This window comes from Bos grunniens, chromosome 8 (genome assembly GCF_055505025.1).
Source record: "Bos grunniens cultivar Pamir isolate PY7600 chromosome 8, Bosgru_T2T1.0, whole genome shotgun sequence".
Taxonomy (NCBI): Eukaryota; Metazoa; Chordata; class Mammalia; order Artiodactyla; family Bovidae; genus Bos; species Bos grunniens.
Genome location: NC_141172.1, coordinates 58,318,717 through 58,585,663, shown reverse-complemented (window position 1 = coordinate 58,585,663; position 266,947 = coordinate 58,318,717). Strand labels below are relative to the sequence as shown.

The following is a 266,947-nucleotide window of genomic DNA, read 5'->3' as shown; positions in this document are numbered from 1 at the left end:
CCTGGCTGGTTTCCTCTTCCTACATCCCAGCACCTCTTATCTCTTGCCCTTCTCCACAGGCACACAGACTACTGTAGCCTCCAGGGCACAGAAAAGGCCAATGTACATTTCCACATTTAATGAGGTCATCTATTCTTCCAAGGAAAGGAATGCAACTTTGACTGCTAGAACTCCTGGGGGAAATCCCAGGGTCAAATGTCTGCCTTCAGAAGCAGAAAAGACTCTCTAATATGGCTATTCAAAAGAAATCATTACTATCTCCAGAAGTAGAATTCCTTATTACTGGTTATTTTGGAATTAGCACCACGATGACCATTAACTAAAACCAATTCAAATAGCAGTCAACAATAAAAGAATGGTAAACTCATTTAACGGAGAAGGCAATGACACCCCACTCCAGTACTCTTGCCTAGAAAATCCCATGGGCGGAGGGGCCTGGTAGGGTGCAGTCCATGGGGTCACTAGGAGTCGGACATGACTGAGCGACTTCACTTTCATGCATTGGAGAAGGAAATTGCAACCCATTCCAGTGTTCTTGCCTGGAGAATCCCAGGGACGGGAAGCCTGGTAGGCTGCCGTCTATGGGGTCACAAAGAGTCAGACACGACGGAAGCAACTTAGCAGCAACAACAAACTCATTTAAACTCATAAACTGTGATAAACTCATTTAAAGAAGTATTAATATTATGCAGCCATTACAAAATATTTATATAGACTAATACTATGGGAAATTGTGAAAAGGATAAGAAATGGTAATAAGAATGTAATATGTAATACATATGTATTATATATTATGGAAAAGGAAATGAAAGAAAATACCAAATGTTATCCATTCCACAAATATTTCTTGAGTGTCTATATATGTCAGGTCACATGCTTTAAAACAAAAAAGACACAGTGGTGACTTTTGCCCTGTATTAAATATCAGACTAAAACTTACCTGGTTTGAGTATATTAGAGTATATTAACATTTTGTGATCACATGTTTCTGATGTCAAAAAATGTATATTCCAGCAGAACAAAATATACTTCTAACCTAGCCATAAGGCATTTTCCCTCATCCTTCGAACCCGCCTGACTCACTGAAAATGTCAGGCATGGAGCTTACCGTTCAGTTCAGTTCAGTCGCTCAGTCTTGTCTGACTCTTTGCGACCCCATGAATCGCAGCACACCAGGCCTCCCTGTCCATCACCAACACCCGTAGTTCACTCAGACTCACGTCCATCGAGTCAGTGATGCCATCCAGCCATCTCATCCTCTGTCGTCCCCTTTTCCTCCTGTCCCCAATCCCTCCCAGCATCAGAGTCTTTTCCAATGACTCAACTCTTCACATGAGGTGGCCAAAGTACTGGAATTTCAGCTTTAGATCTCAGTCCTTCCAATGAACACCCAAGACCGATCTCCTTTAGAATGGACTGGTTGGATCTCCTTGCAGTCCAAGGGACTCTCAAAAGTCTTCTCCAACACCACAGTTCAAAAGCATCAATTCTTCGGCACTCAGCTTTCTTCACAGTCCAACTCTCACATCCGTACATGACCACTGGAAAAACCATAGCCTTGACTAGATGGACCTTTGTTAGCAAAGTAATGTCTCTGCTTTTGAATATGCTATCTAGGTTGGTCATAACTTTCCTTCCAAGGAGTAAGCATCTTTTAATTTCATGGCTGCAATCACCATCTGCAGTGATTTTGGAGCCCAAAAAAATAAAGTCTGACACTGTTTCCATTGTTTCCCCATCTATTTCCCATGAAGTGATGGGACCAGATGCCATGATCTTCGTTTTCTGAATGTTGAGCTTTAAGCCAACTTTTTCACTCTCCTCTTTCACTTTCATCAAGAGGCTTTTTAGTTCCTCTTCACTTTCTGCCATAAGGGTGGTGTCATCTGCATATCTGAGGTTATTGAGATTTCTCCCGGCAATCTTAATTCCATCTTGTGCTTCTTCCAGCCCAGTGTTTCTCATGATGTAATCTGCATATAAGTTAAATAAGCACAGTGACAATATACAGCCTTGACGTACTCCTTTTCCTATTTGGAACCAGTCTGTTGTTCCATGTCCAGTTCTAACTGTTGCTTCCTGACCTGCAAATAGGTTTCTCAAGAGGCAGGTCAGATGGTCTGGGATTCCCATCTCTTTCAGAATTTTCCACAGTTTATTGTGATCCACATAGACAAAGGCTTTGGCATAGTCAATAAAACAGAAATAGATGTTTTTCTGGAACTCTTTTGCTTTTTCCATGATCCAGAGGATGTTGGCAATTTGATCTCTGGTTCCTCTGCCTTTTCTAAAACCAGCTTGAACATCTGGAGGTTCATGGTTCACATATTGCTGAATCCTGGCTTGGAGAATTTTGAGCATTAATTTGCTAGTGTGTGAGATGAGTGCAATTGTGTAGTAGTTTGAGCATTCTTTGGCATTGCCTTTCTTTGGGATCAGAATGAAAACTGACCTTTTCTAATCCTGTGGCCACTGCTGAGTTTTCCAAATTTGCTGGCATATTGAGTGCAGCACTTTCACAGCATCATCTTTCAGGATTTGAAATAGCTCAACTGGAATTCCATCACCTCCACTAGCTTTGTTCATAGTGATGCTTTCTAAGGCCCACTTGACTTCACATTCCAGGATGTCTGGCTCTAGGTCAGTGATCACACCATCGTGATTATCTGGGTCGTGAAGATCTTTTTTGTACAGTTCTTCTGTGTATTCTTGCCATCTCTTCTTAATATCTTCTGCTTCTGTTAGGTCCATACCATTACTCTCCTTTATCGAGCCCATCTTTGCATGAAATGTTCCCTTGATATCTCTGATTTTCTTGAAGAGATCTGTAGTCTTTCCCATTCTGTTGTTTTCCTCTATCTCTTTGCATTGATCGCTGAGGAAGGCTTTCTTATCTCTTCTTGCTATTCTTTGGAACTCTGCATTCAGATGTTTATATCTTTCCTTTTCTCCTTTGCTTTTCACTTCTCTTCTTTTCACAGCTATTTGTAAGGCCCCCCCCAGACAGCCATTTTGCTTTTTTGCATTTCTTTTCCATGGGGATGGTCTTGATCCCTGTCTCCTGTACAATGGCACAAACCTCATTCCATAGTTCATCAGGCACTCTATCTATCAGATCTAGTCCCTTAAATCTATTTCTCACTCCCACTGTATAATCATAAGGGATTTGATTTATGTCATACCTGAATGGTCTAGTGGTTTTCCCTACTTTCTTCAATTTAAGTCTGAATTTGGCAATAAGGGGTTCGTGATCTGAGCCACAGTCAGGTCCCAGTCTTGTTTTTGTTGACTGTCTAGAGCTTCTCCATCTTTGGCTGCAAAGAATACAATCAATCTGATTTCAGTGCTGACCATCTGGTGATATCCATGTGTAGAGTCTTCTCTTGTGTTGTTGGAAGAGGGTGTTTGCTATGACCAGTGCATTCTCTTGGCAAAATTCTATTAGCCTTTGCTCTGCTTCATTCCGTATTCCAAGGCCAAATTTGCCTGTTACTCCAGGTGTTTCCTGACTTCCTACTTTTGCATTCCAGTCCCCTATAATGAAAAGGACATCTTTTTTGGGTGTTAGTTCTAAAAGGTCTTGTAGGTCTTCATAGAACCATTCAACTTCAGCTTCTTCAGCGTTACTGGTTGGGGCATAGGCTTGGATTACTGTGATATTGAATGGTTTGCCTTGGAAACGAACAGAGATCATTCTGTCGTTTTTGAGATTGCATCCAAGTACTGCATTTCGGACTCTTTTGTTGACCATGATGCCTACTCCATTTCTTCTGAGGGATTCCTGCCCACAGTAGTAGATATAATGGTCATCTGAGTTAAATTCACCCATTCTAGTCCATTTCAGTTCGCTGATTCCTAGAATGTCAACGTTCACTCTTGCCATCTCCTGTTTGACTACTTCCAATTTGCCTTGATTCATGGACCCGACATTCCAGGTTCCTATGCAATATTGCTCTTTACAGCATCGGACCTTGCTTCTATCACCAGTCACATCCACAATTGGGTATTGTTTTTGCTTTGGCTCCATCCCTTCATTCTTTCTGGAGTTATTTTTCCACTGATCTCCAGTAGCATATTGGGCACCTACTGACCTGGGGAGTTCCTCTTTCAGTATCCTATCATTTTGTCTTTTCATACTGTTCATGGGGTTCTCAAGGCAAGAATCCTGAAGTGGTTTGCCATTCCCTTCTCCAGTGGACCACATTCTGTCAGGATGTGGACCACTTATTCTGAACAGGAAAGGACATTGGACACATAGTCCTTTGCTTATTAGTCGTGCAACAGGACACTCCTGCCCCTCCCGTTAAAAAAAGAAAGAAAGAAGAATGCAAAACCGCCCTGAAAACAAACTGCAGAACTTTTAGTCTTGGAGTGAACAAGCACATAAACTAAGGAGGAATTGCCCTCAGACGAGTAAGTAAACACCTTTGAAATGGTCAAGAGGCTGAAACTCTTTGTGGGGGAAATTCTGGGTAATTATCCCACCAGTTAAAAAAAGATCACGTCCCTACATACGAACCTGGAATGTCAGGTCCATGAATCAAGGCAAATTGGAAGTAGTCAAACAGGAAATGGCAAGAGTGAAAGTGGACATTCTAGGAATCAGCGAACTAAAACGTCTACAATGCGGGAGACCTGGGTTCGATCCCTGGGTCGGGAAGATCCCCTGGAGAAGGAAATGGCAATCCACTCCAGTACTATTGCCTGGAAAATCCCATGGACAGAGGAGCCTGGTAGGCTACAATCCATGGGGTCACAAAGAGTTGGACACGACTGAGTGACTTCACTTTCTTTTCTTTCACGTCCCTATTCACTTTCAGCCCTATTCGCCGGGCGTCCCCCACCCGCTTCTTTCCCCGGTACTCCGGCGGTCTGGAACTTCCCCGTACTAGTGTCCTGGGGCCAATAAGCGCCAAGTGGCCACCTCTCCAAACCCCGCCCTCCTACTGGCCAATGAGCTGCTGCGCGGCAGGTGACGGAGCACTGCCCCCTTCCTCTCAGCCCACCAATAGGGGCCCGACCCGACTAGGCGGTGTCAATAAGGAGAAAGCCCCACTACTCGGGAGCCGCAGCCTAAGATGGGCCGACTTTGTGTTGAGAGCCAATTGGAGGAAAATCCCACCTCCAGGTGGCTCAGTCCTTCCAATAGAGTGAGAAACTATCTCACAGCGAAAACTAGTGAGGGGACCCAATGGTATAGGAACTTTCACTCTGACTAGAGGACGAAGCCAATGGAGTAAAAAATTCACCCTCGAGTTGGCACAAGAAGCCAATGGGATGAAAAGATTCCGCAAAGACCGTGGCGGCGGAGCCAGTGGAGTGCCGGGCCCAGAAACGCTACCCAATGGGATGACGGAGTTCGCTTCCGGCCTCGGCCAGAGCCAATAGCAGTCGCTCGCCGGCTCCCCGCCGCCCCACCTCAACAGGCTGCAGAGCTCGAGTTGCTGGCCCAGGTGGGAGGTTCCCGCGGCCGAGGGAAAGATGGCAGCGGCAGTGGTGCTGGCCGCCGGGCTCTGCGTGGCGCGTCGGGCGGTGGCGGTGGCAGGGCCTCGGGGGGTGCAGGTGAGAGGTGGCTATGGGGCGAGGAAGGGGTCCGGCGGGCTCTGACTCTCTCCAGGGCCGGGGTCTGCATTCCTCCTCGGCTCCCCCGCCCCGCCCCCCACTCCCGCCCCACACTCCACCCCCCACCCCACCCCCGCTCCGCACCCCCCCCAACCCCCCCCGGGGCTAGAGCAGCCCTAAGGCCTCGCGGGACCGCAGCCTGAGTGCCCGGCGGGGTACGTTGCCCCTCCCGCAGCGCAGGCTCCAGGGCTCTGCGCCGAGGTCGGACTGATGGTCGAGGTGGCCTCTCTTAAAACCTCGCCGCGGGAGAAACGAGCCGGCGATGACCTATGCCGCACACAGGCCCTGGCCCCGAGGTCGACACAAGGTCACTGCACCATGTGCTGCCCTTTCCCAGCCAACCGAAGGCCTACCCGCCTCCCCACCCCCCCTCCCCCACCCTGCAGAATTAGAGGGAGCCATTCTTCTCCCCGTTTACTAGAACGATTCAAGGAGTCAGATGCACCTCATTCCTTTCTCCCACAGTGTGACACCTCTGACTTCAGCCTTCTCTCAGCCCCTGGGAAACTGAGACTTACCCTCAGTTCCCTGGGGCTGGGGTTGTGTGCACTCAACTCCTCCCTCCACTGATTCAGGAGACTGGAGGCAAAATTCACATTAAGAGGTCAGGTGTGACACCCAGACGCCCTGGTGTCAAACAGGGCAATTGTATTAAACCTCAATAAAACAAGTAAGACAGCATAAAGATCAGACAAAAAGTAATGGAAGTGGAAACATAAACAAAGAGATCCAAAGTAGTCTTAAGAGATGATACAAATCACCCCTTTATATTTGATGCTGAGAGAAGAGATTTACCTAAGGTAATTCAATAGTCCATGGGGTCGCAAAGAGTCGAACAAGACTGAGCGACTAAACTCACAATTAAACACACACTACTAAACAAAAAAAAAGTAGTGAAATAGGAACCAGGACATAAGCCTCTGGGTTCTCACTTTGCACCCTTTCCCCTGAACAGGGATATGTTTCCTTAGTGCTTCAGGGGCAGCACTCAATCGCATTGCTGAGACCTGCACTGTAATACTGCCTGTTATATAACCAGGCCCAGCATTATCTGGGCCTACTCCCTGCTGCTGATACTGTGAAAGTGAGGAACTCTCTCTTTTAGTGGGAACCACTAATAGGTTCTTAGAAGGGTGAAGTTAATGGCCATCAAGAGTCCAGTCTCTTGCCAGCCCCACCTAAGTACATGAGAGAGGTATTGCCAGCTTCCTCCTTTGGGTGTGTCTGACCCACCTGCAGGTCCGAGGAGCTGCAGGTGTGACTGATGGGAATGAAGTAGCCAAGGCCCAGCAGGCAGCTCCTGGGGGAGCAGCCCCAACCATCTTCTCCCGGATCCTGGATAGAAGCCTCCCAGCTGACATCCTATATGAGGACCAGCAGGTGAGGTGCCCTTAGGACCCACCCCCCTAGGAATTTCATAAATACCATCCAGCCTGTTGAAGTAACATGTTGGCCTCTGGCCTGTCACTGCTCCCAGTGTCTCGCATTCCGGGATGTGGCCCCTCAGGCTCCTGTGCACTTTCTCGTCATTCCTAAGAAGCCCATTCCTCGGATTAGCCAGGCTGAAGAGGAAGACCAACAGGTGGGAAGGACAGGGCCAGGGTTTGGCTGGGGGAGCCCTGTATTCCTCTAGAAATTTTGCTCCTTTATAAATGAAGCAACCTGTCTCCCTCCCCTTTCCCTGTAGCTTCTTGGACACCTTCTCCTTGTGGCCAAGGAAACAGCAAAGGCTGAGGGGCTGGGTGATGGATACCGACTTGGTGAGTGATGTTTGGCCCCTGAGCCCTTCCCTCGACTGTTAATTCTCATACCTGCCCCTCTGTGTGACCATTCTTTGACCTTCCCATGATCCTCACCCCCAACCCAAAACTCCATTTCAGTGATCAACGATGGCAAGCTGGGTGCACAGTCTGTGTATCACCTACACATTCACGTACTTGGGGGCCGACAGCTCCAGTGGCCTCCAGGTTGAACCTACCAAATGACCAGGGACCCCAGACCTGGATGTTTGGATGGGATGGGGGAAAACAGCACCCTGTGATGCTAATAAACTTGCTCTCCCTCAATTCTGGATCCTTGTCTTAAATATATGAAGATTTATACTACAAATAGGAAAGAAAACTGATTCAAGACTATGATCCCCCTTGACTATGGTCTGAGACACTTAAGGAATCCCATTCTGTAAAGGAGTATTTGCCTATATATCTCTGAGCTCAAGACTCGTGGTCTACCTGGGGCAGGCTTCTAGAAAAGTAGTGGTAGGAATTCACCTGAATGGATAGGAAGAGACTGAATCCCAAGACTTGCTCAATTTACATGCCAAGCCACATTCTAAGGGGGGTCTGTAAAGAGGACTGTCAATGTGAGGGCCTTTTACTGGAAGAGAAATAATCACACCAAAAAAAACTGGCTACCCTTTGGCTAATCCCCATGTCTCACCATTTTGCTTTTGAGCTACTTGTCTGATGCCTCTTCGTCCTTAAAAGCTTTGAAAAAATGTCCCTCCATAAACACACGAGGTAGGCTTTTGACTGATACCTCAGCCCTGTGCCTGTTCTAAAACACAGTTTAGTTTAGTTCTAAAACACAGTTCAGTTTAGTTCAGTTCAGTCGTATCTGACTCTTTGCAACCCCATGAATCACAGCACACCGGGCCTCCCTGTCCATCACAAACTCCCTGAGTTCACTCAGACTCATGTCCATCAAGTCAGTGATGCCATCCAGCCATCTCATCCTCTGTCGTCCCCTTCTCCTCCTGCCCCCAATCCCTCCCAGCATCAGTCTTTTCCAATGAGTCAACTCTTCGCATGAGGTGGCCAAAGTACTGGAGTTTCAGCTTCAGCATCATTCCCTCCAAAGAAATCCCAGGGCTGATCTCCTTCAGAATGGACTGGTTGGATCTCTTTGCAGTCCAAGAGACTCTCAAGAGTCTTCTCCAACACCACAGTTCAAAAGCATCAATTCTTCAGTGCTCAGCCTTCTTCACAGTCCAACTCTCACATCCATACATGACCACAGGAAAAACCATAGCCTTGACTAGATGGACCTTTGTTGGCAAAGTAATGTCTCTGCTTTTCAATATGCTATCTAGGTTAGTCATAACTTTCCTTCCAAGGAGTAAGCGTCTTTTAATTTCATGGCTGCAGTCACCATCTGTAGTAATTTTGGAGCCCCAAAAAATAAAGTCTGACACTGTTTCCACTGTTTCCCCATCTATTTCCCATGAAGTGATGGGACCGGATGCCATGATCTTCGTTTTCTGAATGTTGAGCTTTAAGCCAACAGAATGGGAAAGACTAGAGATCTCTTAAAGAAAATTAGAGATACCAAGGGAACATTTCATGCAAAGATGGGCTCGATAAAGGACAGAAATGGTATGGACCTAACAGAAGCAGAAGATATTAAGAAGAGGTGGCAAGAATACACAGAAGAACTGTATAAAAAAGATCCTCACGACCCAGATAATCACGATGGTGTGATCATTCATCTAGAGCCAGACATCCTGGAATGTGAAGGCAAGTGGGCCTTAGAAAGCATCATTACAAACAAAGCTAGTGGAGGAGATGGAATTCTAGTTGAGCTATTTCAAATCCTGAAAGATAATGCTGTGGAAGTGCTGCACTCAATATGCCAGCAAATTTGGAAAACTCAGCAGTGGCCACAGGATTAGAAAAGGTCAATTTTCATTCCAATCCCAAAGAAAGGCAATGCCAAAGAATGCTCAAACTACCGCACAATTGCACTCATCTCACATGCTAGTAAAGTAATGCTCAAAATTCTCCAAGCCAGGCTTCAGCAATATGTGAACCGTGAACTTCCTGATGCTCAAGCTGGTTTTAGAAAAGGCAGAGGAACCAGAGATCAAATTGCCAACATCCACTGGATCATAGAAAAAGCAAGAGAGTTCCAGAAAAACATCTATTTCTGCTTTATTGACTATGCCAAAGCCTTTGTGTGGATCACAATAAACTGTGGAAAATTCTGAAAGAGATGGGAATCCCAGACCACCTGACCTGCCTCTTAAGAAACCTATATGCAGGTCAGGAAGCAACAGTTAGAACTGGACATGGAACAACAGACTGGTTCCAAATAGGAAAAGGAGTATGTCAAGGCTGTATATTATCACCCTGCTTATTTAACTTATATGCAGAGTACATCATGAGAAACGCTGGACTGGAAGAACCACCTTGCTGCTGCTGCTGCTAAGTCACTTCAGTCGTGTGCGACTCTGTGCGACCTCATAGAACCACCTTAGAAAACCTCAAAAAGTTCTGCTTAGGTACGGAGGCCAGCGGAACTTTAAGAGCCGGGCTGACGCGGAAGGGAATCCAGACGGAAGGCAGCCATACCAAACCACAGAGGGTTTAAGACTTCCGCCCCGAAGAGCACTTGCCAGCACCCTGACCCTCCACGTCCGCCCAGCTCTAGTTCTGCGCAGTCTCCTGGCATGATTTGCCGTCCCTATGGCAACCTGGTAGCTGGCGTCGGAAGATGGAGACCTCTGAGTCTACTGACAGATCGCAGTCGCGGTGAGAGCCACAGCTCTGGCTGCGGGCGGAAGGGGACAAGGAAGTTAACAGACTGCTGTGCTTCTGACAGCTTTGCCGCTTTCTTTTTTTTTTTTTTTTTCCAGATGTTTAGACTTACAGCCCAGCTCGGACGGACTAGGGTCCAGTTCCGATCCCTTTTCTTCTTGGGATGGCCGTCATAGATCTGCCCTGGTAGCTGCAACCGCAGCAGCTTCAGCAGCTGCCACAGCCGCCTCCACTGCCAGAGCAGCTGCATTATGGACAAAGAGCCCAGCCCCCTACTCTCATGGGAACCTGCTCACGGAGCCCTCCTCTGACAGTCTGACAGAGCGCTACACTGGACCCAGATTTACCCACAAGATAAGCCACGGGAGACTCGGCTTTCAGCCTGCCTATTTTCCCCATATTGCTCGGAATCCCTATACTACAAATGACCTTAGCTCTAGCCGTGGCCCTATTCCTGGCTCCAGTTCTGGCCCTGTTCCTGGCTCCAGCTCTAGCCCTGGTCCTGACTCCAGCTCTGACCCTGGACCTAGCTCCAGTTCTGGTCCTGGTGGTAGCCCTGGCGGTGGCTCTGGTCGAGGTCCTGGCCATGGCCCTGGTCCTGGTGGTGGCTCTGGTCAGGGTCCTGGCGGTGGCTCTGGTCAAGGCACTGATCTTGGTCCTGCTATTGATTCTAGGCATAGCCCAGGCCATGGCCATGGCCCTAGGTTCAACTTCTCTGCTCCTGTAGGCTTCAGAAACCCCAGGGGAGATCTTATCCCTAATTATACCGGCTGCAAACACCACTGTCACTGGGAACCGCAGGAACAATCCTGGAAATTTTTGAAAGTCTCAGAACCTGGTGCCCGAGGGCTGTGGAAGCCCCCCGAAGTTGAAGGGAAGAGTACAGTTCTCAGTGAAACACTGCCACGGGGCCAGTGCCTTCTCTACAACTGGGAGGAGAAGGTATTAAGGTTTGACCTGCTCCCTTTTCTTGAAGGCTGCCCCCAGTTGATGGGGTGGGTACAAGGAAGGATATCATTGTCACTCAACTTGGGGCCTACAGAGAGCCACCAACTACCTGGATCAAGTCCCAGTCATGCAGGATGGCTCTGAGAGTTTCTTTTTCCGACACGGACACCGGGGACTGCTGACCCTGCAGCCACAGTCACCCATGTCCTCCTGCACCACCCAGAAAGACTCATACCAGCCCCCAAAAAGCCACTGTCAGCCAATTCGAGGTATGAAACATGAGAGAATGGGCAAGAATGAGTTCAGTAGAGAAAAAAAGGAATATCAGGTGGGCCTATGGTTGTCTGAGGGGTATAAGGACAAAACCCAATTTTTCCTCCTTTCCCCAACTTTGTTTCTTCTGGGCCTGTTTCTTAAGCAGCCTCCTCTATTCTGTCCATTCTCTGACCTCCCCTAGGGAAGCGTGAAGCCATACTGGAGATGCTCTTGCGCCAACAAATCTGGTGAGAGGCTGGGTGAAGGGAAATGGGGAGGGGGAGGACAAAAGTCAGGGGAGAATGCCCTTGACACTCCCCAGGCCTCTGTAGTAAAGAGGTGCAGGCAGAGCAGGAACCCACAAGGAAGGACTCTGAGGTCGAGTCTGTGACACACCACGACTACAAAAAGGAGCTGGTGCAGGCAGGGCCTCCTGCCCCAACAAAGGTAAGAACGCAGTCACCCCCACCCCCCACCCTTGTACAGCTGGGTCCTGACAGGCTGTGGGAAAGCAGCCAGCCCAGAGGCTGAAGAGTTAACTCTTCAGGCCAAGAGTTATGCAGTATTTCCCTCACAGATCCACGACTACCATACAGAGCAGCCTGAAACCTTCTGGCTAGAGAGGGCACCTCAGCTACCGGTGTGTGAGGGTGACCGGCTGTTGGGAGTGGGTGAAAGGAGGGGAGGAGGCTGTTCTGTCCTGGCTTGGGGCAGAGCAGGCCCCGTCCTCATTCTGGCACTCCTCCAGGGTGTCAGTAACATCAGGACACTAGACACGCCGTTCCGGAAGAACTGCAGTTTCTCAACACCTGTGCCTTTGTCTCTAGAGCAGCCGTTGCCCTTTGAACCTGAGAGTTATTCCCAACAGGGAGAAATATCTTCCCTTGCCTTTCAGGGAGGGGGGCAGGGTGGTGGAGGGGGTTGAACTACTCCTGTCTAAGGGCTGAGGAGGGAAGTAGATGTGGAATATGGAATCTCCTTCTCTCTCAACTGGAGAGGTGGGGAGGAAATGAATTTGGTCTGTACTTGGTGACAGGGTTTCACATAAAAAGTGTTCTCTCTCATCCTGAGACTGCTGATTCAGTGATTCTGTGAGTTACTGTTTCCATACCCCAGAACCTTTCCTTGGCGCCGCCCCTAACGCAGACTATGTCACCCATAACTGTTTTTGTTTGTTTGTTTTATATTTGGCCAAAATATTCTGGTCTAGATACAGATATTTACAGAAGGTAGGGAGGAAGGAGACCAGGCCAGAGAGGGACAGGTATATGTACAAGACTGAGCTGCAAAGGGCAACAGCTTCCATATAAGGTGGGCGTTTTATGCATGTTGATTTCCATCTCATGTGACAATGTCCACTTCTGATGTGTGGAGAGATGATGGCTACTGCCCACCCAGGTACCAGCAGCAGGGGACTGTCTGACTTGGGAAGAAGTAGGGTTTATAGGAGCCCAGCAGGTCCTTTCCGCTCTCCTAGGAGCCAATAAGTTCGCATCTTTCCTTTTCCCTGGAATTGGGGGAGCAGAGATAATTCAGATTCTTCTGTTATTCCTCGTACCTCCCTCTCTTCCCCCACAGCCTCCACAGTCACGTTGATCCTCCCTTTCCATGACTCCCTCCCTGTGGCCTGCCATCACCTTCATCTCCACATCCCCTCGAAGCTCTAGCTGGAAGCATCCAAGTTCATCCAGGGCATCCTTGGTGGTAGAGGAGACATGAATCTTCAGGGCTGGGGCAGGACAAGAGAGATGATGGAAAGAGGAATCAAAGAAAAGGCAACTGAAGAACTGCAGTATCAGGGAGAGCTTTACCCAACCACCATCCCTCAGGAGGGTCTCAGTCTTCCCAGGGCACATGCACTAGAACCAAAATATGTCCAAGGACGGGGAAATCAGGAACTTCAGTCTATCCAATTGAGAGATTTAGAGGAACTCTGAAAAGAAGAAAAGGCCAACCCAGATGGAGGCTGGGGCTGAGGTTGAGGGTTGATGTCTCACCTTGACCGTTAGACTCCATTCGGGAAGCAGTGTTCACTGTGTCTCCAAAGAGACAATAGCGGGGCATCTTCAGGCCAACGACCCCAGCACAGACGGGCCCTGTGAGAAGAAACAGGTTGGAAGAGCCTGGGGAAAGTGGATACGAGAGCAGGAGGGAGAATCAGCCCTACCTGTGTGGACCCCTATGCGTAGCCGCAGTTGGTCGTGGGGTCGGTGGCGGATGCGGAAGGAAGAAACTGCATCCAGTAATGCCAGGGCCATACGAGCAATTTCTGGGGCATGACGCTGACCATTTCTGCCTGGGAGACCAGATACCACCATGTAGGCATCTCCAATCGTCTCTACCTGATTGAGAGGGGGATAAAAAGGTCATCTCTATCTGTATCAATGGGCATGGGGAAGAGTAAGAGGAGACAAGCTGAGTACCACTATGAGTCATCCTGGCAGCCAGGAAGCCAGACAGTGACTGCCAAATAAGTGCCCCAGTCCTGAGAATCTGGGAGAAGCAGGCCCAATGAAATAAGCCCTACATAGCCCAAAGTGTCAAAGGAAAGAAAGCAGGCACTTGGCTTTGTTAACTGTACTGAAGCTGTGTTAGAGAAGGTCCTGGTTTTTAGGAACTACACACAGACTTATTTAGGAATGAAGGGGCACTGTGTCTGCCACTTACTTGCAAAAGGTTCAGAAAAAAATTATATGGATATATAGATAGGTTTTTTTTTAATAAAGCAAATGGGAAATACAAACAATTGGTAAATCCGAATAAAGAGTTTATCAGAATTCTTCATTATGGTAAATAAGAGATGGCAGAGTGAATCCAAAGGGAAGGGACAAGAGTGGGTATTTATTATCTATACAATGTTAGGCACTTATTCACAATAAGTCTATTATTCCCATCATACAGATAAAATATCTGAGGCTCAAGGAGCTTCTCTTACTTGCCCAAGGCCACACAGTTAGCCACAAAGTCAGGTCGTTTTTTACTCCCAAGCACCATAAAGCCTACCTTAAATGACTCAATGACTTCAACAAAAAGCTTTCACTACATAGCTTGTCCTTCATCCCAATATATCATTCTATACCCACATCCTGTATGCTCCCTCCATATCGAGGGGATGAAGAGAAAAGATGGCTAGACTCTGACCATACCCTCAGGCAAAAAGTGGCAGACTAGATCTTGTGATGGTTCTGATTAGGGAAGCCTCAAGGATTCACAAGAGATTAGACTGGGATGTACAACTACAGTGCCAGAGCCTCAGTTGTCTATAAAGAGCACTCCAGCACTGGAATGCTGGAGACTCAAGCAGGAAAACTGACCACGGGGCAGGTAAGGCACGTGGGGTTTGGGGAGACTGGTTTTTAAAGGACTGTCAGTGGAAGGGCGGCCCCAGCTCTCACCTTGTAGACGTCAAAGTTGTCAATTATGGCATCGAAGCATGTATATAGATCGTTAAGAAGTGTCACCACCTAAAAGGGATGGGAAAGTAGAGGCCTCAAAACTTGTGCCTGACTTTCTAAGAATTCTTAACACACGAGCCGTGGCAAGATATGGAAACTCCAGAACAAGCTAGTCTTTCCTATTATCAAGTTTCTCTATGCCCCAGTTAAGCTTCCCTAGGTCCCCACCCCGTCCCTGGCCCCTAACCTGTCTCTCACCTGCATGGGGGTGCTCTCTGCCGACAAAGCTGTGAAGCCAACGATGTCACTGAAGTAAATGGTAACGCTGTCAAAGGCCTCAGCCTGTACAGTCTCTCCCCGTTTTAACTGCTCTGCCACTGAACTAGGAGGCAAGGGTACAGTCCAAGCCAGACTCAGAGAAGTGGGCAAAGGGAGAGGAAAAGAGTGTATGGCTGGAGCAGAGATGGGTTCTAACATGAAAGCTGAGCCTAGGGGAGGAGAAGGAAGGTGGCTGGGAAGTCCTGACAGTCCAGAGCAAGATAGGGTGGACACGTGGTGGGGGTTGGAAGAGGATCCCTGGGGCTGCAGGCCAAATGTCCTAAGATGGGACTGTTCTACCTATACTCACTGGAGTGAAGCTCTGGTAGAGCAGCATCCTAAGAAGAAGGGATATGAGGCCAGGAAGAAGGCAGCACAACTCATTTGGAGACAGAATGAAAAACATGGTCTAGAGCCAGAATGGGTTCATGGTAGCAAAGATGTGACAAAGCAGGGTTCTGAAGGTTAGGAAGGGAGTTGTCAGGAGCTGGATGAGGTAGAAAGCAACAGAGCAGATACCAAAGGAAAATTCAGGAAGGGGTCAGAAGTCTCACTGGGGTAGAATTTGGTAGAGCAGAGCCTCAGCCTTGCGTTTCTCCTCCAGGTAGGCCTGTGTGCGCTCCTCCACCAGCTTCTCCAGGTTGTTGGCATACTGCTCCATGCGCAACAGGAGGTTGTCCAATATACTGGTGCCTCCTTCCCTGGAAGGAGGCCACGATATGGTACATGCTCCAAGATGGTCAAGGCTCCGGGGCTTTCTACCCAGCCCACCTACCCTCTTGGCCACACCAGCCCCACCTCATCCACTAAGACTGATGAGGCCTCTATCCCTGGGGAGCCCCTGCCCCGTCATGCCCTCTTACTTGTTAAAGCGGCGAATGAAGCCCTTAATCTGTCCAAAGTCTGGTCGTTCAGCTGGGTCCTGGGCCCAACATCGCTCCATCAGCAAAACTAGCTCTTCATTCAGTTGTGTCCGGTCAATACTTGGTCGGAAATAAGGCCGCTGACCATTCCGGACCTTCTGGACAATCTCTGAGGGTGATCAAAGGCTTGGTTGAAGAAAAGGTCCTCCAGGTAGGGGAAGCGCTAGGTAGTAGATTGACTTACCTTTGGGGCTGAGATCCAGGCCCTCCAAGTAGAAAGGCCCACTGCGAAGTGCTATCTCCTGTAAGATGATCCCAAAGCTATAGACATCAGCCTTCTGCATGCCTGTGGTTGGCAGGGGGTTCCCACTGAGCAGTTCTGGGGCAGTCCACAGCTTCTCTGAAAAGAAGGAACCAGGTCCTCAAAGATGGAATCCCCAAGCCCACCTGGGCTCATTCGCATAATACTCGCCACAGTACTGCCACTCCATCTCCCTCTCCCACCCTCCCTAAGTGGAAATGATCAGGGCCGGGGGAGGGCAATGCAGAAGTGGGTTGTGGGGAAAGGCCTCACTGGCATAGAGGGCATGGCTGTCATCAGGTTCAGCAGTTGATCGGAAGCTGGCCAGGCCATAGTCTGTGATTTTGAGCACGAAACGACTATCCACCACACAGTTTGAGGACTTGAGACTCCCATGGGATGCAATAATGCTGTTATGGAGAAAGGCCATGCCCTGCAGGATACAGATCAAGTCATAGGATTGGATCATATCTGGCTTAGGATACCCCCTCTCCACGAGATGGGCATTAGCTAGCTGTCTAAAGATCTCAGGGCCATAAAAACAATATGCTAATTTTGGAAGGCATCATTTGTACAGTTTCCACTCAAAGAAGCAGGCAAAAATAGGACAGTCATCTCTTCCATGGGCTTCCCTGGTGGCTCAGATGGCAAAGAATCCACCTACAATGCAGGAGACCTGGGTTTGATCCCTGAGTTGGGAAGATCCCCTGGAGGAGGGCATGGCAACTCACTCCAGTATTCTTGCCTGGGAAATCCCATGGACAGAGAGCCTGGCAGGCTATAGTCCATAGGGTTGCAAGAGTCCAACACAACTTAGCAACTAAACCACCACCATCTCTTCCTGGTACCTTAAGCAGTATATCAGCGCCTAAGCACCAGGGACAGGAGACATACATAAGAAGAGGGACAAGGGGAGCTATCAGCTATTACCCTGGAAAGGGCAGTTTGTCTTCCAAGTAATGAAGGGAACAGAACTATGAGGGTGAACTCCAAGAATACTACACCCATGATGGCCTCAAATGCTTGGCCACTGCTCAGGAAGGCGTGCTTTGAGATCCAGGTATTAAGACTACCTAAATGCACCAAGGAAGATAAGCCAGTTGGAAACTTTAACATATAATCATAAACAGGCAGGCAGGTCAAGATGGAGAAGAAAAGTGATCTACTAGAGGGAATGCGGACCAGAGAGAAAGTGGAGAAGATGGTAAATTAGGAAAACCTAGGACTTCCCTGGTGGCATAGTGGTGGGAATCTGCCTGCCAATGCAGGGGACACAGGTTCAATCCCTGGTACAGGAAGATCCCACATGACCCAGAGCAACTAAGCCTGTGAACCACAACTACTGAAACCTGAGCACCAGAGCCTGGGCCCTGCAACAAGAGAAGCTACTGCAGTGAGAAGCCCATGCACTGCAATGAAGAGTAGCCCCTGCTTACCGCAACTAGAGAAAGCCCACATGCAGCAGTGAAGACCTAGCACAACCAAAAATATGGACATAAATAATTTTTTTTAAAAACTCTGGAAAATGGACCAAGGTAGGAGGTAGCTGCCAAATCAATGCAGAAGCCTGAAACTTCTGACCCCACAGGGCCAGAGAGGAGAGAACCTTTGCCTGTGAAGGACTCTAAGGCAGGTCCTAAGAGGATAGAGTGATGCTTCCCCTGGGAAGTCAGTTTGGGTGGAATAAAAAAAGGATACAGTGCTAACCAAAACTCTTCTAAATGTTTAGCTCTGGGCCTAAACAATTCAAAACTCTAGTCTCTGTGAACTCTTTCTTCTTATTTGTTTCATCTTGACATCAACAAACCTTTGGAAATCTCCAAATTTGTGAATATAGATATGATTAGGCTTCTGGATTTGTTATAAATCACCTTTCCATCAAATCATTGTTCTCTTAAGAGTCATGTTTTTCTTATAATTTATCATCACACCTCCAGTTGAGTACCACATCAACGTGACCTAATAATTTCTCTCTCATGTGATGGCAAACTTTACATTACACACAAAATTTTTAAAATAACTTCATTAGAACTCATCAGAATAACCAAAGCCAGATCAGGTGTGGTACAGGTGATCCACTAGGCTAGCTCACTGACCCAGGGACTTGCTTCTAAACACCTGTGCAAGATGCAAATTTGCTGCTGCTGCTGTGCAACCCCATAGATGGCAGCCCACTAGGCTCCCCCGTCCCTGGGATTCTCCAGGCAAGAACACTGGAGTGGGTTGCCATTTCCTTCTCCAATGCATGAAAGTGAAAAGTGAAATTGAAGTCGCTCAGTCGTGTCCAACTCTAGCGACCCCATGGACTGCAGCCTTCTCCAAGATGCAAATTTAGATCTCCACAAATCCATGGATCTCTGGGTCACTTGAAAATAGCTGAAGCCTAGTATCTTAGATGGACAAGGCAATGGCAACCCACTGCAGTACTCTTGCCTGGAAAATCCCATGGATAGAGGAGCCTGGTAGGCTGCAGTCTATGGAGTCACTAGGAGTCGGACACGACTGAGTGACTTCACTTTCACTTTTCACTTTCATGCACTGGAGAAGGAAATGGCAACCCACTCCAGTGTTCTTGCCTGGAGAATCCCAGGGGGAGCCTGGTGGCTGCCGTCTCTGGGGTCGCACAGAGGCAAACACGACTGAAGCGACTTAGCAGCAGCAGCAGCAGCAGCAGTAGCAGCAGTATCTTAGAAGATACCAAATGATCAGCATCGTTTTCCTTGGCTTCTCAGTTTTATTTAGAGAAGTAAGTAAAACTTACTTTTTTAATGTAAATTTAAACTTTACATTTACTTAGTAAAATGTTCTTTTTGAATTTCAGTTTTTCTGAACAAAAGAGCAAATATGCCAAATATTGGCTAGAGGGTAAATGACAGAGAAAAATGGGGGTAAAAAACCCAGAAGATAAGTATGTTTGGAGACCCCATTCATTTTTCCCTGCTAAGAGATTTTAATATAAACTCTTGGAGGTTAAAAAAAATAAAAGGATGATGGAGAGAGATTTGAGGTGTCTAGTGTAGGAAAACAAAAATTTGCTATGAAGACTCTTTGTGGCAAATAAAACTCATTCCTCCTAATTGAAAGCCCCAGATCCCTTGTTTACCCATTATTAGCCAATCTTCAGAATAAGGGGAAGTGGAGAGAATGGAATTTTTAGAGGACCAGGAAGAGAAATCCTAAGCAAAGACAGAAAAAAGGAGGCATTATTAATGTGGATGAACTCAAGGAGTGGGGAAGACTCACCTTAACAAGGTCATTAATGAGTGAATAACGAAACATCCAGTCCAGGTTGATGCTGTCATTTTCCAGAATATCCTGGTAGGTGACATGGAATAGATGATGTGACTATCCTCGCCCCACTGTCACCCACACAGTTGATGTAATTTTGGGTCTATCTCCCTTGGCCCCATAATCCCCACCTAGATCCCACACCTGTAAACTCCCACGAGGACAATACTCGGTGACAATGCAAATGTTGGGAGGGTCTATGCAGGCACCAATGAAGCGAGTGAGATGGTTAAACTGAACATCTCTCATCTAGCCAAAAGGAAAAAAAAAGGAAGAAAAGAGAATTCAAAGAGCTAAAAATTAGATACAGAAATCTACCACTACAGAAGAGGACCTTTCTCTTAATTGTACTCACAACTCAAAGTCATTTATAAATGACCCACTTGCCCTCCCAGCCAGTATTACTATTCCCTAGTCCTCTCCTTCCCCTTCCACATCCGTGTCTATCCTGGTACCTCAACCCATACACCATGACTTACATGTTTCAGTTCAAACAGAACCTGCCGGGTCAGCTCGATGCGCTTCTTATTCACATGCTTGATGGCCACAACGTTTCCCTGAGGGTAGGGGTGAAAGGGGAAGAGGAACATGAATCTCTGAAGGAGCCTCTGGGTGCTGGGAAAGACTAGAGAACTGTGGGAGCACCCAGGAGCTCAGCTGGACAGAGAGAGGAGGCTGACAAGGGGCAGAGGGTCACGGGAAGAGGTGAAAGATGAGGATGAGACAGGATGAAATGGTGGGGACCAGAATAAGCGGATGACTGTTCACCTTGAAGTGACCGGTGTTGGCAAAGATCTGGTATTTCCCATGGGCTGTCATGAGCGAGCCGTAACTGGATCCCCGCTGGGGCCAAGGGCAACATGGAGGCGGAAGGATGAAAGGAACATTAGATGGTGGTGGTGGTGCAGGCGCTATCATTACAGGCTGATGTGCTGGGAAAGGTCCAGGGTATGAAAGGACAGGCACTCAGAGGGAAGCGGAGGGGCAGCTGAGAGGAGGGCTCACCAACGACAGCGTGAGGCGACTGCCTGCACCCTTATGGCATCGCTCTGAATTGCCGAACTGCAGCTCTTCCCAGCGGATGCGCCACAACATGCTGGCCAGCTCCTTCTCCAGCATCAGTTTTCTGTAAGGACTGCACCCCTCAGCTGACTGGCAAGCCCGATCCTACCACCCCAGAAGCCAGCTGCAGGGTGGCGGGGGCTTCCTGGCAGCTCTTGAGGCTGCAGTTGTCACACCAAGAGACAGGACAGAGAGAGAGTGAAGCACTCTCTGTGGGTCGGACACAAGCCCTGTGCTTATGTAAAAACACAGAGGCTGAAAATAAAGTACCTGCTTAAAATGCTGCCCGACTCTTTGCAACCCTATGGACTACAGCCCACCAGGCTCCTCTGTCCATGGAATTCTCAAGGCAAGAACAGTGGAGTGGGTAGCCATACCCTCCTCCAGGGGATCGAACCCACATCTCTTATGTCTCCTGCACTGGCAGGTGGTAGCACTAGTGCCATGGTAGCATCCATGGAAAGTTCACCTTTGCCCATAGAAGACCCCACTCAAAATCAGTAATTCTAGACTAGTGTACCCAGTCCAGACCAAAGTCGGGGCGGGGAAACAAGACCAAGGCTAAAAGACAAATGACAAGAAAGGTTAGAGACGACAGAGTTACAGCTAAGGGAGCCTGTCAGCGGAAAGCTCAGAACTCACCGGAAAATGAGGAAGCTGGAAACACCAAACATGATGAAGGTGATTCCTGTGCCCAGTGCCACAATTGCCAGAGTTGAAAGTGGAGCTGAAGGGGAGAGGGGGACCCTGAGAAAGACTGTGTGTGGCCTTGTGAGCCAGAAGGGGGCGATGCTCTTAGGTGCAGGGAGCAGACCCATCTCGAGGTAGAGAGGAGGGAGGGGGTAGAGGAGACAGGTGAAACAGAGCAAAGAGTCGGGGGCAGGGGGTGCATGAGGAGGAATAAGAGAAAGGAAAGCAAAGGGAGGAAGAGCTGCTCCCAGTCCCTGCACACACCCACTTTTATCACAGGATGGGTCGTCCATGTCAAAGGCACAGGGGGGATTGTCCAGGGGTGGGACCCCCTTCACCCAGGGGATGGGCCGTCCTGTCCACCAAATCTGCTTCTCGGCTCCCGAGTAGTGGGCTGCAGGCTGTGAGGATGGAGAGAACGGGGCCCACAGGCCTGCTCCCACCAGCCTCCTCGCCCCATACCCAGCTACTTTGCTGCTTTTCTCCCCAACCTGCCACTCCCCCCACCACTATCATGCAGCTCCAGGAGAGAAAGTAAGGCCCTGCCTCCAGTGCCTTTGGTTCTTCCCCCAAAAGGATCCTAAAAGCTGGGTTTGTGGGCCCCACACTCTCTTCCCTGCCTCCTCCCCCATCACCTGAAAGTCCCCGGAAACCAGGTCTCCCATGGCCCACAGGACAAAATCAGTCTCCCGGTCATTGTTCTTGTCCATAACGACCAGTCCAGTTACACCTAAGACAGAAAGGAGCACCCCTTACTTGGAGATCTGCCCTTGGTCCCTCTCCTATCTTCCCAAGCCCTCTAGTTACCTGGCGGTCCGTCCCTGCCCCCATTCTTAGCATGTGTCCACCTCAGCCGGGTGCTCTGACCCCAGCTAACTCTCTCTCCTGCCCCTGGTGTCTGTGTTTGCCTCTGCCCACTCCACTCCTGAGCCTGAAAGCAGCGCTCTGGCCCTCATCTGACCCTCTCCATTACCACGGTATCTTCGTCCTTGCATCTTCTCAACAATTCGAAGTCCATCTTCCCGGGTGCCTCCCTCCTGTATGGTCTCGTTCAGGACTTCGGCATACAGAAGGATCCCATCGTAGAAGCAGCCAGCAATGAGGTTCATCTGGGGGTGGTAACTTCAGCAGTGCTCTCCAAAGGTCCTGCCAGGCCCCTTCTCCAGCCCCCCTCCCATCTCTGAGGTCTCCTTCTTCTCCTCCTGGTTTGCTTTCTTCCCTCCTCCCATAACTAAGGGGCCATCCCTGCCTCACTAGGGCAGAAGGGAAAAACCCAGATGGAAGCCCCCCACAGTAGGGCTGGCTCTGTGGCCAAGGCTGTATTCTGAGTTAGGGAGAAGAGCCTTTCCTCAAAGCCTGGCCTGACTCTCGGGGAGAGAGAGATCTGCTTACCAAGGAAGGGGCCAGCTCCACACCAAAATCCTCCCGTGCTCTAATCAGAAGACGATTCTGGAATTCCTGGTACTCAGGATTCGGGGGTTCTCGGTATGTGATGACCAATACCGTCTGGACCCACAGCACATGGGAGAGTGAAAAGGATTCAAGATGGGAATTAGGGGAAGAGAGGAAGCAGGATAGAGAGACGTGGTGAAATACACATGATATAAAATGTACATGGCTGACCCTGAAGGCTGAGAGGATACTAAACACTCTGTGTGTGTGTTTAATACATCTGGGAGAAGGGGTGGCACTCCTCCATACAAGGTAGATAGAACCATCTGTCTACGGATGGTTCCGGGAATGTGGAGACTAAGAAACAGACAAAGTCAACTCCATCCCCCAAATGGGCTCTTCATCTTCCTGAAGCTCCTACTATCCCTCAAGGCTCCTCGGTCCCTTCCTTTCTGGGTACCTGTTACCAGCAAGGACAACCCTGAGCAACAGCTTCTCTCCCTGGTGTTAATACTGCTAATACTATCAGCAGAATGTTGGCCCAGTGCTTCCACCCAGTGAGTTAAAGAGATTTCAGGTCCTATGACAAGTGGGGGAAATACTTTGAGACAGTGATTCCATCGGTAAAAAGCCACGAGCCCATTCCTTTAACGTGTGTAGAACACCCACTATATGCAGTACTGCCCTGCATACCAGCCTAGTCCCACAAGTCATGAGTCACAAGGAAAGCACACGGTCCCATGCCCACACACACCTCACAGGTAAGCCAGTGACACATGTGGTCTCAGCTGTGCACACTTCTCACTGGCCACGGTCAGCATTTCTCTGTCTTCCACGGGGGTGCCTGCCTGGCTCCCACCGCCCTCCCACACTTCCCCCTTCCTGGCCTCGGCCTGCACCTCAGGCCTCCACAATCACTAGCCTCTCTGCCTTGGTCAGAAAACTGGCATGGCAACTTTGGGGAAAGACTTTAGATCAATATATTTTGTGAAATGAAAGATTAAAACTAGTCATTTCTAGCAATTGTGTTAATCCATGTCTTTAATCCCTAAAGTACTGTAGAGATACTAGATACATTACTTATGATCTATTCTAGATCAATTCACTCCAGGTACGAAATAGTGAAGTCAGTTTATAACACATATTCAATATATAGACTAGAGTTTGCCTACTGAGGTAATTATTCTTACTGGAGCGTGTGAATGCTTGATCACACATTGCTAATACTCTCCCACTGTCAGGCAGAATTAAAAAGGAGAGGGAGACTGAGGGTGGGGCTGGAAGGGTTCATTCAGGAACACTTACTCAATGAATAAAATAAAAACAGAAAGGTAGGATATGGTTGACAGTGCAAAAAGTTAGTTAAAAGGCTCGAGGGACTTCCCTGGTGGTCTAGTTGTTAAGAATCCACCTGCCAATGCAAAAGATACAGGTTTGAGCCCTGGTCCGAGAAGATCCCACATGCCACAGAGCAACTGAGTCCACGCGCCACAGCTGCAGAGCCTACGCTCTAGGGCCCGCACTCTACAACAAGAGAAACCATTGCAACGAGAAGCCCACACACTGCAACGACCGTAGCCCTGACTCACCACAACTAGAGAAAGCCCACACGCAGCAATGAAGACCCAGCACAGCAAAATAAATAAATAAAATGTTTAAACATTACAAAAAGAAACTTGAAAAGATCAGGCTTCACACAATTTACATTTCAATACAAATGTTGATAATAGATTTCCAGTGCTTTTTAAAAAGTAATTCCCTAGGTTTGTTTGTTTGCTAGAACAGCAGTTCTCAAATGTTTTTGGTCTCACAACCCCTTACTACTAGAAATTACGGAGGACTCCAAGGAGTCCGTAATTTGGATTACATCTATCAATATTTACCATAGGAGAAATAAAAACTGACAAAGTTTTAAAGCACAAGAATACACAAGCACACCTTCTATAGCTGCCAGAGTGATGACATCATCTCACATCACGTAGCCTCTGGAAAACTCCACTGTACAATCATGGAAGAATGAGAGTGACAGAGGCAAATAACATCTCAGTATTTTTAAAATAGTTTTGACCTCACGGTCCCCATAAAAGGATTCCAGGGGCCCCCAGGATCCCAAGACCACACATTGAAAACTGCTATGCTAGACTCTTCTGCTGTGGTTACTAGCTACTAAAAAAGAGAGAGAGAAGCAGAAGAACCTCCAAAGAATTGCTGTTCTTGCTCAGGGGCTAGAGAGAAGGTAAAGGTAGGTCATTGTGTCCCATTTCATAGGGGACCCCAGGTGGAAAAAAAAAAAAAGCAAGCAAAGGCTGCCAAAAATGAGTGCAGCTGTGATGGAAGCCAGAAGGGCACCCAGGAAATGTGGAAGGGCAGCAGACACCTGGCTCAGCCTGTGGGCCCACCCACACCTAACCCCGATTAATGGACAGAATGGTGGTCTCCAGAAGAGATGCTGCCCCACACAGCCCTTGGTTTAGTGCTAACTTCCATTCTAGATGCTGGAGTCCCCCCTCTGTAACCCAGTCTCATGCTGGTCACCTAGGTGGTGGCTTCTGCCTGGGTTTCTGGGCCAGTCTGGCTAATGTTCTAAAATGTCCAGAGGCTCTGGGTCCTTAGAGCTGATTCATTTGTTTAGCTCCACTGTATCTACTTATTTTCCCCTCTCCTGACTGATCATCTCGGTTTATAGTATCTGCCAGCTCTACTCCTCTCTAGAACAATTCCTGACTCTGTCCCCCTCTTCCCAACACACACCTTAATTTAACTCAGTAAACATGTGCTGGGCACATGGACTACACAGATAGGTATGATCCCTGCCCTCTAGCAGCTACGGTTTAATGACATTTAAAAATCATAGCAACATACTTAATTTTAGGGTCTCCTCCCCAACTCTAGCTAGTATCCAGCAAGAGCCGGGACCCTTTCCTTGGGCACGACACCCGCCTGGAAAGCCGTGGATATCTGTATCAGGAGCTCCTCACCTCTGCTGCCGCCTTCTCCAGGTTAGCCTGGTCCAGGACCACAGTGGGCCAGGTATGTCTGGGGTGTGGCCTCTCTGCTCTTTCATCCTTGTCTGAAACTGACCACACAATCTCCCTAACCCCCTGCCTGGCTTCAGGATCAGAAAAGGCTAAGAAGAGCTTTGTCAGAGGATACCCCATCACCCTCTCTCCCCACCTCACTACCTTGATTTTCCCGTTGGCATGTTCTTGACTGCCCATTCTCTTATACTGTAGCAAAACCTCTCTCTTTGCTTTTCTGTCTTAATAATGCCTACAGTGAGTGGGAGAGCTGAGAATTAATTTATAGTCGGCCCTTGAGCAACATGGGTATGAACTCAGGTATCAGCATGGGTCCACTGATGATGCGGCTTTTTTTTTTTCCAGTAAACACAGACCACGGTACTGTATGATCCATGGTTGGCTGAATCCACAGATGTGGAACTTCTGATGGGAAGGCCCGACTGTAAAGTGATGCTCAGATTTTTGACTGCATGGAGGGGTGGGTGTCCCCACTTCCCACAATGTTGAAAGACCAATTGTCAGTAACTAATTGTTAGTGGACTATATCCCTCCTCCCCTATCCTAAGTGCTGGGGCCTCTTGGCTGATAGGAATTCTCCCACAAGAGAGAGAGATGTTCCCTCAACAAAGAAAATGTGGCCCAGAAGGCTGTGGAGTCTTCCCATATGGGAGGGTCAGGGAGACCTTCCTTGACCACGGTAGCGAAAGCACAATTCCCTTATTACTCTCTTCTCAAACCACTCCATTCCTTTTTTTTTTTAAAGTACCATACCACATCACAATTTGTTCTGTACTAGTATTATTGCTTATTTGTTTATGTTGGTCTACTCTACTGGATGTGGACTCCAAAAAGGCAGGGACTATATCTGTCATGTTCTCTGCTGTATACTAGTACCTAGCACAGCGACTGGGACTTAACAGGTGCTCAATAAACTCGAATAGAATGAGTCAGTCTTCAGGTGACTCAAACATTGACTGAATAGTAACTTCCAGAGCAGACAGTTCGACACAAGAGTGGGAAATCCGGTCCAGCCTGAGGATTCAGGGATTGTTTCTGGAAGGGAAGATAACTGATCTGAGTCCTAAAGAATGCCTTATTCAGACAGACAAAAGGTGAGAAGGTCGTTTTAGGCAAAAGTTACAGTATCAACAAAGCCTGTCCTGTCACTGCCTGTGTTCATGTGTGACAGTCACAGACTCAGGAGGGCAAACAGATGTGTCATTCACAGTCAGATGCAACCAAATACAAAATCACACCACAGCCACAGGGAGCTCAATCCAGTGCTCAGTGACAACCTGGAGGGGTGAGCTGAGGAGGGATATGGGAGGGGGTCTCAGGAGGGAGGGCACATATGTATGCCTGTGGCTGATTCCTACTGATGTGTGGCAGAAACCAACACAAATATCGTAAGCAACCATCCTCCAATTAAAAAAAAAAAAAAAAACCAGTCATATAAAACCTCACTTACTGAAGAAGGTGGCCAAACAAGTCCAGCACTTATACATACCTACTTAGAATCTAAGGGTTGAAAGGACCTTAAGGTTATCCCATATGCCACCTCAAATCCTTTTGGGAAAAGGAGGGATATGCATAAATAAGTTAAAAAAAATACTTATGCACACAAATCGGTGAAAGAGGGGAGCAATTCATGGGTATGATTTTAAGAGGCAGAGATTTGGGGTGAAGGGAGGAAGAGCACTGTGAACAGAAGGAGCAAAGAGCGTAAAGATGGGGGGCAGCGTTTGGTCGCGGATTTGAGAGAGGTCTAGCCGCTGACATACTCAGCAGTACTGGAAAGTAAGATTTTAAAAGTGGGTTGAGAACAGACTGTAGAAAATCTTAAAGGTCATGATAAGGAGTCAGGACTTCATTCAGTAGGAAATCAGTCATTTAAAGTTTTGAGCAGAGAAGTGAACAGAGTCATGTCCCTTCTCCCTACAAGTTGTTTCTCACATCCATTTCTTTTCATTCCTGCTATCATCAACACCCCCTGGAGAAGGAAATAGCAACTCACTCCAGTATTCCTGCCTGGAAAACCCTGTGGACAGAGGAACCTAGCGGGCCACAATCCATGGGGTTGCAAAGAGTCAGACACAAATGAGCAAACACGCATCCTTACCACAGCTCAAGCCCATACCTCTAGGCCTCATTCTAGGCTAGCACATACAGGTGGTCTCACTGCCTCCCATCTTCTCCTCTTCCAATCCAACCTGAATTCTGTCAGTATACTTCTCATCACAAAAAACAAACACAAACCAACCTCGACAACTCAGCCATTCAAGTCCAAGCACCTCAGTCTTAGGTTCAGGGCTCTTCTTAAGCTGAGGCTACCCCTGCAACATTATTTCTTATAATCTGCCCCAAGTGAACCACTCTTTCTTATCAGGTCAGTTTGCCTTGGACCTCCAAACAGGTCCATTCCTGTCTTTTTCTCTTAGCCTCCTGGATCCTCTTTCCCACTCTGACTAGGAAAACAACATCTGTCTTTAAAGTCACAATACAGTCTTGCTTCCTTTATAAAAGCCATCCCTAAACCCAGCCCACAGTGACTCTCTCCTCTGAACCACTCAAGTTCTTAGCATCTCTTCCAGGACCCATAATCACATCCTATCTCATACTTATATCTAACTGTACTGCAATCATGCCTCACCTCTTCAGAAAGGGTGGAAGCCCTCCCAGGGGCTGGGACTAAATCTTCTCCTGAACTTTTCTCCCTGACAGTATATCTACCATTGGTCCTTAGGAAAGCCAGCCATTCCAAGATCTTAAGAGGTGGCCTTGGCAGACTCACTGAGAAAGAGCCACAAAGGTGAGACTAGGCTAGAAAATCCTCTGTCCTTTTTCACCCCTATAGTTTACAATTCTCCCCTATTGCTGGGGCTTCTGTGGGGTCTTATGAGAGAAAGAGAATCCCCCAAAAGTTCCTCTCCCCCTTCCTTCAAGTTTGGTTCAAATGATACCTGAAATGCTTCTCTGAGGGCCTGGGCCTGTTCCCGGGTGCGATTATCCTGCCAGGGCCGGCCCATGGAGCGTGTGGGGCCTGCACGGAGACTCTCCCCAAAGACATCCAGGTAAAAGAAGACGTAGTCCCCGTTGGTCAGGTTCTCCCTCTGGGCCTGCAGCAGGATCTCATGCAGCATCTCCAGAGGGCCACAGATGTACACAACTGCGGCAGGTACATGACAGAGGAGCCCCTGAGAGAGGGGCTGGGACCCTCAACAGCCCCCTTTCTGACCGTCTGCATTTCCACACTTAGCAAGGAATAGAGGCCCGAACCTATCAACCACCCACCAGATGTGCCCCATCCCTCCCCTTGGGAGTCTATGTCATAAGTACCCTGGGGCCATAAGGACCATCTGGCAGAAGTCAGAGCCTGACTCCAGACTCCAAAGGAAGGGAGCTATCCCTAGAGCCCCTCCCCTTCCCAGAGCCCTGCCTTCTGCTCCCCACCCAGACCTCCTCACTCCCCCACTCTGCCCTGCCTCTCCCTAGGCTCAAAGGCACTGATTGCTCAGAATTTCTCTCAGTGTGAGCTTTACCTGTCTTTCCCCACCAAATCTGCTGTACCTCAAAGCCCATTAACAGAGTCCTCACTCTTCTTATGCCTCCAAGGGGTCTTGGCAGCCCAGTCTGAGAAGTCTCTGCTCACAGACAGGCACACATTTTGGAGTGACCATCAACTACATTCACTACTCCAGGGCACTCACATTGCTCTCCAGATTCAACGTCCCCCAACCCCATACTCTCCCTGACCCAAGCTTCACCCTCCATGCTATCTTATTCCTTGTTCACACTACCTGTTAACGGCCACCAGCAGCGCCGCCACCCCACCCCACCCCACCCCCCGCCCCAATACAATGCCTCGGGCCTCTCCCAGGAGCTCCATCCATGTCTGCTTATTGATCCCAACCACCACCATCAGCTCCTCAACACCTATCTACATCTACAGCCTCCCAGTGCTGAGCCCCAGGGACACCGCAACCCTCCTCCCCTAGCCCTAACACAGCCCGGGCCACACTCACTGCGCCCGTTGGCCCGGATGAAGTGGGTAGCCTGCTCAGGGCCCCCCGGCTCACGGGCATACACCTGGTGCTGTACACTGAGGTTGCTGCCCTGCAGGGCCTCAAAGACTCCCTCGATGGTGAAGTAGTGAGGCCGGTCATCTGTGCGAGCATCCAGATACAGCAAGGCAGCACGGGCAGTCCAATTGAAGTGCCCGTGGAGCATCACTACAAACTCACCCAGCTTAGGAGCAGAGGGGCCAGTGCGCACCAGGGTTCGGTAATGCTCACTCTTAGCCGAAAAACCAGAGGCCACAGCACCCGCGGTCAGCAGGGGAAGGCGCCAGTGTGAGGCAAAGCGAGCCACAGAGGCAGCAGGGTACACGCAACCCGGGCCCAACAGAAGGTCGGGGTCATGGTACAACTTGAGATCCACAGCGCGCAGAGGGGCCAGGTACTCAGAGCAGGCACCGTCCAGCTCAGAGCTGACAAAGCGGAGGTCCACGGGCAGCGCCCGGCCCAGCGCCTCCATGGCAAGCGCCACAGCGGGACCCACCCGTGGCCAGGCCCAGGCATAGCTCAGGTTGTGTTCGGGCAGCACCACCGCCAGCGTCAGGTTGCGCGCCCCGGGAGGACGCACCCCACCTGCCAGAGCTGCCACCACCAGCAGGAGAGATGGCAGTGCCATGGGGAGAAAGCGGCGGCCCCACCGCCCCCAGAACCCTGGGCCAGGCGGGCCTATGGGGGAGACACCAGCACCACCCAGCCTGGAACCAGGGGAAGACCGCCAGAAGAGAAGTGATGATGAGCCAGGAGGGTTGGGACACAGGAGAGGGGCAAGGATGGGCGAGGAAAAGGAGGGAGCGGGTGAGGACTGGGTCCAGCAGCCCAGGGCAGAGACTGAGGAGGACTAAGGGTAGGGTGGCAGGAGGACGGCGGGACCGAGGGGGCCTGTGACTGGGATGTGGACAGTGAGGGGTGAAGTCGGCTGATGAATCTGAAGCTGAGGAGCAAAAGGGGATCCGAGACTGGGATGGGGTGGGGGTGGGGGACAGGCTGGTACAAAGAGAAGGCCTGGGGGGCACCTCACGGCCGAAGGGGCTAGGAGGGCAGAGAGCTGCGGAAAGGAGGACCAGGGGGGTAAGGTGGGAGGGGGCTGGCGCGGCGGAAGGACTGGGACCATGGGCGGCGGGGAGCGAAGCGAGGCCTGGGCCGGAGGGGAGGGAAGGCAGGGGTGAATCTCCCGGAGAAGGCTTCTCCCGAAGCTCCTGCTTGGACTAACGGGCCCAGGGCGCTGGTCCCATCCGGAGCTGCGGCGGCCCTGCCCGTGTCCCAGCTCCTCTCTGCTCCGCTTCTCCTGGGCCCGGGCGGCCGGCGCAGCCCCGCGCTTCCTCCCGCCCCCTGCCTGGGCCCCCGGGCGCGCCGCTCGTCCGGGTCAGGTCGCCGCGGCCCGGCCGTCTCCGCTCGCTGCGCCGGCGGCGGCCGAGTGCGACTCCCCGGGCAAGCCGCCCGCCCCCGCCCCGCGCCTTCCCCGCCCCCTCCCCGCGGCCCCTCCTTCTCCCCCGCCCGGCCCCACCCTCCGGCGCCTGCTGTCTCCCCCAACCCGCCCCCCCCGCCCCCCCCCCACCCCTACCCGGCCGCCCGGGGACCTCCCAGGTCTCACACCCACCCAGGGGGCGCCGCGCAAGGGCCTCCCAGGCCGGCGAGGTTCAGGGCGTCCCCTCACTTTGAGGCCTGCCCGGTCTCCTCCGGGCCCCCCGGGCCACCCCAGCGCGCGCTGTCCATGTCACTCCCAGGAGCCAGGGCCTCTCTACACGGCCCTCGCACATCCCGCTCTTCTTAGGGTCTCCTTTCTCAATTTCCCCGAGTCCCTCAGACACTCCAGCCTCAGGAAGAAGTCTGGAACCCCCACGTATTTGGTATCCTCACTGGTCCTCCACCTAGCGAGCCACACCACCCTTCTCACTGCTGCGAACTCTCTCTCCTCTTCACCAGCAAAACATGCTTGCTCCTGGAAGAACAGGCCCCTCCAGGACCAAGGTGTCCCAAGGACCGATTTTTCCCTAGTCCTTACGAAGTCCATGAGTCTCCCTTTTCCTTAAGACTTAACTCTCCAATCTCTCTTCCTGGCCCTACGCCCCGTCTGTGCCCTCCCGTGTCCTCAGAGGCCACCACAGCCCACTGGGCTTCCATCACACCATCTGTTCCTGGGCAGGACCCCAGAACAGCCTCTTCTCTTTGTCTTCCTTCACAGCCCAGGCTCGCAACCGACAAAAGCTCAGGGACTGACTCAGCAGAACATTTCCAGCAGTGGAAGCCCACTGTGTCCCCTTTGGGTTCCACCCTCCCTCCTAAGCATCCAGCCTAGAAGGCTCACCCCAGACACCCCAGATCTGGAGGAGCTGTTCTGATTGCCAGGACTAGCTTGGGAGGGATGAAATCATGATTGCTGGGAGGAACTGCCATGGGACCTTAGGGAGTTTTCCTCAAATTGTCATTAAGGAGATGCACATCAACCCATTTTCCTCCCCCCTCCCAAGAGCCACAGTGCATCTCCTGCTTCAGGCCACTTCTCCAGCAATCACAATTCCAAGAAGCTGAGAGCTCCCGGAGTAGAGCGAGAAGGGTGGGTGTGCAGGGAGAGGAGGGGCTTAGTTTCTCTGAGGTGGAGGCGACACCTAGTGGTTTGGGGAGGGAACTAAAGGACAATGCCATTTTATTCTCAGGTACAATATTTCTTTATTGAACACTGTCTGCCTTGCACAAGCTATGGGGATGAATGCACAAAGCTGAATGATACAGGCTTACCTTTGCGGAGCATTCATTTGGAATCCCTTGGGCTCAGAGGCCAAAGGCAAGCCCCCCAACAACCTCTTTTGCCCTCAAGCCAGTAGAAATGGAAACCTTTGGATAGCTCTTTAAACTAGACTTGTAACTCCAGTTCCAGCTCCTGACACTGTTAGTGCAAAGAAACTTCATCCTATCTGAGCAAGGAAAAGAAGGATAGACCAGACAAAAGGGTAATGGGACAACCTGAAAAAGACATGACTCTAGCTTCACATACAATCAACCAAATACTTTTCAAGCAACTACACACATTTTAATCAGAGAAGCAAATCCAAATGACACAGTCTCTGCCAGAATCACAGAATTTCAGTGCTAAGAGGAATCTTATAAATATATTGTTCACTCCTGTTATTTAAAGATAATTGAAAACTGAGTCTCTGAGAGGGAAGTCCCATAACTTCCTCTCGAAAACTGAGTCTCTGAGAGGGAAGTCCCGTAGCTTCCTCTCCTGCCCCTCTCCCCCAACTCTACATGGTTTTTTCTTTTTAAAAAAATTTTCTGCTCAGGGTCTTAGCTGAGGCACACAGTATCTTTCATCTTCCGTGCAGTATGTGGGGTCTTTAGTTGCAGAGCACGATAGCATATGGGATCTAGTTCCCCAACTAGTGGAGAAGGAAATGGCAACCCACATCAATATTTTTGCCTGGAGAATCCCATGGACAGAGGAGTCTGGTGGGCTACAGTCCATGGGGTCACAAAAAGTCGGACACGACTGAGCGACTGACACTACACTACACTACATTCCCTGACTACGATTGAACCTGGACCCCTTGCATTGGGAGCGTGGAGTCTTAGCCAATGGACCACCAGGGAAGTCCCCTTTGTGGCTTCTTAATAGCAGATCAGACACTAGAATACAGGTTTCCTGGTCTCTAAGGTGGGCTCTGGACAGATATTTGCTGACTCATGGAACTTACCATGTGAAGCTATGCTTAGAGGGTAATGGCCACCAAAGACCCAAAAGAGTCTCTCTAGAACACCTGCAGACCCAAGAGAGGGAGGATCAGACACCACTGTTGCCCAGACTCTCCAGATGAGTTCAAATACATGATATATCATTTCAAGCATCTTGCCCCTTCCCTCTTCCTTCCAACTTGCCACTAAGACTATAAAGTGGGAAGGGCAGGGAAATAAAGTTAACTGCTTAATACTGTTTCTTATTTCTTTTTTAAAAAATTTATTTATTTTTTTTGGTTGCTTTTGGTCTTAGTTGCATCATGCAAGATCTTTGCTGCATCATGAGGGATCTTGCCTTGCAGCGCATGGACTCTCCAGTTGTGGCACGAAGGCTCGGTAGTTGCAGAGCACGGGCTTCGTGGCTCTATAGCATGTGGGATCTTCATTCCCTGACTAGGGATGCAACCCACATCCCTGCATTGCAAGGCTGATTCTTAACCACTGGACCCCCAGGGAAGTCCGCAATGCTGTTTCTAATTAACACCCAGTGAAAATTTTTTGTTTTTTCATTTGCAAGAAGAGACCGAAAATGTTAGATAAATGAGAACTTTGATTATATCTATATATTCTAATCATCTAATTATGTTCTCCCTCATATAGACAATAAGATTTTTACTATTTGGTGGCCATACTGCTACTCATACAAAGCCTTGGAAGCCTAAAGGTCCTGCTGGCCTAAGCAGCACCCAGCTAGGAGTCAACTTTCTCTCTGGAGGGTTGGTAACGCCTCATACTACTTCGCAGACACCCTCTATAATTTCTTCTGGGACAGGGCCAGCCGAAACAACTCATATCTGATCCAGAACTAAACTGTGGAGCATCAAATTAGCTAACTACTAAGGAAATGGCAACCCACTCCAGTATTCTTCCCTGGGAAATCCCATGGACAGAGAAGCCTGGTGGGTTATAGTCCATGAGGTCGCAGAGAGTTGGACATAACTTAGCGACTAAACAACCACAGAAGCTGTGGTAGTTTCCAAGTTGTTCTGTTCCTTATTACAAAGAAATCCTGAGGCCTGTCACACTCTGGCCAAAGGAGCCTCAAGACCCTTGCTGAGTTCTGAAACCAACATGGGATTCAGGCTCATGACAATCTCCATGTTAAGCCTTGATGCCCCAAACAGACTCCCAGTTTAGTACTGAACTTGTAACTTACCTGATATCACAGCTAACTCCAGACCTTCTGGCCTGCTGTACACCAGATTGTGCCTCCAAGCCCATAGGATTCCAGACAAACAAAACACCTCGCTGTCTTTTCTCTGCTTAACCAACCTCACTTGCGGAAAAAGGCTTTGACTTATACGTGCTTTGCACACAAAACAGGTCCAAGAAAACCTGCCAACAGAGGACAGAGAGCAATTATGGAAAGTAAGATAAAATAAGACAGAAAAGATACATTTTCAAATGCAGCATTTTGGTAAGGGAGAGGAGAATGCAGTATAAAAAAAGAAACATAGTGGAAATTCCCTTGCAGTCCAAAGGTTAGGACTCTGCACTTTCACTGCAAGGGTGTGGGTTCAATCCCTGGTCTGGGAACAAAGATCCCACAAGATCCCACAAGGCTTGTGGCTGCAGCCAAAAACCAAAAAAAGAAAAAAATAATAGTGAAACATATTAAAGGAAAAAAAGACCTCACTATAATTCTACATTATTTCTTATAGTCCCAGTGAGGGAAAGAGACAAGCCGGAAAACAAGTCAAACCCCCATTTTTGCTCATGTGGCCCGCTCCCATCCCCCTCCTGACTCCCCTCCCCCTCCATACAGCATGGTTCTAGACTTTGAGGTCACCTTCTTATCATATGTAATATTCTCAAAGAGCTGCTATTATTGTTTAAAGGATCAAAGGTTTTTACTTTGAATTTACACACAGTTTTCTAAGTTAAAATGTTTTAAAACATTTTCAAATCAAACCCTGGCTTCTAACTTACTTATTAGGATATGTATCCTAAAAGCTGAAATGGTACATACTGTGAGGGTCACAAACACAAGTTTTGTGAAAAGATGGTACAGAAGAGTATTTTTTTTCCATGGAAAATGCTTCATGGAGACCCAGTGATTTCCTAAGAAGCCATTTACGAATTGTCAGGAGAAGCCACCATGCACTTTTATCTCTGTGATGATTCAAGCTCCAAGTGAATCCATTTTCCACCCATCTGCTCCCTCCAAGCCTGGACTAACACCTCTGTGGGTGGCCAAGAAGGTCCCAGTGGTTCCCATTGCTCTTCTACACTCGGCCTGTTCCCCCAGGTTCATATACTGCTTCCCCATGTTCCTATTTCCCCTCTTCACCATTGTTACCATCCTCAGTAATGACTTATTACTCCTTGGGAGTATCTGATGCCACAAAGTCTTAAATATTTTCAATTATATTTCTTTCTGCACTATACTTAAAATTCTAGTTTCTTCACAAAATCTTTCACTGAGAAAAAGTGGCATGTGTCCCCTCACTTTTTAAGTCCTGCTCAATTTACAAAAATCTCACATAAAAAGAAGCAAAGGAAATACGATCTTATAGACCTAAACAATAGCTTCTAGAGAATGGAAATGTATTAATTTCTATTTTAATCTTCTGCTATGCTTAGGATTTTTCTGGAGAAGCCAAAGACTGGAAGAGGAGGAGAAATCTGAAGCAAGGTTTGACAAAATTGTACTCTTTTTGTGTGGCTGAATTATGTCATAGAAAATAAAGAGTAGCTATAGTGGCAATGTCGGAGAAGGCAATGGCACCCCACTCCAGTACTCTTGCCTGGAAAATCCCATGGACAGAGGAGCCTGGTGGGCTGCAGTCCATGGGTCGCTAAGAGTCAGACACAACTGAGCGACTTCACTTTCACTTTTCACTTTCATGCATTGGAGAAGGAAATGGCAACCCACTCCAGTGTTCTTGCCTGAAAATCCCAGGGACGGGGGAGCCTGGTGGGCTGCCGTCTATGGGGTTGCACAGAGTCGGACATGACTGAAGCAACTTAAGCAGCAGCAGCAGCAGCATAGTGGCAATGTAGGATTGGCTGGCAGACAGACTGAAAGCAAGAAAAGTTAAGGGAACTCACCTGGTACATACTGTGAGTGTCACAAACACAAATTTTGTGAAAAGATAGTGCAGAAGAATAGTTTTTTTCATAGAGAGCCAGTGATTTCCTAAGAAGCCATTTAAGAATTGTCAGGAGAAGCCACCATACACTTTTGTCTCTGATTCTCCATGGAAGCTGTGCTTTGCAAAGTGTTGTTTTTAGCAGCAAAACCCTGCCTTCAAACACAAGTTTAAATATTAAATGGAAAAGAAGCCCAGGTGCTCCAGGTAAAGTAGTAGAGGTGAGCCCCAAACTCCTTACCCTCTGCCCTTAGCGCTCTCTCAGACAGAGCTCCTGGGCCCTGAACCTCTGGGTGGAAGCTTCCAAACAGGGAGAGGACAGAAGGATGTTCCACGGGCCATGTCTGTACAGATGGTTTCAAGGGAACTCATTTCCAGATCCTCGTCTTCCATATGAACTCTTTCCAAAAATTCACCTGCTGGAGAATGAACTTGTGCTCACACAGTCCTTCCCACACTTGACAAAAGAAAGGCCTGTCCCTCACTCCACCAAACTTTACTATGATGAATTGTTCTAGAGTGTAAATACACCCAACAAACAGATATGTAAATGAACACATTGGTCTAGGGAGACATTTAAAGGCTAGTTAGTGCCTTAAACTACTGGGGCTTCCTGTCTTCCTCACCAGATACAGACTTCTATTATGGGTAAAACCTGGCATTGGAAATGGGGTGTTAAGCCCATTCTGGGATTTCCTACAATCGGCATAGCCAAAGGGAAATACATCAGGGACATACTTTCTTTTAAAAGTAACCAGAGTACACATTTGGGTTTTACCATCTATAAATTATACCTCAATAGGAGCCCGGAAGGCTGCAGTCCATGGGGTTGCTGAGGGTTGGACACGACTGAGCGGCTTCACTTTCACTTTTCACTTTCATGCACTGGAGAGGGAAATGGCAACCCACTCCAGTGTTCTTGCCTGGAAAATCCCAGGGACGGGGGAGCCTGGTAGGTTGCGGTCTATGGGGTCGCACAGAGTCGGACACGACTGAAGTGACTTAGCAGCAGCAGCAGCAGCAGCAACCTGACTTAAAAAAAAAAAAAAAAAAACAATAAAAAATGTAATTGGAAAGTTTTATGGGCCACCAAAAAATTCACATACACTGAAAAATATCTATGGATAAAAAGTTCAGTAACTTATTTTGTATTTGGCATGCGTTATTCCATAAGATAGTTAAAATCTACTTCATCAAATCATCATGAAATATTTTTTATGATTACAATCAGTCCTCAAATTATGAAGTGATTAGTATTTTCTGCCTCCTATTAACTTGAATAGTAAATGTTAGATTTCAGTGTAAAGCTGTGTGAGGAGGTTATTGCTATTTTAGGGAGCTCGTGAGCAAAACATCTGAGCTCTGTAGCTTCCAACAATACTTTGGAAACCAATGGCTACCAATGATAGTGGCTCTTGATCCTATCAGACCTAAGTCTCCCTTCTTCTAATAAACATTTTAAATAATAGCACCCTTACTCTCCTAGAATGGAATACATAAGTGATCTATACACATAATTTCAAAACACCAATACAATGTCCTAAATTTAACACAAAAGAGAAATAAAAAACAATAGTTTATAATGAAATATAGAAGACTTACTGAAACACTCAGTTTCTTGTACCTAATTGTACGGAATGAGTAAGCTAGGGTTTAAAAGAAGTAAGATCAGAAGCCATATCATTTAAAAAATATACTAGATTATACATCAATATTAGAATTAGTAACAATAGCCCAGATTCAAAAATTATGCTGAACTCAGGACGTTTGACATCAAAAACATATTGCTAGTGTTGAAGTACAACGATTAACAGGATAAAAGTCCTTCTCAGACTTTGCTAGTGGTCTGGTGGTTAAGACTCCAGGCTTCCACTGCAGGGGGCAAATGTTTGATCCCTGGTCAGGAACTAAGATCCCACATGCTGTGCAGTGTGGCAAAAAAAAAAAAGTACTTCTCTCATAAAATATACGACCTAGTGGAATAAGCAGATATCTACTTTAAAACAATATATTCTTAACTATGTGGAACTATTCTCACATTGTAGAGTCTAGCATCTGTGGCCCCTAACTACTAAAATGCCAGTAGCACCCACCTTCCATCACATTACAATGAAAAATGACCCACAAATGTCCATAACACCCCTCCCAGGGAAGTACCATTGCTATGAAGAACCATCATCTACAGGGTAGAGAACAAGCAGGTTAGCCCATCAGGATCTGCCTCCTGCCTTTCTCTCCAGCCTCCTCTGCTGCCAAGTCTGCCTTCCCAACAGAACCATCTGTTGTTCCCTAAGTGGACACAGTGCATGTAGTCCATACCCACTGTTTTTCAATTAACCTGAAATGTCTTGTCTTCTTTTGCTTTCTGATCGCTATTCTTCTTTGAGACCTTCCAGTCCACTTTTAATAACCCTTAATACATTGTTTTTAAAGCAGGTAGTTACCTTCTACTCTACCCCACTAATCTGTGCATTCCACAAGGGAAAGAATTCCTTCATGTTTAACCTTTGTACCTCAACACTGGCAATAAATTTAAGACATCAAATAAATGTTCTCTCAATGAATAAACAAGAGTACAGATGAAGGAATTCACTTTACAGGAAAATAATTATTTCCTTTTAGACTGAAGGGAAAGATGGGACAGTGGATTCAGGGATGGGTTTAGTGATAAATCAATGTAACTGTTGGTTGAGCATTGAACTCAGATGGGTATAAACACTCCCACCCACCCTATAAGAGTCTTCCTCTGTGCCTTGACATGCACAAACAGCACACAACAGCCTCACAACAGCACAAACAGATTCCACGTCTCTCTGCTCCCTTTTAGTTATGTGAAAGCTTGGTCCAACCCAACTCGTTTAAACTCTAGTCTCAGATCCAACACAGAAATCATCTCCTTCCCTCTTCCAGCCCAACCTGAGCCATGGCTGAAGGACCCTGAAGTGGAGAGCCTGTTCCCTTCTATGGCTTCTCCACCTCTTCTTCTACTTCTCTAGAAGGTTCTCTAGAAGGGGGTCTAGCTTCTAGGTAATTGTTACTTCAAACCACTGTTGGCTGTGGATGACAGGCCAGCCCAGACTGTTGTTTGACAGACATCAAGATGCCAGATCTCTTATGGCACTTGTGAGACCTCTCCACTGAGTTGTGCCCCAGTGTAGACCATCCAGCCCCTTTAACCCTCTTAACCTCTGTCCAACGGGGAGCCTCTTGCATGGACTACCAGCAGAATGGCTCAAGTCCAGCTATCTTCCTCCATGTCCCCAGAACCACAAGAAACTCACATGCCCATGCTAAGACAAACAGAAGGAATGCAGGCTATTCTACTGCTAAGCCCCTTCTCTGTCTTTCCACACTTAATTGCCTTTCTTCTTAGATAAATGCGGAGCTAAATAAGTCCATTGTCCAAACAGAGAGTCTAGCCAGGGAATCAGAAGTTAGTCTCTTTCTGTAGACTCTCTTTGATACCCTCCTGCTTGGTTTGGGGGGCAAAAGAAGGGGGAGGTATTGGCTGCTAGGCTCATAACTCCCTCCCTTGAGTCATAGTACACCTTACACAGACTGGAATCGAGGTGAGGTGATGAGGTGATGAGGGATGGGTGGGGTTAGTGCTTAGAGGTACCAGGACCAGTTGGGTTACCTCGAGAGGGTGACTGACCCAGGCCATTTGCAGCTCTCTCCAGGATGTGTGATGCTTAGTATTTCTTTGTCCTCATTTTTAGACCCTAGTAACCAATTCCAGGGAAATAGGAACTCAATATCTTCTATAGAATGCTGAAGTGAAGGAAAAGTTATACAAAATAAAGAGCTCAACTGCATTCCAAAATGAAGATGCAAAGCTATCTTCTGAGTGAGGGAAAGAACTGGGAGTTAAAGGTTTAGGCAGAAATAAGAAAGAAGACAGAGATAGGTTGGGGGCAGAACACTGAATGAAAGCCATGGACACTTTCTCTCCTCACTCCCACTCTCCCCAAAAAGGCACGTATACATATTACACACAAAATTTTGCATTATCATTTTGGGGATGCATGGACCCAGGATCTTCTGAAAGCCTTGAAGGCCAAAGGACCCCAGATTAACAAGCCTTAAGCTAAGAGAAAGCAGTCAGGAAGAGACAGTTCACGTGTATATGTAGGAGGAAGGAGTGGTATCTGTGCAGATAAAGCAAATCCTGGAAGGTCAGACATTTAGGGACAGGCATACACTCAGAAGCAGTCTGTGCTAGATGTCAGTTTTCTAAATGAAATGTTTAATCTAAACTATTCTGATTGCTTAACACTATTCAACTTATTTTTCAGTATCATGCCATGATGTCCACTTACATGCAGATTTTTTTCCATTATATCGGTACTACAGTACTACACAGTTGGTTGAAACCACAGATGAGGACCCACACATGGAGGGCCAACTATATAGTTCTGTGTGAATTTTAGACTGCCTGCAGGGTTGGCGCCCAAAAGCCCCACATTATCCAAGGGTTGACTGTACATATATACATATTTGGATGAGAATAGGGCTCTAAAAACAACAGGTGTGCTATATATGACTGCAGAGACTCTATGTGAGTATATGAGACAGTCACTGTCCTCAAACACCTGCTAGATCTGAGAGAGAAAGATGGAGCAGTAATGTGATGCCAGTCTCTCCCACCAAACAGCAGCTGAGAACATGACCCACCAACTACTGAGAGTAACCAGACTGTCTATCAAAAAGGGCAAGAAGATGGTCCACCATCTGTGGTTCAGAAGAAAACAAGAAAAGAACCCTGGTGTTTTTCTTTCAAACCTAAACTTTATAGTAATCTAACAGAGGACAAATAAACGGATTCCAGGATCCCCATATTAAAACCTACTCATGATGAAAATAAATGTAAAAGTGTGTTCTAAGTTGTCCAGCATGGTATACATGTTCATTATTATGGTAATCATTACAGATATTTCCTACCCAAAGAAGAGAAACTAGACCCCAGCATCAGCAGTTTGAAGTCATATTCTGGAAAGGTGAAATATTTGAAAAGAATGAGTCTGCTTGTTTTCATAACAAATGTGCAAAGGTTTTCAAAATTTTCATGTCCTCATTGAAAAGCCTAAGAAGAGGAGCCAGTCAGTGATACATGACCAGGAGTTAGAAACTCTAGTTCAAATTTGGTTCAATATAACAAATATTTTATTGAGAGGTCTTCAGAGGACACAAAAATAAGTCAGAATATAGCTCCCTGCTTGACCCTCACACACACAAGAAGTGTACTAACTAGGAAGGACAAACACCAGTTGCTGTGGCCAAGTGCTGACATGCTCCTTCCTGTCCTACTCACCCCTTTGTCCTTGGCCTATTTCTTATCAGATGCACGCCGCTCCCTCTTCAGCAAGTCTGACAGTCACAGACTGAGCCCATGGCTCCTGGAGTCCCTACTGAATCCTGTCAACAAAGGGCACTGGCAGAAGAACAGAACTCAGTAGGAAGTGAGAGAGCGAGAATGTTTCCTCCCCTTCTCCTTCCACCTTGGCCAGCATCTCCTGCAGAACCTGTGTGTTCCCTGTGGCTGCTGCTGCCCTCAGGTAGGCGCTCCTTCCAGCTTCTAACTCATCCTTGTTCCCCCAGCCTAGGGATGACAGAAGATTCCTGCTGTTGCTAATATCTGGGTTGCCTTGCCTTCCCTTGAATAACTTCCCAGGTCTTCCTTCACTTGTATAGCTAGTTCTCTGGATGAAGTTCCCTCTAATTTAAACACTTACAGTAGTTAATGTTCTCCTGGCTGAACATGATATGTGGCAGCTAAAAGTGAACTGACTGCTATTGAGAGCAAAGACCCTGATTTCACCATTGCTAAATTCAAAGCTCACTGCTATTGGTGTGGGTCCAGAGTGAGTAACACAGAGGAATGAAGAGACAGAATTGATTTTCCTCTTCTCCCAAAAGAACACACAAGAATAAGAGAGAAAAGCAATGGTGGAAAGAGAGAGGAAGAAGCATTATGGACTTACTACTTCCCTGTCCTCAGGATAATTTGGTTCCAGAAGAGGCTGCTGACAAGGACAAGGAATTCTCCCCCGCTCCTAAAATTCCGATAAATTAAAGAGAATGGACCTTCACACAGCTAGGTTAGGGTCTTTAGAAACCCTAAACACTAAAATTTAGATTATGGTATGCCAAAAAATCAATGAAAATAAAGTCAATCCTCTATACTTATAATACAACACAATGTAAGTGTAAATATTAAGTACAATAAATTTGACTTTTTCCCATAGTAACTGCTTGCACATTAAAAAAAAAAAAAATATATATATATATATATATATATGTATATATCTCAAAATCTTTTCCTCCAAATCTATTTGGGGGCCCCGCTTTGCCCTAAGCACATACCTAGTCAGCCCACTGGATCATCCAGTGATGGGCCTGGGCAGCCTGCCTTGTCCAGAGCTCCAGTGGCCAGCCTCTGAGGGATGGTGCATGTGCTCTTATAGGGGTGTGGGGTGCTGGACGCTGAGTGTCCTGATGACCCAGGAGTGTAGAGAGTTCTTAAATTCATATGTGCCCGGGAAAACTGAAGGCTTTAGAGGGGAAAGTGAGCTGGAGCACTAACCCTAAGAGTCTCTGAAAGAGCAAGAGGACGCACAGGGTTCACCTGCTGGTGGTGAGGTGGACAGTGGATGTGTCTCCAAGAGGTTATCTATGCACCATCCATCAAACCACCACTGACCATCATCTTCTTAGAATCAGCTATGTGTACTCAGCCATAAAAAAGAACGAAATCATGCCATTTGCAGCAACATGGATGGACCCAGAGATCGTCATACTGAATGAAGTAGGTCAGACATAGAAAGACAAATATCATATAATATTGCTTATATGAGAAATCTAAAAAAAAATTGTACACGTGAACTACTTACAAAACAGAAACAGAGTCACAGATGTAGAAAACAAACTTATGGTTACCAGGAGGGGAAAGGAGGGAGGAGGGACAAATCGGGGGATTGGGATTCACATATATACAATACTATTCATATAATAGTATAATATAGTACATTAATATATAAAGTATGTAACTAAAAATGACTTATGGCATAACACAGAGAACTCTTCTCAATACTCTGTAATGAACTAAATGGGAAAAGAATCTAAAAAAGAGTAGACACATGTGTAACTGATCCACTTTGCTCTATACCTGAAACTAACACAACATTGTAAATCAACTAGACTCCTATAAAAATTTTAAAAAGTATACTGTACTCAAACATTAAAATCCACACAGCCCCCTAAACACTATTTCAGAGATGTATGATATTAAAATTGTTCACCATACATCATTACATGAAAACAGAAGGTTGAAAAATGTATGGAATGAGCCCAGTTTCATTAAACATGCACACATATACATACCTAGTCGAAACCTGGGATGAATAAATCAAAATGTTAAGGATGACTATTCTGGGGGGATACTATGTTATAATTTATAATTTTATGAATAACTTAACTTTCAATGATTACGTATCACTTTTGTAGTAAGAAAAAATTATATGCAGACTTTTCTTTAAAAAAAAAAAGGTATCATAGGGATGAAAGGATACCAAAAGATGTTCTTTAAATGCCACTGAACTATGTCTGTAGTTTGCATTTAACCAATACACCAGTCAAAATTGATGGGGTTTTTAATTTACAAGTTAACCAGGAGATTTCTTTATAAAGACATATGACTTGGAACTTCCCTTGGGGGTGCAGTGGTCAAGACTCTGAAGTCTCAAAGCAGGGAGCCTGGGTTCGACCCCTGGTCAGGGAACTAGATCCCACATACCACAACTAAAGATCCCGCATGCCACAACGAAGCCCTGGCACAGCCAATAAATAAGTAAAAATAACCTTTTTTTTTTTTAAAAAAGACATATTACTTTAAGACACTTTCTGCCTGTTTTATACAACCCCACCACAGTCAGTACGCAGCTCAATAAATACTTGTTGAATAGAACTGAATCATCTAGTGTAAAATTTTTATAAATGGTTGAGATGAGGAAGAGCCCAGTGAAGTTCATACTTTACAGATGACAGTAAGTTCCTCCATTCTACTTCAAACACACTTGGCACTGTCTGTCAGCATCACCTTCTTGTTAAATCTCTTACCATGGCTTCCATCGCAGCTCATCCTCCCAGTCATCCTTCCGTTTCAGTGTCCACCGATCACTCACTGTGGTGGGGATCCTCTTCCTCCTTGGAACTGTGGTCTTCCCCTCCACACTAGCCTCATGCTCTAGCCTGCCGCTTTCTGCATTCTTCTCCCCGTAAATCACTTCCTCGGTGAGTTCATCCACAGTCATGGCATTATCTATCACCTCAGTCTCAGGTGCAACATGACCTTGTTTCCCTGGGTGTGCGCTAGTGTGCTGTCATTGTTACATATGCAAGGCATTTTGATATTGCACAACACTAATGATTAGAATTTTACAGTATAACTCACCAAGGAAAAGACTGGAGGATCTGAAGAAGAGTTGTTGGCATCAACGGCTGTAAACTCCTTCCTCCATGCCATAAAGTAAACCAAATAACAACACACAAGTAGAAAAAGTCAGCAAAGCATGTGTTTAAAACTCTCAGGTTAATGGTATCATACTTTGTTTGGAGAAGGAAGAAACTAAGTAAATGAAACAATTAGCCAACAAAATATTTTTTAAAGGCCTTAGATTCTGTATTTATAAAACTCACTTATATGAACAAAGTATATATTTTTATTAGTCATAACTCTGTTTTTTATTTTTCTGGTGGCTGGTCCTAGTTGGCTGACCACACTACTCTTATGGATTCAGCTTCAAAACAAATCTCCTTAACTGCCTCCCTCCCCTTCCAACCAGATTTCTTCCCTTAAGATTCTATATAGAAATTTCAAGCCACCACTGGGCTTATAGATTCATTATGTAGACCCAGAGTATGTAGATCATAGGTCCTGAAATAAGCTAAGGGTTACAGGCATTCCTCAGACCCAGTACATGGAACATAGAGGTTATAGACTTTTGGAATAGGAGGATGGCAATTTGGGGCCAATTTTTGAATAATCCTGGCAGGAAAGAAAGCACATGCTAGAAAGTGCCACAGAATATTACTACACAGGAAAAGTTATCAAAAGCCTTAAGGCCATGAGTAAGACTGGGCCCACCTAACCGTACACCTAAAGCAGTTAGAAAAAGCAGAACAACACCCCCCACAAAGATCAGAGCAGAAATAAAAGAAAAAAGAAAGGAAGACTGGGCCCAGATACTAGTCCAGAATAATAGATAGAAAAGCCAAGTTTCACTGAAAAGTAGAACCACTTTAACATAATAAATATGTTTCAGTCAAGCAAGACAGAAGAGAAGGAGATGATTGAGAATAGAACTATCAAGGCCCAGGGTCACCAGCACCCCCAGAGAGGGTAAAGGAAACATCTACATTACCTAGGCCCATAAAACTGGGCTGTGCTCTGTGGTGACTGCTCATTAGGGGTGCATAAGGAGGTATCTTCCAGGGCTGGCCAGCCAAGCAAAGGGGTTATTAGAAATATGTATACATATACACATTTAAAATAGATTACCAACAGTACCTACTGTACAGCACAGGGAACTCTGCTCAGTATTAATAACCTAATGAGAAAAGAATTTGAAAAAGGATACATGTATATGTATAACTGAATGCTGTACACTCGAAACTAATACAACATTGTTAGTCAACTATACTCCAATATAAAATAAAATTAAAAAAAAAAAAGAGAAGTATGTATATATGGAGGCTACTTCTCAGAAAGGGCAAGCTAGCTAAACTAAATTAAAGATCAAGAACCAAGGCGAGGACTTCACTGGTGCCTCAGTGGTGAAGAATCTGCCTGCCAATGCAGGAGACTCAGGTTAGATCCCAGATCTGGGAAGATCCCATATGTCACAGAGCAACTAAGCCCGTGTGCAAAATAAATAAATAAAATTATTAAAAAAAAAAAAAAAGAATTAGGGGAACCAACTGGGCATCAGAATCAGAGTGGTGAAGACAGAGAAAAACATGAGAATACAATTCTAGGAAGCGATAAGAATGCAACAAAACCTGTGGGAGGTCTCAGGTCCATAGACTAGGATTCACTCTGTTCTTCGGAACTTCTCACCAGGTTAAAGGCAGAGCCTTGAGAGGAACACATCTGTGTGGAAATGATTTCCTTCTTCGGAGTCCTTGCTATCTCCCGGAGTCCAGGTTTCTTCGGATTCGACAGGCAGAAGGCTGCCAGGTCACTAAGGTAGGCAAGGAGCTCCAGCTGTGCTCCTCTGGTCCTCTGTAGGCCACCTACCCCATCAGACATTATAGGTAGCTTCAGCACCATCACAAGTCCAGCCAAATGCTAACACGTCTCTAGAGTCATCTATAATAGCACACCTTCTGTGACACCACACTTCGAGCTTCTTCCAACTGACAGGCAGTTCTCTCCCAGTTTCGAACTGACTCTTCCTTCTCTTGGGTCGATTAGTGTTTCTTGAGGCTCTACTCTAGATTTTCTCCACCCAACCCTCTGTCCACAATTCTATCTATACTCATAACTCCAATGACCATTTCTACATGTTAAAGATGAATCACCAGTCCATTTCTGCCAGATCTAAATTAATATATCCAGTTGTCCACTGGATCTCTTCGCTTGATGGCCTTGCAAGCACTTTGAACTCTGATGTCCAAAACCTGATGTGATTTCTTCACCAGATATCTTCCCACCACAGTGTTCTTTAACTCAGTAAGTGATACTACCATCCACTCACACACTCAAACCAAAAACCCGAGGCATCCTTGAATTCTCCAATTCCCTTACTTTCCACATCCAAGTCTTGCTGGATATACCCTCAAATATATCCTCAAATCCATCCACTTCTCCATTGCTTCTACCCTATAGAGTCCAAACCACCATCATTTTTCACATGGCCCGATGTAACAGCCCCTCAACTTGTCTCCCAGCATCCAGTGTTGATCCTCTCCAGTCCTCCGTGTGTAAAACAGCCAAAATGCAGCGCTGGCAATGGCATTCCTCTGCGTGGAACACGGATGAACTACAAACACCTACTCATGGATTTCACTGTGCACCATGATCTGACCCCTGCCTACCTCTTGAGCCTCGTCTCACATAACATCCCTCCCCTCCCCGTCTAGGCTCCGTATGCACTGAACTTCTTTCATTCCTTTCATATCTGTCACCTTTGCACATACTGTTCCCTCTTCCTGAAACATTCTTCCCACCTCTCACCTGATCACCTCAGAATCACTCCTAAGATCACAGAGTAAACATCACTGTTTCCTTTGTAGACAAGATCCCCCCCCAAAAAATGTGTATTCCAGTAATGTTCTGTGCTTTCTCAGTAATATTTTCCAAACCTAATATTGCTCAAACTTTATTATAGTTACTTGTGCTTATTCCCTTATTTCTTACTAAAGGGTATATCCTCAGTGCCTAGCACACTGTATGGCATAAAAGACTCAGTTAATATTAGAATAAATGAGAAAATGAGTCAGTGACAAAATCCAAGGAATTTGGACATGACTCCTCAAAAAATGGGCTCCTCAAGGTGAGTCAGATCAGATAAAATGTAGATGCCAGTGGAAATAGCAGATCACAGGAATCTTTCCTCCCGTGTCTGACCAGGCTAGGTGAGTGGATGTGTTTCAGCTGTATGGTTCTTCCTTGGCGATGGGTGCACCAGTGCTGAGTCACTGGTGGTGTTGAGGCAGGTACACATGGGTAGGCAGTCCCATTGCATCTGAGCGCACAGAGCGCACAGAGCATCCATCCTAACCTACCTCAGATGGGCCCAATCAGCCCCTCTTGGAAACATGTACACAGGCCTGCATCATTCCATATTCAGTCCCGCACTGCTCAGGCTTCCCTGGTGGCTCAGTGCTAAAGAATCCACCTGCCAATGCAGGAGACATGGATTTGATTGGGAAGATCCCCTGGAGCAGATAATGACACCCCACTCCAGTATTCTTGCCTGGTGGGCTACAGTCCATGGGTTTGGAAAAGAGTCAGACATGACTTAGCGACTGAACAATAACAAAGATACTGCTGAGACTCTCTTGAATGAAAATATCTCTGTCTCTCACACAGTCGCCTCTCCCTGCTTCTCTAACCAGAGATGGATCTGGATGTTAGATGGGAAGGGGACTTTGTAACAGCAGGATAGAGTTGAACTCCTTGAGCCGGTGATCCTCTGGCTTCCTACATCTCTAGGACAATGTTCCCCTGCCCCTGTTTGCTGCATATTCTGCTGGCTGGTACAATTCTTGGGTCATTCTGAGCCTAGAAATAGCCTGAGCAGCACCCTCTGGCAGACTAAATCTCATTGTCTTTCCCAGCACTATCTTCCTGAGCCTGGTTGTAAAGTCTATCACACTTCTCAGATGCTTGTATTTTCAGCACAGATGCAACAGGAACCCTTCACAGACTCTGAACCAAGGGCTTCCCTGTTCCACACAGAGATGACCCACATCTTAACCTCCAGGGTCACACATTTTCACTGAGCTTCTCTCCACTTAATATCTACATTTTCCCCCTTATTATCCAGTTCCTACTGGGCTGTGTCCAGGCTCAGTAAGAATGAGGGCCACGATGGTCTAGACATCCGCTATTGATAGATGAAGACGACTGATGATACACATGGTGTGTGTGCTGGTCCTTAATCTCTTCTTTCTCGAATCCTTTAATCTAAATTAATCAACCCTCCTTATTCATATCTGCCAAACTCCTACTTATCTTTGAGGTCTAGTTCAAGATTTGTTTCTTCTTTAAAGGTCAGCCTAAGCCACTGGTTACGTATGGTTGTGAGACCTGGACCGTAAAGAAGGCTGAGTGCCAAAGAATTGATGCCTTTGAACTTTGATGCTGGAGAAGACTCCTGAGAGTCCGTTGGACAGCAAGAAGATCAAACAAGTCAATCTTAAGGGAAATCAACTCTGCACACTCATTGGAAGGACTGATGCTGAAGCTACAGTGTTTTGGTCACCTGATGTGAACAGCCAAGTCATTGGAAAAGTCCCTGATGCTGGGAAAGATTGAGGGCAGGAGAAAGGGGTGTCAGAGGATGCAATGGCTGGATGGCATCACTGACGCAATGGACGTGAACTTGGGCAAACTTCGGAAGATGGTGAGGGACAGGGAGGCCTGGCGTGCTACAGTCCATGGAGTCACAAAGAGTCAGATGTGACTGTGTGACTAAACAACAACAAGCCGTAGTGATCTCATTCTGCTCTGAATTAACACCACTTCCTCTCTGGTTATCTAATGTTAGTACTAGTTTATAAATGTTCATAGTAAGTGGTAATTATTACTGATGTTTGCGGTGGCTTGAACAATGGTGGAATAATTAACACAAATAAATTATGGCTAGTTTTAAAGGACAGATGAATGGTTAGTTATAGAAGATATCTGGCTCTCTGGCTATCAGGAAAGAGATTGAGGAGTTATTTGAAGATACAATTACCAAACTCTTTTGGCAAAGACATCAGAAGTAGGACTGGAGACAAAGATACTCCAAGATACTGTTTAGCTTAAACCAAGGAGGAGAACGTTAAGTGCAGTCACTGTGCCTTAGTAGTAACAGGAGCGCGAGCCCAGATTTTCCATTCAATACTGCTACACTGCTTCCTGTGTTGCATTGTAGCAGGCTGTATACAACCTGAGATTCCCTTTTCTCTACAGATTGGTGACCCTCTGTGGAAAGAGGTTCTTGCTCAATCATATAATAAGTGTATTGCCAAGGATCTAATACTTGAGGAATCAGAGATAGAGGCAGTAATGTTTTCTTGACTTAGCCATGCACACAGTGGCTACTCACTAAAACACAGCCTCTCCCATTAATACGTGAACTCTGTGGAGCAAGGATGTTGTCTAGTGTGTTTACTAATGTATCTCTAGTGCCTGATTCACACAGCAGGTGATGATACAGATTTTACTAGTAAATAGTTAGTACGCAATATTAGACGAAGACAACAAGACACAGAAGAAAAGTTTAATAATTCTGTTCTAGAGTACATCCGTTTTTGAGAGAGGTCTTTTAGATTCTTCCTTTCCTACTGCATCTGCTGTGCAGTGAGGACAAAGTTAAGAAGTGACCAAAATGGATCATAAACATAAACAGACCCAAATGTGAAAGTTAAAACTATAAAACTTCTAGATATACAGGAAAACACAGGAGAAAACCTTTGTGACTTTGGTATAAACAAAAAATTTTTATGCAGGGCACAAAAAGGGCTAACTAGATAAGGAAAAAGTAAGAAATTAGACTTCATCAAAAATGTAAACTTCTGGTCTTCAAAGTGATGTGATGTTGCTCAGTCGTGTCCGACTCTTTGCAATCCCACGGACTATAGTCTACCAGGCTTCTCTGTCCATGGGATTTTCCAGGCAAGTGTACTGGAGTGGGTTGCCATTTCCTTCTCCAGGGGATCTTCCTGACCCAGGGATTGAACCCAGGTCTCCTGTACTGCAGGCAGACGCTTTACCCTCTGAGCCACCAGGGAGCCCAAAAGATACCATTAAAAAAAAATAAATAAAAAGGCAAGTCACTAACATGGGCAAATACTTTCAATTCATATACTCACAGAAGACTTGTATCCAAACTTTTAAAACCTTTATAATAAAAAGAATATATAAAGAACTATTACAATGCAATAACAAGAAGCCAAACATTCCAATTCTTTAAGTGGGCAAAAGATTTAAAAAGACTTCACCAAATTTAAGATAGGTGGCAACTAAGCACATGAAAAGATGTTCAGTATCATTAGTCATTGAGAAAATGCAAACTAAAACCACAATGAGACACCACTACACACCTACTAAAATAATTTTTTTTTTAACTGACAATACCAAGTGCCGATGGAGATGCAGAAACCTGGAATTTTCACAGAATGCTGGTAACTATAAAATCGTACAGCCACTTTGGAGAAATTTGGCAGTTTTTTCTTTATCAAGTTAAACATTCACTTACCACAGGACCTAAGATTTCACTCCAAGTTATCTGTCCAAGGAAAGTGTATACATATCCACAAAGACTTGTATGGGAATGTTCAAAACTGGAAGGTGGAAACAAATGTCCATCAACAGGTGAATGGATAAACTGTGGTATATTCAACAATGAAATACTTCCCCACAACATAAGGGATGAACTATTGATATACACAGAAACATGGATGGATATCAAAAGCATAACGCTGAATTAAAGAAGCCATATACAGGATACATACCATATGATTCCATTTATATGAAGCTCTATGTATGGATGTGAGAGTTGGACTGTGAAGAAAGCTGAGCGCTGAAGAATTGATGCTTTTGAACTGTGGTGTTGGAGAAGACTCTTGAGAGTCCCTTGGACTGCAAGGAGATCCAACCAGTCCATTCTAAAGGAGATCAGTCCTGGGTGTTCTTTGGAAGGACTGATGCTGAGGCTGAAACTCCAATACTTTGGCCACCTCATACGAAGAGTTGACTCATTGGAAAAGACTCTGATGCTGGGAGGGATTGGGGGCAGGAGGAGAAGGGGACGACAGAGGATGAGATGGCTGGATGGCATCACTGACTTGATGGACATGAGTTTGGGTGAACTCTGAGAGTTGGTGATGGACAGGGAGGCCTGGTGTGCTGCAATTCATGGGGTCGCAAAGAGTCGGACACGACTGAACTGAACTGAACTGAACAGTAGGCAAAACTGATCTACAGTGAAATCTGATCACTGGATGTCTGGGGTGGGGTAGAGAGAGACGATTGCAATGGGCAAAGGGAGATTTGGGGAGGGTGACAGAAATGTTCTACATATTGACTGCAGAGATGATTACATAGATGTAGATACCTGTCAAAACTCACTGATTACACATTTAAAATGGGTTCATCTTGTTTGAATTTTTCACAGATGTGTATTACTTCTGTAATTTAAAAAGATTTGTTGTCCTTTTAAAACTCTTCTAACTGGTCAGGCTTGGTTAGTGAGAGAAGCAGGTTTTTAAGATGCTTATATAAAAGGGATTACCGTAATTATATGAAGAGACTATAATCACTGAAAGTTGGCTATGAGCCACCAGATATTACTAGCATGTTTTTGTTACAAAGTTAACAATACTTCTGTCAAACTCACTGATAGACAATTTAAAAATTTTTAAGCAAAAAAATAAATAAAATGGGCACGTCTTGTATGTAAATTATATTTCAATAAAGTTGAAAAAATAATTATTTTACAACAGTTAAGGAGTTAAGTCTTTTTGGTTATCAATAATGGCTGGCCAACAAGTCATTACAAAGGTTAATCAATCCATTGTAGTATAAGAGTATCCTTGATCCATCAGCCCCTGAAACATACCAGAGGAACAGATTCTATTATCAGCAGAAAATCAAGGAATTTGCTTTGCAATTCACAGAAGTTAGAGTGTGAATTCATACATCCTCTTGTGATTAACTGGAGTTAATTTTTAAAAAGTCAGGCCTAAGCTATGTTAAAGTGAAAGTGAAAGTTGCTCAGTCATGTCCAGCTCTTTGTGACCCCATGGACTATATAGTCCATGGAATTCTCAGGCCAGAATACTGGAGTGTAGTCTTTCCCTTCTCCAAGGGATCTTCCCAATCCAGGGATCGAACCCAAGTCTCTCACATTGCGGGCAGATTCTTTACCAGCTGAGCCACCAGGGAAGCCCATGTTAAAAAGTGCAAAAAGGTATTTTTTATCAGGTTAATGCTTCAAAAGTAAAGAATCCCCACTGTGAGAAAACAAAATACTTCTGGCATATACTCTGGCGTCTGGACCTTCCAAAGCGGGCAGCACACACACATGGCAGGCAGATGGACAGAAATGCCTCCCTGACCACACTCTATGTGGCACACAGTGGAAGAATAGCTTCTCCATCAGGAGCAGGTTGTTAGAATAGCCAGAGGGATACGGTTTTTATTTGTAATTGGGCTCACAAATGTTTATTATGATCTTTTTTTTTTAACTGTCAGTCACTGAAAAGGCTTTCTCTGCAAGCACAGAAAGGGAAGAAAGCAAAGTATATCTGCTAACTTCCCTCTCCACCTGCCTTACCTTACCCTTCTCCTTTCCTCCATCCCCTTAACTCATTACCCCTCCACTAGTAAAGTCTAAAACCATACCAGGGGGCTTGGTTGAACCAAAAGAAAAGGAAGGCCTAGGATCTGGATGTATTGATAGATAAGAAGTGGGGGAGGGTGACTGAATTCAATGAACTCTTGTCATTTCTAGTTCCAGCATCTTGCTGCTGCTGCTGCTGCTGCTGCTGCTAAATCGCTTCAGTCATGTCCAAGTCTGTGCGACCCCAAGATGGCAGCCCACTAGGCTCCTCTGTCCCTGGGATTCTCCAGGCAAGAATACTGGAGTGGGTTGCCATTTCCTTCTCCAATGCATGAAAGTGAAAAGTGAAAGTGAAGTCGCTCAGTCGTGCCTGACTCTTAGTGACCCCATGGACTGCAGCCTACCAGGCTCCTCCGTCCGTGGGATTTTCCAGGCAAGAGTACTGGAGTGCGGCGTCATTGCATAATAGTACACTAATGTCCTGTCCAGCAATTAACTCTTCTGCTCCATACAAAGCCCTGTTGGGAGAATAAAATTAAATGTCTGTCCTCCCTTGACAGAAACCAAGGGATATCCTAGGGACTCCTTCCCCTAGACCCTTTCTCTCTCTATCCTGATAGAGCCATAGATGGCCCTTGACTTAAGCTTGGCCAATTAAATAATCTCATGGAACTCTTTATTTCTTTCAAAGAGTAATGCAAGAGGCAAAGACATGGCTTGCAGTGGAGCCAGGCAAGACAACCAAGCAGTTTCTTTCTCTTGTCAGTTCCAAGCCTCATTTCTTAGGTTTCCCATCCATCCTGTGAGGCTTTCTTCCATGGAGAAATACATATTTTAAGTTTCCCACCTCCCTCCCCTACCCCTCATCCTTTTTTAATCTCCCCGCCTCCATCAGAGTTAATGTCTATTACCAGTTTGGTGGTGGTGGTGGTGTTTTTCCAATTTCTACATATCCCATTTTTGTTTTTAAAAATGCATGTATGTGTCATATAAGTTGGATTATATTATACATGTTGTTACACAACATGCTTTTCCTGAGCTGTGATCTTCTATTTCTTTTGTATCGTCTCATCATTTCTGATTAAAGATGTACACAAAAATCTCACCAAAGTTGGAGTCTATGGATAGGGTGGGACTCAGTTAATCTATTACATAGCCCATTTATTACTCATAAGAGAATGGGCTCAAGTTCATCTGGCTGAACAAAGATTCTAAAGAATGCCAACTACGTGTGAGGCTCAGAAGTTCTTACAGGCAACATAAGGGTTCTTGAGCAGAGAAATCTCATGATGAAGACAAAGTTTCATGAAGAATAACACGGCAACAGCAAGTATAATAGACAAGAAGGAGACCCTGGACAGCAGGGAGACTGGTTCAGTGGCTAACAGAGGAGTAGATCTAAAGAAACAACACTCTAGATTACAGTGGTGGTCAGAAAAATGGAGAGAAATTTTACTGAATTTTTAAGAAGGTAGACTAGTAGAGTGGAAAAAACAATGATTGGAATTAGAAGAGCTAGATTTCAATTCTAAGACTGAAATTTATTAGCTGTGTGATATTTGGTAATATACATTCTTGCTCCATATCTTTTTCTCTGTCAATAAAATGAAGAACCTGGAATATCAGGGCTTTAAGTTTCAGGGTTTTTTTTCCCCAGCAAAACCCCCGCTCCTCTCATAGGGACAGGGTTCAGAACCCCAGCTCTCCTTCATTATACCTCCCAGCCACTTTGTTACACCTCTGAGGCATTCTTGAGAAATCAAGAGGACTGGGATACAACATTTGAGAAATCTTTAAAGGCTCTATTATTAACTCTAATATTCAATGACTCAAGGGGGTAAGTTTGGCAGAGATGTCTAGAAAAACAGTAATGATTTTAATAGTTACCACAGAATCAAATTAGAAAGGATGAACTGACTTCTGATAAATCTGTTTCTCTTTACATGTCAAATCCAGCTTAACATCTAAATCTTGTGCAGATGGTAATCTAACCTCTATGCAAGCAATACAGTCACAAATAATTCACTGCCTAACAATTCAGCTCACTCCCATTTGAGATCCTCTAACTGTTCAAATGTTCTTCCCTGTTAAGTCAAAACTGGTTCCCCACCACTGTCATCCGAAATGAAGGTCCTTATTCCACCTTGTGAAGCTAAATCAAGTAAATCTAAGCTCTCTTCCACAGGAAAGTTGAAAGTTAAATCGCTCAGACGTGTCCAACTCTTTGCGACCCCGTTGACTGTAGCCAATCAGGCTCCTCCATCCATGGGATTCTCCAGGCAAGAATACTGGAGTGGGTTGCCATTTCCTTCTCCAAGGACAGTCCTTCAATTGTTTGAGAAGAGCTCTCAAGTCTACTTTATTCCCGTCCCCCACCACCCCACTTACTCGCTCTTGCTCTGGCCTGCCAGGAATGTTCCACAAACGTGGCTAGCTCCACTTCTGGATCAAATCAACATTTTCTAAGCATCTACCTAAAAGGAGAGATCTGCACTTCTTCAAGGCTTTAAAGAGTTAATCAAATCAGATAGTCTTCCTTGAAATAAATGACTAGCTTTATAATAAAGTGTAAATAGAACCTACATTCATTATCTGGAAACCATTATTTTCTTACTAAATTTGGAAGGAAAGTTATGATCAACCCAGATAGCATATTAAAAAGCAGAGAAATTACTTTGTCAACAAAGGTCCATCTAGTTAAGGCTATAGTTTTTCCAGTAGTCATGTATGGATGTGAGAGGTGGACTATAAAGAAAGCTGAACACCGAAGAATTGATGCTTTTGAACTGTGGTGTTGGAGAAGACTCCTGAGAGTCCCTTGGATTGCAAGGAGATCCAATCAGCCCATCCTAAAGGAAATCAGTCCTGGGTGTTCACTGAAAGGACCGATGTTGAAGCTGAAACTCCAATATTTTGGCCCCCTGATGTGAAGAGCTGACTCATTTGAAAAGACCCCGATGTTGGGAAAGATTGAAGGCAGGAGGAGAAGGGGACGACAGAGGATGAGATGGTTAAATGGCATCACTGACTCAATGGACATGAGTTTGGGTAAACTCCAGGTGTTGGTGATGGACAGGGAGGCCTGGCATGCTGCGGTTCAGGGGTCACAAAGAGTCGGACACGACTGAGAGACTGAACTGAACTGCACTGAACTGAAACATTAGCTGGTCCCAGTGTATCAGAAGTAGATTGCTAAATATTTTAACCCAAAGCAAATTGTGAAAAACATCTAGCTAGGGATTCAAAAAGATCTAAGACTCAAGCTCCAAAGAAACAAATATAAATAACATAAATAAATGGAAGCAGCCTGACTCCAAACTTGTAATCTCATCAGTTCTCAGGGGAATGTAATTCTCACAGGTAACAAAATTTAATTATCACCAAGGTGACCTGGAATATCAATGTTAGTAAGAAAGCTTCATTCACAATTCTTTATCCATCCATTCCATATTCCACCATGAGGTCTGCAAAATCAGGGTGTGTGGCTTAGGCCTGTGTTTCTTCCAGTCTGGGTAATCTGGGGATGGGGATTAGGAAGTAGGACCAAGTCCCTAAGGAGAAAGCAAGCTGGCATAGCCAGTCTGTGATGCCTGTGGGAGTGCTGAGACTTTATGGTTTCCTGTGCCCTGGTTGTCCTAGTAACCTGAGGCCTCCCTATTTGTGTTGGCATTGTGGGGCCAAGAGCGGAAGCAAAGCTGAAGTACCAGGAAGACTTACAGGGAAAAAATGCGGGTAATGCAGCAGTTATGCCACAGAGGGTCAAGCCTAGGGCATAAGAATTACCAGACTTTGGGGAAAGGGGGTAGTATCTTATAAAAATCAGATTTCCAGATTCTACTTCTAGCATTTCTGATTCAGGAGATACAGGATAAGCTCACAAACCTGAAATTTTAAGAAGCTACCTCCTAAGACAAAGATCACAGTTTTGAAAACTTGGGCTAAGCAAACACATCAGCAGTTGAGGAGAAAAGGTATTGATCAATTTCAGAAAGCTGATATTCTAGCATGGTAGTTCTGAATGTGGTGGGGGCGGGGGACAGAATTTCCCTCCAGGGAACACTTGACAACGTCTGGAGATGCTTTAGGCTGTCACATCTGAGAAGGTACCTCTGACATGCAGTGGGTAGAGGCTAAGGATGCTGCTAAACATCCTACAGTATACAGAACTACTCTTGCAACAAAGGATTATCCAGCCCAAAACATTAGTAATGCCATGGTTGAAAGGATATTCTGCCCCTCAACCCCATCACCTCCCAATCCACAGAAATCAATGCTACCTACATATTCTTAGGTCATAGTACAGAGACTTATATGAGACCCCCTGGAAATCACTTGAGACCCCTAAATGATTATTTTAAATAGTGATTTAAAAAGAATACAGATGGGGGGTGGTGCTTCCCAGGTGGTGCCCATGGTAAAGAATCCGCCTGTCAATGCAGGAGTCATAAGAGACACAGGTTCATTACCTGGGTCAGGAAGATCCCCTGGAGAAGGGCATGGCAACCCACTCCAGTATTCTTGCCTAGAGAATGCTATGAACAGAGGAGCCTGGCGGGCTATAGTCCATGGGGTCACAAAGAGTTGGACATGACTGAAGCGACTTAGTACACACGCAGATAAGGAGAAGATGAAAATAACAGATAATAAAGAGAGGCAGGTATGGACAACAGTGGTGAGCTAAGAGGGGAATCAAGGGAGGACAAGGCACTGGGTGACCACAGTGGGAAACGAATGCTGCACTCCTGGTGGATGTAGGCCATGAAGACCAGGGAAGAGAAGATAAATCTATTAAAATATCACAGAAGCAAAAAGAAAGAAAATGAAGAAACTGTGAAGAAGTAGTTTTAGAGTTGGCCAAGAATAGATCTGGAATGAAAACAAACTGTTAGAGACACTTCTTCTAAACAGTGACAAATAAGGATTTCTCAACAATGATTTAAAAAAAAAAATGAGAGGACCCTTAGAAAGAAATCAGGAATTATGTGAAGAAAGGAAAAATGTAATTATTTATGACCTTCTAGCCCTAATCACCCCCCAAGAAAGATGGATCCAGAAAAAGTTCCCTGGCTTCACTGAGCAGAGACAAGGAAAGGGAAGGAGAGCTGGAGGAAGTGTACACCCAGAAACCCTTCTTCAAGGAGAAGGGGGCAAAGGTGGTGCTCTAGGAGCATGGAGGAGCAAGGTCAGAGAAGAGGAGGAAGGGGAAAGATAAGCGAGAGGGACTTCAGGGACTCTCGGGGACAGAGATTAAAGGAGGGATTTTTGTTTTCAGTGTTGCTTTTGAAATATGGGAGATGAGATATAAGCTTCCTTTTCTATCTCTTCTAAGAAATGTCCAGTAAAAACTGACATTACTCATCAGGGCTTTGGGGTTGGGTTTGTGTTTCTTTCCCAGGTGTGACCACATGTAAGACTGGCCTCCAGACAGATAAAGAGCTCAGTTACATATGTTTTACTATGTCTGAGATGACCATAAGATTTCTGGAGCAGCCGAAAGACAGCCTCATATGACAGTGTACTAACTCCTGGAGTTTGGAACTATACTAACACAAGAGTCACATCTGGCCATTTAAATTTAAATTAACTAAAATTTAAAATTCCAGTCCTCAGTCATACTAGCCACATTTCAAGTGCTCAACAGGCACATGTGGCTAGTGGCTACTGATTAGGCAGGACAGGTAGAGAACACTTCCAGCATAATAGAAAAGTTCTACTGAACCGTGTGAGAGTAAAGGAAAAAAAGCTTAAATAGCTAACAAAAAACAAACTCTTTCAAATCTTTAAAGAGCTGCTGCATTGAAAAACAAGTCAATTTCCCCATACTGTTTCAAAGAGCAGAATTGTGGGAATGGATGAGATGCTAGCAAGGCAGACTTCTGCTGAACAACACGCGAGTAACTTAAAGCTAGCTGACCACAGAATGGGCCGCTTCCACTACAGATGGCAGTAATCCATTCCATTCAGTAGAGACAGTCAAGCAAAGACCTCCTTGGTCATATTCCAGAGATAATAAAGAAGTAGATGCCTTCTCAGTATCTAGTTTTGACTCTATAACTTTAATAGCAATTTATAAGTGAGATAAAAATGAAAGTCATAAATGGAATTTCAAAGGTTACTACTATCAGAAGTAGACTGTGGGGCAAGCATGAAAAATTGAACCATCTAAATAGATAAGAAACTCAGTTAGAATTAATGGTGTTTGCTGCTGCTGCTTAGCTGGGGGTTAATTATTAGTAGTGGGGGCTATCATTTACATAGCAATTTGTAAGGAGAAAAAGTTAAAAAGAAAAATTTGGTAATAGTTCCAATGGTACAGCTACAACACAGGGCAATTTCAATATAGATTATCAATGGAAACCTGACTATGGTTGAAATTGGTACTACAACCAAAGAATCTTTTATGTTCTCTGCCAGAGAGAATATGAGTTGTCTGGGTACAGCAACTATTCTTGGGACTCTAGCCCCTTCACCCCATCCTCCCGCCATTCACCACAACCTTACAAGTCATGTCTCTCAACTCTTGAAACTCAATCACCTTCAAACTGTCCCTTCATCTCCAGAAGAATGATTCCTCTCCTCCTCATCTGAATAAGAATGGCAAAGGATATTGTCTCTTAACCTTCTATCCTAGCTATGAATCTACCCACCCTCATCTTCCACTCCCAAATGTATTTGGCTTGCTCATAATGTAAAATATACTGAATAGACATATTCATAGTCATATACTGACTTATGGTTCTATTGTCTGTGTACTTTGGTATGTGCATGTATATGAGAACATTCATGTGCACACACATTGATAACACCTGTTACTGGTAAGAATTTAGGAATCTGGCACCAGGCTGATGAAATGCACTATACACTACCTAGTACAACACCAAGCTTAAGTGGTCACTCAAGGGACTTTCCAATAATAGCCCAGTCATGCTTCTGGATGCAAAATGTGGGCAGATGAGACTGAAGTAGAAGTGAATTTGAAAACTTTTTTATTTTTGTAGGAAATATAATGGGGGGAAAAAGAATCTTGTGCTATATCTACTGGAAGAATGTTTAGTCACAAGGAGAAGGTTGAACCTGTGCTGAAAGTAAGCATAATAGAGTGTACAGAATTCAGAGTAAGAAAAAGGTGTTAGAAGAGGAAAGAAGACAAAAGTGGATCATGCAGAATAAATAAGGTCTAACCCTTTAAAAATCCCAGGTTTTACCAAAGAGAAAGGAAGAAAAAGATTTTCAATATGAGAGAGTTTAGAGTTTAAGATGGAAAAGAGCCAGAAAGGGCTGCAGGCTTTAAAAAAAAAAAAAATCAACGAAGAAGCAGTGGTGTATGTTGGCAAAGAGAAGTGTAGAGTTGAGAGGAGGGAGAGAATTTATGGTGGAGGAAGTTGGTGTGAAGTTTTCCTCTAAAGATGCCCAGCAGAGCAAAGAAGGAATGAAGGTAAAAGCCACTGGGAATAAGGTAGGGCTGGGGTTGAAACAGCACGGGAGAGAGGAACAGAGCCCAAAGTAGGAAATTATTTTCTTTTAAAAAAATTAACCGACCCAGATTTCCTTGTGTGGAGCCAAAAGTAACTGGAATTTAAGGATCTTTAAAATAAATTACAACGATCCTAATCCTTGCAATTGCCTTTGGCCCAGGATAAAATACATTTAAAAGATCATGATAGAATTAGTGTAAGTTTCTGACACTGTAGAGTTGATTTTAGAAGAGAAATCAGACTAATAAATTGCTGTTTACATAAATATTATTGAATAACACAACTTTAGCTGTATCTCTTTTTATCAGCCACAAGGTAAATATAGAAACTTTATAGTTACACACACGTCCACAGAAGACAATAAGTAACCTAACATATATGGTAAAGTTGTTACTTGTCTTTCTATACTGAATGCCAATGAAATGTTTTAATGGATTTAGGATATATAGTTGCAGGTTAAAGGGCTGCACAGACAAAAGTTAGAGTTAAAAATAAAGACCATAGATGAGGGACAGGAAAAGAAGAAGTTCTATGCCACTGACACAGAACTGAGGCATTAACAACACAAGAATTTCCACACGTCAGTGACAGGAACGAGGCGCAAAAGCAAGACAAAGGAAAAGACTCGATGCCATGTAACTAAACTTTGAGTTTTAAATCAAACACTGAATCAGATTCTTCAACTTTTCTATTTTTAAAAATTCAAATAACTTAAGCTGTTTGACAAATGTAGCCATGCAATTTTAAATGACTATAAAAATTAGAGGATTAATGCTTAGCCCTTTGGCAAAGACCAAAGATGGTAGTAGCGCTAGACACAGATAACCTTGCCTCCAAGCTCCTCATTATTACTTAAGAGACCATCGATTCTACCTACGGGGCCAGTCCGGACTCCTTATCGCCATGCCTTAATCAAGGTCTTCAACGACTTCGTCACAATGGGACCCTGAGAGCCCTAACTCCCACTCCTCTCTAACCTGCTTCTCACTCTCGGGGTGCACCGGCATCTGGGGGGTGGCCATTTTCCCTTCCCACCTGGGGGGGTGTGTGGGGGGCGGGGGTGGCCTTCCATCTAATGCTCTGGCGGCCCAAGCCTGTCCCGTACTCCAGCCAACAGCGATCTCGCTCCACAGCCCCACACTCCTCGCTGCCCTTCCCGGCCTCTTCCCCGACTTTCTCAATTGCCCCTGGGCCCCTCTCCCTGGGCTTGAATTCTCCCGAGGGTTCGGGAGCTGGCGGGGGCTGTCGGTGGGCGTCTGTTAGGTGTTCAAGCCCTGGGCGAAACCCAGACCCCGACCCCTCGGGGGCCCTCCCCCCAACTCTCTCTCGGCGCATCCACGACCCTCCTCGGGCTCCTCACTCCCAGCCGCCCCTTGGGGCTCTGGCCCCCAAATCTCCCCACGGCTGCTGCCAGTCCCTCCGGTCCTGTCCGGCTGGGGCGTCGGAATGCGCTCACTTCCTCCCGGCGCGCACCTGCCTGGCGCGGTTGGAGCGCCGCCCGGCCGGGCCTCCGGCGGATGTTTTTCTGTCCCCGCGTAGGCAGCGCGAGCCAGCCGTCCCTCCTGGCCCGAAAGCCAGCCGCCGCGCCCCCCACAACTGGCATCCCCGACAGCCATGCCCCAGGCACACGCGCGCGCGCACACACACACCCCAACAAGGGTGGCCCTGATCCTGAGAAGCTCCACAGATGCACACATGAGCCCGCACACCAGCAGGCTTGCAAGAAACCGGCTCAACCACCCCGCCACACACCTACCCTGCAACTTCTTGGAGAGGGCTCCTGTCTCCGCTCCAGACTTCCTGCAGAAGCAGCCCCCTACTCCTGCCCCTGTGTGCCTACCTCCTCGTCACTACAGGCGGGAACTCTCACCCCTGTCCCATGACCTCTCACACACCAATCCCCACTGGCTCCCCTCTGCCTACAGCATGACCACCACTCCCTTCAAGCTCTCTCACTAGTGTCTGCCCCCCATGGGGTTGGCTCCAGGTTGCAGGAGCAGAAGGAAGTCTATGGTCCAAGCATCAAGAGTGTCAGCTGCTGTCCCCACAAAGGCAGCAGCAGAGCTACTGGCCACTGACAGGATTTCTGGGCCCTTGTGTTGGTCAAGCCTTTGAATCCACCTGCTCCAGCCCAGAGAATTCCAAGGCCATGCCTCCCACATGCCAGCCTACATCAGGGCACCCTGCTCCCATTTTTTTTTTCCTCTTGCTGCTCCTGAGATGGAAAGCATATCAGACCTGACTAGGGTGAAGGTGCGGTACAGTCCTCATCTCCAGCCATGTAAGCTGTCTTCTTGGAAAAGGATAGGGAGTTCGGAGGACTGATGAAGCTGTTTCTGAATGGTGACAAGGGGAGAGGGAGGGTAGTCCTCTAGTAGTTGGATTGGAACCACTGGGTTACAGGGAGGGGTAGTCTAGGGGTAAATGGCACTGGAGACTTAGAAGGAAAATAGAATAAGTGCCAAAGTGACTGACCTTGTTGGTAGGAGAGTGATAGCTAGAACAGGGGTCTTTGGAGTGTGAAATAGTGAAAGAAATCTGGTGTGGCTGGGGCAATTAATACCAAAGGCTGGCATTAGACTTGTCAGAAAGGAGAACTTGAGAGTTCACAGGAGGATGGGAAGAAATGGTTCAGAAACCTTATGAGAAAAAGCAGGAGTCCCAAAGTTAGCTGGAAGGATTTGATATGTCTTCCCGGGAAGAAGTGAGGGTTCTGACCTAGGAAAAGGAGGCTTATCAGCAACTCTGTTCTCAAAGCGGACATTTAGAGTTTCAAAGACACAAGGACCAAAACCATCCTGGAGGTAATTTTTGAAGGAAGTAGTAGGATGAAAGGAGCATACGTGTGCAAGTGAAAAAAATCTATAGCAGCCCCAACAGAAGCTGTGGGCCGTGCACACAGGGCTCCTCTGCATCATTCAAAGAATGGAACATCTAGCACTGACCACAGCAGTTTACTCTTTGCAGAGGGCTATGTGCCAGGCACAGCGCTAGGAGCATGACATGCATTATCTCATGGAATCCTCTTGATGGTCTTATGAGCTGGTATCACTATTCCAATTTACAGATAAGGGAACAGGTTTAGAAAGGTGAACTAACTTGCTCAATGTCACATAGCTTTTTAGTAGAATTAGGATCTAAATCCAGAGTCTGACTCCACAACCTATGCTCTTAATCACCTCTCTTCAGGTTCTCCACAACCTACAGGAAATCCAAAAGAGGATGTCAGAGGATACATTCCTAAATCCTCATTCCATAACATAGGAGAAAAGAGGGGCCTCTCTTGTGAAAACTGGAATGACCCATACCGTGAGGGCACTTAGAGATGTTCCTCTTTGAAAAGAACCATTCCCAGATATGGCAAGATCTTTTATTTGCTGTGTGTTTGGGGTGATTAACAATGGATAGTCTTATCTCTGGGATGCCTGTAAAAAAAAAGAGACACCTGCCCCCAGCCCCCCACCCCTAACCTCTGAGGGGCAGCCATGTCTCTAGGACACTGCAAGGAGACCCTGCCCTGGGGTCTGAGAGAAACATCCTCCATACCAGGTGCCTGTTTGCTCTCCTGGAGCCTCTGGCCGTCGCACCCTACTGCATCTCCTTGGTTTGGCTGGGGCACAGGATTAGCCATCCCCAGGAAATGCCTCCCTCCGGTCCAGGCAGGGATCCCAGCGTACACACCCCTGGAGAGTGTGTGTGTGTGTGTGTGTGTGTGTATTACGGGGCGGGGGGAGATGGTGGAATGCTTCCTTCTCTCCAGGCCAGGGAGAGTTCTGGGGACCACCTGGGGGCCCTCACCCCACCCCCTCCTTGCTGGGGAAGTGCCCAGTCCAGTGCCCCTTCCCCGGCCACCCTCCTCCCCCTGGCTGTGCGGGGGCATGAATCAGCTCTCACAGCTTGTTAAAGCTAGACCTCTTGTTTTCATGCCCTCACCTCAGGAAACAGAGTTACGGCTTTTCCAGCTCCACTCAGCAGGGGGCCAGGGTCCTCACTTTATAAACATCCCCAAGCCTGTGAGAACAGAGGGCACGGAGATGGTGTAAGACAGGCGCCCAGGGGAGAGAGACAGAAGCTAAGGCTCAAGGAGAGGAACAGAGAAGAGCCAAGGAAGACGAGGCCAGAGCAGCCTGAACGGAAGCCAAGAAGGGTCCGAAAGAGCTGTGCTGCCGGAATGGCCCCAAGGACACCCTGGGTGGGACAGGCTGCGGGAACTCGGGGAGGCTGGGGGGTCATCTACTTGGTGGTATCTCTGCTCCTCCAGCACCCAGGAGTCCACAGCAAGTGCTACTTCCAGGCTCAAGGTAAAACTGGGTGAGGCATAAGGAAGGATGGGTGCAGAGGACACTGGGAGGAAGGGCTCAGAGGTGGTCCTGTTGCAGCAAACCCAGACTCCCTGGAGCTGGGACAGAGGAGAGACCACACGTAGGGGCAGCGTGCCCTTACTCCTCCACTCTGGCTCTAACATTTCCTGTTCTTCCCCAGCCCCCTGCCACTATGAGGGGAAATATTTCACCCTGGGCGAGTCTTGGCTCCGCAAGGACTGCTTCCACTGCACCTGTCTGCATCCGGTCGGTGTGGGCTGCTGTGATACGTGAGTGACCAAAGGTGGCCAGAGAGAATGGCTCCGATATGAGGGACTGAGAGCTGGCCAGGGTGTGACTAGATTGCTCTGATGTGAGAACGAACGGAGTAGCAGTAAGAGGCTGGCTGAACCGACAAGAAGGTGTGAGAGGCTTCAGGCTACAGAGAGAGGGGAGTTAGATGGATCTGGAGGGAAAGTACTCCTGCTATGAAATGAAAAAAATCCATATATGGCAGGCAAGAGAAATACTGCAGGGCCGGGGGCACTGGGGAGACATGGGAGGAGTGCTGGGGAGGGGATGCGGCGCAGGGAGAAAGGTGGACCTTCACTGTCTTGACCCTTCCCCCATCCTTCGGTTCCCCAGGTCCCAGCATCCTATCGACTTCCCTGCGGGCTGTGAGGTACGCCAGGAGGCAGGAACATGCCAGTTCTCCCTCGTACAAAAATCTGACCCTCGGCTGCCCTGCAAAGGGGGAGGGCCCGACCCAGAGTGGGGCTCAGCTAACACCCCTGTGCCTGCAGCGCCTGCTCCCCACTCCAGCTAAACACAACTGACTGCCCTTCTGCTGACCGCCCACTGCTGCTGCCACTTCCAGGGAAACCACTAGCAGCTGCTGATTTATTCTGAATAAATAAGTTAACGCTCCAGCCGAAAGCCTGTCTCTCATTATCTGTGCCACTGGACCCCAGGTGGGAACAATGGGCCCTACTAGAGCCCAGGGGCTGAGTTCTCAGGATTCTGAAGAAGGCTGTGCCACGTGGGTCAGTTTCAGATGGTTATAGTGCTGGTGCTGGGGCCAGGGGCCGCGTAGGAGGCCAGGGTAGGGCTTGTAGGCAGCACCTTGATGGGCAGGTCCCAGCTGAAGGTGTCCACAGGCACTTGCTCAGGTCCCGTCCAGGTGGCGGGCTCAGGCTGTTCCACAGGAGGTAGGAGCACCAAACCGGGTTCTCGGGAGGTGACAAACTCAAAATGCAAACGCCACTTCAAGGATACTGCGGCGGGCGGGGGTGGGGGGGGGGAGATAAAGGCAGAAGCATTTAGACGCCAGGAGTAAAAGCCAATGACAGGATGTGGTTAGTAAATTAGAAAACAAAAACGAAACCCTGTATTCAGGAAGAGCAGGGAAGTCATGGGGCAGGGAGCCAGGATTGAGGATTTCACTCAAGAAATCTAGTGTGTTGTCACTGGAAACATGACAATAAGGACAAGAGCATCAGGTACCTAAGAACCCAAGTGTGGGACAGTCAGGACTTGGTAGCTTGAAGCAAATGCTCTTTGGAATCAGAGTGAGGAATCAGAGATAAGTGCACCAGGGGGTCCCAGTGGGCAGGGGGAGAGGAGATCTGCACAGCTGTTAAGAATTTAGGGGTCCGTGCACCCAAGAAACAGGTTGAAGTTCTGAGGAAGTGTTAAGGGTCAGAGGTTGGATGTGGAAACTTCTGGGCGTGTGTTAGGAACCAGGATCCATTATACTGTACCAAAGCACAGCATTTTACCCTGGGCTCCCCTCGCCCCCAACAATGGTCAGGGTCTCACCAATGGCTGTGCAGAAGCCTGGGGTGGAACTGAGAGGGATGGGGAGAGAGAAGCTCGTTCTGGTTGTGTGTAGGCAGGACTCCTGGTGCCGGGCATGAGTGATGTGGGACACCGAGGGGGCACCTCCTGCCCCGCGGCGCCGCTGGTACTCAGGCTGCACATGCTCCTCTGTCTGTAAGCTCACTGAGAACTGCGATCAAGAAGACAAGGGTGTGTAGGCAGGCACAGGGACGTGCTGACTGGGTGGGAGGGCAGCCCAACCTCATGCTGTTTTACCAGAGGGCCCTGGGTGACACCCACTTCTCCATGCCACCCGTCTCTGCAGGCCCTCTCCTTCCACCCTAACCCTTCAGGCCCAGTTCCCCCAAAGTTCCCGCTCCTCTCTCACCTGCAAACAAGCTACAGTTCCTTCCCCTAAGTTTAAGGTCCCCACCACGTCCTCGCCAAGTCTGTATACAGATTTGAAGATGCCAAATGTCCCAACTTTTCCTCGGCCATCACTGATGTTGTACAGATCTGGGGAGAGACGGACACAGTAAGCCTGGGGTCCATACTGGAGAGTCCAAAAGGTGGGCCTTCCTTTATAATCATGAACTATCTGTGGGTCCTCAAAAGAATGTGGCGGTTAGGAGAGTCTGGCTCTGAGACAGGAATACTACAGGGGAGGAAGGGGCGGGGCAATTCTGGAAGGATCCTCACGGAGGCTGCGGCAGGATGTGGCAGCCATGAGGCGCTCCCCAGCCAGCTCGGTGAGCCATGAATCCTTCTTCCCACCTTCGTCCTCCTCCAGGAATGGACTGGATGGGGCTACAGCCTCATCCTGGGGAAACCGGACATCTTGAAGGCCTAGAGAGAGAGTGAGTGGAGAGGTGGTGGGAGAGAAGAGCAGTGGTTAGGGTTTTAGATGCCAACCGTCAATGTTGAAGGTACAGGGCGCCACAACTGAGGGGTAGGCATCTCACCTGTGCTCCAGGACTCTCTCCCCAACTCCCTCACACCTTGACTAAGATCAGGAAGCTTCCCTCCAGCCCCTTTCACAAACTCTCTAAAGAGCATTACTGCTTTGGTGAGGCTCTTCCCCAGCCCCTCCCTCCAGGAACCCTTGCTTACCAGTGAGCACAAGAACCCTCAGAGGGACCCTCAGTAAAGTGATGGGTGAGTTGACACGCTGGCAGCCAATGGTCAGTTTGTAGACATACTTGACTGACTGACCCCGAAACGAGGGTGGTCCCTCTACAGGCAGCACTTCGCTGTAGGAGTCTGGTTGGGAAGCAGTAGTCAGGGCAGCTGGAAGTAGCCAGAGAGGTCCTCCCTCCAGGAGCCGCAGAAGGCAATCCAGGGGCACGGGGGCAGTCACTCACATGATTTGGACTCTCCAGGGTCTAGCCTCAGGTCACAGAAGAGGATTTTTGGTGGAGTGGAAAGGATACATTGACCTCTCTCACCTAAAAAATAGAAGACGGCAACTTAATAACCTCATTGTCTAGCGCTGGAGAAGGCTAGCACAGCAAGTGAGGGCAGTAAGCACTGCCAACACAGGGCAACCCAAACTAAGCCACTCCTTTTTCCTCAAGGTGAGACAGGAACAGCTTTACACCACCCAAAACAATAATTACACTCCACCACATCCCCAGTAGGACAGAGACTGTAATGATCCACCAGAACAATCTGACAACTTCACCCTTGGGTAACAATGATTCCATCCCTCTGAGGGCAAAAGCCCCATCTCTAACCTCGGTGTGGAAGAAGGACAGTCTGGCTCTCAGGCTGGACATCTGGCTGACTGGAGTCGGGGGGAGGAAGTGCCACTCGACTCTCACTGGCGTGGAACTGGCAGTGGATTTGGGCACTGGCCCAGGCCAGAGCCTCACTATGGGAGCAGGAAAAGAGGGCATCAGAGGGGAGTTCCTGACCTCATAAACGCTCTCCCAAACTCCCTACCACACTGAGAAGACCAACAGAGAGGTGGCTGTCATCTGGATCAGAGAATCCAGAACCCCAAAGAGAAACCATTATACAAAGAGAAGTATACCATAGGTAGCAGGGGGAGGAGAGAGGAAAGGCGAGCTGAGGGCTATGTCACCCACATCTTCTGTTAACTAGCCCTTCCCTACAATGAGAGCACAATGAACAAGGTGGTGGTGATGTAGCCACAGGACGATCTGAGCTCTGGCTCAGCACTACAGATACCAGGCTTCCTCCCAGAAGGGCCGCTTTCTTCAGTACCAGTGTCCCCACCTGGATGCAGAAGTGGCAGTTGGGGGCAGGGGATTGGTGACTGTAACCACACACTCCAGGGCCTCCCCTGCCAGAAACACAGGACCTCTGCTCAGCTCTGCTACCACTTCAATCATGGCAGCTCCGGGATCGGATCTAGAAGGAAACAAGAAGTATCAGAGGTCAGTACCATGGCAGGGAAGGGTGTCTCGGGCGAGCCTGGGGGTGAGGACCGAGGAAACGGGCGTTCAGTACCACGGTGTCAGAGGGAAGCGCCCAGGTTTGGAGTGCGGGAAGGCGGAAGGCAGGTACGGCGGCAGCTGACCGGGCACTGCAGAGGGAGACGGCGCCGCTTAGGGTCCCAGCCCCCCGCCCCTATCGGCGCCAGGTCATCCCCTCTCTTCCCGGCCGGGACCCCCAGGCCACCCCCGACCCCTTCCCTGGAGGTTTCACCTCCCAGCCCGGGACCCCGGCCGCCCGGCACCTCGCGCCCAAGCTCGGATACCCCTCAGATCGAAACAGGGGGCCAGACTGAAACAGGGTACCCGGTGCCTCGAAGGCCTCGGCCGCCCGCCCCTCCGGGCCCGGGCCAAGTGCGTGGCTGCGGCCGCGGCAGAGGCGGGACTTCCCTCCGAGTCCCTTCCGGCCGGAAGCGCCGGGCTGGCTAGGCCGGAAGGGGCTCGGGTGGGCCGGCCGCCCTGGGTCACCTTCCCAGGGGCTGGTACCCGGGCGCGGGCGCCGCCCCGGACACCGGCCGGCGGGACCTGGCGCCCACCGCTGGGGGGCCTGGTGCCGCGGCCCGGGGACGGGGCCTGGGCTGCGGCGAACTCCCAGGCCGGTCCCGGGGGCGGTGCCTGGAGGGCCGGCCCCGGGGGCTCCTCCCCTCTCCGTGGGCCCAGTCGCCCTTTGGCCGGGCCAGCTAATCACCGCGGCCCAATGACGTCGAGACCCGATCCTTCCCGCCCAGGACCCAGAGAGACAACCGAGGGTGAGACCGTGGCGGCTTTATTGCTGTCGCCGCCGCCGCAGCAGCAACAGCTACCTGGTTGCACGGAGACACCAGCTCGCTTCAGCTTTCCCCCGTGGCCCGCTCTCCTAGACAACACCTAACAACCATCCACGTCCGCATCTGGGCTTGGCTGGCCAGATACTTGGTACCAGAAAGCTCGGAAACTGAAACCACCTAGGTCCTGGAGACCCAGGATCCGGGGAATATGGGAACCGGAGTCCCAGCCTCGGAGCAGACCAGCTGTGCCAAAGGGGATCCACAGGCTTCTTGCCCTGAAAATGGCACGGAGGCTGTGCAGGTTACAGACTGTCCAATCCCTGAGGACAGTCCACCCCAGCATGAACAGGGTTACAGCAGTGCGGAGGACTCCGGGCAGCTGATGGCTTCCTACGAGGGGAAAGCTAAGGGCTACCAGGTGCCTCCCTTTGGCTGGCGCATCTGCCTGGCTCACGAGTTTGCAGAGAAGAGGAAACCCTTTAATGCCAATGACATCTCGCTGAGCAACCTGATAAAGCACTTGGGCATGGGCTTGAGGTGAGTCGATCCCATTGCCTAGAGGACCTTGTGCCTCACTTTGTTCCAGCAGAGGCAGGAAAGGGTGAGAAAGCAGGAGGGTGCCTTGTCCTGGTCAGGTGGCCCCTATTCCCAACATCATCTAAGCCCATAGTTTTGGAGGGTGAGACCAGGTCAGGTCTCTTTGCAACCTACTTCGTTCCAGTAACTTGTCTTTTTAGCAAGAAAGGGCATTTGAGCCTTGTAGTAAGCCTTACAAATCTAGGCTCCCTCTCAGGTGCTCTCTCTTCTCTGAAGACTGCCCTTTGGGATTAGGTATACTTTGTGACAAGGTAGGAAAGATACTCCGGCAGTTTCAGTACTGATACAGTGTTGTCTTCTGGAAGGGAAGGGTTCTCAACTCCAGATCCCCCTAAGCAACTGGAGTATTCACTGAACCTCACTCACTTAGGCACAGCATTTAATAGTCCCAACACCCTTTGGCTTCTTTCCTCGAACTCTGGCTCCAGGGAGTGGTTGAGAACCTGCCTGATCTCAACCCTAAGGAGAGGGTGATGAAAGGTAATATTCAATCTATTCTGGAATAGATGGCCCCTGATATAAAAAGCAAAGAAGACCTTTGACCAGAATGGCCCTGCCTTAGGTGTTCCTAGAGATTAGTTATAATCTTCCAGAGCATTTCCAGGTCCCCCACCCCAGCAAGGGGTTGCAGACAGGCTGAGAGTTTATCCTGTAGGAGGCTGTAGGACTCCTCCGGATCCTCACTGAGTGTTGGGGACCAAGACCCAGTAACAGGGACAGGTGCCTGTGAGGACAGAAAGCATTACCCTGAGGTCATCCTGAGACAGTTGCCACAGTAAACACAGAACTGCAGAGGGAGGCTTCAAGTATGGGAAACCTAGCTTTGACAGCCTCTTAAGTAGAGATTCCTTCTCTTCTGCGGTCAGTGCTGTGGGGCTGGGGTGGAGAGCCCATGGACCTAACCCAAGCCCTTGGCAGTGGGGAGGGCCTGTTGCTGCCTGGGTGTCTGACTCCTCTGACAGTTCCTCTGGGTGCCCTGTACCAGAGCACAGTAATTCCTCCAGGCTGCTTCTGAAACTGACTCGGCTAGTTTTGACCCTAAAAGGCTTTGGGTCAAAACAGGATCTGGGGCCAGGGTATTGAGAGAAGCACCTTGGGGTATATGTGGTGGGAACACTGAGGTCAAGAACCTGTCCATGGGCATCTTAGCCCCTCCATCCCTAAGTATAAGCTGAATCACAGATGCCTGAAGCTGTCCTCACCCCCTGGACTCAGATCCCCATCCCAGGACAGGTGGGGATCACTGACACACGGGTTTTGAGATGAGATGAGGTCCTGCACTGAGGAGAATGCAGGGGTGAGACAAGAATTCTGAATGATTAAGTTGAGGTTGAAATCATGGAAAAGGACAAATAGATCAGGAATAGCCAGCTGCTCATTGGTGTGAGAGAAACATAGGCCCTAAGAGGGAGCTGAATTGGGGGTACACTGCTCAGGAGCCCCAGTAAGACAGAGTTCTCTTGGCCTCAGAATGGTAAGAACTCAATTTTGGTTGCTCTCGCTTTCAGCCCGAATCCATTCATTCAGTAAATATGTACTGAGTGCTTGTTCTGCGCTAGACACTCCTTTGTTCTGCTATCTTCACATCTTGCATTTCTCCCTCACTGCCCTAATCGGAGCTGTGCCCTCCCTCCATTTGGCAATCCTTTCTGGCCACCAGTTTCAAAGTCCAGTTTCCTCTAAGCTGCAAAGAAGAGCTGCCTTCCCACCATCCCACTGTTCATCTTCCCTTCGTCTCCCCTCACTCCCAGAATGTACCCTCCCTGTTCTTTAATCATATTTCTCCTCCACTTGCTCCTGTCCCTGTTCATTTCTCTTATGTTCCACTGTTTGTACATACGTTCTTTATAAACCCAGCAAATATTTGTTGACTGCAGACCAGGTGCCCTGCCCTGTACTTGAAGCTGTGGGTAATAAGCAACAAGTCTTTGTCGCTGTCCCTTTCCCCATGGAACTGAAAAGTATGTCAGACTCACATGAGGAACACTAAAGTAACAGGACAGTGTCTGATCGGGAGCTGAGATAGTGTACGTACAAGTAATGATGATATGTGACGTGTATATTCCACCTTGTAGCTTTCCTATCTATTGTGTCATTTGTGACCTTAGAAGGGCACAGGTGTGCCAATAGAAGGGTATCTATTGTGCCCTTCCAACCATCCGTTGAGGTAGGGACTTGAGGTAGGACTCTACTTCAGCAGGATTACTTACCCCATTACATGGCTATCAGCAGTGTGCTTGAACAATGGGGATAAACGAACTGGTGAGGGAGGAGAGTGGAATTGGGAGAGAGTCCGGCAGGAAGGGGTTGCTTAGTGAGGACCCACTCTGAATGGAAATTGTAGGAAGTAAGATAGGCTGGGGCTTTCCTGGTGGCTCAGATGGTAAAGGATCTGCCTGCAATGCAGGAGATCTGTGTTCAATCCCTGGGTGGGAAGATCCCTTGGAGAAGGAAATGGTGACCCACTCCACTATTCTTGCCTGGAGAATCCCATCGACAGAGTGCCTGAAGAGCTACAGTCCATGGGGTCACAAAGAGTCAGACACAACTGAGCGACTAACACACACACACATACAAGATAGACTGAGACAGATGTCAAAGCCTTGAATCCCAAACAGAATCATTTGCCTATTGGATACAGAGCTGTGATAAGATCAGGATATGTTGGGGGTTTTAGAAGGTTTTTCTGGGATATAATAAGAGAACAAATTAGAAAGCTTACAGTTTAGATGCTGAACTTAAAAAGAGACAGAAAAAGAAAAGAAAAAGACTTAAAAGAAGATGGCCCAAAATGTATATGGGTGGGATTTTTTTCACCTTCCACCTAGTGCATTCTCCAGATTTTCAACCTTTCATAATCAGAAGAAAAATCATTTTAAAAAAGAAGCTATTGCAGCAGCCTATGCCTGTTTGAAATTATGTACATGTCCTCTAGAATTTGCTTGGGCAAATCTTTATCCATGGGCATTGGAACCCCTTGGTTTCTGCATTGAAGCCGTTCAAGTTTTGTCAATGGCACCCCACTCCAGTACTCTTGCCTGGAAAATATCACGGACGGAGGAGCCTGGTAGAGTGCAGTCCATGGGGTCGCAAAGAGTCGGACACGACTGAGCGACTTCACTTTCACTTTTCACTTTCATGCATTAGAGAAGGAAATGGCAACCCACTCCAGTACTGTTGCCTGGAAAATCCCGTGGACACAGGAGCCTGGTAGGCTGCAGTCCATGGGGTCGCTAAGGGTTGGACACGACTGAAGTGACTTCACATGCCTGTTTATGGGGTGGGGGTGATTATAAGTCAGGAAACTAACTGGCCCTTTCAGCACCTCAGACAGAAGCTCCTGGAATAAATTAAATCAGTGGTGGAGTTAGAGGTGAGGAAAGATCAGAGAGCTCCTTCTAAGGAGTAGAAAGGAGAAACAAAGATAGTCCCGTGCCATGACTAGGGGTGACTGGGAAGATGAGAGGACCTTGAACTACAGAGAAGTTGAGAGGAGAAGTTTGAAGTGAAGGCAGTGGGTCCTTGGAACAGTTAAACATGGGAAGTCACAGTGTCCAAAGAGAGAGAGGTGACTGCAGCCTCTTGCCCTGACCCACAGCACCCCTTGCTCCTCAGGTACTTGCAGTGGTGGTACCGTAAGACCCAGGTGGAAAAGAAGAAACCTTTCATCGACCTCATCAACTCTGTGCCCCTGAGACAGATCTACGGTGAGCCTTACTCCAGCCCTGCCCAGTCAGAGAGAGCAGCATCCAGGCCCACTTGGAGCTAGGCAAAGAAGCCTTCAGCTTCTTTAAATTGCACTGACCCATTCCCTAGGGTTCCCCCACCCCAGCTTTATTGAGATATAACTAACATAGAACACTGTATAAGTTTAAAGTGCACAGTGTGTGAATTTGATATTCTCCCCTCACCCCCCACCCCAGGTTTAGGGGAACCCATCTCTGTAGTCTAGAAAGTGAGAAATGCGCTCTTTTTCGTCTCCCGTGCCCCTCTGACATCTTGATTCTTTCTCTAGGTTGTCCCTTGGGTGGCATTGGGGGAGGCACTATCACCAGAGGCTGGAGAGGCCAGTTCTGTCGTTGGCAGCTTAATCCTGGAATGTACCAGCACCAGACAGTCATCGCTAACCAAGTAAGAGCCAGGAGGTAGAGCAGAGGTCCCGGACAATACCTCCCAGGCAGGAATGGTCTCTTGGCTAGTGTAGGATGTGGCGATTAGAGATGTACATGATTCCATGTAGTATTTTCAGGATGCTTTCTGTGTGCCAAGCCCTGTGCTGGAGTGTACTATAGGAATGAGACACTCAGAGTTCATGTTCTTTGAAAGAGAAAAGGTACCCCTGGTGCCCTTTATTTCTCTAATAAATGCCTCCCACCTGCCTTGCTGCCCCAGCTCCACTGGTTGAGCCTGTCCCCAGCCACAGAGAGTCAGACAATTCCAGGATCACTTAACCTGCTTGAAAGATCAGAAGGGAAAACAAACCAAAAGTCTGCAAATGCACAGGAACAGAGATGCATGCACAGAGCACCTACTGCTTGCCCTGATTTGCCAGCCGTCAGCCACTTCGTCACTGCTAGGCCTTTGATTGCCAGAGGCATGTGGGCTACCTTTCATCATCTCTCTCTAGTGCCCTCCCATGTTGAGTTGTCCACCAAGTTCCTACTTCCTGTCTGAGGGAGGCCTCCAGCTCATCTTCAAAGGAGAAATGACTAGCAGACCTTGAATCCTATTAATGACACTGCCCTTCCTAGTTCAGGTTCACCAACCCTGCCCAAGGCCCCAGGCTTCCTCTCTGGCTCATCCCTGAGGTATCCTGAGGCGAATGCCTTCCAGAATCATGACTCTTTTTTTGTATAATATTTAATATGTAAAGATAGTTCTACAAGGAAGTACCATTATTATGCCCGTTTTACACATGAGGCAACTAAGTACCATGCCCAAGGTCACATGGTTGGTAAAGGGAAGCACTGGGATTCAGAACCAGTTTTCTCTGTGGTTACAAGCCTGTAATGTTAACCATTACCTACTATTCCAACAACATAAAAAAAAATTATTTGATGTATACATTAAAGATATTAGGCGTACTTTGAACCGAGGGAGGAGATATTAACCCCTCACAGCCTGTACCCTCCAGAGCAGTCAGGGAGTCAGAATGTAAACACATTATCACATGCTGGACTAGAAGGGTAGGGGGCACACAGGAGAATGGCTCACTGCTTGAGGGGAGAGATGGCATTTGATCTAGGCCTTGAAGCCTGAGGGGTTTTACCAAAAGGAGAATGAACATGCGCAAAAGCATGGAGAAGGAAATGTACTGTGCTCAAGGAACAGTATTTGATATGACCAGAAATATAAGGGCTTGAACAAGTAATGAATCTGATGGGCGGGGAGGGGCCACCTCAAGAATGAAACTTTGAAAGCCAGGTAGGTGAGTTTAGATTTTAGCCTGAGGGCCACGGGAGTCATTGAAATATTATAAACACAGACTAATATATCTTGAGTTCTCTGTAAGAAAGATCAGTCTGAAATCCAGATGGGATGGGGCAGAGATGGTGCGGGCCAGTCTTAGGGCAGTTAAGACCAGAGCAGTGAGAAGGGAGAGCAAGCAGGGAGAAAGATGGAGAAGGCACGATTTGCAGTGATTTACTGAGTGTAGGGGGAAGGCCTGTGGGCGCGGGTCACCACTGCAGGGTCTGGCAGGGGAGAAGCCACTCTGGGAAGGGGTCTCGTTTGAGATACCTGTTACCCCATTCCAGCCCACGTACCTTCTTGTTTAGTTCACAGTGTGTTTGCGCCGGAGAGGACAGACGGTGTACCAGCAAGTCCTGTCGGTGGAGCGCCCGAGTGTCCTGCGCAGCTGGAACTGGGGTCTATGTGGGTACTTTGCATTCTACCACGCCCTCTATCCCAGAGCCTGGACTGTCTATCAGCTTCCTGGCCAGAACGTCACCCTCACCTGCCGCCAGATCACACCCATCTTACCCCATGACTACCAGGTGAGGCTCCCCCTTGGTTTCCTCTGGGCTCTCCCTTCCCCAGGATCTCTCTCTCCTGGAAGTGTCGTGACCTGTGCGAGAGGGGTGGGGCATGAACTTCACACTGGTTTCCTAGGACCACCAACCAATTGGTCTTCTGTCTCCTAGTAGACAGCCTGCCAGGCAATGTGGGGAGATGCAAGTGGAAGACACTATATTAGCGGGTATCTGAGTCAGCTCCTCGGTGCCAAGGACTGATCCTGGGAAGTGGGGCCGAAAGGCTACACAGGGGCCATCTGAGTCTGACCTTCTGCTCCCAGGACAGCAGCCTGCCTGTAGGAGTCTTTGTGTGGGATGTGGAAAATGAAGGGGATGAAGCCCTGGAAGTGTCCATCATGTTCTCTATGCGGAACGGACTTGGTGGTGAAGACGACGCCCCCGGGGGGTTGTGGAATGAGCCCTTCTGTCTGGAGCATGATGGGGAGACTGTTCAGGGGCTGCTGCTGCATCATCCAACCCCCCCGAATCCCTACACCATGGCTGTGGCTGCGCGACTTTCGGTATGGAGGCGCCTGCCCTATAGCATTGCCCTGAAGCCCTGCTCTCAGCCTGACCCCTGAGCCCAATCCCCTGTGATCTCTTCACTTCTTCAACTCCTGAGTCCCACCCTCACCGTAGCCTTTGAGCTGGTGGAACTTAGAGGCGGGAAGATGTAGAGGGGAGTTAGTCAGGAGCCACGCACCTATGGAGTTTCTCCTCACAAAGTCTTTGACCCCTTAACAGGCAGACACAACGGTAACCCACCTTACAGCCTTTGACCCTGACAGCGCCGGGCAGCAGGTGTGGCAGGATCTACTTCTGGATGGACAGCTGGACTCCCTCGCTGGTGATGGGGGGTCTCACGGGGAGGTGGAGGGAAGAGAGAATGTCCCTGTCTTCAGAGCAGGGCTGGGAGGCCTGGTAACCAACAGGCCTTCTTCTTATGTCAAGGATCTCTGTGGCCAAAGTGGGTACTCACTCATTTTGTGCTTCTCTCAGGAAAAAGTCTCCCTTCGCAGAAAGGAGTGGGCATCGCTGGGGCTGTGTGTGTTTCGGGCAAGCTGCCACCACGAGGCCGGCACCGCTTAGAGTTCTCACTGGCTTGGGACATGCCCAGAATCATGTTTGGAGCAAAGGGCCAGGTCTACTACAGGTGACGGGAATGAGATTGTACACGGATCATGGTGCTGGGGGTCTGAGCGGAGCCCGTGTTCTCATGCCTCCCCTTCTGTCCACCCAGGCGGTACACAAGGTTCTTTGGCCCAGACGGTGATGCAGCACCCGCCCTCAGCCACTATGCCCTGAGGCACTATGCCGACTGGGAAGAGAAGATCTCGGCTTGGCAGAGCCCGGTATTGGAGGACAGGTGCCAGTGGAGCCCGTCTCTTGCCTTTCTCCCAGGCCCTCACACTTTAACTAAGACTCTGATTCACTCTCCACCACCAAAGTCAACAGAGGTGGTCTGGGATTCACTTGGGACCCCTACTTCACTGAACCCCAGAATCCTTCCTTTCCTGAAGTGCCACCCTCATGAGACCATTACCTCCTCCTGCCTCCCCAGATCCTTGCCTGCCTGGTACAAATCTGCACTGTTCAATGAACTTTACTTCCTGGCTGACGGGGGCACAGTATGGCTGGAAGTTCCTGAAGACTCCCTGCCAGAGGAGCTGGTGGGCAGCATGGGCCAGCTCCGCCCCCTCCTGCAGGAGTACGGCCGGTTTGCCTACCTTGAAGGTACGGGCTGCCAAGGGGCGTGGTGTGTGTCCGTGAGGCCAGTTAGTGCCCTGCCCCACGGCAGGAGGATGGGTTTTGCCTATCCCAGGGTACTGGCTAGAACATGGAGTGTGATGGTGCCCTACACCCCAATTCTAGAGGTGCAGCTAGGCAGGGCAGTATGAAGAAGCAGCAGGAATTCTGGCAACGTGTTGTCTCCTTCATTTCTCCAGGCCAGGAATACCGCATGTATAACACATACGATGTCCACTTTTATGCTTCCTTCGCCCTCATCATGCTCTGGCCCAAACTTGAGCTCAGCCTTCAGTATGACATGGGTGAGGGTCCCTTTTGTTCCCCTTCTGCTTCTCAGTTCCCCACAGCCCTGAACCTTGGTGGTCCCTGATGCCTCTTCCACTCAGACGTATGTGGATCCTGCTCACCGGTTCCCCTTGAGTCCCACACACAGTTCTGTGCGCCACCCCAAGCCTACCCACTCCCTGCCCCGCACCCCCCCTTGTGTATCTGCTCCCCCAGCTCTGGCCACTCTCAGGGAGGACCTGACACAGCGGCGGTTCCTGATGAGTGGGGTAACAGCGCCTGTGAAGAGGAGGAACGTCATCCCCCATGATGTTGGGGACCCAGGTACAAGCCCCTCCAGCACAAGGGTGCGTCTCTCCCTCCGTTTCTGCACCCTCCACCTGAGCCCACTGTGCAGATGACCACATTTCCTCCCCTCCCCAGATGACGAGCCATGGCTCCGGGTCAATGCGTACGAGATCCACGATACTGGAGACTGGAAGGACCTGAACCTGAAGTTTGTGCTGCAGGTCTATCGGGACTATTACCTGACGGGTGACCAGTGTTTCTTGAGGGACATGTGGCCTGTGTGTCTGGTAAGGGACATGTGTGCAGTGGTCTGTGTACCAGTGGCATGTTTCTGGGTATCTGGGGAAAGCCCAGCTGGCTACTGTTGTCTTTTCTTAGTATCTTGGTCTTCAGTATCTTGATCCCTCTTTAGGCCGTGATGGAGTCTGAAATGAAGTTTGACAAGGACCACGATGGACTCATCGAGAATGGAGGCTATGCAGACCAAACCTATGATGGATGGGTCACCACAGGCCCCAGGTTGGGGGGGTAGGGATTTCCAGGGCCTGAGGTGGGGAACTGGGCACCAAGGGATTGTGGGCTCAGTGTGCCTATTATACTGTACGAAAGTGGCTGGAGCTGCCAGGCTGATTCCCCCAACCCGTGTCCCTCATCAGTGCTTACTGCGGAGGACTGTGGCTGGCAGCCGTGGCTGTGATGGTCCAGATGGCTGCTCTGTGTGGGGCACAGGAGGCCCAGAATAAGTTTTCTTCCATCCTTAGCCGGGGCCAGGAAGCCTATGATCGGCTGCTGTGGAATGGTGAGTTGGGGAATCCTAAAGAATCTCAAGGCAGCTCTGGGAGGCAGGAGACTTACTGTGTCCTCCCTCTCCAGGCCGCTACTACAACTACGACTGCAGCTCTCAGCCTCAGTCCTGTAGCATCATGTCTGACCAGTGTGCTGGCCAGTGGTTCTTAAGGGCCAGTGGCCTAGGAGAAGGAGACAGTGAGGTGAGAGACTAGGAGAAGTCCTAGAGAAAGCTGAGGGTTTTTCCTGGGGGTGGGAAGCAAGTATAAAAGACCATGTTTCTTCTCTGTCCCTCTAGGTCTTTCCTACCCAACAGGTGGTCCGTGCTCTCCAAACGATCTTCGAGTTCAATGTCCAGGCCTTTGCAGGAGGGGCCATGGGGGCTGTGAATGGCATGCAGCCCCGTGGTGTTCCCGACACATCCAGCGTCCAGTCTGATGAAGTCTGGGTGGGCGTGGTCTACGGGCTGGCAGCCACCATGATCCAAGAGGTAACTCACTCCCTTCCCCGGCTCTCTGCCATCTGTACCTTGGCTATCAGACTTCTGATAACCTAATTCAATGCCATCTTATCCATCCAGAGAGCCTCCCACCTTCCTTGGCATGCATTCTATTGCCTGTCTTCAGGCTTCTGCCTGTGAGCCAAATTTATCTCCCCCACTAGCCAGGAACTCCCTGAGGGCAGAGACCCTATTATCTCCATCTGTCCAGCTGAAATAGCTATTCAAGGGTTGCCAAGTAATGACTTCCCTCTCTCCCTTACAGGGCCTGACTTGGGAGGGCTTCCGGACAGCTGAAGGCTGCTATCGTACTGTGTGGGAGCGCCTGGGCCTGGCCTTTCAGACTCCTGAGGCGTACTGCCAGCGGCGGGTGTTCCGCTCACTGGCCTACATGCGGCCACTGAGCATCTGGGCCATGCAGCTGGCCCTGCAGCAGCAGCAGCAACATAAAAAGGCCTCTGGGCCAATATCCAAACGGGGCACAGGACTATGCACCAGGCCCAAACATGGACCAAAGGAAGCCATGGCAAACCCAAGCCCAGAGTAAGCCGTGTGAACTGTGGAAGGAGGCGCTAACAGCCCAGCCTTTAGCCTGACCTTTCCTCTGCCACCACCCCCACCTCCCCATCTCCTGCAACCCTGAGCCACCAGGACAATCATGCCCTCCCTTCTACCTACCCACCATGCCAGTAAAGAGGGGTTGAGGGTGAACCATGCATCAGAATCACTTATTTATTTCTTTCTTCACCCCATCCCCTCACTGCATGACGTGTTCAGGGAGGTCATCTGATTCTCTTAGGCCCTTTCATGGGGTGACAGACATACACAGGTTCAAATAAAAGACCCAGAAACCCAGTGAGTGTGGTGTGTTTGAGTCCTCAGGCTTCCTGACAGGGCACAGGACCTGAGGCTAGCCCTCTCCTACTCCCTTTCCTCCGAACACAGACTAGGGGGCACCAGACTCTGATAAGAGGGCCCCCACATCCTCACATCTAGCCTGAGTATCTGCCCTGCAAGATAACAGATGTGGGGCTGGGAGTAGGGAGCCATCCTTCCTCTCTTGTGAGATTTGCATGCAGGGGAGATATGGAATCTGGGCAGGAGCACCCTGAGAAACCATCAGGCAGTGGCAATTGCAGGGGAGGCTCTGCTCTAGGAGCCTGGGGCATGAGATGGAAGAGGCAGCAAGAGTTGCTAGCAGCCTGGAGCTCAGGGTCCAAGCTGTCCTTTGGTACCTCTGACTGCAGGGCAGGTGGCTCCAGCTGCGGGGGGTCCTCGCTGGGGAGGGCACGAAGCTGACGGGACAACACTGAGGAGACAAAGCCTGTTCAGGGGCAGGCTGGGGCTCTCCCCTAGCCCCTCCCTAGTGGTATCCTCATGGAGCTCTCACCTCTGTGCTCAGCCGGCAGGCTCCCCCTTGTGTCCGAGGAGTACATAGCAGGTACGAGGAGGAGACAGAAGGAGAAGAGTAGAACCTGGAGCACAGGAGAAAAGAGATGAAGAAGGGCTCTGCATTGCACCCCTCTCCCTGCCACCTGAGAAAAGAATATCTCCTTCCATCACCATCCTCACCAAGACACAGGTGCTGCTGCTGCTGGCTTTGTTTGCTGTCTGAATCACCATGGCCTGGAGTCTCCTCAGCTGATCCAAAAGGGACCTATAAGGGGACAGTGAGCACCCCCAGCCTGGCACCTTGCCATACAACAAAACCCTCCTGTTAAGGCCATCCTCTCTATGTGTGCTCTGGATCCTCTCTTACTTTTTGCAAGTGATCTCTTCTGTGACCAAAATATCAGACCTCATTAACACAAACACACACGTCTCTGCCCTGACTTAAACTTCTTTTGCAAACCCCTTCAGTGGTTCTCCACTGCCTGATCAGCTCTGTACACAATCCTCACCAGGGATTATATTCTCTACCTTCTGGCCCAACTCACCTATGTTAGGGTTCCAGCCAGACTGGACTAAGCTGTGTCCTCTCTGCCTAGAATGCTCCCCACCCCCATCCCAGAATCATATCTACTATCAAATGCCATCTGCCACATGAGATCTTACTCCCTCTCTTCCTTCTTGATACTTATACTTGTGAATTTATTCCCTATTACTGTGAGCTTCATGGAATCAGAGACCCATTAAAGACCAAGCATCAGACCTTATACGTGAGAGATGCCCTGTGAGAAATCAAGTATGGAGCAGGAGAAAGATTGAGACAGTATTAAGTGGGAGGGATGAGAAAAGCCTGATGTGAAAGAGTTGCTTACAGATTCTGTTCCTCCAGGAGCTGTACTTTGTTCTGTAGCTCCAGATTCTGGGCTGTGTATTTCAGGACCCTGGAGGAATAACAGGTATGTGGGGACATGGCCTGTATCCTCCCTTCAAAAACCTCATACTTCCAATTACCTGCTTCTCCCACCCCCAAGTCCAGCTCCCTTTCATACCTGCTTTCTAAACCCCCCACATACACCTTCTTCTTCCTGCGGCTCTCTTGAGCAGACTTTTTGTTTCGAATCTTCCTCCGCACCCGTTTCAGAACTTGTTCCTCCATCTGGGAGAAGACAGGAAAAGGGATCCCATCAGAGGTACATTAAACCAAAGAGTTTGAAGGCAACCGAGTTCAATCTTCTCAAAGCATAAATTCCTTCTACAATTTCCCTGACCAATAGGCACTCTGCTTCTGTCTGAATGCTTCTGAGGACCAGGTGTTAATGTCCTCACAAGCCAAACCATTGTAACAATTTTATTAAATAATAATTTTTTTAAAAAAACCTTCCTTATCATGAGCCAACATCTGCCTCTGTTATTTCTACCTGTTGGACTTACCTAGCACCTAATCTCTGGGGCCATAATAGAACAAAGGTCTTCAGCTATTTTAAAGCACTTGACATTTCTTCAGAGTTTAAAAAAAAAAACTGGGCAAAAATTTTAACTCATCATCTTATCTCTTCTCAGGATGGACTGCATCTTCTTAATATTTGTCAAAGATAATAGGCTCAAAACTTAAGAAGCTTTTTGGCCAATATAAAGGAAAACAAGATGGTTACTGCCCTTCTAGTGGCAACACTATTAGATAACTGGTATCTAATGATACAACTGGGCTTCCCCAGTGCCTCAGCAGTAAAGAAAAGTGAAAGTGAAAGTGAAGTCGCTCAGTCGTGTCCCACTCTGTGCGACCCCATAGACAGCAGCCTACCAGGCTCCTCCGTCCATGGGATTTTCCAGGCAAGAGTACTGGAGTGGGGTGTCATTGCCTTCTCTTCTTCTTCAGCAGTAAAGAATCCGCCTACAATGCAGGCAACTCAGGAAACAGGTTCCATCCCTGGGTCGGGATGATCCCCTGGAGAAGGAAATTGCAACGTACTCCAGTATTCTTCTCTGAGAAATCCCATGGACAGAGGAGACTGGAGGGCCACAGTCCATGGAATTGCAAAGAGTTGGACACAACTTAGCGACCAAACAACAACAACAACTGAATCTGATGATACAGCTTCTAAACCCCATTCTCTTCCTTAGTAGCCGTATCACACTGTTGACTCAACTTGTACTTTTTTTTAGCCACACCTCGCAGCTTGTGGGATCTCAGTTCCCAGATCAGGGGATTGCACCCTGGTGAGACCAGGATTGCACCCTCACCCTGAGCAGTGAAAGCACAGAGTCCTAACCACTGGATTGCCAGGGAATTGGCTCAACTTATATTTTTAAGAAATTAAAATTCAGTTAACCTTTCTGTTAACAGACATTGATTTCATCATAGTATCACAATACCGTGCGTGTGAAGCTGCCACTCATTGCTTGAAACTCCAAATTTTACATTTATTCTTGTTATACTACTTAATCCAGCCTTGATGAACTCTAATACTTAATTTACTATTCAGCTACAGGTAAATTATCATGAAACCAGTGAAACATAAGTATCAGAGCCCCGTGGTTGTACAGTACTTTCCAAATCCCTTTACTAATATTACCCTGATAATTTTGAATTCTTAGTTAAAAAGAACACCAAAACTTATACAAGCACTACAAACCAGGATCTGTCCTTGCAAGCAGTATACTAACCACATGCTCCAGCTTCCTACTCAAAAATGTGCTAATCTCTCACCTCAGTTCTTTTTCAAGTTACTGATACAAAATTAACAGAACTGGCCTACTTGGAACACACAACCCCCGTCCCCACAATGGGAGACTTACCTTAGTGAGCGGAAGCATCCCAGGCAAAGTAAGCCCCTCCTTCTCCAACAGCCTTTTCTCCTCCTCAGTCAGTATCAGCCTAGCAATCTCCTGCGGTTCCGGAGAGGTGGGCAGCAGAGTTGCAAAGGGATTTCAGAAAGTAACGCGGAATACTGCCCCGACCCGCGCAATACGGGAATAACCCTCCTGTAAATCAAGTCAAGTACCTGATCTGCCGGCTCCTCCACACGCAGTGGAGTCATCTGAGCCCCCTCTTTTTCATAGCTCTCATTATCTGCAAAAGGGCAAATATGAATAGTCAGGCCCTGGAGTCCTCTCCTTTCCCAAACTTCACTTATTTCAGGCTTACCGAGATCTATGGAGACATGCTCTTGTGACAGAGAATAGGTGTGGTCATGCTGGACAAGACAGGGGTCAGAGCTGCTGAAAACGTTCAACACTGCTGGGGGACTCGGCAGGCAGCTCAGGAAATCCTCCACGTCCCAGTCGCTCAGAGACTGCACAGGGTTCAAATTAACAGGCTTTGACCATCACCACCCCCTGCCTCAGGGACACCCCGCCCACCAACCCGCCTCACGCCTCCCCGACTCAAAGCCCCCCAACTCACCTCAGAAAGTGGCAGCTCCCAATCCGGCGGAGACGTCAAGGCCTCGTCGGGCGCCGCACCCAAACCACCGCTTTCTTCTAGCAGAAAGCCTAGCAGGTCGTGGTCACCCGGGTCCAACGCCAGCTCCATATGAGACATTTACAGAAAAGATGCGCAGAAACACAGGAGTTCACTTCGCCACCCGGACCCTATCCCCAGCCAGGCGTAACCTCGACCGACTGTCAGTCGGCCCCACCTATCGGCTCTCCAGCGGCGTTCTCCTCCTAGCTGCAGGCGATGGCTCTGAAACCGGGACACGCCTCCCAGACTCCACTCCCCGCTAGACTTCCAACAGAACACAAGTGACGAACATACCCGCGAGGCATGCCGGGAGTTGGAGTCCCCCCACCCCACCCCGACGCGGAGGCGGCCGCAGTACGCGCCACGTCCAGGGCGCGATGCAAATAGAGGGGACATGCCTTCCGCCCCCGCAGTCCCTGAGGGCGGGCATTCTGAGGAAGCGGCTCCGCCCCGGGCTAGAAAAAGGAAGGATTAGCGCCTAAAAGGGAACTAGGGCGCAGTTCGGGCTCTTCCTCGGGACTGCGCCGCACCCTCGCTTCCTGCTGGGGAGGGGCTGCCGGTCGTCGGCGGGCTCCCGAGCATCGAGAGCTGGGGCCAGAGCAGCTTCCTGCAGTGCCCGCTACCATAGAGCGCGGGCCCAGGGCGCCGCCCGCGGGTGGGGGACGTTCCCGGGACGGAAGTGGCCGAGAGTGTCGAAGGGAGGGCGAGGCCGCAGCCCGAGAGCCACCGGGAGAACGAGCGGGTTAGCGGGCCGGCGGGCGGGGCACAGAGCCGGGCAGCGCAGGTAGGCCGGACCGGGCGAACTGGGGCCTCAGGGTGGGGCCGGGACGCCAGGCCTGGGAGGCGGGCGGGCAGGGCCCCTGACTTCTGCGTCTGTTTCGGGTCATGTTGGAGAGGTTCGCGTCCGGTGTATCTCGGCTTGTGCTCTGAGTTAAATAGGCCGTTTTTCGGCAGCCAGGCCCTTCCTGGAGCAGTCCTCGGCCTGGGATAGTTTTGAGGGAGGGTGAGGAGTGGGTGGCAGTGTGGCGCAGGGCCGGGATCGGCTTTGAGGTTAGCTGATAGCGGGTACGTGCGTAGGAACGGGTGAGTTGGGGATTAAGTGGAGTTGGGTTTTAGGAGTTAAGGTTAGCTTTAGGAGTGTAAAGCTGGGGTTAAAATTTAGATTTATTAGTGTGAGGTGCGTTTTGTGTAGGTGAAATTTGGATTAAGGGTATTATTTTGTTTTCTATAACGACCAAGTTTAGTTAGAGTTCAGGTTCAGGTTAACGTATGTCAGAGTTCAGGTTAAGGGTCAACAACAGGAACTAGGTTAGAAATCCAGTTTTAGGGATTAGAGAAGGTTAGCATAGACAGTACAAGGGATAAACAAGAAAGGGGTGAATCAGGAATCAAGTGACAAATGAACTTTAGGTTTAGGGATCAAGATTTAGGGTTAAAGGTCCGGAGTTGGTGCTACAGGTAAAAATTAGATCAAAATTAGGGATCAGGGATTGGATTCAGGTATGTGGTAGGACAGGGATGCCTGTCAAATCCAGTACTGGGAATCAGGAGACAAATTACGGTCAGCGTTAATGTTAGAAATTTCAGGCAGTTTTCTGTGCTGTAGTTGAGGTCAGGGTAGTTGACCTCAGGCAGGTGAAATTTAAGAGATTGGCAGTAGGTAGATGCCCTTGTTGGGTGGGGAAGGCTTCTTTGGCCCAGGGAAATGACAGACTAATTTCAGGCTAGGGTTCTGGGCTAGTTGGAATTGCTGGCATCAGGGATTTCAGCTTAATTCTATTCTCTAAGCCTCAGGCTCTTGCTGTGACCACCACAGTTGAGGGGGAGGGTTCTTGGATCCTGTTGTTTACAAGGTAGGAGTTAGAAAAGAGTTAGGGACCCAGGACATGTACAGGGCTTAGTAATCATGGCGGACTGCGTAGGGGAGAAGGGACTGGTGATTAAGGGGGAAGCAGACCAAGGAAACTGTTCCCATGCAAGAAGAGGGTGGCTTAATTCTCTGAAAATTCAGCCCTACTGCCTCCATTTTCCCTCAGTCCCTCGAAATTAAGCCTTCCTCTCCAACTCTCCTCCCTGGCCCTGCATTTCACACCCTCAGGCGTACCCACTAACAGAATACTTCCCTTGCCTTTAGCTTTCCCATGCCGTTCATGTTACCTTCTCAGCCTCAGTTCTGCCTCCCTTCCCACCTCTTAATCCACACATCCCACCTTCATTTTCCCTCATCCACATCTGAGCTTTCCCATCATTTTAAAGCACTCTCCCACCATATTTACCCACTCATTCACCTACATACCTCCTGGTTATCTGCTAAATACCCCACCACCAGCTCAGCACTACTGCCAAGCCCTCACAGTCCCAGCTATATACCATTCCCTGATTCTAAGCCTCCTAATTTCTTGGTCCAGTTATAGATCCCCTTCCCCCACTCCCGCAACAGAAAAGAGGAAATGAGACCCAAAGAGGAAACTGGGTCTTGCTGATCCCACGCCCAACCAGGCCACTGACCACACCCCCTTTCACTCCCAGCCTGACCCTGCCACTGACCACAACACTGTCCCCTACCCAGCCTGACCCAGCCACTGGCGTCAGCCCATCCCTGTCAACTCCATCTTTACTTAGACACTGCCAGCGTCTCTTCCCTGTTCCACTCATTTAACCTGATTTAGCCACTGACTACACATCTCTTCTCAACCTCCTACCACCTGACCTGGCCTCTGACCTCATTCCCTGTCTTAGCCTCGATTCACATAAGTATCCTTCCTCTTCCCCCAGGCTGATTCAGTAACTTATTATATCCATATTTTTCCTACTGTTATCTTCCCTAGCCTGTCCTTGCATTTTTCTCTTCCCCCATTTCCAGTCTGATAATAGTCACTAAGCCCATCCTCTCTGCCCCTAACTGACTGCTAACTGCATCCCATAAGGCAGCCTCATGTTTGCATTCTCACCTCCTCCTGTCCTTTCTTTCCCCTCTCCCCAGTACCTTAGCTAAATTCAGGCACTCTTGAGTACCTGCTGATGACTGGAAGCTGTGGGCCTCCAGCCTCACTTGGGCCCCTGGTTCCTGAGTTAAGCCTGTCATCAGATCCTGTTGGTTCTACCTCTTCAAATTTCTGATGAGTGACATCCTCCTCTCCACCTTTCTAATTCTGGCTTCATTACCTCCGACTTGTGCCAGTGCAGGGTCTTTATAACTAACCTCCCAGGTAGCTGCCAGAGTGAGTTTCCTGAAGTCTAGTTCTGGTTGTGCCCCTTCTCTGATCATAGCCTCCCTTGGCCTCCTGTTGTCCTCTGGTAGGTGAAATCCCGCATCCTCTTCCTGAGTCCGCCCCTGCCTTTCCATCCTAACCTTGATTTCCCCATCACTGCTCACTTGCAGGTACCCTGTGCTTCAGCCAGCCTGCTCCTCACTTCCCTGAATGCTCCTTCGTGATTTCCTGCTTCTCCACCTTTGCTTATGCTATTCTCTCTGCCTGGAATGCCACCCCTGACTCATCTCCGGCTGGCTGGAATAGTGGAGAGAGCTTGGGCTTTGGAGTCAGAAAGACCTGGGTTTGGATCCTGGCTTCACAACTTATTAGCTGTGTGACTTTGGACAAGCACCTTGAGCAAGTGTTTAACTTCTTTGAGCCTGAGTTTCCTAATCTGTAAAAATGGAAATAACGACACCTACCTTGCAGGTTTGTTGTAAGGATTAAATGAAATTGTGTACACAAAGCAATTGACATATCGTCAATAAAAGATAGATCATTGTTTTTTCTGATTACCTTTATTTGTTTAAATCTTGACTTCAAATGACACTTTTCATGGAGACATTTTAGTCCCCTTTCCCTGACCTGAAAGGGATCTCTCTCATGAGCACGTACTGTTTGGTTCTTACCTCATCCTGCCTTTTATTATAACTCTGTATGTAGCTATCCACTCTGCTGAGGGCAGATGCGAGTGCTTACCCTTCTTGGTTCCCAGCCACTGAAAACCAGGGCCTTCCCCACAACAGGCCCTCAGAACTGCTCACTGGAAGACTGGAAGGAGAAAGCACACAGAGAGACGTTGGGGCTGAGTGTTGTGTGCTTGATGACAGAGGCAGAGTCTTTATGGGAAGATAACGTTGTTGTGATGGAGCTGTGTAGGGGCTGTGTGCTTGAGATAATGTGTTATGTATGTAGAGACTATAAGTAACTTTGTGGGAAAGAGCTCTGTGCATAGGCTGGGGTACATTTAGGGAAAATGAATATGCATGGATCAGGATGGAGGTAGGGAAGGGTTATGCTGGGGGAGGTCAGGTCCAGCCCTTCAGCTGCCCAGTCCAGCCCTAAATGAGCCTGCCGCAGCCTGAGGCCGGATATGTCAGTCTCACCCACAGCCCTCCCCCTTCCCCGCGGTTACAGACTCAGAGGCCAAATTTGGTAACAGGCTTGAGTGTTACTCCCCCCAACCCTCTTACATTCTGAGTCTGTCTTCAGCTTTCTCTCTCCCTCTGTCCCTTTCTGTAACTCCCTGTCTCTCTGCAGCTCCCTCTGTGGGTATCTGCTCTGACTATATTCTCCATGTCCCCCAAATTCCTTACCCCTAGTACACTTACATTCCATTCCTTGCTGGGATTTGACCTCTGTCCTCTATCCTCCCCACACCCCCACCCCCCAATTGCCCAACTCCTCTGGAATGCATCTCAGGAATGTCTTGAGGGAGGAGGAGCTCTCTGGGAGGGGGACATGGTGTGGGGGTGGGGGGGGGATTGTTGCTGTTCCATAAAACATGACAGAAAGTAGAAAGGGGAGCAAAGTTCTCCAGCCGGAACAGAAATTGGATAGCTTCTCCCCTTCCAGGGGCCCGCTTCTGTGCTCTCATTGCCCCCAACTCATTTGATTCCATTTGCTCCTTCACCCACTTGTAGCTGTGTGGGTGTCCACTCAGGACCAGCCTGAAAGTGAGGGTAGCCATGAGTCAACTCCCTTATCGGGGTCTCAACAGAGGTTTCCGTGCTTAAGGAGGAAGGGGGGTGTCCATATGTCCGGAGGAAATGGGGGGAGATGTGCAATTTCAGCTGAGGGTGGAAGGTCTTTTCAGTGTGTCCTCGGCTTGACAGACCTTCCAGCCTTCCAGCGACCCTACAGCCAGGTCTGTCCAGCTATCAGGAGAGGTGTGCCAGGGATGGGGATGGGGGCAGAGACCTAGAACTGGGGAGAGTGGGAGGGTCCCCTCTTGTTGGGAGTAAAGATTGAGGGCGAGCTGTGGTTTCTTCTTTTTGGAGACTCGAGATTATTTATAAGGTCAGAAATTGTCTGTCAGACTCCTGATGCAGACCTTTGCCACATCTGCCTCCTGTCTCCTGTTTCTACCTAGATTTTCAATCTCTCCTCATCTCTTCACCCTGCAAAAACACACCCCTTCCCAGCTTCCCTGGTTCTCAGCTGCTGCCTCCTGTTTCCTACCTTCTGCTTCTAAGACCCCACCCTCCACTTCCAAGCTTTCCTCTAGCTGTGCTTTCTCCCCCTTGGGACTAGCAGTTTGCAGAGAGGGGAATGGGCTGCCTAGATGTGCTCACCTCTCGTAGGTAAGAGGCACCAATCCCTGGACGGAGCTGGTCACATCATCAGCTGCCAGGCAGACTTGTTGTCTGGTGCACTGTGCGCCACCTGCCACCTCCATGGAGGGTGGAGCCTGGAGGGCGGGAGAAGGCTGTGTGGGACTAGTGTCCCCAGCCAGCTGTAAGGAAGACACTGTCAGGAGAGGCAGCTGAGCTGGAGGGCAGTGTTTGAGAAGGACTTACTGAAGAGGACAGAGCATAGGAGGAGTTATGGTGAGAACTGGGTATTAACCTGCTATCTTAGAAGCAGCAAGGCCTGAGGAGTTAAGAGGGACTGGGCTCTCTCTCTGAGCTGCCTTGAAACATACACATACCCAGTCTGATTCCTGTTCTGCAAAATTAAAGAGTTGACTAGATCACTTTTGAGATCCCTTTGGATTAGAAAAACCATGATTCTGGCTTGACTTCTGGGGGAGCCAAACGTGGACTGAGCTGCTCCGGGAGGCCCCCAGCATGTCAAGTTACTGGAGAGCTGAGACACGTAAGCCAGGATGGCTTGAACAGCAGTGTTGGGCCTCCCTGCCAGACTAGCTTAAGTCAGTGTTTGCAGGGCTCAAGAGCCCTTGGGGATTATCTAATATAACGTCTTCATTCTGCAGAGAAGGAGAATAAAGCTGTGAAAGGAAAGATCACGTGATGAGTCAGGGCAGCGCTCTAGAAGTCCCAGACAGAGAGAAGCCAGAAGGATATAGTAAGAGACAAAGAGAAAAAGACTGAACCAAGAAGGGTGAAAATAGTGCAGAGACAGGACTGGGAAAGGAGGTGAGCAGGGACAAGGGTAAGAGAGAAACACTTGGAAGAAAGAAGGGAGGCCCAGATTCCAGTGCTGGGGGTGGGGTGCGTCCTCAGGTAACACTGTTTCAGACCTGCCTTTGTGCCTTGCAGACCAACCTCTCCTTCAGAGGTCTCAGACGCCTAAGACTAGTCCTTTTGATACAGCTCATCTTTCACTCTTTAATATCATTAAATAAAACAAAAACACGCTCACTGTTTTCTGCTTTGGTGACTCCCTTTCCCGGGTCTCCATGTGGGGGGCCTCCTCTCCTCCAATGAGGGTGTATTCTAATGCCCTGATGCCATGGGCCAGGTATAGCCAGGCTGGAGAGAAGAAGCCGCCGCCATGGTTGCACTTTCGCTGAAGATCAGCATTGGGAATGTGGTGAAGACGATGCAATTTGAGCCGTCTACCATGGTGTATGACGCCTGTCGGATCATCCGTGAGCGGATCCCAGAGGCCCTATCTGGCCCTCGTGAGTCTTGACTGCCCAGGTGGCTGGGGCGGGAGCCCTTGGTCCCTTCTTGTTCCCAGGCTCTTGGCCTTGGGAGATGACTCTCTTGTCCCCCAAGTCTTCTCATCTCAGGTGTGTGTTCCTTGGCCCCCGCCCTCCTCTTTAGGCCCAGGGTCTCTGGGAAAATAATAAGGGATAGTGGTGTAGCCATTCAACTACATTGGGGTTTTTTTTAAGCCTAAGCTGACCCATCTTCTCTTTTAGCCAGCGACTTTGGGCTGTTTCTGTCAGATGATGACCCCAAAAAGGGTATATGGCTGGAGGCAGGGAAGGCTTTGGATTATTACATGCTCCGAAACGGGGTGAGTATCACTTCACAAGGACCACCAATATCCTCTGCCATCACTTCCCTCCTTCTGCCTCCTATTCAGCACCCATATCTGATGTCTTCGAGTTCTCCCATGCTTTCTAATATACGCAGTCATAATACCCTGTTTTCAAGCAAGCCACCAGTCTTCCTTTTAGTAATCTACTTTCCTTCCCTCTCTGGCTGCCTAAAAAGAAAGTAATATCTTTAGCTTAAAGTGGGCCCCTCCTGTTTCTGACACAATAGGACACCATGGAGTATAGGAAGAAACAGAGGCCCTTAAAGATCCGCATGCTGGACGGCACCGTGAAGACTGTCATGGTGGACGACTCGAAGACTGTCACCGACATGCTCATGACCATCTGTGCCCGCATTGGTAAGGGGCGTGCGGGGCCGGGGGCTCAGAAGGAAGCCTAAAAACTCTGCTGGGGATGCTACCAACCCACCCCCTCTCCCAGGCATCACCAACCATGATGAATATTCACTGGTTCGAGAGATTATGGAAGAGAAGAAGGAGGAGGTGACAGGGACCTTACGAAAGGACAAGACACTGCTGCGAGACGAAAAGAAGATGGAGAAACTGAAGCAGAAGTTGCACACAGATGACGAGTGTAAGCAGAAGGGGACTGGCGAGGGCATTTAAAACAACTGGGGTGTCGGGGGCAGCCATTTCTGCGTTATTTTCTGAGTTTTCTTTTGCAAGGCACTGTTTAAACACGGGCTGCATCTGTGGTAAAACAAAGTCCTACACTCATGGAATGGAATGTATTAGAGAGGGCGGGACATGAAGAAACAAAAAATCAAAGACTGACGGTGTAAGGGCTGCAGGGACTTGGCACTGAGGGGACCCTCTGTGTCCCAGTGAACTGGCTGGACCATGGCCGGACCCTGAGGGAGCAGGGAGTGGAGGAGCACGAAACGCTTCTGCTCCGGAGGAAGTTCTTCTACTCAGATCAGAACGTGGACTCCCGGGACCCCGTCCAGCTGAACCTTCTCTACGTGCAGGTAGGGAGAGGATGGGCCCGGTGGTGGGCGGCAGGGAGAGAAGCAGGAATGCGGGGGGGCGCCCCTGCTCCCCACACAGCATTTGTTTCCTCTGTGCTCCCCAGGCACGAGATGACATCCTGAACGGCTCCCATCCTGTCTCCTTCGACAAGGCCTGTGAGTTCGCTGGCTTCCAATGCCAGATCCAGTTTGGGCCCCACAATGAGCAGAAGCACAAGGCCGGCTTCCTCGAGTGAGTGGCCCTCATCCCATACCTGTCAGGGCCCAGGACTCCCTGCCACCGTGGCCCTAGCATAGTGCGCCTGTCTCTGTCCCAGGCCTTCTCCCCTGCTTCCTCTTCTGAGTTCCCAGGGCCTGACCCCCATGGGGGCCTGTTTAGCCTCCGTCCTCCACGTGTCTCTTCCCTTGTGGAATGTGAAAGTAGTCCAGACTCTGCCCCTGCCCCCTCCCTCTGAAGCAAGCATGTCACTTTTTTGAGAGTCTCTGAAGAATTGTGCTGCAATAGCCAGAGGCAAACAGGGTACATTTTTGTCACAGGAAACATCAGATTTCAGAAGTCTCATAGGTCTCATCCACTGGTATTTCTCAGAATATATAGAGTTTGATGTGGCTTTCTCAGCTTCCTACAAGCATGGTCATCCTTCTAGTGAGCCCCTTCTGCTCTTGTTTCCCTAAAATTGTGATCTAGTTATTCTTTTCCCCAGGAAATGAGCCTCCAACTCAAGTTCCCTCAGTCTCTTTCCCTGTAGAGAGAGATGCAGACTGCATTCAAGAGTTAGTACTAAGTCACTTCAATTTCAGGGACAATCTAGACTCTCGTGCCTTGAATCTTCCTTCTCCCCAAAGATAACACTCTCCTAGACATCTCCTCACACCCCCAGGCCCACAGTCCCCGGCCCACATAGCCCTGATGCTGTCCACTACGTGCTGACCCTCCCTTTTCTGGTGTAGCCTGAAGGACTTCCTGCCCAAGGAGTATGTGAAGCAGAAGGGAGAGCGTAAGATCTTCCAGGTGAATGGGGGCAAGGGACATGTTTGGGATGACCTGGGAGCTTTGCTGCCTAATCCTACTGACTGAATGGACCCCCTCCTCGTCACCCCTACCCTGCTTCCGCCCACCAAGCTGTTCTCCTACCTTTCCTGTGCCCAGAAAGCAAAAGACCTGGGCTTCTGGTCTGTGCTGCATCACTGCATCTGCTGTGGGACTCAGTTCAATAATCTTGTTTTCTTTCCTTTCCCTTTAACATGGGATAGCTATCTGCCCTGAAAAGGACAGATAGGGAATCACTGTGAAGAGTAGATCTTTGTACAGACGGAAGGTGTTATCTCTGCTCTTTGAATCCTCAGCCCAAAAGGCCTTCTGTTTGACCTTCTACTTCCTAACTATCCCTTCACATCTATAGAACATTTCCAAGTCCCTTAACTGTATCCTTCGCTTATTGAACCATCGCTTCTGCATGGTCTATATCAGCCTATCCCCTCACCTCTTTTCTCATAGCCTGCATCCCTTAACCTTTTCTGTGTTCCCATAATACTCTCCTACCATAGTTCACATCCCAACTTAACATCTAGTCTGCAATGTCATGTTACTCAGATTTTGCTAAAAGTTTACCCATTTCATACTCAAAGGCACACAAGAACTGTGGACAGATGAGTGAGATTGAGGCCAAGGTACGCTACGTGAAGCTAGCCCGTTCCCTCAAGACGTACGGTGTCTCCTTCTTCCTGGTCAAGGTGGGTTACTGACCCTTCTCCCTGCCTACCCGTATCTCTGCCCTTACCCTTTCCTCTCTGAGTCTCTAGCCCTGCCCTGAGTCACATTTTCTGCCATTCCCCAAGAGTTTCATTTTGTTCCTTGTGAAAACTTGCCCCCTTGTCAGCACTTCCCTCCCTGCCCTGCGTTTTTCTTCCCTTGCGCTTTATCCTGATGTGGCCGTGTCCAGGTCCATCCGTAGACACCCCAGGTTAGCTCTCCTGCCTCTGTCAGCACCCCTTTGTGGTCTGGATCTGATCTCCTGACTAATAACATCCACGACCTCTGCCTCATAGGAAAAGATGAAAGGAAAGAACAAGTTGGTGCCCAGGCTTCTGGGCATCACTAAGGAGTGTGTGATGCGAGTGGACGAGAAGACCAAGGAGGTGATCCAGGAATGGAACCTCACCAACATCAAACGCTGGGCTGCGTCTCCCAAGAGCTTCACCCTGGTGAGCTGGGGTCTTGGGGGAGAAAGGGCTGTGTTTTCAAAGAAGGGGCAGCCGCAGGGTTTCCCCAACCCCTCTGTGCAGGGGTAGGTACCCTGAAAATGATTCCAGAAAAAAGGAGAACTTTGGAGCTATTGTTAGGAACTTGGAGTTTAGAATAGAGGAGAAACTCTGTCCTGGAGAATGAGAGAAGCTAAAATGAAACAGTTTTAAAAATCAGCAGAACCAAACTGTAACTAGCAAGCTGAGATCACAGGCCACTTGGAGTGAGGGAAGAAAAAGATGATAGAAAAATAAGCCTCCCTTCTTTCAGCAGCGACTCCTTACAGTAGCCCCGCCTCTAGCTTTCTGTTTCAGCGTTACTAATTGAAGACTGATCCCACGTTGAGGAAGTGCCCCACTGAGAAGGGAAATTAGTAAAGGCGATTTTTCCATTTTGGATATTAGTGCTCATCCTTAACTCTGGTCATTTAATGATGAATGTGTCCTCCCAATTTTATCAGGATGACAGAAGAGAGATTTCCTAAATGCCGTGTATTTGAAACTGTGTAGTGTAAAGATACTCCTTAGAAATAAAGTATTTCCCTCCAAGGGAAATAGAGAACTAGGAGGCAGAAGAAAGGCTGTTGTCCCAGAGGCTGCTTGCTTGGGAGGGCACCCTCAACAGCTCGGCCTTGGGCTCTTGCCCCACCCGTTCCTGTCCCAGGTTGACTCAGGCTTCCCCCACTGAGCCCTGCCCTCATTGTCCCCCTAGGATTTCGGAGACTACCAAGATGGCTACTACTCGGTGCAGACGACCGAGGGGGAGCAGATCGCTCAGCTCATCGCTGGCTACATCGACATCATCCTTAAGAAGGTGAGCACTGGCTCCCCCACCCCCGCCTCCTCCGTCTCTTCCTGTACCTTGGCCCCACGCAGGTCCTTTAGAAACTGGGACCCAGCTTCTGGAAGATGGCTGACTGGGGAAAGAAGAGGCTGCCTTTTCCACTTCCCTCTTCTTTGACGCTTGTTCCTTTTTTCTCCTACAGAAAAAAAGCAAGGATCATTTTGGGCTGGAGGGAGACGAGGAGTCTACTATGCTGGAGGACTCCGTGTCCCCCAAAAAGTACGAAGGAAGCTGGGCTGACCCCATTCCTCAGGCAGGGAAGGCACGGAATGACCCCAAGGACTGGGAGGGTGGGGGGTCCTTAGGATGGCTCTCTATCAAGTCTCAGGCTGTGATGAGGCCTCATACACCCCCCAGAGCACAGGACAAGCACACGTGGTATAGCAGGTGGGAAGGGGATGAGAGGAGGAGGAGGTCCTCAGAACGCTCCCTGATTGTCTCCTCTTCAGGTCCACTGTGCTTCAGCAGCAGTATAACCGGGTGGGGAAGGTGGAGCATGGCTCCGTGGCCCTGCCCGCCATCATGCGCTCCGGAGCCTCGGGTCCCGAGAATTTCCAGGTGGGCAGCATGCCACCTGCCCAGCAGCAGATCACCAGTGGCCAGATGCACCGAGGACACATGCCTCCTTTGGTAAGGGTGCCCTACTGCTGCCACAGTTCTGCTGGGCCCAGCTGGGAGTTAGGCAGTCTTTTCCTGTGTCCCTGTTCATATTCCTCTCCTTGGCCTCAGGCTCTCCTTTATCTTTTCTCTCTAAATGTTCCCTGTTACTCTTTTCCTTGTCTTGTAGACGTCAGCCCAGCAGGCGCTCACTGGGACCATCAACTCCAGCATGCAGGCTGTGCAAGCTGCCCAGGCCACACTGGATGACTTTGACACTCTGCCCCCTCTGGGCCAGGACGCTGTGAGTGTGGGATGGAGGAGGGCCAGTGGTGCTGAAGCTGGAACTCCAAGGACCAGGGTTGGGGTTAACTGGAGCAGAGCCAATCCTGAGGTTGGTTTTTCTTCCCCTCAGGCCTCAAAGGCCTGGCGTAAGAACAAGATGGATGAATCCAAGCATGAAATCCACTCCCAGGTAGACGCCATCACCGCTGGTACCGCCTCTGTGGTGAACCTCACAGCAGGTAGGCTGGATGCCCAGGTCTCTGGGCAATGGGGGTGTGAGAGCGAGTGTGTGCAAGCAGGAGTGTGACCGCACCTTGACTCACGGAAGGAAGTGTGCGTCTCCCTCAGCGTGGGGGGTGGGGGTGGGGTGTGTGTGTATGTGTGTGTGTGAGTGACTAACTGCCTGTGACTGATCTCATCTTCTTCCTCCCGCAAGGGGACCCTGCTGAGACAGACTACACGGCAGTGGGCTGTGCGGTCACCACCATCTCCTCCAACCTGACGGAGATGTCCCGTGGCGTGAAGCTGCTTGCTGCCCTGCTGGAGGATGAAGGCGGCAGCGGCCGGCCCCTGCTGCAGGCGGCCAAGGGCCTGGCGGGGGCGGTGTCAGAGCTGCTGCGCAGTGCCCAGCCAGCCAGTGCCGAGGTCAGGGGCCAGGGTCCAAGCCCAGGGATCGCAGGGTGGAAACGGGGAACCGTGGGTGTGTAGGACCCCTGGACATCTTGGCGGAGACTGGGCAGCTTCTGACCGGTGTTCACTCTCCACAGCCCCGTCAGAACCTGCTGCAAGCAGCTGGGAACGTGGGCCAGGCCAGTGGGGAGCTGTTGCAACAAATTGGGGAAAGTGATACTGACCCCCACTTCCAGGTTGGTGACTCACCCAGCCCCCAGAACCCCAGCTTCTAGGAGGTGACCTCTGATCCTGAATCCAGCTCTAGTCCAGCTACTATAAATTGACCCCTCAGAGCCAACTTGAACCTCTTTCCAGGAATCACACTGGGAACCACCCCCCAGTCCCTTTCTGGGGGGCTAAGAATTCAGAACCCCTGAATCCCAACTTAACCTATTAGTTCACCCTTGGCCCTTATTGGTGATATTTTTTTTTGGCCACTATCGTCTTTCCCAGGCCTCCCTATATGTAGCCCTCACCCCAACTTGAGGGCCTCTTGACCCCACTTCTAGTCCTTTAACCACATACCCAGAGGATGCTGCCCCCTCCCCACCCCATGCTAGTTTCCTCAGCTGACTTGTCATCCTGGATTTCCCATGCAGATCTGTGCACCCAGCGGGGCTGGGTTTCCATCTCCCCCCGATCCCCCCACGGTAATGGCCTCTGGCCTGGGCCTTCCCAGCTTTGTCCTCTCTGAGCCGCATACACTCGCTCTGCCCCCTGCCCTGGCCTCTGGGGAGCAGAGCACGACGGGAGCTGGGGAGGCGTGGCACAGGCAGGACCTGAGGAAATGGGATCCAGAGGGTCATGCAGGGACTTGCTCCTGAGACTCCAGGGTGACTGCTTCCAACCAAAGACGGAGAAGAAATAGAGAAAAATGCTGGGGGTGGGAGAGACCCCCCCTGCCATCCTGTTGTAACGGCACTGCCCGCCTGCCCTCCCTCCCCATCGCCGTCCGGGTGTATCCGCCTCCCTTCGGTGTACACTGTTTCTCTCGGTGTGGGTTTGTTCCTTGGTGGGGGTTCTGTCCTACTTGATGCTCGAGGCAGGGGCTTGGGTAGGTTCTGGTTGCTTCTGCACACTGTTCTGTGATTGGAGGCAATGGGACTAATGAAACAGCTTACGCCTCTGAGAAGGGCCCTTGGACCCCAAGCTGGATCTCAGGCCACGCTGACCGCTGGTTTCTCACAGGACGTGCTCATGCAGCTAGCCAAGGCCGTGGCAAGCGCTGCAGCTGCCCTGGTCCTCAAGGCCAAGAGTGTGGCCCAGCGAACAGAGGACTCAGGGCTTCAGACCCAGGTCATCGCTGCGGCAACACAGTGTGCCCTGTCCACCTCCCAGCTGGTGGCCTGTACCAAGGTGAGCCCCAAAGGTGCGCCAGCCTGCGCCAAGAGCTGATGCTTCCACGCACACAAGAGCCTCTCATCTAATCTCTCTGGCCCCCAAGGCTTCATTGTCCAACCTAATCACTATTGTGAACAGCACAGAACCACAGACACCACACCTCACGACTCCTTCCCCTCGCCTACGCCTCTGACACTCACTTTTCCCACAGGTGGTGGCTCCTACTATCAGCTCCCCAGTCTGCCAAGAACAGCTGGTAGAGGCTGGGCGACTAGTGGCCAAGGCTGTGGAGGGCTGTGTGTCCGCTTCCCAGGCCGCCACAGAGGATGCCCAGCTGTTACGGGGGGTAGGTGCTGCGGCCACAGCTGTCACCCAGGCCCTGAATGAGCTGCTGCAGCACGTGAGGGCCCATGCCACAGGGGCTGGGCCTGCTGGCCGCTACGACCAGGCCACTGACACCATCCTCACTGTCACCGAGAACATCTTCAGCTCCATGGGTGATGCTGGTAAGGACACCCCCTTGGGAAGACAACCCCAATGAGGTTCTCTGAGCCTGCTGGACTCTTCCTTGCAGACCTGCCACCACCCCACTGAGGACTCAGCACGGGGCTGGGTGTTCAGTCTCTGAAATCTCCAGTTCCCTATTTGTTAGGCAAGAATAGAATCACTGCCCTGCCTTCCTTGGTGCAGTTAAAGATCATACCAAAGTATACACAAAAATAGATGGAAAGTGGCATTATTAAGAGAGAGCTGTCCCGCCTCCACTCTGTCACTCCCAAAACCCTTCACAAAGAGCCTCTTCCACTTAAGACTGTGGAAAATACTCATTGGAGACTGTCTTCCCCACTGTCACCCCACCCCTGTCACCTCTGCCCCCATCAAAACCCACCAAGAGATCTGTCCCTTTCCAAGATCCTGAACCGAGAAAACAGTAACTTCAGGGAAATCAATTCAAGAACTTTTGCATCTGCTTGCTGCCCCTAAAAGCCTTATCTACCTTGTCTTCATCTCTCTCCCCACCCTCACACCCTCTCAGCAACTCTGGCTCTGTTTGCTGACTGTGCCTATGCTCTCAGGTGAGATGGTGCGACAGGCCCGCATCCTCGCCCAAGCCACCTCTGACCTGGTGAACGCCATCAAGGCTGATGCCGAAGGGGAGAGTGATCTGGAGAATTCCCGCAAGCTGTTAAGTGCCGCCAAGATCCTGGCCGATGCCACAGCCAAGATGGTGGAGGCTGCCAAGGTAGGGAGCCTTCTGTGCAGACCCCCAGACTGGGCCCTGTGGGAAGTAGAAGGGTCCAGATAATCACCCTCATTTATGGGAGCAACCTGGGAAAAGCAGAAGATACAAGAGAACAAATACAGGAGCACTGAGGAAGTAGATGCGCCCCTCGGCAGTGAGCGGATGGCGCCAGGCTTTCAGCCAGTGTGACTCGCAGAGTTCTTGCTGACAGACAGGAGACCATGCCCCTCTGCTTCCTCTAAGTCCAGGGTCTGTGGTTCCCACTGTTCCCTACTGTGCGGCTGCCGCTTGCCTGCTCCCTCAATGCTTGCACATGGGCATTCAGTCCCAGGGGATCTGTTGCTATCAGCACAGAGAAGGACCAGGCAGTGGGACACAGAAACACCAAGTGTAGAAGACAGCAGGAAGAAGCCAAAAGATTCCTGGGTCCCTGGACACTGGGCTCTTCACTTTGCAGAGTAACCAGGGCCCCTGCTCTGGTGTTCTGAGATCCCTGCTCTAAACCGTGTCCTCCTTGTCCCCAAGAGCCCTGCTCACTCCCCTTTGCTGGTCGCATTTTGTGGGCAGTGGGGAAGAAATAAGGCCACTTCCCCGGAGGGGAAGCAGAAACAGTCCTGCCTAAGGAAGGGCTTTCAGCATCCCAGAAGGAAGCCAGGGCCCGCACGACTCCCCATTTGCCCACGTGAGGGAGCTTGTCTCAACCATGATTACCTTTCAGCAGGGGTGGTTAGAAGTGACTTTAAGAAAAGAAGTGTGAGTATGGAGACATCAGAGAAACGCTTACTTAGGATCCACAGGGATTCTGGGTGGTCACTGTCTCTCTCGCCACCTCTCAGGGAGCAGCCGCCAATCCTGACAGTGAGGAGCAACAGCAGCGGCTGCGGGAGGCAGCAGAGGGTCTCCGCATGGCAACCAATGCCGCTGCACAGAACGCCATCAAGAAAAAGCTGGTGCAGCGCCTTGAGGTGAGTCTGGGAAACAGGCGTGTGTAGGTGCTGCGGGAGGAATGAAATCAGGAGGCACCTGCGGGGGCACGCTCGGTGTCCTTGCTGCATGCTGGCATCCTCAGTGCCAGCAGTTACTTCCTCAGGGAATAGCAGGGGCAGGGTAAGCCAGGGACGAGGAACGGGGACAGGAACGTCTGAGCCTTGTCCTTACTGTTCTGTCCTTAAAGCATGCAGCCAAACAGGCTGCAGCCTCGGCTACACAGACTATCGCAGCAGCCCAACATGCAACCTCCACTCCCAAGGCCTCTGCTGGCCCCCAGCCCCTGCTGGTGCAGAGCTGCAAGGTGAGACGCCAGGAAGCACATGGGGGCCGGAGGAGGTACGGGAGGTGGGGACTTTCCCGCAGCCTGTGGGGAGGTGGTGCTCATGACATTTTTACCCACAGGCTGTGGCAGAGCAGATTCCACTGCTGGTGCAGGGCGTCCGAGGGAGCCAAGCGCAGCCTGACAGCCCCAGTGCTCAGCTAGCCCTCATCGCTGCCAGCCAAAGCTTCCTGCAGGCAAGGCCCCCTCGTTGACCACTCAGACCACACCCTTACCACTCCTCTTAGGGCCTCTAGATCTCATCAGTTTAAGTTTCTGCCAGTAGTCTCTCTCCCTGTACTGAACCCCAGTGCTAACCACATCCTGACCCTCATCCATCCCTGTACCCAAGCCTAGAGGACATATGGTGTGCTTCATCTGCCCACCTGTTCCCCAACAGCCAGGTGGGAAGATGGTGGCAGCCGCAAAGGCCTCTGTGCCAACAATTCAGGACCAAGCATCGGCCATGCAGCTGAGTCAGTGTGCTAAAAACCTTGGCACCGCATTGGCTGAACTCCGTACTGCTGCCCAGAAGGTAAGGGAGCTGGCTATCTTTTTGGAAGATGAAGGGGGTATCCTGGGATGATGGAGAATCTGTTCAGGCTATCCTAAAATGGATAACTATAACCTGAGCCACGAGTGAGACCCTGTGTACCACTTATCCCTCAAACTCTCCCCCTTCACCCCGTGTGTTTGTAGGCTCAGGAAGCGTGTGGGCCTTTGGAAATGGATTCTGCTCTGAGTGTGGTGCAGAATCTGGAGAGAGACCTGCAGGAAGTGAAGGCAGCTGCTCGAGACGGCAAGCTGAAGCCCTTGCCTGGGGAGACGGTAAGTACTTGTGAGATCTGAAGTCTCCTCACCTGTGCCCCAGAGCTGCCCTGAACATTTGTTGAAACTGCCTGCTGACTGTCAGTAGCTTCTCAAGCTCCCTCTTCTCTGTTTCTCCTGTGGCTGAGTCCTGAGTCTCCCTGTCATCCCTAGATGGAGAAATGTGCCCAGGACCTGGGCAACAGCACCAAAGCCGTGAGCTCCGCTATTGCCCAGCTGCTGGGGGAGGTCGCCCAGGGCAATGAGAATTACGCAGGTACACGGGCAGGGCCAGGATGGGGCCTGTGGGGAGAAGGAGGGGGAATGGGAGCTGTAGGGGTGGGGCGACACAGGAAGCCCCCAGCATCAGGGCTTGGCAGTGAAGGTACCTTTTCCCCTCCTTTCTCTCTCATTGTCTCCCCAGGCATTGCAGCTCGGGATGTGGCAGGTGGGCTGCGGTCACTGGCCCAAGCTGCTAGGGGCGTAGCTGCCCTGACATCAGATCCTGCAGTGCAAGCCATTGTGCTCGACACAGCCAGCGATGTCCTGGACAAGGCCAGCAGCCTCATCGAGGAGGCGAAGAAAGCAGCCGGCCATCCAGGGGACCCTGAGAGCCAGCAGCGGCTTGCCCAGGTTCGGTTTTGGGCCGAGGCTGCTTCCTCCCTCTCCCCCGACCCCCTCAGAAGGCTGTCTCGAGGGGGTGTCTCATCAGCACTGTGGCTCCTCTCTGGATTCCACCCTTCTTCTCCATCTGAGTAGAAGAGTCTCAGCGAAAGCGAGGCCTGGGCCTAGCCAAGCACCACATTTGGGGAAGTTTGATACTCTAACTTGATACTCTGGCCTGTTCAGCTATAGCACCCCCTTTCCGCTTTCACTTTCAGAGGCTCCCATGGGTGGAGGCGGGGATCTCCCAGTTTCTGCTTTGGCAACCCCTGTCTCCTTTCCCACCTCAGGTGGCTAAAGCTGTGACCCAGGCCCTGAACCGTTGCGTCAGCTGCCTGCCTGGCCAGCGTGATGTGGACAATGCCCTGAGGGCAGTGGGAGATGCCAGCAAGCGACTCCTGAGTGACTCGGTAGGAGGACAGGGGTGTGAGGGGACATGGGGACAAAGGACTCCAAGTATCTACCTCTAGACCTCTCCATCACCCTAACTCCCCAGATGCACCCCCTCCCCTCACCGCTTTCCCAGGCCTGTGCCCACCTCCCCGAGCTCCTTCAGCAGGCCTCCCCTCAGGTCATCTCCCGTCCTTGCTCCTGACTCTCTCTCTGATCCTGCAGCTTCCCCCCAGCACTGGGACCTTTCAGGAGGCTCAGAGCCGGCTGAATGAAGCCGCTGCCGGGCTGAATCAGGCAGCCACAGAGCTGGTGCAGGCCTCTCGGGGAACCCCTCAGGACCTGGCCCGAGCCTCAGGTCGATTTGGACAAGACTTCAGCACCTTCCTGGAAGCCGGCGTGGAGATGGCAGGCCAGGCTCCGGTAGGAAGGGGAGCTGGGTATGGTTCAAGGGTCAGGGGCATCTCTGTGACCACGGAATCCTGACCTGCTCCTTGCCCCCTCCCCTCCCCAGTCTCTAGCTGTACTTGGGTGTCTGGGACAGAGAATCCCTTTTAGAGACAGACAAGAAAAGATTCAACAATGCATTGGCCTTCTTGCCCTCAACAGAGCCAGGAGGACCGTGCCCAGGTCGTATCCAACTTGAAGGGCATCTCCATGTCTTCAAGCAAACTTCTTCTCGCTGCCAAGGCCCTGTCCACAGACCCTGCAGCCCCAACCCTCAAGAGTCAGCTGGCTGCAGCTGCCCGGTAAGTGGGAGCTGGGAAACCAAGCCCTTGCATATTAAGCAGACTGGGGAGGGGACGTTTCGTAAGAAGTCTCTGGCTCAGGAATTGTTCCAGACAAAAAAGAAATGGCTAGAGACTTACTCGCTACGTGAGCAGGATGCAGAAGTGATGACCTATGCACTCATTCACTCAACTTCCCGTTCCTTCCAGGGCAGTGACCGACAGCATCAACCAGCTCATCAGCATGTGCACCCAGCAGGCGCCAGGCCAGAAGGAGTGTGATAATGCCCTGCGGGAATTGGAGGTGGGCCTTGGCAGGCTAAATGGGGTTGAAGTTGAGGAAAGCGTTCTTGGCTAAGGGCAGTGAGGGGGCGTCTTGGATCTCAGTTCACCACCAACCGCCCCTTCCCCCACCCGACAGACGGTCCGGGAACTCCTAGAGAACCCAGTCCAGCCCATCAATGACATGTCCTACTTTGGCTGTCTGGACAGCGTCATGGAAAACTCAAAGGTAGGTGTACCCAGTCCCCTCCCAAGGACCGGAGAGGGTTGGAAGACGAGCCAGCCAGGGGCTGCCCTCTCCCTCTGAGAACAAGATCTGACTCTCCCGATACCCTCTGTTCCCCAGGTGCTGGGTGAGGCCATGACCGGCATCTCCCAAAATGCCAAGAACGGAAACTTGCCGGAGTTTGGGGAGGCTGTCGCCACAGCCTCCAAGGCCCTCTGCGGCTTCACCGAGGCAGCTGCACAGGTTATCCTCCTGGGATAGTCCCTGGAACTCCCCTGTTGTCCCTACCCGTCCTCCTCGTAGCCTGACACACATGCGCAGAAGACAAAGTTACGCTTGTAAAGCCAGCTGTGTGGAAAATGGGGATCTTTCCCCCACCTAAAGTAGAGGTGTTTGCCAGCAAGCATAGAACACCAACAGTTCTGATCACTGTCACCGCTGAGCCCTGGTGCTTTCAGTAGGGACTACACTGTCCAACCACTGAATCTGGCCCCAGCTTGCCTGGTGTATTCTGCCTGCCTAGCATATGCACGTTATTTTCATATAATGAGTACTTTCTTTTTTGCCGGGCCACACGGCATGCTGGCTCTTAGTTTCGCGATCAGGGATTGAACTCGTGCACCCTGCAGTGGAAGTGCAAAGTCTCAATCACTGGACGCCCAGGGAAGTCCACACGTATTATTACACTGTTAGAATAGTACCAGGGGCTAAATTTCCCGTTACTTGGGTCACCACCTAACCTTGCCTTTTGCTACATTACGAAGTATAAAACGATCCATTGGCTCAGAGTATTTTGCTTTTGTATATGAATCCTTAAAACAAACTGACTTGAGAGCTCATCCTCTCAGCCTGTCCTTCAATCTCCCTGCCTCCCTGTACCCTGTTCTGTTGGGGGGCCTGCTCTATATGGCTTGACGTATTTCTGGAAAAGCATGAAGAAGAAAATGCAAAGCTACCATGTGTTGGGTGAAGTAAGAATCAAACCTTACGATGATCTTCCAAGAGAAACAGTTTTTGGCAACCATCCCTTCCCTCTTTCCAAATCTCTGAAGCCTGGAGGCATTATGTGTTAATTAGCCTAACACCACCCACAGTTTTATTAGAACTGTCTCTAAAAGAGGCTGTGTGTGTGTGTGTGTGTGTATGTGTGTGTGTGTGTGTGTCTTTCAAACTTTTTTTTTTTACCAACACTTAGAATAAGCAGTACTTTTTACCTAAGACCCAACATACAAACACATAAACAGGTAAACAGGTGAACTGAATTTTGATAAAAAGCTTACTGTGCTGCTTCCTTTTTTTTTTTTTTTTTCATTTTTTAATCTTCTGAAATGTTTGAACACATTTAACAAAACAGGAGAGGTTTTTCCCTCTTTTATAGTATAATCGCAGCTTGCTAATGTATCTCCACTCATGTAGAACCCTGGCCACTGAACCTACCCCTGCTCCCCATTGTCCCCACTGTGGCTATTCCTACCTCAGGAATATTCCTTATTCCTCACCCCACTCCTCTCTCTACAGGCTGCATATCTGGTTGGCGTGTCTGACCCCAACAGCCAAGCTGGACAACAAGGGCTGGTGGAGCCCACACAGTTTGCCCGAGCAAACCAGGCAATTCAGATGGCCTGTCAGAGTTTGGGGGAGCCTGGCTGCACCCAGGCCCAGGTAACTCGGGGGTACAGTCACTGTGAGCAAGCCTGGGAAAGGCTGCTGAGCCAGGACAGGCCACCCCCATGGCGGGAGGAGATGCAGGACATGTGGGGAAGGAGGGTGGAGCCCCAGCGCTGACCTCCTGCCCACAGCTTCTCTGGGTCATTGTCTTCTCTGGCTGTGTTTCTCATCATTTCTTCAATTACTGCCAGGCTCACCACTTCTCTATGGAGGTTTGAGTTCACTCTCCTCCTGAGCCTGTGAACGATTTCTCCATTAGTGTGTCGGCTTTTCATTTTCCTTTCTCCTCCACCCTGCGCGTCTTTGGGTATCTGTCTCCCAGATTTTGACTTTCAGGTGACTCTGTCTTTCCTAATGAGACTTCCAAAGGATTGCAGTCCATCCCCCAAGCTGAAGGGGCTGCTGCCCAGTATAGACACGGCCCTCCTGCCCTCACATGGCTCTTCCACGTCTCTGTCTCCTCAGGTGCTCTCTGCAGCCACCATTGTGGCCAAACACACGTCTGCACTGTGTAATAGCTGCCGCCTGGCTTCTGCCCGAACCGCCAATCCCACTGCCAAGCGCCAGTTCGTACAGTCAGCCAAGGAGGTGGCCAACAGCACGGCCAACCTTGTCAAGACCATCAAGGTTCCCAGTGTTGGAATTCTCAACCTCTCCCTGACCTGTCCAGTTTTCTCTCCCCCAACCCCTGCACCCCGTCATTCCCTGAGGCCTTCACCCAGTCACACCTGCCTAAGCCCAAGGTCTTGCCTGTCCGCACTGGTCACCACTAGCCCCGCCCCATGCCCTTTGAGCTCAGGAGGGAGACCTGGGCTTCCCTGCTTTTGTCTACAGTCCATCCTGAGCTCCTCCTTGTCACTCCCACTTCAGGCGCTGGATGGGGCCTTCACAGAGGAGAACCGTGCCCAGTGCCGAGCAGCAACGGCCCCTTTGCTGGAGGCTGTGGACAATCTGAGCGCCTTTGCGTCCAACCCTGAGTTCTCCAGTGTTCCTGCCCAGATCAGCCCTGAGGTGAGGCAGGGTGAACGCATGAACTGCCGGCCACCTCATCTTTCCAGGAGTCTTGAGACTCACCCCTCGACCTCCCCTCTCCCCAGGGCCGGGCTGCCATGGAGCCCATTGTGATCTCTGCTAAGACAATGTTGGAGAGTGCTGGGGGCCTTATTCAGACAGCCCGAGCCCTGGCGGTCAATCCGCGGGACCCACCACGCTGGTCCGTGCTGGCTGGCCACTCCCGTACTGTCTCAGACTCCATCAAGAAGCTGATCACAAGCATGAGGTAGGGGGCAGGGTGGAAAACCTTGTGGCTGGGGGATGCACACGCCTCTGACAGAACAGAGGGATGGGCACTGTGGTGTGAGATGGGCCAGTGTTGGAGGACATCTGTGGTCCAAGATTCAGGGGTACAGGGAAAGGTGGGCCAGCCTTGTGCTCAAGAGGTGTACTTGATGTTGGAGCCTGTGATACGTCTGCAGGGACAAGGCCCCAGGGCAGTTGGAGTGTGAGACAGCCATCGCAGCTCTGAACAGCTGTCTGCGGGACCTTGACCAGGCTTCTCTTGCTGCGGTCAGCCAGCAGCTCGCTCCCCGTGAGGGGATCTCTCAGGAGGTAAGGGGAGGAGGGGGGGCAGGCTTAAGGAAGGTGGGGGATCTGGGAGTGAGCTCATAGACACATGGAGGGTATGGAACGTGCTGGGTACTGGGTCACTTGGGTGTGGAAGGAAGAGTGGGGTCCTGTGCAGGTCACAGTCAGGGCTAAAATCCACTTCCTCCCCAGGCCTTGCACACCCAGATGCTCACTGCGGTGCAGGAAATCTCCCATCTTATTGAGCCGCTGGCCAGCGCTGCCCGGGCTGAAGCCTCCCAGCTGGGACACAAGGTACCTGGGGCGACACATGGGCTTGGGTAGGCTGAACCAGGGTACCTGGCCAGGCTGACCCCCATCCTAAACCCTTGCTGCAGGTGTCCCAGATGGCCCAGTACTTTGAGCCGCTCACTCTGGCTGCCGTGGGTGCTGCCTCCAAAACCCTGAGCCACCCACAGCAGATGGCGCTCCTGGACCAGACCAAAACCTTGGCCGAGTCTGCCCTGCAGCTGCTGTACACAGCCAAGGAAGCTGGCGGTAACCCCAAGGTACTGAGCTAAGGGGCTGCTACTATAGTAAGAGAAGCAGGAACCACTGCTCCCTGCCCCAGCTCACTCACTCTGCCCCACAGCAAGCAGCTCACACCCAGGAAGCCCTGGAGGAGGCTGTGCAGATGATGACAGAGGCCGTAGAGGACCTGACAGCCACCCTCAACGAGGCAGCCAGTGCTGCCGGGGTCGTCGGTGGCATGGTGGACTCCATCACCCAGGCCATCAACCAGGTTGGAGTCTTGGGGAGCCTGTGGATGGAGGTGCCTGTGGACGGAGGTGCCTGTGGACCAGTGTCCCTGAGCCCACAGTCCTTACCCTTCTGCCATTCTCCCCCCTCAGCTAGATGAAGGACCAATGGGTGAACCAGAGGGTTCCTTCGTGGATTACCAGACCACCATGGTGCGGACAGCCAAGGCCATTGCTGTCACCGTTCAGGAGATGGTGAGTTTGGGAGAGTATAAGAGGGCTGCTCTTGGAGAGTTTGGACATTGAGTTTGGACATCAATTCACTTCTTCCTGTCACCAGGTAACCAAGTCAAACACCAGCCCTGAGGAGCTGGGCCCTCTCGCTAACCAGCTGACTAGTGACTATGGGCGTCTTGCCTCCCAGGCCAAGCCTGCAGCTGTGGCTGCTGAAAATGAAGAGGTAACTTCCACTGCCCCTGACAGAAAACCCAAGGCTTACCCCTTGTCCCATGATGTCAGCCTCTGGGGCTGTCCCACCCTCGGCCACTCGGGTCTTTCATAAAAAGGGGAACTCATCCTCAGGGCTGCTACATGAAAGAGTAATCAGGGCTCCATAAAGGGTGGGATCAAAGCCTCCATCACAGGGATAAGGAGTAGCCCAGGGTCTAGAGATTGCCTGGGCTGCCACTATTTCCCCCGTTGGCCCTGATTCCCTGTGGCTGCTTCTCCACTGTGCCGCAAGCCTTTGTTCCCTTCCTAGTTCTTCCGTGTTGCAAAGCCCTGAAGCGCTTCCTTCCCTAAGCTCCTGCCTTTCCAAGAAAGCAAGTAATTGGATCTTAGCATGACACACCTAATCCCCAACCCAAACCCCTCCATAACCACACACGCCAAACTGTAAGCCATGGCCTCTGCTTCAGATACCCCAGCATGAGGGCTTCTCCCCCTCCTCCTCGCTGTGCTTATTAGCACGGTCCTCACAGCTGGTGCCCACAGGCTAGTATTTTCCATGTGTAGGAGGAGACCTCCTGACTAAAGGCTGTGAAACAGGACAAGTCTATGCAGAGTACTTCTCACTACCTCTTTAGTCCTCAGCGCGAGCTTTTTTAGGTCCTTAGTACCTCCTCCAAGTGCAGTGGACATCCCTGAATCCTCTTGTAAAATCCGTCTCCCTGTTTCATCTACTCACAGATAGGCGCCCACATCAAGCACCGGGTTCAGGAGCTGGGGCACGGCTGCGCAGCTCTGGTCACCAAGGCAGGCGCCCTGCAGTGTAGCCCTAGTGATGCCTACACCAAGAAGGAGCTCATAGAGTGTGCCCGGAGAGTCTCTGAGAAGGTGACTGAGCCCGTCCCCATGGCCTGGGGGCTGTGCTCCCCAGCCCTTTCCTCTGTCCCTTCTCCCAGACCCAGGACCTATCCTCTCACGGGGCCCCTGCCACAGTCACCACGTGACTCTCCTCCCTCAGGTCTCCCACGTGCTGGCTGCGCTCCAGGCTGGGAATCGTGGCACCCAGGCCTGCATCACAGCCGCCAGCGCTGTGTCCGGCATCATCGCCGACCTGGACACCACCATCATGTTCGCCACTGCCGGCACACTCAACCGTGAGGGTGCCGAAACCTTCGCTGACCACCGGTGAGGAGGGAACTGGGGCTTGTGCGGTGTGGGGCCAGAGGGGTTGGGGGAGGCCTGAGAAGAGCTGACTGGGCTGGGCTGTCCCCCAGAGAGGGCATTCTGAAGACTGCCAAGGTGCTGGTGGAAGACACCAAGGTCCTGGTGCAGAATGCAGCTGGGAGCCAGGAGAAGCTGGCACAGGCAGCCCAGTCCTCTGTGGCCACCATCACCCGCCTCGCCGATGTGGTCAAGCTGGGTGCAGCCAGCCTGGGAGCTGAGGACCCAGAGACCCAGGTATCCGCCCCACACGCCTCACTCTGGCCAGAACCACTTCCTGTTCCCCCCTTTCCTCCCACAGACCGGAGCCTCTGCTCTCGCACACAGGTGGTGCTGATCAATGCAGTGAAAGATGTGGCCAAGGCCCTGGGAGACCTCATCAGTGCCACAAAGGCTGCGGCTGGCAAAGTCGGCGACGACCCTGCTGTGTGGCAGCTCAAGAACTCTGCCAAGGTGGGAGGAAAAGAGAGCAGCTGCCCAGGCGGGGAGTAGACCAGTGTGCTATGCCTGCCCCTTAAAACAATGCTGCCCTCCCTCCTCTGATGCCCGCAGGTGATGGTAACCAATGTGACATCACTGCTCAAGACCGTGAAAGCGGTAGAGGATGAGGCCACCAAAGGCACGCGCGCCCTGGAGGCCACAACGGAGCATATTCGGCAGGAGCTGGCGGTGAGCCCACCTGTGCAGCAGGGCCTGGGCTGGGGAGCAGGGCCTGGGCTGGAGAACGGGGCCTGGGCTGGTGCAGCAGGGCCTGGGCTGGTGCAGCAGGGCCTGGGCTGGAGAACGGGGCCTGGGCTGGAGAACGGGGCCTGGGCTGGGGAGCGGGGCCTGGGCTGGGGAGCAGGGCCTGGGCTGGTGCAGCAGGGCCTGGGCTGGGGAGCAGGGCCTGGGCTGGTGCAGCAGGGCCTGGGCTGGAGAACGGGGCCTGGGCTGGTGCAGCGGGGCCTGGGCTGGAGAACGGGGCCTGGGCTGGTGCAGCGGGGCCTGGGCTGGAGAACGGGGCCTGGGCTGGTGCAGCAGGGCCTGGGCTGGAGAACGGGGCCTGGGCTGGAGAATGGGGCCTGGGCTGGGGAGCGGGGCCTGGGCTGGGGAGCGGGGTCTGGGTGGATTGTGAGCATACGTGCGCTGCCCACACACACACAAAGACGCTGACGCGCAGCCTCCTCCCGCTGCCAGACTTCCTGTGCATGCTGCGCTGTGTCTCCCTTCCTCGCCTGTTTCCTCCTTGGCATTTGACACCTACCCTCTTCGTCCCCCCGCCCCAACTTTCTCTGGCCTCTCAGTTGCCACGTTCAGGGGTCACTTCTTAGCCTTCATCTTCTTCAGACATTTCCAAAACAGTGGACCCCCTAACAAGCCTCTCTTTGAAAGCCTTTCTTCCTTTGGCCTTTGTGACACTGGCTTTTCTGTTGCCGCTCACATCTCCTCTATAGTTGCACTCACCTTCAACCAGATAAATCTTAGAGGCCTTCCTGGAACTGCACCGATCGCCTTCTTACTCCTCTTTGGCAGGTTCAACCCTCTCATCATTGTTCTCTGACAAGTAGACTTCCAGTTCTGCGCTCAGTCATTTTCAGCCTCCTATTTGACCTTAGCACCGAGACACAGTGCCTCCCCACCAGCCTCTTTTCCCGACTCACTGCTTCCCACTAAGCATGGCCACAGCCCTCCCGGTCCAGCAGGCTCCCTCCCAGTCGCCCGTGACTTCTCTGCCTCGCTCACAGCCTGCAGGCCGTCGCCAGGTCCTGCCCCACCCTCCTCCAGTCTCTTCCTCTCCTTGCTTCTCTCCCAGCCCACAGGCAGCACTCTCCCTCACTGTGACTGCTGTGCCCGGTTTCTACCTGGTCTCCTTGCCTTCAGTCTTTGTCACTTTCATCTTTTTTTTTTTTAACTTATTTTTTGGCTACGCTGGGTCTTCTCTGCTACACGTGGGCTTTCTCTAGTTGTGGTGAGCTGGGGCTGCCCTTCCTTGTGGTGCACAGGCTGCTCATTGCAGTGGCTTCTCTTGTGGAGCACCGGCTCTAGGCGCGTGGGCTTCAGTTATGCCCAGTAGTTGTGGCACAGGCTTAGTTCCTCCACCACATGCGGGATCTTCCCAGACCCGGGATCAAACCCATGTTCCACTGGCAGGCAGATTCTTAACCAATGGACCACTGGGGCAGTCCCCATCTTTCTAACTTCTAAATTTATCTTTCTCATTTTCTATTTTCACTTCTCCTCAGAGGTGTTCAAATTGAAATTGCTTTCTACTTACCAAACTTGATCATTCATTCCCTCCTCTTTCCCATATCGCTAAACAGTACCTTTCAGTAACTCAGTTCCTAAAGCCAGAAACTCCGTTTTAACATCTTTCTCTCATTGTTCCCCACATCTGAGCTCATCAGCAGTTCTTTTAGTGGTCCCTCCAAATAGACCTCATTTTCTCATTTCCCATCTCTGCTACCAGCACCTTGTCCAAACCATCATCAGGCCTTAGCTGTGTTTATGTGATAGCATCTATGTAAACCCCTTGCTTCTCCATTCACCTCCTCTCCCCAGTCAATCCTCTCTATACAGAGGATAATTTTTGGGGGGTGGGGGGCGCCTCACCGTGCAGCTTGTGGGATCTTAGCTCCTCAACTAGGGATTCAGTCCAGGACCATGGCAGTGAAAGTGCTGAGTCCTAACCTCTGGACCACCAGGCAATTCCCAGAATAATCTCTTAAAAATATAAATCAGGTTATGTCACTTCAGTGCTTACAATCCTCCAGTGACTGCCCTGGCATCTGTGGTAAAGTCCACTCTCCTTCCCAGGGCCTTCCAGGCTCCAGGGCCCCTGCTGCCTTCCCCAGTCTCTCCTCACCCTTCTCTCCTCCCGGCCAGGGGCCAGGCCCCTGCCTTCTCAGCTCCGCCCACTGCAGACCCTTGTTCTTGCGCTTTACCAGTTTTTTGAACATCTGGCCCCTTCTGATCCTTCAGGCTTTAGCTTAAACATCCCTTCCGCCAAAGGCTTCCTTGACCACCTTTCTGAAAAAGAACTTCCTTTTTCTTTCTCGTCACAGCACCCTCTTTTTTTTCCCCTTCACAGTGTAGTTTCCCTGGTCGTTCACCTATTATCATTTGTACCCAAAACCAGAATGCAAGCTCCATGAGAACAACAGGACCTTGTCTACCTTATTCCCCACTGCACCCCCAGCACCTCACGTAGTCTCCAACCTAGCTGATCTTTAGTGGGATTGAATTTGTTGGGTGAATACATACAGCAAAATATTTCTATGACTTTTACATACTGTGTGAAATTCTGAGTTCCTTGTTCTGATACCCAAGGTCCCAACAGCCTTTGCTGTGCCATCCCTGTGCTCTAGAACATTTCTTAATACTCTCTCACACTTGACGTCCTGGTTATTTGTGCTCTGCCACTTATGTCAGTGCACTCCTGTTGTCTGTACCCTTAAGACCCAGCTCCTTACCCACCTTCGCCACTCGCCACATTAAGACTTCTCTTTAGGAATGAAAAGCCAGCAGAAAGGTACTTCTTTAATTTCAAACAAATACACTTTCCCCAATCACTTTAGTCAGAAATGAGGACCAACTGCCTTCTATTGTGTTAGCTGTGAATGTGTGAAAGTCTCCAAGCGCTGATCTACAATAACTACTCGGTGGCTGCCTGTTGACTGAGTACACAGAGGAATGAACCAGTCACACAAGTGCTGCTTCATCTCACAGCCTCACTCACTGTGGAGTTTTCTTCTTGCTCTACCCCAACAGGTCTTCTGCTCCCCAGAGCCACCTGCCAAGACCTCGACCCCTGAAGATTTCATCCGCATGACCAAGGGTATCACCATGGCAACCGCCAAGGCCGTTGCCGCTGGGAACTCCTGTCGCCAGGAGGATGTCATTGCCACAGCCAATCTGAGTCGCCGTGCTATTGCAGATATGCTCCGGGCTTGCAAGGTAGAAATCCCGGCGGTGAGGCAGAAGCGTGAGGCAGCTTGAGGACAGCACGTGGTAGGGGAGGACCTGCAGGGACTTGGGAGCTCTTTGGGATCCTAAGGCTAATGTGTACTCTGTGCTACAGGAAGCTGCCTACCACCCAGAAGTGGCTCCAGACGTGCGGCTCCGAGCCCTACACTTTGGCCGGGAATGTGCCAATGGCTACCTGGAACTGCTGGACCACGTGCTGCTGGTAAGGCGGGAGGTGTCTGCTCCTCACAGCGGCCTCCCTGAATACACAGGCCTCAGGCCCTGCACTGTTCAGATCTCCCCCCCGACCCCACCATCTACTCCCCGAGTGTGTCCTTGTTTCCACATCTCCCTTCCACTGGGGCTCCATCAGTTTTAGCATCTTTGGTTCTCCCACTCACCTCCTCCTCTTTCTCTTGTCTCCTCTCTTCCCGCCTGACCTCCCCCTCCTCTACCTCCTCATCTCTTCTTTCTTCTCATTTCATCCTTCTCCTGGCTCCTTGTCAGCCGGTGAGTGACACACAGCCCCACTGTCTTCACCATGCATGCAGTGTGATGTCTGGCGTGCTCCTGGATAGGCTGTGTGCTGTTTCAGGCTGCAGTGTGGAGCGGCCTAGAGTGGGGGTGGCAGGAGGGGGTGGGGTCTGCCCTGTTTCAAGGGTCAAGGTAGAAGCTGAGATCTGATGCTCTCTCCCCTCTGCCCCCATCTTCCCCAGACCCTGCAGAAGCCAAGCCCAGAATTGAAGCAGCAATTGACGGTGCACTCAAAGCGTGTGGCTGGATCAGTCACTGAGCTCATCCAGGCTGCTGAGGCCATGAAGGGTAAGGGGTGACCAGGGGCAGGGAGGGAAGGGAAACCCTTGTTCTGGGGAGAACTCTGCTTCTGGGAGGCTGCTCAGAGATGGCCTCTGCAGAGTCCTCACAGATGCCAGGGCCTGGTGACAGTAAGCACACTGCCCGGTGCTCCTGATCTCCCTGCTCTGCCTTAGCCCCTTCCCACCTCACTTTGTCCACCAGGAACAGAATGGGTGGACCCAGAGGACCCCACAGTCATTGCTGAGAATGAACTCCTGGGAGCCGCGGCTGCCATTGAGGCTGCAGCCAAGAAGCTGGAGCAGCTGAAGCCCCGGGCCAAACCTAAGGTCAGCCCTGCTCCCTTCTCCTCCGCTCCGCTCAGAGTGTCTGCACCTTCAGCCTCCTCTTACCCTGCATCTCTGTCTGCCACTTCTGTCTCTTTTTTGCAGGAGGCGGACGAGTCCTTGAACTTTGAGGAGCAGATACTGGAAGCTGCCAAGTCCATCGCAGCAGCCACCAGCGCCCTGGTGAAGGCTGCCTCAGCTGCACAGAGGGAACTGGTGGCCCAGGGGAAGGTAAGGACTTGGATACCACCAGCTTTGCCTTCCACATGGCATGATGGTCTCCTCTGGGAGGCTCTCAGGAGGGCACAAGTCTGAGCGGATTCCTGCCCTCCTCCACAGGTGGGCGCCATTCCAGCCAACGCACTGGATGATGGACAGTGGTCCCAGGGCCTCATCTCTGCTGTGAGTGTACAACTCTCCCTGGGCCCCTCTGCACTTCAGGCACTTGAGAGGCTGGAGAGGGGATGGACCAGGGCAGGAGGCACGTTCTAACCTAATCTCCCTGCTTCAGGCCCGGATGGTGGCTGCGGCCACCAACAACCTGTGTGAGGCAGCCAATGCAGCTGTCCAAGGCCACGCCAGCCAGGAGAAGCTCATCTCATCGGCCAAGCAGGTCGCCGCCTCCACAGCACAGCTCCTCGTAGCCTGCAAGGTCAAGGCCGACCAGGACTCTGAGGCAATGAAGCGGCTTCAGGTGAGGCCCCCTGGCCCATCTCATGTGTCTTGAGCTGTGCTGGTTTCAACTGTCACCCCTGACGTGCTTTCTGTGAGGGAGATGAGGGCCTTGCTCAGCTGGGACCTTCCTGAGTTCTCACCTCACACTGCTCTCTCTCTCCGCCCAGGCTGCCGGCAACGCAGTGAAGCGAGCCTCAGACAACCTGGTGAAGGCAGCCCAGAAGGCTGCAGCCTTTGAAGAACAGGAGAATGAGACCGTGGTGGTGAAGGAGAAGATGGTCGGGGGCATTGCCCAGGTAAGTTCTGAGGAACGTCAGCAGGGCAGTCACAATGCCTGCACTGGTTCCCACTCCCCCAGACCCTGATGCACATATTCACTGACTGAGTCCCTGATCTCTGTCCCTCAGATCATTGCTGCCCAGGAAGAGATGCTTCGGAAGGAACGAGAGCTGGAGGAGGCACGGAAGAAGCTGGCGCAGATCCGGCAGCAGCAGTACAAATTCTTACCTTCAGAGCTTCGAGACGAGCACTAGGGCAGCCGCTTGTGTGTATCACAGACCCAGCCCAGAGACTGTGCCTCACTACCAAAGCCTCCTGGGCTGTCGGGCCCAGCCTGCCCAACCCCAGCACCCCCAAGTGCCTGCCAAGCCTCGGGCCTGGTCCCGCCGCACGTTTCCTGGCCCTTCCCGGACTCCAAGTGCCTTCATGCCCTAGGGCCCCCTAAGTGCCTGCCCCTCCCCAGAGTATTAACGTTCCCAGAGTATTATTAACGCTGCTGTACCTCAGTCTGAACCTGCCAGGGCCCCAGCCCGCTCCACCCTGCCAGCAGCTTCCAGCCAGTCCCCACAGCCTCCGCTCTACTCATCCTTTTTTATACTCTCCGCCCCCCACCCCCAGCTACCTGTGGGGGCCAGGGGTGTAAGCCCCAAACAGGTCATGCTCCAATAAAGGTGATTCTGCCTGCAGCCTCAGCCTGGCTTCATGAGGAGGTACCCGCCCCGAGGGCAGGCAGGAAGAGAATGGGATGGAGTGCCGTGGCCCAGCTTGACGGGCTCAGAAGGCTGCCCCGAGGCCCCTTGCTCCCACTACATGCAGAGCCCTAAGTCATCCTAGTCAGGAAGCTGTCCCTGAGCAGTCAGGCCGCTGCTGTCCCTTGCCTCTCGGGCCAGCGCCCACGCCACACCAAGTGTCATTCTTCTGTTCCTGGGACAGCAGCTGCCAGTGCTCTTTGTGGCTGCCAGGGACGCACTCTGTTCTTCATCACTCGTGAACAAACCTAGGCCCTCACCAAGTCCGAATTTTCAAGAAGCAGCTTTGCTGAAAACAAGCCTATGGATACAAGTATCTGAGCCTAAGAGAACTAGGGCCAGATTTGGTTGAGGCAGTTGACAAGCCAAAAATCCAGCCTGAGGCTGCCTCAGGTAGGCTCAACTGTTGACCGGGTTGGGCATTTCCAGCCCCTCCCCAGCCTTGCTGCCACTCCTGCCCAGAACAGCAGTAGAAGGAAAGCAACTGAAAAAGCCAGATCCAAGCATGAGGCCGCATCGTCAGGGGCCAGAGCTCCCCTAATGGCCAGGTGGTTGCTGGGAGCCCTGTGCCAGCTGCCCCGCTCACCTGGAGGTTGAGTGGGGAAGGTGGGGGTGCCGTGCGCTTCCACTTCTCCCACATCTGCCCACGTGGCCCACGCCACCTGGCAGCCCTCTCAGATCTGCCACTGTTTTCATGTATGATTCTTCAACCAGCCCTGTTGCTTAGTATGTTACTTCCTTGCTTCTCCCTCCAAGTAGAACACAAGCACCACCCAATCTGCTGCTACTCTTGTCACCTCCTGCCACCTCCTTAAAGGCATGACATCTACTACCCCATTAGAGTAGGTTTAAAGTAGAATGACTTTGTCCTCCCCAGGGCAGCCCATTAAGGGAGGTGCCAGCTTCCTACTACCACTTGTGTCACCTGTGATTAATTCATTCAATATTTACTAAGCCAGGCCCAGGCTAAGCGCTGGAAAACACAGATGTATTATCACCTCTCTGACGCAGACTGGCAACTGCAGTCCGTGTGGCTCTGGCCCCCTAACCCCAGATTCAATGTCCTGGCATCGCTGAGGACCTTAGAGATCAAATCCCTTTTACCACTTCCCCAACAAGTGGTAGTCCAGACCGTTTAAACTCCAGCTATGAGCCCAGACAGCTGCTGACCCCTGCTACCACTTCCCTGCCATATCCTCAGAAACTGTGACCAATCACGTTCCTCTTGATACTGATGCCTCAGGGAGCCTTCTGGGGAGAGACTCAAATACCTATTAGACCAGCAGTTCTTACAATGTGGTTGACCCTCAGGCCTCTAGGGGTGCCAGCATCCTTTCAGGGGTCCATAAGGTCAAGATTATTTTCATATGGGTTTCCCTGGTGGCTCAGTGGTGAAGAGTCTGCCGGCCAATGCAGATGACACAGGTTCGACCCCTGGTCAGGAAAGATCCCACATGCTGCAGAGCACCTAAGCCCCTGCGCCACAACTGTTAAGCCTGTGCCCTGGAGCCCACACACCCCAGAGCCCATGCTCCACAAGAAGAAGCCACTGCGATGAGCAGCCCACACACTGCAAGGAAGAGTAGCCCTCGCTCGCCACAGCTAAAGAAAAGCCAGGCAGCAATGAAGACCCAGCACAGCCAAAAAGGAATAGAAAAAAGACTACTTTCATAGTAATACTAAGACATTATTCTCCTTTCTCAGAGTGTCAGCATTTGCACTGAGAGTGAAAGAGCATTTGGCGGGTAAGCTGCCTTAGTGCAAATCAGGGCAGCAGCCCAAACTACCGTAGTCACTGTATTCTTCACCACCATGCACTAAGTGTAAGATATAAATGCTGGCTTCTTCCTGAAGAATGGCCTTGATGAAGTAGCAAAAATTATTCATTTTGTTAAATCTTAGTCCTGTAGTAACAAGTGTTTCAATATTCCGTGTGATGAACTGGGGAGTATGTGTAGAACCTTTCTGGTGCCCACCCAAGTGTGATGGTGTCTCAAGGAAAGCACCTAGACAGTTCTTTGAGCTGAACTGGCTGCTTTTTTCATAGACCACATTTACCTGCAGGAATGACTGACAGACAAACCACAGTTATCAGACTTGAGTAGCTGGCAGATTTTTCTCAAAAACAGAACCTGTCACTTCAGAGAAAAACCTGCCAGTACTTGTTGCCAATGATACATTTCAAAGTTTCAAGTGAAAACTAAAATTTTAGAAAACTTGTGTCTGCCACCATGAGCTTTAGGGCTTCCCCAAACTTAAAACAAGCTTTTCTGTTGAAACCATCATGACTTTTTAAATAACATATAATGAAACATGTTGACATTTGGAACACCTGCATAGCTCAGTGAATCATTTTCCAAATGACCAATGCATGCATGCTGTTACAAAATTATCCGAGTTAAAAAAAAAAATGATCCAACCAAAGTCAATACAGACCAATGGATTTTAATGAAACATTGTACAGGAAGGTTATTGATAGGGTCAGGTTCTTCACTGCAGTTAACCACTAAGAGAATAGTCAAGTCTTGATGTAGGATCAAAGAATAATATCCACAATTGCCCAAAAAGGCTATACATGCTATTGATGCTTGAACAACATGGGTTGTTACATTTATATTGGGATCAATAGATATTTACAGTACTACATGACCAGTGGTTACTTGAATCCAGGGATACAGAATCATGTATATGGAGGAAGCAAGTAAATAGAGGGTTATGTTATGGATTTTCAACTCCACAGACCCCTGTCACGTTCAAGGGTCAGTGAATTCAAGGGTCAGAAAAGAGGATATCTCTTTTCCAACTACGTATCTGTGTGAGACTAGATTTTCTTCTTAAAGAGTACTTCAAACAACCAACACATAGCAACAGTAGAAAGCACAAGTAGATTTTGAGAATACAGCTGTCTATTATGCCAGATATTAAAGAGATTTGCAAAAATGTAAAACAACTGCCATGCTCTAATTTGGGGATGTGAATATAGTTATTTTTCATTCAAAGTATGTCAACACAGTAATGTGTAATGGGTTTGTTTTATTTTTAATGAATTAATAAACATTGAATTTTTTAATATGGATAGATATAACCTACTCCAACAAAAGCTTTTTGAATCTTCAAACCCCACTTTCAATTTTTAAGAGTGTATATGCTATGCTATGCTATGCTAAGTCACTTCAGTCGTATCCGACTCTGTGCGACCCCATAGACGGCAGCCCACCAGGCTCTCCCGTCCCTGGGATTCTCCAGGCAAGAACACTGGAGTGGGTTGCCATTTCCTTCTCCAATGCATGAAAGTGAAAAGTGAAAGTGAAGTCGCTCAGTCGTGTCCGACTCTGAGCGACCCCATGGATTGCAGCCTAACAGGCTCCTCCGTCCATGGGATTTTCCAGGCAAGAGTACTGGAGTGGGGTGCCATTGCCTTCTCCATTAAGAGTGTATAGGGTTCTAAAATGAAAAGGTTTGAGAATTGCCCCACTAGACCATGAGTTATCCACAAAGTATCTTCATGTATTCTGAACCTGGTGCACAAAAAATTCACCTGGCAAATGTTTATCAAGTGCCAACTCTATGCCTGATGCTATGCTACAGTGGGGATTCAGAACTGAAACAGAGTCCCTTCTCTGGAGGGTTCACAGACAGGTGGAGAAGCAAACAGGTACAAGAACAGTACCCTTATACTTAAGGGGGACTATGATGAGAATGTTAGTTAGGAGCCTGCAGGAAAAAAACGCACCTATGAGGTGGAGAGGGTGGGAGGGAGGAGTCGATAGAGAAGGCTTCTCAGAAAAGCTGACACCTGGTCTGTCTTTACAGCCACCAGGAATCAGCCAAGGGAAGGCAGGGAGAACAGAATGCATAAAAGGTGGAAGCTTTCAGAAAAGAATGGTGATGTCCTGCTCCTGCACTGAGCTCAGTATGAGTGCTACACCAGTACAAGTCTGTGCACTGGGGGTGAGTTTGGAAGTGAAAGAAGGTAGCTTAGAGCTGAAGCGGGCAGGAGCCAAAGCAAAGGGCCTTGTATACCATATTAAGAGATGTGGATTCTTAACATCAAAAGAGGGAGGGCTAAAGGAGGCATTGGCAAGGATTTTAGGGTCCCACTTGCATCAACTTTAAAAAAGATTTTTCTGTCAAGGAGAGTTGGGGAACCAGGAGCAAGACCACAACAGACTCAGGCAGGAGGTAATATAAGGAACTGCCCAAGGCAACCCCAGAGAAGTCTGAGAAGTCTTCTTCATCTGGAGGAAGTACCTCCTACAGGATTAAGGGAATGTGGGGAATGAGGGACACGGGAGCTCTTAATGACTCCCAAGGGTTTGACCCTGGCTACAGGGTGGCTAGAAGCGACTTTTTAAGAGTTTGGGGGAAAAGGAGTCAGTTTTGTCCATATGTAGCAGCAGTCGGCTAAGCACATCTATACATTTCCCCGCCCCCTACCTCCCCGCCCTAACTCGCCCAAGCCGGGGACCCAGGATTCCCACGGTTTCCACCTCACCAGCAAAAGCCAGGCCTCCCACCCGCCTGCCCCTCGGGAACAAGGCTTCCTCCGCCTGGTCTCCCCTTCCCCCCTCCAAGGCAGCTCTCCACTTCCTCTCCACCCCCCACCCCACCCCGAGGAAAAAACGAAAACAAAAACAAACAGCTTCACGCCCGTGCCCCAGATTTCCCGACCCTGGCCCCGGCTCCCAGAGCTGTTTCTGGCGCCCGCGGTCAGGGGGGACACCTCCCCCCACCCTCAGCTGCTGACGCCCAGCAGCTCAGAACTCTTACCCTTGCCCCTGCCTTCCTCGCCCCAGCCTGGCCCCGCCTCCCCACGGGAAACATCCCAAAAAAGGGCAGAAAAGAAATTTCAGCGTAAAGTTGGCTCACAAGGGAAGAGAGGAGAGTCCGCCGGGAGAAGGGGAGGAGAAGGGAGGGCGCCCGGGGAAGCTAGGGGAAAACGGGGGTGGGTGGGGGTGAGTGGAGGGCGGTGGGGGTGGGTCCGGAGGAGGGACGGGGAAGGGACCGTAGGGACGCGTCCCGGTGGAGGTGGGGATGGGGGTAGGGAGCGCGCAGCGTCCTGCCTGGCAGAAGCCACGTGGAAAATATGCGGGGCACGTGGGGGGCGGGGCGGGCGGGCGCGGAGCTGGGATCCGAGGCTGGTCGGCAGTAGAGGAGGGGCCCTGGCTCCGGGGGTAGGGGCTGGAAGCGGGGAGCGAGGGGAAGAGAGGTCAGGCCCGCCCTCGGGGGCAGCGAACCCGGCCTCAATCTGCACTGCGACCGGGCTTCTGGGCTCCCCTCCTGCCTCAGTTTCCCCAAGTCCCTGGTGAGACTCATCGCTGTCACTGCCGTGTCGGTAACGCAAAGCCAGAGTCTGGAACTCAGGGTAAACTGAGGCACTAAAGTGGCAGAGGAGTCCCTCCTCCCAAGAGACATTTAATCCGAGGGGATTTACAGGAAACTTCTAAATTAAGGGCAGCGGCTGCTGCAGTTGAGGGGGGAACACTCTGCACTCTGGTCCTTGTGCCCGGGCAGCTGCCGTGAGCTCAAGCCCCGAAATAGCCCCACGGGCCCCAGCCGCAGCTGCCACAGGGCCGCGCTGTCACTCAGGAGAAGTGCGGAGCCCCCAGCCCCAGGGTCCCCTCCCCTCCGCGGCGCTAGTTTTTTCAGCCGACTATCCATCTACTTTCCCGTCCGACGGCTGCGGGCGGGGTGGGGGTAGGATGGAGATGGGTGGGATAGAAGGGAGAGGCGGGGCCCCGAGGGGGCGGTCCCGAGGGGGTGGGCGCAGGGGGTGGCCGCGCCCCCCGACCCTGCAGTGCTTCTGCCCCTACAAGGTTTGGGACGCAGTGGGGGAGGGTCTTGGCCCCCAGCTCCGCCCGGTCCCTCCCCGCCTTTTAGGCGCCCGCGCGGCAGGGACATCCCAGTCCCGCTTGGTGCTCCTTGCCCGCCACCCGTGCGCCCAGTCCGAGAGGCCAGCCCAGTTCTCCCGGTCCTCACTGCCCGCCGGCCGGCCCGTCCCCCACTGCAACCATGGACGCCATCAAGAAGAAGATGCAGATGTTAAAACTGGACAAGGAGAATGCCATCGACCGCGCAGAGCAGGCTGAGGCCGACAAGAAGCAAGCTGAGGACCGCTGCAAGCAGGTGGGGGGGTCCCAGGCCCGGCGCAGCCCCCGCCCCACCCCACAATAAGGGCAGGGTCGGCCCTGCGCTATGCCCCCCAGCCACTGGCCTGCTCACCAATGCTCTCTACCGTCCAGTGTGGGGGCTGCTGGGCCTTCACAGTACCCCGGAAGGTCCCTCACCAGAGCCACACTTCATTCCACCCACCTTAGCCTGGGGAGCCCCAGTTCCCAGATTTCCACTCCTGCCCTTGCAGAGAGCCATGATGGGCCTGCTTCCTTGGGGCTGGGAACTTTCTCTCTACTCCCACCAGATCCCTACACACCCCTAGCTGCACTGTCCCCCACTGTCCTCTGATATCCCTCTTCCTCCCTGACAGCCTCTAAATATCTCAGTACCCCCTCACACACACCCCTGACTCTGGCCTGGGCCTGGGCCTGGGCCTGGCTGACTGATGTTTTTCTCTCCCAGCTGGAAGAGGAGCAGCAGGCCCTCCAGAAAAAGCTAAAAGGGACGGAGGACGAGGTGGAAAAGTATTCTGAATCAGTGAAGGATGCCCAGGAGAAACTGGAGCAGGCTGAGAAGAAAGCCACTGATGTGAGTGTGGACCTGGGGGTGTGGGAGAATTAGTGCACTGGAAGGGGTCCCAGATGGGGATGGAGGGACCTTCTTCAGCAGGACTGAAAGGGTTTCCTTGCAAGAACCCAGGCTAGAGCAAGCTGGCACAAATAATTCAAGACAGTGGGTAAATCAAAACCACTTACCACTTCCCCCAGAGGACATAGCACTGCAATTCCATTGGGTTCCAGCTCTTAGAATGTACAGTGATCAAACAATGAGTCATCGTGGGGGTGAGTAGTACAAGAATTTACCCTCCACCTCAACTAATCCTCCAGCTGAAAATGGAGAGAAAACTGCAGCTACATTTTGGGGATGTGGGCTGTGGGTGTAGGTGCTGTGGGCAGGGGGAGAGAAAACGAATCCAAAGATGGGCCCTGACTTCAGTTACACCCCTGGGGGGCCATTAGAAATTCCCTGGCCTTGACCTCTGGCTCCAGTGGCCCTGCTGTGCACTAGGCCCCCAGCTCAGGTTCTGTCGGTCCCTTATTTACCCTCATTAAGCTGTCAGCCTCGAGACCATGCCAGGCCACAGGGCAGAGGGACAAGGCCACAAATGCCAGGGCAGCCACCTTGGCAAGTCCTGCTCACTCTGAGATTTCTCTCCCTACCCCACACCTCCTAACCAGACATCTCCACCTCCTGCCAGTCCCAACCCCCACCTTGAGGTAGGAGAATGGCCATAACACTTTGGACCTGGTACTTTCTCTGCCTCCTGTTCCCTATTTGCCTTCCACCCAGGATTAAGTTTAAAATGAGGCTTCAACTTGGGTGGATGGGGGGATTAGCATAAGCATGGTCTGAACATCCGAGATCAGAGATGACATTACTGTTTGTGTTGACCATTATCCATGTTCCCCACCCCACTCTGCCCCCAAGGTTGGTTTCTCTGACCTCCAGTCTTTGGTTTTGGTTCTTCACCCGCCCTGGCACTTGGAAGGGAACTGGCCTGCAGCTGCTGGTGAAGGCGACCCTGGGCATCTGACACTCTATAAATAACTACGGCCCAGTGCAGCTGGAGGCAGGCCTGGAAACCCAAGGAGCTGGGTGGGGGCTGAAGAGGAGGAGGGGAGGACAGGGACAGAGCTGGGGAAGCGGGGCAGCAGCGCCGGGAGTAGAGAGGAAGCACTGCCCAGACTTGTATGACCTTGAACACAGCACTTAACTGACACACTGCCTCAGTCTTTCCTTCCTCTCTTGCTTCCCGTTTGTGCAATGGGGATGGCACTGTCTGTCCTGTGGTTAAGAGAGCAGCATCCCTAACTGGGAAAAACTTGAGAAGCACAAAATGCCAAAAGTCAGTCCTGTGATGCAGGCCCCAGGACTTCCCAGGTTCTCCAGAGTCACTTGTTACCCGATGACCATGAAGAGAGGTTCCCTTTTATAGAGTCTCACCTCTCTCTAGACCTCCAAGATTCCTCAGAGTCATTCTTCCCAACCCCCAGTGCGGTCCCCAGAATCTTTGCACACGGAGTCATCCAGTCCTGTGCCCAGGATGGGTTCCTGTCACTCTAGGTGGCCTTTAGCCCCTGGACTGTAAGGGCAACACTACTTTCTACATATGGTGCTGTTTCCCCTGTCCTTCCCCCAGCGCTGCCACCTGTCTCTCCCCTCTCACTCTCTTCTTCCCCTGCACTGGTCCCTTCTCCTTTCCAATCCTGAATCTAGAGTCCCATGTTTATGGGATGGGGACTCTGCAGGCACCTGCTCAAGTGCTTTCTGTGTGTTATTTTACTATTTCCCAAGATTGCTTATCATCAGAATCCCTTGAGTGAATGAGTGATACTCGCTCAGTCATGTCTGACTCTGCAACCCCCTGCCAGGCTCCTCAGAATCCCTTGAAAGCTTAAAAAAGAAAAAAAGATAGGATTTTCAAGCCTCTGCCCTAGAGATCTCAGTTCAGTGGCTCCAGGATGGAGCTAAAGAACTTGGATTTTTTTTTTTTCGTTTCCTCCCTAATGGTCTGTTATTAATCCAGCATTAGAAGCACTGCATTATCTCAGAACATTCTACAAAGGAGGAACCAAGGCTTAGAGAGACTAAATAAGTTACCCAAGGTCACACAAGTAGCTCAAAGACAGCAGTGTCACTCAGAGCAGATGCTCTTAACACCAAATTGCACTGCTTCTCTCCTTTGCCTTTTTGGGATCTTTCTTGCTCTGTCCTCTTTTTCTCAAGGTATCATCCCTTTCTATGGACCATCTCCAAAACCTCCACGATTTTGCCTCTATATTGCAGGATCAGTGGCGGATCTGCCACTCACACTGCGCTTGCACTGCCCCCACTTGTATCCAGCACTGGCAGAGAGCCTCCTGCTACAGCCTGGCTTGCCGCCTAAGCTTCCTGCTGTGAGTCTGCCTGGCAGCCAGTGACATCACAGAGCTTGATTCTGTGATTGGCGGATTTTCGCAGCACTGTGGCCTGGTTGGCCTGATTCTTTCCCACCCCTTGCCTGAGCCAGACTCCGCTGAGGAGTCAGGGCTACCTCAGACCTGATCCCAGCAATTGGAGTGCTCTCACACAGGACGAGGGGATTTGTGTGCAGATACCCACTGGAGACTAAGCACAGTGCTAGCAGAGGCCCCGAAGCAGGGGAATGGAGCTTGTCCAAGAGTGCATGTTTTGGGCTGGAACACAGAATCTGCGAAGAAGATGGTTTAGTGGAAAAAAAAAAAAAAATAGGTTGAATGTCTGGAGGCCAGAAAGCTTAGCTTTGTTCTGACAAGCATCTTAACCACCCTCTGATGCCTCTCTGATCCTCATCCAAGGCAGACACAGCCTTTCTGACCTCTGACCTTTGACTCACAGGCTGAGGCAGATGTGGCCTCCCTGAACCGCCGCATTCAGCTGGTAGAGGAGGAGCTGGACCGGGCACAGGAGCGTCTGGCTACAGCCCTGCAGAAGCTGGAGGAGGCTGAGAAGGCAGCTGATGAGAGCGAGAGGTGGGCAGCGGGGTCCTCAGAGGATGGGGTGGGGAGGGAGCCGGGAGCCTGTCCCTGCTGGACCTAACCCCACCCCCACCACTCACCCTGCCTCTCAGAGGAATGAAGGTCATCGAAAACCGAGCTATGAAGGATGAGGAAAAGATGGAGCTGCAGGAGATGCAGCTGAAGGAGGCCAAGCACATTGCCGAGGATTCGGACCGCAAATATGAGGAGGTGACAGCCCTGCTCCACTTTGTTCTCACGCCTGAACCCCAGGCACCCCCAATCATTCACCATGGATTTTCTCCTCACTCCCCCATCCCCACAGGTGGCCAGGAAACTGGTGATCCTGGAAGGAGAGCTGGAGCGCTCAGAAGAGAGAGCTGAGGTGGCTGAGAGGTAAGGACACCCCAGGGTAGCAAGTGAACCTCGGCCTGAGCCCATGGCTGTGGGGCACTCTGTGCAGTGGGAGGTGCTTCCCCAGTCAGGGTACCCCAGGGACTGGTCCTGCCTTTGACCCCTACCTGCTGGCCCCCAGCCGAGCCAGGCAGCTGGAGGAGGAGCTTCGAACCATGGATCAGGCCCTCAAGTCCCTGATGGCCTCAGAGGAGGAGGTAGTCACCTCTCTGGACCTTTCTGGCCAATGGCACCTTCTCTCGGCTCACCTTCCCCTCCACCTCAGGCTGCTCTCTCTCAACCTGCTGGGGGTCGGGAAGGGCCTGGGGCTTCCAGTCTCTGCCTGCTGTCACTCTCACAACTTTGCTCTTCTTCTCTTCCCTCCTCCACCCCTTCCCCACTGTGCCACCTCCACTGTCTCCCCCACTGTGCCTTCACATCCCACCCTGCCACACACCCCCCTGCAGTAAATGTGGGGACCTAGAGGAGGAGCTGAAAATTGTTACCAACAACTTGAAATCCCTGGAAGCCCAAGCGGACAAGGTAGAGGGGGCAGAGGGGCAGTGAGGATGGGTTCCTTCAGGGAAGGGAGGCGATGGGCCCAGGCAGGGCGGGGCGCAGTGTTTGATGGAGACAAAATCAGGAGTAGCCTGTGGGGCTCCGTGAAGAAATGAAGGCTTTGTGGGAGTGGTGTACTGATGACCTGTGTCTGTCCCTAAAAGTATTCCACCAAAGAAGATAAATATGAAGAGGAGATCAAACTGCTGGAGGAGAAGCTAAAGGAGGTGAGAGTCCTTCCATTCCGAATGACCTTCAAGCCCCCCAATCCCTACCAGAGACCTCCTATGGCAGGAATTGGGAACAGGGGCAGAACAGAAGGTTGACTTAAGTGATAGTGTCTGGGAGGGCCTAGATTTTTGTCATTTTTCCCCATCTTGCCTTTACACCCAGGCTGAGACCCGAGCAGAGTTTGCTGAAAGGTCGGTGGCAAAGTTGGAGAAAACCATCGATGACCTGGAAGGTAAAAAGGATATTCCTCTGTACCCCCGAGACTTTCAAAATAGGTCTGTACTCCCCATGACTTATCTTCCTATCCCATGGGACTTGCCAGTGGTAAATTAGGACTGGATCCCCTAGGACTCCACAGGTTTTGGCAGTCTGTGCCTCCCATCCAAGTAGATAGATGATGTAGCCCCATCAACTCCAGTGCTTTGCAAACTTGAGTGGGCATGAGAATCCCCTCAGAGAGTTTTTAAAAAATACAAATTCCTGGGTCCTGCTCGGAAGTGACTGGTGACTTTGGACTGAATCTGTGTCTAACAAGCACCCTGACAATGCAGATGCTGCTGGTCCTCAGACCAGACTCTGAGTAGCACTGATCTAGATAACACTGTCTCCAAGTACAGCACCCTCTTTATTAAATAGAGAGCTGTTTGGTTTAATATCTAGGTTTTCATAAAAACAGTAATGGAAAATACTATTCTAAGCTAGATTTAATGAAAACAAATATCCAGGTGTTTGCTAGTCTGTAGCTACTTCTCACTCTTATCAATAACGTTGTGCCTAAAACTGTCTTTCCCTTTTATTTCACTTTCATAACTCCCACATCTCTTGCTTCCAGCCCTCTCAGGCAAGCCTCAATTTTCTCTCCGACTTTAGACCTTTCTGGCTTGAGTGTCCTCCCCTTGCAGCAAGCACTCCTGCTTATGCAAAGCACTGTGCCCCCAGGTCCCTGGGGGGAGGCAGGAGCTCCTTGGGGAAGCACCAACTTGGGGTACAGAGAAGGATAAAAGACATAGGGGTACAGAGAGGAGAGGAGGGGGCCCTGATGGCTGTCCAGCCTGTTCTCTGGCCTGTCTCCCTCATTCCATCTTCATCCACCTCTCTCTGATTCTTGTTCTCTCTATTACCCTCTCTCCTTCCACTCCTCTTTCCCTCCATTCCTTCTCCCCACACTCCCACCTGGCCCCCCTCTCCTGGACCCCCCACCAGATGAAGTCTATGCACAGAAGATGAAGTACAAGGCCATCAGTGAGGAGCTGGACAACGCGCTCAATGACATCACCTCCCTCTGAGCCCCTCACCAGCGTGGCCCTCGGCCCCCTCTCTCTTCTCCTTTCCATTTTCTCTATGGGAAGCAGGGCCAGCAGGAGGAGCAGAAATTGCCAACACTGCAAAGCCAGGCTGGGTGCAGCCTAGGAGAGCCCTCACCACATCCGCTGCCCATCCTGGCACTTGCTTCATCCTTCTATATCCATCCACTCCTCCCTCTACTGTCGGCCTCCACACTCTCTGCTGCTTAATAAACTCCATTTGGTCTCCATGCTGTTTTCCTGCCCTCTAAAGAGCACTGCCATCACCCCCACAGAGCACTGGTTCACTGCTGAGACCCTGGCTCCTGTGGGCACCCCTAATCTTGTGACTCCCTCCCCCACTGAGATCACCCACAAAACACTGAGGCCTACCCCAGAACCCCCTCTGCATGACTCTCACTGACGCATGTGGGCACGTATGACTGTGTCATTCACCGCGGGCCCTCTGGTGCCTCTGAGATACATGCCCTTCTGCAAACCCAGGCATGTCACTGCCCTTAGAGTGCTCAGCTGAGATTCCAGGATATAAAGGAATGACTGGAAGGGGAGTGGGCAGGTGAAGTGTAGGAGAGGGATGTAAGGTTGTTAAAGGTCCGGGATGACATTTGGAATGACACTGGATGCCAGCAACGTGGGGGCTTTCGCTGCAGGTCTGTTTTCTGCCTCGAGTTTGTCTATCTGTCTGACACTCCCTTTCCTGGCTCAGTCTTTGTCTTTCCTCCTGTTTCCAACTCTTGAACCTTCTAAAGAAGGAGGGTAAATTAGTTTATGACTCGGGCCTTCCCATACACCTCCATGGCCCCAAAGCCTTGAGTGAGGCATCCCTGTCTTGGTCAGTCCATCTGTCTGTCCCACCCAAGGGGTCCCCAGATCCCTGAATGTTTGTGTCTTTGTATGCCTCCAGCCCACTCCGTGTCTGTCACACCCCCTGTCCATGCCTCCCCATGTTTCTCCCCTCATGTCTCCCCACCCCACCCCTGCTCACGGGTTGCTTCCCCTCGCAGAGACCTTGGCCAGTGCCAAGGAGGAGAACGTGGAGATCCACCAGACCCTCGACCAGACACTGCTGGAGCTCAACAACCTCTGAGGGCTGGCCCTGCCCCCAGCCAGGCTAGCTGCCAACCCAACCAATAAAACTGATGTTACCAGCATGATGGGGCCCTTTAAGCCTTTCTTGGGTATTGGCAGTGGTGGTGGTAATTTTCCAAAGTGGAGAAGGTGGAGAGGATGCCTCAGGGGAAAAGTGAAGTTGGAAGGAGCTCTGAGTGAGCCAGAGGGATGGGGGCACTAGGCTCACCGAGGAGGGGTTGTGAACGGGTTGTGTGGAGCAGAGGAGCCTGGCAGGGCTGGAGGAGCATCCTGGCCCTTATTCCCCACAGGGCAGAGGAGCTGCGGTCAGGGGCACTGCCCCATTCCAGCAGGTGGCTGGGCACAACACAACTGGAAGGCAAAACCACAAAACTACATTGGTTTCACTTGAGCAGGGTGAAAGCCCAAAAGCCTCACGGATTTTAAGCCTAGAGACTGAGCCTGCCCTATAGACAGAGAGACAGACACACACACAGTCATTCCAACACTATAGACAGATAGACAGACACAGACACACACACACACGGTCATTCCAACACTATAGGTCATTTCTGCCCGCTTCCTGATGACATCTATGTTAGGCAGACTCCTGCTGCCTCATCAAAGATGTCCACATCCTAATCCTGTGAAATGTCACCTTACATGGGAAAAGGGACTTTGAAGTCAAGTTAAGGATTCTGAGATGGGGAGATTATTCTAGGTTATCTGCGTGGGCCCAACATAATCACAAGGGTCCTTTCAACGCAGTTGTAGGTGATGTGACAATGGAAGCAAGAGATTGGAGTGATGCAAGGAAGGGGCCACAAGCCAAGGAATGCTTGGCTTCTAGAAGCTGAAAAAGGCAGGAAAATATTCTCCCCTCAAGAGTGTCCAGAGGGAACCATCCCTGAAGACACCTTGACTTTAGCCCATAAGATTCATTTTGGACATCTGACCTCTAGAACTCTTAAGAGAATAAATTTCCATTACCATTAAGTTTGTGGTAGTTTGTTATAGCAGTGATAGGAAATGAATGCACCATCCTTTTGATTTAGGAGACAAGGATTTGCTTTCCACAGGTTTTATTAGAAATATTCATTTTTAAAAATATCTTTGGAGGTTTAAAAGGAAGTGGTGTAATGAACAAGACAGTCTTCAGCTGCCCCTCGGATTCCTCTGACCAGCTTCTCTGCGTATTCTCCAAGTGGCAGGCCTCTAGGCAACAGTCTCTGTGACCTCTGCTGGGTGGTAGCTAACACTCCCTTTGGTCTCACTTAGATGTCTACACAACAGGGAAGCCTAATCAGAAATCTCACCAGGGATGAGCTCATTTGCATGCAATTTGCACGGAGCTGCTCTGGATTCCACTTGGGGAGGTGGGGGCTGGGCCTGAGGGAGAGGGTCAGTATAATACCTTTGCTGCCTTCTCATTTGCACAAGGAAGGCGATGCTGGTAACAGCAAAGAGGAGGCCAAAAACCAGGGCCAGGATGTCGCCTGGAGGAAGGAGGAAAGAGACTGCCTCAGGGAGTGAAGAGGAGCCCGTAGGATTCCCTCAGAGAGGCTTCCACCTGCACCCCACCCCACCAGCTCCGTCCGAAGTTCCGCTGCTGCTCCCTGTGTCTCCAGCAGGGGCCAGCTAAGGGAAGGGGGTGGGTACACAAGGAGGGGTAAGATAAGCACCCTTTTCCTCCTTAAAGACAAAAGAGATGGCTTGGGAAGGAGGATTGGAGGAGTTTTTTGAGCTTCATTCTGACCAACTCTTGCTCTGGGGATGACAGGGTAAGCCCCACCTTGATCCAACACTATCCTATTGGGTTTGGAGTCTGTTCTACAGAAACGCAGAGGTAGCAGTGGTGGTCCTGACTAGCCCCTGGCTGAACAGTGCCAAGGAAGGGGGCACAGACTCACCAGCAGCGAGACAGGAATTCAGGTGGACTGAAGAGAAAAAAACAGATGTTAGAGCTGGGGGCTGTGACCACCAGTGACAGACAAGTGAGGACACAAGAGAGGATGCAGGCCCTGTGGCTGGAGAGGGGGTCCCAGCATCAGTAGACAAAGTGGCACCTGGTTCAACAGTCCTAGGGCTGCCATCCACGCCAGCGGGGAAGGAGGCCTCAATTATTCGCCCATTCAAAGGCTGCGTAGCTCGGAAGTTCAGCTGCAGCCGAGAGTCATCAGGTCCCCACAGGGAGTCAGAGAGGGTGTGGAGCTGGGGAGGACAGCAGACAGTGGGGGGTGGGCTCATAACACAGAAGCAAATGGGTCACAGGCTTACTGTCCACGTCCCCCACTTCCCCCACACGGCCCCTTCATCTCTTTCTGCCTCCTCATCCCCAGTGTCACCACCACACCCCAACCCCACCTGCTTAGCACTCAGCTTCACTGTCTGGTTGAACACAGTCCAGATGACCCCCTGGGCACAGGGGGGTGTGGTGAGAGACCCCTCATATCGGAAGTAGCGGCTGAGGTCAGAGGGCAGCAGTGCAGATACATCCAGTCCTGGGACCCAAGTCTCAGAGTCTGTGGAGAGGATGTGTGCTGGGGTCCAACCTATCTTGACTTCCCCTCATACACACACCAAAGCTCTGGGGTAGAGGGATACATTTTTATTTTTTATTTTTTTTCCCTAGCACTTGTCCCCCTCTGTCCCCATTCGGCTCCAGCCATATACTGCTGGTCAATGGTCTGACCTTCCTGAGCTGAGCCACAGGGGTGCAGGGGGTGCCTCCCTGCCAGAGGGCAGGGACTACAACTCAGGAGCTACTTTTTCGGGCCCTTGAGATCTGCTCAGAAGCCAGCTGGTGGGATGAAGGTTGGCCCTGGGTCACAGCCTGGCTGGGGATACATTTTTAAATCCCAGAAACCAAGCTGACCCAACTCCCTCAGACTATTTCTTCACTGAGTATATCCCTTCCTATAACTCAGCACAGGACATGACTCGGTAGAAAGTAAAAGGCTTTGGGGGCTCACAGAGTAAGAGAACTGCTACCTTGGCCCTTCTTCTGAGTCTTCACTCTTACTTTGCATACTGTGACAACATGCTGGAATGCAGATGTAAGCCAAGAGTGAATCAAAAGAGAAAATAAGTAATTTTCTGAATAATTTGTAATTTGAATAATTTGTAAGTAAATACCTATAACTATAAAAGACAAGACACAAAAATTCAAAAAGCATAGTTCTCTTTAGTTTAGCAAAATGTAAGATCCAGCTGGGTGAAGTTTAAAATGACCTAGAGTGACTAAGAAGGACAAGAAGATTTCCAACATTATTTACAAATTTAAAATATTTGATGCTGGGCTCCCTGGTGGCTCAGTGGTAAAAGAACACCTGCCAACGCAGAGGACATAGGTTCAATCCCTTGCCAGGGAAAGATCCCACATGCTGCGGAGCAACTAAGCCCGTGCACCACATTGAGCCTGTACTCGAGAGCCTGGAACCGCAACTACTGAACCTGCACCCTGCAAATACTGAAGCCCACATGCCCTAGAGCCTGTGCTCCACGAGAGAAGCCACTGCAATGAGAAGACTGCATACTGCAACTACAGAAAAGCCCCCACTTGCTGCAACTAGAAAAAGCCTGCACAGTAGTGAAGACCCAGCACAGCCAAACATAAATAAAATTATTAAAAAAAATAAAGTCAAATATTTGATGCTTTGAAGGAGTAAGAGTTCTCAAGAAAAATTTTAGCTCTCCAGACTCAACCCCTGGAGTTCCAAACACTGTTTTTTGGTTTTATTTGGTTTTCATCTTATCTTGGTTTCTGTTTGGTTTTTAAACAAAAAATCTGTGGGCAGCAGTTAGCTTTGCCTGTTTGCTGTGTTCTGCTTCATAGTTATTATCAAGGTCACAGTAAGCCAGTTCATACTGCAACCCCCTTCTCTGTGGGAGGTAGTCCTTCTCCATCCTCAGACCTGAGGCTCCCCAAGGATGGTTCTTTGTGACAAGGGTATCAAGAGTAGGAGCCAGACCAACAAACTGACCTTTCTCGGTGATTTCTCCCAAACGTGACAGCAACTGTTCATAGGCACTGTTTTCTTCTGGGCCTTCCTAGGAGGTGACAGTGCAAGACAGATGAATGCATGCATCTAGAGTCATGGCTGGAGGCCTATAGGTGATTCGGATTCCCACAATCCTCCCCCATTCCCCAGCTCTGAGAATGCTGGGGAAACACAAAATCTTATGTATTATTACTCAAAGTCCATTTACTTCTACTTTGCAAACTGACCTAACTAGGTGGACTCATTTTCAGTGGCAAATAGGAGGAAGAGGAGGATGCGGGGCCATTTTACTAGGATACAAGGCTCTCAACGATGGGCTCTACTTACTTTTCCAGGCTCACTTATCACTAACTCTATACATATTCCGTGGTCCTGCCACAGACAACCCCAATAACCTTTGTATTCATGGTACCTCTGCATTCACCTTAATAATTCATGAGTTTGACTTTTGGAGCCAGGACACGCTATTTCCAAGGTGCTTCTCTGCAATGCTGTGAGGCTGGTGTTAATGAGTCAGGGAGGCAGTGAGTCTAACAGGTTTCTCACCATCCTTCCTTTCTATTAGCCTCTTCTAATCATTGTGTTTGTACCTTTGATCAGTACAAGTCCAAAGAAGTCAAATGCTTCTCTAGACTCAGTGCATTCTGCAAAGGGGAAATTATGGGTTATAAAAGTATTAGAGAAATGACTCTTCCTTTTGACCATTCCCCACATGTGCCATTCCCCAAATGGGCCATATTCTGAGTCTTTGTGTGTACTGTTCGCTCTGCATAGAATATCTCTTTTTCTTTCCCACTAGCAAAGGCTTCAAGTTTTACCTCCTCTGTGAGGCCTTCCCTGACTACCTCTTTGACTATGTGTCCTCTGTATATGTCTACCCTGTTAGCCTCCCTCACTGGCTGCGGGGAGACAGGATCAACGGTTTCGGGATCTTTTTTTGTGGCCCAGAGCCTGGCTCACAGTGGGCGTTAATCAAAGAACTAATGAGTGAAGATGACAGTCAGGTGCAGGGATGGGAGTTTCTGGGGCAAGATATTCTGAGCCCGAGGGCGTAGGAAAGCAGAGGTGGGGAGTGTCCAGGGCTGGTACCTGCAGAAAGGCGGCCAAGACGGCCAAGCCCCCTGGGCGCCCCAAAGCCTCGTCAAATTCCTCAAATGCAGTGCTGAGGTGAACCACGTGAATCTGGAAAAGACACAGTAGGAGTAGGCGAGATCCCTTACCCGGCACTCCACTTCGACCCTTCGCGGACAGCTGCGCGCTCACCTCGGCAGGAAAACGGTGACCATCAACCGTGTGTTCCGAGCCCGGGCGACCCGCGGCCCCCCAGTGCAAATGTAACTGCAGGGCCCGGTACTCCTGCCCGGGACCCAAGGCCATCTTCAGCCCGGAAGGCAGACTCAGCTGCACTGTGTGGTGAGAGGCAGGTGAACCGGGGCCCGCCCCACCCTCAGCCTAACTTCCAATCACCGTCCCCTCATCTCCAGGTAGACTCCGCCCCTTCCCCGAGGCTCCCCCGGGAGGCCACCTCACCGGTGTGGCCGTTGTTGCACAGGCGCAGTTTTGGTTGTGGCGGGAGCTCAAAGCCAAGGAATTCCAGGGGGCGCAGGGCTGGACAAAACGCAGTGAGCTCCGGGCGGATGTCTACCGGGGATTGAAAGCGGCCAGCGCAGGCTGGGGACACCTGGGGCCATGGCGGAGCGCCTGGAGTGGGCAAGTGTGTACAGGAAGTTTGAAGACAAGATCAGGAACTTTTAGGGAAGCGGAGTAGAAAAAGTGATGCGGTCGAGTCAGGAGGCATCCGGGAGGGAAACAGGTAAAGGATGCGGGGATTGGGGTTGGCGGGGGACAGGCAGCGGGTGTTGTCCGGGACTGGCAGACGTGGATGCGAGGTGAGAGGGATGCGTGTGCGGGCATCAGCAGAGCTGGGTGCCCAGATTGGGTCTGTGTAGGGGTGGGTGTCTCACCTCCATAGCGCCAATGACTGTGGCCATCCCCTGCATAAATGAGAAGAATGAAGAGGCTGATCTTTGAGCCCAGTCCCTCCCCAGCGGCCAAAAAGAGGTGGGTCGTCCTCACTAGCAGCGTTCACAAACTCAGATTCTTACAAAAGCATAGTAGGTAACAGAAACACCAGAAACAGGCACAACAGCTTGCAGCCAGATAAAAGGCCATAGCTTGATGGGCCACACAAAGATTCTACTAGCCCGCTTGCAACCACTGTCTTAGGGTCTGTAAAGCGGGTGGAGACCTCAGTTCCCAGGCCCAGGTTAGTAGACCATCTTTCTCCTTTAGAAATCCCTCCTCCCCACTCTCCCTGTTTCCTTTCTGATCTCCTTTTCCAAAGTTTCTGGCTTGAGGGTCAAGAAACCAGGTTCCTCTACCTGCTGTTTCCCGCTTCCTAGGTCTCACTTTCCTCATCTGTAGACTGAAGATGCGGTGATTTCTACAAACCCTTCCTGCTCTTCCTCTGGTACCAGCCCCCCTCCTTCCTCTCCTGTCTCTTCATACTTTGCTCTCCACATTCTGATCTTTTTTTCCTCTCCAACCTCCCCCTTTCTTTTCTGTCTCTTCCTGCTTACCTCTCTCCATCTGTGTCCCTTTTGTCTCTTCATCTAGCTCTGAAAGGGAGTAAGGGGCTAGTGGCAAGGGAGCTCCTGGGGTTGGGAAAAATCACTGTCAGAGCACAGGCTCCTCTTCTTCCCTGAATAATCCCTCCCTGGGCTGGGGTTTAATGAGGGGAAAGCACCAACCTCCTGGAGCCTAGGTTTGCAGAGCTGATGACCACTTACCTTTTTCATCTCTGTGGGCGTTATTCTGGGGGCCTTCAGTGTCCCTGGGTGCCTCAACAGTTGGTAGATCCTCTAACTTCAGAGAATTCTCTTCTCCTGGGTCTGTCTTCAATCCAGGTAGGTCCTCTTCTTCAGGTGAGTCCTCCTCTTCAGGTATATCCTCTTCACTGGGCAGGTCCTCCTCACCAAGTGGATCATCTTCTCCAGATGAATCTCCTCCCGTGGTGGGAGCACCCTGCATCCAGAGCAGCTTCTGGGGATGGGCAGGCACCAGAAGGAGCAGTAACAGCAGCAATTGCACAGCTGGGCCTGGGGCAGGGGCCGGAATCCACAGAGGGAGCCGGGGGCTGGGGCACAGGGGAGCCATGTGGCTGACTGTGGGGTGTCCTGGGACACAGTGTGTACGGGCTGTACGTGCATAGGAAATAGGAGGTGGGTGGGGGAGGAGCAAGCCTGGAGGGGAGCAAGCTGACTCACAGAAGGGCCTTTTGGAGATGGAGCCAAAGTCCTGTGGGTCTAACTGGCCCTGTGCCCCCTCCCCGATAGCAAGATGGGAATGGGGTGGAGTGAGGGGCAGGTATGTGCCCAGCCAGAAGGTTATCGGGGTCATGGGCTCAGCCTGGAACCCAAGGCACCACCTGGCACTATACAGGTTCTCTCTGGCACCGCCCGACTGCTAGTCAGCCAGCTTCAGCTAACCCTGGCTTGTTTCCCAGCCCCAGGCAGCTGGGGCCCCCACATCCTCTGGCTGAGAGGGGAAGCTGCCCATATATACATCCCTGGCTGGGCTAGGTAGCAGGTAAAGGGGTAGGGAAAGCTCCTGGGGGAGTCTGGGGGTGGGAGAGTGGATGGATGGATAGGTGGGATGTGAATTTGAATATGAATGGACAGCTGCATATATTCATGAGTCTCTGATGTGTTAAAACTGAATGTAATATTCATTGTATTACACCTCTGCTCAAAAACCTTCATTGGCTTCCCACACTCTGCAAAGTATCTTCCATCAGGTCCCTTCAAAATCTTACCCAAGAGACTTTTCCATTTTATCTCCTACTACTTTCCCTCATATTCTAGCCAAATTAAACTATTCGTTTTTTATCCAAACCTTTGACCACTTTTGTTCATCTCTTTCTCGCTGCTGGGAATGCCTTTCGCTCTTCTGTTTATTTAGCATCTACCATATGTCAGGCCGGAGAAGGCAATGGCACCCCACTCCAGTACTCTTGCCTGGAAAATCCCATGGATGAAGGAGCCTGGTAGGCTGCAGTCCATGGGGTCGCTAAGAGTCGGACACGACTCAGCGACTTCATTTTCACTTTTCACTTTCATGCATTGGAGAAGGAAATGGCAACCCACTCCAGTGTTCTTGCCTGGAGAATCCCAGGGACGGGGGAGCCTGATGGCTGCCGTCTATGGGGTCACACAGAGTCGGACACGACTGAAGTGACTTAGCATAGCATAGCATATAATAGCATATGTCAGGCTAGAGGTATGGAAACAAGACACAGTCCCTGTCCTGAGGAGCTCACTGTCTAGTGACTGAGGGCAAAACTATCATAATATTTGGAGGAGAGAGATGAATTCTTCCTCAGAAAGTAACACAGAAGTTGGCAAAATCTGATCAGGGTTTAAAGAAGTAGCAGTTCAATTGGTTTAAAAAAAAAAAAAAGTGGGGGAACTGGGATCCTGGGCAAAAGAGAGATATCAAATACTTTGAGCAGGAGAGTGACAGAATCCATATCTCACACTAGGTTATGTTGGGGGGTAGTGTGGAGCATGGATTTGAGGGTGAAAATGGGTGCGAAGAGGTGAAGAGTGAGAGGACCCCAAGAATGGGCTGGGGGTTCCCAGTCTGCCTATTCACTTAACATTTGGTGAGCCCCCTCCAGTCCTCCAGGCACGGTTCTAGGCCTTAGGGATGCAGCACTCACCTGGAGAACAGCCTCTGCTGTTCTGTAGCTCACATTCTAGGAAGGCCCCAGTGGCTTCGACAAATCAGAAGACAGTAAGGCCATCTCAGGAGATTCTTCTCTGGGGCTCATATTCAGTAGGTATGTACACCATCACGGTTGCATAGGCTAATTAAATATGTTGAAAATTTATAGTCTGGTTTGTAACTAGCCTCTAACTCCAGGGTGCTTCTGCTACCCCACTCCCCTTTGGGGACCCTCCTAGCCGTATGACCTCTTATCTAAAGAAGTAATGCTTGGCACAGAACAGGCTCTGGACACCACTTGAGTGTCCCATCCAGTTTCCACTCTGGATCAGTACTTATATACCCATTACCGTGTTATATAGTTTTACTACCTCTTCTGTGTAACTCCCTTTTATTATTCAAGACTCAGCTCATACAACCACTATGGAGAACAGTATAGAGCTTCCTTAAAAAACTAAATAGAACTATCATACGATCCAGCAGTCCCACACCTGAGCATATGTCTGGAGAAAACCATAATTCAAAAAGATATATGCACCACCCCAATGTTCACTGAAGCACTATTTATAATAGCCAAGACATGGAAGCAACCCAAATATCCATTGACAGATGAGTAGATAAAGAAGGTGTGGGGGGGGGGGCGGCGGGGAGGGGTGTGTGTGTGTAATACTACACAGCCACAAAAAAGAATGAAACAATAACATTTGCAGCAACATGGGTGGATCTAGAGATTCTCATGGTTAAGTAAGTCAGAGAAACAAATACCATGATATCATTTATATGTGGAATCCAAAAAAAAAAAGATACAAATGAACTTATTTACAAAACAGAAACAGATTCACAGAATTAGAAAAGACACTTATGGTTACCAAAGGGGAAAGGTAGAGGGGAGGGATAAAATAGGAGGTTGGGATTAACATATGAACACTACTATATGGAAAAGGATGGATATATGTGTATGTATAACTGATTCACTTTGCTGTACATCTGAAACTAACAAAAACATTGTATATCAGCTATACTCCAAATATTAAAAAAAAAAAGACTCAGCTCAAAGGCTATCTCCAGGAAGTCTTGCTTGACCAACTCTACACCACAGGAAGAGATTTCTGGTAACTCTGAACCACCACAGTTCTTTGCCTGCACTAATAATCTTGCTTACCATCCAATTCATATTAAGGTGATTTATGACGTTATATCTGCTCTAATAGCCTCGAGGTTCATAAGGACAGGGTCCAGTATTTGACTGAGTCCATCTGATATTCAACTGTCTTTTATTATTGATCATTTTTCTCTTTTCAGATCACTGTGCCAGGGCTTAAGAAAAACCAGACTAAGATAGCTTCCCTGCCTTCAGGGAGCCCATTGACAATGACCTGTGTATGTCAAACCACAATTATTCCAGGAGTGGGGCATCACATTTCTACAGCACCCTAAACTGTGTGCCTTGTCAGAGTGACTGTCATACGGTATGCCAAAACGTGTACGGTTGAACAGCTGTACTCCAAGCGGTCATCTTAGGAGCCAATCAGTCTACCAATCTAGGTTGCCATTTCTGGAGCTAAATTAAGAGCCATCCATGGCAATCCAAGCAGGCACTCCTGATGGTCAGCTCATTGCCTGGGGCAGCTGTGTTGTCAGGACCTTGGTTGGACCCAGACACACGGAAGGTACATGATAATATTTAAATTAGATAGGCCTGGATAAGACAGAAGGGGATAATGACTATGGGGGAGTCATGGGAAGGACAGAGATAGGAACACCATGCTACCTGAAGTCTGGAGTTTGCATGTCCAGAACTTTCTCCAGCACCAATCATAGTTTTATTCCATATTCCCTTTCCAAATGTTTTGAATGTTTCCATCTTTTTCTGTTTTAGATCTCTGTCGGGTCTCCTTGTACAGTTCTCTGTGGTGTCTCCACACGTCTCCCCTCCGTCTCTGCTGCTTTTTCTCAGTATTTCAGAGTCCAGATCTACATCGAGGTGTAGCTCTGTGCTCCGGCTCCCTAGTTTCCCAAGTGCCATTCTCCATGGGTGCTGTCTCTTGAGCTCTCCGTCTCTGTGTGTGACTATGTCTCTGGTCTGGGTGGGGAACGTGGACTCTGATCCTGGATCGAGCCTTTGCAACTGGGAGTCTGCCAAACTCTAGAACAGGTTTGAGCTCCCAGAGTCTTGTTTCCTGGGTCTCCCTAGGTTGGGACAGAGTGTACTCAGGGCTGATTGACTGGGTCACCCCCCTTCTCCTGTCTTGGCCTGGCACACATTTCTCTGTGGTTGCTTAAGGCCAAGTCTTTGGTCATTAGGGTCTGTGTCTTAAGACATCGAGAGCCATGTCTCTGCTTATCCCATGGCTGCAGAGAAGGGAGCTATGTACCAGGGAAGCAGGAGAAAAATCCCCCTATTCCCCAGACATGGACCAGAAGCAAAGACAAATCACAGCCCTTGTAGGGCTCTGGGGACTGCCCTGTAGTCCGAGCCCACCTCACCATCTGTATTATTTTCCTATGACTGCTGTAACAAATTTCCACAAACTGGGTAGCTTAAAGCAACCAAGATTTATTCTCTCATAGTTCTGGAGGTGAAGAGTCTGAAATTAAGGTGTTGGTAGGGTCCTGTTCCTTCTGAAGGTTCAAAGGCCTCTTTCAGCTTCTGGTGGCTCCAGGTATTCCTTGGCTTGTGGCTGCATAACTTCAATCTGTGCTTCCAACTTCACATGGACTTCTCTTGTCCATGTGTCTTCTACTGGCTGTTGCTTTTTTTTTTTTTTTGACAGGTAAGGAGATTTACTTAGAGGGAACACACTTCACAGACAGAGTGTGGGCCATCTCAGAATGTGAAAGCAGCCCTGGTTGTCTCTTATAGGAACACTTATCATTGGATTTAGGACCCACCAGGATAATCCCAGAGAAGGCAATGGCACCCCACTCTAGTACTTTTGCCTGGAAAATCCCATGGACAGAGGAGCCTGGTAGGTGGCAGTCCACGGGGTGGCTAAGAGTCGGGCACGACTGAGCGACTTCACTTTCACTTTTCACTTCCATGCATTGGAGAAGGAAATGGCAACCCACTCCAGTGTTCTTGCCAGGAGAATCCCAGGGACGGGGGAGCCTGGTGGGCTGCCGTCTATGGGGTCGCACAGAGTTGGACATGACTGACGTGACTTAGCAGCAGCAGCAGCAGGATAATCCAGGATGATCTTAAGATTCTTAATTTAACTGCAACTACAAAAACCCTTTTTCCAAATAGGGTGACATTCACAGGTTTGAAGAGTTAGGACACGGACTTGTCTTTATGGGGGTCACCATTTAGCCCACTGTACCATCAGCCATTTTGGAATTGAACACACAGGGTGATGAGCTGGAGACCTTCATGCCTTCTGCCTACATCTCTCTTCATGTTGTAGGCAATTTCATCTACTCCCATGGCTTCTGTAAACTGATGACAGCCAAGTATCCCCAGGTTGGACTCTGCTCATTTCAGATATATAACCACCTGCCTAATGGATGTCCCCACTTGGATCTCCCACAAGTATCTCAAATTCAACAGGCCTCTAGTCAAATTCCTCTGTCCCCAAAACTACTTCTTCCACCCTCTACCAAGTGGTGTAAGTCAGAAACCTGGTACCATCTTTTCTTGCCTTGTTTTCCTTGATGGGTTTGAACCTAGGTGGGGCCAATCAGAATGAAGCTCTGTGTTTCAAGTATTTGATGACTAAGGGAACTCACTTTCATTTTGTCCAAACATGGATAAGGAAGCACACAACCTCTGGAACTGTGGGGAGCCACCTTGTAACTCCAATGGAAGCCAGCCTTAAGATGAAGATAAAACCATGAAAGACAGAGGAACTGTGGAATGCAGTCCTTGGGGCTAAACTAACCCTAGAGCCTATATCTGGACTGTAATCTGTATCTGGACTTTTCAGTTACATGAGCCAATAAATTATTGTTAAGCCACTTTGAATTGATTATTTGTGACATAGTCTTACTGATATAAATTCCCTCTATAGCCTGTGTCTATGTCTCCAGTCTCTTCTCATCACAATCTCCTTTGCAATCTGTGCTCCAGTCTTACTAAACTTCTAGCAGTTTCTTGAATGCATCACGTGTGTGTGTGTGTGTGTGTTTTATCTCCAATCCCTTATCCATGCTATTTTTTTGTCTACCTCACCCACAGTGCCAGCTCTGCCTAGTCAAGTTTTGTTCTGTTTATTCTCCTGGCATCCTTCAGTTCACATGTTACTTCCTGAGAAGCCTCCCTGACCCCTAGATTAGGGTCAGTCCCTTCCTCCTGCATGCATAGAAGCCTGTATTTCCTTTGTAATGTGTATCTCACTTTATGGTGACTCCTTACCATGTCTGTCATGCTGGACTAAAAGCATTCATAAGGGCATGGGTCACATTTCTCTTATTCCCCATCTTCATGCCTAGCATAGGACCTGATGCATGAGAGGCATTTAGTATTTTTTAAATATTGATTTATGTGGCTGCTTTGGGTCTCAGTTGCGGCACGTGGGGTCTTTGTTGCTTGCTGTAGGATCTTTCGTTGGGGTCCATGAACTCTCTAGTTGTGGTGTGCAGGCTTTGCAGTTGCGGTGCTCAGGTTTAGTTGCCCTGCAGCATGTGGGATCTTAGTTCCCCAACCAGGGATCAAACCCATGTCCCCTGCATTGCATGGTGGATTCTTAACCACTGGACCACCAGGGAAGTCCCAAGGCATTTGATTTTTGTGGAATGACTGGTGGTTATTGTTTAAAGCATCCTGAGAGCTTCTCCAGCAGCCAGTTAGTTGAAAGCAGAGATTAAGGGTAATTAAATGATAGAGAAAAAAAAAAAAAACATTTTTTGGGGGGGGCTGTGCAACACAGCTTACAGAATCTTAGTTCCCTGACCAAGGATTGAACCCGGGCTCCAGCAGTAAAAGCGCTGAGTCCTAACCACTGGACTGCCAAAGAATCACCTTCACTCCTTTATTTTTATTTTTTTTAATAAAGAAAAAAATATATATATATATATATTTTTTTAAGAATAGACTTCCCCAGTGGTCTAGTGGTTAAGACTCCACCTTCCAATGTGGGGGGTGTGGGTTCAACCCTTGGTTTGGGAACTAAGATCCCACATGCCACAGGATTTTATTTTAAAAATTTAAAGGATAGAGAGGTTGTTGACTGCCCTCTGATCCTCTTCTTTGTCCCCTGCCCCTTCCTTTAGCTTTAGGGGAGATTGTGGGTTGAGTCAGTTCCAGGCAGACTATAGTGCCTGATTTGCTCTGTGGGACACTTGGTCTCCAGGGAATCAGTTGTCTCCAAGTGTCCTCAGTGTGTCTTGCTCAGCTTTGCCCTCCTCTGCCTCAACAGTTGAATGATTTCCCCACCTGAGCTCACAGTTGACTCTATTCCCATCTCCTCTTCCATCCACCTAAAGTACACTCACACTGGCAGGACACCCAGACACCCTCATTACCGACTGTGCCCCCAGGGGTTATGCTCTGTTCTCATCACCTGGGCTCATGGTGATGCCAGTTATCATGAGATGACCTGTCCCCTTTCACCCTGCAGCTCTTTGTGTGGACTGTCCGACATTCACCTGAGGCAGTGTAACCAGAGCTCCACCTATATGGTATCACCAGTTCCTCTGTGACCTGTCCAAGGTACAGTCTGACCCAAACTCTCTTGCCTCCACCAAGCCCTTCAAGTTGTTTTTCCCTGATCTAAGTCCAGCATTTCTCTTTCCTCAGAATTCTTAGAATGTCAGAGAGCTAGAGGTGACCTCAGAACCCTGACAATACCCTGGTTTTTGGCTTTGGGCCTGGATTCCTGAGTCCTCAGTGGTAGTAATGGGGCCTAAGGTTTCTAACTAACATTGTGGTTTTTAATAGCACTTTTTTTTTTTTTTCTAATTTACATAGTAACACATGCATGCTCAAGCAGAAAACTTGGGAAAAGCAGAAAAGTATAAGGGAATTTTTAAAATCACCCTTTTGATCCCATTCACCCCTTTAACCTTAGTGATCCAGTACCTCTTACAGCTTAGGTGCTTAATAAATATTTGTTGAATGAATTACCTTTGGTCCCATCACCCAGAGATAAAAACCACAACTACCTTTCGATTGTTTATCCTTCCAGTCTTATATTTTGTTGTTGTTCAGTCGCTTAGTCATGGGTTCAGTTGTGACCCCATGGATTGCAGCACGCCAGGCTTCCCTGATTATACCTAAATAGATCGTATTATACAGTTTTATGGCCTGCTTTTTTCCTCTCGGCAATATACTATGTGTTTCCCAAAATTAATGGCTTTTTTACATCATCTTCAATGCTTTCATATTATTCCTTCAAATGGTTGTACCATAATTTTCCTAGCTAATTCTCTACCACTGGGCATTTAAGTGACTTCCAGTTTTCTGTTGTTACAAACAACATTTTGCCACCCATCCTAGTATATATATTTTTGTCCGCATAGTGGTTTTTTTAGGATGCATTACTAAAGAAGTGGAATTGCTGGGTCATAAGAGTAAGCACATTTTAAGATATCTCATACATACTGACAAAATGACACTGCTAATTTACCCTCCAGGGCTATTGCCAGTTTTCCAAAAGACCTAACTAAGTAAGGAAAATATAGTACCTTTTAACTCTGACTAGGTAACACAGACTAATCAACTCCAAGGTTTTACCTTTGGCCAGAATTACAGCAATTCCGACCCACCACGTTAGTTATTGACATTTGCTGACTGGAAGCTAACTGGCTATCAGGCTTTGGATCAGTATGAAAGGGGAAAACGAGTTAGTGACTTAAAACCGAGGAACTTTTGTCCAGCGGCCAAAATATTCAAAACCTGGTGACCCGTGAGGATTCTTAATGATGAAAGGACTGGGGACAGCTGGACCCCAGCATTTGGCATGGGTCCACGACAGAAGCTCAATTCTACAGGTGGGACACTGCGACCCTGCCAGTGTCTAAATCCCTAAGTATCCTGACTCAAAGTCCAGGCTGCTGTCCCAACTTCAGTTCAGTCGCTCAGTCCTGTCCGACTCTTTGCGACCCCATGAATTGCAGCACGCCAGGCCTCCCTGTCCATCACCAACTCCTGGAGTTCTCACGTCCATCGCGGTGATGCCATCCAGCCATCTCATCCTCTGTCGTCCCCTTCTCCTCCTGCGCCCAATCCCTCCCAGCATCAGAGTCTTTTCCAATGAGTCAACTCTTCGTATGAGGTGGCCAAAGTATTGGAGTTTCAGCCTCAGCATCAGTCCTTCCAAAGAACACCCAGGGCTGATCTCCTTTAGAATGGACTGGTTGGATCTCCTTGCAGTCCAGGGGACTCTCAAGAGTCTTCTCCAACACCACAGTTCAAAAGCATCAATTCTTCAGCGCTCAGCTTTCTTCACAGTCCAACTCTCACATCCATACATGACCACTGGAAAAACCATAGCCTTGACTAGACGGACCTTTGTTGGCAAAGTAATGTCTCTGCTCCAACTTAGTGCCACTCAAAGGAGGGCCACCCACTTGCCGCACCCTGCCCGGCCCTGGCGGGGGCCGCATACCTACAGCGCCTCGCTGGCGCCGACCTGATGCGGTTTAGCGAGCCGCTGCGCACGCCCTCGCCTGCTCACAGCCTCCAGGCGCCAGGGGGCGTACTCCCCTCAAGGGCCCACTCCAGCAGCCCCGCCCCCGGGTCCGGTTGGATTTGAATCTCCGGCGGGCTGCGTCCGGAAGTGGCAACCCCTAAGTCTGGCATGGAGAGCCCGGCCCCCGGTGCCCGGTGCCCGGTGCAAGAGCAGCGTGCCCGTTGGGAGCGGAAACGCGCCTTCACTGCCCGGGAGCTGCTGGAGACCGAGCGGCGCTACCAGGAACAGCTGGGGCTGGTGGCCACGGTGCGAACCCCACAGTCTCCCGTAGGGAGGCGGGGACCCCAGGGAGTGGGAGGGTGCCTACTAGGTCGGTGACCTAGTGGCGCCTTGGCACCAGCCTCCTCTTTCTGCGGACCACATACCGGTATTCTCTCCTTCCGCAGTACTTCGTGGCAATTTTGAGAGCCAAAGGTACCCTGCGACCACCAGAGCGCCAGGCCCTCTTTGGGCCCTGGGAATTCATTTACGGCGCCAGCCAGTGAGTAGAAGGGAAGTGGGGAGAGAGGAGGAGGGAGACCTGGTTTCTGGCAGTGCAGAGAGCTCAGAGTAGGGGAGATCCAGATTCGCATCCAGAATCTGCCAGTTACCTCCCCTGTGGTCTTGACCCAGTGCCTTAATCTGCCCAAGTTCTCCAGCCACTTGCTGTCCAGTCGCTAAATCGTGTGGGAATCTTTGCGACCCCATGGACTACAGCACGCCAGGCTCCCCTTCCTTCACCATTTCCGAGTTTGCTCAGATTCATATCTACTGAGTCTCCTCCCACAAAATGGGGCCGTACTACCTCCAGAGCAGGGTTATGAGAATTAAGAGAGGTGGTGCTTGAGTAGTTCTTGGGCTGCTCTTTTATTGTCCTGACCCACACAGAGAGCTGCTTCCCTACCTCGAAGGAGGGCGCTGGGGACAGGGGTTGGAGGGCTTCTGCAACCACCTGGAGCTCTACACCCAATTTGCTGCCAATGTTGAGAGGTCCCGGACCATCCTGCAGGTAACCTGATAACTTCAAGTCCTTCCCCTTGTCCTTTGTACATTTCCTCTTTATCTGGAGACCCAAACTTCATTCATATTGTTCCTGCATTTATAGAGCCCTGTGGGTACCCAGCCCTATGTTAAGTTTCCAGTAGGGAGACGGGGTTCTCTCAGGAGCATACAGCTTCCTGAGGGCCTGGGATGTGTACACAGAAGAATGCAGTATAAGGAGGTGGCTTCTCTCCCTGCTGCCAACCCTTTCCTCCTCATTCTAGGAGCAACTAAAGAAGAACAAACATTTCCGGAGATTTGTACGACTTCAGGAAGGTCGCCCTGAGTTCGGGGGCCTTCAGCTCCAGGACCTGCTCCCTCTGCCTCTGCAGAGGCTCCAGCAGTGCGTGAACTCACCCTGACTCAGCCAACTTCTCTTAGAATTCTGCATCTGTACGATGGCTGCTCTCAATCTTTGTGGGCTTTCATGGGATCTGTCCCACTGTCTCTCTCCTGGGACAAATTGCTCCTCAAAATTTTCTGCAAGAGTAAATGTGAACTCACTGGAGTATTTGGGCTGTGCAGCCTCAGGCCCTTAGCTGGGATTGTTTAACTTAAGCTGAAGTGAGGGGTCTGTGATAAGGCTAGTAAATAAGGTTTCTGAAGATGAAAGGCTTAGAATTTCTGTCCCTGGGAATGAGTTAAGAACTTATAGTCAGTTTTTTGTAGCATCCTCCTTGGGTTGATTAACTTTCACCTTGGATCTGGTCTGCCTCCCTGACTCTTCAGTGTGGGATGGAAGAGGGCCATATGGAGTGAACCCAGGATCTGAGTCCCAGATGGAAGAGGGGGATAAAACAGCCACAGGCAGGTCTTTCCTGGTTCCCCAGCTGAAGTTTGTACAGGGGGTGATCTGTGTCAGGCAGAGGAAATTGTACCCAGCTCTACTTTCCCCTCATAGACTTCTAATTTCAGGTATGAGAATCTCGCTGTTGCTTTGGCTGAAAACACAGGTCCCAACAGCCCTGAACACAAACAGCTCACAAGTATGTTCTTGCTCTTCCACAGCATTTCTTGGAGATTGCTTCTGTTCCCTTTCTGGTTCTGACCTCCAACCATGTATGATATGCCCCAATTTTCCAATGATGTGTATACAATGTTCCTATTGCCCTGCCTCTACTCTTGAAGAAATTAGACTCTGACCCTAGTCCTGTCTGGATTAGCCTGTCTTTCACCACCACCATTCACCCAAAGTCAAAGTTGTGCTGGGAGTGGGGTGTGGAATATCATTCTAGGGGCTGCCCAGCTGATAAGTGAGACTGCCCAGAGAGTCCACACCATTGGTCAGAAACAGAAGAATGAACAGCATCTCCAGCGCATCCAGGCTCTGCTCAGTGGACGGCAAGCAAAGGGGCTTATCTCAGGTAGTCCATGGGTGTGCTTCCCCTCAACCTGCAAACTGCCCTTTTCTCACCCCCATCCTCCCTACTGCCAGCACATACCACCTGCCTCCCATTTTCTCAGCCTCCCTTTCATTTTGTGGGTTGTAGTCCTGAAGCTGTACCAGAATAACGGGTCTCCCACCTCTCAGGTCGCTGGTTCCTACGCCAGGGATGGCTATTGGTGGTGCCTCCCCGAGGGGAGCCTCGGCCCCGAATGTTCTTCCTTTTCTCTGATGCACTTCTCATGGCCAAGCCTCGACCCCCATTGCATCTGCTGCAGAGTGGCACCTTTGCCTGCCGGGCCCTCTACCCCATGGGCGAGTGTCAACTCCACAGGGTCTTTGGCCACTCAGGAGGCCCTTGTGGTGGACTGCTCAGCGTAAGTAACAGGCAAGAGCCCTCGGCAGGGTAGGAAGGGCCCAAAATATACCAAGTGCCTGCGCACCACTCATCTCCTTGGCCTAAGCCCCCCTCATAGGAACTGAGCCACCTGCATTGAGAGCATCCCAGGGCTTAGGGTTCATACCTGGTTCTCACTTCAGCCCTAAATCACTGCCATGGAAATAGCAGGGCCTTTGGCTTAAGGCTGGACCTTTCTGAGCCATGTGCTAAGAGGTGATCTCTCTCTAGCTGTCCTTTCCCCATGAGAAGCTACTGCTTATGTCCACAGACCAGGAGGAGCTGTCACACTGGTACCACAGTCTGACTTTGGCCATCAGGTAAGTTGTTTTCCCTCAGGAAGAGTGCTGTGGTGAGGCCCAGGAGCTGGAGATGGCACTTCTGAGCCTATTTCCTGTCTGGAACCCACCCCCACCCCCCAAGCACGCCCCTGTCCAACACCCCAGGTGATTTTGTCAGAATAGAGTGCTCATGCCAGTGCCTGAACTGTTTTCTCTCCACAGCAGCCAGAAGAACTAGCAGAATCTTACAAATTCCAGAGTCCAGGATACTGTGGGGATAGGTCAGAATCAGGGGTACAAAGGAATCTTACTAACAAAACACGGACTCTTCATGGTTTGAGAAGAATCATTTTGTGTTTGCCTGAGACCAAGACACACCATGTCCTTTGACCAGCTCTTAAAGAATCAGGACATCAAGTCCAACTCAGCTGAATCAGCTCCGCCAATACAGAGGAGGGGATTTGGGACTGATAAGTTTGGTGCTGTGTCTGTGGACAGCTGTTTATCTATCAAGTTTGCAGCTTTGCAAATGTGGCTGTTTTTATGTTATATATAGTTTCTATAATTTATTTCCCCACCGGATTTTGGTAGTGTTTTCTTTTTTGGAGAAGCCATTTTGTCTCAGCTATGCAATATGAGAAAAGGGATTTTTGTGCCCTTAAGGCTGGCATGACTGTGGCCTCAGGAATACAAATAAAAGAACTGGAGCTCCCTCTATCTTCTTGGCTCCTGCACTGGAAGGCGGCCTCTTTATGTCCTAATAAGGGAAGCTTTTCAAGAAGGCCTGGTTGTTCGTAGGCACCTAGTAAGGGGAGGTGGGTGTGTGTGTCCGTGTGTGTCCAGCTGGAATGGAAAAAGCACACAGGAGCATCCAGTCACAGGAACAGACTCTGTTTTACTAAACCATCCACTGTTTTTCCTTCTTTCCAATGGGGGCTGTGACTGAGGCCCTGTGCTGCAGATTTCCTACATCTTCTCCTTAGCGTGGGCTCCATTTCCCTGGGAGGAGTTAGGTTCCTTGTCCCTGTGTTCCAATTTAGGGGCTCCTCCCAGGCCTGATTGTCACCAGCCTCTTCCTCGTCCTCCTCTATACAGAAGTCCTCAAGAAAGGGTATGCTGGCCTCTGCGAAGGGGGAGATCAGGCATGTTCCAGTTTCAGAGGCTCTGTCTCTACTTCCAGCAGACTCTCACCTCCCAACCCTGTACCTGGTTCTGGAACCTCCACACCCTTGTTCGGTTTGCTGTCTTGTAACAGCTGGTGGATGGTCTGTAGCTTCATGTGCAGAAGCTCCTGCTGGGCTCCAGCCAGGGTAGTCACACTGCAGATATGTCCATTCAGAGGCTGCCCGATCTCCGTCCCCACCTCTTCCACCTACCACAAGCTCTCTCTAGCTACAGGGTCATTGCTCTCCTTACCGCTCAAAAAGCGGGTCCAGCTGGGCCATCAGACTGTTCAGGTGTTGCTCTGTCTGGACAAGCTGTTGTGTCAGCTGCGCCAGGTGTTGCTCTGGGGGTATGGGAGAAAAAAGCAACGGTTACTTACTTTCTGCTGTCCCTTAATCCCCCACCAAGCACAGACCTCTGCAAAACCCACCTGACTGCAATGAATCCTTCTTGTCTGCCTCCTCTTGGAGAACAGCAGCCTCATCTTTCCCCTGCTGTGGAAAAAGGCAACAGGGATATTGCAGCAACAAGGACCTCAATAATCTCAGTCTCCAAAGCCAGATAAAGGCCAAGGATAATTCCAGATAGACAAAACTAGTGGGTTTGTTTTTTTTTTAATCTCAGAGAATCACAGTCATATCTATTCCAGCTCCTCATTCAGGACAGGAAGCAATGTCAGTACACCCCATGAGTGGTTGCTGTTCAATCTACTAAAACACCTCCAGGGAGAAGCTCTATTGTTTGATAAAGCTCTGGTTTAGTTTATACACAAAGCCAGACACAGTCCATCGCTATCTTCTTTTCATGGTGCTGAGCAGAGCCTTCCAAAATCATCTTTTCAACATGACAGCCCCTCAGGTATTTGAAGGCAACGGTCGTACTCCCTGTCTTCTCTGATTTAATAGCACCAATGTTTTTCAGTCAGTGCTCATTTGACATGGTTTTCTCTGGGTGCTTTACTCTGGTTTAAGAGATGGCATTACCGACTCAATGGACATAAGTTTGAGCAAACTCTGGGAGATGGTGAAAGACCGGGAAGCCTGACACGCTGCAACCCATGAAGTCGCAGAGTCAGACACAACTTAGTGACTGAACCACAACAATGCTCTTAGAACAGTGCCCTCAAGAAAATTAAGTTTCTTTCAGGCTATACTTGGGTCCAAGAATAGAATTTATCAATCCTTGTTAAATTTCACCATTAAATTCAGCCCCTCATCCTAGCCTGTTAAGTCTACTATGGATCATGATTAGCTAGACCTCCTAGTTTAACGTCATCTCCAAATTGGCTCAGTCCTCTATTTCCCAACGTAAGTGATAGGGCCAGGGCTGAAGAAAAAGCCCTGGGAGGTACTACTTTCCATTTCAACAGTTTTAATTCAACAAAATGTACTGTCAGTTCACATTTCAGGGCCTCCTTCCCGAGGATAACTTGAGACTGCTTAGTTCCTTGAACTCTAAAAACTCTGGCTACAGTAATCAACTGCTTGTGCCAAGCTTGGGAACTCACTAGGAACCGCACTTACTATAGTATGGCCATTTGCTGGGTTCAAATCTTAGGGCCACCAGTTACTATCTCTGAGTGACCTTGAGCAACTGACAACCTCTTCACTGGGTTGTTGGAAGGACTAAATGTAATGGTTACTATTTAAAATTAACCAATGGCCCTTCACATCCATTACCTCGCGGGATGCTTTAACTAACCCCATCATGTTGGAAAGTCAGGGAACTCCTGTCTTCATTTTACAAAATGACGGGAAAACGTGCCTTGTTCTTGGTACCATGGCGCCCTCATCGAGATTCAGGGCCGGGGCATCCCCACCCCTGGTCGTCCCGCACCTGCAAACACTTGTACAGCACAAAAGCCACGGCGGCCGCGGTGTACAGCGCCCCCAAGGGCAGCGCCCCGGACCGAGCCCGCTCGCGCTGGTTCTTGGACGGCGGCGACTGCCGCCGGGGTTCCGCGGCCGCAGGGCCGACCTGGCCGGCGTCGCCTGAGGAGGAGGGCAGAGGCGGGTCAGTACAGCTGGGGCTTGGGGCCTGGGGGCAGTCCCAGCCTCCCTCCAGCAGCCCTCGCTGGTACCTGGGTGTGCCCAGCGGTCGGGGCTGCGGCGGTCTCCGAGCACCTCGGGCAGCGCAGACACAAGTAGCAGCCCCAGCGTACCCGCAAGCGACACCACGCTCGCCATAGCAGGCCAACACGGGAGACCGCGGGAGACGCCGGCGTTGTCGGACGCACCGGTGCACGCGCACGCAGGCGCGTCCCCCAGCCCCAGCTATTCCCACCCCGGGCCTCCCAGGGAGGTCACGCCCACCTAGCGTGTGGGCGGGGCCAGGCCTTATTTGCATAGGACTGAGGGCTTAGCTTAGTTCATTTGTGAAACTAGTTCATTTCTTATCTCTATATAGGTGTTCTGTTAGCCAGAATGCCTCCAGAAGACTACATTCTTAGAAGGTTATACAGGGAAGTGGTTTTTAATATGCCACACCACCAATCTCCTCACCCTAACTATAAAATAAATGTCCTCCTCGAGCTATAAAGGGCTTGAATTCCCCGGTAGAAGGTAAGTTCGTGCTGAAGGCCTGTTTCCTAGGCTACATACGGAGGACTAGTTCCTTGTTTGCGCCTAGGGGAAAGTCCCCGGACCGTGGGCAGAGAGTGCCACGTGCCCGTGCACGTAGACTTCCCCGGCTTCTCACGACTAAACCCGCCAAGAAGCGATCCTACCCTGGGGGTGGGGAAGCCGAGCGGCGTGTTGCGGGGTGTCATCCGTCAGCTTCTAATAGTTACGCAGGCAGTGCGCCTTCATGCGCACCAACCTCACGGGGCTCATTCTCAGCACGTCTCATTTTAACTTGAGCGACTATATAGCCAGACTGTCTATTAGCTGTCTCCGGGACGTTTCGAAGTCACTCTGTTTCTGCACAGCTAACATCCATATACAACTTTCAGATCTCACTTTCCTCCTGTATGTGCGTGTTCCCTTCATAAGTGGAAGTGAAAGTCGTTCAGTCGTGTCCGACTCTTTGCGACCCCATGGACTATATACAGAACCCTTAACTTCTGGCTTATTCATTAGTGCAGCTATTGTACTTTCTTCAAACCACTATTGCATGTCAGTTATATTTCAATAAACCATTTAAATTACTTAAAATTAACTAATAAACTAAAATTAATTACAAAAATAAAACACAACTAGATTGTAAGTTTCATGAGAGCAGGGGCCATATCTCTTTTTCTTTACCATGTTTATTCCAATAGCCTAGCACAGCACCTGACACTAGCAGGCATCAGGTGAATCCTTGTTGAATGAAATTAATGTGTTCAAGACGACCCAAAAGGTAAATATAATTAAAGTTTTTTTTTAAGAATAAGGAAACTAAGGTTCAGGAAGGTTAAGTTTGTAATCAGGTAAGAGGCTGGCAGAGATTTCAACCCTTTTTTGTTTGCATAAGATCTGCCACTCATCACCACCTATCGTCTCTCCTGCTCCTTCTCCAGTCAGAGTTGAGTAATCCTTCTCCTTTCCACACTTTTAATTGTCTAGGATACATAGGGCCCTATTCCTAATTAGACCAAGAACTCTTTGAGGGAAGAAACCATTTCCCACTCACATTTGTATCTCCAGAGCTTGACATATAAGCAAGCAATCGGTATGTATGTATTAAACAAATGAGGTATAGCTGTGCTAAATAAATGAATGAAATACAGGTATATCTTTTTGTCCTTCCAGAAAGGGAGTGGGCAGGGCAGAGAGAGACCGTCACTCAGGACAGTTGTCCTGTCTAGTGGAATACCCAGAGGCAACCTGGCTTGGCAGTCTAAACCCTGACACTAAGCCAGTTGACATAATCAATGTAAACAAGTGATTCAGGCCAGTTGTAATATGATAAATGGCCCCCAGCTGATTGTTGCCTTTAGGGAATTCGGGCCCACTATTGCCCTTCTGATTTTTTTCCAATAGATCAATGAATCGGGATTTCAAAAAACTGGAACTCCAGTTTTTAAAGGTTGACATCGAATCAGTGGCATAGGAGTGAGAGTCGCCTCAGTCATGTCCAGCTTTTTGCGACCCCATGGACTGTAGCCTGCCAGGCTCCTCTGTCCATGGAATTCTCCAGGCAAGAATATTGGAAGGTGTTGCCATTTCCTTCTTCAAATAAACAGTAAATGAAACAAATAACAGGGCCCAGAAAATAATAATAATAAGGGCCAGAAATTCAGACAGTGAATTATCTCTTTTATTGGAGTTTGTAGATATATATCATGACAATATAAAATGAGTTAAAATTGAATTTACATTACGGAACAAGAAAGGGTAATGAATTTCTTGGCTACATTATTGTGTTTTTTGAGAAAGGGGTAAAAAATTTGTACCTACATAGTAACCTAGCTGAGTAATGAATAATTTCTTTTTCTAAAGTTAACTTCTGAAAATTTGTCAAAAATAATTTTGGCATATTCATATTCAATAGAGAATATAGCTACATTTGTCAATTTCCACCCATGGTTGATTAAAGAATACCTTTTATTAATTTTCATTTCAAAAAAGTTTCTTTCATATGAAGCAACAGACATACAAATGGGAAAAGAAAGTCTTAAACAAAGGGATGTTTGGCAGAGATTCATAAAAGTTCCATTTCACAGTAAATTCCAGACATTTTCAATATAAACAAAAACTAAGTGGTCACCTAGAATGGCAGAATTAAACTACTCAAGCTCAGTTTACTTGACTTTTCAATCACTGTGCTATCATTGTTTGTTTTTAAATCTATTGGTTAGATGCAGGAATATGTAATATTATAGGAGTTGGACACAGAAATTGTGCCCAAACCAAAGAACAATTAAAAACTGTTAAGAACTAATTCTGGATATAAACAGCCAGCTGTATACTTAGGATTATACAGCTGTATAACTAGGATTCCACAGATTAACTTCCATGCAGATTATAATATATATATTAAAAAAACAACAACAAAAAACATTTATTTGGCTGTGCCAGGTCTTAGTTGCAGCATTCAAACTCTTAGCTGCAGAATGTGAAATCTAGTTTCCTGACCAGGGATGGAACCTGAGCCCCCTGCATTGGAAGCATGCAGTCTTAACCACCGGACCACCAGGGAAGTTGTGGATTATAATATTTTTAAAGGGTAAGTAACACAAATGTGCGAATTTGAATTTTCAGTTCAGTCGCTCAGTTGTGTCCAACTCTTTGCAACCCCATGGACTGTAGCACACCAGGCTTCCCTGTCCATCACCAACTCCCAGAGCTTACTCAAACTCATGTCCATTGAGTCAGTGATGCCATTCACCACCTCATCCTCTGTTGTCCCCTTCTCCTCCCACCTTCAATCTTTCCCAGCATCAGGGTCTTTTCAGATGAGTCAGTTCTTTGCATCAGGTGGCCAAAGTATTGCAGTTTCAGCTTCAGCCTCAGTCCTTCCCATGAATTTTACATATTTGAAATTTGAATTTTACATAGTATTAAAACTCATCAGTAACCACAACAATTTAGAACATATATCTACAAAATTTTTCAGAGGGCCCCCTGATGGCCCAGTAGTTCAGAATCGGCCTTGCAATGCAGGGGATATCAGTTCGATCCTTGGTCAGGAAGATGTCAGCAGAGCAACTAAGCCAGTGCACCACAACTACTGAGCCCTCACTCTAGAGCCCGAGAGCTGCAAGTACTGAAGCCCCCTTGAGCCTGTGCTCTGGCAGCAAGAGAAGGCGCCACATTGAGAAGCCTGAGCAACACGTTTAGATAAAGCCCCTGTGCTGCAACGAAGACCCAGCACAGCCAAAAAATAATTTAAAATACATTTTTCAGAAAGGAATATTTTATCACTGATTTTTTTTTTTTTTTTAGAATTGCTGGAACATGGTGATAATGAAAAGGACACTGACTTTTAGTGAGTTTTGTTTTTAAATTCTTTACAAACAATACCTTATTGCTTAGAGTGGCAGGACCTCTGCTACCATCCCCACCCCAGGCACACTGCTACAGTGATTTTAAATCTTTGAAAAAAAAAAAATCATATGGGCCAGACAAAACAGATCTCTGAGCCCTGGTCTAAGGTTTATATTTGGAACTTAGAGTCCCTCTTCCCACATCAGTAGCATCCCATGTGGCTGGGCTGTCTCTGGGCGGGGCAGGTACTTGGCCGCTCCCTGAAGTGAACAAGTGCAAACACTGGGCTGGTTCCCAGGACAGGACTGGGCAGAGGTTTCTTTACTTCAACTAACTTTTGAGGTTCACAGTTCTTAGGGACAGCTTGGATGAAGTGGACTGGAGGAGGGAGTCAAGCTTCCTCTATCGTCTAAATCTATTACTATTATACCAGTAATAATAATAACAAAAGTCATTCTTAACCCCTGTCCCTTGGTTGTGGGGCAGCCTCAGCATGTGGTGGGACTGTAGGCAGAAGGGGGCCTCCTCATCCCATTTTCACTTTGTAGCATGCCCACTGAGGATTATGTCCTCCCTCTCCTTATTCTCTGTCAAGGGACTCAGTGCTGGAGAGAAAAGGCAGACACCCTGGGGCAGAAAGTAATCTCCATCATAAGGCCTGGCTTGTCTTGTAGGTCCTGCCTCACGCCACTTCTACCCGCCTTGGGGTCTTCATGAGCTCCCGTGCCCAGTGTTCAATAAACTCAGGCCTACCTCTTTTCTGACTGAAATGGGTACAGAGACAGGGGAAGGGTGGGGGTGGGGGCGGAAGTTTAAGAGCTACTGGGTGGCGCAGGTGCAGGCACAGGGCGGTGTCTTTGTTCTTTAACTCATCCCTCCCCTCCCCCTTGCTCCCCTCCCCCTTCCTCCCCGGAAATCAGCGACTTTGCCACCACCGGTATTGGAGATGCTGAGCTGTGGGGGTCAGGCCCAGAGAGGGGTGGGAGTAAAGGGGGCTGCCACAGCTGTCAGATCATAAATCAGGCTGATCCTTTGGTTCAGGCCAGGATGACTACAGCAGGCCAGAGCAGACTCTGCAATTGCACGGATCATCGCACGGATGAGCTACTGACCGGTGAGCTGGGCGGGGCAGGGGCAGGGGGAGGGGTCACGTGGCCCCATGTCCCACTTGCTGGGCCCTGGAGGGTTAGGCTGGGCAGTAACACTCCCTCCCCACTCTCTCACATCCACAGGAATCCCCTCTCTGACCAAGGGGTGGGGGCTGTGGGCCCTCTTAGGGGCTGTGACCCTGCTGCTCCTCATCTCACTGGCTGTGCACTTGTTCCAGTGGACCAGTGGCCGGAGCAGGAGCCAGCCAGGACATGGACGGTGAGTGGGGGGCAAGAAAGATGGGCTGATCGAGAGTTCCCCCCTTACCAACAAGTCACCTCTCATCCCCTAAACTCTGTGTTGCAGCTCTGGGGAGTCTGTGGAAGACGTCCCTCTGTATGGGAACCTGCATTATCTGCAGACAGGTAGGAAGCTGGCTAAGGGGAGGGGTGCAAGTGGCTAGGTCCTGGGTGCAGGGGGAAGAACAAGATGTGACCAGACTCCTGTTCCCTGCCCCAGGACGGCTGTCTCAGGAACCAGGGCCAGACCCACAGGATTCAGCCTCTGGAGGCCCTGCCAGGGTGAGTCAGTTGTGGCTGAAGAGGGGAGGGAAGGTAGTGGGGGATTTCTCAAGGGTCCCGTGAGCTTCTAACAGCCTTGCATCTCCAGGCTGCAGAGGAGGTGATGTGCTATACCAGCCTGCAGCTGCGGCCTCCTCAGGGCCGAGTCCCCAGCCCTGGAAGCCCCATCAAGTACTCGGAGGTGCTGCTGGACTCCGAGCCAAAGCCCCAGGCCTCAGACCCTGAGCCAGAGCTCTACGCCTCAGTGTGTGCCCAGGGGCGCAGAGCCCGAGCTTCCTTTCCAGACCAGGCCTATGCCAACAGCCATCCCGCACCCAGCTGAGACAGGGGGCCATTACATTGGTTACTGCTATCCCGTCTGGGGCCGTGACTGTTTCCCAACCACCCCCTGAAGACAGGCAGCCCTTTCTCAGTCACAGGACTGATGGTCCCTGAATTTCCTATCTGAGCTGTGAGGGAGACCTCTCAGAGGAATGGCAGGCCCTGTTTCTTGAGGATGGAGTAAGAAAAGGCAGCGGCCCCATCCTCCACCTCTTTTTCCCCCCTCTATCTGTTCCTCTCAACCCCCAAACTCCAGATCCTTCCCATTCCACACCGTTTAGTCTACCCCTGACAACTCCGTGTCTCCTCAGACACCGGAAGTGGGCAGTAGGGGAGGGGTAAAGAGTCTGCAAGGTCAGTGAGGGGTATCCTCCTCAGGAGCCCACAGGCTGGACGGGTCCTGGAATCCGGTGACCTGAGAAACCCAAGCCTGGTCTCTGACTTGAGAAGCCTGGCAGAACACCAGTCTCCATCCTGCCGTCTCTGTCGTGTGCCAAAGTTTTTAAATAAAACTTCTGAAAAAAGTGTTTCGATTTGACCTAGAAAGTGACACACACCTGCAACAGGCCCCACATGGTGGGCGTGTGAAATCTGCTCTCTGTGCAGAGCACTTCTGGGAGCATCTACCTGGGGAAAAGGGGCCGCAGCATCAATGATGCAGGGATGGGTGTTACAGGTGGGGGCCGGAGTCCAGTTGCTAGGCCGTCCCCAGGGTTTGCACACAGAGCCTCTCCACTCCCATCACCTGGGGTCTTCAAGCTTCCCAGCCTCTGACCTACCTGCCCAGGGCCATCACCCACGACCTGAGGTCTGGGCCATTTCCCCCTTCAGCCTTTGTCGATCTCCTGACAGACTCTACTAAGGTTTGAGTGGAAAACAGGGAGAAGCTGAGGCTTTTACTTCCAAACTTCTCTCCTTTCCACTTAGAGTCCCAGAGAAAACCACAGAGTAGGTTTTCTAGGCTTCCTGGACCTCTGAGGACCCCAACCTGGGTCTCCCCAGAAGAGGTCCCAGTCGCGGTTAACAGCAGGCAGCTGGGGCTGCGTAGGAGGGAAGGTGGCTTTAGGGGCGGGTACCGGACGTGGGGAACCGCCGGCAGGGATGTGGGGTTCTGAGAGCTGCTGTGCTAAAGACGACTCAATGTGCCCGAGGCCCGGGAGACAGGAGACCCTGACAGTGGAAGACGCAAGGCCTGGGGTCCAGCCAGCCTCCTGGGACGAGCCGGGAACCGCGGCGGAGGTCTAAAGCGCCCTCAATCCAGGCCGCAAACCTTGGCCCCTAGACGCCTTCTCCTCACGGGATTCACACAACGCCCGCGGTCTCGGCTAGCTCAGAACTAAGCCCCGAGCGCCCCCTCCCGACTCGACGCGGCCTCGCCACCACCTCTGCTCAGGCCTATTGCAGCTCGGGCCACAGCATGCTGGGAGATGCAGTCCCGACCCCGCGGGACTGCCCTTCCGAGTCTCTCCTGGGACTTCGCTGAACTCTGGCCATGCGGTCTCAGAGAGGCGGCCGTCCGTCTGAAGCTGGGTGCTATTTGAACTTTGTTCTCCTTCCAGTTGCCAAAGCCTGGATCCTCTGCCTTCTCTTTCTTCTACAACTCTTGGATTTTTCTTACCTTCTCATCTTGCTTATCACCGAGGCTCGTCCCCTAGCCTAGGTCCTCATGCCTGAACGCCAGGACTGTGGCAACTTACTGACTGATCCCTACATCAAGAAAATAAGTCGGGGCAGCCAGATCCGCCTCCGACACCTTCTAAGGTCCACTCCCCACCTCCAGCCCTTGCCACGTCTCGTTAGCTGACCATGAAATACCTGACAGTTCTCTCCCCTTCTACAGCTCCAGGTGCTTTCCTTAGCAGCTTCCCTTCCCTCCCTAGCGTCTATTTCCAGCCAGAAGGAGCGCCGTGTCCTACGCAAATTCCCAGGGGTGGAGTCAGGGGAAGTCACCACGGCCGGGGTGGGTGTGTGTGTTTGGGGGTGGGAGGAGGTGCGTGTTGCGGGGGGTGGGGTGGAGTACGGTGGGGAGGTGGTGGTGGCAGGAGGGCAGCCCAGCTTTCCCCCTCTTTCTAAGATTCCAGCTGGGAGGATAGGATTGCGCTAAAGAAGCGAAGAGGCAGGGTCTTTGGGACAATCAAAGGCGCAATAATCTTCATAACTTTGGGAGATGGTGAAGGACAGGGAAGCCTGGCGTGCTGCAGTCTATCGGGTGGCAAAGAGTCAGACACAACTTAGCGACTGAACAACAAAGGAATTACTTCTAGATGGGGAAGGGCCTCAGAAGCCCTTCAGCCAAGGCCCCTCCAGCGTTGGCCTTGCTCTGCACTGTCAAGATAACGCTAAATTTACAAGCTAGTTTTGGCTATAAAGGAAGGGAAACAAAGCTGAGACACGGAGACTGACCAAGTCTTAATGATTTCATTTGAAGCCTTGGATTCAGCCATGCCCAGAGCTAGACCAGCCTCCTGAACTTTTTGGTTATGCTGCTGCTGCTAAGTTGCCTCAGTCGTGTCCGACTTTGTGCGACCCCATAGACGGCAGCCCACCAGGCTCTCCCGTCCCTGGGATTCTCCAGGCAAGAATACTGGAGTGGGTTGCCATTTCCTTCTCCGTTTTGGTTATGTAAGCTAATAAATTCCCTTTTTTTGCGTAATTCAGACTAAGTTAGATTTTTTTTTCTCTCTCAACCACGAGTTCTGACTAATTCTGTGGGGAAAAACCAGCTGATCAAGGCCAACTGAAAATGCTAAACCTCTGAGATCTTTCCTTATTGTTTAACTCCACCAACCACCCTCCTCTGATTTAATAACTATTCTATCATGCCATTTGAGCCTAAGAGATTTCTGCATATGGTGTGAGTTAATCTAGTCTCTCTCTTGCCAAGCTTTTACATTTCTAGATGTAAAGGAAGCTGACAGACCTGACCGAAACTTATACCCACTGCAGAAATCACCCTGTGAGCTTCCAGAGATTGGGAACTCACTTCCTTACCAAACACTGCTTTCCAATCTTTCTTATTGTTATAACTTCTTTTTTTAAGCAGAATCTACTTCCCTGTTACTTTTGTCACCAGTTCTGCCTCCTGAGCTAGAGTTATACCGTCTTTTACCTCCTGTACATGACAGCCCTGGAGGAATTTGGAGCCAGCCTTGATGGATGGCCGAGGTCTCCCCCCTCCACCACCACTTCTTCCCAGGAACAGCTTTCTAAAGTTCCTTTTACAGTTCTTTTATAGACCATATTTGCAGCCTACTCATCCTAAGACGTGGGGGCCTCTCTCTTTATTGGGCACTTAATCCACAGGACCTTTGTTGGAAAGAAATACACTCCTTTAGCCTAGCTTAAGTAAAGCGGTGTTTATTGTAAGGACACCTGGGTATTTATGAGGCTGGATGGAATGGGAATCCCATAACAGTGTCTGCGATCTGACTGGGCATATGCAGACTGTTATTATCTCTGATTCTGGCATCACTGGGGACCTTGGTGACAGGAGGATGTGGGTCTTCACACTCCTTCTCCTCCAGCCCTGTGAATCACTCTGTGTCTGCTTCTTTTATTTTTTCCCCAAATTTCTTACCACTTTGCTAACCTGCTTCCTATCCCTTAATGTGTATTCTCTACTTCATGCTTCTGCTTCCTCACAACAGTTTTATGTTTCCTCCTCTGTCTCATGATCTCAGTCACATGTTTAATTATAGGAATAATGTGAACACATGGTTAAGAAAATAAAATAGATCTAAAGGGTATACAACAGTGGTACTCAACCAGAAGTAACCGTGACAACCCCAGGGGACATTTGGCAATATCCAGAGACATTTTTGGTTGTCACAGCTGGAGAGGGAGTGCTATCAGTCTGTGGTGGGTGGAAGCCAGGGATGCTGCTAAACACTCAGATCAGTCACTCACAGCAGACAATTTCTGGCCCCCAAAGTTAAAAGTGCCAAAGTTGAGAACTCCTACTAGAGGGTCCCCCCTCTAGTAAACAAAGTAAAAGGCTATCCCCCGCCCACCTCATTCCTACACCCAGCTGTACTTCCCAGAGGTACCTACTGTTCATGACTTCTATTTTTAAGTCTTTGGTAAATATCATTGTGCATGTGTGCTAAGTTGCTTCAGTCATATCCTACTCTTGATGATCCTATGGAATGTAGCCCGCCAGCCTCCTCTGTCCATGAGATTCTCCAGGTGAGAATACTGGAATGGGTTGCATGCCCTTCTTCAGGTGATTCCCCAACCCAGGGATTGAGCCCAAGTCTCCTGTGGCTCCTACATTGCAGATGGATTCTTTACCACTGAGCCACCACCCGGGAAACCCAGAATATCACTGTATCTGTCAATTATACTTAGACTACCCAGAATGAGGAGATTCTGGGCATGTGGCAATCCTACAGGAGCTTCCACACTTCTCAGGCAACTCCCAGCTACAGGTGATAAAGTTTACATGGGCTCTCCTGAACTGGCTGAGAGAATTCCCTGCAGACAAGTTTCTGGAGAGCAGCCTCAGGACAGCAAGAAGTCTCAGAACAGTCAGGTTCCCAAGAACAATGAATGGCTTTGCTGAATTTCCCTGACTCTCCAAAAAACTCATGATGGATCAACTTTCTCAGTCCTTGAGGCTGGGAGAATGCAAACAAACCAGAGGGCAGAGAGACCTGCTAGAGGAAACAGACGAACCTCTTACTGAAGAAATGAGAGCCTGGAGGAGATGTGTGTGAAACTCAAACACAAAAGATTTCCCTGAGCCTGAAAATATGTTATCAAAACTAAAAATGTTTATAGATAAAGCAAAGGTGAAGCTAAAACTCAAAAACAGGTGTAGAAAAATCAAATAGATGAAATATCTCAAAACATGTAACAAAAACATGCGGATGCAAATCATGTGGTCAAAGATGGGAAACTGGAACAGACCCAGGAGAGTTAACTGCAAATTCTATGAGTTCCTGGAGAAAAAGGAACAGGAGAGGAGAGGTCATAATTAAATCAGTTCAGTTCAGTCACTGAGTTGTGTCCCACTGTTTGTGACCCCATGGACTGCAGCACTCCAGGCCTCCCTGTCCATCACCAGCTCCCAGAGTTTACTCAAACTCCTGTCCATTGAGTTGGTGACACCATCCAACCATCTCATCCTCTGTCCTTCCCTTCTCTTCCCGCCTTCAATCTTTCCTAGCATCAGGGTCTTTTCAAATGAGTCAATTCTTCGCATCAGGTGGCCAAAGTATTGCGGTTTCATCTTCAGCATCAGTCCTTCCAATGAATATTCAGGACTGATTTCCTTTAGGATGGACTGGTTGGATCTCTTTGCTGTCCAAGGGACTCTTAAGAATCTTCTCCAACACCACAGTTCAAAAGCATCAATTCTTCGGCCCTCAGCTTTCTTTATAGTCCAACTCTCACATCCATACATGACTACTGGAAAAACCATAGCTTTAACTAGACAGACCTTTGTTGGCAAAGTAATGTCTCTGCTTTTTAATATGCTGTCTAGGTTGGTCATAGCTTTTCTTCCAAGGAGCAAGCATCTTTTAATTTCATGGCTGCAGTCACCATCTGCAGTGATTTTGGAGCCCCCCTAAATAAAGTCAGTCACTGTTTCCACTGTTTCCCCATCTATTTGCCATGAAGTGATGGGACCAGATGCCATGATCTTAGTTTTATGAATGTTGAGTTTTAAGCCAACTTTTTCACTCTCACTTTCATCAAAAGGCTCTTTAGTTCTTCTCCGCTTTTTGCCACATCCATTGGATCATCGAAAAAGCAAAAGAGTTCCAGAAAAACATCTATCTCTGTTTTATTGACTATGCCAAAGCCTTTGACCATGTGGATCACAACAAACTGTGGAAAATTCTTAAAGATATGGGAATACCAGGCCACCTGACCTGCCTCCTGGGAAATCTGTATGCAGGTCAAGAAATAACAGTTAGAACTGGACATGGAACAACAGCCTGGTTCCAAATTGGGAAAGGAGTACGTCAAGGCTGTATATTGTCACCCTGCTTATTTAACTTATATACAGAGTACATCATGAGAAATGCTGGACTGGATGAAGCACAAGCTGGAATCAAGATTGCCAGGAGAAATATCAATAACCTCAGATATGCAGATGACACCACACTTATGGCATGATTAAATAATAGATGAAATATCCATGAGCTGAAGAAAGACTTAAGTTACAGACTGGATCTATAGGAAAAGACACACACTTATGAAGGCAGTTGAAAGGGACAAACTTCCAGTTATAAGATAAATACTAGGAATATAATGTACAACATGATAAAAAAATTAAGTCTGCTGTATGTGACATATGAAAGTTGTTAACAGAGTAATTCTAAGAGTTATCACAGGAAAGCATTTTTTAAATACTTCTTTAAATTTGTATCCATATGAGATGATGAATGTTCACTAAACTTATTGTAATAATCATTTCATGATGTATGTACATAAAATCTTTATTTGTACACCTTAAACTTATAATGTTAATTATATCTCAGTAAAACTAGAAGAAAAACCACACACTTAGTCATATACAATTTAAAATTTCTAAGCTCTAAGGATATGGGAACTCATACACATTTTCATGCAGAAAGAAGTTCCTTTCTTCTTATCTGCTACTTTGGAAGTTAAAAGACAGCAAAATCGAATGTGAGCTAATGAAAGAAAAGGCCTGAAATCCAGAACCAGCCAAGGAAGAAAGAAAGGTATTTGAAAATTTGCAAAAACCACTCAGTATCTTATCTGAGAAATACTTTTAAGATTTTAATGAAACAACAAATGAATCGGAACAGAGACTTCAAGATAGGGGAAGATGAAGAGGAAAGAAAGCAGTGGGGAGCAACGAATCATGACCTATATATTTATACCTATATGTGTATTTATAACATGTAATAAATTGCTAAATAAGGACCCTTGGAACAGATGTGAGGGGCACACTGTGGAACACACTGTGAGGGAAATTCTAATAAGGACTAAATTACATCAATAAAACTCTGGAATCAGGTGGTGGGAATAAGGGGAAGGTAAGTGTTCTAGTGCCTAAAGGGGGAGGGATTGGGAGGATGAGAGGGGAGAGAGGGGGCAGGGAAAATAAGGAAGTGGAAGATAAACCGAGTAGGATGGAAATAGCTGTTCTGGGTTCACACACTGAAGAGGCATGGGTGCCGATATAGAGGGCAGGGCAGGAATTGTTGCTGTTGTTTAGTTGCTAAGTTGTGTCCGACACTTTTGCAACCCCATGGACTGTAGCCCGGAAGTTTCCTCTGTCCATGGGATTTCCCAAGCAAGAATACTGGAGTGGGTTGTCATTTCCTTCTCCAGGGGATCTTCCCCACCCAGGGATGGAACCCACGTCTCCTGCATTGCAGGCAGATTCTTTACTCCTGAGCCACCAGGGCAAGAGATGATAACTATTAATAGAAGGATGAACTCCAAATAACAAAGGGGAAAAATGAACAGCCATTCATTCAATCCAGCAAAGGTAAAGAAAAGAAGAGTTCACAACAGTGTAAAGAAATTTAAAATAAGTAAGATGGAAATTATAAATCAAATACATCACTCATTACATAAATATGAGCGGACCGAATTCCTCCATTAAAAGGCTGTCAGACTTTGTTATAAATCAAATTCTGGTTCATATTATTTAAAATAAACACACTTAAAAAATGGTAAAGAAACTTTCAATATAAAGATGTAGAACAGGGATAGTAAGCAAATAAACAGAAAGCAGGGGTAATGCTGATCTCCAACAAAGAGAATTGAGGTTCAGGCTGAAATTGCTGTGAAGACTGCCCACAAAGTGGTAGGAGAGAACATTGGGGGTGATAGGACTCTTCTGTTTCTTGGTTGTGGTTACATGGCCAAGTACATATGGCCTAAAACTCATAGGCCTGTACACTTAAAAACTGATGAAATTTAATGTATGTAAAAAATTTTAGCATACGTAAATTGCAATACAGCAGTACTTTGGCCACCTCATGCGAAGAGTTGACTCATTGGAAAAGACTCTGATGCTGGGAGGGATTGGGGGCAAGAGGAGAAGGGGACGACAGAGGACGAGATGGCTGGATGGCATCACTGACTCGATGGACGTGAGTCTGAGTGAACTCCGGGAGTTGGTGATGGACAGGGAGGCCTGGTGTGCAAAGAGTCATGGGGTTGCAAAGAGTCGGACACGACTGAGCGACTGAACTGAACTGAATTGAACTGAAAGCTGGCTTTAAAAAAAGAACAAAACTACTGTGTTCACAAAATTTAAATGCTGAATGAAAAAACAGTGTAATGCCAGAAACTCTCTCAATTACCCTGTATCCTATATTATTCAGTCTATCCCTGAAATACCATAAAGATACCAAGCTTTTTTTTTTTTAAAAAAGAGGAAAAATAAAGGGATTACTTATTTCAAAAAATTAGAAAAATAACAAGAAAAGAAGCCAAAGTAATCAGGAAATAACAAACGCTGACGTGAATGGAATGGAAAATAAACAAAAATACTAAAAAGCATACACTTTAAAAAAAAGTTCTTTAAAAGGGCTAATAAAATAGAAAAACATCTTACAAGCATAAGTAAAGAGAAAATAAGAGAGTTAAAAATAGAAAAGATTAGTTGTGAGAAAGAAAACATTATTATAGATAGAAGAGAGGAAGATTTATTTAAAAGTGCAACTTAATATTCCTCAACAGCCAATTTGAAAATTTAGAGGAAATGGATACATTTCAGGAAAAATACAAATTAGCAAAATTGACCCCAAAGAGAAAAGTTTGAAAAGGTCAACTTATCTTAGAAAAAACTAGAATAGAAAGGTGATTAGGGATCTACCTTTGAAAAAGACTGCATTTAATTGATGCCACAACTAAGTGTTATCTAACCATCAATAAGAGTAATTGCCATGCTATTTCCAGAGTCAAGATTATGGAAAAAAGAAGAAAGTCTCTCATATTTAATAAACAGAGCCAGTATAACTTAGTACCATCCCCAATAAAAACTCTAAGTATTTGCTGTTGGGAAATCCTAACAGCAAATATTGTTCTTAATAGTGAAACACTAAAATCACATTATTGAAATAAAAGTTTAGACAGAAATGCCTGCTATTACCCTTGTTGTTTATCATATCTTGGAAGTTTTACCAAATGCAATATAACAAGAGAATGGATTATTATGATTATCTGAAAAATTATAAAGCTATCTATCGTTTTTGCTGATATGATTGTATTATCAAAAACTTCAAGACGAGTTAAAAAAAAAACTAGTAAAAAGACAATACAGGGGCTTGCCTAGTGATCTAGTGCTTAAGAATCACCTGCCAATGCAGGAGACACAAGTTTGATCCCTGGTCAGAGAAGAGCCCACATGCCGTGGAGCAACCAAGCCCATGCAGTACAACTACTGAGCCCATGCTTGAGAGCCCACGAGCTGCAACTACTGAAGACCACGTGCCTAGAGCCCTTACTCCACAACAAGAGAAGCCACTGCAATCGGAGGCCTGCACTCCTCACCTCCCTCACTGCAACCAAGCAAAAGACCACATGCAGCAACGAAAACCCGGCGCAGACAAAAATAAATAGACAAATAAAGTAGATATGCATGTATTTATATATATACATATATAGTGTGTGTATATATATAAAGACAATTAGGAGAGTTGACTGGATACAAGATAAAATAATGAAAGCAAATTGCTTTTTTCCTCAGTTCAGTTCGGTCAGTCATGTCTGACTCTTTGTGACCCCATGGACTGTAGCACGCCAGGCTCCCCTGCCCTTCCCCATCTCCCAGAGCTTGCTCAAACTCACGTCCATTGAGTCAGTGACGCCATCCAACCATCTCATCCTTTGTCGTCCCTTTCTCCTCCTGCCCTCAATCTTTCCCAGCATCAGGGGCTTTTCCAAACAGTTGGCTCTTCTCATCAGGTGGCCAAAGTATTGGAGCTTCAGCTTCAGCATCAGTCCTTCCAGTGAATATTAGGGTTGATTTACTTTAGAATTGACTGGTTTGATCTCCCCAGCAGTCCAAGGGACTCTCAAAAGTCTTTTCCAACACTACAGTTCAAAAGCATCAGTTCTTCAGTGATCAGCCTTCTTTATGGTCCAACTCTCACATCCATATATGACTACTGGGAAAACCATAGCTTTGACTATATAGACTTTCGTCGGCAAAATAATGTCTCTGCTTTTTAATATGCTTTTTTCCTAGTCTAGCAATAAACAGCTCAAATTAAAAATGGGGAAATATGCACTAAAATTATCAAATTCTTAGAATAATAACAACTATAGTCAGCATCATAATTCCATGCACTCTTCTAAGCAATCCTCACAACACCCTCTTGAGATAGATTACTATTGCCAATCTTGATTTGCAGAAAGGAACACTGAGGAATGGGGCGATTAAGTGATTTACCCTATATCACTAGCTAGTAATGCATTAAGAGTTGAAATTTGAATTCTAGTAGCTGGCACTGAGACAACCCTTGTAACCACTATAATACTGTATGTTAATTTAAAAAATTGACATATAACATTATATTAGTTTCAGGTATACAACATGATTTGATATTTGTATATATTGTGAAATGATCACCACAGTACCTCTAGTCAACATGCATCACTGCACATAGCTTTTTTTTTTCTTGTGATGAAAACTTATAAGATCTACTTACTCTCTTAATAGGAATCTACCGTATAGTACTAGGAACTCTACTCAATACTCTGTAATGGCCTATACGGGAATAGAATCTAAAAAAGAGTGGATAATGCATATATATAACTGATTCACTTTGCTGTATAGCAGAAGCTAACACAACATTGTAAATCAACTATACTCCAATAAAAGTTAACTGTAAAAAAACCTTAGTAATTTTTAAATATACAATGGAGTATCCCTGGTGTCTCAGACGGTAAAGAATCTGTCTGCAATGCAGGAGACCCAGGTTTGAACCCTGGGTTGAGAAGATCCCCTGGAGAAGGGAATGGCTATTCACTCAAGTATTCTTGCCTGGAGAATTCCACGGACAGAGGAACCTAGTAGGCTACAGTCCATGGGGATGAAAAGAGGCTGACATGACGGAGCCACTAACACTTTCACTTTCACAATATTATTAACTATAGTCATCATGCTGTACCTTACATTCCCAGGACTTCTTTTTTTAAAGTCTTTATTGAATTTGTTACAATACTGCTTCTGCTTTATGTTTTGGTTTTTTGGCTGCTAGGCATGTGGGATCTTAGCTCCCTGACCAGGGATTGAACCCTCCCCTCCTGCATTGAAAGACAAAGTCTTAACCACTGGACCACCAGGGAAGTCTCTAATTTTTTTTGTTTTAATTGACTGGAAGTTTTATAGTGTGTAAATTTAGTCAAGAATTGACTTCATACATATTTATATGAAGTCATACAATATAACTATAAGATACAAAGTCAGCGTGGGACAAACAGAAAATCAGCCATCTCCCAGGGAGTGAAAGTGCTGAGTCCTAACCACTAGACCACCAGGGAACTCTGTCAACCATCTCCTTGGAAGGGAAGATAAAGTATCAGAAGAAGGGACTTCCCTGGCTGTCCAGTGGTTAAGAATCCACCTTCCAATGCAGGGGAAGTGGGTTCCATCCCTGATCGGGGAAACTGAGATCCCACATGCCACCGGGGCAACAAAAAATGTCCCCCGTGACTCAACCAAGATCTTACGTGCTGCAACTGAGACCTGATGCAGCCGAATAAAGAAATAAATAAATGTTTTTTAAAAACCAGAAAAAAGTCAGGTCTCCCCAAATTAAAGTATACTGTTAGTTACTATAGTTCCAATTTGTATCTCAAAGAACAGTCAAGGACAAATATCTTTTTAAAAAGAAAGAGAGATTTGTCTTACCAAATAGATCAGAACATGCTCAAAGACTAGTTAATCAAATCAATAAGTAGAAGGGAATCAATAAGTAAACAGGAATAAAAAATTAGGTATATATGTATATCAGAACATGGCATTTCAGTACGTTGGAGAAAGTAAGGATGACATAAGAGACGGCCCTGGAACAGGTGCCTGTCCTTACTGAGAGCCAATGCCTGGCTGGGACTGTGTACCTGCTGGGCTTTTGTTCCAAAGCAGTGGTGCCTCGTCGGGGAGAACACAGCTTCTCTTGCAGGACACTCACAGCATCAAAACTGAGGTACTGAGACATTGACTTGGGTTCCAGGCTATCCTTGTGGGTTCTGGTCTATCCTTTCTCCCCTACTTTTCATCCACCTGCTTTCCAGTTTCCTGCCCTGCAGACCCCACACTTCAGCATCAGAAGCAAAGATAACAGCCTTCCATAGACTGTTTAGCTCTTATAGTTAGTTGCCCAGTTGTTTCTGACTCTTTGTGACCCCATGGACTGTAGCCCAGGCTCCCCTATCCATGGAACTCTCTAGGCAAGAATACTGGAGTGGGTTGCCATTCTTTTCTCCAGGGGATCTTCACAACTCAGAGACTGAACCCAGGTCTTATAAGTGTAAGACGTATAATGTGTTGAGGTGATCCATTTATATATTGCATTATGGTTACCACCATGGTTAGCTAACACCTCTATTATGTCACATAGTTAACACTTCTTTTATGTGGTGAGAACAGTTTGAGCTTTGACTGACATACTAGATGAAAGATGTATAAGCTTTCACTGTATTATTCTTTCAACTTTCCTTTAGGCCTCAAATTTTCAAAATAAAATTCTCAGGGGGAGGGAAATACAAAGGATCTAACATTAATAGAAGAGCAAATTCAACTGGTTAGCAAACTTGAAATATGTTCAAATTTGTTAGGAGTCAGGGACATGCAATTTAATAAGGAGATACCACTTAGTGTCCACTCGGGAAATTTCCCCAGTGGAAAACTGGGGCTCACAGTTACTGGAGGACTCTGAAAGCCAGGGTAGACTATGTGCCCCCAGAGTTAGCTCCCCAGGGTGAGTTGCTAGGATGTACACCAGTTCCCACCAGTCATCAGTTAAGAGCTGTTCTGGCAGGAGGCACTGATTTCCCGCAGCTTCTCACTGCCTGCCAATAAAAAGCTGCAAAGATCCTGGCAGTTGGAAGAAGTGCACCCAGTGGGAAGGCCTGGGGGCCAGGGATGTCTGAGGCTCTGTGTGCCTCCCCACTGCTACCTAAGTGCTTATCTCCACATTCTCCCATTTAAATTCTTGAAAACTAAATTCTTTTTTCCTTTTTGGCCATACCACAAGCGTGGCACGTGGGATCTTACATCTCTGACCAGGAATTGAACCCACATTCTCTGCAGTAGAAGCCTGGAGTCTTAACCATTGGACCACCAGGGAAGTCCCCTGAGAGCTAGCATTTGATAACCTCACATCCTCCCTGATTTCTAGGCCAAGCCACCCCAGAGGGGTGGTCTCTGGACAGACCAGCCTTGAATCTGCTGCCACTTGGTTATCTCAATCAACTGAGGTCAGAGGGGTTGGGGGGAGGGTCACATAACACAACGTTGAAGGTCTAGGGCTGCCTCATCAGTAGGGGTCTGACCCCTTAGAAGGGGCTGTAGGTGTGGCCGGCACAGTATTTGGCATTTGTGGTAAAGCAGCTGTAGTCCTGCTGGGCAGCCTTTTGTCACCTGCCCTCCTAGTCATATGGCTAACTCATAATGAACTTGTAGCCTACTGCGTGCAGTTTCGAGGTTGTAAAATAAGTGAGTTGAGCTCACTAAGATTCCTTCAAGCTCCAAACGACTGGTAACTGCCTCTTGCCTCAAACATTTATACATAAACTATCGTTAAGCCAGGACTGCCTCCAACTGATGCTTACATAAATTTTTTAAGCACCAAATTTCATTTCTTCAATATATGTTAGCTGTTATTATTCATCTTTATTATATCTCATTCTGTGGTTGGAGCCATCATCTTGCTCTGCTGCAATATTTGAATCATGAGTTTGCCTTTCGGTGTATTTGCTTTTCTGTAGAGCTCTGGGCCATCACCGTATATGAATGCGCTTTCTGGGTCGCCATTCAAGACAGGGCCAAGCAGAGGCCTAAGGTAGTCACTGGAGACCTGCTGGCACCCTGGCTTCCATGATCAAAGAGCTGCAAACCCTCTTAATGATGCTGTCCTCTCTCCTGCCTCTGAAGCGATTTAACAGACTTTCAGTGACGCTTTTGCTAAAATTGACATCTACAATATCTCCAGACAGGATCCCCTTAACTGATGTCAGATATCTAGACAATCCCATATTCTACAGATAGGAAATTGTGACTTGCCCAAAGTGACACACTGCGGCTGTGCTGGCTTCTTTATCTATACCAAGTTCTTTCCATTACATCATGCTTCCTCCACAGTTCAGGAAACTTATCTCCTGCTGCTGTAAAAAAATTACCATGAACTTAGTGGCTTAAAAAAATAAAAGTTTCTAATAAATGCTGGAGAAGGTGTGGAGAAAGGGGAACCCTTCTATGCTGTTGGTAGGAATGTAAATTGTACAACCATTATAGAGAAGACTATAATGAAGACTCCTTAAAAAACTAAATATAAAATTACCATATGATCCAGCAATTCCACTCCTGGGCATATATCTTGAGAAAACCATAATTTGAAAAGAGACATGCATCACCTCAATGTTCACTGCAGCAATGATTTACAATAGCCAAGACATAGAAGGAACCTAAATGTCTATTGACAGAGAAGTGGATAAAGAAGATGTGGTACATATATATGATGGAATATAACTCAGCCATAAAAAAGAACAAAACAATGCAACATGGATGGGCCCAGAGATTGTCACAGTAAGTGAAGTAAATCAGACAGAGAAAGACAAATATCATATGATATGACTTATCATATGTATGTCGTATGATATGATATGTGGAATCAAAAAAAGCTACAAATGAACTTACTTACAAAACAGAAATAGAATCACAGATGTAGAAAACAAAGTTACAGTTACCAGTGGGGAAGGATAAATTGGGAGATTGGAGTTGACATATGCACACTACTATATATAAAATGGATAACTAATAACGACCTACTGTATAGCACAGGGAACTCTACCCAATACTCTATAATGATCTATATGGGAAAAGACTCTAAGAAAGAGGGAGTATATGTATACATATAATGATTCACTTTTTGATACACCTGAAACTAAGACAACATGGTTAATCAACTATCCTCCAGCAAAAATTAAAAAACAAAATACAAGTTTCTTATCTTACAGTTCTGACACATCTCACTGGCTTAAAGTCAAGGTGTCAGCGGGGCTGGTTCCTTTCTGGAGGTGAGGTGAGGATCTGTTATTTTGCCTTTCCCAGCTTCTGGAGGCTGCCCACGTTCCTCAGCTCATGGTCCCCTTCTTCTGCCTGCAGCATCTTATTCATGCCTCATCTCTCTGCCCTGTCTTCCAAGGTCAAACCTCTTTCCTCCCATGACCCTGAAAACTTTTTCTTTTCAAGGACTTATGATTAGATTGGCCTTCAGGGTAAAACAGGGTGATCTCCCCATCTAAAGATTCTCAAGTTAGTCACATTAACAATTTCATCAGGCAAAGTAACCTCTGCACAGGTTCTGGGGGTTAAGATTGTGAACACTGGGGAGAGGCCATTTTTCGCCTATCACACCCTGTCCGGAGATCAGGGCCTCCTGGAGTCAGTGGGTTAGGCTACTAAAGGTGGACAGAACCTGACTTTCAGAGTCTTGGGAGACTTCCTTGACTTCCTGATATTGGCTGCACTTCACCAAGCCCTTTTCCACACAGCAAATTCTTTCCCAATGCTCCTAGCTGGGCCCCCTCCTCTTGTCTACTGTAGAACCATTCCCTGAAATGAGCATGGAGGATCAGGAGAGGACAAAAAATGGGCTCTGGTGTTTGTCCTCTAGGATCTCAGCTGAAATTATGATCCTGGAAAAGCTGAAATGTACAGCACTGGCCCCTCAGCTCTGAGAATCCCCCAGGCATTCCTGACATTTGAGCAGTTGAGGTGCGGGTCAGACTTTCAGATGTCCTTTCTGATGTCCAGCCTCAGAGGGAAATATGTATGTCAATATCACAAAGATACCACGTGACACACTTGGGGAAGGAGACAGACCCTGCTCTCATAACCATCTTCCATACGATGATCTAGGACTGAGGGAATGCAGAGAGTCATAAGGAAATGTGCATCCATCACTAAAAGAGCTAAAGAGGACAGAGACACAGGCCAGGTGGCCTAAGACATCCAAAGCATTATGAGCGTGAAGTTCATTCAACCCCATTTGGGCACACTGCCTCCTGAAGCCTCTCCAACAGGCGAGTTAGGCAGCATGCCCATTGATTTCTCTTTTGAGCACATAGTGGTAGCTTGCTTTTGACATTTTACCTGGTACCCAGGCCCTGTTCCATACAGGTTCTGAAAACTGGGACATTATCTCCAGTTTACAGAATTCCTGCAAGTGTTCCTGCAATTGATTTACACACTTGCTGTCCCTACCCCAAGCCCTGTGCTCCACAGATTCAAGCGCCTTGACCGCCCCCACTCACCGCAGCTGCTCTGTACACTCCCACTCACTTTCACAGGCCCCCGAGGGCCCAGGAAGTCACAACATGTGCCACTGTCGCTGTCTCGGGGAGGCCCTGACCATGTTCCTCCCCCAGGGGAGGGGGCTGGGTTGTTGGAAACTTTAATCAAGCAGGGACGGTTAACAGCTGCAGGGAAACACCTTAGGAAAGAAATCATGAGCCTTAAAAGAAGGAAATACTTGCAGAATCTGTACCCATGACCTTTAAAGACTTCTGAAAATGGCCAGTCATTTCCCACCCTGGGAAAAAACCACAGCCATCACAGGCACTGTTCAGGCCACAGACTCCTCTGGGCTCACCCCGCGACAGGCTCGGGCAGAGATGGTCACCTCGTACAGACACCCCGACAGACTGCAGAGGCCTGGGGATGTGTGTGCGTGCCTACACACTCACACCCCTGTGGACGTCTGCCTCTCCCCCCGACACGTTTCTCAGGTGACAAATGTATTCGTCTGTGTCAGTGGCACTTTTTCTGGGGCAAACTGGGTGTCACTGTTGGGCACGGCTCCCGTCAGACTCACAGGACCATCTCAGCGCCCCTCCACACACCACTAACCATACACTGCAAGCTGCTAGCGTGTGGCGAGGACCTCTTTCCCCTTCCTTTTTCTTCCTCACAGCTGCGGTGATGGGGGAGGGGGGTTCTGAGGGGGCGGATGTCACCCACTTGGGGTGGGTTTTTCCCAATTCTCTACCTTACCTTGTCCCAGCTTCTTCTCACCCTCCAAGTGGGCCCTTTTTTGGGGGGGTCACATCCTGGTAAAAGAACTTTAGGGAGCACTTCTGCTCAGCAACACCCCCCCCCCATTTCCTGTCCTCCATCTGCCAGGCCTCTTAGCCCCTGGTCTTTCCCCACAACTGCCCCCCTTTTTTACTGGGGCTGTGTGTAAAACAACAATATAGGGGCTTCTTTTTTTGACCATGTCACATGGCTTGTGGGGTCTTAGTTCCCCATCCAGGGACTGAAATTGGGCCCTTGGCAGTGAGAGTATGGAGTTCTAACCACTGGTGTGGGTGCTAAGTCACCTCAGTCGTGTCTGACTCTTTGTGACTCCATGGACTGTAGACCACCAGGCTCCTCTGTCCATGGGATTCTCCAGGCAAGAACACTGGAGTGGGTTGCCATTTCCTTCTCCAGGGGATTTTCCTGACTCAGGGATCGAACCTGAGTCTCTTACCTCTCCTACATTGGCAGGTGAGTTCTTTACCACTAACACTATCTGGGAAGCCTCCTCAACCACTGGACCACTGGGAAATTCCTGCAGGGATTTTTAAAGGAAGAATTTTACTAGGAAAGTAAGAGAGATGCCAGTACCCAACTAAGAAGATAGTAAAACCTTGGTTGATCCAAAGTCTTCCCGCTCAGAACCCAGCCATTCTCCCTCTGAGAAGCTGCAGTCCATCTTCATCCCCATGCAAGTCCTTTGTCCGTCTGTTCCTTGACCCCCAACAAGATGCATGAACAGTCAGTGGTGTGGGCACACACACGGGGGTGTCCCTGGGTGTCCCTTGCCCTCACCCCCAGCCCTGCTTGTCCCAGAGCTTCTGCCTCCTGGACTCAGCTTGCTCCGTCTAGCTGATACCAGAACACAGGGGTCACATAGGCTGCCAAGCAGGATGGGGCAAGGAAGGGGCGGATGGGCCACAAGGGTGACCAGTAGGGCACCAAAGGTGGAGGAGGCCAGAGAAAGACTGTGGAGTAAGAGTCTGGGGGGTGTTTACACAGGAGATGCAATTTGGTTCCAGATCCTCTGCGTCCTCCAAAGTGCTGCCACATCTCCAGGAAGGGCTTGGAGTGAAAATTTCCCCAAGTGTGGGATTCCTGGCAGCTGTGTAGGACGACAGCAGAAAGGGAGCCAGGACCACCCTGAAACCCCCCAAACTGATGGAGAGAAAATGCCCACCAAGTAAGGGAACCCCATTCCGGGAACTCAGTGAAAGTGAAAGTTGCTCAGTCGTGTCTGACTCTTTGTGACCCCATGGACTATACAGTCCATGGAATTCTCCAGGCCAGAATACTGGAGTAGGTAGCCTTTCCCTTCTCCAGGAGAATCGTCCCAACCCAGGGATCGAACCCAGGTCTCCCTCATTGCAAGCAGATTTTTTTACCAGCTGAATCACGAGGAGGCCCAAGAATACTGAAGTGGGTAACCTATCCCTTCGCCAGCAGATCTTCCCAACCCTGGAATCGAACTGGGGTCTCCTGCAGGAACTCAGATCTGCTGGGAATCCCAGGATGAGGGAGAGCCAGGGCTTCAGACTAGGACCCCCCAATCTGATGGGAGGGTAGAGCCCCACCCTGGAGCAGTGATTAGGAGACCCTCTGTGGTCAGTTGAGCATAAAAGAGCTCCGACTGCAGGTAGAAAGCCCAGGGACTGGGCAGCCAGGAGAGGAGTGTGGGGCAAATCGGGTGACCAGGGTGGGTTGTTGGAGTCCAGCACTGTCAAGGCGGGTCTGGGATGCAAGAAGGAGGGGCGCAGGCAAGGTGCAAGGCCAGGCCTGAGTACTGGCTCTCTGACCCCCTCAGACCTGACCCCCTGCTCTGGGCCTCAGTCTCCCCTCCCCTGCCCCTCTGCCCAGGGCTCAGGGATGCCATTTGCTTCACTGAGCCCATCTATCTGAAACGGGTTCACATCTTCCTGTTTTGTGACTGGAAGTCACAGGGCAAGGCGTGAAGCTGTCAGTCACAGAGGCAACACAGAGTCTCATCGTTTGAAGGGGTCAAGGGGAGGGGGCAGAGGGAGAGCGGCAGGGTAGCCCCGGGGCGGTGGACGAGGAGGGGGACCAGTGGGAGCAGAGGTGCCCAGGACCATGGCTGAGGCCATCACCTATGCAGACCTGCGGTTTGTGAAGGCTCCCCTGAAGAAGAGCAACTCCAGCCGGCTAGGACACGGTAAGGGCAGCTGCAGTGGCTCCTTGATTCTGCAGCTCCATCCTCCTTCAAGACCCCACTCCCACCCCACAGACCCCCATCCTGATCCCACCTTTCCTCTTCTCTCCAGACCCAGAGACTGATGAAGATGGTGAACTCACCTATGAGAATGTGCCTCCAGGCACAGGAGGACCCTCAAGCTTGGCCTCCTCTGGATTACGGGATAAAGCAGGTCTGGGGAGCCTGGGGGATGCGTGTTTGTAAGGGGCTATGTTTTGAGTTGGGGGAGTCCACAGCATTCTTGGGAGGACAGTATCCTTGGAGAAAGGACGGGGGTTCTCAGGAAGAGAATGAGGACCAATCACGGGAGCCAAGGAAGAATAAAACTTCCAGCGGGGAGTGAGGGCTCTATGGAGGGATCAGGCTGCACCCCAATCAGCCCTGTTGGGGTGCAGAGCTCCAGTGGGAAATGGGAGTCCCTAGGGAGAGGGGAGAGAGAGAGGGAAGGCGGAGGAAGGGAGAGCACTCCTGGGGAGGTTTTGGCAGGCAGATGAGTGGCCCCAGAGGGAAAGATCAAGGGAGACCCTGAAGGGTTATAGAGGGTCCCCGGGGAAAGGATAAGGTAAGACCCAAGACGGGCACGGGAGCCCCAGGGGAGATGAGGAGCTCCGGAGAGCGCGAAGGGTGGCCCCGAGCGGCGGCCGAAGGTACCTTAGGACAGACTGGAGTCTCGGCGCGGTGGAGGGGGTAGGAGTGGGAAGAAGGGGCATTTCCTGGGCTTTCCCACCTTCACAGGAGTCTCTCCCTTCCGCAGGGGCTCAGTCGGAGCAGCCAACAGCTGCCTGGAGCCCCGTGACGTCACCAGCTGCCGGGCGGATTCTCTGGTGTGAGTACCCGGCGCTCCCAGCCCCGCCCGCGCCTCCCGCTGCCCAGCTAGTGTTCCACGTCCTTCGCGGGATGCTTTTTCCCGCGAATCTCCACCCTACCCCCAACCCCTCGGTCTGTCAATTTTCGTGGGGCTCACTGCACCCCCGCCCCCCCACCCCAACCCGCTGTCTCCCTAAGGCCATGCAGCCTGCATGCGGTACCTGGTTCTGGGCCTGCTCCTCACCTGCCTGCTGTGCGGGGTGGCTGCCACCTGCCTGGGAGTGCGCTGTGAGTATGGCTGCCCCTGGTTTTCCACTTACCCGGAACAACGTTCTCCCCGACTCTCCCCAACAGCTGCCCTTCCTCAGCAGGGCGGGAGTCACTACCATCACAGCCTCAGCCTTGGGCTGATTTCTAGCCAGGTCTGTTTTCAGAGCGCAGTGACTTCCTAGATTGTCCTGACCTAACCCAGTGCCCCCTGAAGCTTTAGGCGGTCAGAGCTTATATTCCGTTCCAGCCTGTTAGGGCAAACTTGCAAGAAGCAGAAAAGGGACTGATGCTGAAGACTCGGGTTACCAGGGCATGGCTGATGATGTCCTGAATCTCTCTTTATGGCCAAACAGATCTGCAGGTGTCTCGGCAGCTCCAGCAAATGAACAGGGTTCTGGAAGCCACCAACAGCAGTCTGAGGCAGCAGCTGAGCCAGAAGATAACCCAGCTGGGGCAGAGGGAAGAGGATTTGCAGGGATCCAGGAGGAAGCTGGCCCAGAGTCAGGAAACACTACAGGTGGAACAGAAGGCTGGCCAGGCTACCAGACAACAGTTGCAGGCCTGCCAGTCTGACGGAGAGAAGACGAAAGAGGCCTTGAGAAATAAGGAGACAGAGAGGATGAACTTGGAGCAGAGGCTGAACAGTATGCAGGAAAGGCTACAACCCTTCTTCAAGTGCTCCACCCCAGGTATCTGCTCTGGGAAAGGAGAGATGGGAGGGCCTGCCATGACGGGTGGATTGAAGAGAGGGGTCTATCTATTGGGGTGCCATTGAGTTGTTCAGGAAAGGGGTGGTGAGCCAGAGTGCTGGCTGACATGGACATGAGTTGTGCATCCTTGGCCAGCAGGGGGAAGGATCTAGCCACCTACTGGATTTAGGGTTTGATCCCTGGGTTGGGAAGGTCCCCTGGAGAAGGGAAAGGCCACCCACTCCAGTATTCTGGCCTGGAGAATTCCATGGACTGTATAGTCCATGGGGTGGCAAAGAGTCGGACACGACTGACTTTCACTTTCATCCAGCTCTAAGGTGGGATCCTCTTGGGGAGAAGAGGGTGGCAGCCAGCAGTGCAAATGATACAGAGCAGCAAGCTCAGGGCTCATCTGGCTCATCTCAGGGCTCAGGGCATATCAGTATCAAGGATCTGGAAACTCCCTGAATTTGGATGTGAAATTGATTGTTCACATGTTTTTCTGTAGAGAGGACCTATGTTGCTAAGTCACTTCAGTTGTGTCCGACTCTGTGCGACCCCATAGACAGCAGCCCACCAGGCTCCCCTCCCCTGATTCTCCAGGCAAGAACACTGGAGTGGGTTGCCATTTCCTTCTCCAGTGCATAAAAGTGAAAAGTGAAAGTGAAGTCGCTCAGTCATGTCCGACTCTTAGCGACCCCATGGACTGCAGCCCACCACGCTCCTCCGTCCATGGGATTTTCCAGGCAAGAGTACTGGAGTGGGTTGCCATTGCCTTCTCTGAGAGAGGAACTATAGCTTTACTTAATTCTTGTTACAGCTGAGCTTCCCCCAAAGATTAAGAATTACTGATGGTTGTGGTATAGTCTGGAGTTGGGGCAAGGCAGCTGAGGCTCTATCAGAGAGCCTGGAGGGCAGTGAACTAGGGTGGAATTGCTCATCCCTTTTGAAAGGAGGAGTGCAGCAGTATGTGGGGATGAAGGAGGGGGACACACAGAAGGTCTGCCAAAGTAGGCTGAGGTTGAGGGAGGGTCCCCTGCCCGAGCGGACAGGACTGCATGTGGACTGGTTGTCTAGAGGTTAGGCTCTGTCTAGTGCAGGGATATCTGGATACTCCCCCAAAGCTTTAAACAAAGAGATTATGTACAGACACCTGCAGCCCTGGTTTCTTTAACCTTCTCACTCTCTACAAGCCTCACTTTTCATGCCAGTACTGCCCACCCCCACTGCTATCCCCCATCCCCACAGCTGAACCTAGACCTCAGCAACCCAAACCACACTTCCACTGAAAGGACGGCTCAGATCTTCACTCTGACCACAACGGGTCCCCACACTTCTTCAGTCTCACAGAGGCCTTCAACCTGCTGGCTCCCCTGTTTCCTCCCTTCTCATCAGCCATCACCTGTCTTCACTTCTTTCTCCCCCCATCTTGATTTGAGGGCCTGTCCCCTTACTTCAGCCACCCCACTCACTCCTTGGTTCCAGTGTCCTTCTGGTATATCTGACTGGCAATATCTCAACTCTGGATGAACACACATGCCTACACCCAGGGGTGACAAGCTGTGCAGTCATTCTGCTTGGTGCCACAAAACTCGAGTCTCAACGTCTGGTGGGACCCCACACTACTAGCTCTCCGTACCCCACTACCCTCTCAGCAGATGGCCCTACTCTGCCAGAGAGGAATTTCTTCTGTTTTCCACCACCAGTTCTGTGTATCCATTTGCATTTTTGTCCATCCTCATCTCTTGCAAGGATAACTGCAACGGCTTGCTGAATGTTTTCTCTAAACATCCCTCCTCCAAATCCACTTTTCATGTTGCAGCCAGGGTGATCCTTTAAAAACAAAAATCTGATCATGTCATTCCAGTTAAGATCATGTCAGTTAATTAATTACATCAAAAGTTATGGAATACATACTCTGTGTCCAGCACTGTGCCCAGGCACTTGGGATACAGTCAGAGAACAAAATGCCTCAATGTAAAACCTTACATTGACTTTCTCTTGCTCATAACATAAAAATAAAAAATTCTCCATCTGGTCCCCATGGCCCCTACCTACCTTTCAGTGTGCCGCTCATCCCCTCACCCTCGTTCATTTGGCCACAGTGACTTCTATATTCCTTTAAGTTGCTGTGGGACAGTAACTCAAGGGAGTAGCTGGGTGGGGATGAGAAAATATGGACAGAAGAGAGGGAATTGGAGGGGAAGGAATGATTTTTGGGGAGGTAGGATGGATGGGACAAAGCAGAGAGAGGTGGGTTGGGATCAGGAGCACAGACTAGGGTGTCGGATATTAAAGAAAGAGGGAGGTTTATTTCTGACCAATAGTCAGGAGGAGAGAAAAGAGACATATTTTGAGATGGGGGGGAGGAAAATGGCGAGAGTTCACATGTCAAGTGTCTGACAACTTCAGCAAAGCAGGAAGCAAGGTTGTCAACTTGTGGAAGACTGGAGGGGAAGCTAGTGGCTAGGAGCTTGAGGAATGAGGGGAAGTTTTGAATATACGCTGGGGAATGCATTAGGGAGCTCAGTGAGATGAATGGGAGGCCCGTTGATCACTTGTTTATTGGGGACCCAGGTAAGGTTAACCAAAATGGGGGGTAGACTGCAATTGTTCAGGAACTGGGGATAGTACCACCAGCCCTTTTCAAATAAGCCTCCCAGATTGGAAAAAAATTGATTGGTTGATTGGTTTTTGGCTGTGCAGGGTCTACATTGCTGTGTGGGCTTTCTCTAGTTGCAGCGACCAGGGACTCCTCTTCATCGCATAAGCTTCTCATTGCAGTGTCTCTCTTGTTGCAGGGCATGGGCTCTAGGTATTCTCAGGCTTCAGTAGTTGCAGCACGTGGGCTCAGTAGTTGTGGGCTCAGGGCTTGTGGGCTCTAGGGCATGGACTTAGTTGCTCTGTGGCATGCAGAATCTTCCCAGACCAGGGATTGAACCCATGTCCCCTGCACTGGCAGGCAGATTCTTATCCACTGTGCCACCAGGGAAATCCAAACCTCCCCGGTTTTTAAGGAGTAAAATTGTTGAATGTCAAAGGCTTTCACTAAGTATGCACAGGTATGGCATTTCCAGGGTAGTCGAAGAAAAAAAGATTACAGAGTTTAAGGACCAGATCAGTTCCACTCCAGGGAATATTGTTAGCAACCAGATTGCTGAGTGTTGAGATCCCCCTCCTGGGTCTGGACAGTGCAGTGCTGTCACTCTCTTTCTGCTTTTTAGGTTCCTGCTGTCCCTTGGGATGGATACAGAATGAGAGGAGTTGCTTTTACATCTCAGTTACTAAGAGAAATTGGATGGAAAGCCAAAGCCACTGTAAATCTCTGTCTTCTGATTTGGCCAAAATCAGCGACAGTTCTTATCCATATGCAGTAAGCAAACCCGTATTCAAAGACTGTAGTGGGTTCTGTTGGGTAAAGGGACATATGTCACTGAGTCAGGGATGGCACTGTGCAGCCTCTCAGCACAGAGCTCCAGGTGGCCCTACCTACTGATTAGGGCTGGCATGAGAGTTGAAACTTACAAGGCATCCTTACTTTAACCTGTTTCTCATCTCAGCTTTCTGGTCAGTTCTGGGCTGCTCAACAGGTTCTTTGACTCTCATGGTCTCCCAGGCAGACAGGTTCCATACCTGGTGCACTGGATCATAGGGAATGGCTCCTGTGACAAGAACCGTCCACAGAATGACTCTTCACAGGCTGGCAGAAATTCTTACCCAGCATGTGCGTGTGGGTATGCATGCATGCATGTGTAATGAGGGGTCAGCTTGTATCTGCAGGGTGGCACTTGAAGGGTGTGGGGATGGTCACTGATGAGGCGATATCATGCACCAAGGTTGGGTACAGTCCTCTTGCTGAAGCTCATAGTCTCTCTAGTATTTCCTTCCCCTCCTCTTGACACCCCCTCTCTCCCCCTATTCCAATATTTCCCAGCACTCCTCACACACCTCTGATATCTTAATTTCCCTTCAGATTTCTCAGATTTCTATCAGAAACTTACGGAAGGTGGTGCCACAAGGTGAATACTGGGTTGCCCACAGAAATCCGTTCTGGCAGCCTGATCATACAAAACAGAGTTGGTAAGTTAGGACTTTGGGGCAACAAAAATCCTCTATAATACCTTCGTAAAGACATGGTAATGAACTCTCCCTCCAGGTCATCCTTTCAAAACTTTGGATGTTATAATCGCCCATGTGTCCATTTCTTCTATTTGATTAATAACTCTCAGGGCAGGCATGCTCTGTATTCTGTCCCCAGTACCCAGCAGTCCCTGGCACATGTGTTACTTAAAAAAAAAAAAAAAAGACTAATTTGGGAGCTATGTCATTTTTCTCTCAGGGGTATAAGTTGAGGATTTAGCTAGGGGTTACAGCTGATGAAGAACCTCGGGTCTAACTTTACAGCCGACAAGGCTACCCAAACTGAAGTTGTACTTTTTCAGTCAAGGCCACTTGGGGCACCAGAGTTGCCCCAGAGAAGTGAGAAAGGAAGTAATTGGGGTAACTTTGAGGACCAACCCCATGGATCTTGAAGCACGGTAGTTACCTAACTGAAGTTTCTGTCTTTGAAAACTTGGGCATTTTCTCCCTCCCTTGGTCCTAGCGCCTCTTTGGGTTGGAGTCCAGACACCTGTCCCTGAACCCTCCCACACACAGCAGGCAGGGTGAGTTAGGAGTTGGGTTAGGTTTGTGCAGGGCAAGAGAAGGGAGGATGGGATACGAGGGGCCAGAGCTTAACCCTGTGCTACTTCACTACCCTTTAGGTATCCCAGTCCAAAATGTCCCACGCTAGAAATCAAGTGGGCGAATCTGGACTCAAAGACAGATTCATCCTGTCACCTTCCTCTTCTCTCCATCTGTGAGATGTCAGCTTTCAGGTCTCCAGACAGGGACCACTCTTTGCACTGAGCTGGGTAAGTGTGGGGGATGGGACTGAGGCATGGAGCCTGGGGGCAGAGGGTCTCACACAGAGGGCAGGGGGAAAACTTGTTGCTGGAGGCAGCAGCCATGTCACAGCCTCCAGGGGCTTGGTCTGCTTATGGAAGGGAGTGTTGGGCAGGGAAGGCCTGGAACTGAAGGGAGGCTGGCGATGCGGCAGTCCAGGTTGCTGGGGAGGAGGTGGGGTGAGCTGGAGGAGGATTCTCAGTGGCAGTCAAGCGTGGAGCTCACTGATGCTTTAATCCTCCAGGTCTCACTGATGCTTTAATCCTCCAGGTACTCAACAACAGGAGCCTGTGCCCTTCAGCCCTAACCTGTAGCCTGCGGGTCCTAAGATCTGCCTTCCTCCAGTGTGTCTTCACTCTGCTCAGACAGGGCCCCGCCAAGGGCTGACCCAGGCCCAGCATCTCTAGGCAAGCCTGCTGGAGATCCTGTCCCAGAAACTGGACTGTTCCCAGGGAACGGGGAAGAAGCTTCTAGAAGAGATTTCGCCCTCCCGCCCCAAAACCTCTTATAGTAGAATGGGTGGGGAGGGCGCACGGGCTGAGTGGATGGGGCAGCCCGGAGCCAGCCAGGCAGTTTTATTGAAATATTTTTAAATAATTTGCACGTGTTAGTCTCGTGTGTCAGCAATGCATTGTCTGGTTCAGTGATCCCCACGGGAGAGCAAGCCCAGGGGTTGGAAAGGAAATGTTCTGTTCCTCGCGTCCATGTTGAGCCTCCCCTGTACAGGGGCAAGAGCTGCTCAGCCTGTGCAGGGCTGGCGCGGTCCAGCGTGTGCTCTCCGTCCTCACGGGGCATCCTGAAGGCCAAGGTGGAGGCCAGAGACCACAGGCCCCACTGCTAAGAGCGTGCCCCAGGCAGCTGCAGGCTGGGAGTGGGTGGCTTGGTGTGGTGCCCTCGGTGGCAGAGGAGACTGCCCGCCTCACAGTTCAGGTTGCGGTAGCGGGCCACAGCTGGTGCGGGGCGGGGGCACATGGACAGGAAGCCAAAGCTGAAGGGGCCAAGGCAGCAGCCTGGGCAGGGCAGTCCCTCCTCAGGCTCCCGGGGAGCTGAAGGGGGCGGCGAGGGTTCTGTCCGCTCCAGGGCTGCTGCACGGGGCAGACTATGCTGGGCCCGGTTCCAGGGCTCCCCTGCCCAGCCTTGCGGGGAGTTCACCACCACAGCTGGGGGGTTGTTGTTAAGGGGAGGTCCTGATCTAGGGGACCAGGGCTGAGAGGCTGAAGAACAGGTGCTGATGAAGTTGTCTGTGGCCACGGCCATGGCCAGGGGCAGCTGCGGGGCTGGTCTTGGGGGTTCTGGCTCAGGGCTGCTGCCCTCACACTCCATCTGCTCTTCGGCTGAGGGGCCCACAGCAGGAGGGCCAGGACCTGGCAGTGCTGTCTCCATACGTCGGGGAAGCTCAGGGGATGACGGTAGCGAGCGGCAGCGGCGGACAGGTGTCCCAGGCTGGACCAAGGTCTCCGGAGTGGTCACCAGGGGCAGCTGGGTGGAGGGCAGTAGCGATGGAGGTACAAGGGGTAGAGGGGCGACTGGCTTGCTGGGTGTGTCCAGGAGCTTGATCTTGCCACCTCTGAGGTCTTCCCGTAGTGAAAAGGGGTTGACTCGAGTCAGATTGTCCCCCCAGTTGGGGGGTGATTCTGGCGATGGGGGTAGGAAGAGGTCTGACCGGCTTCGGGAGAGCCGGGGGTCTGGCCTGGGGAGTGTGGCAGAGGGACCCCCTCTTGGAACAGATCCTGTAGACAGAGAAGTCTGTGGTCACTGTTCTCAGCACTCATCAGAGTTCCCTGAGGGCCTCATAAACTGACTGGGAGGCTGGTGGGACCAGAGCTGAGAAAAGGGTGCTCTGGAAAGAGGGGGATGTCCCCGCCAGCCTCCTGTACCTCTTCTTCCCTTGTTCCCCTCCCTCAGGCTCTAGAATTAGAAAACTATCTGCTTAGAGATGTCCTCTCACCGCACTCCCACCCCCAGCCTTCTCAACTAATAAAACACTCAGTCTCCTCAGATGATTCCGAGTTCTAAGGAAGAGAGGAGCAAAAGGACCTCAGCTGTGCTCACTTACCCTGACCACGTGTCAGGGGGACCCGCGGGAGGGAGGCTGGCTCAGGCAGCTGCTCCAGGATCCACTCCAGGTGCTGGGTGATTTCAGTGAAGGGAGCACGAGTTTGAGGTTCCATCTGATAGGGAGAGACGAGCAGCTTCACTCAGAGCTCCAAAAGCGTGTCCCTGAGTGTTCCTCCCATCGCCTGGGCTGGCCGGGGGTGCAGGGCAGCGGGGAGAGTGGGGCTCTTACACTGCAGCAGTGGATGGCCAGGAGCAGGAAAGGCAGCGGGCAGTCACCCCCTACCAGGGCCCTGAAAGCAGGCACATCCAGCCCAAAGTCCTGTGGGGACAGAGATGAGACACCTGCGAGTCAGCCTTCCTCCAGTTTTCCTGCTGCCCCTAGTTAGGGCCTCGACCTTCTGGGAACCCTCCGTGGTTATGAACTGCCCAGTCTGGAGTGCATCCTTTTAAACCTGGGCATATCACTCACCTCGGTCCGGGGTAGGTAGTCAGGGTCTGCAGGTACTCGTGCGATGAGCTCACAGAGGACAATCCCAAAGGCAAAGACATCAGCCTGGGGTAGGAAAGAATGTCAGTGGGATGCACTGACAGTTCCATGTCAGAATATGTCAGAATTCGCGGGAGTCTTGACAGTTGCCGTGTGTTGGAGGGGGTAAGAGGGGTAAGGTCTTGGGTCTTCTGAGTATCTCACAGAGCTGCTGAGGAACTTGGGATGGGGCCTTACAAGAGAATCTCCAGGGTGTCTGGAAGGCCTTGGGGACCTCAAGGGTTGACGTCTTACCTTCTCATCATACAGCTCGCCTCGCAACACCTCTGGAGCCATCCAGTACGGGGAGCCCACCACAGCCAACGGCTCCTTCCTTGCCCCTTCCCTGCAGGGGCAGAGTGGTCAGGAATATCCCATCCAAACACCATTCCCAAACAAAAGGGGGTGAGGTCAGCCCACTCCCCACCCCAAAGGAAATGTGCCTATGGGCTTTGCTTAGATAAGGGCCTTCTGGGAGGTTTAGGGGGATGGGGCATTCACCTCACCTATACACAGGAATCTTTTCAGCCAGCCCGAAGTCACCCACAACAGCTGTGAAGCCTCGGTCTTCCCGTCGGATCAGACAGTTCTGACATATACATATAGCATCCCCGCATACCCATCACCTTCTGTTCTCTGATCTCCCACTATGCACCTCAAAGACCTGTCATTCCAGAATAACCCCATCTTCCTCTGATCTCCCAGTTCTCCAATGTACCCCAATCTTGCAGCATCACCCATCTCTTGGTTTAAACAGAATGGTTCTCAGTCCCTCAGAGCACTCCCCCTCATCCCAGACCCCCATACTCCAATGTCTTGCTACCCCAACATCCTAATGTTGCCTGTTATCCACTTTCCAGTATCCATGGGCTGTTACAATCTAATGACTCTCAAATCCCCTTTCATGCCTCCACCCACCTGGCCCACCTACCTTGGATGTGAGGTCTCGGTGGAACACCCCTTTGGCATGCAGGTACCGCAGGCCACGGGCGATGTCCAAAGCCAGGCGGAGCCTGACAGGCCAGGATAGGGGCTCGGGGGAGCTGAGCAGCTGTTCCAGGGTCCCCCCGTTCATATACTGGGACATGGGAGGAGAAGGGGAACGAATATCAAAGTTTCAGTCTGTTCTCTAGGTCTCCCACTTTTAAGCCTGGGGACACTCAGGAGTATCACAAAGTCAGTAGGGTGAGTCTGTGCTCTAGGGTCCCTCATTCATATCCTAAGGCAGTCCGGACCCATACATGAACATCTATTTAAATTTAAATTATTGCTACCGCTAAGTCACTTCAGTCATGTCCGACTCTGTGCGACCCTATAGACGGCAGCCCACCAGGCTCCCCCGTCCCTGGGATTCTCCAGGCAAGAACACTGGAGTGGGTTGCCATTTCCTTCTCCAATGCATGAAAGTGAAAAGTGAAAGTGAAGTCGCTCAGTCATATCCGACTCTTAGCGACCCCATGGACTGCAGCCTACCAGGCTCCTCCATCCATAGGATTTTCCAGGCAAGAGTACTGGAGTGTGGTGCCATTGCATTCAGTTCCTGTCACACTAATCACATTTCCAGTGCTCCTCAGGAACTTGTGGCTAGTGGCTATGATTTTGGACCGCACAGATACAGAACATTTTTATCACTGCAGAAAGATCTGTTGTTGGACAGCACCCTTCTAAAGAGTAGCAAGGATGGGACCAGCTGACGCCTTTTATTTGTGGTTTGCCTAAACGGATGTTCTGGGAAGCTTCCCCTGGGTCCTTCCGCCTCCCACTACTCCTCTGCAGATGCACGGGGCTGCTGACACCCTCTCCCCTTGGTGGTGAGGGGGTCCCCCCCCCCCGCTTCTTGGCCCATCCTCACCTCTGTAAGAGCGTGCAGCTGCCCTTGGTGCACGCAGACCCCCATGAACCTGGAGGAGGTTGGGAAAGATAGGGTAGGCTGTAAGAGCCTCGGCCTCTCCACAGTTCCCACTTTTCCCGCGGGATCTTTCCCCTCCCCCCAGCAAGCTTCACAGCAAGCGGCTGGGGCCCGCTCACCTTAGGATGTTGGGGTGCCGAAGCCGGTTCATCAGCTGCACCTCCCGTAGCGTGTTTCCCCGGTTACTGGGGAGCCTGTTCATTTTCAGCACCATGACTTGCCCTGACTGTCGGTGCCGAACCTGCGGGCGGTAACGGATGGCTAGTCCCGCGCAGGTCGGGAACACTGCCAGGGTCCAGGCCCCTAGTTCCAGCCTCGCGTCTGAGGCTCGGTCCCGCCCCTCTGCCCTCTCTGTTGGTCCTACCTTGTAGACCTCAGAGAAGAAGCCGGCCCCGATCTTCTCGGCGCAGTGGAAATCGTCCACGCGTGCCAGGCTGGACACGGCGCTGCGGAGAGCCCGGTAGGAGGAGGGGCGGCCCCGGCCCGGGCCTCCTCCCGCTCCCCCCGGCCCCGGGGGCCCCTCCCCCGGCGCCTCTCCAGGCCCGGGCCCAGGGCCCCGTAGTGGGGGCCGTTCCCCGGCCATGGCCGGGCCCCCAGGCCGGGGCCTGCCTCACATGGCAGGATCCCCGGGCCCCGGGCAGGCCGCGCTCGCCATGGGAGCGGGCCCAGACGGATCAGGGGCGCCCGGGTTCCCGCTCCCGCTCCCGCCCTAGAGAATAGAAGATTCGCCGAAGATCCTGGGCCCGCCCCCGCCTCGCCGGCTAGCTGGGCCCTGGTGGACGCCGCTCCGCTCCGCTCTGCGCAGGGCCTGGGCCTGGGCCTGGGCCGGGCGGTGGAGGTGGCGCTCCCGGGCGCCGGCGGGCAGGCGGGCAGGCTCCCCGCAGGCGGAGGCGGGCGGGCGGGCGGGCGGGCGGCGGCCGCTCCGCTTCGCCGCTGAGGCTCAGGCTCCGCGGCCTGCCGGGGGCGGGGCTGAGCCGGGCCTCTGATTAACTCCTTCGTGCCTGGCCTCCGGGCAGCGGCCACGCCCCCTCAGGTGCGCACCCCGCAACCGGAAGCCACTATGCCCTAGGCGAGTGGGTCTGGGGCGTCGGGGTCAAATGAGGTCAGGCCTGAGCTGAATAACCGAAGGGAATTAAGGGCTGATTGTGCGTACGCGCAGTTCAAATGTCTTTTAACTGCCCTGGGAGTCCTTTCTCCTCTCCCTCCCTCAGGTCACTGGCGGTTGACAACTCGGCTCAGGGAGCCGCAAGATTCCTGGGCTCAAAGGACACGCAGGGCTGAAAAATGGATCCTTCTGGCCTAGCCACAATCGGAGGCAGCCCAGCAACCTACCTACCTTCCCAGCCTCCGCCCTGGCCCAGCCTGCCCATTTCCCAGGTCTCGACCTTTACACCTTAAATCTCCGGACTCCCTGACACTTTCTACCTTCTCGGGGGGTGGTGATGCCCCGAGACTGCAGCGAGCCCTCGGCCAGCCCATTCCAAGTGTGGCCCCGACTCCTCCTCATCCATCCCGCCTCCCTCGAATAAAGTTCAGATTCCAGAGCCTGGTCAAGTGACCACCCAGCCTGCACCTTCCTTTTACTGTTTCGTCCGAATGCCCCTCTCTCTCAAAAGAGAAGACTCCACCTGTAGGGACGCCCGTCTAAGCTCAAGATCCCACCCCTTAGCAAAACCCCGCCCCTCAAGGAACTCTTCGGAGACTTCTCTCTCAGTGACACCTCTCAGTATGACACTGCCAACCAACATCAGTGTGTACCAGAACCCCTTAGTGTGACAACCCTCCTTTGTGTGTTCCTTCTGCCCAGAGAGACCCCACCTCTCAGAGTGACTCCACCAGCCATTGTGACCCCGCCTCTCAACGTGACTCCTCCCCTCAGTGTGGCCCTTATCAGTGTGACCCCCTCTAGACAGGTACCGCCCCCATTACGTAGGAATCCGGTCCGCCGGCTCAGGCGGGAGGAAGTTCTGCCACCGGCCTCTAGAGCGGCGCGAGGTCCCGAGTGCGCACGCACCGTTCCAGGACCCGGTGCGCTCGCCGTACCCAACGCTTTCTCCTCTCCGCTGGCTCCTCCCTCCTGTCGTCGGCGGTATAGCCAATCATCGCCTGGAATGGGTGACGTCACACGATCCCGGTGACAGGTCTGGGAAGAGCGGTGGTGGGCATCGGTGAGCCGCTTGCCACCTAGCGGCGGAGTGGAGTCCGGCAGGAGCGGAGGCCGCGGGCCTGGGACGAAACAGTCTGCGACAGAGCTTGAGGGAGCAAGTCTGAATTCTTTTCAGAAACTCTAAAGTACTATTTTTATTTCTGTGGTAAGCTAAAAAGAAAATTAATTGCACAGTCCGCATCCGTGTGGGTGACTACCTTCTAACAGAGTCTTATCCCATATTTATGGAGTGAGAGCCTCGTACTACTTAATTGTTAAGAGCCAATGAGAAAAGAATAAAGCAGTCTTAAATTACAAACGGTGCAGGAGGATCGGGAGAAAGTCAGATGCTGTCTTGGTACAAGGGAAGTTTTCGCACAGGGTAGGAGAAAGAGCCAGAGTGATTCACAGCCCTTCCACTGCCAGTATAGACAGGCCATATGCATCATATTCATTCCTCCAGAGGCAATTTTGTCTCAGCAAAACAAGCTCATTTGTCACATTAAATGTTAACATCTACAATATTTCATTTGTAAGTTTGCTTTCTGTAGTTGAAATCTGTGAAAAGTGAAAGTGTGTCACTCAGTCGTGTCCCACTCTTTGTAATCCCATGACTATAGCCCTCCCGACAGGCTCCTCTGTCCATGGAATTCTCCAGGCAAGAATACTGGAGCGGGTTGCCATTCCCTCCTTCAGGGGATTTTCCCAACCCAGGGATGGAACCCCGGTCTCAGCATTACAAGCAACTTTTTACCGTCTGAACCAGCAGGGAAGCCCAATAAACACTAGGAATTTATGCTTCCTTTTGTGTAAGCAATATAGTATTTTAATCTACTCATGTCTGACCCTTTACCGAAGTCTGAGAATATCCGTAGTTGGTAATAGTAATTCCAAGCAGAGGAGCCAGGTTGCCCGTTTAGACAGATTATTGTAGTGGTTGTATGGAGGCAGGAAGACTGATTAACAAGGAGGCACTGATGATGCTTCATTGAGGAGAGGATGAGGGACTGAACTAGGATAGGGATAATAGAAAAGGGGAGGAAGAAACATTCAACTAGAATGGGAAAACTTGCTGACAGACTAGTATCCAAAGCCAGTCAGTCCTGGGGAGGGAAAGAGCATCATCCAGGATAATTTTAAAATTTCTTGCTTAAATGACTGAGTATCACCTGAGATCAAGAATACAGGAGGAGGACAGGTTGGGGGCGGTAGGTAATTGTCATAAACAAAGGGGTCATGTGATGGAAAAGAAAACTATGAATGTGGATGCCATTATCCCAGTAGGGAGGGAGAAGTAGGCTGATAATGGACTTCTAGGGAACACCAGTAGTAATAAAGTGTAGGTGGATGAAGAGAAGTCTGTGAAGGAAACAGAAAAAACATGCTGAAATATAGGAAGAGATTTTTTTTGAGAGTGCATAAAATTCTTTTTTTAGAATAAAGTATAAGTGTTTATAATGTAATTTCAAATTCAAGTGAAACTGAAAGTTGCTGGTGTCCGACTCTTTTCGACCACATGGACTTTAGCCTGCTAGGATCCTCTGTCCATAGAATTCTTCAGGCCAGAATACTGGAGTGGGTAGCTGTTCCTTCTCCAGGGGATCTTCCCAACCTAGGGATCAAACCCAAATCTCCCATGCTGCAGGCGAATTCTTTACCGTCTGAGCCACCTTCAATTTCAAACTTCTGTATAAAAGGGTCAGGACCTTTACCTATTTTAAGAAGTACACATAGGGTATACACATACACATTTTGCCTTTTTTATTTAATTAAAGTCATAATAAGGCTGTTTAGAATAGTGCTGACATATATTTACATTATAATATGAAACTCCAGTCTGTGACTGAACTAGCACTATATCTGTGTATTTGTCTAAATGGATACTTTTCACTGCCAATGATTTAACGAATAGTGGCAAGTGGAATCCAAGGAATGGAGAGTTTAGGAAAAGTGGAATAATGAACAGTAGTGCAGAGAGGTATGCTAAGATGAGCTTGAAATGTTCCTTGAGTTGGGCTGCTAGAAGATCCTTTTGTTGTCATTTTTCAAACTTTTTAAGGTGGAAAATTCAAATGTGAAAAAAAGAATAGAACAATGAACCCTTATTTACCTTGGGTAAGACCATTTTGTTGGCGAACCATTGTTCAAAATCACTTACCCATGCCTCAGTTATACTGTTGCCATAAATGACTGGGTAGAAGTGAAAATATCTGCTTTTTTGTACCTTCTATGCCAGTGATTCTCCAGTAATCAGTTCATGGACAATCTTGTTTTATCTGTACTACTGCTTTTCTCCCCCGCCTAGTTATTTGGTGCATATTTCTGACATTATGTCATTTCATCAATAAATATTTCAGTGTGTTACCTCTAAAAGATACGGATTCTTCTTTAAAACAAAATCACAGTACCATGTCATACTTTTTTTTAAAAAATTACTTAATACCATCAAGCATCTAGCTTTTCATATTTCCCCCATTGAATTATATTCAGTTTTAAAAATTAATTTTTTAAAAAATATTTATTTATGTGGCTGTGCCAGGTCTTAGTTGTGGCACTCAGGATCTTCGACCTTTATTGAGGTGTGCTGTATCTTTAGTTGAGCATGTGGAATCTGGTTCCTTGATTAGGGATCAAACTTGGGCCCCCTGCATTGGGACTGCAGAGTCTTAGCCCCTGGACCAGCAGGGAAGTTCCCCAAATTGTTAATTTGAATCAAAATCTACATAAGGTCCATACTTTGAGGCTGATATCTTTTAAACCTTTAACTCCATCCGTTATCTCCCCTCCTCCATTTTGTTTTGTTTTTTTCTTAAAGAAACCAGGTCATTTGTCCTTATAGAGTTTCTCAGAATCTGAATTTTGCTAAGCTTTTAGCATGTTCTTCAGTCCCCTGTATTTGCAGTAAAGTTGTAGAGACAATTAGATTTATATTTTATTATTTTGGCAAAACTAATTTGTAGGTGGTTTTAACACTTTTATCATGAGGTATATACAGTGTTAGACTTCCCTAGTGGCTCAGATGGTAAAGAATTGCCTGCAATGTCGGAGACCTGGGTTTGATCTCTGGATTGGGAAGATCCCTTGGAGGAGGGCATGGCAACCCACTCTAGTATTCTTGCCTGGAGAATCCCAAGGACAGAGGAGCCTGGTGGGCTACAGTCCATGGGGTCACCAAGAGACGGACTTGACTGAGTGACTAAGCAGACACACATATACAGTGGCAGTCTTTGTGATGTTAATAACCAATCACGCTTATTATCTGGACCAGGGTTTCTCAAACGTGGCACTATTGATATTTTTAAAAATTAGTTTATTTTGTAATTGGAGGAAAATTGCTGTTATCGACATTTTGGACTGGAGAGATTCTTTATAGTAGGAGGCTGTCCTGGTGCATTGTAGGGATGTAGCAGCATCCCTGGCCTCGACCCACTGAATGTCAGTAGCAGTTCCTCCAGTTGTGATGACTAAAATGTCATTTAGACATTGTCCCCCTGAGGGCAAAATTGTTCCTGATTGAGAACTTTTCCTCATTAAACTACTTGTTACTCAGAGACATATTCATATGGGAAAGGCCAAAAAAAAAAAAAATGCTTGTTTCCCTTTTATTTTACCAGCTTTTAAAGTAGTGAGTCGGTTCTCTAGCATCCTCCAACAGTGACCAATGAGGTGTTTTTTTTTAGTATCATCATAAACTCATAATTTAATACATATATGATGTGTCTTAATCACTGGCAATTAAAAAAAGTTTTTGATTTTTAAACTGTCCTATTTTGGCCACTGGACACATTCAAGTTGGCTTCTGAGTCCTTTTCACATGACTCTTAAGGTTTCTTGCTCTTTGATATAATAAAATGTTCTAGGCTCATTTTGTGAATTGCTAGACTGGAGCTGCTATCAGTTATTTTTTCCAATGATTAATGATTCCTTTTCATTGGAAATGGTATTTAGAAACCTCAATATGGGTAATTTTTGTGTGACCTTAGGAAGAGCAGTTAAATGGATATATGCATATCCTATTCCTTTTAAAACAGTCCCCTCCACTCTCTCTTTATTCTGAAAAAATTCCAAACATGCAGAAAAGTTGAAGGAATACAGAATGAACATCTGTATGTGCATGCTAAGTTGCTTCAGTCGTGTCTGACTCTTTTCAACCCCATGGACTGTAGCCTGCCAGGTTCCTCTGTCCATGGGGATTCTTCAGTCAAGAATACTGGAGTGGGTTGCCATGCCCTCCTCCAGGGGATCTTCCCTACCCAGGGATTAAACCTGCGTCTCCTGCAACTTCTGCATTGCAAGTGGATTCTTTACCGCTGAGCCACCAAGGAAGTCCGAACAACTATATACCCTCAGTTCAATTCAACAATTGTTATTTTGTTATGTTTGTTCTGTTTCTCTCTGATATAATATTGTATGGTGTGGTATTTGATATAGTATGATTATATTGTACTATTTAGTATAATTTTTTATTGTACCATTTGAAAATACATTGCAGGCATTATGACATTTCATTAGTATTATCTTCCAAGGTAATTTTCTGTGTAACCATAATACCATTATCACATCTTGAATTACTTTCTTCATTTAGTTTCTTTCTTTTCTTTTTTTTTTTTTTTGTGGGGGTAGGGGGGGCGCTTGCATGATCTTAGCCCCCCAACCAGGGATCTAACCCAAGCCCTTAGCAGTGAGAGCTCAGAATCCTAATCACTGGACCATCAGGGAATTCCCCTTCCTTTAGTTTTTTGATTCTCCTATTTTATTGGCTCCTTCTGGGGCTCTTTTGCTGATTCTTCATTATGCATTATTTAGCTACCTTATCCTACTCAATGAGGTAGTAACATTAGCTTACCATTTTATAGATGAGAATACTGGGGTCTGATGAGATGAATTTAGCCAGGGTCTGTATCTCTAGTGATTAGAATTTGAACTAGTGTTTTTGTTTTGTTTTATATTATGATGCCTTTGACTCTAAGTAAAAGAGAACTTAGAAGTGGCCTTAACAATAATGAAATCACTTCATAAGAAGGTTGGTTAATTCTGAGATTCTACATTACCATCAAGGATCTAGGCCTTTCTATTCTACCATCCACCCTGGGTGGATTAAGGCTTTGTCTGGAGGTTAGCTTACCTTTCCACAAGATTTATGATTCCTGCCAAAGTTCCAACATCACATTCACAGAATTTCTCGAGGCAGGAAAAGATATTCCTTTTTGTCCATCTCTCTTTCCCTAATTTGTTGTGCATCTTTTTTAAGAGCAAAGAAACTTTCCCTAGGACGCTCCTTCATCCCACCAGACTTGCCCTCATATTATCCAGATTGCCACAAGCCCACACCTAACCAGTCATTGGCAAGGGGAACGAGACCACTATGATGGGCTTAGACTAATCAAGACTCATTCCTATGGCTGGTTCCGAGCTTCCCTGAAGCTCCTGACTGCTTGGCAGAACAAAATTGAAGTCCTATTAGGAAGAAGGGAGATGGGGGTAGGGAATAGGTATGAAGTGTGCAACCAACAGTGTCTGTTACAGAATCCAGGTTGTTAGCCTTGACATACTTCTGCTATTCTAGGCTCTGCCTTCAGCTCCCTCCCTCACTCTAGCATAGTTCCTGTGAGCCACGCCCCCTACAATTCTAGCTCTCATGACACATACCAAGGTTGTCCTTGGCAGAACAGTGAGGAACATGAAATTTATTCTTTGGTGCCCAGTGCTCTTGTGCAAGCCAAAGAAGTCAGTGACACATGCTTGGTTAGCCCTGGCATTGGCAGTGGAGGGGGGAGGGGAGGAGGGCAGAGGCTCTGCCTCCTGGAAAGGTAGCATCCCCCAGATCTCTTTTTCTTGATCTGTACTTCTCTTAGAATCTGAATGGTTTCATAACAAATTCTAATTTGCCTCCTAGTTTTAACATTACCTTCATATCTCCTTCCCCTGAACTCTCACATTCACTGATCTCCCCTTTGTATTAGAAGTTTAGAGATAATACTAAACAATTGGAAATGAAATTAAGTTTTAGTAGCTGTGTGCCAGGTGCTGGGGTAAGTCTTTTCACACACATTATCTGACTGTATTCTTTTTTTTAAAATTAATTTATTTTAATTGGAGGCTAATTACTTTACAATATTGTAGTGGTTTTTGCCATACATTCACATGAATCAGCCATGGGTGTACATGTGTTCCCCAACCTGAACCCCCGCTCCCACCTCCCTCCCCATCCCATCCCTCAGGGTCATCCCAGTGCACCAACCCTGAGAACCCTGTCTCATGCATCGAACCTGGACTGGCGATCTGTTTCACATATGATAATATACATGTTTCAATGCTATTCTCTCAAATCATCCCACCCTCACTTTCTCCCACAGAGTCCAAAAGACTGTTCTTTACCTCTGTCTTTTGCTGTCTTTCATATAGGGTCATCGTTGCTGCTACTAAGTCGCTTCAGTCATGTCCGACTCCGTGCGACCCCAGAGACAGCAGCCCACCAGGCTCCCCCGTCCCTGGGATTCTCCAGGCAAGAACACTGGAGTGGGTTGCCATCTCCTTCTCCAATGCATGAAAGTGTAAAGTGAAAGTGAAGTCGCTCAGTCGTGTCTGACTCTTAGCGACCCCATGGACTGCAGCCTACCAGGCTCCTCCGTCTTCTTTCTAAATTCCATATATATGCATTAGTATACTGTATTGGTATTTTTCTTTCTGACTTCACTCTGTATAATAGACTCCAGTTTCATCCACCTCATTAGAACTGATTCAAATGCATTCTTTTTAATGGCTGAGTAATATTCCATCGTGTATATGTACCACAGCTTTCTTATCCATTCATCTGCTGATGGACATCTAGGTTGCTTCCATGTCCTGGCTATTATCAACAGTGCTGCGGTGACTGACTGTATTCTTAACAGCATCTTGGTAGGCTAGGCTATTTTAACTTTCTTGTTAAGAGTTTAGGGATTTTAGGTTCAGAGGGAGCCACCTGCTTACAGCTAAAGGCCGCTAACTATTAGGAGCTCATGGCTGCCTGACCTCACACCCATGCCCTTTCCCCTACCCCACCACTCTGGCTTCATGGTTTTTATTGTTACAAAGCATGTTTGTATACATTAATCTGAGGCTTGCAACAGTGGCAGGGTGAGTAGTAGTACCTGCATTTTATAAATGAGGATGGGAGGCTTCAGATACTAAATGACTTGCCCATAGTCTCATAGAGCTTAGCTATTCTGACTCCTGCTCCTCTGTACCTTCTGCTGTTGTAATGTGTGCCCGGCAGAGCAGGGCATATTTGTTGAGTGGATGATGATATGGATTATAGCAGTAATTCTTGTCAAGTTCTATTATTAAAAATAAACAATGTCACTGCTTAGAGGTCTCTTGGTTCCTTTTTCCCCTACCACCTCCCCTCTGGGCTTTCCTGGGAAATCACCTTCAACCAAGACTGAGAGAGAGGACAACCCACATCTCCTCAGACAGGTGCTCAGAGAGGGGCTTAGGAATGGCTCAATGGATCTATCAGGTTTTGCTCCCCTGCCTCCCACTCGAGGGCTTCCTTGGTCCTGCAGCGCGGAGGCTGTCTGTACTCAGCCTTCTCCCTGCCCCCAGGTGGCAGGACTGCCTTTGTTCAGGAGCAGACAGACCAGCAAGCCTCTGCTTTCCTGGTCTGCTGGCCTTGGCCCTTGCCGTCATCACACCAGGGCCCCCTCCCCTCTCTCCTGTCTGAGCCCCGCCTCCTGCCGCTGACTCAGCCTCCCAGCCCTGGACACAGTCAGTACACAGAGCCCAGAGGCTGAGCTCAAAGAGAAACAAAAGGAACTGCCTGGGTCCCCTTGGCTATGGCCAGCACCTTCATACCAGGACTGAACCCCCAGAACCCTCATTATATCCCGGGGTAAGAGCATACCCGTTGCTTCTGGGAGTAGGGGTAATAAGGATATAGAGTTGTGCCACCTTGGCCTTGGGGGCCAAGTGGACATTGTGGTATGGGCGGCTTATGGATGGGTTATCTATGATGTCTATGACGTTGGATGGAAAAGGAAAAGCAAAGGAATAGTAGGAACCGGGCCTGCTGTGAAGCTTTGTGTTGTACTCTCCATGGCAACAGGGTAACAGCCGAGGGGAAGGCTGAAAACCCAGACAGAGAACTAAGAAATGCCTGCTCCAAATATACACACAGTTGAGTCCAGAATGAGCAGGGCCTCTGCGGTCTCTGCTCCTCTGTCTGGGGATGGTGAGGCGGGGGACTCGAGGTGAGCGGGTGAGACTTGTGCTGCAGGTACACTGGACACTGCCCACTACTTCGGTTCAGCATGGGCCAGACCTACGGACAGATGACTGGGCAGCTACTTCGCGGCTCTCCTGGCCTCGCCTGGCCCCCTGCCCACCGCACACTTCTGCCTCCCATTCAGCCTCCAAGATTCCCCGAGCCTCGCAGGAGAAGCCTGCCTGTCAGGCCTGGACACGAAAGGCTCAGCTCCAGCATGGTCCCCGGGTACACAGGTTCGGACACAGGTATGAACAGGGGCCCCCATCCCAGAACACGGGCCCCACACTCTAATGCATCTTCTTTGCCCCCTGCCCACCTAGGTTTTGTGCCACAGGCACAGTTCATCTTTGCCAAGAACTGCAGCCAGGTCTGGGCTGAGGCTCTGAATGGTTTTACTCAGAGGAGCGGAGGACAGGGGAGTCAGGAGCTGCCCAAAGAGGCCAAGGGAGAAAAAGATGTGGAGAAAGACCAAGAGCCAAAGCCGGAGGCGGAAAAGGAGCCGGAGCTGGGGCAGGAGGCGGAACAAGTGAGATGAGAAGGCTGAGGCAGAGTCCAGTGGTGGGAGCGGGGAGCCCTTACCCCTGTGTGGCCAGGCCTGTGGTGGCCATGTGTAGTCTGGCTGTGGGTACAGGGCCAGACCACCAGCTCCATTGCCCTGGGAGCTTGTGTTATAACCCAGGGGCTGAATTTGTTTGCCGTTTCTCCTCTATCAATTTATCCTCACAAGGCTTCCCCCTATTCCATGGATGACAGAGACCCTCGCAAGTTCTTCATGTCAGGTGAGAGGATGTGGGTAACGACCAAAGGCCTGGGGGTGTGCCCAGAAGGTACCGACTGAGTGTTCCCACCCCCCAGGCTTCACTGGTTATGTGCCCCGTGCTCGCTTCCTCTTCGGCTCCAGCTTTCCTGTGCTCAGCAACCAGGCGCTGCAGGAATTTGGAGAGATGAAGTCACCGGGCAGGTCCCAGAAGGATCCTAAGCATCTCCCTGCACTGTCCCGGACCTACCCTCAGCACCTGGGCCTTTTACCTAAATACGGGGGCTATGTGCCAGGTGAGGATGGCCCAGGAAGGAGGCTTTGGGGACTGGGATATTTGTGTGTGTATGTGTGTGAGTGTGAGTGAGTGATAGGTGGAGGTGGTTTGGGGGATGGGAACTAGTAGATACAGGGAGGGGTCCTTGGATCGTGAGGTTCAGCTTTATCACTGGGCAGAAAAGGAACTGACATAGCTCCTAGTGGGGAGTGGGGACCAGAGTTTGGAGGATAACTTGGAGGTTCTGGGTAACTGGCTGAGAAATAACTTTTCTGTGCCTCTGGCTACAGATGACAGACTCTTTTGGCTACACAGGGTATAAGTTCCAGTTCGGCCGCACGTATGGGCATCTCACCCAGGATGCTCTGGGTCTCAGCACCCTCCAGAAGCAGCTCCTGGTATAGGTACCTGGCATTTAAGTTCTCTCTTCCCTTGTCGTCCTATCCCAGCCATCCTTTTGGAAAGAAGAAAGGCGGGTTGGCTGGTGGGAGGAAGCACAAAGAGAGAACAGTTTGGAGGCCGAGCACCTTTTTTATTAATAGGTGTAATAAATAAATAAATAAATACATAAACAGAAGCCTGGGCTCCTCCTCCCTCCTTGACCGCCAGGCACTGGCCACAGCCTATTTACAGCTGGGGGCTTAGGGAACTGGCCCCAATACTGTCACCCAACCTCCTCACCACCTGGCCGAGGGAACCCTGCAAGTGGGCCTTCTGGTCACCTCCCTCCACAGGGAAGTACCTGTCTGCACCCATGGGAGGACTGGCCAGATTGGCTGGGGAGACTCTGGCAGCCCAGTGCTGCATCCCTTCCCTCCTCTCCTGGGGGGAGGTCCGGACAAGGTCACTGGGACAGGTAATGGGGAGTAATTAATACTGAGCACAGGGATATGCGGCCCCCAGCTCTCCGTCTACTCTCTGTAACCAGGCCAGACGGCTTGGGAAGCGCTCTTAGGCGATGAGCCTGGGGGCTGTGAGGGTCCCTGAGGCCACCAGCATGCACAGGGCCTCAGTTCTGGCTGCTTCCAGGGCTTGGACTTGGAGTTGGGGTCAGAGTCACGTAGGCCAGGGGCACCAGGCCGGTGTCAGGGCCGCGGCTGCAGCGCAGCCAGTCCGCCCCGGCTGGCCCCAGCACCCGCAGGGTGTCTCCCTTGCGGAAGCTCAGCTGTCCAGGACCTGTGGCCAGATGGTGGCACAGCGCCTTCACCTCACTGGGGAGACAACAAATGGAGGTCAGAGAAAGCCCATCCCGAGCCAGCCTCTGCCCCCCAATCCTCCAGTCTCCCCTGCTCACCATGGAGGCTTGGAAGGCAGGCCTGGAGAGGGTGGCTCCTGCAGACTGTCCTTGGGCTCTGGCTCCCGGCGGGCACCCACTGTTTGTGCCACGAGCTGGAACACAGACTTGTCCAGGCTGAGCCAGTCCGAGGGCAGCCTAGGGGACAGTGGCCAGGGCTCTGGCTCCATCTGTGCCCGTCTTAGAGCAGGCTCTCCCACCCTCTAGTTTCCACCAGGGGCCAACTCTTACCTATTTGTGGGTCGGGCCTCCCGCTGAACCTTCCGGGACCCAAAGAGGTGTCCCCACTTGATGCCCCCTGGTGAAGGTTCAGATGCTCCTTCCTCATTTTCTGCTGTGGGGGCAGCGGACCCCTCCCTCTCCCGGCTCCGCCTCAGCTCCGCCAGTACAGAATCAGGGGGGCTCCCCATCCAGAAGGGCCAGCCCCTCTCCCGGCCGAGGGCCTCCTCAGGGGCAGGGCAGGCCTCCGCTCCCTCCACGACTCCCTCTCGGGGGGGTGGCCCCACACCTCCTGCCCCTTTCTTTTTCTCACTGCTGTTACCAGTGCTGCTACCTCGGGGGAACCTAGAGCCCTCGCTGGAGCCATCGATGTAGACCTGGGAGCTCTGCATGAGCTGGTACCACCAGCCAGCCTGCCCACTTCGGGCCCACCTGCCGCGCCCTGAGCTCCCGGCCGCCTCTGTCTCCTCCTCTTCCTCCTCCTCTTCTCCACCTTCTGGGGCACCCACACCCTTCACCCGCTCCCCGGGGGCTGCCCTGTCCACATCTCCAGGGCCGTCCTGGCTGCGGGAGCGGGCCAACTGCAGGGTCGAGTGGGCGGACAGCAGCAGGTCTTGGGACACTCGCAGCAATTCCTTGTGCTGCCGCTGCTGCTGGCCGCTCTGCAGCAGCCGGTGCTGAAACAGCAGGTCTAGGCTGAAGGGCAGGAGGGCCAAGGGTTGCAGCAGCAGCAGCAGCTCCTCAAAGAGGCCAGGGCACACCGTATGCGCTGCATTCAGGAAGCCCCACGGCTGGTAGTGGGTCTGGATGATATCTAGGGGAGAAAGAGAGAGGGACTGAGCCACATAGAGAAGCAGAGCCTGGCCTGGGGTGGGCCTCGGAAAGGCAAGCTGGGCAGAACCATCGCATGCTGCTGGGCAGGCTGTGCCACTGAGCTGCACTGTGGTGTCAACAATGCCTCCGGAAGTTGTGCGGTGAACATGCTCCATCAGCTTAAGCAGCAACCTTGAGTTCAGAGGAGAGGCTCCTGGCCACCCTGACTTCCAGATTGCCTGAGTATCCTCCTGGCTCCCAGGCTCTAACATAACAGAGGCTGGGAAAGGACTTGGGTAGAAGCCCAAGCCTCGAGATGAAAGCTTGTGTGGTTCTCCTCCCCACCTCTAGACTCTGCAAAGACAGCAGTGCCGCCGCCCCCTCTTGGTCCTCCCAGGACTGGCCTGTATTGAGTTGGCAAGACAGAGCAGGGTTCTGAGTGTTACCTTCGTGGTTATAGAGGTGATTAAACCAGAACTCCAGGGACCGGATGCTGCAGGGAGAGAGATAAAGAGTTGAGTCTTGTGTGGCTATAGCCAGATCGTGACGTACAAAGGAGACAGATATGGGGGGGTCAGACATACAGCAAAGGTACAGGTGAACATCTCCTTTCTATGGCAGGGGTAGTTTCATGTTACATGGTTCTAGAAACTCAGAGGGGATGTAGGTGGGGGTGATTCACAAGCCAATCACTTCTTAGGATGGGGTTGACTTGCCCATGATGGAAGAAGTCAGGGCAGCTACTGAATGAGAGGACAGGGCAGCTCAGGGCCAGAGGGGGTGACCCTGGCTCATACTCAAGAAAGAAGGATACTATGATATACGTGCCAAGGTGGACTGGGTCAAGCAGGATTCGGAAGCAGTGCTGGAACTGAGAGGTTCAGGGTTACAATACCCATGGAGACAGAACCAGATTAATTTCCAAATTAGCCAGATTATAGATTTATAAAAGCAGAAGCCTGTATTGGTGGTCAGAGTCATGGGTCTGGTGGGAAACCTGTGACCCACTAAGAGAGGCTGTAGCAAGGTGGGGAGAAAGTGGGCCTGAGCCTGGCCACAGATCCTGCAGATTCACCCTTTCTGATTCAGTCTAGGGAGTTGGTTCTTCAGAGGTGCTGGGGCCCAGGGGAGGGGGCTGGTGGGCTGCAGATTTCCACACACTCACTTGAGCAGGCCAAGGATGAAGGCGTTGAAGCGCATGGTGTGACTGGTGAGCTCTGGGAACTGGCTGACTTTGTTGTACAGGCCGTGCAAGACCTTGGTGGATGGGCCTGGGAGGAAGCCAGAGTTGGAGGTCACCATCTTTGGAACCCTGAAAATTCAGCTTGGGCTTCTTCCCTTGCCACAGCACTGACCTAGCTGTGTGGAGGCCTCCACCACACTCCATGGTGTGTTCTTACGTTGCCCAATGATGACGTCCAGCACAAAAGACTTGAGTCCGTCCTCCAACACTGCCTGCACCGCAGGGCACAGGTACTTCAGAACCAGGTGACCCACATTGGGGCTCACAGAACTGTTCCCCAGCTTCGCCTGTGGATGCAGCAGGGAAGTACAGGGAATTAATTACCTGCAACCTTGGTCCTTTCTGACTGCCTTAGTCCTTATGGTACTTCTCTCGTGGTCCCCGTCCCTGAGGACCCAACTCTGAATTCTGGGGGAAGGAGAGCAAGGGATGGGGGTAGCACAGGATAGGTGACGGTCAGCAGGACAGAGCTCAGCTCTTCAGTCTCTCGCCTACCTTGACCCCGGGATCCCGGCTTGTGCCAAAATGGGCCACAATGAGGTCCACAGCAGTGTTGACAGCTTTCACCAGCCCTGCAAGTGAGAATTTGACGCGCCAGGTCCCTAATGAGTCCCCAGGCAAGTTGGCTGGGAGTGGGCCCTCAGTGGGGAGAGGGAAGGGCTTACACACACACATATATTCTCTCTCTCTCTCTCTCTGTCCCTGCATAGGTACCACAGGCCTTGGCTTCTTCCTGGTTTTACCCACTTCTCAAGTCCTTCCTGTTTTAACCTCTCCACCAAGACCCACCCCAACGACTCCATTAAGACACTCAACGTACTCACTTCCTTGCCCTCTTACTTCAAACCTGGATCAGTCTAACTCTCCATCCTCTCCACTCTGAGAAACCAGGCTATTGGCTGCTGTTGGAGAAAGTCCAAGGCTGTTCATCCAGGGCCTGGGAAGGGTACTTCTTTGATGCGTGCCTTGCAGCACCCTCTGCTATGCCCTCAGGTTGCCATGCCAAATCTTTACCCCTCTTCTCAAGCCCTTGGTTCTACTTCACTCAGAGAACAGAGGCCACTGGTAATGAATTCAACTTCCCATCCAAAAGACGGGACTACATCACATCTATCCTTCCCACCTGCCCTCCCTTACTTCCTTTCCATCTTGGAGGAAGGTGGCCATTCCCCTTCTTGCCTAAGGTTCTTCCCTCTCGATGCTCTGAGTCCCCTGCTCTGTCTCTGCAAGGGACTTTAGCTTCATCTTTCTCCCTTTCACAAGCTCCTTCTCTTCAGCCCACAGTTATGCTCAATCTTCTCCTTATCATCTCATTTAAACGGCTCTGCTAAATATACTGGTTCCTTGTCAGTCCTCATCTGATTAAATCATGCTTATCCAAGCCACCTTGTCCTGTAGCCCTTGAGCTCCCCTGGTATAGCACACAGGTGTCTCCCTCCCTACACATAGCTCCCTGAGGGAAGAGACTGGAGACAGTCTAAAGCATCTGATAAATGACTGTTGCTCACTTGCAGATACTCATGATCCATAGTACAGACTTCTGCCTCTTGCCCCAAAGCTTATGCTAATTCCCTCCCAGCACTTGGAGTTCTAAGACAGGGAAATATTCTGAAGGGCTAGAGAGTTGGGCCACAGGCATAAAAAGGTAGTAACAGCAGATTTCCGGTCTTGAGCTAGGAATGATATTTACCTTTTTTCTGAAGCACGTCAATGGATACAGCCTCTGAGCTGCCATCTGGGGACAGGCAAAACTCAGCGGGGGGCTTCTCAGTCAAGGAGAAAGGGTCTTGGAAGTCAGGGCAGGTTAGTGGTAACGGCTTCACTACTTGACCTGGAAAGAAGAGAGAAATCAATCCCAAGCAATTATCTTCCTGAGTGGCAGCTCAGGTCTGTGTCTCATGTCCTCTGAGATGTGTTCTTTTGGGACTGACCGCTTCCCTCCCAGCTACAGGGAAGCCTGCCCTGGGTTTGCTGGGGACCTGGCCCACACACCATTCAGCCGGCAGTTCAGATGACCAGCAGCACCGAGGGAGCCAGGGAACTCAAAGATGGGGTTCCTTCGGGCCAGCCGAGCATCCTGTGGCCTTCGGTCTAGGCTCCCTGACAAACCAGGGGGCCCTAGAGGGTTCTTCCTCCTGTATTCTCGCCACTTGAGTGCTTGAGGGGATAGGTGGTTGGCTGAAATCAGGAGAGATTAGCAGAAGAGACAGGAAATAGTTAAGAGACAGCATTTCATACCCACCCAGTGGGCCTGTATAAAACCGGAGGGTTGGGGTATTAGCTACAGTTGCACACAATGTAACCTGTGACCCCATGTGGAGTACAGGAAATCATTCAAAGGGGAGGTAGACTGCCTGGGGTGGGAAAGAGGGGTGGGCAGTGAGCTTCATACCATTACTGGGCCTGGAAGCCATGCTGCCCTCGCCACCTCCCCGGGCCAGGCTCTCTGCTCGGCCGAGGCTAGATCTCCACGAGCCCAGAGGAGGCAAGCTTCCTGTCCCATGGAGCCGGTACTCAGCCAAGGTCAGTATCTTCGGATCCTCCTTCTGCGGCTGCTGGGAGACGGCAGGCCGGACAGCAGGAGGACAGGAAAGGCCCCATGGAGGTGGGCTTTCTGTGGCTGTGGCCTGCTCTGGGAGAGGGGAGCACGAAGTGGAGGCTGAAGAGTCGGTGCTGGGCCCAAAGGGGCCAGTACTCCGGATGGGGGAGTAGCTGCCCAGGGGTGATGGCCGCGAGGTCTCTGGCTCAGGTCTGGCTTTCCTGGCACCCCTGTGGGTGGGCACCTGTGGCTCTCCTGAAGGAGCTGGGCCTGGGCCTTGAGCAGTGGGGGCAGCTGCGGGGGCAGGCTGCGGTGCACGGCTGCAGCCTGAGAGGCTGTAGAGCTGGGAAAGGCTGTGCAGGGCCCGGGCCTTGGCCAGCTGCTTGGGGAAGTGGTGCTGGAACACGAACGGCTGGATGGGCAGCGTGGTTGGCCTCTGCTCCTTGCTGTAGCGAAGGACCGGTCGGCTCTCAGCACCACCCCCTGCGGCAACAGGGATGGAGAAGGAATCAAACACTGCAATCACATGAGAGGAAGCAAAGAAGCAGTCAGGAGATGATGCTCACCAGGGAGAGAGAGAGAGGGGCAGGACCTGGGCTGGAGGAGCTGAGTAGGGTAGGGGTAATTGACTCTGTGGATTGTGCCACTGCTTCTCCCATCTTCTCCTGGTGTTTTCATGATATTGACTTGTCTCTTGGCTGTTCAGCCCTTCTTCTTTTTCTTGACTTCAAATGTGGGTGCATCTTAAGGCTCAATTCTTATATTTCCCTTTACACTTTTTTCCCCTGCATTGCTCATGTTCAGACAGTCATATAGGTGACTTCTGAACCCAAGGCTTTAGCCTCAACCTTTCTCTTGATCTCTAGATCATTCTGCTTTAGGTTTCTGTTTCCAATTAAAATTTGCTATTTAAAATACCTCATTCATTCTCCTGATGATTTCCATTTCTGCCAATGGCAGAACCACCATTTTCTTTGTGAAAGCGAAAGCGTCACTTAGTCATGTCCAACTCTTTGTGACCCCCAAGGACTGTAGCCCGCTAGGCTCCTCTGTCCATTGGGATTCTCCAGGCAAAAATACTGGAGTGGGCTGCCGTTTCCTTCTCCTTTGTATCTAAGGTCTAAAGACCTGGAGTCAGTCACATATTTTCAGTGTCAAGATGTTAATTTACTTCAAGCTTCCACCCATCATCCCCTCATCAACTACAGCCCACATATTTCATTCTTGATCAAATCTAACCATAATAAAATATTTCTTTACTTGCTGCCAGAATCAGCTTCCTGTCACCCAATCTACCCCAGTCATACTCTTCACTGATCCTAGCATTGGAACCCCAGAGTCCACATCTGCTCCCTCCACACAGAGGTGTGTTTACCAAGGCTGGTCCTCTCCTGTTCTTTCAGCCAATCTTCTAGTCGGTGTCCCACAAAACATGTGTCTCAGAACTAAACACAACACTCCAACACTGCACAGAGGCCAAGTCTTTGCCTATGGGTTGTGCTTCTAATTAAACACAGCGCACTGTCAACACCCGAATAAACACAAGGTGGCGCTATAACCGCCCAATCACCTGAAACCCTGGGTGTGGCTCACTCGCACCCTGGGTTCAACAGCTCTGAAGCAGGAGTTAGTATCCATAGTTAAAAGACCTGGGCATTGGAAGTTTAGAGATTAAGTCATTTGCCCAAGATCACACAACTAGGAAGTGGCAGAGCTAGAATTCTGCCTAAGTCAGAGTTTGGCTTTGGGGCTAATGTTCTCTCTGCCACATCGCACCACACATGAAATGGTATGAGGCTGGATTTTCCTACTCCTCATCTTTCTGCATTTATTTACTTCGGCGAGTCTTAAGGGGATGGTGACCACAACCCCATAAAGCAGGTGTTTCAGAACCACTCTCCGTGGACATTTTCAGACTATACTCTCCTGCCAGTCCCAGTCAGGGCTTAGCAAACAGCCCTTGTCAATCTCCCTTGCTCACTATGCTCCAGTCATACCTTCTTCGGTCCTTAAACATGTCAAGTTCATTAACATCTTGGGGTCTTGTATACTGCTGTTCCTTCTGCCTGAAATCAGCTAGGCATCAACTCAAGCATCACCTCCTCCTCAAGACCTTCTGTGATTGTCCCAGTGCCTCGGGCAAGTCATGCTCTCATCACCCTGTTGTATTTCCTTTTTAGCCATTTTTCACTGTCAGAAATTATCTTATTTGTTTATTGTCCATTACTCCTTATTAGGATTCTGGAAAAGCAGGGATTTTTAAATTGTTCTCTGCTGTATCCCCAGTGCCTAGAATGGATCTTGGTATATGGTAGGTACTGAATAAAAGCCACGAACGAATCCTCACTGGCACCCTTGGTTCAGTATGGTCTCGCTACATCCAAATCTTCTTACACGGACCAGCTCACTTCTTAGAACACCAGTTCTATTTCCTGTGGCTCTGCTGCCCACAGAACAAAGTCTCATCTCAGGCAGGTTGGTGGCCACCCCTGTGGCAAATGCGCTACCCTCCGCATTGACACAGCTCTTCCCACCCCTTTCCCATCTTTAAGCACACTGCTTTTCCCGCTGGCAATGTTTCGTCTCTCCACTTACTTAAATACCTAATTTCAAGCCTGAGCTGACCCTGGCTATCAGATTAGGCCCTCCCAACCTCAGCTTTACTGTACATGCTATATAGAGTATGTTTGAATTAGACTATCTATTCCTACTCTTTTAAAATTCCTCCCTGCTGAGTTCTCAGGGTAGGTTTGAGGCAGAGGAGGAAGACTGGGAAAGGGGGAGGGGTGACTACAGTGGGGAGCGGGTATCAATTCTACCCTCTGGGAATACAGGGGAAAAGGTTTCTCCTGTTCTTTGAGACAGCCCTTAGAAACACTGGAGATAGAGATCGCATTCACTCAAGTCCATGTTGCAGGCAACAGAGCCCCAGTCCCTCAGTTCCCTCTTAAAATGGAGCGCCCAGAATCCCAGGTGGGCCCTAAGGTTCACAGGAGTGGAGGGGACTATCAACTCCTCCCTTCTGGAGTCTATAAATGAATCCAGCCATTTTAACTTTTTAGAAGCCCTTCCTAACTGCTGACTCATTCTGAGTTTGCAATCAATTATTAATAAATATCCCAAATCAAGAAGAACACTTACATATCAAAGTTCATACTGGTCCTTGAAAGAACAAAACGTTTTTTTCCAGACTAGATAAAATCCTCTTAAAATCTAGATTCTGTTGCTCAGAATCTCAAAGAGATCTCACTTCTTTTGTCATTCATGAATTCATCATTTTTTGATTAAAAATAAAAAAGTTGTACAGAACAAAAAGAAAAGCCCTATGATAGGTCACTGGAGATTTATGGAACAAAAGTCTTATATTATTATGAAAAATCTTATCTGATAGCAAAAACACTTTTAAAGCCTCTTCTCCCATATCTGATCAGGACTGACCTTGTCCTCAGAGTACCAGGCAAGCACTGTCTATGCCCAGATATACCCACCAGGCACTGCAGTCTGAGAAGAGCGTGGGTTCAGAAGACTCTGGCCAATCCCTGCCGTTTCTGAGCCCCCTCTGCCCTAGAGACCTTCTTGCATTTCTGGGGCAGTTCCTCCATGTGTGTTTAGGAGCCTGAAGTCATCTGATATACTGCCATCTCTCAAACAGCAGGTATAACACCATTTATGGGTTTTTAACCCTTTTCCTTTGAGAAGCCAACGGACCAACCTAAGGCTGAAAGTGAAAGTGTCAGTCACTCAGTCGTGGCGGACTCTTTGTGACCCCATGGACTGTAGCCTGCCAGGCTCCTCTGTCCATGGAATTCTCCAGGCAAGAATACTGGAGTGGGTTGCCATTTCCTTCTCCAGGGTATCACCCCAACCCAGGGATGGAACCCAGGTCTCCTGTATTGCAGGTGGATTCTTTATTGCCTGAGCCACCAGGGAAGCCCTAGGGCCACAGACAGCAAATTCCCCATAATCGATCTTTCCTCTGCTTTATCTCCCCTTTCCTTCCAAACCCTCTGAGATCCGCCTTCTGCCCTCATCACTCCCAAATGCTGCTTTGGGGATTTTCAGCCTTAATCCTAGTGATTTGTTTTCAGAACTCATTTGTTGAATCTCTTTTTGAAACTTTCTCCTTCTTTGGTTCCTATGACTTCACTCTCTCTTGGTTTCCCCTCTATTTTCTTGGCTGATTTTTCTGTTTCCTTTGAGGACTGCTCTGCTCACCCTTCAATCACTGTATCCCCAGGGTTCTGTCCCCTTGTTCCCTTTATAACTCTACACATTCTCCCTGGATGTTCTCACCCACTCATAGCTTCAACTACTATTTTTATTCCAATGACTGGTCTCTCATGGTGGTCTCCTGACCTCCAGGGAGACATCCTTTTGAATCTACCTTCCATTCAAACAACCTGTGATCTTTCTAAAATGCTAATCAAAACATGCCATTACAAACCAAAAAATCCCATTTCCCTAATTAAAATCCTTTAATGGTTCCATCCACATTCTACAATGGCTATACTAAATTATTTGCAGTTTCTGGAAAGCATCAAGATACTCTATGCATTTGTGGTTTGTACCGACTTTTGTATGAGCCTACAGTGTTCTTTTTATGAGTGTCCACAAAGCCTACTCCTCTAACATTTTTCTGGACTGTGCTTAAATGTACACTGTGTTAGCGCTCTTTTGCTGACATTCTGGTCTGTTTGGGTGCTCCTCTCATAGGCCAGTGCCATACAACTGCCACCTCTACAGTTTAATTGTGCTTCCTTTTCTGTTCCCATCCTTCAACAGAATTCCTCGAGGACAGATATTGTCCCTCTCGTCTATCACCAGCACCCACTCAACACAGAGCCTTTATAAAATAATCACTTAAGCGAAATGAAATAAATAGGGAAGAGCTGGCGTAGGAGGCTCAAAGGTTAAGTGTCAGGTCTCAGGTTCTTTGAAGAGTGGCTACAGTCACTGATCAAAGAATGAACTTACTGATGCCCAATGTGGTTTGTCTGTTTGACATTTCTCTTAAACACGGCAAATTCCTTGATGTCCAAAATGGAGCTCAGGCCTTATTCCTTTCCCAGTAAGTCTACTTCTGTGTTTGCGGTCCCTACCCATGTGTCATCATCTTTCCAGTCACCCCGGCTTTGAATCACAATCTTCTGAGTACCTGCTATCCCAATACATCGATCTCTCAGTTGCTGATTTCATCTCCTTGGTGTATGCTTTATTCCCTATCCACCTCCCCCTAGTATAACTGGAGGACATGCTCTGGACTGGAAAGATGATGGGTCTGGGCTGAGAAACCTCTAGTGGTAGAGGTGGGGTGGTTGGCAGGACCTATTACTGATAGAAGGCCATGCATACAACCTGCTACTCTCCAGCCACTAGGCTTCTTACCGTCAGCTTTAGCTCTTGCGTCCCTCTGGGTATGGCTGTTGGCTGGGCTCCCTGGGAGAGCAGGCCCTGGATCCATCAGCTGGGCCAGGGGCCCCTGCCCAGCAGCTCTGAGGCCAGCGGGTGGCATCTCACTGGACTGGGAGCCCTGACAGACCTGGGTGAACCAGGGCTCTGGGCCAACCAGGTCCATGCCTGGCTCCAAGGGCATGGGTGGGAGGCTATGGCTACAGTGAGTGCCCTCATCTAGGGGTCCCACCCTGTCTTGCTGGGCTTCTTGGATGAGTGAGAACTCCTGAGAAGAGTCCCCAGTGCTTGCTCGCAGTGGAGGGGAGCCAGAGCCTGCAGCTTTCTTCCGGCCCTTGGCAAGTTCAGCAAAGGAGGTGACCCGCCGAGGTGGGGAACTAGGCCCAGTAATGGCGGCAGGGCCCTCACTGAGGCGCACTGGGCAACTCAACATGCGTTCCAGAGAGCCCAAGCGGACAGGAGGGCTGCGCTCTAGGCTGCGGTCGTAGCTTCGAGAGCGCTGACGTCCAGTGCTGAGGTTGGGGGGTGAAGTGTTGGTGTACACTTGCCCCTCGATCACAGTGCGGCCCATGGGAGCCTCCGCTTCCACTTCAGAGCCCACTGCTTCTTGTTCCTCTGGCTGGACTTCCGGCTTCTGGAACAGGTAATACTCAGAGGGCTGGCTAGGGCCAGGGTCTGGGCCAGGTCCAGGGGCAGGACTGATCTTGGTGTGTTCCTCCGAGCAGCTGGTGACAGAAGAGCCAGCTGGGCTTGGGGAGGACTGGGAGGACAGGTCACAGGTGACAAGTTTATAGTAATTCTGTGTGGCCACAACAAGACGGGCCTGGCTCTGGAAGCAGGCTGTGAGGTCAGCCACAGCTGGGCAGGGCTCACAGTGCGGGTGGTAGGAGTTGCAGTTGGCATCAAGCTCAGGAGATGAGGCATGAGGACAACCATAGCCACCTTCCCTTCCTCCGCTGTCAGGGTGGTGGGACTCACAAGACATCTTCGACTCAGCTGGGGAGGGCTGCAGGTCCAGGTAGAAGGCGCCAGGGTCCGAGTGGCTGTAGAAGGAAGAGTCGCTGCAGGATTGCGGGGCAGAGTTGAGGTTGGCACGGGAGTTGCCGTGCATTTTGTTGTAGAGGGTGCTGAAGGTGACCAGCACGCCGTCTGAGCTGTTGCAGGAGGAGTCGCTCACATAGCCCATGGACTGGTCAGCCGCCTCGGACTGACTGGAGGTGCTACTGCAGCGGCAGTGCTGGGTGCCTGAGCCTGAGCATCTGGGGTTCCTTGGGGATTCATCAGAACTGAGCTTCCATTCCTGGTCAAAGGAAAAGCCAGAGGTGTCACTGGCTCCACCCCCACTGCCACTCCCACCAGGCCCCCCACACTCATCCAGCTCCATGGTCTCAGCTTCCGGCTCTGGCCGGCAGCAGCGGCCAGTGCTGCAGTGCGGGGCATCCAAGATGGTCACTGGCTCCTGTTCTTGCCCTTCCACCACTCCGGCTCGACTACGCGCTGCCCCCCATGGCCTGCCCACTCTGGGGCCAGGCGGTGGCAGCTGGAAAGAGGAGAGATGGAAGGTGGGCTGGCCAGCCCTGTGCAGGTGGAAGGACTGCTGGGCGGCACTGTCACTGATGCTATCCTCATATAGGTCACCAAGTCCTGGCTCGGCCACGCCTGTCTGCAGCAAGAAGGGGTTGTGTCGTTTAGGGGCCCCGGGGCCTCTTCCATCCCGACCCCTGCTCTTGGCACTATCAGCAGACCGTGTAGAGCCCCCTGGAGCAGACTGCAGGCTGCTGTACAGCAGAGAGTCAGCTTGTCCAAGGTCCTGATCAGGCTGGGTGATGCCCAGCTCCGGTGGGCAGAAGGGGTTGGGTCTTGTGCTCCCGCTACCTCCACCTCCCCCTCCACAGCACTGCCTGTCTGGGACTTGGCAGTGCACCAGGGGGATGTGGTGGACGATGAGGGTCTCTCCAGTCAGCTTTGGGGGACTATCCATTCTGGAAAGTTCGAACAAGGGCATCAACAGCACCAGACACTGCCCCTGGAGCCCAGTGGGGCAGAACACATTTCATCAGGAGAGCTTGGTACCTGGAAAGAGAGGGAAAGAAAGGGAACCTAATGTCACCTCCCCGAAGTCAGGGACATGCCCCTACCCATGTCATTTGCAGATAGCGAAGAGCCCAAGAGGAAGAAAGATTCAGTCAACATGGAGCTGGATGACTCAGCCCAATGGGGTACTCGGCCTCACCGCACAAGGCCAGCTCTCGAGTGCCCCCTTCACTGTAAGCTCGCCATGTATCCACTCGAACAAAAAGCTAGGCCCCTGTTAATGCCACCTCTGAAGGTCTGGGGAATCTCAGTGACAGCTCTTTCTCCTCTTTCTTAGCAGTAAACAACGACCAGTCCTGAGTCCAAAAAAAACTATGAATGATGACATAACTAAAGAAAAACCACCTAAGATGCCTGAGAGGGTGCTAGGCAAAGGAGCCACGGAATTATCTTACACACAGCTACAACAAACACACTTACAGATGAGGGGACATCACAAATAATACATTAGGTATGCACAGCAATAAGCTACAATTTTGCAAGAAAGGTAATTTTTAATGTACTATATCACTTGATGCCTGTGTCATCTTTGACCCCCTTTCCCCTCCTGAGCCCCAGAATACCTGTCCCACTCTGACTGGCTGTGGGCAAGGGTCCTCACTCTTCCTACTACTGTGTTAGAGCTTCCTGAATAGCGACTGAGTTAGGCAGCAGATTTCTAGTATGGCTGATGCCATCCTCTTCCTTCCCAGCGTGGGGTCTGTTTTTATACTTTTTGTATTACTTCAGCACAACATCAGGTAAGGCTTGAGGCATAATATATTCTTAATATTTAGCTAGCTCAGGGAACAGATCTTCTGAAGTGCCCCAATTCTGTCCAGTTTTAGCTAGAACTTTCCCTCTGAGGGTCCCCTAAAACGTCTTGTCTTCCTGGTTTTACCTCTGATAGGCTAAGGTCAAGTTCTCTACACGGAGCCCATTCTGAGCTTCTCTGGTCTCTTGGCTGGACCATGGCAGGATGGCCCCCCTCAAGTTCTAGTCTCCTGTGCTGTCAAGGTCAGGTCCTCAAAGCCTTCATTTGCTCAGACTTCTCATACCTAATTTCTCCTCATTCATTCATTTCTCCTCTTTCCCTTATCATTCCTGTCATTTTCCTCTACCTACAACGAGTCCAAATCCCTCATTGCCTAAGTTCTTCATCATTTAGCTGAACCTTTATACCACCGATTTTTTAAAAGTGTAACTCATTTAGATCAGAGCTCTTCATATGGAGTACAGTAAAGAGCCAGGCAAGTCACACGTGTTCAAGGACACAGACAGGCAACACATAAAAGGAAAAATTCAAATGGCTAATAAATATGTGTGTGAGGGACACTATTAAAATATGTTATTTGTGTTAAGTTAAATTACATTAAAATTAAAAAGCAAGTATTTACCATCTTTCTTCTTCCTTTCCTTTCTGAGAGGAAGGCTCCTCTGTTAGATTTCCAAGCCTTTGTGTGTTGACTAGGGTAAGGAGTAGACAGGCAGAAGGGCAGAAACCAGAGAGGCTAAATGAGCCACAAGACTAAGAGTTACAGAAGAAAATATGGGAGTAAATTCATTATCTTTGGTTAAGGTCATTATTGGATGACTTCTTAGATAAGATGCCAAAAGAACAAGTGATAAAAGAGAACATAGATAAGGTAGATTTAATAAAAATCAAAAACCTTTGAGTCTCCAAGGGACACGATCAAAAAAGTGAAAAGACAAGTCACAGAATGAGAGAAAATATTTGCAAATTGTGTATCTGACAAGAGACTTAGAATCAGAATATATAAACAATAAACAACTCAACAATAAAAACTATGTAACCCAATTAAAAACTGGGCAAAGAGCTTGAACAGATATTTCTCCAAAGAATACATACAAATGATTAATAAGCACATGAAAAGAGGTTCAACATCATTAGTCATTAGAGAAATAAAAATCACAACAAGATACTACTTCACTCTCACTAAGATAAAAGACAATAGCAAACGCTGGTGAGGATGTGGAGAAATTGCAACCCACAAACATCGCTGAGGACATTGTAAAATGGGACAGTCACTTTGGAAAAATAGCCTGGCAGTTCTTCAAAATGTTAAGCATAGAGTTATCATATGACCTAGAAATTCTACTCCTGGGTATATACCCAAGAGAAATGAAAACATGTTCATGCAAAAGCCTGTATACAAATATTCACAGTAGCACTAATCACAGTAGCCAAAGAAGTGGGAACAATCCAGATGTTCATCAACTGATGAACAGATATACCATGGTAAAGATAATGGAATCTTATTTAGCAATGAAAGGAGTGAAGTACTGATATATGATACAGTATGTCTGAACTGCAAAAGGTAAGTGAAAAGAGCCAGTCATAAAAGGATTCTTTGCATGATGTAATATGATTCCTTTCACATGAAATGTCCAGAATAGGCAAATCCACAGAAACAGAAAGTAGATTAGTGGTTGCCAGGGACTGAGAGAGTGGAAAATGGGGAGTGACTGCTAATGAGTGTGGAAGTTCCTTCTGGGAGTGAGGAAAATGTTCTGAGATCAGTCAGTGGTGATGGTTACCTGAGTCTGTGAATAAAACCAAAACTCCAGAGTTTATGGAAAGTGAATTATATCTCAATTTTATAAAAGGGTGAGTTTTATGGTATGTGAATTATATCTTAATAAAGCTGTTATTTAAAAAAAATTTAAATAGGAAAAAAGATTAAGGTTTATGAGAAGATTGAAGGAGAGAGAGGGAAGGGAACCAGTATTAGCAGTGGAGAAGAATGCGTATTTGCACAGATAAGATGAGAACAAGAGAGGAAGTATTGGGATTTTTGTAGAGAGGGATAAAGAGGATTTTTAGGAAATTTTGCTATGAGGTACATGAGATAATTTCCTCTTCACTCTTTCCCATCTCTCTCTTTCTTTGCCAAGAAAACTTTGGGCTCAAATACTGGGTTGGCCAAAAAGTTCGCTAGGGTTTTTCATACGATATTATGGGAAAACCTGAATGAACTTTTTTGCCAACCCAATATATTAATCTATGCCACAAGGATAACAAAAAGATAGGAACACCCTAAAATTCCAATAATAATCAATTTGAAAAGTAGAGAACACAGTATCATTAAAACAATGTTGTGTTAATTTCCCTATTAGTGACTTGAGAAAATATTCACAAAAGATTAAGTGAAAATAGCAGATTACAAACAATATGTACAGTATGACACCATTATTGTAAATAAATATATGTCTGTATCTGTCTTCAGGCTGCTATAACAAAATACATCAGACCAGATGGCTTATAAACAGCAGAAATGTATTTCTCATAGCTCTGAAAGCTGGGAAGTCCAAGATTAAGATCAAGGTGCCAGCACGGCTGCATTCTGGTGAAAGCCCACTTCTTGGTTCATACCTGACACCTTCTACACAGATTGTAAGGGACAAGGGATCTTTCTGTTTTATAAAAGTACTAATCTCATTTAGGAGGGCTCTACTCTCAAGACCTAATGTGGAGTTGGTGGAGGAGACACATAGATATTCAAACCAGAGCAATATGCATGGAAGAAAACTTGAAAGCATACACAGTACCAAAAGCCAAGGATGCTCAGATCCCTTAGATAAAATGGTGCCATATTTGCATATAACCTACAAGTGTCCTCCAGTTTACCTTAAATCATCTTCAGATTACTTATAATACCTAATGCGAGTGCTACTTAAATAGTCGCCAGAACATGGCAAATTCAAGTACGGCTTTTTGGAACTTTCTGGAATCCTTTTTTCTTGAATATTTTTGATTCCCAGTTGGTTGAATCTATGCATGCACAACCTGTGGACTTGACAACAAAATGTTAACAGTGCTTATTGCGGTTGCGTGACTCTGGATTATTTTAAATTTTATTCTGTTTCATCTGTATTTTCTAAAAATAAGTGTCTGTTATGTACACAATTTGAACAGTTTTTAAAGCACTTTTTTCCTTTAAGCACTACAGATACTGTTGGTCAGGGCTAGGGGAGGGGACATCCCCCTAAATATAGTACTAGGCTGTCCCAGGGTCCAGGCCATAATTTGAGGCCTGGACTAAATGGAGCACAGAGAACTTTCTTGTACACACAGCAGAAATGTTAGGAGTACCTATGGGCTACGGCCATCACTTGCTCTTCAATGAATACCACCCCCAGCCCCTTTTAATTTTTTTGGCTGCACGTATGGCTGGTGGGCAGAGAAGGCAATGGCACCCCACTCCAGTACTCTTGCCTGGAAAATCCCATGGACAGGGAAGCCTGGTGGGCTGCAGTCCATGGAGTCGAGAAGAGTCAGACATGAGTGAGCGACTTCACTTTCACTTTTCACTTTCATGCACTGGAGAAGGAAATGGCAACCCACTCCAGTGTTCTTGCCTGGAGAATCCCAGGGACGGGGGAGCCTGGTGGGCTGCCAGATGTCTATGGGGTCGCACAGAGTCGGACACGACTGAAGCGACTTAGCAGCAGTAGCAGCATGGCTGGTGGGATCTTAGCTCCCTGACCAGAGATGGAACCCGCACCCTCAGCAGTGAAAGCATAAAGTCCTAACCAACCACCAGGGAATTCCATTCCCCATCCCAATCATTCCCCTTTCAAAGCACCATTTTCAAATATATACACAGAAGAATGTGTCTGACCCATAAAACCACTGACTGGGTGTCATGTACATATTCAAATAAAGAAACATAGCAACTCACCGAGCCTGGTAAGCTGACTCTCTCTGAATCATGGATAAGGCACAAATGGATGTGGAGGGCCATGGAGAACCTCAGGCAGGAGGGCGCTGACAGTTTATTATGTTATGTTTACAGATCTATCCCCAGACTAGAGTCCAGTTCCTTGAGGTCAGAAACTGGGATATAGTCAAACCCTAGTCCCTAGAACCCATGCATAGTGCTTGGAACACAGTAGGCATGGTAGGTTAGTTACTGACCCCTGTTCCACCCATTTTAAAAATTTACTTGCTTGTCTTTTTATTGTTGAGTTGTAGGAGTTTTAAAATTTATTCTAGATGAGTCCTTTGTCAAATACACATCTTGAGAATATTTTCTTAAGTGGCTTCTTCTCAAATGTGGCTTGCCCATTCGTTTTCTTAATGGTATTTTTAATTAATTGGTTTTTAATTTTATGAAGTTCTATTTGTTTTTTTCTTTATAGTTATAGCTTTCTGTGTTCTAAGAAATCTTTGCCTATCCCAAGAAATTTTCATGTTGTTTTTTTTTTAAATAATTGTTGTATAGTTTTTGCTTTTATATTAAGGTTGTGCTGCATTCTATTTTAAGTGTAAAGCTCTTTCACTGGCTGATTTCATTTTATTTTACATTTTTGTATCTCTGAGAAAGTCTTACTCTTTCCTGATCGCCACACGACCAGGGAAATCTTGTCAATAGTTTCTCCACAGATAACTCTAGTTCAGCCAACTAAGGTAAAGTTTTACAGGCATCTCACAAGTCTCAGTACTCATGCTTTGGCCCCATACTTTCACAGTTTTTACAAAGCAGTTTTTATGTATATCAAAAGCTTCCCTGGTGGTTCACACAGTAAAGTGTCTGCCTGCAATGCGGGAGACCTGGGTTCGATCCCTGGGTTGGGAAGATCCCCTGCAGAAGGAAATGGCAACCCACTCCAGTACTCTTGCCTGGAAAATTCCATGGACTGAGGAGCCTGGTAGGCTCATGTCCATGGGGTTGCAAAGAGTCGGACATGACTGAGTGACTTCACTTTTTATGTATATCATCTCATTGATCCTAACAACACACTAGAGCAGGTAGATTACTTCATTAAAAAAAAAAATAAGGAAATCAACACCTAGAAAAAAGAAATGACTTGCCCAAGAACTCTCAGGGGATAAATGACAGAATTAAGACAGAAGTCAGGAATCGTAACTTTTGACCTTTTTTCTCCATCAGTTAGGAACGTAATGAGAATATATGGTATATATGACTTGATTTCAATTACCACAGAACACATTTACTAAGAGCATTTCTCTTAGACTTCTCCCCTGAGAGTGTCATGTTCTATAAGAAGATAGGTTTAATACTGTGGCCCATGAGCTCTAAGAAAGGTGAAGAGAGAACAGTGAGATGGGAGAGTGCATCCCAGTCTCTTTCTGTAACCTGGTGAAATGGAGAGACATGGGAGATGGAGGTGGCGGGGAATAGAGAACCCAGAAGAAAGTGGAAGAATGCACTCAGCTCTAACAGGTGGACAGAGAGGTGGTGGGCTCAGTCAATAAAGTTACAAGGTCCAGAATCCCTAAAATTAGGGAAAGCTTTCCACAAGAGCCCTCTTCCTGGTTCTCATCACAAACAAGTCTCTCTTGGCCAATCATCATAATGCTATTTATTAGTGATCGTTTACTGAGCACTTACACTCAAGGTGATTGACATACAGCATCTCTAATTCCACTATAATCCTTTAAAGTAGACATAATCATCCCCACTTTACAGATGAGAAAACTGAAGCTTAGTAAGTGTAAACAGTTTGCCATAATTATATGGCTGAGATGGATGCAAACCCAGGTCTGCTCAATTCTTAATTCTTTCCACTACAACTGCCTCTCAGAAAATGATCAGGGTCACACCCTCTTCCCAAACTCCCTGCATTTACCCTGCTACCAACGCAGACACGTCCTACTTTTTCCTGGATAGGCTCACACTCTAGTTTCTACTTGAAAGTGAGTGTGTTAGTGGCTCAGTTGTGTCTGACTGCGACCACATGGACTGTAGCCTGCCAGGCTTCTCTGTCCATAGAATTTTCAGGCAAGAATACTGGAGTGGGTTGCCATTTCCTTCTCCAGGGGGTCTTCTGCATTGCAGGTAGACTCTTTACCATCTGGGCCACCGGGACTCACAGTTTCCATTGACACAGTTTGTATTTACCCACTCTACTAGCCTCTGAACCCACAGTCCCTTTCATATTAATGCCCCAGGCTCTAATAACACTCTTTAATCCTACCTCCTGCTCCAGTTTCCAGCTCACATCTCCCTGTCCCATTCACAGTCCTCAATACCCTTTTCCCTTGCACCATAGTTCACATTCCTAGATGCTTCCTGGGAACTAACACCTTCCCACAATTTCCCAATGTATTATCCTACCCAATCACATTTTGTGCAACATGGAACTACTGACTCCTAATAGTGTATGTTTTTGAATCCTCCACCAAGGTGATCAATGGAGAGGGGAATTTAAAGAATTCTTTCTATCTTCTCAGCAATAGAACTCTGGGTAATTCTGGGCAGGAAGAAGTTTTAAACTCCAGAGAAAGGTTTCCCTTGTCTTTGGTCATCAGCATCTTTCTGCCAATCATAGAACCCCTTCCCTCTTTTTTGGCCTCCTGAAGAAGGAGGGGAAGATAGTGATACTCAGCTGTTATTCTCCAGCAATCTGACCTTGACTTGAGGTCTGATGGGGAGCCTCAGTAGGACTGCTAAGCCTTTTCCTGTCCGGGTTCTCTCTTGGACAGGACTGAAGTGGGGAGAGCAGGAGGGTGGATTTGGGTGTATCAACTTATCCTTAGGTCTGTTCCTGTTAGGAATCTAAGCCTGTATAAGAAAGCCAATGATAACAGGTCAGGTGTCCTAGGCATAACATCCTCTCTCTCCCTATAATGTGGAGCCTCCTGGTCAACATTCTTTCTTACTCCATCCTTATCTGTAGTCTCGCGGCTCCTGCAGCACCAGAAGATGTGGTATGTGTGTCTGTGTGCATGTATGTATGTACATGGAGGAACAAGATGGGCTCGATGCTTCCCCTTCCCAGTGCCTGCTCCTGAAGGCTGAGTGGATCCCTGCAGGTCTCCATCATAAACTTACAGGAGCTGTATGGGTGTCTCTTCCCATTAAGCCTTTGTGTCTAGCTCTGACTCCCTCTCTCCTGACCCACACTATAGCAGCTTCATTAGAAATGCTCAGAAAGGGAGAAGGGGATCTTCTTGACAAAATAGCATCAGCCCCAGCCTGTTCTTCCCATCTCTGCACCACAGCCCAAAAGTATGCATGGATGAGCTTGTCTAACGTTTGCTCTCCTGCTCGCTTGCTCGCTCGCTCTCTCTCCCTCTCGGGAAGACAAAGCCAATCCTCAGAAGCCGGGGCCCAAATGTGCTGATCAGTTATTCCAGCGTCCCTGTCCTGCCCCTCCCCCCAGCTCCGCTGAGCCATACCTCTGTAAGGTGCCTTAGCTGAATCCCGAGATTTCTGTTCCGCGGCACTCCGACCAAGCTCTATCTTGACAGTTGGAGCTGAGGCACTGTTCCACAGGCCCGCACAGGGGCAAGTGGGCTGATTTCCTAAGATCTGATTTCTGCTAATACAATGGCATCGTTGCTAATGCAGGGAGGCTGCGCAATCCCAGCCCAGTATCCTTGCCGCTGCCGCTGGTGCTGCGGTGACGTTGCTGCTCCGGGAAGGGGGAAGGGAAAGGAACAGGCATGCCCACAGTGCAGCCGCTCAGCCTCCCTCCCTGTCAGTCCCTGCGGGCCCTTTAGCCTGGGGAAGGGGGAGGGTAGAGAAGGGAGTCAGCCACAGAGGGCAGGCAGTGCTGCAAGGCGAGAACTCTCCCAGCGGCAAAGAGAAGCCTAGTGAGCTGGGCCCGGCTCCACTCTCATTCCTAGGAGTCTCAGGGAAAAGGTCTGGGAGGAGGCTGGGAGCTTCCTTCCTTCCTCAGGCCCCTCCTTTTAGATCTCAGCCAGAAAACCTCTCCCTCCTCTTTTCACCCACTCTGAATGACTCCTTGTTTTCCAGCCGTTTCCTTTCACTGGGATTCCAGACTAGCCTCAGGGTGGAGCAGCCAGCCGGGGAGGGGGTTCCTGCAGGCCGGGAGGGAGGCTGTGGGGACCAGTCATCACTCCACCAGCAGTAACACCGGTTACTTGAGTTCCTAGACTTGACACCAGGCTATCTAGGGTGTGCCTCTTCAGAGAAATGGGATCTGAATCAGAAAAAAAAGAAAGAGAGACTGGGCCATTGGTAGGCTATACACGGAGTGGTAGTGAGCCTTAGGAGCAAGTTGGCTGCAGGCCCCTTCCCACCACAGGGTCCAGTTCAGCTCCCTGGATCTTCAGAAGGTCTGTTGGTGTGGCTGGAGCAGAATCCTTCCCCCTCTCACCTGCATCAGTGTTTGGTTAGTGCTGAGCAGGGACAAGCTGGGCCTGTGGGGAGGTGGTGTCCATTTGGTCAGGCCAGGGAGCAGGAAGTCTATTTTCCTGGAGAAAGGAAGGCTAAGGGAAAGGAGTGGTTTCCCTCAGGCCACAGAGAGACCTCAGTTCCTTCTGAAGCCCTACAGAGCCCTCCACCGCTTCCCTACTCCACCCTTGTCAGCTTCTGGGCCAGTTCTGTGGGAATCAGGAAACAGTAGAGAAGCAACAGCCGGAGCCAGGCGCCCTGTGAGCAGCAGTGTGTCTCTGGCCAGTTCGTGCCAGGGCCGCCCACGGGCATCCCCAAACAGGGATGGTCTCAAGCTGGGCTTGGCCCTCAAGCACTAGCCGTCACAGGGCTCCTTCCAGTATGGACCACTATCTGGACTCCACAGCCAAGCCCTTGGATTTTTAGGCCCTAAAAAGAAGGCTTAGGTCTACTGGCCAGGACCACGTCAGCCACCACTCAGGATCCAGAAGAGATGTCCTTTCTTGCCCTTTATTGTTGCTTCTATTCCCTATGAGACTCAAGTGCCCACTGATGGTATGCTGAGATGAGCTGAGTTAGAGAGAAGTGGCTAAAGATCCCCCAAACCTATCTCCAACCTTGACCTGTTTGAGGGACCATGGCCCCATGATCCTACAAAGCAGAAAAAAGGAGAGAGGGAGGCTGCTGTTCATAAAACTAGACATGAGTGGTCCCCTCTGGGATGTTGGAAGGTATCACTTTGCTTCCCTCTTCCCCAGCTGGAACAGACCTCAAAGGAGGCTGGATAAGCAGCTGTAGACAGGGGCAAAGTCAATCTCCACCAGTGCTTAGAGCTGCAGTTAGAGCTCTGGACCCAGGGTCTTTGTCCCTTAAATTTCTGTGAGGCTAAGCTGTGCACTGGAAAGCTACTTACTCTGGAAATGTTTCCAGTTGCCTACAGCAGGTAGCTTAACTTACTTTCAGTGCTTAACTTACTTCACCACATCACAGACTACACCATCACCTACTTTCCATCAATTACTGCCAAAGATCTATAAGGCTTTGATGAGAAGATCAATTTTTTTTCTGACTAGAAACAAACTATAAACGCCATCACATTATGAACCACAATGCCTAACTAGTCTTCTCACCTGCAATTTACTTCCTACTTAGTACTGCCAGATTTATTACCCTGAAGTCTTATAAAGATAAGTCTTATAAGATTCAACATTCACTCCTCCTGCCCCTTTTAGTGGTATCCAATTCCTAGAGAATCAAGTTCAAACTCCTCACTTTGGCTTTCAAGTTCCCTCCATCTTGTCTGTCTACTGACTTTCTATCCAACCTTACTTTCCGTCCTCCATTCATGTAGTCCTTCAAACCTGTTTCATAAGCTCTTTATACTCAGCTGTCTTTGTTCAGATTGTCCCGCCTGTTACACTTGACTAAACCTATAAGGAATTATCCAAAACCTACAAGGCCCAGATCAACTCCTGCATCAAGTCTACACTGATCACCTTGAAGCCAGAAATGATCTTTGTCTACTGAACTGTGGTTGCAGATTGTTGATTTTACAGACAAGAAAAAAATCCCACAGAAGCCAGGGGGTCAATACGGGCTGCCAATTTCTTATACTGCCAAGTAAGATCATTAAAACAATAACAATAAAAAAACCCTTATATCAATTATTTTCATCATTTCATTAAAAAAACATAGTCATTATTTTCCTCATTTCATTGTATACTGATGCAAACTTCATTGGAAACTAATATCAGTTCATGAGAGGTTTTGATTAAGTAAATCACTTGTTACTTGACATGATTATGCTCTTTTTTTTGCATATCCGCTTTAATGGCTCTTTTAGATAGCAAAGTCCAAGTTATACTCATCTTTGTATTCCCAATATCCAGAGCTTAAGATAGTATCATTTTTTATTTTGTGTTTCCCAAAATACTAGCAGTGTTTAGATTGTAGAAGGTGGTGAGTCAAAGTCTTGTTGAATTAGAGTAGTCCAAAAAGAGTGAGAGTGTAAAGGAAAGTAAGTGGTGGGCAGATCTGACTCAAAAGGCTGACAGAGAAGACGCTTGCTGTTCATAAGTGGAGGGGGGGAGGTATATTAAAAGAAAGCTTAGCAAAAAAGGAATAACCCTTCATAATCTTGAGTTACATAATGCATTCTTAGACATGATACCACAAGTAAAAGTGACAAAGGAAAAAACAGATAAGTTGGACTTCATGAAAGTTTAAAATTTTTGTGCTTTAAAGAACACAATCAAGATAGTGAAAAGAAAAAAAAGGGGAGGAGACAACTCAAAGAATGGAAGAAAACATTTGCAAATCATATATCTGATAAGGGACTTCTATCCAGAATACATAAAGTACTTCTATAACTCAACAAAAGATATATAACCCAATTTAAAAATGGGCAAAGGATCTGAGCAGACATTTCTCTAAAGGAGACAAATACTCAATAAGCACAAGAAAAGATACCGAATATCATCAGTTATTAGGGAAGTGCAAATCAAAAGTAAAATGAGATACCACTTTTCCCTATTAGAAAGGATAAATAAAAAAGACAGACAATAATAAATGTTGATGATGTGGAGAAATTAGAACCCTCATATGCTGCTGGGAGGACTGTACAATAGATAGTTCAATCACTTTAAAACCAGTGTGGCAGTTCCTCAAAACATTAAACACAGAATTACCATATGACCCAGAAAGTCCACTCCTAGATATATACCCTAAAGGAATGAAAACGTATCTATCTTCACACAAAAGCTTATATATGAATGTTCATAGCAGCATTATTTATAATAGCCAAAAAGTAGGAACAACCCAATATCCATTAACAGATGAATAGATTAAATTAAATGTGGTGTATTCATAAAATGTAATATTATTTGGTAATAAAAAGTAATATAGTGAAACATGCTACAATGTGGATGAACCTTGAAAACATGCTAAGTAGAAGATGCCAAACACTAAAGGCCATGTATTGTTTGACTTCATTTCACCAGGGAAGCCCTTTTCATATGAAACGCCAGACTAGGCAAATCTATGGAGATGAAAAGTAGATTACTGGAGTGGCTTCCAGGGACTTGGGGAAAGGGAAAATGGCGAGTGATTGTTATCAAGTACGCGATTTTTTGGGGGGATGATGCAAATGTTCTAAAATCAGATTATGCTGGTGTGTTGCCATGCCCTCCTCCAGGGGATCTTCCCAATCCAGGGACTGGACCCAGGCAGATTCTTTACCATCCGAGCCACCAGGGAAGCAACTGAATAGTATACTGTAAATGATGAAACAGATATCCGTTATGTCTCAATAAAGCTGTTAAAAACAGACGCTGCAGCAGTGAACAATGCTGTTAACACCACAGAGGCAGAAGTCTTTACAGGCTCAGTAACTGGGTGGGCACAGAGGTGGCAGGAACTCAGGTGCACTAGAAAACAGAGGGCATCACTGCCATGTCAACCCAAGGATCTCAGACAAAACCCTCTTCCGTCTGTTTTTTTTCAATACCAAAATTCTTAGAAGGATGGACTATGTTAATTCTTTCTCCTTAATTATTTCTTAAACAATCAGAAGTCTGTCTTCTTTTTATTAATACTTGAGCTTTCTAAAAGCAGTTCTAACTTTTAAGCTCATAATATTTAAATTGCCTGACACTTATCCACCCTCTCCTATTGAAACCGTCTTTTTCCTTTGGCTTCCTAGTTTTTCTTCTTAGATCATTCTTTCTTCATTGTTTAATATCACAATACCTGACCTATATTTAAATATAGATTCACAGCAGGGCTCAGACCTGAAATCTTTTCAACCTGAGAAGTGTTTAGCCCTTCCCAGTATTCTATTGATTTCCAAATCTTCATTCTTCCTGAACTTCCAGAATCAAATCTCCAATACCCCATTAGGTACTTCTTACTCCCCCAAATGGAGGGACTTCCCCTAGTGATCTAATGGTTAAGACTGTGAGCTTCCATGGCAAGGGGTGTGGGTTAGATTTTTGGTTGGGGAACTTAGATCTTCCACTTAGCGTGGTGTGCCCCTCCCCAAACAAAAACCAATCAACCAATCAAAAAAAATTTTTTTTAATTTTTCTATTTCAAATTAGCTTTCTTTAAATTACCATTATACAAAATTGAGCTATTTCAAATCTTAAAAGATGATGCTATAAGTTCTGCACTCAATATGCCAGCAAATTTGGAAAACTCAGCAGTGGCCACAGGACTGGAAAAGGTCGGTTTTCATTCTAGTCCCAAAGAAAGGCAATGTCAAAGAATGTTCAAACTATCACACAATGGAACGCATCTCACACGCTAGCAAAGTAATGCTCAAAATTCTCCAAGCCAGGCTTCAACAGTATGTGAACTGTGAACTTCCAGATATTCAAGCTGGATTTAGAAAAGGAAGAGGAACCAGAGATCAAATTGCCAACATCCGCTGGATCATCAAATAAGCAAGAGAAGACCAGAAAAACACATACTTCTGCTTTATTGATTGTGCCAAAGTTTTTGACTGTGTAGATCACAACAAACTGTGGAAAATTCTTCAAGAGATGGGAATACCAGACCACCTGACCTGCCTCCTGAGAAATCTGTATGCAGGACAAGAAGCAACAATTAGAACTGGACATGGAACAACAGACTGGTTCCAAATTGGGACAGGAATACATCAAGGCTGTATATTGTCACCCTGCTTATTTAACTTATATGCAGAGTACATCATGAGAAATGCTGGACTGGATGAAGCATAAGCTGGAATCAAGATTGCCAGGAGAAATATCTATAACCTCAGATATGCAGATGATACCACCCTTATGGCAGAAAGCAAAGAAGAGCTAAAGAGCCTCTTGGTTAAAGTGAAAGAGAGTGAAAAAGCTGACTTAAAACTCAACATTCAGAAAACTAAGATCATGGCATCCGGTCCCATCACTTCATAGCAAATAGATGGGGAAACAATGGAAACAGTGACAGATTTTATTTTTTGGGGCTCCAAAATCACTGCAGATGGTGACTGCAGCCATGAAATTAAAAGATGCTTGCTCCTTGGAAGAAAAGCTATGACCAACATAGCATATTAAGAAGCAGAGACATTACTTTGCCGACAAAGGTCCGTCTAGTCAAAGGTATGGTTTTTCCAGTAGTCATGTATGGATGTGAGAGTTGGACTATAAAGAAAGCTGAGGGCCGAAGAATTGATGCTTTTGAACTGTGGCGTTGGAGAAGACTCTTGAGAGTCCCTTGGACTGCAAGGAGATCCAACCAGTCCATCCTAAAGGAAATCAGTCCTGAATGTTTATTGGAAGGACTGATGCTGAAGCTGAAACTGCAATACTTTGGACACCTGCTGTGAAGGACTGACTCCTTGGAAAAGACCCTGATGCTGGGAAAGACTGAAGGTAGGAGGAGAAGGGGGCGACAGAGGATGAGATGGTTGGATGGCATCACTGACTCAATGGACATGAGTTTGAGCAAACTCTGGGAGATAGTGAAGGACAGGGAAGCATGCTGCAGTCCATGGGGTCTGAGAGTCAAACACGACTAAACGACTGAACAAGACTGTAGCCTGCCAGGCTCCTCCGTCCATGGGATTTCCCAGGTGAGAATACTGGGGTGGAATACCATTTCCTTCTCCAGGGGATCTTCCTCACCTAGGGGTTGAACCTGCATCTCCTACTTGGCAAGCAGATTCTTTACCACTGAGCCACCTGGGAAGCCCACATGCTAAGCACTTACATTGTCTCATTTTATACATATAACAGCTCTCTAAGATAAGTATTATTATCTCCATTTTATGGATGAGAAGTCTGAGGCTCAGGAATATTAAATGACCTTCCTAAGGTAACCTGGTCAGTTTGAGCAAACTCTCGGAGATGCTGAAGGACAGGGAAGCCTGGTGTGCTGTAGTCCATGGGCACGACTCAGCAACTGAACAACAACAACAAAAGGGAACTCGGTCAGTAATGTTTGACCTGGCCAGACACAGAACCATCTGACTCCAAAGTCCGTGTTCTTAACTACTTGTCACACTGCCTTTCGAGTTCCCGTCACTACTTCTATCATCCGAGTTCAGACCTGCAGGCACCCCTCCTCTGAATTATCATACAGTCTTCTAATCAGTTTTCTTGCTTTCATTCTGGCTGTCTCCTCCCAGCTATCCTATATACTGACAGAAGAATAATTTCCCCAAAGTACTGCCTCAATATTGGTATCCTCACCTTACTACTAAAAAGTTGTTAGTGGCTCCCCACTGCCTGCAGGATAATCCAAATCCCTTAATGCGGCATTCAAAGTTCCTTCCCACTTATTCAACCATGTTCTATCAGATGACAAATTTATCCTGAATTTTGGCTCAGTCCACTGGGAAGACATCTGGAATGCTCTATTTTCCTTGCCTTTGTTTCTTTTTAAAGGATCTAGCTCAAATTCTACCATGTCTGGAAGCTTTTCTTTATCATGAAAGTCTTTATTCTGAACTTTTTCAATATCAACTGTCTACACAACTCATTTAGTACCAAGTCTTGGCCATTTTATTTTGTTATTTATCTCTTGATGACAGCTCACTTTTGAAGAGTGGGATTGTCTTATATCTTGATAAGTAATTCTGAGCCCAGAGTCTTGGCACTCAGTAAGGCACCACTGATGTTTGCTTGGTAAAGCTATTGAATGGCAAGCCCAGTGGGCTAGTTGGACTCAAGTCAGCTTTCAGGTTAGCTTAGCCTGAGAATAACTTTTTTTTTTTTAACTTTTAAAATCATTTCTTTTATTCATTTATTTATTTTTAAATTTTCATTGGAGTATAGTTGCTTTACAATGTTGTGTTAGTTTCTGCTGTACAGCAAAGTGAATCAGTTATACGTATATATGTATCCCCTCTCTTTTAGAGTTCCTTCCCAGTTAGGTCACCACAGAGCATTAAGTAGAGTTCCCTGTGCTATACGGTAGGTTTTCATTAGTTATCTATTTTATACATGTGTATATATGTCGATCCCAATCTCCCAATTCATCCCACCTCCCCTTCCCCCTCTTAGTGTCTATATGTTTGTTCTCTGCATCTGTGTCTCCATCTCTACCTTGTAAACAGGTTATCCGCACCATTTTTCTAGATCCCACATATATTAGTTAATCTACAGTATTTGTTTTTCTGACTTAACTTCCCTCTATATGACAGTCTCTAGGTCCATCCATGTCTCTGCAAATGGCACAATTTCATTCCTTTTTATGGCAGAGTAATACTCCATTGCATAAACGTACCACATCTCCCCTATCCATTCCTCTGTTGATGGATGTTTAGGCTGTTTCCAGGTCCTGGCTATTGTAAACAGTGCTGCAATAAACACTGCAGTGCATGTATCTTTCAGAGTTACGGTTTTCTCCAGGTATATGCCCAGGAGTGGGGTTGTTGGGTCATATGGTAGTTCTATTTTTTAGCTTTTTAAGGAACTTTCAAACTGTTCTCCATAGTGGCTGTATCAGTATACATTCCCATCAACAGTGTAAGAGGGTTCCCTTTTCTCCACACCCTCACTGGCATTTATTGTTTGTAAGAGAATAGCATATTTGATTGATAAGAGGCAAGGAAGGAAGGAAGATGAAAACCAAAAAGTTAAGCCTTAGCAAAGTGCTTAGTAAATAAATCTTCAAGGCCAAGATATCTCTTAACCCCTCATTTCTTTCCATTTTCATACTAAGGATGGAAAGATGACTGAGCAGCCATGTCTTCAGTCAGTACTTCACTACTGTTTATTTCCATAGTCATGATCCTAAAGTGAAGATTGCAAAGTGAGAGCCTGGTGGTCACATCTTGTATGTTGACAGATTTTATGTGGTTTACACAAACGTTTCTACTGTGGTCAGAATGGCAAGTCTTGGACCACTAGAAAGGCAAGGGATAGCTAAACCCAAGTTAGGCTGAGATCCTTGAAGCAAGCTCATGTGATCCAGGGTTGATGGTTCCTCCAAACTTTTGGAGAAAAATATCTCCAACTTAAGTCGACAGGATTCTCAAAATTAAGGAGTATGCAAAAATTAATTTTCATCAAAGATCACAAATATACATGGAAACAAGATACTATGAATGAATAACAGAAAATAAGTAATAGATTTAAATTGCAAGAACTTCAAATATTAAGAACATCTGAGGCAGAACACAAATCAGCTATGGGTAAAATGCTTTAAATAAAGGATAAATTCTCACAGATAAGCAGTTAGTAAGAGATTATTAGAAAGATCCAGGGGAGGTGAAAATAAAACATATCTGAATATAATCATTGGCTGCTGAGCATTCTTATGCCTGGACCAGGCTATGCTATAGGGAGTTGCCAAGTGAAAAAAAGGATATGGAAGCTAAGGGGAGATAAACATCTTGCTGTAGATCTGAATGGTAGCCTATTCAAAACACTATCTGAAAATGCTCTATAAATTATAAATATTTTATAGAAATGTAATGCATTGTTGTTACTCTTTAAAAATACCAGCATCCATTGAAGATTTACCTGAATTATTAATAGTTGTTTACTGTGATGGTTGAAAAATGATGATTTTCTTTTTATTATTCCTCCTACATTTATTAGCTGGCATTCCAATATGAGAAGGATTTCCTGTTTCCTTCCTATTTATTTTTTTTTGGTATCTGTATAGATTCTTGGCTTTTTAAAAAACATTCAGTGGGTCATAATCTCTTGCTGGGTATTATTGATTTTGATGGTCATTATTTCAGATTTTGCAGTATTTGGCTTTTTTTGTGTGAAGATTTTTATTGTTGTGTACAAACTTTTTAAACTTAATCATTAAAAATTTTTTTAGCTGCATCAGGTCTTAGCTGTGGCATGTGGGCTTAGCTGGCCCACAGCATGTGGAACCTTATTTTCTTGACCAGGAATCACACCTGCATCTCCTCCATTAGAAAGTAGATTCTTAACCATTGGACCACCAGGGAAGTCCTCAAATTATTTATTTTTGGAATAATTTTTAGAAAAGTAACAAAGATAGTTAGGAGTGTATCCCTATGTCTTTTCAACCAGCATCCCCTAACGTTACCATCTTATATAGTCATGGTGGATTTGCCAAAACAAGGAAATCAACACTGAATACAGTATTATTACCTGAAGTTGCAGATTGTGAGGATTTTGCCAGTTGTCCCACTAATGTTCTTTTTTTTTTTTTTTTTTACTATTTGGCTTTTTAAAAACTATATATATATACACATATATACACATATGTATATATACATATGTATATAACTTTTATAAAATGTAAATTGTTTTAAAACAAAATAAAGCCGTCCTTCTCTCCTTCAAAAGATAGGTAGATATATACTGGAGGCTATAGATAAACAGCTTGGACAGTGTTTTAAGTATAGTTTAGCAAATAAAAAGATCTGTATTTCCCATATTCAAGACACTGAGTAGTTTTGGGAACTATCAGGCAGGTAACTTTCAGTGAAGGCAGTACTGAAAAACAGATAAGACAATGTGATCCGAATACATTTCTGTCCCTAGCCTTTCCCAATCGCTCTGCTTACCTTTCACCTCAGGACACTTTTCTCTGGACATTAGCATGAAGTACTTGCCTGTGCTGACCTAGTCAGGTATCCTCTACACCAGAAACCATCTATGTTAGGTAATTCCTTTTGGCCATGTTTTTGCCTCAGACTGCATGAGTGATTCCAATAGGAAAGGTCAGAAGTGCCCAAATCATACTGAATAAAAATAAACCACAATTTACCATATACTCTTTTCTCTGAGGGAGAAGCATCCCAAGGCCATGAATTAATATCATCTCAAGAGTCAATCAATCAATCAAATAAGTCATATCCACTGCACACACTTCTGCTGTGTACAAAGCACTGCACTGGGTGTTTAGGGGTAAGAGCTCAACTTGAGGGGCTCATAATTTTGTTAAAATCATTGGCAACATGCCTCTGTGGAGGGCTAGGGAAGCAAGAAAGATGTTTCAGGATGTAAGATAAGGGTCAGAGCAGTGGTTTCAAGCTTTTTCAGCCCCAATACATAGAACAACTCTGGTTGAAGCAGGGAGGCCCTAAAGCCCCATATACTCCAACTCCTTCTCTCCACTTCAGAGGGGCCCCCCAAAGGCACTTCCAGGGGACCCTAGGGTTCAGATGAAAAAATTCTGAAAATCTCTGGGCAAAGGCAAGACTGAGCATGGTTGGTCGGGATCGGGGAAATGGGGAGTGAAACAAAAACTGAGAGAAATCACCTTTTTTACTTCATGACTCTCAAATCATATATGCTTGGAAAATGATGTCAATTAACTGTATCAGCAGCAGACTCACTTTACAGTACAGAAAATAACTTTCTAAGTGAATTCAGAAAAATCAGTTTGTGTAATTATCCCCGTGCCTACTAAGGTTCTATGTCTTTATAGGCCATGAGACTTGATGGACACTGAATTTCCTCTAAGACAAGTACTTCTCACTGAAATGTGTGAGAGATGCTGAAAGAATTTGGAGATTTAAGAATTGGTGGTAATAATAATGCCTGTAGTCTCTGGGCTGAGTTGCAAGGAGAGGATAAACAGGCTATTAGCTGCCTGAGAGCACCAGGCTGTGACATCAGGAGTCCGATTCCACAAACGGAATAGCAGCCAATGCCCAGGAGCACGTCTGTCTTTCCTCCAGGTTGTGTGCTCCGAGCTGAGGAGGCCACTGTTTTGAACTGGCATTAAGTTATTTTGGACTCCAAGCAAGGCCAGCCAGTGTGCTGGGTGTGTGCTGGAAGAGGCCTAGCCTGAAAGGCTGTCCCAGACACACCCAGCTGCTTCCTTATCAGGCCTCCCTAATGTACAGTCTTCTTTCGAAGCATAGAGCTTGCTTTGTGTTTGGCTTCTCAAATATGTTACAGAAAGGTTCAGCTAAAAGTCCACCCCCCTAAAATCAAATAGACTCTAGAGGAGGCCTGACTCTGAAGTACAACAGAATGGGCTCTTTCCTAGGACTACCTGGTGTGGGTTTATCTCCTTTCCCCCAGGTCTTATTATTGTTCAGTTGCTAAGTCATGTCTGACTCTTTGTGACCTCATGGACTTCAGGATGCCAGGCTTCCCTGTCCTTCACTATCTCCCGAAATTTGTTTATGTCCATTGAGTCAGTGTTGCTATCTAACTATCTCATCCTCTGCAGCCCTCTTTTCCTTTTGTCTTCAATCATTCCCAGCATTAGGGTCTTCTCCAATGAGTTGGCTCTTCGCATCAGGTGGCCAAAAGTCTATCTCCTCCCTTATGAACTGGAAATATGTAGGCACCTTTAATGGAACCAAAAATCACAGACAGAATATGTTGGGGTGAAACCCCCAACAAGTTCCAAGCCTTTTACCTCTCAGGCTCAGTTGTGAGGAGAGTGCAGCACTAAGAATTATACCCAAGAAAAGAATAATCTAGAAGCCACTATTCCTCATGGAGCTGTAAAGGGTCTCTCCTTTATTCCATAGAAATACCACGATAATCAACTCAGCTTTGTTCTAGTTTCTCCTTCTGCTCAAATGGGATTATACCTAGAAAAATATTCTCTTCCAGTAATCCAGCCAGCAAGTGCATGTCCTTCTCCATTAGATCAATCATTTGATTCCCTTCTTAGTTCAACTCATAGCACCTGTTTGGAGGCAGGAGGCTAAATCAGATAACTTCTTAAGGTACCTTTCAACTCTAATTATAAACTAAGCTAAATTAAAACCTTGGGCCCAAGGGAAGGTCCCTGTGCAGTGTGCTAATAAACGTCTTCCCTCTCAACATAAATACATGGATATACACACACAGAGAAAGACACACACAGACACACACACACACACACACCCCTATACTTCCAAGTGCCTGGCTTCTAACTGCCACAGTTAGAAGTCTCAAAGGACTGAGAACTTGCTGTAAATCTACCTCTTTTGAGGATGTAGTTAGGGAGACAGGGGAGGACTACAGAGAATTAGGAGAGTCAATTCCTACCTTGACAGGTTGAGTTCTTCAGATGGAGGGGGTGGAGGATGCAGCAGTGGATAAACAGACAGAGAGACAGAGCCTCCTAACGCTAGGTGCAGGGGAGCAGCAAGGAGCAGGAAGCCACCAAGACACAGACAGTGAACCAGGGGTGAGTGTTGAAAGGTCCAGCGTGGGCTGCTCTACTTGGAGGATAGCGCTCAATTATATATTTGCAGAAGCAAGTTAGCTGGGACAAAAAGGTCCCTATGCTGTTCCACTGTTCAGTGTGGTCGACCCTTTGCTCTTCCTTTGGCTGCTCCTTTTGGCTTCTAGCCTCTAGGAAGCAAAGCCAGAATGTTTTCGGCTTCCCCTCCCCCAAGGCAGTGGACTGAGTTGTGCGGGGCGGGTAAGCTGCTATCCAATCAGACTCTCGAAAGCTGTAAATAAAAGGCCACATATGCACAGTGAAGTAGGCTATGAGAAGAATCTAGATTGAATTACCACAAGCCAGTTGTGGAGCCAGGGTGGGGGAGGCAGGAGAAAGAGGAGAGAGACGCCTAGCTGCCCTTCAAGGAAATATTTTCATTCAAGCACACTCCACCCTCAGCAGGACTGCTAGAAACCATCAAAGCCTTGCTTCCCGGGAAACTGTGTTCTAGTCTCACCCCAGTCTCAGCAGAGGGATCATAGCCCCTGAGACACCTCCGTCAAGTCAAAAGCCTTTTCCCAGATGTGACTTACTTCCCAGTAGACTTGAAATGACAGTTTCCAAGACCGGCTCCCGATGCTTGGGACTGCCTTATTAGCAGGCAGCAGCGAAGACCATTCCTGCATACCCAATACTGTATTTGCTTTGGTTATAAGACTAAAGTGAGAGCAAACTGATATTTACTTTAAAACCTTTTAAAGCAGGTGGCAAGAATCTTGCCTGGGCCCAGAATATTCAGGAGCCTAGGTTCTGTAATGATTCAGAGCATGGATTTTGGCGTTGACAGGTTTGGATTCAAATTGGACACTCTTCCTGCCAGCTGTGGGCTTCGGGAAGTTACTCAACTTCACTAAACTTCAGTTTCCTCATTTGCAAAACTGTCATGATATTTTCCCTCAAGGGCTTGAGGGAGAATTGAATAAGATATTACAGGTAAGTACCTGACACAAGGTAAGCGCTCAGCCATGGTTACTATTATTATTAGAGCTTTGTCAGATGACCAATGGAGACCTTACCTCTCTCTTTCCTTTCCCAATTTCCCAGAAAACCTAAAGGCTCCAGATCCAGGGAACTGGCAGGGCAAAACCTCTTCAAAAGAGCCAAAGGAACTGAAAAGAGTCATTTTTTCCCCCTCCCTTCCACTAGGACTGAATCAGTAAGCCTGTGCCCATTACACTCTAGACTCACCGGCCGGCCTTAGGAACCTAAGGCTCTCCCAAACCAAAGATCCCAATCCATCTCTAGTGTTACCTGTTGTGGGGCATGCTCCCAGACTGATGGTGCTTCTCCAGGGGCCCCAGATCAGATTCCAGTAGATGTAGGAAAGAAACAGTCTGATTCCAAGTTGGCAGGATAGGTCCGGCCAGGCTGTTGTCTGCCCATCACAGCTGCCTGTGAGGCCTATGGGTTAATAATAGCAACTCTGATGCCAATGGATTAAGACAGCACTGTAGGAGGTGTTTATTTTTACACTCTGGCGTCAGTATCAAGTTCTACTGGTTACTGCCCAAATCTAGGGCAGCTTCCTGCTACAAGAGTGGCCTCAGTCTTCTCCAGGATGCTGAGTTGCATTCTGGAGGAAATGAGCCTTGTTGAAAACAGTTTAGTAATAACAAGGACAGGGAAGGGGAAAAGGAACAAACAGAGCTGTCATAGGTCCAGCTGTCTGGTCCCAAATCTCTGGGACCAGGTGGACCTCAATTGAGAGCTGTTGTTCACAGCATCCTCCTGAGTCAGGAAGGCCCTGGACAAGGGACCTGATGTGTTATTTACATTGTTTTGGAAGGGTGGGTATATGTGTGCATGCGTGCACGTGCGTGAGCACACACACACACGTACACACTGGTTGCACTGAAATGATCTGAATAAAATTAAGGAAAGACTGTTACTTAACTAAGCAGAAGCTCCACCTCATCAGTCACAAGTCCCAGATTAGTGCTGTGAGTGCTGACCTTGTGCAAAAAAAAAAACCTACCTGGGAAGGTTTTATAGGATATTTCAAAGAAAGAATGGTTAGGCTGGTCGTTATTTGATTTGCATGGTATTTTCAGAAGGTATATCAAATCCCTTGAAAAATCATTTGGCTAGAGCTTCTTTCCTAGAAATGACACAATAGGATAGAAATACCAAGAAACCAGCTCTCATCCGGCCAGGAGTCAGTGCCTAGAAAAATCTTTTGTGAAAGCTTCCTTCTCCCCCAAGGCATAGAGGTGGAGTTCCAGGGACCTTACACTTTGAACACAGAATCTAGAACTCTGTGGATATCCCAGTCACATCCCCGAAAGGCAGTCCTAACACAGATTTCGTCTAGTCCCCTCTGGCAGACAGGGAGGTGAGGAGGCTGGCAGCTGGACAGCTGATGTAAATAGATGGGTCTGGGCTACTGAGGGGTCATGTGCACAGCAGACTGCTGTGGAATGACAAAAATGTACCACACCAGGTAGGAATGCTGAAGTGCAAAGAAAGCAGCAGCCAAGCACACAATAACAGTGACTCCATCATCTTCCTGCGTCAGGCTGACTCATAGCCATTGTCAGAGACACCACATAGCAACGTCTTGAGGAGTTAGGAAGGTAGGCTGGGGAACCACCCATTCAGTACATTTTTTCTCCTGCCATTCAAGGCTTATCTACCTGGTCATCAGAACAACAATGCAGCCTCAGAATCAACCAGATTTGATGACTCAAGATATGCGGTTTGATCTCAGCTCCATCTGGAAGCTACTCATGCCTAGGATAGTGGCAGGATGCCCGGATAGGAACACTGCTTTCATTCTTGGCTTTTTCTCTGACTTGCTGGGTCATCTTGGGGCAGGGTACCTGTCCTCTCCAAGTTCTAGGTTTACCATTTGGAGAAGGGGCTAATTATATCCACCTTCTGGTGAGATGGCAAGAAAATATTTGAACAATCAAATAATAAGTAGTAAGAATACAACTTGAGATTATCATATAAGTAAAGTAAGTCAGAAAGAGAAAGGCAAATATCATATAATATCACTTATGTGGGGAATCTGAATATGAGACACACGAACCTACCTATGAAACAGAAACAGAATCACACATGTAGAGAACAGATTTGTGGTTGCCAAGGGGATGAGGGGGGAGGAGGAATGGAGTAGAAGTTCGGGTTAGTAGGTGTAAGCTTTTATATATAGAATGGATAAACAACAAGGTCCTCCTGTATAGCACAAAGAACTATACTTGATATCCTATGATAACCCATAATGGAAAAGAATATTTAAAAAAGAATATACATATATATGGGCTTCCCTGGTAGCTCAGCTGGTAAAGAATCTGCCTGTAATGCAGGAGACTCTGCTTCGATTCCTGAGTCAGGAAGATCCCCTGGAGAAGGGATAGGCTACCCATTTCAGTATTCTTGGGCTTCCCTGGTGGTTCAGATAGTAAAGAATCCACCTCCAGTGCGGGAGACCTGAGTTCGATCCCAGGGTTGGGGAGATTCCCTGGAGGAGGGCATGACAACCCACTCCAGTATTCTTGCCTGGAGAATCCCCATGGACAGAGGAGCCTGGCAGGCCCATGGGGTTGCAAAGAGTCGAACACGACTGAGTGACTAAGCACAGCACAGCAGAGCACACTGTATATACACACATATGTATATAAACTGCATCACTTTGTTGGAGAGCAGAAATTAGAACATTGTAAATCAATTATACTTCAATAAAAAATAAGTAGCAAGAAATTTAAATGCTATAAATTCTTTGGACCAAAGTATTTTAAAACTGTGACTGTCACTCATGCATATAGTAGAGAGGCCTGGTCTTGCATATTTTTATTCTTCTGGGTCACAGTGGCCATGTTGGGAAGTGAACCTGGCCTGTACTTGGAGGTAGAGTTCTTTTCTTTCAGGCATATAATCCCTACCACTGGCTTGAGGAACAGTTGAAACAGTCAGGAATCTGCTTCCCTAGATACAAGCTATTAATTTCCACTAATGTGTAATAGAGAAAGTAGAAAATTGCAAACAGAAAGAAATGCCTCTACTCACCCACTTGCTCCATCTAAAGGCCTGATAAAGCAGTGTCAATGAAAGGATATATTCCGCTGCTCTGTTAGAACAAAGGCAATAGTGTATTTTAAACCCAGTACAAGGCTTCACTCTTTCTGGCCCAGCAATCATTAGTTTGCTAGGTCCCCAGCACTTTTGGAAAGTAGAAATAGACATTTATTCGTCATTGATGCTGGTACCTTTTTTTTCTGCAAGTGCCTACCCTAGGGTTCAAAATAGATTTTCCTGCATCCTCCAGCTTCTGGTGAGCTTTCAGAAAACCCTCCTTTCAGCAAACGCTGTCTGCAAAGGGCCAGACAGTTACCACTTAGGCTGTGTGGCCATAAAGTTCTGCTATATACTCCCTTCTTCCTTTTTTTAAAAAACAATTCTTTAAAAATGTAAAAACCATTCTCAGTGTAAATGTAAAACCTTATAAAGTTATTCTGGCATGGATCATAATTTGCTGATTTCTATTCTGGACTTTAAAGGCCTCTCTATTCAAAGTCTGTTTCTCAAAATTCTGACTCTGCTGGGCCTGCCTAGGGATCCTCTTTCCTCTTCCCACATGGTTGTTGCATATATTTCAGAGGCAGCTCCCCTCTAAGGAGCCACTGAGGAATGTGAAGGAAGAATTCTGAGTTTATTTGTATTGGAGCTGACAGACTGGCTAATTCCCTTCATATAAAGTGCTTCAAAAACATCTGTGGAATTTAGCTTATTGCATTATCATTCTGGAGTGCAGACTGAGCCATAAACAGCCTTTATCTTTCTATTTCTATTTAATAATACCATCCCATGCCTCTACCAGACCTTTTTCTTTTCTTCTTCTCCTGCTCCCCAGGTTCCAAACCCACACTTGAACTGACCTGGGTCTCAAGTCCTTCTCTCTTACCTATCCCTCCCTTTTCTATATGTGGTATGGTTGTAGATAGCAAAGGAACTATCAACAGTCAGATGAGTTTGGATATAGTAAATATGGGTGAAAGGCATGAGGAGAGAAGTGAGCTTATTTTAAGTAAAGACATAGAGCTGTAAATCTAGGCTCCTTTACTAATAGTTAAAATAGCTTTGTAAACAGGGCTTAAACTACTATAAAAGCAACATACGGACAATGTGCAGAGTCAGGAATTACCAGAGTTATGCTGGAGAAGGGATAGGCTACCCACTCAGTATTCTTGGGTTTCCCTTGTGGCTCAGCTGGTAAAGAATCCGCCTGCAATGTGGAAAACTGGGGTTTGGTCCCTGGGTTGAGAAGATCCCCTGGAGAAGGGACAGGCTACCCACTCCAGTATTCTGGCCTAGAGAATTCCACAGACTGTATAGTCCATGGGGTCGCAAAGAGTTGGACACGACTGAGCGACTTGCCCTTTCACTACCTTACCACACAACATAGACTAGAAGGGGATGACCTGTAGCTAAAGAATAATACTTACAATGACAGTAGCCATTATTTCCTATCTATGTGATATTTATTATCTCACCTGATGTGAAGAGCTGACTCACTGGAAAGGACCCTGATGTTGGGAAAGATTGAGGGCAGGAGGAGAAGGGGGCGACAGAAGATGAGATGGTTGGATGGCACCACTGACTCTATGGACATGAGTTTGAGCAAACTCCAGGAGATAGTGAAGGACAGGGAAGCCTGGCATGCTACAGTTCATGGGGTGGCAAAAGGTCAGACATAACTTAGCGACTAAACAACAACAATAATAGTCTACCAAGCTACTGCTGTGCTAGATGTCTGCCTAATACTTCATTTGAGAGAAAAAGCAAAAGGTTACAGGCAAATCCTTGTCTAAGGCAAATCCTAATTCAGTGAGAAAGCTATTTGTTATTTTGAAAGATTCAAGTTACATTCAAAATTCTAAAATGCCTCATCTCAGCTTGAGAAAATTATGGAAATAAGAACAATTAATATAAGAATATTCTTTAAAGTTGTGCCTGCCTATTTCACGTATAATTTAGAAATATAACTGGTCACACCTGAAAAAGGGAGATTTTCTTGTATTTTTGTTTATCATAAATTCAGTTCAGTTCAGTTCAGTCACTCAGTCGTGTCCAACTCTTTGTGACCCCATGCATCACAGCACACCAGGCCTCCCTGTCCATCACCAACTCCCAGAGTTCACTCAAACTCATGTCCATTGAGTTGGTGATGCCATCCAGCCATCTCATCCTCTGTCGTCCCCTTCTCCTCCTGCCCCCAATCCCTCCCAGCATCAGAGTCTTTTCCAGTGAGTCAACTCTTCGCATAAGGTGGCCAAAGTTTTGGAGTTTCAGCTTCAGCATCAGTCCTTCCAATGAACACCTAGGACTGATCTCCTTTAGGATGGACTGGTTGGATCTCCTCGAAGTCCAAGGGACTCTCAAGAGTCTTCTCCAACACCACAGTTCAAAAGCATTAATTCTTCAGTGCTCAGCTTTCTTCATAGTCCAACTCTCACATCCATACATAACCACCGGAAAAACCATAGCCTTGACTAGACGAACCTTTGTTGGCAAAGTAATGTCTCTGCTTTTCAAATATGCTCTCAAGGTTGGTCATAACTTTCCTTCCGAGGAGTAAGCGTCTTTTAATTTCATGGCTGCAATCACCATCTGAAGTGATTTTGGAGCCCAAAAAAATAAAGTCTGACACTGTTTCCCCTGTTTCCCCATCTATTTCCCATGAAGTGATGGGACCAGATGCCATGATCTTCGTTTTCTGAATGTTGAGCTTTAAGCCAACTTTTTCACTCTCCTCTTTCACTTTCATCAAGAGGCTTTTTAGTTCCTCTTCACTTTCTGCCATAAGGATGGTGTCATCTGCATATCTGAGGTTATTGATATTTCTCCCGGCAATCTTGATTCCAGCTTGTGTTTCTTCCAGCCCAGCGTTTCTCATGATGTACTCTGCATATAAGTTAAATAAGCAGGGTGACAATATACAGCCTTGACGTACTCCTTTTCCTACTTGGAACCAGTCTGTTGTTCCATGTCCAGTTCTAACTGTTGCTTCCTGACCTGCATATAGGTTTCTCAAGAGGCAGGTCAGGTGGTCTGGTATTCCCATCTCTTGAAGAATTTTCCACAGTTTATTGTGATCCACACAGTCAAAGGCTTTGGCACAGTCAATAAAGCAGCCCCCTAAGTTCACAAGTAGACATAAAACTGATGGTTACCTTTATAAGAGAGTTAAGAATAAAAGAAATACATAAAAAACACAGGACTATATGGCAAGGAAGTATATTATAACTGTTTATATACATTTTCTCTCTTCCCTTGATTGCATGTTAAGGACAGAAATGGTCTTACTCATCTTTGCAGTCATTTAACCTAGCCTAGAAGGAAATGGCAACCCACTCCAGTGTTCTTGCCTGGAGAATCCCAGGGACGGGGGAGCCTGGTGGGCTGCCCTCTCTGGGATCGCACAGAGTTGGACACGACTGAAGCGACTTAGCAGCAGCAGCAGAGTCTGGCACATGGTTTATAATGTTCACTGAACTGAACTAAGGAGGAACTGAATCTTTACCAAAGTAAATTGGGAAAATTTCTTTTTCCAGAGCAGAATTTGGTTCATTACAATTTTGGATGTATTTATACACACTAAGTTCTACTCCTCCCTAGTGGGATGTGGGGTGCTGAGTGGACAGAGCTGGTAGTGGCTGGCCTCTGGAATGTGCAGGGAGAGTATCCCCAGGTATGGCTCCTCTCCCTGCACCCCAACACCACACTCCCTTCACTGCTAGTGGGAGCTGCACCATGAGAACCAAAATTGCACATTCCAGCCAGAATGTCCAACAGATGTACTCTCTCTGTCTCGTGTCATCCGTCCCCGTTGAACCTCACCAGTCTTCAACTCTGTTTTGTGAGAGGCTGAGCCTCCAGGAAAGAATGCAGGATGTGCCTCAAAAAGTCCAGCACTAGCTGAGAAACTGTTTGTTTTTTCCTAAAAATGGTCAGTCCATAAAAGTTACGTAAGACTCGGCTCTCCTCACTGGGAGCTTTTCCAACTCCAGCTGGAGAGATTCCTCTAGCTGTTTAGAGTTCAGGAAAAGAGTTTGGAATTTCCTGATTGGCTAGCCTATATTGGAGCCATCTCTGGCTAGCAATAGGGAGGTTCCAGCAGAGAACACTGTAACTCTTGTGCTGTCACTGCCCCTCAATTGTGGCCCCTTTGAGTTCCCCAGGGGACAGGAAATAGCACAATTTGTTTACAGTTAACATCTCAGAACAAAGATGAGCCCCACTACTAAAACCAGAGCCCCACTGCTAAGACCAGTGGCATCAAGTCTTTGAGGCTCCACCCAAACGAGGCAGAACCTAGGGAGTCTAATAGCTCACCCCAGAAGCACAACAAGGCTCTGGGAGGCCTTCCTCCCCTGCTTTGGGCAGATGTATAGAATTTGTTTGTGGCCCTGAGAACCTCAGATGCCAGTCTTGCCCAAGAACAAGATGAATAAGCCAATAAACATGAACCGAGCATCTATGAATTTCAAGGCACCAGACTATGTGAACAAAGCAGATCCGGGGCTGGCCTTCATATAGTGCTTATAAGTTTGCCTGGGGAGACTAAACAAACAACTAAATAATTATGACCACACAAACTATGAAGTAGGCCTTTGGAATGTGCTATATTCAAAGGATACACAGTTAATCCATAAAAGCCATCTCTGTCCATGGAAGGAGGTTAGCATATTTATTAAATCAGGGACCAGTTTATACTGAATTGGCAACCAAAGTTATGTGTTTTGGTTGAAAACTCTGGCCCTTCAAGTAGTCACTGCTGCTGCTGTTTAGTTCTTCACTTTCTGCCATAAGGGTGGTGTCATCTACTGCGGCTGCTAAGTCGCTTCAGTCGTGTCCGACTCTGTGCGACCCCATAGATGGCAGCCAGGCTCCTCCGTCCATGGGATTCTCCAGGCAAGAACACTGGAGTGGGTTGCCATTGCCCTCTCCCAAGTAGTCACTAGAATCTATCAATAACTTGCTCTCAGTTGAGCCCCATTTTTATTCCCATTCATTCTGCAGGAGTTCAGTCCCTATTTACATCAAACACTTTTGTTTAAGGCATAACAACTCACTTCAACTAAGAAACTGCTGTTCATTTATAATGAAGAAACTGAACTCTGATTTGCTCTCTCCAGCTTTAGGCCAAGCACTTTTCTTTCTGGTCAACAGAGACCTTGACCTTGTGCACATGCTTAGTCACGTCCGACTCTTTGTGACCCCATGGACTGTAGCCTGCCAGGCTCTTCTGTCCATGGAATTTTCCAGGCAAGAATATTGGAGTGGTTGCCATTTACTCCTCCAGGGGATCTTCCCAACCCAGGGATCGAACCCATGTATCTTGTGTCTCCTGAATTGGCAGGCAGATTCTTTACCACTGTGCCACTTGGAAGGGAGCTAAGAAACGGCTGGTATATAACTCTGCCTCTAAGGACTAATTCTGGTGGGATCCAACATTCTCCTGTTGATGGCTGTTCGGCAGCTAGTTGTGATTTTGGTGTTCTTGCAGGAGAAGATGAGTGCACGTCAGAATGGCCATCGTGAAAAAGTTTAAAGGCAAATTATTTGACTCCCCTCACTTTCTTCACCTGTACATGGGGCTAATAATACCTCCTCTTACAGGGTGCTGGTGGAAGTTAAAAGATATAGAAAACATGTGGAACAATGATTGGCATTTAGTGAAGACTCAGATGACACTGGAGAAGGTGATGGCACCCCACTCCAGTACTCTTGTCTGGAAAATCCTATGGACGGAGGAGCCTGGTAGGCTGCAGTCCATGGGGTCTCAAAGAGTCGGATACGACTGAACAACTTCCCTTTCACTTTTCACTTTCATGCATTGGAGAAGGAAATGGCAACCCACTCCAATGTTCTTGCCTGGAGAATCCCAGGGATGGGGGAGCCTGGTGGGCTGCCGTCTATGGGGTCACACAGAGTCGGACATGACTGAAGTGACTTAGCAGCAGCAGCAGCAGATGACACCACCCTTATGGCAGAAAGTGAAGAAGAACTAAACAGCCTCTTGATGAAAGTGAAAGAGGAGAGTGAAAAAGTTGGCTTAAAGCTCAACATTCAGAAAACGAAGATCATGGCATCCAGTCCTATCACTTTATGGCAAATAGATGGGGAAACAATGGAAACAGTGGCTGACTTTATTTTTCTGGGCTCCAAAATCACTTCAGATGGTGACTGCAGCCATGAAATTAAAAGATGCTTACTCCTTGGAAGGAAAGTTATGTCTAACCTAGACAGTATATTAAAAAGCAGAGATGTTACTTTGTCAACAAAGGTCCATCTATTCAAGGCTATGGTTTTTCCAGTAGTCATGTATGGATGTGAGAGTTGGACTATGAAGAAAGCTGAGCGCCGAAGAATTGATTCTTTTGAACTGTGGTGTTGGAGAAGACTCTTGAGAGTCCCTTGGACTGCAAGGAGATCCAATCAGTCTATCCTAAAGGAGATCAGTCCTGGGTGTTCATTGGAAGGACTGATGTTGAAGCTGAAACTCCAATACTTTGGCCACCTGATGCAAAGAGCTGACTCATTTAAAAAGACCTTGATGCTGGGAGGGATTGAGGGCAGGAGGAGAAGGGGATGAAAGAGGATGAGATGGTTGGATGGCATCACCGACTCAATGGACACGGGTTTGGGTGGACTCTGGGAGTTGGTGATGGATAGGGAGGCCTGGGTGCTGCGCTTCATGGGGTTGCAAAGAGTCAGACACAACTGAGTGACTGAACTGACTGAACTGAAGGCTTAGTAAATAATTATAATGAATGTGAATCAGGAATGTCTTCTTTCCTTGAATCTAAATCCTTCCCATTGACTTCTGAGGCTGCACTACTATTCAATTTACCAATTCACAGCAGAGAATCTTGTCACTGTCATACCCAGTACATTTCAACAGGCATACCACCTCAAAATCTTTAACCCTATGGCTCTATTCTTTGTCCCCTAGAAGCTGGAAAGTGACTCAATCTCAGGAAACATCACAAGATAATATACAGAGAAAGTCAGTGTGAATATGCAATTTATCTATGAATCAAGATTTTCCTACCCAGTGAATACAGGTACATGATTACCTGAATTACATTAGCAGAAGACAGAGAAGGTGAGTCCTCTACATAAATTCATGGGCTGACAAGATTCTACTTAAAAGGTCTAATTATTTCCAAACATGTACCCCAGGAGACCCTATCCAAGTCCCGTAGCTTCTGCTGTAGAAAAGCCTCTCTAATCTATCCTTTCTTTTAATTCCTAAAATCAGTGCTCTACTTCTAGGCCCTCCTGAAATACCTCTTTCGAGGACTATTATTCAATCTTTGGGCAAAGATTCCTATTGGCTAGGAATAGACTATTGCTAGGAATACAGTGGTAAACAAAATAGATATTATCCCTGCCCTCAGGAAGCTTACAATCTAGTGGAGGAAAGCAAACAATCACATAAATAAAAATACAATTATGAAATGTGATAAATGCCTTGAAAATAAAGTGCAGAGTATTAAGAAGGTCTGATTAAGACTAATGACAGATGTGATTAAGAGGTCAGGGAAGGCCTTTCTGGTAAATTGTGAAGGCCTCTCTGTAATTACATGTTGAGCCTTGAAAGGTTAGCTGAAAGGAAGTTAAACAGGTGAAAAGGTGGGGACAACATTCCAGGCAGAGGGAATGACATGTGTGAAAGGCCCTGAGGCAAGACAGTGGTTGGTGTCTTAGACAAACTGAAAGGAAACAGAGTCGTTGAAAGTGTCCATCATATTTGGCAACCAGGAGTCCACTGATGACCTTGACATAAACAATTTCAGGGGAGTGGTTAGTGGAAATGAAATTAGACTGCAGAGGGTGCAAAAGTGAATGGAAAATCAAGCAGATTGGTTGGGTGGTCAACAAAGGTTGGCTGTTACAGTAAAGACAGTCACTACCCAGAGGCTGATGTGGTGTCAGGGGATTTATTTTAAAAAGTAAAGACCTTATCAAATTAATATATGCACATGGTTACAAAGTTAAAAGTGAAAGGGCTTCCCTTGTGGCTCAGCTGGTACAGAATCCACCTGCAATTCAGGACACCTGGGTTAGATCCCTGGGTTGGGAAGATCCCGTAGAGAAGGAAAAGGCTACCCACTCCAGTATTCATTGTCCTATAAAGCTTCTGACGAATAATAGAAATCCATAGCTCCAATCCCCTTCTATCTCTGTGTCATTTTCCACTACTTTCAAATCTTTTAGCAGTCTCATCTGGCATTTATGTTCATGTTTATAAATCACATGCATATTAATTATTTCTTAATTTTAAACATTCTTTTTTTACTTCCTACATCCACCTTTCTCACACTTTCTGATTTAATTAATATCCAGTGTTTGCTATGACTTGGTATAGCAAATAAGAGTCTATTTGTTGTTGCTCAGTTGCTTAGTCATGTCCGACTCTTTGCAACCCCGTGGACTGCAGCCCGCCAGGCTTTCGTGTCCTTGATCTCCTGGAGTTTGCTCAAACTCATGTCCATTGAGTCAGTGATGCCATTCGACCATCTCATCCTCCGTCCCCTTCTCTTGCCTTCAATCTTCCCAGCATCAGGGTCATTTCTCATAAGTCAGCTCTTTGCATCAGGTGACCAAAGTATTGGCACTTCAGCTTCAGCATCAGTCCTTCTAAGGAATATTCAGGGTTGATTTTCTTTAGGATTGACTGCTTTGACCTCCTTGCTGTCCAAGGGACTCTCAAGAGTCTTCTCCAGCACCACAGTTTGAAGGCATCAATTCTTCGGTGCTCAGCCTTTTTTGCTGTCCATGGAGTCACAAGGAGTTGAACACAACTGAGCATCTTTTGCAACAGAATGGGAAAGACTAGAGATCTCTTCAAGAAAATTAGAGATACCAAGGGAACTTTTCATGCAAAGATGGGCTCAATAAAGGACAGAAATGGTACGGACCTAAGAGAAGCAGAAGATATTAAGAAGAGGTGGCAAGAATACACAGAAGAACTGTACAAAAAAGATCTTCACGACCCAGATAATCATGATGGTGTGATCACTGACCTAGAGCCAGACATCCTGGAATGTGAAGTCAAGTGCGCCTTAGAAAGCATCACCAAACAAAGCTAGTGGAGGTGATGGGATTCCAGTTGAGCTATTCCAAATCCTGAAAGATGATGCTGTGAAAGTGCTGCACTCAATATGCCAGCAAATTTGGAAAACTCAGCAGTGGCCACAGGACTGGAAAAGGTCAGTTTTCATTCCAATTCCAAAGAAAGGCAATGCCAAAGAATGCTCAAACTACCACACAATTGCACTCATCTCACACACTAGTAAAGTAATGCTCAAAATTCTCCAAGCCAGGCTTCAGCAGTACATGAACCGTGAAATTCCAGATGTTCAAGCTGGATTTAGAAAAGGCAGAGGAACCAGAGATCAAATTGCCAACATCCGCTGGATCATCGAAAAAGCAAGAGAGTTCCAGAAAAACATCTATTTCTGCTTTATTGACTACACCAAAGTCTTTGACTGTGTGGATGACAATAAACTGTGGAAAATTCTTCAAGAGATGGGAATACCAGACCACCTGACCTGCCTCTTGAGAAACCTATATGCAGGTCAGGAAGCAACAGTTAGAACTGGACATGGAACAACAGACTGGTTCCAAGTAGGAAAAGGAGTATGTCAAGGCTGTATATTGTCACCCTGCTTATTTAACTTATATGCAGAGTACATCATGAGAAACACCGGGCTGGAAGAAGCACAAGCTGGAATCAAGATTGCCGGGAGAAATATCAATAACCTCAGATATGCAGATGACATCATCCTTATGGCAGAAAGTGAAGAGGAACTAAAAAGCCTCTTGATGAAAGTGAAAGAGGAGAGTGAAAAAGTTGGCTTAAAGCTCAACATTCAGAAAATGGAGATCATGGCATTTGGTCCCATCACTTCATGGGAAATAGATGGGGAAACAGTGGAAACAGTGTCAGACTTTATTTTTTTGGGCTCCAAAATCACTTCAGATGGTGATTGCAGCCATGAAATTAAAAAACGCTTACTCCTTGGAAGAAAAGTTATGACCAATCTAGATAGCATATTGAAAAGCAGAGACATTACTTTGCCAACAAAGGTCCATCTAGTCAAGGCTATGGTTTTTCCAGTGGTCATATATGGATGTGAGAGTTGGACTATGAAGAAAGCTGAGCACTGAAGAATTGATGGTTTTGAACTGTGGTGTTGGAGAAGACTCTTGAGAGTCCCTTGGACTGCAAGGAGATCCAACTAGTCCATCCTAAAGGAGATCAGCCCTAGGTGTTCTTTGGAAGGAATGATGCTAAATATGAAACTCCAATACTTTGGCCACCTCATGAGAAGAGTTGACTCATTGGAAAAGACTCTGATGCTAGGAGGGATTAGGGGCAGGAGGAGAAGGGGATGACAGAGGATGAGATGGCTGGATGGCATTACTGACTCAATAGACGTGAATCTGAGTGAACTCCGGGAGTTGGTGATGGACAAGGAGGCCTGGTGTGCTGCGATTCATGGGCTCCCAAAGAGTCGGACACGACTGAGCGACTGAACTGAGCATCTTTCACTCACTCACTCACTCACTCACTCACTTTTCTCCTGTCCAGCTCTCACATCCATACATAACTACTGGAAAAATCATAGCTTTGACCAAATGGACCTTTGTAGGTAAAATAATGTCTCGCCTTTATAATATGCTGTCTAGATTGGTCATAGCTTTTCTTCCAAGGAGCAGGCGTCTTTTAATTTCATGGCTGCAGTCACCATCTGCAGTGATTTTGGAGCCCAAGAAAATAAAGTCTGTCACGGTTTCCATTGTTTCCCCATCTATTTGCCATGAAATGATGGGTTGTAACTTTAATACATGACTCTCTTTAGTTTAGTTTTCTATATATTTATCCCTAATTCTTCCCAAATTCTCTAGCAGAACTGTAAAAATTGCTCTCAATCTAATTTTCCAAACAGTCAAACATAGTTCCTTTTTTTTTTTTTCCTGGACCATAATCCTTCTGGAACTTTCTGTTCTCCTGATACATTTGAACTGACTCTCCTCTATGGTTTACAACACCACTATCATGCTGGACATCTCTTTATCCTCATCCTAGGAATTTTCTTTTCTTTTTTTTTTTTTGCGACCCCATGGACTGTAGCCTACCAGGCTCCTCCCTCCATGGGATTCTCCAGGTAAGAGTACTGGAGTGGGTTGCCATTTCCTTCTCCAGGGGATCTTGCTAACCCAGGGATCGAACCTGGGTCTCCCACATTCCAGGTAGACGCTTTAACCTCTGAGCCACCAGGGAAGCCCTGTGGGTCTGGTAGAATCTTTCTATTGTTAAATTCTAATCTTGTTATCCTAAAATGTAAATTGTGGGAGTGGGTCTGGTAAAATTTTCATGAACTTGAGACATTCTTTTGATTCATTGTAATAACTAATTAAAAGGTATATAACTCCATTGCTAACACTAGCAAGGGGGTACTCTTTCTGATGTCTGTGTCAGAAGCTTTCTCTATCCCTTTTATACTTTAATAAAACTCTATTACACAAAAGCTCTGAGCAATCAAGCTTTGTCTCTGGCCCCGGATTGAATTCTTCTCTCCTGGAGGCCAAGAATCCCGGCATCTTTCGTGGCTCAGCAACAACCTTTCAGCATCTAGGGCAGAACTTTGAATGAAGACAGCTTGGTGTGGGGTGCTTGAGGAAGTGGGGTGACCCAGACTCTGAGATGCCTGCCTAAATCCCTCACTCCTGCCTCGGTTCCTCATTCCTGATCTTTGGCTGGGCAGCAAAGTGCCCATTGGCAGGCATGTTGGAGCATAAGGCCAAGGACCCCAACCTATGGTCAGTGGGACAAGTTGCCATGGCAACCCACCTGGCTCCCCCACCCCTCCCTGGACATCTTTCAGGTAAGAGAGAAAGACTCCCATCTTATTTAAGCCTCTGTTACTTGGTTGTGTTTGGGTGTGTATGTGGGGCAGGGGGGACAGTATTTCTATTATATACAGTGTTATGGACCAAATGGTGTCCTCCTCCAGTTCATAGGTTAAAACCCCAACCCCCTGTCTTAGTCTGTCCAGGCTGCTACAACAAAATATCAGAGACTGGGTGGCTTATAACAACAGAAAGGCTGTTGTTTGAAGTCCAAGATGAAGGGACCAGCATGGTCAAGTGAGGGCCTTTTCCTCGGTTGCAGACTTCTTGGTGTGTCCTCATATGGAGGAATGGGGTGAGCTGGCTCTCTGGGGCCTCTTTTTAAAATTTTTATATTTTGGCTGATCTGGGTCTTCCTTCCAGCACACAGGCTTTCTCTAGTTGCAGAGCACTGGCTGTAGAGCTCAAAGGCTCAGTAGTTGCAGCATACAGGCTTAGTTGCCCCATGAAATGTGGATCTTAGTTCCCCAGCCAAGGATTGAACCTGCGTTCCCTGCACTGGAAGGTGGATCCTTAACCACTGGACCACAGGAAGCCCTTCTGGAGTCTCTTTCATAAGGGCACTAATTCCATTCGTGAGGGCTCCACTCTCATGACCTAAGCACCTCCCAAAGGCTTCTAATACAGATCACATCAGGCATTAGGATTTCAACCTATGAACTGGGGTGAGGGAAGTGGGGGGACACAAACATTCATAGAACCTCCAAAATGATAGTATTTGGAGGTAGGGTCTTTGGGTAGTGATTAAATCTAGATGAGGTCAGGGTGGGATTAGTGCCCTGATAAGAAAAGACACCATGAAATTAAAAGATGCTTGCTCCTTGGAAGGAAAGCTACGACAAACCTAGACAGCATACTAAAAAGCAGAGACATCACTTTGCTGACAAAGGTCCATATAGTTAAAGCTATGGTTTTTCCAGTAGTCATGTATAGATGTGAGAGTTGGACAGTAAAGAAGGCTGAGCACCGACGAATTGATGCTTTCGAACTGTGGTGCTGGAGAAGACTCCTGGGAGTCCCTTGGACTGCAAGGAACCCATGCCTTCTGCATTGCCAGGTGGATTCTTTACCACTGAGCCACCAGGGAAGCCCCTATTTGTTCATTTTCTTACCACACTGAACATACACGTCTTTCCTGGGTGTACTTCTGAAATCTGTATCCTCGGGAGTTTGAGAAATAGATGTTGGCCTGAGACACCTGATCTCCACGCAAATAAGCAAAAACCGAGTTACTTATATCCATGCAGAATGCTGGACATCTCTTTATCCTCATCCTAGGAATTTTCTTTGCCTCTCTTCTCTTAGTTGCCCTGTGATCCCATGCCCTAGATCTCATGATTTCTTCTTTCTTGTTTATATTCTCATTTTGCTGAAGCATATTCTGTAATAGCTTTCTAAGAAAGGATACATAGTAGGAATATTTTTGTAATGAGTATCTGAAAGTATATATTTTAAACTCTTACTGTTGATAATTTGGCTGAGCATAAAACCCTAGGTTAGAAATCAATTCCTCTCATGAATCTGAAAACACTGCTCACTGTTTACTAATTAGATTTCATTCTTGTTGAGTACAGTGCCACTCTGATTTCTGATGCTTGTATGTAAACTTTTAAAAAAGAACACTGGTTTAAAATTTCTCTATATCCCTAATGTCCTAAATTTTCATGACGAGTTGCCCTAGGGTATGGTATTTCTATTGGTTGTGCTGGGCACTCAGTGGGCCCTTTTGATTTGGAGACTCTTCTTTAGTTCTGGGAAATACACTTTTACTCTTTCTTTTCTTTTTTGTAACTTTGTCTCCACTGACATTGAAGATTTAGAAAGAGAGGAATTAAACGATGAAGCAATATCCTTGAGGAGTAGTTAGGTGCTCAAATTTTCTATATTTCTATTCACTTAAAAAATTTTAAAGTATATAGGCAATATTGCTAACCATAAGCATAACGTACAGCAGATCTCTAGAACTTATTCATCTTGCATAACTCAAACTATACCAGTTGAACAGCATCTCATTTCCCCCACCCCCAGCTCCTGGCAACCACTATTCTTTTTCCTATATCTATGACTTTGACTATTTTAGATTCCTCATACAAATGGAATCATGCAGTATTTGTCCTTCTGTGACTGACTTATTCCCTTAAAACTAAGATCATAATAGGAAAATGGGCAGGATATGAGCAAACATTCCATAGAAGAGGGAACAGAATATAGCTAATAAGCATACAATAAGATTTAAAACACTATTAAAATATTGCTTTAAATTCATCAATTATCAAACAAAACAGTAATAGTTAATCCTGGTGAAGACAACTAAAACAGGCGTTTTCACATTTTGTCAATAAAAGCATATTTCAGTTCAGTTCAGTTCAGTCGCTCAGTCGTGTCCAACTCTTTGCGACCCCATGAATCGCAGCACGTCAGGCCTCCCTGTCCATCACCAACTCCCGGAGTTTACTCAGACTTAGGTCCATCGAGTCAGTGACGCCATCCAGCCATCTCATCCTCTGTCGTCCCCTTCTCCTCCTGCCCCCAATCCCTCCTAGCATCAGAGTCTTTTCCAATGAGTCAACTCTTCCATGAGCATATTTGGGTACCCTTGTATTGAGGTTGGGGGAAAATGTATATATATATCCAGTCTTAAAAATATTCAAATCCTCTAATTCCACCTCCAGAATTCTATACTAAAGAAATTATCAAAGATTTTTTTATAAGGTTATTAATCTGAACATTTTTCAGAAAAGAGAAAGCTATTTTTAGAAACCTCAAATGTCTAACATTTGTGTTAAGTAAATTATGGTAAATTCAAACAATGGATTTGTTACCCAACTATTAAAAATTTGGTTTCCAAAAACTGTTTGATTAGATGTTGTCATTTTATACTTGTCTGTATTTTTCTAGATTTTCAACAGTGAAAATATATTTCACCTTTAATTACAGAAAGAGACAAACACTTTCTCAGAAAATATTTTTAAACAAAATAGACAAGATTTATTTGTTTCAAAGGAAAATATCATAGTATCCTTCATTTCGTTTGTCTCCATAAAAACACAGTTAAGTTTAAACATTTTCTAGGTTAAAATCTGAGCAGTGAATAGCATTTCTTTGGACTGTATTCTCCACAATCTCTTAATCTTAAATGAGTAATAGGTTTATAAACCTAATCTCTAAAGGAAGAAAACACTGTGGAGATGATATGCCATAAATCACACTCTTAGTGGCACTGTTTGGCCTTTGATTCCCGGGGCTTATGCATTAGAGTCTTTTCATTTCTTTCAAAATCAAAACCAAAACCTTTATGTTGATTAAACCTGAGAACCACTTATCAAGAAGCTGAGACTAGAGTTTGGGTCTAACAGTAGTTCTACTCAAAGTGTAGTCTATGGACCAGTAGAATCAGCCTCTCCTTGGAATTTATTAGACTGGTAAATGGTTGGACTTACTGAATCAGAACTTCAGGAGTGACAGGTGATTTTTATGTAGCCTCAAGTTTAAGAATTAACACATATCTAGAGGAAATTAAGCAAAGAGGCTAATAGTATGCAAAGGGAGGGAGGTACAGAGCCCATCCAATGTTCAATGTGTATATATATATTTAAAGCATATACATTATTATAAAATATTCTAAAAACAAACTTTTTCCATACTACAAACTAGAAGTTATGGCTAGAAAATATTTTCTTGGATTTGGACTAAAAAAGGTTGACAAATTAGCATAGGTCTTGGATCAAAGGGTAAAAGGAATCTATAATTCATTCCTGGTTCCAGACAGCTCATTAAATTAAGGCTAAGTGTTTCACATAGGAATTTAGGTATGTATGCAGTAAATATTTTGGCTATATTTCTGTCAAACCATGATTGGTTACTGGCAGGTGACCAGCTGAAGATGATGGGATCTTCACTTCTTTCAACCTCTTTCCACTTTGGAGGCATGACTCAGTAGGCAAAACTCAGTAGTCACCGTGACTGGCTTAAAGTGTGCTTTACAGAGCCCTTCCATTGACAATGAAAGGGAAGTGAATGGGGTAGAGAGGGAAGGAAGGAGAGATGAACAGGTTAGACTCTACTTCTCCCAACCCCTTGCCTTCAACCAAAACAGCTCAGCCTTTACCTTTTTGTGTCCACTTATCTGTGGAATATACTTGAACAAAGATCTCCCCTCTAAAAAACATTTTGAAAATTTCTATTCTCTACTACATGTTCTCAACAACCCAATAAAAAGCCATAGCTTAAGGAGCTGTTAGTGCTCCTTGTTAACTATCTATCACCACCACCTGGCTGTCAAAAGGACTCACGATGCATAATGGGCAGGTGGTCCTGCTTCCAGGACTCCCTTCTCCAACCACTATCATTAGGGATGAATAAACTAATAATGTTGCAAGTTGCTGTGTTGGATGTGAGGCTAAGCATATCACATAAACCAGCCTATAAACTGAACCTGACATTACACTATCTAAGGAGTAAAAGATTGGGGACTGCTGTTCCAAAAAACAGTAATTTAAACATTGCTGTCTCATGTATATTACTGTATAACAAACATTCCACAACTTAGTGGCTTACAACAATGACTGATTATATCTCACAGTTTTGTGAGCTGGCTAAGGGTTTTTTTGCAGTTCCAAAAGATGGGTTCTGGAAATGTTTTGAATAGAAGCAGAATGGCCCTCTCCCACCAAATAAGTCCTTCAAAGTAATCTCCTTGGGAGACAATTCACCCAGCAATGCTCCTATTCAAAACATTTCAAGAACTCATCTTTTGGAACTGTGAAAAACCCCTTAGCCAACTCACAAAACTGGATACAATCAGTCATTGCTGTAAGCCACTAAGTTGTGGAATGTTTGTTAAACAGTAATATATAAGTGAGACAGAAATGTTTAAATTACTATCCTTTTGGAGCAGGAGATCAAAAGGTGGTTCCCAACCTTTCTGACACCAGAGACCAGTTTCATGGAAGACAGTCTTTCCATGGACCCGGGGGATGGGGTGGTGGCTGTGGTTTCAGGGTGATTCCAGAGCATTATATTTATTGTGCATTTTATTTCTATTGTTATTACATCAGCTCCACCTCAGATCAGACATTAGATCCTGGAGGTTGGGGACCCTAATTTGGAGGATATTTAAAAGGAAATGATTAGCCTCGCAGAAAAACTCTAGCTATCTAGAACCTTCAGAGATTAGGTTGGTCTGATAACAGTTTGGCTGTATCTTTTTAAAAAAAATTTATTTATTTGGCTGCTTCACGTTTAGTTGTGGTACATTCAGGATCTTTTTTTGCAGTGCTCAGGCTTCTTTTTAGTTGTGGCTCTAGGGCTCCAGAGTGTGACGCTTCAGTAGCTGTGGGGTGTGGGCTTAGTTCCCCAACCAGGGATCAAACCCACATCCCCTGCATTGTAAGATGGATTCTTTTTTTTTTTTGTAAGATGGATTCTTAAACACTGGACCACCAGGGAAGTCCCTGGCTGTATCTTTAAATAAACAGATCCTTGTTATCCTTAAGATAACAAGAAAATAACATTTTGGAAGTGAAACAACTCTCAGATGAATGGGATCAGGAGTGGGTTCCCAACTCTCCCATCTGGAGTTTTTGCTTTTTCCCTTGGGGTCTTCTGAATCCTATCTATACTGACTTTAGGAATATTCTGATCTTTCTTTTACCTGAACATGGGTAAAAACCGATTTTCTATTTTTTCCCTAAGGACACTATATATAAGGTTCTATTTTCGTTCTTAAAATAATTATATAAGAGAAGAAAGGAAGTACAAAAGTATAAAAACAGATAAACAAGTTAAATATAGATTTTAGGATCCTAAGATAAACTTAAGTATAAACTTTGGATCCTAAAATAACTAAATCTAGCCAGAAGTTGGCTGACTCTTTTCCCCTTTCCACCCAGTTATCAACTTGTCATCCTTGACCACAGGATCTCACACAAGAAGCCAAAAACAGCATACATTTCAGAGCTCAAAGTCTCATCTTCCAAGAATTCCAGAGAACAGCAATTTTCTGCTTTAAGTATCAAGAATAATTTTTTTTAAATTTAGGTATTTCGGTAAAACTTTTAAAATGTATACTTTTACTTACACACTTTTGTTTTATACACAGTATATAGACTATAACTTAACTTTTCTTTGGTGACTCTGTGCTACCAGTGCAGCGGACCTGGGTTCAAACTCTAGTCAGGGAACTGGATCCCACATACCACAACTAGGAGTCTGAGAGCTGCAACTTAAGGATGCCACGTGTTGCAACTGAGACCTGGCGCAGCCAAATAAATAAATATTTTAAAAATAAATAAGGATGAGAGAAAGAAATTTTAAAAATCAGTTTAGTGTTTCTAGACAAAATAATGAACAATCTGAAAAGGAAATTAAGAAAATAATTCCATTTACAACAGCATCAGAAAGAGTAAAATACTTAGGAATAAACTTAACCAAGAAGGTAAAGGCTTGTACACTGAAAACTATAAAATGCTACTGGAAGAAATTAAAGAAGTAAGTGGGAAGATATCATGTGTTCATGGATCATAAGACTTAATATTGTTAAGATGTCAACACCTGCAATATGCAACACCTGCAATACGGATGGAAATTATGCTAAGTGAAATAGGCTAAATCACAGAATGACACAGAATGACAAATACTGCCCAATTCCACTTATATCAGGAATCTAAAATAGTTAAATTCATGAATCAAAGAGTAGAATGACAGCTGACTGGGGGAGAGGGAAATGGGGAGTTGTTGTTCATTGGGTATAAAGTTTCAGTCAAGCAAGATGAATAAGCTCTAAAGATATGCTGTAAAACAATATACCTACAATAAACAATATATTGTAAACTTAAAATTTGTTAAGAGGGTAGATCTTATATGAGGCTTCCCTGGTGACTCAGATAGTAAACAATCTGCCTGCAATGAGGGAAACTCAGGTTCAATCCCTAGGTTGGGAAGATCCCCTGGAGAAGGGAATGGCTACCCACTCCAGTATTCCTGCCTGGAGAACCCCATGGACAGAGAAGCCTGGTGGGCTACAGTCCATGTGGTCACAAAGAGTTGGACATGACTAAGCAACTAACACTGTGTTCTTTCTGTAATAATGAAAAGATGTCAACTGCCCAAAGCAATCCACAGATTCAGTGAGATCCCTTTCAAAATCCTAATGGTAATTTTTACAGAAATAGAAAAATTCATTCTAAAATTTGTATGAAATCACAAGGGATCCTTAATAGTTAAAAAAAAGGTTGAAAAACAGAACAAAGTTGTAGGAGTCATACTTCCTTACCACACAGCTTACAGTCATCAAAAGAGCAGGGTACTGCCTCATGAGGCTCAGAATGGCCATCATTAAAGGTGGGGACTTCCCTGGTGATCCAGTGGTGAGATTCTATGCTCCCAATGCTGGGTGCCAGGGTTCAATCCCTGGTTGAGGCACTAGGTCCCACATGCCATAACTATGAAATCACATTCTGTAACAGACCTGGTGCAGCCAAACAAACCAACCATTGAAATTTTTTTTTTTTTTTTTAGTCTACAAGTAACAAATGCTAACAAATGGTGAAAGGAACCCTCCTACACCATTAATGGGAATGTAAGCTGTGCAGTCACGGTGGAAAACTGTATGGAGGTTCCTCAGAAAACTAAAAATAGAATTACCACAAAAGTTGAAAGTGTTAGTCGCTCAGTCGTGTCTGACTGTTTGCGACCCCATGGACCGTAGCCCACCAGGCTCCTCTGTCCATGGGATTTCCCAGGCAAAAATACTGGAGTGGGTTGCCATTTCCTTCTCCAGGGGATCTTTCTGACCCAGGATCGAACCTGGGTCTTTTGCATTGCAGGCAGGTTCTTTACTGTCTGAGCCACCAGGGAAGCCCATGAAACGATCTAGCAATCCCACTCCTGGGCATATACCCAGACAAAACTATAACGCAAAAAGATACATGCATTCCTATGTTCACAGCAGCACCATTCACAGTAGCCAAGACACGGAAACAGCCTAAATGTCCACTGACGGATGAGTGGGTAAAGAAGATGTGGTGTGTATATACTGTGAAGCACTGTCGCTAAGTTGTGTCTGGCTTTTTGTGACCCATGGACTGCAGCACACCAGTCTTCCCTGTCCTTCACTATCGCCTGGAGTTTTCTCAAACTCATGTCCACTGAGTTGGTGATGCCATCCAAGTGATGCCATGAAGCACTACTCAGTCATAAAAAAGAACACAATAATGCCATTTGCAACAACATGGATGCAACTAGAGATTATCATACTAAATGAAGTAGTCAGAAAGACAAAGACAAATACCATATGATATCACTTGTATGTGGAATTGAAAATATGACACAAATGAATCTAAGAAACAGAAGCAAAATCAGGGGCATAGAGCATAGACTGGTGGTTGCCAAGGTGTGGGGGGTGGGAGGGGTGGATTGGGAGTTTGGGATTAGCAGATGCTAACTGGTATGTACAGAATGGATAAACAACAAGGTCCTACTGTATAGCACATGGAACTATATTCAATGGAAAAGAATATGAAAAAGAAAGTATATATATGTATAACCAAGTCACTTTGCTGAACACTGTAATTCAACTATACCTCAATAAAAAAAAAAAAATAGAGAGCCTAGAAATAAACCTGGCATTTCTGGTCAATTGATACTCAACAAGAATGGCAACACTATTCAAAGGGGAAAGGACAGTCTTCAACAAACGGTGTTAGGAAAATTGGATATCCACATGCAAAAGAATGGGCCCTTATCTTACACTCCATACAAAATTTAACTCAAAATAGATCAAGACCTAACCATAAGAGATAAATCTATTCAAGAAAACTTGGAAGAAAACATAGGGAAAAAGCTTCATGACAGATGAATGGATAAAGAAGAACTGAATTTGGCAATGATTTATTGGCTACACCAAGAGCACAGACAAACAGAGAAAAAATAGGTAAACAGGACCTCATCAAAATTTAAAAACTTTTGTGTATCAAAGAATCACAAAAGAGTGAAAAGGCAACCCCATGAAATGGGAGAATATATTTTCAAATCATAATATCATAATAAGGGACTTCTATCCTAAATATATAAAGAACTCTTACAATTCAACAATAGAAAGATATAACCCAATTAAAAACAGGCAAAGGATTTCTAATTGACTTTTCTTCAAAGAAAATATAAAAACAGCCAATAAGCACAAGAAAAGATACTAAACATCACAAGCCATTAGAAAAATGCAAATCAAAACCACAATGAGATACCACTTCAGACCCATTAAAATAAGTAAAGTCGCTCAGTAGCGTCCAACTCTTTGTGACCCCATGGACTGTAGCCTACCAGGCTCCTCTGTCCATGAGATTTTCCAGGCAAGAGTACTGGAGTGGGTTGCCATTTCCTTCTCCAGGGGATCTTCCCGAACCCAGGGATCGAACCTGGGACTCCAGCATTGCAGACAGACGCTTCACCGTCTGAGCCACCAGGGAAGCCCTCAGACACATTAGGATGACTATTATTTAAAAAAACAAAACACAAAATAAGTGTTGGCAAATCTGTGGAAAAACTGGAATGCTTGACATTGCTGGTGGGAAAGTAAAATGGTACAGCCACTGTGAAAAATGGTAAGGCAGTTCCTCAAAAAATTAAATGTAAAATTACCATATGATTCAGCAGTTCCATTTCTGGATATATATCCAATGGAATTGAAAACAGGGACTCATATCTGTACACCAATGTTCAAAGCAGTTTTATTCACAATAGCTAAAAAGTGGAAGCAACCCAAGCTTTTATGTGGATAAAAATAATGTGATATATACTTGCAACGGATATTATTCAGCCCTAAAAAGGAAGGAAATTGGGATGCAAGCTACCACATGGATGAACCTTGAAGACATTTTGTTAAGTGAAATAAACCAGTCACAAAGAGACAAATATTGTATGATTAATTTACACGTAGTACCAAGAGTAGTCAAATCATAGAGAAAGAAAGTAGAATGGTGGTTGTCAGGGGCTGGGAGAACAGGAAATGAGTTATTGTTAACGAGTATGCAGTTTTAGTCTGAGAAGATAAAAGTTCTGGAGATAGATGGTGGTGATGACTGAACAACAATGTGAATGTACTTAATGACACTGAATTGTATGTTTAAGAACTGTTTAAATAGTAAATTTCATGTTATATAAATTTTACCACAACTTAAGTAAAAAAGAATAAATGTAATACCAGAGAGATTCTGCTATGAGTTATAACTTTTCATTAGAATGCATCCCATTCTCCACCCTCACCCCCTGAAGTCAATCTCAGAGCAATGTTTATATGTGGTCATTCAAAACAATACACTCATTTTGCATGACAGACTCATTTGACAGGAACTATAATATCATATGTCAATGTTTGAGTGAGTGTTTTCTGGGTAACCTCAACACTGATCAACGGACTATCTCTACAGAGCCTGCCCTTACCCTAACATGCAGTCAGTGAGCCATCTCAGTCAACTGACTTTTACTAAGTGCTCAGTCATTGTGTATGAGTAACAGAAAAAAACGATGAGTTATTGTCCTAAAGTTGCACAGAGAAAAATAGAACACATAAACCTTCCCATGAACTAGGGAAGCAAATAAAAATACAGGAAGCAAATAAAAACACGGGATACTCTGTTATTTATCTGAAATTCAAATTTAACTTGGCATCCTGTATTTTATCTGGCAATGCTCTGCCATATTGGAAGTGAAGAGAAAATAAATAATCCAGAGTGTTTTGGGGATACTGAGGTCTTAACAGGGACCTAGACAGACTAGTGTAGAAAAGCTGATTAAAAACATATTGGTTAACCAAAAAAAAAAAAAAATTAAAAGTACTGGTCTCTAAACTCCATGCTTAATTCTGCTCAGGAGCCCCTTCCTGCTTTGAGTATCTGTGATCCAAGACTTACTTTCTAAAGTTACAAAGTCAGAGAATGGGAGAAAGAAAAAGTAGAGAAGGATAAACCAAAGCTAGAAATGAGTGAGAGCATACCCAGCTTCCAGTCAGGAAGGACTGGCCTCAAAAAGGGACCTTAGGCACTTAACATAAAAATCAGAGGAAATCAGATTTTGACCTGGCTCAAAGCAGAAGAGAAACAATGACGGAGAATGCTCTACAGCCATACAGTAGGAGGGACACGCAGAGTCGAATACAACTGAGCACATATGTGAGTGAGGAGGGACTGGCATAGCAGAACACCAGAGACAGCGGTGGGATCTCCCAACTCCCTGACACCATTACCATTACTAATTTCCACGGAGCCTCCCAAGAAACTCCAGTCACAGTTTTTACCTACCAATACTCTGAATTGACACTTTCATACTGTGGTGCTGGAGTAGACTCTTGAGTGTCCCTTGGACAGCAATGAGATCAAACCAGTCAATCCTAAAGGCAATCAACCCAGAATATTCATTGGAAGGACTGATGCTGAAGTTCCAATACTTTGGCCACTTGATGTGAAGAGCTGACTCATTGGAAAAGACCCTGATGCTGGGAAAGATTGAGGGCAAGAGGAGAAGGCGGTCACGGAGGATGAGGTGGTTGGATGGCATCACTGACTCAAAAGATAAGAGTTTGAGCAAGCCCAGGGAGATAGTGAAGGACCGAGAAGACTGGTGTGCTACAGTACATGGGGTCACAGAGTCAGACACGACTCAGTGACTGAACAACAGTACTCTGAGCCCCAGTGACAATAATGCCTCTAGTCGTCAGGCAACTACTTCTTATAAACTCCTGCAGCTTTCCAGCCATTGTTTCATCAGTCAGCAGTATCATCGATTTCCCCACGGACCCTGGGCCAAAATTGAGATCGCCAAACCCTGTCTTAGCTTCAGGAAATTGAATCTGTTCATGTCATCCTCTTAGGAACCAACAAAAACAGATTTCAGGCTCTCTGTTCTTTGAGAATCCCATCTTTAAAAGGCCTGTGTTCTTGTTTATTACTGACACTGTTCAGATAGTGGTAATCCCTGCCTGATGCTGGTCTACTGAGATATAAATGGCTCATATGGCCTGATCATACTATAGTAGTATTTAGGAATCTTTGATAAGTCTCACACTAGGCCAGGCTGGGATGTCTCCCCTCTCCATTGGAGGCAGGGGAAGGGGAGGTATCCAAGAATTAAAAGGGTAAAGTAACTGAGGTCATTCTTCCAACCTGTCCTGAAGCACCAGCTGATCAGGTACACTGAATCAGGTTTGAAGGATGTGGCTAGCCTCCACAATTCTTCCCTAGAGGGAGCAGTTAGTCTCTAGGGCAAGAGGAGGGGGGTCACCTGGGTAAAGCTCTTTAAAGATTATCTGGGCAGCCACTGAAGGACTGACCAATAAAAATTTCTGCAGCCTTGGACCTTAATTTTTTCTTTTTGGTAAACATAAAGGTAAAACAGCTAATAAAAAGAAGCTTCTATGTAAATGAAATTAGATGCATGAACTGAGAGACTGAGTATGTTCAGTTTTATGCTCCCACCATGAGCACCGCAAGTAATCCCCTGACGCCCTTCGTTTTTCCCCCCAATTCATGTAACTAGTGACACGTCTTCCCATGAAACACTGCCTCACAGCCTCTGCATTGGTTTCATTCATTCACTCACCCATCAAATATTTACCGAGTCTACCATGTGCCAGGCACTGTGCTGGGCACTGGAGATACACATGAATTGTGTACGGTCCTTGCCTCCAGGGCAGCCCCCTGGTGTCCTCAGGGCCAGCCTGGCATCCCAAGGCAGCCCTGGGCAACGGGATCACGATACCCTTTGCAGCAGGTAAGAGCGGTAGCAGTGGGCTGGCAAAATGCCAGGCCACAGGTTTTCCCAAGGTAAAACTGGATGTGAGAGAGCGATCCCAGCCCGGCTCAAACAGGCATCAAGGTGGGAACCAGGGGCCAAAGGGGCGGAGGGTGCAAAGGACCCGGCGTGCAGAGGACTCTCGCCGCAGTCGCCGGGTTGGGTGCTGAGCGGCCACGCGCGCTCCTCCAGGGCCGTCACAGGAGATGTGGGGACAACGATGACCCCTGGGCGCGAGTCAGCTGAGGGGGTGTCTCGAAGGGACAGTTTGAGGAGACGGTTAGGGTGGACCTGAGGTGACGCCCCAAAGGATGGCTTGTCCTGGGTGACTGAGGATTTAGTGGATGGCGGAACTGAAGGAATAGGACTGAAGATGAGGTTGGTCCAGAGGGTCAAGCAAGACCGAAGGGTGGGGCTGACGGGACGAGGGCGAAGGGCTGAAGGGAAGGGAGGGCGCGCTAAGGACTGGATAGGTGAGCAAACTGAGGGCCTTTCTCCCAAGGGATCATTTGGAACGCGAGGACAGCGGATCTCCGGGATCTCGCCTGCCCCAAAGACGCGTCCTACCTGGTTTCTCGCCTCGGCGTGGTCCTATCGCGCAGGCAGCGGCAGCGTCTCGCGCCCTGCAGGGGTCGCGTTGCAGCCGGGACAAGCAGTCGTCCCCCTTCTCTCAGACAGCTTGGTAACGCCCGGTCCTCCCCTGCAGCTGTGGCGCCGATGGTCCGATCTGAATTGCCCTCCTGCCGCCCCTTGGGACGGCCAGTAGTTCGGCCCTCTGGGCCAGTGGGGGTGATCGCCCACCTCCTGGCTCCCTCTGCACTGAGCGCCGCGAGTCACGCGCAGTGCTTTCCCGAGAGGGGAGCGGCTGAGCTTCAGCCGTGGCCCCGCCTTCTGCGGCCTGGGCCCCGCCCCTTCGGGGTGGTGCCGGCTAAGTGGCTGGGGTGTGCTGGAACCTAGAAAACCCTCGCGCGCGGCTTAACTGGCGTGTGGAAGGCAGGTGCATCTGCGCATCCGCCGTCGCCTAATGGAGCGATTCTCTGCCTGACACCGCAGTACAACCTCTTGGGAAAAATAGAAAGACAAAACTAAAGCCTGACCTCAGCAGAGACCAATTGATCCAGAAGCACGGGTAGGGTGGAGTAGGGGTTGGGTGGTGCCCAGCCTTGATATTTTTAAAAGCACCCCAGCATAGCCAGGATGAAGAAGCCTGGTAAAGTCTAGAACGGAACAAAGACTGTCTCCTCTGGCCAAAAATTTAGTCAGGTTCTTCTGAGTCGGCCCTGGACCAGGCTTGACTTTGGGCTTCCCTCTTTGTCCTTGTAGAATCCAGTTTAAGCAAGAATCCCTTTAAATCGGTTTATTGGAAATTCTCCGCTCTTGATATCTGACCGTCCTTGGTATTTATCACCTTGGCCTGCTTTCAGCAAGAATTCTGTTGAGTTGATCTACCAAGAATCCCCCTTTCCTCTGATGTTTCTTCTTAGTAAATGCTATGTTCATGTCCCTCCAAAATTCATATGTTGAAATCCTAACCCCCAAACATTAGTAGGTGGGGCCTTTGAGAGGTGATTAGGTCGTGAGGATCTTGCATGATTAGGATTAGTAGCGTCACAGAAGATATCTCATGGAGCTCCCTAGCCCAGTCCTTCAGATGGGGAAGTAGCTGACCAGAGAGCACCTAGTGGCCATGCTGGCACCTTGGTCTCAGACTTATAGCTTCTAGAACTCTAAGAAATTTGCTTATAAGCTACCCAGTCTGTAGTGTGGTGTGTTTTTTAGCCACGGCATGCAGCATGCAGGACCTTCGGTCCCAACCAAGGACCAAA

General features: G+C 48.4%; 17 protein-coding genes, 1 long non-coding RNA gene and 1 other non-coding gene across 122 annotated transcripts; 12 read left to right on the top strand and 7 right to left on the bottom strand.

Moving 5' to 3' along the window:
* Window positions 1-5,466: 5,466 nt before the first annotated feature.
* Window positions 5,467-7,688, top strand: HINT2 (histidine triad nucleotide binding protein 2). Its single transcript, XM_086415833.1, has 5 exons — window positions 5,467-5,562; window positions 6,862-7,002; window positions 7,100-7,204; window positions 7,310-7,382; window positions 7,503-7,688. The coding sequence occupies exons 1-5, from the start codon at window positions 5,482-5,484 to the stop codon at window positions 7,592-7,594; spliced, it is 492 nt and encodes a 163-aa protein (XP_086271959.1). The 5' UTR covers window positions 5,467-5,481; the 3' UTR covers window positions 7,595-7,688.
* Window positions 7,689-10,085: 2,397 nt separating this feature from the next.
* SPAG8 (sperm associated antigen 8) lies at window positions 10,086-12,424 on the top strand. 4 transcript variants are annotated; one of them, XM_086415830.1, is made up of 7 exons: window positions 10,086-10,151; window positions 10,256-11,099; window positions 11,200-11,374; window positions 11,563-11,608; window positions 11,693-11,807; window positions 11,938-12,000; window positions 12,109-12,424. In XM_086415830.1, the coding sequence occupies exons 1-7, from the start codon at window positions 10,114-10,116 to the stop codon at window positions 12,283-12,285; spliced, it is 1,458 nt and encodes a 485-aa protein (XP_086271956.1). In that variant the 5' UTR covers window positions 10,086-10,113; the 3' UTR covers window positions 12,286-12,424. The 4 variants fall into 4 exon arrangements, 3 of the variants coding, with proteins under 3 accessions (XP_086271956.1, XP_086271957.1, XP_086271955.1); XM_086415831.1 differs by having other exon boundaries at window positions 10,256-11,107; XM_086415829.1 differs by having other exon boundaries at window positions 11,938-12,424.
* A 99-nt stretch (window positions 12,425-12,523) lies between these two features.
* On the bottom strand, window positions 12,524-34,829 carry NPR2 (natriuretic peptide receptor 2). Of its 28 annotated transcripts, none has more exons than XM_086415811.1 (23): window positions 29,712-31,114; window positions 29,229-29,330; window positions 28,650-28,855; window positions 22,670-22,783; window positions 22,251-22,386; window positions 21,913-22,007; window positions 21,546-21,678; window positions 21,230-21,314; window positions 20,531-20,651; window positions 20,294-20,368; window positions 20,005-20,082; window positions 19,670-19,774; window positions 19,481-19,552; window positions 16,511-16,670; window positions 16,181-16,336; window positions 15,937-16,105; window positions 15,628-15,774; window positions 15,014-15,137; window positions 14,756-14,824; window positions 13,528-13,702; window positions 13,358-13,456; window positions 12,998-13,089; window positions 12,524-12,867 (listed from the first exon to the last, which is right to left on the bottom strand). In XM_086415811.1, exons 1-23 carry the CDS (start codon window positions 30,376-30,378, stop codon window positions 12,802-12,804), a joined length of 3,246 nt encoding a protein of 1,081 aa, XP_086271937.1. In that variant the 5' UTR covers window positions 30,379-31,114; the 3' UTR covers window positions 12,524-12,801. The 28 variants fall into 28 exon arrangements, 18 of the variants coding, with proteins under 18 accessions (XP_086271937.1, XP_086271943.1, XP_086271944.1 ...); XM_086415817.1 differs by having other exon boundaries at window positions 20,531-20,660; window positions 29,712-30,600; XM_086415818.1 differs by having other exon boundaries at window positions 20,531-20,660; window positions 29,257-29,330; window positions 29,712-29,893.
* A 29,642-nt stretch (window positions 34,830-64,471) lies between these two features.
* On the bottom strand, window positions 64,472-70,048 carry RGP1 (RGP1 partner of RAB6A GEF complex). Of its 20 annotated transcripts, none has more exons than XM_086415786.1 (11): window positions 69,936-70,048; window positions 69,707-69,782; window positions 69,473-69,607; window positions 68,968-69,104; window positions 68,596-68,679; window positions 68,345-68,494; window positions 67,934-68,080; window positions 67,623-67,750; window positions 67,235-67,424; window positions 66,539-66,690; window positions 64,472-65,126 (listed from the first exon to the last, which is right to left on the bottom strand). In XM_086415786.1, the coding sequence occupies exons 3-11, from the start codon at window positions 69,586-69,588 to the stop codon at window positions 65,109-65,111; spliced, it is 1,122 nt and encodes a 373-aa protein (XP_086271912.1). In that variant the 5' UTR covers window positions 69,589-69,607; window positions 69,707-69,782; window positions 69,936-70,048; the 3' UTR covers window positions 64,472-65,108. The 20 variants fall into 20 exon arrangements, with proteins under 20 accessions (XP_086271912.1, XP_086271916.1, XP_086271913.1 ...); XM_086415790.1 differs by having other exon boundaries at window positions 69,710-69,782; XM_086415787.1 differs by having other exon boundaries at window positions 69,957-70,048.
* On the top strand, window positions 65,142-66,352 carry MSMP (microseminoprotein, prostate associated). The gene is made up of 3 exons (XM_086415810.1): window positions 65,142-65,416; window positions 65,598-65,706; window positions 66,062-66,352. Exons 1-3 carry the CDS (start codon window positions 65,287-65,289, stop codon window positions 66,240-66,242), a joined length of 420 nt encoding a protein of 139 aa, XP_086271936.1. The 5' UTR covers window positions 65,142-65,286; the 3' UTR covers window positions 66,243-66,352.
* Window positions 70,049-70,416: 368 nt separating the features above from the next.
* Window positions 70,417-83,440, top strand: GBA2 (glucosylceramidase beta 2). 8 transcript variants are annotated; one of them, XR_015169856.1, is made up of 19 exons: window positions 70,417-70,994; window positions 74,670-74,761; window positions 75,070-75,185; window positions 76,832-77,050; window positions 77,350-77,589; window positions 77,813-77,915; window positions 78,068-78,221; window positions 78,309-78,434; window positions 78,630-78,802; window positions 79,015-79,119; window positions 79,335-79,426; window positions 79,526-79,677; window positions 79,803-79,909; window positions 80,047-80,189; window positions 80,264-80,379; window positions 80,475-80,666; window positions 80,941-81,218; window positions 82,078-83,020; window positions 83,206-83,440. XR_015169856.1 is itself a non-coding variant. In XM_086415756.1 (17 exons), the coding sequence occupies exons 4-17, from the start codon at window positions 77,040-77,042 to the stop codon at window positions 81,220-81,222; spliced, it is 2,007 nt and encodes a 668-aa protein (XP_086271882.1). In that variant the 5' UTR covers window positions 70,417-70,994; window positions 74,670-74,761; window positions 75,070-75,185; window positions 76,832-77,039; the 3' UTR covers window positions 81,223-81,530. The 8 variants fall into 8 exon arrangements, 4 of the variants coding, with proteins under 4 accessions (XP_086271882.1, XP_086271880.1, XP_086271881.1 ...); XR_015169858.1 differs by lacking the exons at window positions 74,670-74,761; window positions 75,070-75,185 and having other exon boundaries at window positions 77,355-77,589; XR_015169855.1 differs by lacking the exons at window positions 82,078-83,020; window positions 83,206-83,440 and having other exon boundaries at window positions 80,941-81,530.
* CREB3 (cAMP responsive element binding protein 3) lies at window positions 81,394-85,751 on the bottom strand. Of its 3 annotated transcripts, XM_086415772.1 has the most exons (9): window positions 85,468-85,751; window positions 85,210-85,357; window positions 85,067-85,134; window positions 84,861-84,950; window positions 83,114-83,220; window positions 82,937-83,005; window positions 82,248-82,332; window positions 82,066-82,150; window positions 81,394-81,984 (listed from the first exon to the last, which is right to left on the bottom strand). In XM_086415772.1, exons 1-9 carry the CDS (start codon window positions 85,603-85,605, stop codon window positions 81,668-81,670), a joined length of 1,107 nt encoding a protein of 368 aa, XP_086271898.1. In that variant the 5' UTR covers window positions 85,606-85,751; the 3' UTR covers window positions 81,394-81,667. The 3 variants fall into 3 exon arrangements, with proteins under 3 accessions (XP_086271898.1, XP_086271897.1, XP_086271899.1); XM_086415771.1 differs by having other exon boundaries at window positions 85,067-85,357; XM_086415773.1 differs by lacking the exons at window positions 84,861-84,950; window positions 85,067-85,134; window positions 85,210-85,357; window positions 85,468-85,751 and adding an exon at window positions 83,866-83,955.
* Window positions 85,752-86,218: 467 nt separating this feature from the next.
* TLN1 (talin 1) lies at window positions 86,219-117,727 on the top strand. Of its 2 annotated transcripts, XM_086415734.1 has the most exons (58): window positions 86,219-86,311; window positions 92,205-92,367; window positions 92,611-92,708; window positions 92,960-93,089; window positions 93,172-93,324; window positions 93,576-93,718; window positions 93,823-93,950; window positions 94,670-94,730; window positions 95,348-95,452; window positions 95,768-95,923; window positions 96,675-96,776; window positions 96,949-97,025; window positions 97,256-97,436; window positions 97,594-97,707; window positions 97,819-97,927; window positions 98,125-98,333; window positions 98,456-98,554; window positions 98,960-99,010; window positions 99,549-99,716; window positions 99,913-100,207; window positions 100,778-100,944; window positions 101,781-101,909; window positions 102,119-102,235; window positions 102,337-102,450; window positions 102,654-102,788; window positions 102,953-103,081; window positions 103,235-103,337; window positions 103,485-103,693; window positions 104,014-104,133; window positions 104,339-104,536; window positions 104,723-104,862; window positions 105,052-105,145; window positions 105,263-105,352; window positions 105,470-105,592; window positions 106,868-107,011; window positions 107,483-107,644; window positions 107,888-108,028; window positions 108,115-108,296; window positions 108,493-108,625; window positions 108,794-108,895; window positions 108,979-109,149; window positions 109,233-109,382; window positions 109,492-109,593; window positions 109,679-109,798; window positions 110,527-110,673; window positions 110,804-110,970; window positions 111,060-111,243; window positions 111,334-111,459; window positions 111,559-111,675; window positions 114,754-114,939; window positions 115,064-115,171; window positions 115,665-115,770; window positions 115,966-116,090; window positions 116,193-116,318; window positions 116,427-116,489; window positions 116,599-116,781; window positions 116,930-117,058; window positions 117,170-117,727. In XM_086415734.1, exons 2-58 carry the CDS (start codon window positions 92,238-92,240, stop codon window positions 117,293-117,295), a joined length of 7,677 nt encoding a protein of 2,558 aa, XP_086271860.1. In that variant the 5' UTR covers window positions 86,219-86,311; window positions 92,205-92,237; the 3' UTR covers window positions 117,296-117,727. The 2 variants fall into 2 exon arrangements, with proteins under 2 accessions (XP_086271860.1, XP_086271861.1); XM_086415735.1 differs by lacking the exon at window positions 98,960-99,010.
* A 5,967-nt stretch (window positions 117,728-123,694) lies between these two features.
* On the top strand, window positions 123,695-131,077 carry TPM2 (tropomyosin 2). 8 transcript variants are annotated; one of them, XR_015169866.1, is made up of 9 exons: window positions 123,695-123,916; window positions 124,367-124,492; window positions 127,322-127,455; window positions 127,554-127,671; window positions 127,766-127,836; window positions 127,976-128,376; window positions 128,556-128,618; window positions 128,785-128,854; window positions 130,931-131,077. XR_015169866.1 is itself a non-coding variant. In XM_086415769.1 (9 exons), exons 1-9 carry the CDS (start codon window positions 123,803-123,805, stop codon window positions 131,011-131,013), a joined length of 855 nt encoding a protein of 284 aa, XP_086271895.1. In that variant the 5' UTR covers window positions 123,695-123,802; the 3' UTR covers window positions 131,014-131,077. The 8 variants fall into 8 exon arrangements, 6 of the variants coding, with proteins under 6 accessions (XP_086271895.1, XP_086271894.1, XP_086271892.1 ...); XR_015169865.1 differs by having other exon boundaries at window positions 127,922-128,376; XM_086415769.1 differs by having other exon boundaries at window positions 128,301-128,376.
* Window positions 131,078-132,059: 982 nt separating this feature from the next.
* On the bottom strand, window positions 132,060-139,447 carry CA9 (carbonic anhydrase 9). 7 transcript variants are annotated; one of them, XR_015169859.1, is made up of 12 exons: window positions 137,785-139,447; window positions 136,960-136,989; window positions 136,526-136,696; window positions 136,259-136,401; window positions 136,085-136,177; window positions 134,978-135,044; window positions 133,986-134,037; window positions 133,359-133,516; window positions 133,061-133,205; window positions 132,905-132,931; window positions 132,409-132,490; window positions 132,060-132,276 (listed from the first exon to the last, which is right to left on the bottom strand). XR_015169859.1 is itself a non-coding variant. In XM_086415761.1 (11 exons), exons 1-11 carry the CDS (start codon window positions 138,149-138,151, stop codon window positions 132,210-132,212), a joined length of 1,350 nt encoding a protein of 449 aa, XP_086271887.1. In that variant the 5' UTR covers window positions 138,152-138,183; the 3' UTR covers window positions 132,060-132,209. The 7 variants fall into 7 exon arrangements, 2 of the variants coding, with proteins under 2 accessions (XP_086271887.1, XP_086271886.1); XR_015169862.1 differs by lacking the exon at window positions 136,085-136,177 and having other exon boundaries at window positions 136,216-136,401; XM_086415761.1 differs by lacking the exon at window positions 133,986-134,037 and having other exon boundaries at window positions 137,785-138,183.
* Window positions 139,448-139,763: 316 nt separating this feature from the next.
* Window positions 139,764-179,643, bottom strand: CCDC107 (coiled-coil domain containing 107). Of its 7 annotated transcripts, none has more exons than XM_086415805.1 (6): window positions 179,594-179,643; window positions 179,044-179,125; window positions 152,025-152,088; window positions 151,847-151,937; window positions 151,637-151,749; window positions 151,301-151,553 (listed from the first exon to the last, which is right to left on the bottom strand). In XM_086415805.1, the coding sequence occupies exons 4-6, from the start codon at window positions 151,873-151,875 to the stop codon at window positions 151,306-151,308; spliced, it is 390 nt and encodes a 129-aa protein (XP_086271931.1). In that variant the 5' UTR covers window positions 151,876-151,937; window positions 152,025-152,088; window positions 179,044-179,125; window positions 179,594-179,643; the 3' UTR covers window positions 151,301-151,305. The 7 variants fall into 7 exon arrangements, with proteins under 7 accessions (XP_086271929.1, XP_086271930.1, XP_086271931.1 ...); XM_086415802.1 differs by lacking the exons at window positions 179,044-179,125; window positions 179,594-179,643 and adding exons at window positions 153,274-153,585; window positions 153,675-153,855; XM_086415800.1 differs by lacking the exons at window positions 179,044-179,125; window positions 179,594-179,643 and adding exons at window positions 153,431-153,585; window positions 153,675-153,855.
* On the top strand, window positions 146,211-151,147 carry ARHGEF39 (Rho guanine nucleotide exchange factor 39). 4 transcript variants are annotated; one of them, XM_086415763.1, is made up of 9 exons: window positions 146,211-147,594; window positions 147,735-147,829; window positions 148,216-148,336; window positions 148,593-148,711; window positions 149,284-149,354; window positions 149,604-149,732; window positions 149,900-150,129; window positions 150,381-150,469; window positions 150,653-151,147. In XM_086415763.1, exons 1-9 carry the CDS (start codon window positions 147,457-147,459, stop codon window positions 150,666-150,668), a joined length of 1,008 nt encoding a protein of 335 aa, XP_086271889.1. In that variant the 5' UTR covers window positions 146,211-147,456; the 3' UTR covers window positions 150,669-151,147. The 4 variants fall into 4 exon arrangements, 3 of the variants coding, with proteins under 3 accessions (XP_086271889.1, XP_086271890.1, XP_086271888.1); XR_015169864.1 differs by having other exon boundaries at window positions 147,364-147,594; window positions 148,593-148,761; XM_086415764.1 differs by lacking the exon at window positions 150,381-150,469 and having other exon boundaries at window positions 147,346-147,594.
* Window positions 154,160-154,437, top strand: LOC147367122 (RNase MRP). The gene has a single exon (XR_015132195.1).
* SIT1 (signaling threshold regulating transmembrane adaptor 1) lies at window positions 158,334-160,021 on the top strand. 3 transcript variants are annotated; one of them, XM_086415808.1, is made up of 5 exons: window positions 158,334-158,617; window positions 158,736-158,871; window positions 158,959-159,017; window positions 159,112-159,173; window positions 159,262-160,021. In XM_086415808.1, exons 1-5 carry the CDS (start codon window positions 158,551-158,553, stop codon window positions 159,493-159,495), a joined length of 558 nt encoding a protein of 185 aa, XP_086271934.1. In that variant the 5' UTR covers window positions 158,334-158,550; the 3' UTR covers window positions 159,496-160,021. The 3 variants fall into 3 exon arrangements, with proteins under 3 accessions (XP_086271934.1, XP_086271935.1, XP_086271933.1); XM_086415809.1 differs by having other exon boundaries at window positions 158,418-158,617; window positions 158,831-158,871; XM_086415807.1 differs by lacking the exon at window positions 158,334-158,617 and having other exon boundaries at window positions 158,663-158,871.
* Window positions 178,670-186,249, top strand: CD72 (CD72 molecule). Its single transcript, XM_086415794.1, has 9 exons — window positions 178,670-178,903; window positions 179,013-179,114; window positions 179,697-179,768; window positions 179,948-180,037; window positions 180,373-180,708; window positions 183,933-184,081; window positions 184,682-184,788; window positions 185,472-185,621; window positions 185,923-186,249. The coding sequence occupies exons 1-8, from the start codon at window positions 178,822-178,824 to the stop codon at window positions 185,614-185,616; spliced, it is 1,083 nt and encodes a 360-aa protein (XP_086271920.1). The 5' UTR covers window positions 178,670-178,821; the 3' UTR covers window positions 185,617-185,621; window positions 185,923-186,249.
* On the bottom strand, window positions 186,213-191,116 carry TESK1 (testis associated actin remodelling kinase 1). Its single transcript, XM_086415759.1, has 10 exons — window positions 190,510-191,116; window positions 190,265-190,386; window positions 190,089-190,137; window positions 189,168-189,314; window positions 188,743-188,825; window positions 188,492-188,582; window positions 188,180-188,263; window positions 187,940-188,029; window positions 187,709-187,823; window positions 186,213-187,382 (listed from the first exon to the last, which is right to left on the bottom strand). Exons 1-10 carry the CDS (start codon window positions 190,726-190,728, stop codon window positions 186,490-186,492), a joined length of 1,893 nt encoding a protein of 630 aa, XP_086271885.1. The 5' UTR covers window positions 190,729-191,116; the 3' UTR covers window positions 186,213-186,489.
* Window positions 190,388-191,703, top strand: LOC147367117 (uncharacterized). Its single transcript, XR_015169870.1, has 2 exons — window positions 190,388-190,605; window positions 191,357-191,703. It is a non-coding gene; the product is annotated as an uncharacterized LOC147367117 (long non-coding RNA).
* An 8,351-nt stretch (window positions 191,704-200,054) lies between these two features.
* Window positions 200,055-202,150, top strand: CIMIP2B (ciliary microtubule inner protein 2B). Of its 5 annotated transcripts, none has more exons than XM_086415799.1 (6): window positions 200,055-200,164; window positions 200,682-200,784; window positions 200,940-201,065; window positions 201,267-201,318; window positions 201,395-201,592; window positions 201,889-202,150. In XM_086415799.1, exons 1-6 carry the CDS (start codon window positions 200,109-200,111, stop codon window positions 201,975-201,977), a joined length of 624 nt encoding a protein of 207 aa, XP_086271925.1. In that variant the 5' UTR covers window positions 200,055-200,108; the 3' UTR covers window positions 201,978-202,150. The 5 variants fall into 5 exon arrangements, with proteins under 5 accessions (XP_086271925.1, XP_086271923.1, XP_086271922.1 ...); XM_086415797.1 differs by having other exon boundaries at window positions 200,549-200,772; window positions 200,860-201,065; XM_086415796.1 differs by having other exon boundaries at window positions 200,549-200,784; window positions 200,860-201,065.
* Window positions 202,085-266,668, bottom strand: RUSC2 (RUN and SH3 domain containing 2). 17 transcript variants are annotated; one of them, XM_086415743.1, is made up of 13 exons: window positions 265,689-266,668; window positions 237,663-237,812; window positions 213,067-215,163; window positions 207,535-208,164; window positions 207,135-207,320; window positions 206,833-206,973; window positions 205,638-205,714; window positions 205,255-205,429; window positions 205,065-205,170; window positions 204,346-204,392; window positions 203,099-203,900; window positions 202,868-203,005; window positions 202,085-202,784 (listed from the first exon to the last, which is right to left on the bottom strand). In XM_086415743.1, exons 3-13 carry the CDS (start codon window positions 215,093-215,095, stop codon window positions 202,583-202,585), a joined length of 4,533 nt encoding a protein of 1,510 aa, XP_086271869.1. In that variant the 5' UTR covers window positions 215,096-215,163; window positions 237,663-237,812; window positions 265,689-266,668; the 3' UTR covers window positions 202,085-202,582. The 17 variants fall into 17 exon arrangements, with proteins under 17 accessions (XP_086271869.1, XP_086271864.1, XP_086271870.1 ...); XM_086415738.1 differs by having other exon boundaries at window positions 207,535-208,197; window positions 265,689-266,215; XM_086415744.1 differs by having other exon boundaries at window positions 207,535-208,197; window positions 213,067-214,390; window positions 265,689-265,965.
* Window positions 266,669-266,947: the final 279 nt, after the last annotated feature.

Bases quoted from the DNA above. Each gene is read 5' to 3' on its own strand.
- HINT2 (XM_086415833.1), top strand. From the start codon at position 5,482: ATGGCAGCGGCAGTGGTGCTGGCCGCCGGGCTCTGCGTGGCGCGTCGG. The intron at 7,003-7,099 runs GTGAGGTGCCCT...CACTGCTCCCAG, and splicing joins TCCTATATGAGGACCAGCAG to TGTCTCGCATTCCGGGATGT. The intron at 7,383-7,502 runs GTGAGTGATGTT...ACTCCATTTCAG, and splicing joins GGGTGATGGATACCGACTTG to TGATCAACGATGGCAAGCTG.
- SPAG8 (XM_086415829.1), top strand. From the start codon at position 10,114: ATGGAGACCTCTGAGTCTACTGACAGATCGCAGTCGCG. The intron at 11,100-11,199 runs GTATTAAGGTTT...TGGGGCCTACAG, and splicing joins TCTACAACTGGGAGGAGAAG to AGAGCCACCAACTACCTGGA. The intron at 11,808-11,937 runs GTAAGAACGCAG...TTTCCCTCACAG, and splicing joins GGCCTCCTGCCCCAACAAAG to ATCCACGACTACCATACAGA.
- NPR2 (XM_086415817.1), bottom strand. From the start codon at position 30,378: ATGGCACTGCCATCTCTCCTGCTGGTGGTGGCAGCTCTGGCAGGTGGG. The intron at 19,553-19,669 runs GTGTGGGATCTA...GTCACCTACCAG, and splicing joins GTCCTCGTGGGAGTTTACAG to GATATTCTGGAAAATGACAG. The intron at 15,138-15,627 runs GTGAGACTTCTG...CTTGCCTCCTAG, and splicing joins CTCTACCAAATTCTACCCCA to TTCAGTGGCAGAGCAGTTAA.
- MSMP (XM_086415810.1), top strand. From the start codon at position 65,287: ATGGCCCCAAGGACACCCTGGGTGGGACAGGCTGCGGGAACTCGGGGA. The intron at 65,417-65,597 runs GTAAAACTGGGT...GTTCTTCCCCAG, and splicing joins GTGCTACTTCCAGGCTCAAG to CCCCCTGCCACTATGAGGGG. The intron at 65,707-66,061 runs GTGAGTGACCAA...TCGGTTCCCCAG, and splicing joins GGTGTGGGCTGCTGTGATAC to GTCCCAGCATCCTATCGACT.
- RGP1 (XM_086415777.1), bottom strand. From the start codon at position 69,588: ATGATTGAAGTGGTAGCAGAGCTGAGCAGAGGTCCTGTGTTTCTGGCA. The intron at 67,751-67,933 runs GTGAGGATCCTT...GTCTCTCCCCAG, and splicing joins CACATCCTGCCGCAGCCTCC to ATCTGTACAACATCAGTGAT. The intron at 67,425-67,622 runs GTGAGAGAGGAG...TCTTGATCGCAG, and splicing joins GAACTGTAGCTTGTTTGCAG to TTCTCAGTGAGCTTACAGAC.
- GBA2 (XM_086415754.1), top strand. From the start codon at position 70,666: ATGGGAACCGGAGTCCCAGCCTCGGAGCAGACCAGCTGTGCCAAAGGG. The intron at 70,995-74,669 runs GTGAGTCGATCC...CTTGCTCCTCAG, and splicing joins CACTTGGGCATGGGCTTGAG to GTACTTGCAGTGGTGGTACC. The intron at 77,916-78,067 runs GTGATGGGGGGT...TGCTTCTCTCAG, and splicing joins ACAGCTGGACTCCCTCGCTG to GAAAAAGTCTCCCTTCGCAG.
- CREB3 (XM_086415771.1), bottom strand. From the start codon at position 85,605: ATGTCTCATATGGAGCTGGCGTTGGACCCGGGTGACCACGACCTGCTA. The intron at 85,358-85,467 runs GTGAGTTGGGGG...AACCCTGTGCAG, and splicing joins GGGAGCTGCCACTTTCTGAG to TCTCTGAGCGACTGGGACGT. The intron at 83,006-83,113 runs GTATGAAAGGGA...TTATTCCTCCAG, and splicing joins GTGGGGGGTTTAGAAAGCAG to GGTCCTGAAATACACAGCCC.
- TLN1 (XM_086415734.1), top strand. From the start codon at position 92,238: ATGGTTGCACTTTCGCTGAAGATCAGCATTGGGAATGTGGTGAAGACG. The intron at 105,353-105,469 runs GTAGGTGTACCC...TCTGTTCCCCAG, and splicing joins GCGTCATGGAAAACTCAAAG to GTGCTGGGTGAGGCCATGAC. The intron at 109,383-109,491 runs GTTGGAGTCTTG...CTCCCCCCTCAG, and splicing joins TCACCCAGGCCATCAACCAG to CTAGATGAAGGACCAATGGG.
- TPM2 (XM_086415766.1), top strand. From the start codon at position 123,803: ATGGACGCCATCAAGAAGAAGATGCAGATGTTAAAACTGGACAAGGAG. The intron at 124,493-127,321 runs GTGAGTGTGGAC...TTTGACTCACAG, and splicing joins CTGAGAAGAAAGCCACTGAT to GCTGAGGCAGATGTGGCCTC. The intron at 128,855-130,930 runs GTAAAAAGGATA...TTCCCCTCGCAG, and splicing joins AACCATCGATGACCTGGAAG to AGACCTTGGCCAGTGCCAAG.
- CA9 (XM_086415760.1), bottom strand. From the start codon at position 138,394: ATGACCCCGATAACCTTCTGGCTGGGCACATACCTGCCCCTCACTCCA. The intron at 136,697-136,959 runs GTGAGACACCCA...TGCCCACTCCAG, and splicing joins CAGTCATTGGCGCTATGGAG to GCGCTCCGCCATGGCCCCAG. The intron at 133,206-133,358 runs GTGGGGTTGGGG...TGTCCTCCCCAG, and splicing joins TGAAGCTGAGTGCTAAGCAG to CTCCACACCCTCTCTGACTC.
- ARHGEF39 (XM_086415764.1), top strand. From the start codon at position 147,457: ATGGAGAGCCCGGCCCCCGGTGCCCGGTGCCCGGTGCAAGAGCAGCGT. The intron at 147,595-147,734 runs GTGCGAACCCCA...CTCCTTCCGCAG, and splicing joins AGCTGGGGCTGGTGGCCACG to TACTTCGTGGCAATTTTGAG. The intron at 148,337-148,592 runs GTAACCTGATAA...TCCTCATTCTAG, and splicing joins GGTCCCGGACCATCCTGCAG to GAGCAACTAAAGAAGAACAA.
- CCDC107 (XM_086415800.1), bottom strand. From the start codon at position 153,780: ATGGCGAGCGTGGTGTCGCTTGCGGGTACGCTGGGGCTGCTACTTGTG. The intron at 153,586-153,674 runs GTACCAGCGAGG...CCTCCTCCTCAG, and splicing joins CGACCGCTGGGCACACCCAG to GCGACGCCGGCCAGGTCGGC. The intron at 151,750-151,846 runs GTAAGGAGAGCA...ACATATCTGCAG, and splicing joins CTGGACCCGCTTTTTGAGCG to TGTGACTACCCTGGCTGGAG.
- SIT1 (XM_086415807.1), top strand. From the start codon at position 158,663: ATGTCCCACTTGCTGGGCCCTGGAGGGTTAGGCTGGGCAGTAACACTC. The intron at 158,872-158,958 runs GTGAGTGGGGGG...TCTGTGTTGCAG, and splicing joins AGCCAGCCAGGACATGGACG to CTCTGGGGAGTCTGTGGAAG. The intron at 159,174-159,261 runs GTGAGTCAGTTG...TTGCATCTCCAG, and splicing joins CCTCTGGAGGCCCTGCCAGG to GCTGCAGAGGAGGTGATGTG.
- CD72 (XM_086415794.1), top strand. From the start codon at position 178,822: ATGGCTGAGGCCATCACCTATGCAGACCTGCGGTTTGTGAAGGCTCCC. The intron at 178,904-179,012 runs GTAAGGGCAGCT...TCTTCTCTCCAG, and splicing joins CTCCAGCCGGCTAGGACACG to ACCCAGAGACTGATGAAGAT. The intron at 179,115-179,696 runs GTCTGGGGAGCC...TCCCTTCCGCAG, and splicing joins TGGATTACGGGATAAAGCAG to GGGCTCAGTCGGAGCAGCCA.
- TESK1 (XM_086415759.1), bottom strand. From the start codon at position 190,728: ATGGCCGGGGAACGGCCCCCACTACGGGGCCCTGGGCCCGGGCCTGGA. The intron at 189,315-190,088 runs GTGAGGATGGGC...CCCATGTCCCAG, and splicing joins AGCTGCACGCTCTTACAGAG to TATATGAACGGGGGGACCCT. The intron at 187,383-187,708 runs GTAAGTGAGCAC...CTCTGTCTACAG, and splicing joins CCCCCTGACACGTGGTCAGG to GATCTGTTCCAAGAGGGGGT.
- CIMIP2B (XM_086415795.1), top strand. From the start codon at position 200,109: ATGGCCAGCACCTTCATACCAGGACTGAACCCCCAGAACCCTCATTAT. The intron at 200,165-200,548 runs GTAAGAGCATAC...CTTGTGCTGCAG, and splicing joins AACCCTCATTATATCCCGGG to GTACACTGGACACTGCCCAC. The intron at 201,593-201,888 runs GTGAGGATGGCC...TTGGCTACACAG, and splicing joins ATACGGGGGCTATGTGCCAG to GGTATAAGTTCCAGTTCGGC.
- RUSC2 (XM_086415738.1), bottom strand. From the start codon at position 215,095: ATGCCCTTGTTCGAACTTTCCAGAATGGATAGTCCCCCAAAGCTGACT. The intron at 206,974-207,134 runs GTGTGTGGGCCA...TCTTCTTTCCAG, and splicing joins TCTGAACTGCCGGCTGAATG to GTCAAGTAGTGAAGCCGTTA. The intron at 202,785-202,867 runs GTGAGCAGGGGA...TTGTCTCCCCAG, and splicing joins CTGCCTTCCAAGCCTCCATG to TGAGGTGAAGGCGCTGTGCC.